Source organism: Peromyscus californicus, unplaced genomic scaffold, assembly GCF_007827085.1.
Source record: "Peromyscus californicus insignis strain IS unplaced genomic scaffold, ASM782708v3 Scaffold_1__1_contigs__length_55948999, whole genome shotgun sequence".
Lineage (NCBI taxonomy): Eukaryota > Metazoa > Chordata > Mammalia > Rodentia > Cricetidae > Peromyscus > Peromyscus californicus.
The window spans coordinates 21,866,334-22,092,267 of NW_026294492.1; the positions used below are offsets into that span (position 1 = coordinate 21,866,334).

At 43.4% G+C, this 225,934-nt stretch overlaps 4 protein-coding genes, 2 long non-coding RNA genes, 4 other non-coding genes and 1 pseudogene across 14 annotated transcripts; 7 read left to right on the forward strand and 4 right to left on the reverse strand.

Moving 5' to 3' along the window:
- Positions 1 to 2,945: 2,945 nt before the first annotated feature.
- Positions 2,946 to 27,209, reverse strand: LOC128115476 (uncharacterized). The gene is made up of 3 exons (XR_008220164.1): positions 26,145 to 27,209; positions 25,595 to 25,669; positions 2,946 to 3,824 (listed from the first exon to the last, which is right to left on the reverse strand). It is a non-coding gene; the product is annotated as an uncharacterized LOC128115476 (long non-coding RNA).
- A 53,470-nt stretch (positions 27,210 to 80,679) lies between these two features.
- On the forward strand, positions 80,680 to 115,721 carry Ppp1cb (protein phosphatase 1 catalytic subunit beta). The gene is made up of 8 exons (XM_052746200.1): positions 80,680 to 80,841; positions 100,721 to 100,852; positions 103,573 to 103,803; positions 106,059 to 106,163; positions 107,620 to 107,691; positions 108,440 to 108,591; positions 110,069 to 110,203; positions 113,923 to 115,721. The coding sequence occupies exons 1-8, from the start codon at positions 80,790 to 80,792 to the stop codon at positions 114,025 to 114,027; spliced, it is 984 nt and encodes a 327-aa protein (XP_052602160.1). The 5' UTR covers positions 80,680 to 80,789; the 3' UTR covers positions 114,028 to 115,721.
- LOC128115478 (host cell factor C1 regulator 1-like) lies at positions 100,863 to 103,565 on the reverse strand (annotated as a pseudogene).
- Positions 115,722 to 124,135: 8,414 nt separating the features above from the next.
- Spdya (speedy/RINGO cell cycle regulator family member A) lies at positions 124,136 to 154,646 on the forward strand. 4 transcript variants are annotated; one of them, XM_052746204.1, is made up of 8 exons: positions 124,136 to 124,246; positions 127,610 to 127,859; positions 129,642 to 129,700; positions 133,107 to 133,192; positions 137,026 to 137,197; positions 148,370 to 148,667; positions 151,902 to 151,951; positions 154,029 to 154,646. In XM_052746204.1, exons 2-8 carry the CDS (start codon positions 127,628 to 127,630, stop codon positions 154,029 to 154,031), a joined length of 900 nt encoding a protein of 299 aa, XP_052602164.1. In that variant the 5' UTR covers positions 124,136 to 124,246; positions 127,610 to 127,627; the 3' UTR covers positions 154,032 to 154,646. The 4 variants fall into 4 exon arrangements, with proteins under 4 accessions (XP_052602164.1, XP_052602161.1, XP_052602162.1 ...); XM_052746201.1 differs by having other exon boundaries at positions 154,032 to 154,646; XM_052746202.1 differs by lacking the exon at positions 151,902 to 151,951.
- Positions 154,647 to 155,053: 407 nt separating this feature from the next.
- On the reverse strand, positions 155,054 to 161,116 carry Trmt61b (tRNA methyltransferase 61B). Its single transcript, XM_052747340.1, is given in 8 exon segments — positions 155,054 to 155,298; positions 157,533 to 157,632; positions 157,862 to 157,919; positions 160,079 to 160,144; positions 160,147 to 160,249; positions 160,251 to 160,577; positions 160,680 to 160,910; positions 161,108 to 161,116. Coding segments are annotated over 7 exon segments (801 nt in total). The 3' UTR covers positions 155,054 to 155,298; positions 157,533 to 157,625.
- A 99-nt stretch (positions 161,117 to 161,215) lies between these two features.
- Trnac-gca (transfer RNA cysteine (anticodon GCA)) lies at positions 161,216 to 161,287 on the forward strand. The gene has a single exon. It is a non-coding gene; the product is annotated as a tRNA-Cys (tRNA).
- Positions 161,288 to 162,804: 1,517 nt separating this feature from the next.
- On the reverse strand, positions 162,805 to 173,539 carry LOC128115482 (uncharacterized). 2 transcript variants are annotated; one of them, XR_008220166.1, is made up of 3 exons: positions 172,578 to 173,539; positions 166,341 to 168,424; positions 162,805 to 163,610 (listed from the first exon to the last, which is right to left on the reverse strand). It is a non-coding gene; the product is annotated as an uncharacterized LOC128115482 (long non-coding RNA). The 2 variants fall into 2 exon arrangements; XR_008220165.1 differs by lacking the exon at positions 162,805 to 163,610 and having other exon boundaries at positions 165,132 to 168,424.
- A 106-nt stretch (positions 173,540 to 173,645) lies between these two features.
- Wdr43 (WD repeat domain 43) lies at positions 173,646 to 224,000 on the forward strand. The gene is given in 22 exon segments (XM_052746205.1): positions 173,646 to 173,912; positions 179,451 to 179,588; positions 182,310 to 182,431; positions 193,298 to 193,361; positions 193,363 to 193,386; positions 193,388 to 193,419; positions 195,251 to 195,362; positions 195,364 to 195,389; positions 196,544 to 196,601; positions 196,603 to 196,647; positions 199,795 to 199,859; positions 201,890 to 202,061; positions 203,407 to 203,493; positions 204,446 to 204,577; positions 205,646 to 205,774; positions 211,245 to 211,331; positions 211,930 to 211,961; positions 214,850 to 214,913; positions 217,023 to 217,136; positions 217,828 to 217,897; positions 222,290 to 222,339; positions 222,426 to 224,000. Coding segments are annotated over 22 exon segments (2,043 nt in total). The 5' UTR covers positions 173,646 to 173,687; the 3' UTR covers positions 222,621 to 224,000.
- Positions 194,469 to 194,553, forward strand: LOC128116138 (small nucleolar RNA SNORD53/SNORD92). Its single transcript, XR_008220394.1, has one exon. It is a non-coding gene; the product is annotated as a small nucleolar RNA SNORD53/SNORD92 (small nucleolar RNA).
- On the forward strand, positions 204,050 to 204,119 carry LOC128116139 (small nucleolar RNA SNORD53/SNORD92). Its single transcript, XR_008220395.1, has one exon. It is a non-coding gene; the product is annotated as a small nucleolar RNA SNORD53/SNORD92 (small nucleolar RNA).
- On the forward strand, positions 204,705 to 204,782 carry LOC128116137 (small nucleolar RNA SNORD53/SNORD92). The gene has a single exon (XR_008220393.1). It is a non-coding gene; the product is annotated as a small nucleolar RNA SNORD53/SNORD92 (small nucleolar RNA).
- Positions 224,001 to 225,934: the final 1,934 nt, after the last annotated feature.

Below are 225,934 nucleotides of genomic sequence, written 5' to 3' on the forward strand. Positions count from 1 at the left end.
CCCAAATTCACATCTCACATCCAGGTGGGCCGATTTCAAACAGTTTCTTCTGTAACCTACTGTGTTTCAGAGTGACGAAATAAAAAAGGTCAGAAGCTGCCCTTGAGGCATCGAGGGCAAGGATGTAGACACAGAAGATAGGCAGGTAATTAAAGCTTGGAAAAACCATGACGTCCCTGGAAACTCTAGGGCTGAGAATTCAGTATGTTTGCTGATGAGGCAAAGGGGCACCGGTGGGAAGGTGTTCAGGCATGGAGGTCCCGCCTCCTGCAGGCCCAGCTGCTTTTCATCTCCAAATCAATCACACCAGGTGTGTGCCCCGGAGTGGCCCCTCTAGCCACCTCTCTCTTGCATAGGGTACTCATATGTCCACTAGCATTTGCATGCCATCCCTGGTCACCACCACCCCCACCCCCACCCCTGAAGTGCTTCCTTTGTGCTCCTGAAGAGTTGCTGCCTGCCTGGTCCCTCACCATGCCCCACCCAGCTCCAGCTGGGACAGACTTCTGGGTGACTGCCTACCCATCCACGCTTGCTCCATACCAATGCCAAAAATGCCTCCTTCCGTGTCCCACAGCCAAGTCCTGAGAACCCGCTTTCATCAAACTGGGGTGGACACAGGAATTTAGCCACCCCCAAGAATCCAGCTCCACGAAGAGTCTCCCTCCTCCCCACAACCGCCTTTGTGACTCCCTTTCTTGGGCCTCATCCTCACCTCTGTTACCACGGATACCTTCTAGCCTAACGTGTCTCGGCCGTGCCTTCTCACGGATGACCAAGAGATCGGCACAAGGATGCAGATGACAGATGGACTATTTAGCATGCATGTGTGATACCAGACACGTCCAATCGAGCTTTCTCTGCCTGGCAGGACAAACCAAGTTACAGAACTTAACCACCACTCGGAGACAACTCACGACTTCTCACCAGGAACTTGATAAAATGACTTAGGACTTTCCTGAGACACACCTGTGGCAGGCGCTCCCTGACTATGTATGCTATGGATCTCTCACTGTATTCTTGTCACCAGAATGAATACACACCGTAGGGAAGAGCTATGACACCTAAGCCTGAAAGCCCCTTCAAGGGCCTGGGGCATCATGTCGACCTGCACCCCCTTTGGAGGACCTATTGCCTCACACCGTCACGGCAAGCTACCAGGAGCAGAAAGATAAGGAGTACAAGGAGGGGCCTAACCATGAGCCATGGAGAACTCAAATCATCCATCTCCCATGCTAGCTCATGCAAGCTAGCCCAGAAATGCTCTACCCAGTACCAGTAAGGAACCAGTGCTTCACAGACAGCATGATGGCCTGGGACAGCTGGCCTGAGCCAGAGAAGAGAAGAAAAAGCTGAACAGGAGACCAGAGTCCCCTCTGTCCTTGCCTGTGTGTTAGCCACTGATAGGCCTCACGGGGCCCGCCTGCCCCTCCTTCTGTGTGCCCGTGTGTCAGCAGCCCCCTCCGGCATCCTTACCTCGTGTCCCTTGCGGTCCACGACTCCTTCTTCCAAATGTGCTCTTCTTCTTCTTCCCAGGAAGCAGCACACCGCGAGAGGAGGCCTCGTGACCTGCCAGTCCAGCGCTCCACTATGCCGAGACACAGCTCAGCAACCTTACCAGCCGCCCAGCTTCCTGCCCTTTTCAACTGCCGCCTAAACCCCTCCTGGAGCAGTGATTCTCAGAATCACCTGAGCAGCTTTTGAACACGCAGGTGGCTGGAATCTACCTCCATCAGGTCCTGTTACTAGCAAGTTACAAACAGGTGCCGGTGCTGATGTTGAGGAGCCCAGACCACCCTAGGAAAACCCTCAAGCAGGAGTATGCCTGAGGGGGCTTTGAATGTAGCTTTGAACCTGATAGCACCTGCCAACACCCCATCAACTTGCAAAGCTTGATTTCCATGAACCCAGAGGAGGAAGGAAAACACCTTAAAAGGTCGGTTGTGTATCAAGCACAAGACTTGGGGGGCTGGAGAAATGGCTCAGAGGTTAAGAGCACTAGTTGCTCTTCCAGAAAACATGAGTTCAATTCCCAGCACCAACATATTGACTCACAACCTTCTGTGACTCCAGTTCCAAGAGATCGGACATTCCTCTTCAGACCTTTGAAGGCACTGTACATACATGGTACACAGATATACATGCAGACAAAATACTCATATACATTCATACTCATATACATTAAGATAAATACTCATGTGCATTAAAAATAAAGACCTGATACAGCCAGTGCAGAGCCCCGACCGTCACAGAGTTCCACAGTTCCTGTTTTGAGGCAATTCAAACTTGAATGAGACCTTTATCTTACTTCAGGAGTTCACCCTGTGTGACAGGTCCTTAACTTCCTAGGTATGAACCGAATGGGGCTGCCCAGCCTGGGCAAGGCATGTCCCCAAGTTCCCCTGAAGCTTCCACTAAATTCCCATTTCCTCCCGATGCCTTCCTCTACCCTCTTTATAAAGCACAAATCGGGTGGAGCCTCCTGCCCCAGAGGCAGAGTCTGTTATGGCCCTCACCTTGCTAGGAAGATCGTGGGCTTGGAGTGAAGGCACACAGATCTAAGCTTGCTGGTCACCAGTTAGAAATGTGAAGCCACAGCCTGGGAGGAGGGCACTGGACCTGCCTGGACTGAATCTACCAGGTTGAGCTGAATCCCCAGGGAAGTCCTTGCCCTGGAGGAGATGGGAATGGGGTGTGGGCTAGGGGGAGGGGAGGAGGCGAGAGGAGGGAGGACAGGGGAATCCGTGGCTGATATGTAAAATTAAATCAAATTATAAAATTTAAAAAATAAATAAATAATTTTTTAAAAAAAAAAGCCAAAGAGACTCTCAACATCAGTCAGTCTGATGCATCTTTTGTCAAAGGAAAATACAACACAAAAACCTAGGCAAACCCCATCCAACTAGTAATATCATAAATTATACAATGACTCTGTATGGAGGGATTGGTTTTTATTACAACTGCTGTTCCTTTTTTCCCCCGTAGGACAAAACTATTTTTTCCCAAAGCAGCTTCTCTTGAAGGGATGAATGACCATCCCCTTAATGAGCTGTGGACCTACATGTTACAGAATCCTCTCCCTGGTGGTAGCTGCTTGCAGACCTTCACTACTAAACCCGCCCACTCCTCCCCCACCCCCGAGTCACTGCTAATCACCCTGCAGTTCCCCTTCCCATTTTCAGACAATAGGCAAAACCCTATGCTTGCTCTGACACTCTTAACATTCATTCATTCTCTCTCTCTCTCTCTCTCTCTCTCTCTCTCTGTCTCTCCCTCCCTCCTTCCCTCCCCTCACATCCACTCCTGGCAGCTGGCTTCTTGGCCTCTCATTCAAAACTCTGACTTTCTCTTTCTCTAATCCAGCCTCACCCTCCTGGCAGCAGCCAAGATCTCCAGCTTGCCTGTTGTTTTATGTTTAGACACTAATTAAATTGTCTTCGAGTTTAAACACACACACACACTCAGAGTGGGAATAGTCACAGGAACACTGTCCTGAGTCCCCTCCTTCATCTCAGGGTTTTTTTCCCCCCCAAAGGTGTCTTGTTTATCAAATTCTGCTGGAACCCCTTTTCCTTTCCAGGCACGTGAAGTGCCACAGATCACCAAGGAAGCCACAGACAAGATCCTCAGCCTTCAGGGGCTGCCAGTGAAGCAGAATGACAACAAATGACAGAGAATCTCTTGAGTGGCTGTGTCCCATCATCGGAGAGTTCACTGAGCATGTAGACACAGGAGGAGGTCCGTGACAGCGAAGGCTGGTTCCTGTGTTCTAGTCTCCCTTCTTAGTAACAGAGCTCCCAACTTTTCACATGTTATAGGTCCACCTAGAAAATAGATCGAATGACAGTTGGCATGTGCCCTTTCTTACCTCTTCTTCTAGCCTGCTGCCTAGAATTAAGATGTGATGGCTGGAGCTCTAGCTGCATTTTATTTATTAGTGACTGGAGGGGCAGTGTGGTAAGAAAGTGAGAGCGAGCAAGGGCAAGCCATGGAAGGGGACACATGTGTCAGGGTGTGCCTGGCATGGGGAGGTCAGGGGACAACTTTGTAGAGTTGGTTCTCTTCTGCCACCTTTATATGGGTTCCAGTGATGAAATTCAGGTCACCAGGCTCGCAAAACAAGTACCTCTACCTGCCGTCTGGCCAGCACTCCAACAGCATTTTAAACAATGAGAGTAGCAACGATCTGGAGATGATAAATCAGGGAACTTAAAGAGGTTTGGATCCATAACCGCTCGGGAGGGGGTCTAAGCCAATCCCAGGCTAGCCCCAGAACTCATTAACGTAAGAGAAAGCCAGCCTTGGTGTCATTTTAAAAGGCCACTATTTTATGGTTACTGACACACGTACTGATTGTAAATCCCAGCCACTTGGAGGCTGGACTGTGAGTGGCCTGAGGTCTTGGAACTCATTATGTCGGGGAATAAGGAGCAAGAGAGGGCTTACAGGCTGCGGAGTCACTTGATGTGGAGAGAGAAAAGAAGAAACGGGAATGGCCGAAGATCAAAAGAGGCATTGGAAGCATATTTCCACTGACAGAAACCAGGGCTCCGAGGGTGCTATGTAATTTTCTGGTTGTAACCAAATACCCGACATGAAGCAATTTGAGAGATGGAGAGCTGATTTTGGCCCAAGGACTGAAGGCAGGGAAAGCTTAGTGATAGGAGCAGCACCCAGCTGTGATGGAGGGGGGGCCTGCTTGCTCACATCTGGATGGATCAGGAAAAGGAGGATGCTGGTATTCAGCTTACTCCCCCCCCCCTTTTTGGGTGGGAGGGGTTGAGACAAGGTATCTCCACATATCCCTGGCTGTCCTAGAATTCGCTCTGTAGACCAGGCTGGCCTTGAACTCACAGAAATCCATCTGACTCTGCCTCCAGAGTGCTGGGATCAAAGGCATGCGCCATCACCACCAAGCTCCTTTTTTTTTTTTGCCTTTTTAATTCAGTCCAGGACTCCAACACCTGGGATGGTGCCTTTCACATTGGACTAGGTCTTCTCTCGTCAGTTAAAGCTCTCGGGAAACACCCTCACAGGCACACCCAGAATCATCTATCTCCTAATTGGATTTGGATTGGTTCCAAATCCAGTCAAGTTGGCAATGAAAATGGACCCTCACAGGTGGCACACATGACTTTAGGCGTGTGACCTTTGAGGCCACTGGAATACATTCATCCTTTAAAAGGTGTGGGTAAGCGTGTGCAAAATCAAAGACACAGAGAAGCAAGCTGTAAGAGAAAGGCGAGTCCTGGAACTACAGGTTTGGAGTCATTCATGCAAAGGTAATCATGGATCTGTTCCAGCGTGGGTAAACCCTTCTGAGGTTACGTGAAATAGCCTGCCACAAAAGCACAAAGACTGTTTGTGTCCGTAGATGTGAAGTGCCTGTAAGTCAAATTCACAGGAACAGAAAGTAGAATTGTGGTGGCCAGGGGGTAACGGGAAAGGGGGGGTGGGAGGTGGGGACTTACCTAATGGGGATACTTTCAGTTTTGCAAGATGAATGCCAGTGGTGGTGATTTCAGAAGAATCTAGAGGTGCATAATGCCACTGAGCTGTTCATTTAAAATTGCTAAAACCACAACGATAACAACAGCAAAATACATACATGCACACACACATACATGAATAAATAAGCAAAAGAAAATTTAGCAGCTTGAAAAACAGTCATAGCAGAACCCCAATGTGTACGAGGGGTCAAAAATGAAACAGAAGGACTCACAGATAAGGGACAGACGATGTTAATGAATGCAAAGAAAAAGAGAGGGGTCCAGAGGCCAGGGGCGGGGACTGAGAGGAAGGAAACCCAGGAAGAGAAAGAATGGACAAGATGACTCACAGGCTCTTGGAAAGAGCGGTGCCAGCACAAGGACTGTGAGAAAGACTCCAGCACCCCGGCAAGGTGCCTCACTAGCAAGAGTCTCGGATTAGCACAGAGCACAAGGCTGAAAGCGCAGTGGAGGCCATGGAAACTGAAGAAAGTTAGACAAAGAAAGCCCCATGCAGCGGCATTGGGTCTCAGGAAGAAAGGCCTCAGCGGCTTATCCTTCTGCATCACTTTCAAAGTCAAGTTGCTGTTGCCTGAAAAACAATGGCAACCACCTCCACTCAGACGTGAATGTGTTCACCAAGATGTCAGGTAGCGCTTCGTTTACCAGAGAGAGGCTAAGAGGCCAAGGCTCTTGCAGGCCATTGTGTGTGACTCTAAGGAACATGAACGGCTGTCTTTAGGAGAGACTGTAGTGGAATGGAGAGATCCGGGTCAAAAGTAAGGCACCGTTCCAATTGGAGGGGGGGGAGGGTGGCTCATGGTCCTCTTGCTTGCTCTCCAGCCATGTTATGGAGCAGTGCAAAGGCCTTGACCAAATACTCCAAAACTACGAGCCAAATAAACTTCTATGGCTTAGAAACGACCAATGCAGGGTGTTCGATTATAGCAGACAATATAGGAGACAGACCAAGACTCCCTCAGGAATGACCAGCTAGGGTTTACTGTCACCACAATAGCCGACACTTTCCAGCAGTATGCCTGCCATCTGTAAAGTTGCTCTGTCCCCACCCAGTTCCCTACAATTCTACATAGCAGGTTTCGAGGACAGGGGAGCGGTCCACCGCATCACGTGAAGCCGAGAGGTCAAGGAAGGGAAGCAGGAAAACCACCAGCTTGCAAAGCAGCAACCCACTGAGGACATTAGAAGGGGAAATTTTTTTAAGCAGAAGTGGAGACCCGGGCTCCACGCAGGTGCAGATTGAGCACGGAGCAGAGGCCGTGCATCTGCAGGGCTCTGACCTGAGTCACCACAGACGGGACGTTTGTGACAACTTCCCAGTCAAAGCACCTGAAGGAATGTGTCTCTTAAAATTGGCACAAAGGTCACGTCTGGACCAGAAACAACTCTGACAAGGGCACTGAGGCATGTGGAGGAAAGGTCGTGAATGTAAAGAAATTCAGACGGTGTATCCGCAGTACCAATGGGGATCTATAGTAGTTACTTTCTGCTGCATAACAAATTACTCAAACATCGACTCTGTGTCACCTCCTGGTTCTGTGAGGGAGTCCGGGTGTAGGGTGACCGGGTGAGCCTGGTTGGGTCCTAGCCCAGAGGATCTCCCAACACTGCAGTCATTTCGAGATTTCATAGATGATAAAAGGATCCACTTCCAAGCTTGTTACAGGGAAGCTGGGAAGCCCCTGTTCCCTTCAAAGGCTCCTGGGATGAAGGTCTCGGTCCCTCACCGCACCGTGAGGGTCTCTCTTGATAGCGACTCAAAACACGGCCATTTGCTTCCCCCACTGTGTGGAATTCAAGAGAGGAAGAGACGGGGCAGAGGAGCGAAGTGAACACAATACAGAAGCCACAATCTTCTGGTAACCTACTGTCTGAAGAGACCCCATCCCCTCTGCTGGATTCTATTTGTTGAAATGACTGAGTAACTTTGAGAGTGAGAATCACACATAGGTCACCTCAGATGCTGCCTAGTAGGAGATAAAGACTCGGCCATCCTTTTTTTAAAAAAAAAATTTCATTTATATTTATTTATATGTATGCACGTGTATCTGTGCACTTGTGTACAGGTGCTTGCAGAGGCCAGAAGAGGAGGTCAGATCCCCTGGAGCTGGAGTTATATGGGAGCTGCCCAACATGGACCCTGGGGACTGAACTCCTGTCCCCTAAAGAGCAAGAAGCACTCTTAACTGCCAAGCCATCCCTCCAGGCCCTCAAACTGTTCTTGAAGAGGCAATACCTTTCTCTCATCCTACAAGTAAAGTATTCCAGATACAAGGGAAGATTTCAGGGAAAGTTCTGTGGAGACAGACTTTTCTTTTTGAGCCACCAGCTCACAAAAAAAAAAAAAAAAAAATGAAATGGAGGCTTAATAATTATGAAAGCTTGGCCTTAGCTTAGGCTTGTTTCTTACTAGCTCTTATAACTTAAATTGACCCATATTTTTTTTAAATCTACGTTTCTCCATGCTCTCGTTACCTCACCTCCATTATGCCCATCCTGGTTATTCCTCATCTCTCTGGTAACTCTGCCTTTCTTCTTCCCAGAGCTCTCTCTGACCAGAAGTCCTGCCTAGCTATTGGTCGGTTAGCTTTTTATTAAAGCAATCACAATGACACATCTTCACACAGTGTAAAGGAATATTTTGCAACCGGTCTAAACTGGCTTTCTAGGGTATGCTCAGGGAGTAGCATGGCGGCTGAACTCAATAGAAAGCCACTGGGTTGACCCTCAGGGAGGGCCTGGCCCTCTGCTTCACAGAGCTTTAGCCTTGCTGCCGCAATTGAGTTTTCTGAGGCTATCTTAATGCAAGCGCCTAAATGCCAGCAAAAGACTCAAATCTAGAGTGAACAGCCCTCTTAGGAATAATGCAGAGAGGCATCGAAGGAAAGCAAACAGCCTGGCGGTTTGAATAGGAATGTCCCCATATGTAGCCGGAAGTTTTCCTGTGTCCCACAGCTGCTCAGTCCCAAGTAAACACACAGAGGCTTAATATTAATTGCAAACTGTTTGGTCTTATGGTTCAGGCTTCTTGCTAGTGAGCTCCTTCATCTTAAATTAACCCATTTCTATTCATCTATGTTTTGCCACGTGGCTGTGGCTTTACTGGTCTGTTGATATGTTGCTCCTTGGGTGGTGGGCTGGCATCTGCTCTGACTCTGCCTTCTCCCTCTATCTCTCTTGGATTTCCCACCTGGCTCTTATTCTGCCTTTCCATAGGCCCAAAGAGCTTCTTTATTAACCAATAATAGCAACACATATTCACAGTGTCCAGAAAGACCATCCCACAGCACCCATAGGCCTATATATTTAAATGCTTAATCACACGGGAATAGAACTGTGTGGGAAGAATTATAAGAATTTAGGAGGTGTGGCCTTGTTGGAGGAAGTGTGTCACTGGGGGTAGACTTTGAGGTTTCAAAAGCCCACACCAGGGCAGTTTCTCCCTCCTTCCCTCCATCTCTCTCTCTCTCTCTCTCTCTCTCTCTCTCTCTCTCTCTCTCTCTCTCTCTCTCTCTCTCTCTCTCTCTGCCTGTGTGTGGATCAGGATGTAAAGCTTTCAGCTACTGCTCAAGTGCCATGAGTGCCTCCATGTTCTCACCATGATGATAATGAACTAACCCTCTAAAAAACTGTAAGCCAGCCCCAAATTAAATGCTTTCTTTTATAAGAGTTTCCTTTATCATGGTGTCTTTTTACAGTACTGGAACGGTGACTAAGACAGCCTCTAAGGCTGCCTCTGCTTCTGCCTTCTATGGGGACAGAGCCTGTTCTGCAGAAGTAGGGAGGTCAGGACACTCCCCAGACCAGCCAGTGACAGGGAGAACCTGTTTCCAGCACTTCCAAATGCGGGGCCGGACAGACACGGGACAAAGCGCTGGGCTTGAGGCTGCCAGCCACTGCTAGATGCCCAAGTTCCATGTGGAAGATTGCTCCCATGCCCACCATGATGCCCCCATCAAGACATCTATGTTCCTTCCAAACTTGTAGAGCAAAGAGAAGCATAAGGATTGATGGAGGGCATCTTCAACATGGAATGAACTGTTAGACTACAACCAGGGCCTCTGGATTTTATTAGAGGCTCCTGGAATTTCTGAACCACTCCCAAGTTGATTCAACTTTATAAATATTTATCAAAGGCCTGTCAGGATGATGTGTCAGCTACAGGTCATAGACTGCCTCAGATGAAGCAGGCCAGGAAAGGACAGAACTAAAACAGAAGATGCTGGAATAGAAGGTACAACCAAGCTGGTGGGCATGAGGGCAGGAAGTTGCCTTGGCCTGAGATTGCAATTGAAGGGCATTTCATTCAGGGAAGAGATATATAGTTAGATATATAGTGGGCACAAATGTCAAAGCCAGAGTCAGATACTGACATGAAATCAGATACTCTCAGGACTTGGAGTCAAACTGGACATGGCAGCTCATGCCTATAATCCCAGAACTCTGGAGGCAGGAGCAGGAGAATCAGGAGTTCAAGGTCAGACGTAACTGTGTAGAGAGTTCTAGGCCAGCCTGGGCTACATGAGACCCTGTCTGAAATAAGACATCAAAATAAGAGATTTGGAGCCAGGCGGTGGTGGTGCACGCCTTTAATCCCAGCACTCGGGAGGCAGAGGCAGGCGGATCTTTGTGAGTTCGAGGCCAGCCTGGGTTACAGAGTGAGTTCCAGGAAAGGTGCAAGAAAACCTGTCTCGAAAAACAGAGAGAGAGAGAGAGAGAGAGAGAGAGAATTAGATCCAAAGCTGATGCTCAGGAGGGTCACATGAACAGAAAGACAATGCTAAGCTGTGGCCAGGGCAGAGGCCGGACCAGGCATTCATTCAAAAGTAGGGTGATGCTGGCTTGTTCTAAGCACTATGCTCAATATCTGATCAATTCATATGTTCAAGCCAGACAGGAGAATGTGGGTCTGGTTGTTATTCTAGAAATACTTGTAAATCAAGATTTAGAGTCCAAGGAGGGCCACAGGAAGCAAAGGGAATAGTTTTACTAGGACAAGCGACTCAGAATCCCAAACAGGTGGTTCTAGGATTAATCACGCAAATAATAATTCTAGGATTCATTACTGTAAATAAGCTTTCTGCTTCTGTTAGCTGAGGCCTAGAACTCTGCCTATCTTATTTATTAGCTATAACCTATTCTAGCACAGGACCTGATTTTAAAAAAGAAAAATAGGTGCTTGGTATGTGTATGTGTTGAGGGATCAGTACTCCCAAAGAAAAATGGGAATCTGCATAGAATAGAGAACAGACTAAAACAAGATGAATTCAGAAGTGGGGTTGCTTTTAATCTCCCAAGATATAGGGCATCCAGAGGAGCCACTAGAGACCAGCCTTCAAGTTAAAAGCAACTAATATGTCATCCTTGTTGGTAGACACCACACTAGTAAGTTCAACATAAGACTAGGCTATCCCCTCTACCCATAACTAGGTGGGGTGGCCTCATGCAAGCAATACCACATCTCCGCTGTAAGCCTCACCTGTACACTGAGGGTATTTGACCAGATAGCAGCTTTTTTTCTGATATTCTGTGATTCAATGATGCTGCTCTGAAGAGACTATGGATTAGGATGGATCACCCTGAAAATACGCAGTGGTTCAGCAGCTTCTAAGGAGAACTGGAGTGGGCCTAGAAGAATGCCATGCATACACCCTCTCCTTGCTGTTTCCATGGAGCCGGGCTCTCCTAGAACTCCGTGTCTGTGGAGGAAGCTGCAGCATATTTCCTGTAGGCAGTTGCTTCTGTTTCCTCGGCCCTCTGGGGAAGAGACTGCGCAATAAAGCTGAAAGCTCATCAGACTTAAAAAGGGTAAGGCTGGGACTCTGGTCTCAAACCAGGCCATGTGTCCTAGGTCACTTACTATTAACTTGTCTGCTTATGGATGGATCTCCCCAACGTGAAGGGCTGAACTGATTATGTGAGCAGAGGTAGGAGAATCCAACCAAAATGGCCGGTGAGACCTGAGAAAATGTGGGGAGGAAATGGCCCCTGCGTTAAAGGTGAATTAATCTGACGTTTTGTTATTAGAAAGAACTGAAAGGATAGAAGGTTTATTTTAGTTCACAGTTTCAGAGATTTCAGTCCATAGCTCTTGGCATCATGGTGGCAGGACCATGTGAAAGAGTACACTGTTCACCCAATGAAGGACGCGGGAAGCAGGGAGCAAGGGAGGGACTGGGGACCACACACATTTAACAATCTACTTCCTCCCACTAGATCCCACCTCCTAAAGTTTCCAGAACCTCCCAAAACAGTGCCACCAGGGAACCAGGTACCGAACACAGGAGCCTGTGTTTATTTCATGTTCAAATCCAAGCAGGAAAATAGAAAGCCCTCGCTAAAGGTCTGTGCATTTTATCAAGTGAAATTTAAAGTCCGGTGGAGTTGTCAAAACAATAAAACCAGAAGGTAGCCATTCCAACTCTGTACACGGCACTTCACCTCTCCCGAGTCTCTGTTTTCCTCATCTATAAAATATATATGATCTCATTGCCCTGCCTACTGGCCAGAGTTGTCACAAGACAACCTCAAGTAACCAAACATGATCAAATGATCCCCAAAGTCAAGTTTCTAAAAATACGGTCCACTGCCAAGGCTCATAAAAACTAGGTGTCTTGGTTTGTTTCCTGTTGCTATATAACACAATACCCAAGGCTAGGTAGCACATAAAGAAAAGAAGTTTATTTTCCTGGAAACCAGTAAGTTCAAGAGCACGGTGCCAGCGTCTATTTAGCATCTGGTTTTGGCCTCAGGACAGCAGATCGCAGGGAAATGCCCATGTACAAAAGAAACAGAAAGAAAGGGGCAGTCCCATGTTATGGCAATCCCATGAGGGAGGCATTACTCCCTCTTGATGACCCACTCATATCCTGATGGTTCCACATTCTAACACGGCCACAACGACAATCACATTTTAGCATGTGTTTCAGAAGGGATCCAACCACATTCAAACCATGGATTGAGCTCTGCTGTGTCCTTTGGAGTGCTGGGCCCTTGGTCAGGTCTCCTAGCAATGGGTCCTACTAAGTCCTCGAGGCACGGCCCAGCCTGCAGCTGCAGCCCTCAGAGTACTTGAAATAGAAGGCTATCTACATGAGCTGAATGGTGGGCAACTTAGAGGCTTCATCTGTCCCCAAATCATCACCTCCTCCTCAGTTGCATGTCCTTCCTATTAGGCTCCCTCCTTAAGGCCGAGAGAGTTTTGTGAGAAAGTGTTCAGGCACCGAGCAAGTCTGGGCTGGAGTCCAGCTCAAATTCCACCCAAGGCTTGTGACAACCTGGACAGAAAATGCTTTTCTCCTCTCCCAAGGGTGGCCTGCTGTGCTAGCCAGCACATCCCTCACCTGGAGGTCAGAAAACAAGTTACCCCGGTGTTGAGGTAAACACTTGTTTCCTGGAATAGAAAGGTCACCCTGTCTGCCACTAGTATATGGAACCTGGCTCTAGAATTCATTCCCCCCCCTCTCTCTCTCTCTCTCTGTGTGTGTGTGTGTGTGTGTGTGTGTGTGTGTGTGTGTGTGTGTATGGTCTGTGCATATGGTGTGTGAGAGAGACAGAGACAGACAGACAGACAGAAACAGAAAGACAGAAGCAGACAGAGACACACACAGAGAGAATATACATGCATGGGTACATGTATACATGTTCAGTAAATGTATATAAACATTCTCCTTCATATGCTTTTGCATGTGTAAGCCTTAGTCCTCAAAGGCAGGGGAGGGAGGTGTTGTAAGAGGCTGGAAGCTCAGTCCAGCCCAGGAGCTGGGTGACATGGTTGATGTTGGACAAGAGACCAGGAGCAGCAAGGTCACCATACTGGTTCTAGGGAAGAAGAGTGAATGGTAGAGTGATCAGCACACCCTGGCCTGACCTCACGGCCCTGCTGAAAGTCAGCCCTCCAGTTCAGACTGCATGGGAATGGCCACAGCATGCAGTACTGGGTGAGGAGACACGGGACTCTACGCTGAGGACTGGCATCACCTGAAACACTTGCAGGAGCAGGTCCCACCCTCCTCCTTCTGACAGCCCAGTCAGAATCCTGGGCATTGCAGGGTGGCCTCAGCCAAACATGAACATACAGTCATGGTCATTTCAAGGTCACTTGTGGAACTGTGTCCACGTGGACTTGGGTGACTCCCGCACTCTTCCTTCTGAATGAGACATCTCATTGTTTCAGGCTTGAGAAGCCGGGAACCAGCCTGGCAGAACGGTAAACAGAGGTGGTAGACTGTGCCCATTGTGGGAAGGAAGTTTGCCTCCAGGGGGGATAGCACCCCAGGCCTTGGTGTAGTTTTCTACCAACCTTGGCAGCATAGGCTAGAGCACCAAGGACACAGTCACCTACAGCAAGAGGGAGGGGCCAATGGCCAAGCAGCTTCCAGCTTCTGGACCAGCAACAGGACCACAGAAAAGCTGCATCCTAACCTTCCCCCATAGACTCCGTCCCTGCATCTTCAGAGCCTGAGAACACCTCCGTGGGAGGAGAACAAGGAAGACACCATAGACACGGTACACGTACTCCTTGGAGGAAGGGGCTGTGGGTCCTGCTGGCTTGGATAAAATCCCAGGTTTGAAAACTTAGAACATTTTCAGATAGTTTGGTTTCAGTGTAAAATTGACCTGAAGGTCCCAGAGGCACCTCTTTCTAAGAACAGGTTTTACGTTATCATTTGCAGCCAAGTTCCTTTTTCTCGTAGTGTTATCTATGCTTTTTGATGTGTGTGAACACTCAAAGGCCTTGGAGGAGAACAAAAAAGAAGGAGGACGACGCTTATGCTCTTGTGCTCACCGGGTTCTGGTGAGAAACCGATGTACGACACTTGTCAATCGGAATTTCTCTTCGGGACTTTCAAATCACAATGACCTAGGCCCTCCTAAAGACTCACAGGACTCAGAACAGGGGTCTATAAATTGAATCCTATGTACCGTGGCCTAATGTCTTAAATTATAAACTAAGCTAACAAACGTCAATCAATATCCATCACCTTGTCTTGACAAATATATAGTCACAGTGTACAAAGTTATAATAATAATATTATTACAAATAATATTTATAATGTTATTATATTATTAATATTATAATAAATAATAACTTTGTAGACTAAGTTATAGTCTACAAAGCCAGACTGTAACTTAGAATTGTCCTTAACCCCCCAGAGAATGCCAGCTCCCAGGTCTCACAGATATCTCTTGCCATCCAAGTTCAAATTGAAGGAGTACGATTTCCCCCCAGTTCCCGAGTCTTAAGACTAAGGTGGAGGCCTTGGGGGTGTGGCTCAGCTGGTAGAGCGTTTGTCCAGCAGACATGAAGCCTGCTGATGCTCACTTGGGATTCCAGCATCTAGAGGAGCAGGCAGCAGGAACAGAAACTCAATCTTCAGCTAGTGACTTAGAGGCCAGCCTGACATGAAACCCTGTCAAAAACAAGATTGGGGGAGACAGGAAAGCATTTGAGAACAGGGTTTCTCACCCCATCCCCTTTTCTGTTTCCTTAAGTTTCTTTAGCGCCCTGGGGGCCCTCACTGTGTGAAAATGTTGCCTCTCAAAACCAAGTTCTTTACACCCATTGGCTCTCTTCAGTTAGCTGGCCTTCCTGTCCTTCCTAGAGCCTTGATTACTATGTGACTGGAACAACTTTCTGAATTCCCCAAGCCTCAGTTTGCTCAACAACTTCCTTTAAGGAGATGATACCTGGCCCAAAATAAGCAGCAGTAATTGCCAAGTGTTAGCATTATTTTCCTCCCAAATAAGAGAGCAGGAAAAAGAAAATGGCCATTTGGGAGCCACTCTATCGTCTGTCCTGCCGGGTGATATGCCATTCCGTCCCCGAGGACAAGGGACCTTGGCATGCCATGCCAGGTCAGGCCCAGCTTGCAGTCACACAGTTGACCAGCCAACCAGACAGACCACACTCCCCCAAGGCCTCATTACATATTGATGACATATATAATGTCTTTCGAACACAATATGATGCTTCTCAGCCAAGACCTTCCATGACCCCAAGGGGAGGGAAGGCTTTTCATAGTCCTTTATCAGCTTTGCCTCTGGGAAACTTTGTCACTGACTCAGGGCAAACCAACCTACTTGGAGAGCTTTCCTAAGTCCCCTGCCCCAACACCTCCCTGAAAAGAAAGGAAATGGATTGACTATGGCTTAGAGGCCAGCGTACTAAGATAGAAGGGGCTAACCAGGTAACTTGAGTGAGTATGGGTGAACTACCAGTGTTGTATTGAAAACTAGCAAGCGTAGCTGAGTGGCAGAGCTGAGCACTTAGCTGACATGCTTGAGGCTAAGGGTTCGGTCCCAGCACTACAAAAATCCAGCTGGTGTGCTTCTGCTGAACACAACTCATGAAATAAAAGATATGGTGCATGCCCCCCACCACCCCCATCCCCAACCCCGTATGTCCCCAGGATCATATCTGGGGTCAGGCCCTCATAGCTGTGCTCATTTCCATCTAAGTTTTCATATTGGAAATGAGCAGTAATTAAGGACTAACTCCTTACGATTTGTCACAGATTCCTGCCAAGTCAAGACTGTGAGTCCTCTTGGCCCCTGCTGAGCAGTCTCTGATTACTACTCTCCTGCCCCTCAGAAGCCACCTCTGTTTCTTCCTTTGCCCTCCACAGAGGCAAATATTCAGAAAGTCTCAGCTGCTGGGGGGAGGGAGAGGATAGGAGAATGAAATACTTGGAGAGGAAAACAAAACAAAACTTTGATTCCCAAGGAAAGCAATTTTCAGCAGCACAGGCACCATGTAATTATCCACGTGTGCACGCACATTAGAGAGCACCAAGAGAATGGATTTATTAAGACTCCATTGAGCTATGCCCCCCACCCCTCTGCCCTTATCTTAACACTCAGGAATCATGGGAATCATACTCCCCCCTCAATTTGAACTTGGATGGGAAGGGATGTATGAGAGCTAGCATTCTCTTGGGGGGTGGGGATAAATCTAAGTTACAATCTTGCTTCATTTGAGCAAAGGATGTGAACATCAACCAGCAGAGAGAGAGAGGAGGTAGATCTACCCACTAATGTCAGTACCTTTCACAGGTAAAATTAGATAAGGTAGTGAATGATTTCCTTCATGCTTAGATGGACGCTGGGACCTGAATTCATTCATTATTGGCCACCCTACTCCATGCCTAGTACTGGGGACTCAGCTCAGATCTACACAGACATTGAGCAAGTCTAGGATGGCAAGGCCAAGAAGACAAAAGAAAGAAGCAAATACGGGGCAGCTTCCCAATTCCATCCTGGCGAACCAGCTTCCTGTGTGGCTGAGGCCTTTGGGAGAAGACAACTTCCCCCCTCCAGTTGAGGCTGGGCAGGGACACAGGGCTCTCTCGATCAGCCTCAGATTTGTTTCTGAAGGTCAAGAGATGTGACCTGGACAGGGACTGACTGGCAAGGCTGAGAGACTTCATGAAATGGTGACTTTACTCAACTCTGTGCTGAACCCTCATGGAAAGGGTGCCAGTGACTGGGTCAGGGATGCAGGGCACAGGCTCACCATGGGGACTTGTGATTTCTCAGGCCAAAGTCAATCATAAGACGAAGTTCATGATCACAGAGCAGTAGGTGACGTTTGCCAACGCCACCTTCTTTTACCGAAAACCTTCTCCAAACCCCATGTCTCCTGAGATCTGTTTAGGCCACTTTTTTTTCCATCCCTGAGGGCAATCAGGCTGCAGATGAAGTGTTCCCCAAAAAGGCCTGGTAGAAAGAGAGGCATTTTGAAGAAGGTCCTGTCCTCTGTGTCACATCTCCCTGACTAGAAGACAGAGTAAAACAGAATCCCTGAAGCTAACCTTAAATGATGGCTGAGGATCACAATGGTGCTGTGGCTTCAGTTCCAACATGAAGAGATCCCCAAAATGATAAACCAGGCTCCTCACCAATGGAGCCCAAGGGCCAGCGTGGCTTTGGTCACTGAAGGGGATCACAGAGAAACAGCTAAGAGGTTTGGCGTCTCTGGCCTGGGCTTGGAGTCCTACCTGGCTCCGCCACTAAGCTGGGTAATCACAGCCAGTTACTTAGCCCCCAAAAGCCTTTGTTTCCTAAACTAGAAAACGGAGACAAGTATGCCTACCCCATAAGGTGGTGACCAGAATTCAGCCAGGTGGAACACTTACAGGAATCTGACACAGTGGTCAGCACTCCATGAGCATAAGCTGTGCACAGGCTGTGGGCTAGAGGGCCCACAATCCAGGTGGATGCCACGGCAGGCCGTGTGTCCCCTCCCAGGGGAGGAGAGGACAGGAAGTCATTTGTGGGGAGTGATTGGCAGGGTGCCTGCTCACAGGGAGTGCTCAGCTCCAGCAGCAGCTGGGAGGTTCAGCACTGTGTAAGTCTCTCCCCTCAGGAGACAGGTTGCTGTTTCCACCTATACCGGCCCTCTCTATGATAGGTACACAGGCCAGGCTGAGGAGGCTGCACACTTCCCATCATGCCCCGTGACCCTAGGGATCTGTGTCTTTCCTTGTGTCTGGACGACAACAACAGGGCTTAGTCTGGGCTCCACAGCCTCGAGAGAAACCTGTTTCCTGACAGGGATTCCACACTCCTTTCGAGTGGAAGGCCTTAACAGCAAACTCCCCTGGGGGCTGGAACTCAGCTCCTGACAGACTTGTGCAAAGAACATTCCTCCTCCTTCCTTGGTTATTAGCCCTCGTCCTCCTGGTGATGAGCCCGGATCCCGGGACAGCCGAGGAGAGTGTGTTGTGTTGCTTTTGAAGTTGGCAAGAAGGCTGCTTGCTTGCCTGTTGTGTGCCAAACACAGCGTGAAAGTTTACGTGCTGGAGTGATGGATTGCTCAAGGTAGTCCCTAAGACAAGCGCAAATAAACAGGGGTAAACACAGAGGGGCAAGAGGTCTGAAAGAAGGGCGGAGCCGCAGACCCCCAATCAGAAAAGATGTAGACGGAGAGCAGAGACCCAAATGGGAATTAAAGAGCCCTGGGGGAATCTATGCAATCTTCTCCCCTCCCCCAAAGAGCTAGGCCTTGGCTAAGGTCAGACTGGAGAGAGGATTCCCCCTTATATGTAACATACCTACTGAGCTGCTGCTGGCCACGGGCTGGCCCGTGCAACCTGGCCATCCTTATCAAGGTCCCGGTCTGGCCATCCAAGAAGGTTGGGGAAGGAGGTTCAAGGGTCCATCAAGAAAATGAGCTGCCCAGGTCATCAGGCTGGAGCAACAGCCTCCCAGGGGCAAGAGCTATCCCAGCTAGACAGGACTTTCACTCAGAAATCTGAAGGCCAATCTGAACCACACCAGTGCTGGTTTGTCCCTCACCCCCTACCTTCATTAGCTATATCCCACCGTCAGATTATTTAAACGTCTTGGTCCTACACTGCTGCCATGTGTCACTTGTCACAGGCCACCCACATCAGGCCCTTACCTGGCATCAGCCTTTCTACTCTCCTCTATCTGCCTTCACTGATGTCCCACCCACAAAACGTTCTCTCTTAGAGGGCGGGCTCGCCGTTCCAGCTGCTGGTAGTACCCCTTCCAAACTGTGGGCCTCCAGACTCTAAGGCTCAAGTTCCTCCCTCCCAGCATCCTCTGGGCTTTAGAACCCGCACAGGGAGTTAGCATCTCAGAGCTGTCATTCTACAGCCCCGCCCCCAAATGCCTGAATTACTTTTGCAGATGTAAATCCAAAAGTGGAGTAAGGCCGTCCCAATTTCTGCCGATCAAAACCTAGGCTCTCAAATGCTCAAATGTTCCCACTTGAAGATGGGAACTCTCGGAATTCATCCCTGGTGCTCACAGCCTTGCCTGAATGTGCTTGGTCTCATCGGAGTATGAAGACTAAGCAGAGATGGACCTGGTCAGCCCTTGGATGGGAGGACTCATCTCCAAGCGCCATTCTTCCCTGCCTGGGTCTGTCTTCTCGGCTAGCCGTTCTGCTCACCCATCCTTTCTGGGTAACCCTTCTAAAACTTGCCACAGAAAGAACTTCTTCCCCGACATCCCACCTTCTTGCTGCTTCCCAGCCTAAGACCCAGGCTCTCTCCCACCTTAGCGGGTCTGCCAGCGAAGATAAAGAGACACATCTCTTTCAGCAACATATCCACAATGTTCCTTCCTTTGGGCTTCCCTGAAGATACTCAAACACGTCTCCAGAAACTACGTAGTTCCAACTAGAAAGCGCAAAATCTCCCTTATCATCTGTCTCCCTGTCCCTTGGTGCCAGATCCATTCTGGTAGAATACCACCAGAATTGCCCTCTCTGGTTCCATCACCATCACCCTCAGCCATGCCCCAAGTTCAGTCACTTTCTCCTGCATGGAGTCCCCTGAGTGCGGTCCTTGCACTGGGGCTGGTAAAGCGCCACTTGACCAGCTCCTTTATCTCGTCACCTGCCCAGAAGAAGCAGGCCCTGACATGTCCAGCTCTGACAATCATCCAAAGACAAGACTGCTCAAGGGACTGGGCCATTGTGTTTCCTTGGAGCCTATCTCTTTCCCGGGAACTCACAGTGACAATAACTAAGCAACTCTGAATGACCTCCAGGCTACCAGAATGGGGGTTCCCAGACCCAGCAAGTGCCAAAAGCAATTTATTGGAGGAGAAAGGGAGGTGGGATATTGGAGGGAAAGGGAGTAGAGCTGAGCTCACGTTTTTAACTTCCTGGCCCTTGGCCCTGACTCAAACCTGATGAGGATCACCAGGTCTCAAAGGGATAAAGACAGAAACAAGGAAAGATCTAGAAAGTAGATCTGAGGCTAAGTGCTGTGGCCTCCAAGGAAACCATCCTCCCCACAACACACTCGCATCCCGAGAGTGAGGAAGGACTGGAGAAGACCACATCTGGATGTGTTCAGTAGACGAAGCTTGCAGACACACACAGAATTTATGTGGCTCAGGCAGCTAAGATGGTGGTGATATTCATTTACCTATTTATTTATCTATTTATTTATATAGTTTCATGAAGCTGTGCTCGGGAAGGCTGGAGGCCAGGAAACCAACAGCTTAGAAGGCTGTTGCCATAGAGAAGACCGGAAAGGGCAGTAATAAGGGCAGAGGCCAAGCCCCACCTGCTGATCTCTGCCGGGCTGCGAACCCCACCCGTCCCCTCTAGTTCCTCTGTTTATTCATTCCTTGAACCAATATTGACTGAGCTGCTGCATACAGAACTTGGGCACACCTGCGGCAGTCTCTTCCCTTTGCCCTCTCTCTCTCTCTCCCTTTCTCCATACCTGTCAGCCCTTCTCGCCAGCTCCCTGCTTCCCCCACATCTCCCTCTCTGCAACTTCCTCATTAGGAATTCAATGAACTCAAGCCAGAAACTCCAGCTCTTCCCTTGCAGGTGAGAGACAGGGTGCAGACAAGGTTTCCCCCCCTCCCTGAGACCTGCTATTGCACAGTGAGCCCTTAGAGCAACAAGCCAGCAGCACTATGCCCTGGCGGGGGGTGGGGGGGGCGATAGCGCATCCCCAGTTCAACCCACCTGATTTAAAATATGAACACCACCTCTGTACAGAACAAATTAGGTGTGTGCTGGGAGGGTACACCACTCAGGAGGTAAATGCAGGAGCGTTGCAGGTTCAAGACCTGTCCAGGGAGAGGAGGAAGGGAGCACCTCCTCCGAGGTAAACAGTGACCCCGCCTCTATAAACTAAGCCACCAATGTTATTCAGGGACCAAGGAGGAAAGGGTAGCCACTGCCAATCTTTACGACTGGGAGGATTTAACCAGGACACTAGAACACAGGCCACAAAAGCCACTGGGAAAATCAACGAGGAGGTGAGGTGGCCACCCAGAACAGCCAAAAGCAACTCTCCTACAGTAACTGGGAGAGAAAGAGCTAGAGGCAGCGACGGACCCAAGACCAGGGGCAGTCGTAGCTGCCAAATGTGGGAGTAGCAGCCAGGCACGTCCTTGCAGGAGCCAGAGTCATGCTTCAAAGGCTCTAAGACGAGGAAAATACCAACCACCCCCTGGTTTCCCATGAGCACTTCTTAACTGGTCAAACCCAGCCAGACAGCACTGCCATAGAGGGGTAGCCCTCCCAGGGTACTGGGCAAGGGCTGGATCAGGAAGGAGCAGATGAGCCCAGCTGGTTTGGCTCTTACCATATGGCCTGCGTCCACTCCAGAAGCTGCCACTGTGCTTAGGTCCATAGGTTGGAGCGTTTTCATCCTGGAGGGTGTATATCACCAGGACTCCATCCTCCTGCCCTCTTTGAACGTTGGCTTTTGGATGGTCACACGGGCCTTCCCTCCCTCTCTTTACCCCTCTCCTCCCCTTCCCCCTCCCCTTCCTTCTCTTCCCTTCTCCTTAACTTATGCTCCCTCCTCTCTCCCTTCTCCCCTCCCTCCTCTCTCCACTCTTCCCTCCCTCCCCCATTCTTCCTCTCTCCTTCTTCCCTCATCTTCTCCCCACTTCTTCGGGGTGCCCACTGGCCCTTCGTGTCTAGCTCACTCCCTGTGTGTCAGGTCCTGGGCTGAGCTCTGGAAACTTGTCAGAGAAGAAGAAATTCCTGCTACCCCCCCCCCTGCCCCCCAAAGAAAATCCTCTAATGACAGTCTCCTCTACAGCAGCCTGTGCAGGGCAAGCCCACCTGTACACCCCCAGAAGTAGGTACCAGGTAGGTGGTAGCACAAAGGTAGGCATGGCCAGTACTGTGGGGGGCGGGGGCAGGGGGGGAAAGGGGCACGGGGGAGAAAAGCTTCCCAGAGGAGCCCATGCTCACGTTAAATCTTGAAGATTATGTCAAAGCTAAGTGAGCGGACAGGGCATTCCTGGCAGAGGGGCAATATGCACAAAGACATGGGGACAGAGAAAAGAATTGCGATCGGGTCGGGCAGAGGGTAAGAGTTCACACGAAATAGAAAGGCAGGGCTAGCTGCTGAAGGGTCTTTCAGGAGATTTCTTTGGGGAGCTAGCAAGGGTTCTGAAGCAAGACGGGAATGCGTCAAAGGCTTGTAGGCTCAGGCCTGTAATCCCAGCTACTCGGGAGGCTGAGGCAGGTGGATGAAAAAAACGGCAAAGTCGGCTTGGGCTATAGAGTTCAAGGCTGGCCTGGGCAATTTAACAAGATACTGTCTCAAAATAACAAACAGGGGTCGGAGCTGTACCTCGGTGGTAGAGGGCTTGTCTAGAATGTATGAGGCTCTAGGGTCCATCTTGAGTATTCAAGACACAGACGCAGGGGATATCTGTGAAAGGGTTGTTTGACAACCCCAAAGGGGTCCAGACCCACAGGTTGAGAATCATTTGTCTAGAGCCTGAAATCCAACACAGAGGCACGGTAAATAGATCAGTGCCCCTTCTGAAGGAGCCAGCTTCCTTGTACACAGAGGTCTTGTGTCCTCATGTGGGGAAAGGGGAAGCTAGCTCCTCTGGGCCTGTTTGTTGTTTGTTTTTGAGACAGGGTTTTCTCTGTGTAGCCCTGGCTGTCCTGTCCTGGATCTTGCTCTAGACCAACCTGGCCTTGCACTCACAGAGATCTGCCTGGCTCTTCCTCCCGAGTGCTGGGATTAAAGGTGTGTGTCAACCACAGCCCGGCAGGGCCTCTTTCTTTTTTCCCTCCAGACTCAATTATTCCCCCAAGTCCCACCTCCCAAGCTATAGCCTTGTTAGTGAGGATCTAACACTTGAATCTGGGGCCTGGTCATAGCAGGGAGCACATTAGAACTGAGAGTGAGCCAGGCCACTCTGTCTACCACGTGGAGAAGGATCCGGAGGTGTCACCTGAGGATGCAGGGTGGGAGAGAGGCAGCATTCACAGGACAGCAGGTGCAATGACTATCTCCCCCATCCCTCCTCCCTCCTGATGTCAAGGATTGGGAGAAGAATTAAGGGGAGGGGAGCTAAAGGGGGTGGGTAAGAGGAGGAGGGAGGGAGGAAAAGCTGGAGCGGGTGGGATGCAAACAAACCTTGGGAAAAGTTAAGCTTTTTTCCAATAAATCAGTTGTCAGGGCCTGGGGTTGCTAGGCTACAGGAAGGTGGAACAGCCTGCGCCTGCTTGCTAAAAGGAGCTTTGGGGGAGGCCGGTGTAATCTGTCAAGTTTTCCTCCTCCAGGCCCACATCCCGGAGCCTCACCCTAGGCAGGGTGATGGGGGCGGAGAGAGAAGTGCCGCTCTATCTCCAGGCCACGCCCACATGTTCAAACTATGCAGTACCGCACAGGGGAGGTTTGGGGCCTGAGCCTGGATGGAGTACCCTAAGCCCTGAGCAGTCGGTGGGTCCACAGATGTGCAGGTGAGCTGGGTGTGCCTCCGGTCTATCATTTACCAAGGCTACTCAAGAGGCTGCTGGGATCTCCAGGGCAGTAGCTCAGGATCCTTCTGCTATTTGGAGTAGCAAGTACCAATCATTCTTTTAATATGCATTTAGGCCATAGGTTTTTGTTTGATTTGTTTTTTAGATCTCTACTATTCTGGATTTCCCTTGTATAACCGAAGTAGCTTCTTAAAAAATATATTGTAGCTGGACGGCGGTGGCGCATGCCTTTAATCCCGGGAGGCAGAGTCAGGCAGATCTCTGTGAGTTCAAGGCCCAGCCTGGTCTACAGAGCAAGATTCAGGACAGGCACCAAAACTACACAGAGAAACCCTATCTCAAAAACAAACAAACAAACAAACAAAAACTACACACACACACATATACACACCCCCCCATATTTTATAAGGGTGGAAGCATGTGCGTACAATGCTGTGTGGTGTGTCAGAGAACAACTTTTGGGACTCAGTTCTCTCCTAATGTGGGTCCTAGGGACTGAGCCTGGGTGATCAGGCTTGGCAGCAGTTGCCTTTACCCACTGAGCCATATTGTCCAGTTGCCTTTACCCACTGAGCCATATTGTCCAGTTGCCTTTACCCACTGAGCCATATTGTCCAGATGCCTTTACCCACTGAGCCGTATTGTCCAGTTGCCTTTACCCACTGAGCCGTATTGTCCAGGCTCCTGTTTTGTTTTGTGTTTTGTTTAGTCATAGCTTAAGTAAATTCATATTAATGTTATGAGGAGAGCTACATGATAAAAAGTCTAGCCGGGCAATGGTGGCGCACGCCTTTAATCCTAGCACTCGGGAGGCAGAGGTAGGTGGATCTCTGAGTTTGAGGCCAGCCTGGTCTACAAAATGAGTTCCAGGACAGCCAGGGCTACACAGAGAAACCCCATCTTGAGAAACCAAAAAAAAAAAAAAAAAAGTCCAGGAATGGTTATTCATTTTGCTTTCCAAGACCATGAATGAATGAATGGATGGTTTTGCCGCATAGAATGTGATGCTACATGGCCATCTGCTCTCAGTTACATGTTGGGGCTCAGAATTGTCTGGGATACATGGCTTCAACTCTGTTCCCATGGACACACACACACACACACACACACACACACACACACACACACATGCAAGTTCTGGGTGTGCTGTTTAATAAATGCATGTTATAGAGAGAGCCACCTAAAACTCACCCACGTCAAGCCTCCTGCCTTCTACCTCATCCCTATAAGCTCCACCAGGTCCCCCTGGGCCCAGAGCTCCTGGAGGCAAAAGTGTAGGTTGCTGAGAGATGATGCAAACGGCCCTGCAGGGCCCGCCTCTAAGAAGGATGGAAAAGAGATGAAGACCAATGGAACACAAGACAGGAAGCTAGAGTGGTAAGGTGCTGTGGGATGTTCTGTATGCTGTAGATGTGTTGCTCTGACTGGTTGATAAATAAAAACCCTGTCTCAAAAAACCAGAGAGAGAGAGAGAGAGAGAGAGAGAATGCTGAACCATACAATAGAGGCAAACATTGAGGCTACTACATTAAGTGAAATAAGCTGGCTACAAAAGGTCAAACACTGTATGTGTCCACTTATGAGATACTTAGAGTGGCCAAAATCAATGGACAGAAAGTAGAATGGCATTTGCCAGGGACTTAGCAAAGAGCAGAGTGAAGACTTATTGTTTAAAGAGGAGAAAGGAGTCGGATGGTGGTGGGAGACACATAGTAATAATGCATTTAATGCCACCGACCTTCTATGGGGTTGGGATGTAGCTCAGCTGGTAGAGTGTCTGCCTAGTGGTCATGAAGCATGGACTGAACCTACAGCACTACCTAAAATCAGGCATGGTGGCACACACCTGTAATCCCAGGATTCAGGAGGTGGAAGCTGGAGCATCACTGAGAGTCTAATGCCGTTCTGGGATACATGAAACCTGTCTCAAAAGAGAGAGAAAGTTGGGGGGAAGGAGAGAGAGGGAAATGTTTAAGATGGCTTTCTATCACATGTAATTTACAATAAGAATGCAAAGATAAAAGCTTAACGTGGAAAGTAAGTTGAGTCACAAAGGCTACAGTGAATGATATCAATGTAAGGAGTATGTCTTTATTGCTGGCTCACACATTAATCATTACCATTGTTTTACAGTGTATGCTCCTATATATTTTTTTAAATTGCCATAAAGTGATACTTTGTGTCTAATCAACAGCACCTCTTACTAGGTATACTCTTTTTTTTAATTACACTCATGATATTCATTAATTATACTCACGATATTAATTAAATTTGTGGTATTCATTGATTACATTTGCAGTATTCATTCAATAACTATATTTATGATATTTATTAATTACATTAATTGTATTAATTTATTACATCCATATCCTGATACTATTGTCCATTGACAATACCTGAGAAAAGCTCCGGGCTGTTGTGGAGATTATGCACACTGGTGACTAACTCTGAGTTACCCACAATGCATCAGTGTCACATGAAGGGAAGGAATAAAGCGCTTCTCCTTGGAGTCAGTTAACCAAAATCGAGTCCAGATTGGAATCCTCTGCTCCATGCTCCTTGTCTCATCCATCCTCTGTCTGTTGCAGGAGTCTGAATCAATGTCTGCCTGAGGCTGTCCTGGGAATCAGTCTGTCCCTGTGTGTGACTATCTTCTGTGCGTGTCTGTCTTGTGCCTCTGTCACGTGATTGTGTGTGCCTGTCCCTCACAAAGGGCTTTGTTCTGTCTCTGTTGAATAGCATAGAAAGAAGCATCACGTGGGGGCAAGAAATGGGCTATTTTACAGAAATCGTTGACAGAGTTTTACAAGGGACTAAGTCACTGGTTCTAAATGATCCCCACTGACCCAGACAACAGACAGTACTATAGACATCGTTGTTGATCGACTCAGAACCACAAATGGATGTTTTCAACCTTTGCGGTAGAATTTGGGCAGTTGCTTTCAACGTCTGTGTTTGCTGCCTTCAGGAAATGATATGCATGCGTTGTTCTGGGTCGGGGTTGTGGAAGAGAGTACACAATTTAGGATTACAGCTAAGCAGTAGCTTGTGTTATAAAAGTCGATCCCATGGAAAATACAAGGCAAGTAGTGTTGGTTGTTACACTGTTCTCTGGAAGGCGGGTTAAACAAACAGGCTGGGTACACAATAGGACAACAGCCTTCGGTTTTTAGGTGGTTTTTTTTACAGCCTTCGGGGTGTATTACTAACTCTGGCTGTGAGATTCAGCAAAAGTACCAGCCTCATAGAATGTAGGATATTTCTGTTATATTTACATTACCACAGATGGAGGAGGGGAAAATTAGGGCAGGGAGGACTTGGGAGAAACCAGTCTCTGTCCCCAATCTCCACTGGCTCCCAACACTGTGTAACCCACGGAAGGCACAAGAGTGACCAGAAGCTAGGCTTCTTCAGACCTTATAGGTCTCCCCAAGCCCAGAGGGATTCCTGTTCCTCTCAGAGAATGTAACTGCCCAGTTGGTATCTATGGGGTCCGGTATGACTTAGCCTCACTGTGGGTCTGATTCCTCATCAATATAATGAGGGGACTCTCAGCTTTGCTGCTACAATTAAACAGATTCATAGCTGAGAAGCGCTTCGGACAGTGTCTGGCATGTGAATCACTCAGAAATGTTACCTGTGATGATTTCTGTCAGAATCACCATCGCCTGCTCATTATTTGATGCTCAAAGTGTGAAATAAATGCAAGAATGAAGCCAAAGGAGGCCAAACGGTTGCCTGAGGCCACACAACTATGTAAGGGAGCCAAGATTCCGACTCAGATCTGCTCGGCCTAAAGCTTGGCGTATCAAATTTGTCTCCCTGGGCTCCCGGCGTGTTCTGTGATGTGTGGGAAGCTCAGAAACTTTGTGCACAGGTAGCAAAATTCAAACTGTGGCTCTGGGCTCCAGGTCCTCACTGCTAGCCATGTAACCCGGGACATGCAGGTTGTATCTCTGATCCTTAGCGCGCCCCCCTCCCCTTGTGAAATGGATGATATGCCCACTGCAGTTCAGTCCAGATCTGTGCATCCTGGGGAAGAAAATACTATCTCATCAAAAGGTCCAATCCCAAGCAAAAGAGTGGCTTTGGGCAGAGCCTGCCTTCAAAATCTTCATTTTTGTGCTCCAAGCAATTTGGGATGGCCTTCCCACTCTGGACCTCTGAGACTTGAGGCCCTTGAGTTTTCTTCTCTGGCCAACCCTGAACCTAGAATTTCCTCCCGACTCAGGTACAAGCCATAATCACTAATACCTCCCGAGAGCATGGGTGATGTAAGAGCTGGAATCTTCTGCTAGGGACTAAAGACATCTATCCTCCCTATATCATATCAGAATCTCCAAAGGGGCTTGTGTCTGGGACAGGGTCTCTTCTGGATAAGCCCTGTCATGTGGGACATAGGGACCTTCCTGTGCATCAGCCAGGCCCTGGCCATGTCCCAGGATCATCTCTTTGCCTTTTGGGCAATATAGTCATACTTGCCATGGAGATGCCACCTCTCATCTTCGTATCTCGAAGAGCTTTGGAAATGTTAATTAATACGAGGCACCGCCTACAACAGCAGACTCGCGGGCGACTCCCTCCAGTTCCAATTGCAGCTTCTTTCCGACATATCACCCTCCATTAAGACGGAAACCTACGGTTTCTAAGGCCCAACTCAGCCCTTGCGCCAGCACGGAGGTCACGTGCCCCGGGCTTGAAACACAGTTTCAACAGCCTTCCTAGCTGATTTCAAAGGACCCCTTCGCTGGTATCATCCCATCTGTATTAGGCACCAGTGTGAACATATGGGTTCCAGCCCCAGCTCCCCATCCTGAGGGCATGATCCTAGGCAGGTTCATGACCTTTCTGCCTCAGTTTCCCCATCTATAAAATGACATAATAGTTCCTAACTCTGGGGATTGTTGTGAGCCTACTGAATGAGATGGTATCTACCAAGTGCCTACTTCTGTGCCTGGTACCAAGAGCTACTCAGCACGTGAGTCCCCTCCTGCTCGCCTCCCATTCCCACCAGCTGTATGGAGAAATAAGGAGAAAAGTCGTTTGTCGGTATCGCCTGCTCCAAAACAAGATGCATTTGATCACTGGCCAAGATCTATTCCTTTCTTACATCCCCTCTGGAATTCCCTTTTGCCCTTTTCTTCTTATAGAAAAGCCAAGGCAGAGTAAAAATGGGAGATGGTCTGAAGGGCAAGTCATGGAGAGCGGGGCACGTTGGTCATGTGTTAGACACAGCAAAATAAGCTGTGTTTAAGCAGAGACTGTTTACAGCCTCCACACTGCAATTATTAACCTGGCTACAATGAGTGAGAGAGACCCAGCAAGTGTCCCCTCCTTTAGAGGTCTATGACAGGTCGTGCACAGTAGGCATTCATTCATCTCAAGAGCATAATAACAGACATCTTCTTGTCCAGCGTGCTATGACCTGCTCTAACCTTCTCTGGGTGACGCCACTGTACTAGAGCCAGGCAGAGGGGACAGACTAGTAACCGTGAATCCCCAATAGCCTTTGGATTCTGGAGCTATGCTAGGAGAGCAAGAGCGGGTTAAAAACCCAATGAACAAATGGAAAAGTCCACTCAGAAGGCAAATGCCACAAGCTAACTTAGGAAGCAGACCAGCCGGGAAAACTGGAGCTGGAGGTGAGTTCATAGAGTACTTGGCCTAGCACGTCAGAGGCCCTGGGTTCAATCCTTGTGGGATGAAGGCATAAGGGTCAGACGTTCAAGGCCATCCTCAGACACCTATCTAGTTTGTGCCCTGTCTAGGTGGCACCTGTCTCAAAAAAATAAAAATCACGCTAACAAGGAAAGAAAAAAAAGGAAGAAAGGCAAATGGAGGTAGAAGGGAAAGCTGGGGGTGAGGTCCCCGGCAGGGTGCTAGCTAAACGGAGCAGTGGGTACTCACTGATCCAGAGGTGCCAGCCTGGGCCAGGCATATGGCAGGGGCCCAATGCCAGCCGTGGAAAGGGGGTGGGGAGCTGAGGGAAGACAAGCCTGGGCAAGGGAAAAGCTGAGGCTGAAACAAGTTGAGCAAGAACAGGATAAGGTCAGAGAGCGCACGTGACTATGTTGTCAAACCCAAGTGTGACGGGCAGAAGGGCCGAGTCAGAGACTGTGGGGACCACGGTCCCCCTGCCTAGCTCTCGCTGCTGTGGGCTCCGAGCCTCGAGCCGTGGCTGGCAGACACACACTAAGGGCTTGTAGTACTTGCTGCCCTTGCTATTAGTTAGAAGCCAGTGAGTGACTGAGGTGACGGAAGAGGTGTGCTGGCTAGCTTTAGGTCAATTTAGCAAAAGCTATACTCACCTGAGAAGACAGAACCTCACTGGAGAAAATGCCTCCCTCAGATCAGGCTACAGGCCATTTTCTTAATTAGCGGAGGAAGGAGAGCCCGGTCTACTGTGGGTGGGGCCATCCCTGGGCTGGTGGTCCTGGGTCCTACAAGAAAGCAGGCTGAGCAAGCCATGAGGACCAAGCCAGTCAACAGCTCCCCTCCATGGCTGCAGCATCAGCTCCGGCCTCCAGGTTCCTGCCCTGCTTGAGTTCCTGCCCTGACCTCCTTCAGTGACAGATAGTGATATGGAAACATAGGCCAAGTAAACCGTTTCCTCCCCAAGTTGGTTTGGTGGTGGTGTTTCATCGCAGCAAGAGTGACCCGAAGACAAGAGGAGAGGCCAGTTGTGCGCACATGCCGAGTGCTGTGGTTGGCCTCAAAAAACCTGGCCGTCTCTGAACTCAGACATACCTCAGACCTGAACTCTCGTTCTCCTTATAGCTCATTTGAGTCTCCTGTGGCTGATGTAACCAATTACCACAAACATGGTGGCTGACAGCAACAGAAATTTATTCCTTCACAGCTCTAGGGGCCCGAGTCCCAAATCAGCATATGAGAACCAAAGGCAAGGCGTCAGCAAGGCCGTACTTCCTCCGGAGTCCCTGCCAGGGAGACTCCTTGCCTTGCCAGCCTCCAGTGGCCGTGTCTGTTGGCTTGTGACTGTGTCACACTTTCTGTCCCTGTCCTCTTGGGCTGTTTTCCCTCTGTGTCCTCTCGGGCTGTTTTCCCTCTGTGTCCTCTCCTCTCCAGGTCTCTCTCTCTCTCTCTCTTTTTTTTTTTTTTTTTTTTTTTTTTGGTTTTTCGAGACAGGGTTTCTCTATGTAGCTTTGGAGCCTGTCCTGGGACTCACTCTGTAGCCCAGGCTGGCCTCGAACTCACAGAGATCCACCTGTCTCTGCCTCCCGAGTGCTGGGATTAAAAGCATGCACCACCACCGCCCGGCTTTCTGTGGGTCTCTTAGTACGATGTTTGTCAATGGATGTAAGGTCCGCTAAAAATAACCTAGACCGATCTCTGCCTTAGTTGGCTTTGACACCTCCGTGACAAAACCCCTGACAGAAACAACCTCAGAGAAGAACCATGGCTTCAGAGAGTTAAATCCATCGAGGAGAAAAGGGCATGGCAGAATCAAGCTGGTCCTGAAGTGCCAGCCAGGAAGCAGAACAAAGGGAATACATAGAGGAGCAGGAGCAGGATACAGCCAACAACAACAAAAAAACAAAACAAACAAACAAAAAAAACACAAAAGAATGCTCCAGTGGTCTGCTTCCTCCAGATAGACCTCACCTTCTAAGGTCTACAGAAATTCCCATAATAGCACCACCAGTTGAAGGACCAAGCAGTTCAAAACATGAGCCTGTGTGGGATCTTTCAGTCTGGAACAACCTCACTTCTAGATCCTTAACCTGATTGCGTTTATGCAAAGAGACCTCCTTTCCAAACCCACAGAAATTGGAGAATTCTCATGCAACTCACCTGTGGCTCCCTGACCCATGCTTTACTCCCATAGAGCTCTGAGTGGGCCCCCCTGTTGTAGTGAGTGGTTGTTCTCACCATGCCCTGAAGCACCGCCCCTGGTGAGGTAGCAGGTAACTGTTACACCTGCCTATGACCTTGAGGTACATGCCCCTGGGGCATGGCCGCTGGGGGACCCTTAAGACCTGAGATGTATGTTTGTGCTCTCCAATACCTCCTAGTTTTGGATGCTGAGATCTTGGACCAGGCAGATTAGCGTGGGACATAGCTCAGCTCTCCCAGACTCTACGATAAATCTCCCGCGCTTGTGAGTTAACCCCCAAATAAATTCCTTTGCTCATTAGATAGACTCTATGGATTAATCCTATTACCCTGTCCTATGTTTTATTCCCATAGGGCTCTGAGTGGACATTAACTATTATGAGCGAACATGTTGATGAATGATTACTGTGTTGCTCCCTGTTGTGACAGGGTACCCAGAGATTTGTCCAAGAGGGTCACTGGGGGCTACAATCCCAGACCCATCCAGGCCCCTGGAGAAGACTGCTTTACAGGGGGCTTTGATCAGTGTCACTCTCTCCTTCAGCACGGAGCTCAGGGGACTCATGCCTGTTCCCCATTCACCAGGAGTTGTGGGAGAGTAGCAAGTGCTGTCTGAGGTATCTCATCTCTTAGAGATAACCTTTGCCTCTGTTTTGCTTACCTTTTCCCTCCTTAATGGGGATCAAGAACATAGTTCAATGCTCGCCTAGTATGCAAAAAGCCCTGGATCAATCCCCAGCATCAGAATAAACCAGCTGTGGTAGCATAGACCTATAATCCCAGCACTTGGGAAATAGAGGCAGGAAGATCAGAAATTCAATGTCATTGTTGGCCAGCCTGGGCTACATGAGACATTATCTAAATAAATAGATAGGTAAATAAATAAAATGAACTACTTAACAATAGCCATCTACTGTGCTTTGCAATCAATAAGCAATACAATCTTATTTAACTCTGGCAACTTTCCTGTGAGGTAAGCACTATCACTTTTGTACTTTGCAAACAGAAATTGAAGTTAAAAGTCAAAGAGCAGGAGCTAAGACCGTAACAATGCCCGCTCCCCTTTGCCTCAAGCCCCATCCTGACACCCCTTCCTATGCAGCCCCCACCGATCCGTAAATGATGCTCCTCTTGCATCAGGCTGTGGACAGAATTGTATGCCAAGAGTCTGTGAAAAGATGGGCTGCCAGTCTTGCTTTCTGGAAGTCACGGGTGATGGGCTGCAAGGGTGGGGTCAGGCCCACCACACTCAGAGAGACCCTTCTTCTTTAGGACTGGACTGCCTTAGGCTGACAAAGTTTGGACACAGAGAAAGGAAAGGGGACAGAGTAGAATCCCTCTGGCAGTTTTCCTGTGAGCTCAAGGGCCAGCAAGAATGAGGAAGTCATAGTCAGAGCTGTGGCAGGGAGCTTCGTTTCTGGTAAGGTAGATGAGTTCTGGTAAGGTAGGTGATTTCTGGTAAGGTAGGGGTTCTGTTGTCTCACCCCCAGGCAAAAGAGCACTGACCTTGGACGGCCAGACTCACCGCCTCACCGGTCAGGAAGACGAGAAACCAATGTTTATTTGAGCAGGTAGGACTATCTCTCCCTTGCATTATTAATCCTCCAACTTATCCTCTCAGGAAGATGCTCCTGCACTCCTTTTACAGATAAGAAAGTGGGGCCCAGAGGGCCCAAGTGGTTTGCCCAATGGCACTCAACGAGTAGGTGGCCGAGGAGAGACAGTGTCTTGTTACACTGTGGTGCAACCTAGGCCAGGGTAACGAGGTTAGGCAACGGCTTGGGGAGCTGGGCCTCTCATGCCTTCCACATCTGCTCTGAGCCCTTCCAATGCATTCAAGCTAGCCTCGGATTCTTCTTTTCCCATATGTCCAAGAAACTTGTGCCATTAACATGCCCTGACCAAAGACTGGGGCTGGGCTCCACTATATATATATAAAAACCAATGACCTAGACTGGCCATGGCTTGATTTGCCATGGCCCCAGTGATATCTCTCCTCTCCTCATTACATTCCTGTCCTGTCCCATCACTCAGCAAAAGAAAACTGGAATTCTCTCCCAAGATAATGACTGGGCACAGTAATGCACACAGGAGACAGAGAGGCAGGCAAATCTCTGAGTTCAAGGCCAGCCAGGGCTATGCAGGAGGAGGAGGAGGAGGAGGAGGAGGAGGAGGAGGAGGAGGAGGAGGAGGAGGAGGAGGAGGAAAGAAGGTATTAGGAGGAGGAGGAGGAGGAAAGAAGGTATTAGGTCTTAATCCCATTAATGTTTCTGTAGATTTTACCTTGTAAGAAAGGCATCTTTGCTGGGTGATGGTGGCACACACCTTTAATCCCAGCACTCAGGAGGAGGATCTCTGAGTTGGAGGCCAGCATGGTCTACAGAATGAGTTCCAGGACAGCCTGGGCTACACAGAGAAACCCCATCTCAGGGAAAAGAGAAAAAAAAGGGAAGGGGCATCTTTGCAGATATTATGAAGGATGGAGACATGGCAAAATGATCTTAGATAAACCCTAAATTTAATCATGAATATCTTTATTGGTTAGAAAATTAGGGAGATTTTATACACACACACACACACACACACACACACACACACACACACACACACACACACACACACACACACACGGGGGGGGGGGGGAGGGGGAACCATGCAGAGCCTGCAGCAAAGGTTGGAACCATACACATAAGCCAAGGAATGCCAACGGCCAACATAAACTTAAAAAGACAAGAAGTAAATCTCTTCTTCCAGTCTCAAAGGGAACATGGCCCTGGGGACACTTTGCTTTTAATGTGATGATACTGGTTTTTAGACATTTGGCCCCCAGAACTTTGAGAGAATAGACTCTTGTTTCAAGCCACCAAGTTGGGGGCAATTCACCACAGTAGCCACAGGAAACTCATCCAGGCCCCACCGCAGCTCACCTTGCTTTCCTGCTTCCTATCTGCTGGGCTAGTGTTACCTCTAACCCTATCCACCTCTCTCCTCTGGTTTCATAGCCCCTTTCTTGAAGAGCTGGAACCAATAGCCAGCATTTACTGAGCACCGCCCCCTCCATGCCAGGCATGGAGCCAGGGCCTCCACCTGGGCTGTATCACATCAGCCCACAATCACAGAGCTAGAAAATACTGGAGCTGAAGTCTAAACACAACTCCTGCTAACTTCAAAGCCTGTGGCTGCAACCCTGCTGTCTCACTGCCCAAGTCGGGGGGGGGGGGGGGGGGGGGGGGGGGGTGGGGGGGGGGGCTTTTCTAGGTACCTGAACATTAGTTTCTGCATGCCTTTCTCCGGAAGCCTGTTGGCATCTCATACAATAAGTGTACATGTGTAACATGTCTGTGTGGTGGTATGTATGGCGGCGTGTGTGCGTGTATACGCGCAAAGATGCTGCTCCTTATGTGCTTGGGACCTTATGTGCATCGTTTTATTTTTACCATCAAAGCCAATCCACTAGGTAGAAGCTATTTGTAAACAAGGAAACAACCTCTGGTGTCCAAAGCCACACTCGGCCCTGGCCTCCTGGGGTCCTGGACCAGTGTCATTTCCTCTGATCTAGCTCCCCAGCCTCTCATTCACACCACTGTGCTGGGCTATAATTTGACTTGGACTGTATTCAGACTTCTGAAAGGCCTCTATGTTGTCCAAAGTTTGGAGGACTTCCATCCAGTTCATGTGTGGAGCTTGTTAGCTTCCCGAGAGTTCAAAACACCCACAGTGCCACATAAATATTCCACTGCCTGTACACTCACAAACACCCCGCCTATGTTTTCAAAAGCCTCTTTTGCCTCATCCGAGCTGCTCCCCACTCCTTCCCCGCCTCATTAGAAACATTGAGACCGTTACTCTACAATATTAACATACTGCAAAACTTGCAAAATGTTAACGATCACAGAACATCATGGGTGATCATAATATAAAATTTAGAGAAAGAAAAATGTTAAAAGTTTTCACCAACATACACATCTAAGTGTTTTATTTAAAAATTGCATGTTAATGGAATTGAGGAGGGGGGTAGGGTTGAGCCAGGAAGAGAGAGAGAGAGTGGGGGAAAGTAAGGGGCTCTGTATGTATAAACCCTGGATACTGAAACTGATTTCATTTAGTTGCTGTGGTAATTTGCATGCTTTTATGTGAAACGTGGAAAACCTTAATAGAAACAGCAATCCATGCAGCGGGCAACAAAAAAACACATTGCCTTTGGAAGTGAATCAGGACTCCCAGAGTTTCCTGGATCATCTTGCCTCCTTTTAGACTCTGAAAAGAAGAATCAATGAAAGAGAAAAAGAATTCTCCATGACTGTTGAAAGACAGACTAATAATAATGGAAGAGTGCCACAAGGACCTGAGGACTCTGGACTCTATCTAGTCCCAACCTAGATACACATTTGCTGTGTGATGCTGAACCAGGTGCTTATCTTTTCTGGGTTTCAGTTTCTCCTATCTGCAGGTAATTTCTCTGGTACCTCAAATCCCATGAGGGTGTTTTAAAATGAGAATAGATTAGTGAGATGGCTCGGCAGGCAAAGGTACTTACTGCCAATCCTGATGCCCTGTGTTCAGTCACCAGGCCAACGTGCTGTCTACTTGAATGCCATGGTGTACACATACACACACACACACACACACACACACACACACACACACACACCCCATACACACTAAAAAAATAAACTTAATAAACATTTTTGAGAAAAACTATCATTTCAGTTTGTAAAAAATTAGTGTGTGTGTGTGTGTGTGTGTGTGTGTGTGTGTGTGTGTGTAAATATGGGTGCCCATGTGCCACAGCCCACACGTGAGTCATGTGGAAGTCAGGGGATAACTGTGTAGAGTTGGTTCTCTCTTTCCACTGTGGTTCCAGAGATCAAACTCAGGTTGCCAGGTTTGTGCCACAAGAGCTTTTGCCGGCTGAGCCATGGCGCTGGCGCTTAGCCACGCTTTTCATTTCCTACATCTTTTCCCCACAGTTACCTAATCCACAAGAGAATGTGGCAAGGAGATCGATCCACTTGCTGCCAAACACACATTGATCTGGAGGGTAAACTACACCATCGCTCGGTCGCCCGAGAAACACCGTGTCTCACCCCCAAATCTCAGCCTCAGGTGCACCGTTCTCAAGATGCCAGCTGGAACAGCCCTGCCAGGGAAGAGGTTGATGGTGACCTTTGTCTGAATCTTTCGCTGGGACACTCCCAGAAAGCCAACCTGTTATTAAAGTCTGCAAAGTAAACACAGCTCTGTGCTAAAGCTCAGTTAGAGTCATCTAAAGTCATTCCTGTGTCATAAAGGGAGGGCTCTCGGGCTGTAACACAACTCACTAGTGTGTGCATTCAAATGTGTAAACTGACTGGAGCCCCCCAAGGCTCTGGTCTTTCAGCCCGGACTCCTGGGGCTCTGGGGAGGATTCAAAAGTATGTTTCACTGGCTGATCCAGGTTTTTCTTGTGTGTGTGTGTGGGCGGGGACAGACAAAAAGAATCAAGAGACCCTTTAGGGGACTACCAATAAGAGCCTCCCTGGAACTATCAACAGTATTTATACTTTCAGAAAATCTCACTAAGTTCAAAGGTTGAGGGTGTAGCTCCATGGATAGAGTGCTTCCCCACCTCCCCACCCCCGAGTTCAGTCCCCAGCACCTTATACATTGGATATGGTAGCTCATGCCTATAATCCCAGCACGTGGAAGGTGGAGGCAGAGGAATCAGTAGTTCAAGGTCATCCTCAGCTATGCAGACAGTTTGAGGCCAACCTAGGCTACATGAGATCCTTTTGAAAGAAAGGAAGGAAGGAAAGAAAGGTCCGTAATTCAGATTTGTCAATGTGCATGTCTAGCTTTCAATGTCTCTCATGGGAGCATCATTTCTGCCTTATCACTTTCTTCTTACAAATCTACATGAAGCTTCACAAAATTAAGGGTTTGCTGCATCTGTTGAATCCCTGTCTTCTTAGCAGTTTTTTTTTTTTTTTTTTTTTTTGTTTTGTTTTTAAGTAGAAGCTCCCAGCTCTTGAGTTTTGAAACATAGGTGCCCTGTGTAAAACTGAGCCAAAACAGGCAGAACGGTGTACCTTTACCATGCTTAAGGTATCCCCAAAGCCCCTCTAAATGAGCCCTCCTCAGCTATTTTGTGGCCCACAGAGCAGTGACTCCTCTGGTCTGAAAAGACTGAGCAAGGCTGGAGGAGGTGGCCTGCTATCCCAGCACTTGGGAGGCTGAGAGCAGGCAAGTAGATTTCTGTGAGTTTGAGGCTACCCTAGGCAACATAGGGGGATTCTGTCTCAAGAACCCTTCCCTGACTGCCCCCCATCCCCAAAACAGACAGACAGACAGAAAACAACCAAGCAGAGTGGTAATTGAAATGGTATAGCGTTCCCTCATAGCCCAGACCAGTTGTGATCCCATTTTGGACTTCCTGGAATACGGTAACATGAACCGACATTTATTGAGCACTTATTGTATATGAGCATTAAGTAGTTTATCATGGAACATAATATTCAGGACAACTCTAAAACAGAGATGGCTACTTTTATCATTCCCATTTCATAGATAAAAACAAAAAAACAAACACAAGGAACCTCAAATTACCCGGCTAAGAAATGGTAGACTCACATCAGGTCTGACTGACTGAAATCCTGTGTTGTGTATTTTTTATTTTATTTTCGTTTATTTTGGTGTTTCTCAACACAGGGTTTCTCTGTGTAGCCTTGGCTATCCTGGAACTCGCTCTGTAGATCAGGCTGGCCTCAAACTCAGAGAGATCTGCCTGCATGTGCCACCACCGTGGGTCCTATGCTTTAATGTATGGCTGCCCACACAAATTTGCAATTTCCTTGAAAACAGAGGTCCTGTCTTTTCGGCTCTTTGCACAGCCTGGAGGAAACTTGAGCAATGGAAAACTCTTAGCATCTCCCTGTCAACCAACACATGATGGAACATCTCTACCCAACACACTCACACCCCAAAGGTTAGACTGACTGAGAAGGTTGATGAGGATCTGGTTAAGAATGTTTGGAGAGCTAATCTTAGCCAGCCCGACTCAGGGGGACAGTACAGGCTCAGAAGCACGCATCAGACAATATTTCAAAGTTTCCAGAAAGCTCTAGGTAGACTTCTCTCCTCTGAAAATGCTCCAAGGAATAGTAAAGCATCTAGACAGTGCGGGCACAGGAGTGGCCATGGGACCAAACCTAATCCAATGTCCCTGTCATTGGTGGAAGGTCAAGAAGGAGCCAGTAGTGCTCTTTGGGACAAATGCTCCTTTGCTGTGCTGACTGACATCCAGGTTAGAAAAGCTCACAGTGCACACGTGTTCCTGTACCTTGGGCAGTCTCCTTCCTCTTCCAACAGTAACACGCCAAGGAAGGAATGTAGCCCTGCATGCCTAATGAGTTACGTCTCCATGTTTTATTCATAAGTCAATCGTTTGGAACTGAGGCTAAGTTTCCCATAGGAAAGCACGTTATTTATAGAGGTTGGTATCTGAGGCCGAGACTTACGGGCTTCATTGGTGGTATTTACTATTTATTTATTTTGGTTCTGGTAATGAAACTCAGAGCCTTGTGTCCATGCTAGACCAGCACTCTGCTACTGGGATGCCATCATTTATCTGTTTTGTCTTATGTTGGGCCAGCAAGATGGTTCAACAGATAAAGGTGTTTTTGCCACGAAGTCCACCAAACCTGAGTTTAGTCTCTGGGATCCACGTGTTAGAAGAAAACTAACCCCTACAAGTTGTGTACACGTACACATGTACACACACACACATACACACACACACACACACACACACACAATAAATAAATAAATAAATAGATGAATGAATGAATGAATGAATGAATAAATAAATAAATAAATAAATGTTTAAAAAAAATACAGTATCTCACATCCTGCCTCAAGTGCTGGGATGAGTTCCCTGAGCTGGAACTTACCTGAATGCCTCCTCCCTGAGGACTAGCTTGCATGATTCCAGAGAGTTCCATGCAAGCTTACCAAAGAGGAAAGCAACCAACAGGCCTACCATGATGTGATGCCAAAATCCACAATGATGACCAGCACGGCATGATAACCCTACGGGTGCAGGAGTGGCTGGAATACCTTGGCAGTAACCAACAACCCTCTAATCAGACCTAAGACACGCTTAACAAGAGGGCAACCATGTCTGGTACTGGAAACCTAGCCAACTACCCAGAGTTGGAGAAGTCATGGATCTTGAAGGAGAGCCTACAATCACCACTTTACTAAACCAACATAATCCCTAACTACGGTCTAAACATTTGTTCTTATACCCACAGATCAGTGGAGTCTTCACCGCCCGCCCCCCACAGAAACTTCTCTCTACAACAGATGGAGACCATTACAGAAAACCACAACCAACCAAAATGCAGAGCTGTGGGGCCCAGACCCAGTGGATACATCTATAAAACCACCACTAAATCTACGTCTCAGAGAACATGGCAGACGACGGGGTGGAGAAATTGTAAGAGCCAGAAGATCGGGGAGTTTGGCTGTGAGACTGTGTCTCCTACTAATGTCAGAAGCCACACCCAGAAAATCTCACCAACATGGCTGCCCAAACAGGAGCTGAACCAGGACAACAATAGACATGTTGACGTGGAAGGGAGAAAGACCAAGGCCTCAACCCTACATAGAGAGCCATCGGCAACCAAGTAGTTCTGAGAGCAGGAGATATACTCTTTCCCAGGGAAGAGCACACCAACTGATCATCCAATAACCAGTCAGCCTGAAAACATACATGCAGATTGAGCAGGTTATATTTAGGGATATATATGTGTTTGTGTGTGGGGGAGGAAGGTGTGGTGTGTGTGTGTATACAACAACAATTATCAAAAGAAAAGAAGCCATGAATTTGAAAGAGAGTGAGGAGAGGTGTAAGGGAGAGTTTAGAAGGAGGAAAGGGAAGAGTGAGATGATGTGATTATATTATAATCTCAAAAATAAAAGAAGTAATATACTTTTTAAATAGTGCCAAGTTTGATGTTACTTATCACCTATAAATCACCTCATTCACACGGGAACACGCAATCCAAACTCTAACGCGGCATGTGGCGACAGGCTCTCCTCCAGCCAGGAAAGCTGGGATTCCTGAGAACAAGAAAGTTGGCAGCAAGCATGGCCCCCGACAGCTCGCTAACTGGATTGGAGGAGACAGGAACTGGAGGGGAGAGGGTCTCAAAGCCTCATTAAGGAGGTCATGCCCACTGAAGCAGCGTTCATCAGTTCCTGGGGGTCTGCAGGCTTTGCGACTCACACAGAGGGTCTAAGTCACATGCCTCAAACCCTCAGGCAACTTGATTTTCATGTGGGTGTGTGCACATGTGTGTAACCATAGCACCTGCATGAAGGTCAGAGGTCAAGCTGTGGGAGTCCATTCTCTGTTATCACCAGGTGGGTCCCAGGGATCAAACTCAGGTCACCAGGCTTGGTATTAAGTGCCTTTCCCTGCTGACTCATCTCTAAGACACCCTCAGGGCAACCTCAAAGTTCAAAAAGATTTCTGCCATACCTAGATTAAATTCCTGAAGCAGAGATGCAAATTCTTACCTCATGCCATACGGATCCTTTTCTCTGCCAAACCTTCCTAACTCCTTATTTAATAATATTTTTTTTAAACCTACGATAGTTGTTGGGTTTTATCTTTATTTGGAGTTTTTTTTTTTTTTTTTTTTTTTGGTTTTTCGAGACAGGGTTTCTCTGTGTAGCTTTGCGCCTTTCCTGGAACTCACTTGGTAGTCCAGGCTGGCCTCGAACTCACAGAGATCCGCCTGGCTCTGCCTCCCGAGTGCTGGGATTAAAGGCGTGCGCCACCACCGCCCGGCTATTTGGAGTTTTTAATGCTGGTTTTAGGGCAAAAGCTTTCTCTGTGCTGATATTCTCTAGACAATGCTACGTGTGTGTTTAGGCTCACTTGGAACATGAGGAAAGTGACGGGGAAACATGATTAAGAAATGTGTTCTAGATGAAACTGCCAGTACAAGGAATAGCTAGAATTCAAAACCCTAGCCTGTTCAAAATTGAGATTTTTCACCGGGGCAGGGGATCCAAAAACAGACACCACAAAGCAACACACCCCAAGAACAGTAAAATTATATCTTGTTATGTACATGATAATCTTAAAAAAACCATACAAGTAGGCCAGGTGGTGGTGACGCACCCCTTTAATCCCAGCATGCAGGAGGCAGAGGCAGGTGGAGCTCTGAGTTCAAAGCCAGCCCCTACAGAGTGAGGTCCAGGACAGCCAGAGTTATGCAGAGAACCCCTGTCTCAAAAAAAAAAAAGAAAAAGAAAAAGAAAAAAAAATCATACAAGTATGTTCTGGATTACCAGACAGTACAATTATAACAGTCCTGTCACAAAATTTAATGCTCTTCCCCTTTTGAGGGAGTGACAGAGGGCTTTCTATATAGCCCTGGTTGGGTGGGTACTTGCTACATCGTCCAGGCTAGTCTTGAAATCACAGGAATCCTTCTGCCTCAGCACAACCCTCCCCCGACCCCAGTAATGGGATTATAAGCACTGACAATCATATCGTGCCTGTTCTTATTTCCTTATTTATTTATTTATTTGTTTGTTTGTTTGTTTGTTTGTTTAATTTCCCCTCAGCAATAGAGGTTGAAGCCAGGGCCTCACATATGTGCTCTACCACAGAGCTGAGTCCCCTTCCTTTTCCTCTTTCTGTGTGTGTTTACAGTTGGTTTCTACATGGCACACCACATTCGGGAAGGTTTGGCAGTAAACAGAGACAAGTCATGGGAGAATGGCTTCCTCATAAAGTCCTGCCCCACACAGAAGCTCGTAAGAACCTTCGCCCTGACTCACCACCCCCAGCCGGGGAGCAGAAACTCCAGATTCCATTTTCCTGGATCCAGTTTCACACCCCCTGTTGACTCATTACTTAGAGAACCAGCAACTTGGCGAGCAAACTGCTGTAGTGGCCAGTGAGAATTGTTGTAAAATAAAGCTCCCCCCCCAGCACCCCTCCCCCATGCTTCCCCTTAACCATTCTTCTTTCCTGTGATACAGAGAATGGTTATAAATGCCCTCAGGAATCTTTTCCTTTCCCCACTTTAAAGAAACTTTAAGAACAAGACAGAATACAGCTTCAGTCAATCCTCCCCCCATGAGCGGCACGCCAAACCTGTTCAGGAAAAAGGAAACGTGTGGTCCACCACGAGGAAAAAGTGGGAGAGGTGTGTTGGGAGAGCCCAGGGTTGGAGCACTTGGCCTGGCATTCGCAAAGCCCTGGGTTCCATCTCCAACCAGAGGGGGGGTGCGGAGGAGGCAGAGAGAGAGAGAGAGAGAGAGAGAGAGAGAGAGAGAGAGAGAGAGAGAGGGAATTTACATAGCATACAAGACATGCTTGTCTATAATCCCAGCACTAGGGAGATGGAGGACTGGAGGACAAAGGGTCAGGGTTCAAGGCTATCTTCAGATAGATATATAAATATATACATAGATAGATAGAGGCTACAAAGGTCAGTCTCGTCTACATGAAACTGTCTCAAAAAAAAGTTAGAAAACCAGCTTTCACTCTCTCTCTCTCTCTCTCTCTCTCTCTCTCTCTCTCTCTCTCTCTCTCTCTCTGTATATATTTTGTTTGTTTCTGAGACAGGGTTTCTCTGTGTAACCCTGGTTGTCCTAGAACTCACTCTGTAGACCAAGCTGGACTCGAACTCAGAGATCTGTCTGCCTCTGCTTCCTGAGTGCTGGGATTAAAGGTGTGCGCCACCACCTCCCAGCAAGCTATATATTTTATGTAAGAGGCCTACAAAATTCTAAGGACTAGAATGCCAGGAAATACTAAGGGGGGGGGGGAATTTGAGTTGGTAAACGCCCTCTAAAAAGCTAGTGTAGCTATTATTACTATCAATAGTGAGTTTAAGACAGAAAGTATGTAGCCAGATCTGATGGTACATACCTGTGGTCCCAGCACTCTGTAGCCTGTGGCAAGACAACTGTAGATTACAGACTAGCATGCTCTGTGTATCATGAAACCCTGTCTCAAAAAATGAAAAAGAGAGAAAGCAACAGGCATTATTAGGATAAAATGACTCCATGTATTTTGACAAAATCTTCATTCATCAAAGAGATGCAAGAATTTTAAACTTTTTTTTCAGTGTTGGGGATCAAACCCAGCACCTTGCACACGCTAAGCAAGCACAATACCACTGAAGTACAGCCCCAGCCACACTCCAGACTCACATGCATTTAATGTTATACAGTGTGTTGTCTAAATTTGATGCACTTTTACTTAGGTTTCAAACTGGAAAGTGAATGGATAAAAGACATGTACCAGGCTTTTTCTTTCAGGCCACCAACCAGCTCCCAAATCATGACACGGAGACTTCTTACTAGTTTTGAATGTTCCGCCTTAGCTTAGCTCTTTTCTGGCTAGCTCTTTTAACTTAAGTTAACCTGTTTCTCTTCATCTACGTTTTGCCTTGAGGGTTTTCACCTTTCTTACTTTCTTTCTGTATATCTTACTTTCACTGCTTCTCATGTCTGCTGGCTGGAGTCTCACTTGCTCTCTCCTCATATTCCTCTCTCTCATTCTGTTCTTTTTGAGCCCCTAGAGTCCTCCTCCTATTTATTCTCTCTGACTGCCAGCCCCGCCTCCTCTTTCTCTGCCTAGCTATTGGCCGGCCATTCAGCTTAGACCAATCAGGTGCCTTAGGCAGGCAAGGGGAAACAGATGCAACTCATCTTTACATAATTAAACAAATGCAGCATAAACAAAAGTAACACATCTTTGCCTCGTTAAAATAATATTCTACAACAAAGACTACTTAAGGAAGACTGGGAGTGGTGGCCCCACTCTTGTAATCTCAACACTCAGGAGACTGAGACTGAGACAGAATGGTGTTCGAGGCCAACCTAGGTTACAGAGTGATTCCTGGTCAGCCTGGGCTACATAGTGAGACTCTGTCTCAAAGTGTGTGTATGTAGGTGGGGAACAGAAGAAACAGAAAACAAGAGGGCTATGGAGATGAATAAGAGAATGTACAGTTCTTGCTGAGGACCAAGTTCAAATCCCAGCACCCATCCATGTGGCTCACAAATTAGGAGTGTGTGTGTGTGTGTGTGTGTGTGTGTGTGTGTGTGTGTGTGTGTGTCTGTGTGTGAAGAAAACTCACTTAGAAGAAGTCATCTGAAATGGTCCTTAAAGGATAAGTGAGAAATGATTAGTTAGACAGGGGCAGAAGGGAGAGGACCCAGGAAAAGGGCATGTCAGTCAGAGGAAGCCTCAAACACTGAAAGCCAATGGTAAGGACACAAAGCCTCTACAGAGCTCTTACCGTACTGAGAAAGAAAAATGGCAGTGGGTGATTTCACACCCACAAAGCCTTAGTAGCCACGACACCAACCCGTTCCAGGAAGAGCTAGTTTCTCTTCCATACGGAACATTGGAACATCATCACTAGAGAAGAACACTAACCTCATTGGTGGTGGGGGTGGGGACAGCAAGAGTGACAGAAAGCTAGTACATCGTTCATTCCCCCCTGCAAATCCTGTATTACTGGTATGTTGTGTTCTGTGCCATTTACTCTGGTGAGGTCATTTAGTCTCCGACGGTTGCGCGTTCCAAGCAGTCACATGACTAACACCTTCTGGCTGTCAGCAGGGAAGTCTGCAAAGCAAGAGGAACCTAGCTCAGTCTCTTGGTGCTAGCAAGCTGCCTCCCTCCATCCCTTGTTCCTGTCTTTACGATCTCACTTGGAACACGCAGAGGAGAAGAAAGGGGGGAAGATGAAGTGTGGAGACTCCCCTGATGGTGCTATGACCGAATGTGTTGGATTTCAGTTGGCAGAGGAAGCAGACGATCCAGTTTGACAAAAGAAATCGTGAAGAGTGATACAATGGGGTTCTGAGCCGGAACGTCCTTTGGGTATTGTCCGTTTCTACCGTGATGAGTAATTCCTTCAATTACGAGCAAAACACCTTCGGGAGGAGCAGAGACGTCTTAGGAGGCAATGAATGCTTTGGAAAGGACTGCTTTTTTTTTTTTTTCTTTTAAACCCTTTCAGACAAAATTGCAGGTCTTAAATTTTTTTCCTAACCTAAACAATTGCCCAGTTGTTTAATATGAAGTGGGGTTGACACCCGTCTAATCAGCTTTTATTTTCACAACAAAACCGAAAATTGAGAAGGGGAGGCTAGGAGAATGGAGTAGTCGTGGAGGGATTGGCCCTCAAACAGTCTGGTTTTTAACTGGGCGAGGTGGCAGACACAGAGGCAGGAGCAAGGCCAGGAGATCAAGGCCAGTCTGGTTTATATATCGAGTTCCAGGTCAGCCAGGGTGACACAGTAAGACACTGCCTCAAAAAGCAAAAACCGCCGGGCAGTGGTGGCGCACGCCTTTAATCCCAGCACTCGGGAGGCAGAGCCAGGCGGATCTCTGTGAGTTCGAGGCCAGCCTGGACTACCAAGTGAGTTCTAGGAAAGGCGCAAAGCTACACAGAGAAACCCTGTCTCGAAAAACCAAAAAAAAAAAAAAAAAAAAAAAAAAAAAAAAAAAAAGCAAAAACCGAAACAAAGTCCATTTCTTCAGGCTAGGCCTGATCTTTACTGGCCCCTGGCCCCTTGCCTTCTCTCCAGCTATTTGTTTCCTCCCTGAAAGGAGCATGTTCTCTTCTGTGTACCCCTTTTCCTTGTTTACTCTTTAGCATCTTTCTTTTGGGGGGCGGGGGCAGCATTTGAGACAGAGTTTCTCTTTGTAACCCTTGGCTACTTGTATAAAAGGCTACAAGGATGCAAGTTCCTCCTGGACCTCCCTCTGTAGACCAGGCTGGCCTCTGCTTCGCCTGCCTCTGCCTCCTGAGTGCTGGGTTTAAAGACTTAAGCCACCACAGCAGGGCTCTTCAGCTTCTTTCTTGCCCAACAGAATAGCAGAGATTATGCAAGCCAGTGTTTCTCAAAGAGCTGCTTTAGGGGAACGATGCAGCAAGGATTCACCAAGGGCCTGCCTTGTGCTAGATGCTGGGAACCCTCCAGAATGCAGTCCCAGCTGTGCCATCAGAGACGCTCATCTGAGCTGAGGTCTGAGTAATGAACGGCAGGGAGGGAGCCCAGGCAAGAACAGCTGGTGGCGTGTGGCAGGCAGAGGGGCACAGCCCAGCTTCCGGAATGTGGGCCGCACCTTCCAGGAACAGGAAGGCTCCGGCTGGATTTCGAGGAGAAATCCGGCGGTGTACATTATAAGAGGTGGAAAGTGGGAAATCGGAAATAAGAGGAAGAAGCTGGAGGTGAGAGGCACATCTTACACACAGCCTAAGAGGGCTTCCCCTGGGGAGTCCCAGGTTGGGAAGCCTATCAAATGGATGTGTTGCATTTTAGTCAATGACCAAACTCGGGAGTCTGTGGGAGTCCAGCTCCGACCTGCTCCCACCTTTTGAAGGGTTCTTAGGTAGAGCAGAGAGAGATTAAGAAATGACAGATAAAGAGAGATCTAGATGATGAGAAGACAGAAACACAGGATAGCTTCGGAAGGGCCTAGATCAATACCCACCAGCCTCATCCTTTATTCAAAAGGGCTTTTTATAATATGCCAAGGGGACAGGCAAAAGACCTCCCCCTTGCTAGATACAGCCAAGTGCAGACCCTTCCAAACACCTGGTAACCACGCCCATGACCAAATCATCTCCTCATGAAGTCCTGCTAGGTAAAGCAAGCTCGGATTCTCTGACGCTGACTAAGTTCTCACTAGGAAGTCTCTCTGGGCTCCCAAACACAAAGATTACCTTTCCCACTGAAACTAAAACTAAAATTCTAGATTTTTCTTTGGATAGACACACTTCTCTGAGTATACTTAACATGCACAGTCAGGGCCTAGGGATATACCTCACTCAGTAAAGTGCTTGTGACTTCAGCATGAGGACCTGAGTTTAATAACCTAGAAGCCATATAAAAAAGGTAGGCATGGTTGTTCATGCCTATAATCCCACTGCTGAGGAGGTTGAAACAGGGGGATCTCCGGGGCTCACTGGCTGGTCAGTCTAGCTGAACGGGTAATGTCCAAGTTCAGTAAGATACCATGTCTCCAAAAACAGGGTAGAAAGCAATTGAAGAAGATATGAGATGTTGATCTCCAGCCTACGCATGTGTATTTTCACTCCCATATATAAACCCACATATACATGTATGTACACATACCCATACGTACATAAATACATACATAAATTTAAGACGCAAATCCCCCTAAGAGGGAAGTATCTATGGGTCTTCTTTGAGTGAATGTGCAGAGCAGAGGGAAGAAATGGGGGGTGAGGGGGCTGAGGCGGGGAAGGGGGGACAGGGAGAGGAGCACATTCGGCATCCAGGTTCTGCACAAGTTTCCATAGTAGAGTGTCCAATACTCACACTTTCCAGTGGATGCCAAGGAGGCCACTCACATCCTTCCCTGCCTGAGTCCACAGAAGACTTGACTCCCTGGTAATGTCACTCCTTGGGCCAGTCCTGGGACCCTCACCCAGGCAGAGGTACTGCAAGACTCCAGGGCACAAGGACCTAGAAGATGGGGGGCGGGGGGGCTCCAAAGTCTTCCCAGGAACAAGACGTTTTTGGATCTAGGCTCCTGACCATGAACCATTTCAGACAATCCCACCTCATCTAGGCAGATAAAACTCCAAAAGTACCTTCTCCTCCTTGAGGAGGCAGCTGTGGCCTAGGGAACTGAATTTAAATCCCTAGTGGTCCCCTTGGCTCTGTACCCAGCACAGGATACATCCTGCACTGCCATATCTGTGGCTCTGGCCTAATCTGTGGCCATCATCACACTGGGGCAGGGCAGGTAACCTACATTCTAGCGGTGGCACACCAGGGCAGAGGGTCCCATACTTCATTCCACATGCCCCCTAGGTTCCTTGAAGTACCCTTGACTCCCCAACCTATCCCACATGTGGACCCCAGAAAGCCTTCGCACTGGTGTATCGAAGGGAAGGATTTTGTTTTTCGTTTTAGAGAAAGGAAATATGCAAATTGAAAACAACCTGTTTTAAACTCCTAATCTTTACTGGCCATCTCTTGGTCTCTGGAAGTGACCGTGGGGAGTCAGGATGGAAGGAATGGGGGTATAGTGGCCTCTTCAAAGACCTCCCCAGTCACTGCCTCTTGTCCACTCTCTCAGTGAGTTGACATACCTCTCCTTGACACCCTCACTGGGCAACTGAACTTTACAGCTTTATGTAGAAATTTCCAGGGTCTTGGATGGAAATCCTGGTGTATCTTAAACTGGAACTTTTATTAAACTTTTCACATGACCAAGCAGATATACCGTGTGGGTGTTTTAACATCCATGTTTGAAAACTCTGCTAGCTGCATACTCCACTGCAATCCACAGCCTGAGAAACAACCATTACATTCCTTTCAGTTTCATCACTAAATTTAGAAGCAAATGTTTTCAGAATATGAAATTAAATCATAAAGGTCAGAGGACAATGAATAATGTGTCCTGTGTGGTTAATTATACTGGTTAAAAAAAAAGGCTCTCCTCGCCTCAATATAAAAAACTGTGTGTAGTTACTTCACTTTGAAATGTCACAGGGTTGCCTGATTTCAAAAAAAAAAAAGTACCAAAAAGCACAAGAGTATTTATGTAATACTGAAGAAAAATATTTCTTAAGAGAATCTAACATTTAATTCTTTGTGGCTTCTCTTGTCCTGTGGCTGGTTTATAAATAGCACAACTCTCTGGGCTATGGAAATTAAGGGTTCATTTTTTTTTAAATGTCTTTTCAGAAAAAAGAGCCAAATGATTTAGCTATAGCAAAGAGATGTTTCCCAACAGCTATTGGATCTGATGAGCCACAATAATCATAAGGTAGATAGAATTACACTCCATCTTTTCCCAGGATGAGATCACCCATTATACTTATAACCAAACAAGATGCTGTTTTTTTTTTTTTTTCTTTGGTTTTTCGAGACAGGGTTTCTCTGTGTAGCTTTGCGCCTCTCCTGGAACTCACTTGGTAGCCCAGGCTGGCCTCGAACTCACAGAGATCCGCCTGGCTCTGCCTCCCGAGTGCTGGGATTAAAGGCGTGCGCCACCACCGCCCGGCAAGATGCTGTTTTTATCTACCCATGATAGTTCAGACTTCAAAAGTAAAATATTTCTGAAATACTTGAGTGAAAGTCCTTTGTCTATGTAATTATTTTTACTTCTGCTGTAATTAAATTTGGGGGTTTAATTGGGAATGAGTTCATCCTAGAACTCTGTTCAAACAAACAAACAAACAAAAAAAAGCCTTGTTGCTGATGGCAGTAATGGAAGCAATATCCAGTGAGTGTCTAGCAAATCCTGACCTGTGATGGGTGGGTGGGTAAGGGGGAGGGTCACCCAAAAAAAAAAAAAAAAAAAGGATCAAGCTTGCCTTTGCCATTTACATGATTTTGTCCTTCATGCCTTGGAAGAATTGAGAAGGATTTTTCACTCTACAAGTGTATTTCCCACTACCTTGGAATTGAGATTCATGCTTCTGCTTAATATAGCCACAGCAGTGAACACTTACTAAGTATCAGACACTGTATTGGATGTTAGGAAATAAAGCTAAAGAGTCTGGTCTTTAACAGACCATAGTCGTATGTGCCTATAATTCTAGCACTCTGGAGGCCAACCCAGAAAAATCATGAGTTCAAGGTCAGCCAAGACTACATAGAGACCGTTTGAGGAAGAGACAGTAGGAAGTGAGGATGGAGAAGGAAGGAAGGAAGGAAGGAAGGAAGGAAGGAAGGAAGGAAGGAAGGAAGGAAGGAAGGGAGGAAGGAAGGAAGGGAGGGAGGGAGGGAGGGAGGGAAGGAGGGAAGGACTAGGTGTACCAGAACATCCTTACAAGAGGATCAGGAGTGCACAGTAATTCTCAGCTACGTAATGAATTCAAGGCTACCTGAGACAGACAAACTGACAGTCAGACAGATGAACAGACAGACATGGGGGGAATCAGAAGAAGAAGAAGAAGAAGAAGAAGAAGAAGAAGAAGAAGAAGAAGAAGAAGAAGAAGAAGAAGAAGAAGAAATAGAAGAAGAAGGAAGAGATTGAGATTCATTTCTTGGTAGTCAAGGAGCCTAGTCAGCTGGGGGAATGGTGGTGACACTCGCCTTTTGTCCCAGAACTCAGGAGGCAGAGAAAAGAGGATCTCTGTGAGTTCAAGGCCAGCCTGGTCTACAGAGTGAGCTCCAGGACAGCCAGAGCTGCACAGAGAAACCCTGTCTTGAAAAAGAAAAAAAAAGGGAGCCTGGTCAATAGAATTCAGACCACATATGAGTGTCCCTGCATCTGCGCCCTATGGTACTATAGCAACATCACAAGATGCTCATTAGTCCACCCCACAGCACTAAGTTTAGTTCAGAGATTCAAATTCTTTATGACTTAGTTAGAGTTTCTAACGCTGCGATGAAATTCCATGACCAAAAAGCAAGTTGAGGAGGAAAGGGTTTATTTGGCTTACACTGCCATATCGAGTTATAATCTATCACTGAAGTAAGTCAGGACAGGATCCTGGAGGCAGGAGCTGATGCAGAGGCCATGGAGAAGTGCTGGCCTGCTTCCCATGGCTTGCTCAACCTGCTTTCTTATGGAACCCAGGACCACCAGCCCAGGAATGGCACCACCCACAATGGGCTGGGCCCTCCCCCATTGGTCACTAATTAAGAAAATAGCTTACAGATCTTATGCAGGCTTTTTCTTAATTGAGTTTCCCTCCTCTCAGATGGCTTTAGCTTATGTCAAGTTGATACAAAACTATCCAGCACATTTCATTGGATGTATTTCTGAAGAGACAGGGGTATGTTTGCGATGGTATGGTCATAGACTACTTGGTCAGTTTCTCTAGGGTCTATCCACGCTCTAAACTGTTTCCAGTTCTAATTGGGGACTCTTGGTTCATCACCATATCATCTCAGACACAGGGTTCATTAGCAAGCCTATGTGGGATATAGTATTTCTACTCTGTGGATGACAGTATGAGTCTTTATCTTTTCCAGACCCTTCTGTTTCCCTGATGCTATCAACCTACTTAAAATTCCACAGTTGAGCCAGGTGTGGTGGCTCACACCTCTAATCCCAGCACTCCAGAGGCAGAGGCGGGAGACTCTCTGAAAACTCATTGCCAGCCTTGTTTGCCAGCCAGAGCTATACAGTGAGACCCTGTGTCAAACAAAACAAAACAAACAGCAAACAAAAACAAAAAAGTCCATATTTACATTTTATTACTATGGAAGGTGAGGTATTGGGTTTGCATTCAATTCATCCCCACTAGGTGGAGAATGGCTTTATCATCTGACATGTTACTTGCCCCAGATTCAAATTCTGAAAGAATTTGTTTTGTTTTGATCCTTTTGAACTCAGTGAGTGTGAGATTCATTCCTCCAGAGAGGCCTTAACATGGTTTCAACTTCCGGCTTCTTCAGCTGTCAGTTACCACCCTATCCCTGTGGGTCACATCCCTGAGGTGGGGCGGGGGGGGGGGGGGGGGGGGGGGGGAAGCTGCAGACTATTGGCAACAGTAAAAGGTTTCCAAACGCACAATGACCAACATAGGCGTGTATGGTGGTACTCTCCTGTGTCATCACAGGACTTCACTGCAGCTGTGGTTCCAAACAGTCAACACATGTACTTTGCACTACACATAGCATCATTCTACACAACACCTGCCTGAATCACCTCGGTGCAGGTTCAAGTTAGTATTGTAGTGATTTTACTAACCTAATATTTTCCTACCATCATTCTTCAGCATTGTATTAAATTAGTATATCTTGGATTTATATTATCATGTAATGTTTGATTTTTTTTAAAACTCTGGTTTAAGTTGCTAACTTTCTGTTTGACTTTTTAAAAATCACTAAATTAATTTTGGCTTGATATTAGGATAAAATTTCCAACAATTTCCAAAGTGGCCTAAAAAGATATGTGTAAGATTCTGTGCTATGTACTCAGTGGCATCCTCACCTTTGGCTATTATAAAATCAAAATATCAGTCAACTCTGAGAAACACTGAAGACGCTCTGTGTCCACTGACAGCAAGTATTCAGTCAAGATTTAATTGTCTGTGTAAATATGAACAAGAAGGGCCAGCAAGAGGGCTCATGGGCGAGGGCGTTTACTACCAAGTCTGACCAACTGAGTTCAGTCCCCAGGACCTGCATGGTAGAAGGAGAAAACTGACTCCTGCAACTTGATCTTCAGCCTCCACAGTGCACTGTGGGACATATGTGATATGCCCCTCCCCCCTAAAATAAAATAATTTTTTTTTTTCGAGACAAGGTTTTTCTGTGTAGCCGACTGTCCTGGAATTCACTCTGTAGACGAGGCTGGCCTTGAACTCACAGAGATGTGCCTGCCTCTGCCTCCCAAGTGTTGGGATTAAAAGGCATGAGCCCCATCTCCAGACAGATAAATATTTTTTAAAAAATATAAAACAAGACTATCAGTATCAGTATGCAAAAAAACAGTATACAAATTCGCTTTCATCTTCAATAAATGGTAAAATTATATGTATACCAAAGCATTGTTTTGAAAGAAGTTTGTGTGTAATTTGTTATCAGTAAACGCTTTATTTGCGTAACTATTTTATATACCTGTGTGCTAGTTAGTTTCTGTCAACTTGACATAAACTAGACTCACTTGAGAAGAGGGAACTTCATTCAAGGAACTGCCTCCATTACATGGGCCTGTGGGCATGTCCATAAGACATTTTTCTTCATTAATGGTTGGTATGGGAGGACCCCACCCATACCAGCCCTAGCCCATACTAGCCTCCTGTGGCTAGAACCAGTCTTGGGCGGATGGTTCTGGATTGTATAAGAAAACAGGCTTAGCAAATCATGGAGAGCAAGCCAGTACGCAGCACCCCTCCACGGTATTTGCTTCAGTTCCTGCTTCCAGGTTCCTGCCTTGACTTCTGTCTGTGATGGACAGTAACCTAGAAGCCAAACATGTTCCAGAGTTGGTTTTGGTTAGTGTTTTACCACAACAACAGAAACTGAAGCAGAATACCCTATATATCTAGAGGCATGTAAAAGTTAACATGGGTGAAAGAAAAAAAAAAAATTAATGAATGGAAAAAGTTGAAGAAGCCCTGCTCTGGCCAGTGGTTTATAGGGCTTCTTGTCAGTGAAAGATGGTGAGCCCTGCTGTGAATTAGCCAAGCTCAGGGTTACTGATTCAGGAACCATTTACTCTTCAATAATTCTTCCGTTTTCCACTTCCAAATCAATGAAAATATCCCCCGCCTCCAGTCGTTCTCTCCTACTTGTCTAAGTTCTGTTTTGTTTGAAGAGGTATCAAGAAGACCCCAAATCAAATGACATGAACTGTAGACTGGTGAGTTGCAGCTTCAGACAAGGGGAGCTCGAGGCTTTCTCAGCCTCACAGCCCTCTCTACCCTCCCTGTCCCCATCCCTGTCCACTGCACAGGGGACAATCACCACAGCAAGTGAAAACAGGCGTTAGAAGCTGGAGACACCTTGCAGTTCTGTGACCATCTGCTCTGCTCCGTCAGCCTAGTTCACCGTCCAGTCAATGACATCTATCTGTTACCTACACATTCTGAGTTTCTGTCTGGAAAACTGCGGGTGATGTATAGAAAGAAATATGGTCAAATCGTCTATATTTACTCCCCCCAAAACAAGCTGCAAAGGCGGTAAGATTGGGTTCCTTCAGAGGGTCTTGTTTCCCACTCCTGGCCCTCATGAAGGAAATGAGGCAAACCAATTGTTGCTGTGTCTGGAAGATCCGGTTTCCCTGCATGCACACCCTGGGGTGCAGAGCAGGTTGTTATACAAACTGCTGAGCATCTGCCTTAGTGAGGAGGAATGTAGAGCATTGCCTTTGTAGAGCCGGGCTGTTACATGCCTCGGAGAAGTGTGTTGCTGGAGCTGTCTCGGGGACACCAATAGCCAGAGCTAAAGCCATTTCAGTCCAGGGGCGTTTTCTTGTGAGCCTTGTTCTTGCACGGACTCAGTGAGACAGCAGCTCCTGTCTAGCACCTCAAACCTGTATGTCTCCTCGGCTGGTCCCCACCCACCCTGCCAGTGCCCAACAGTCACAGTCCCAGCAGTTTCTTCAGCGCCTCCCAACCGGCTTGCTCTTCACTGCAAGACCATCTGTCCTCACAGACAAGCAAAGGTACGCAACATGAGCCTAGAGGGGAGTAGGCGGCTTATAAATTCACTGTCTGTTAAGGAGTAAACAAGTTCAAGCAGCTTGATGGAAAAGTTTCCCCACTTTTCCATCTCAGGATGGAAAAACCAGCTCAGGACTACAGCAGGGCTTGTCAAACTACAACCATCAATTCAAACCCTGAACGGAAACCTGTGTGTATGCTTGTGTGTGTGTGTGTGTGTGTGTGTGTGTGTGTGTGTGTGTGTGTGTGATTTCTTTTTTTTTTTTCCAGACAGGGTTTCTCTGTGTAACGTTCCTAGTTGTCCTGGAACTCACTCTGTAGCCCAGGCTGGCCTCGAACTCACAGAGATCCACCTGCCTCTGCCTCCCAAATGCTGGAATTAAAGATGTGTGCTGCTGGGTGGTGGTGGCGCATGCCTTTAATCCCAGCACTTAGGAGGCAGAGGCAGGTGGATCTCTGTGAGTTCGAGGCCAGCCTGGGCTACAGAGTGAGATCCAGGAAAGGCGCAAAGCTACACAGAGAAACCCTGTCTTGAAAACCGCCCCCCCCTCAAAAAAAAAAAAAAAAAGATGTGCATGACCTCTGCCCAGCTACACTTTTATATTTTTAAGGAGTTATAAAAGGTAATAATAGCCAGTGAGAGGGCTCAGTGGGTAAAGATGCTTGCTGTGCAGCCTGAAGACCTGAGTTCAATCCCTGGGACTCACATGATGAAACTCACATGGTGGGACTCACCTGCTCTCTGACTGCACACACATCCCAATGGCACATGCACACACTTGTATGTGTGTGGGCGATCACACATGCACATACAAATAAACGAATAAAAAAATAATAATAATAATAAACAGGGACTGGGGGAGTGACTTCCATACTTACAAGGTCCAGTGCTGGATGTCAGCACCACAATGAATGAATGAATGAATGAATGAATGGGAAAACAACAACAGTAAAAATCCAACACAGTTTACCACCACCACCTGGCTCACCCACTATATTTATTATCTGGGCTTCACAGCAAAAGCAGACTGCAAGGCTACAATACTCGTTTCTCCTCTGCCGGGGTCATCGTGAGCTCTTGAAGGTGAGTTCAGCTCCAATCACTCCTGACCCCTCATTGTCCCCCCAACTCAAAGTCATGCAGATTCTGTGGTGGTTTCCTTACTCTCAAAAACGGACTAAGCTACAACCAGCCCCTAGTGGAGGTACCTCTTCTTCAGAGTCTACTTGTTATAAGTTGGGTAAATTCTAGTCTACCCTTTGACATGCGGTATGGCCCCCCAGCAAGGCACAAGTCTCTAGGATTTTACAACCAGGTGTAGACACATACAAACCCAAGTTCAAAGAGACTATCACACAGCTAGAACCCAAGTCCATTCCATTGTCACAGAAAATATAACCAGCTAACAGGTTATATATAACCAGGTCACTATATGAGGGCACTTGCTTCTTGTAGACAGACTGAGTCCTCGGGTATGTATGTCCCCACGCTGAGTCCCCAAGCTGTACGTAGAGCATGAAGTGAAAAAAGTCAGGTATATTATTTATCAAAGCACAGCCTTAACACACACATCTGATGGCTCACGCCCTTGGGTCAAGGTCCCGGCCCTTCTGAGCAGTTCTAGACAATGCCTCTACCAACTCCCGGCTTCTTAGGGTGAGGTCTCCCAGGCCCTGGGCTGACAACTTCCCTCCCAGTCCGCCTCTTACAATCTCCCAGTCTTCTTCATGCGGTTGGCCAACTTTCCACCAGTTACTAAGAACACTCTAGAGCTTTCAACCTGGATTACCCCCAGGTCACTGGGGCTGAAGTCAGAGGCATGCTCAGTCTTCAGTGACTTCCTTCATGATTCATCTCCGTTTATTCCCTTAGTTGGTTTATCCTAATTCCCCCCTACCTCCACCACTTCACTGATTTAGCTCTCAGAAGGTAACCTTATTTCCTAGTTCCAGGTCGTGTGGAAGGTATTTTATTGTTATCTCATCTGCTGCCAACAAAGTATTTTTTTTAAATCTTGTTTGAAGAAGAAAAATCTTCATTCAGTGCAACTGTTTTTACTCTAGTTTTAAACTTGGCTACTTGAATTCAAGCACGTAAGTTCTTATTGCCTGACTTCACAAGGCAGTAAATTAAGAGACTGGGTGAATGATTGAGGACACCCAGTGAAGGCCCTCTGTCTAACGTGTCTAGTTTTGACTCATAACATCTTTAAAAATCTCTGATAATAATCCAAAGGAGGGAGAAAACAAAGTTCTACCATAAAGCAAAGAAATAACTTTGCCTCTACTGTCCCAGGTCAGAAATACCTTTCCTGTTATCTTTCTTTTCCCTTTTTCTCTCTGCCTCCCTCCCTCCTCCCCGGTCATGCATGGAGCATCTTCCCTGTGTTAGGCATAGTTTGGGGCATCTGAACCAGGAAAATATGATATAATAAAAGATTTCTAGTCAGCCAGGCATTGGTGGTGCACGCCTTAGATCCCAGCACTCAGGAAGAAGAGGCAGGCGGATCTCATGAGTCTGAGGCCAGCCTGGTCTACAAAGTGAGTTCCAGGACAGCCAGGGCTACACAGAGAAACCCTGTCTCAGAAAATAAATAAATAAATAAATAAATAAATAAATAAATAAATAAATAAGGAGATTTCTGCTCTGTTGGGGTTTATATTCTAGTTTGGAAAGAAAGACCTTTATTGAAAATAGTCTGGAGATGTAGTGCAATCAGTAAAGACCTTACATAACATATACGAGGCCCTAGGTTTGGTCCCCAGTACCTCCTAAACCAGAATTTGTGGTTTGATCCCAGCATCCAGCATTTGAGAGGTAAAGGCAGGGTCATTCTTAGCTACATAGGTAGTTTCAGGCAGCCTGGACTATATAAAACACTGTCTCAGATAATTTTTTTAAAAATCTTAAATGAAAAAAAAATCCTAAATGAATGAATCAGTAGTTGGTAAGTGCTATGCAGAGCATGCAATGAAATGATGTGCTTGAGAGCGATTAGATGACGTCATCAGTGACAGCCTCTCTGAAGGGTGGCATTTTAGATGAAACTTGAATGACAGGAGTCAATCCAAAAAAAAAGAGGAGAACACACAGGAAGACGAGGATGGAGAACAGGACAGGGACAGCAAAGGTCAGGGACAAAGCCGGATGGACAGTAGGGACAGGCGAGGGAAGGGCGGGGAGAAGGAGACCAATAAGATCAACCTCCCATTATGAGGCTGTGAAACGAGTGAGTGGCAAATGCCCCCATGACTTCCTCATTTAGACACCATGGCCATTGTGATTGCTTTATGCCACCTTGTTTTATTTGCCCAGTTCTTAAAATGTGTGATAAGGAAGGAGGGGTACACCATATGGGCTGGTTCAACCTTCATGACATTGGCCCTGGCCACGTTCATGGTGTATCTTTTCCAAATTTACTAGGCTGTGACTCAAGCCAACCATGACAAATGGCATTCGAGAAAGCAAAAGGGCAAAGATGTTTAAACTGTATTGCTGTGTGCCTCGGTGTCTCAGAGGTCACGGGTGTTGAAAAACAAAGGGTAAAAAGGCAAGACCTGGGGGGGAGTGACTCCATCTGAACTGTTTTATTAAGGTAAATAAACCCTCCCCTGTGGAAGGTTGGAAATGTAGGGATTAGGAGTGTCTATATGTTTCTTTCATTCCAATGTGTGTAAAAATTAATAGAAAGGTAAATTAGGCCTTAAAACATGTGTTGGATCCAGGCGTTGTTGTTCAGCACTTGAAAGGCTGAGGCAGGAGCATTGTCAACTTGAGTTCAAGGCCAGGGCTACAAGACTTTGAGAGAGAGGGGGGGGGGGAGGAAGGAAGGAAGGAAGGAAGGAAGGAAGGAAGGAAGGAAGGAAAGGAAAGGAAGGAAGAAAGAAACGAAGGAAGAAAATGGAAAAGGGTGAAGGATAGAAAGGGGAAGCTAAAAGCAGATAGCTCAGGCTGTAAAATCTTTGCTACGCAAATATGAGGACCTGAACAGAATTCATAGCATCCGTAGAAGAAGCAAGGCACGGTGGCACACACTTGTCATCCCAGCCTGGAGAGTCAGAGATGACTGCTGGGACTCACTGGCCGGCCAGCCTAGCCAAACCAGTGAGCTCCAGGTCTCAGTAAGAAACCTGTCTCAAAATACAAGGTGGGCCAGGCAGTGGTGATGCACGCCTTTAATCCCAGTGCTCAGGAGGCAGAGGCAGACAGATCTCTGAGTTCGAGGCTAGCCTGGTCTACAGAGTGAGGTCCAGGACAGCCAAGGAGACACAAAGAAATTAAATCTCAAAAAGAACAAAAAAGGTGGGTGGCTCCTGAGGAACAATATCCAAGGTTAACCTCTGATTTCCACACATACATGCATGCACATATAATGCACATGTGCGCTCTCACACACATATACCCATGCACATTCTCCTTTTAAAGAATGTTGGTCTGAGGTCAAGGGTTTATAACTCCATTGCTCTCTGTTTATTTAAGGTAGAGCTGGCTCTGAAAAGTGATAAGCATTAATTAGAATTATAATGGGCTGGCTAATAAGTACACTATCATTTATTCATTATTCATGCCCATTGGTCAGCACAGGCTTTTCCTGATAGGATTTGTGTTTGTGGGGAGGTACTGGGGATCGAATCCAGGGCTTAGTACATGGCAGATAAGCACTCTACCATCGAGCTACACCTCAATACTTAATTTTACTCAATCCTTACTGTCATTTTTATTCCTAGACAGAATCACCAAGTGGACTGGCCTGCAACTCAGCAGTCCTCTTTCAGGGTCCTCCAGAAGCACTGGGGTTATAGGCAGGCACCTCTGCATGAAGCTGGGACAGTGTATTTGGGAAACGAAATTAAGGCCAGTAAGGTGGCATATCCCTGTATTCTTAATACCTCAGAGGTTAATGAACAAGGGTAACCAGTTTAAGGCCAGCCTGGGCTACATAGCCAGAACCTATCTCAAAAACAAAACAAAACAAAAAACACAAGAGGTTGGTGGGTGGGCAGAGGAACTGAATTCACATGAAGAAGTTGAAATTTTAAATATGCAAGCTGAACAAATCATAGCTGGCATGACAGAACTATTTTCCTTAGCAGTGGAAGACTGATGCTTCCTTTATTCAGCATAGGGACTGTTGCCAGCGGAGAAGTAAAGAAACATTTATTCACCCTCAAATAGAGAGAGTACCAGCAGACCAAAGACAAGATTCCATTCACATCCAGATTGATGAACCAGTGAGTTTATCGGAGTTACTTAATGGGTGCACAGGTTACTTAACTACACTTCTGGAAGCCTCTCGGGAAACTTACAGTCAGTTACACCACTGAAGAGACCCCCTTGGTGACACAAGGGGAGCTATACTACTGAAGGGTCCATCCTGCAGTCACCTTCAACCTGTGTAGCCTAGGGAGAGAAAACCCTTGTGAGGGGCTCAGGAAGACTCACAAGGCTGGATCTCCTGAGGGTCTCACACCAGTGCTCACAGATACCCTGACTCAAGGAGGCAATAGCCATGCCCACCAGAGAGGAACCAATGATATGACAGGGGAGTGTGGTTCCAACTGGGAAAGTGACATTCTATTCAGCTGGATGGGGAAGGCCAAGGCTGGAGAAACAGCAGCAAAGTGTTATTCTCTGCCTTTCCTCTATGCCTGCACCACTGTTTCCCAAAGGATCGTCTATCTAGAGGTCATTCACAGTTGATTTGTCTGAAGTATTATTTTTAGGCCAGGCATGGTGGCTCATATCTGTAATCCTAACATTGCAGAGACCCAATGCAATAGGATTGCCAAGAGTTCTAGGCTAGCCTGGGCCATATAGCAAGCCTGAGCCTTACTTAGTGTGAGACCCTGCACCCATAATGACAAGCCACATTTAAATGTACATATATATTTTTTTCTCCATCCTATTTCTGAACCAGAACCTCTTCCTCTGGATTGGGAATATAAATTTCTTCCTGTTCTTTGGAGGACTGTAATGCTCATGTATGTTCTGAAAACCACAGTTAGCTGCCAAGCTGTATAGCCCTGAAGCAGGTGCTAAACTTCTTTAAGCCTCGGTTTGCCTATAAAACAGGAACACAACGGGTTCTTTCCTCTAGAATTATTGTGGGATCGAATGACGTGCAAACTCTCAGCACATTGCTCTCCGGTTCGCTGTCATCGCTATTACCGCCTGCTGTCATTTTTCATGTCATTATTCAGCCACCACGATTCTGGTCACTCACACATGGGAGTTTTTCAAAATCAAGCACAACCATGTTCTTTGGTTACCATATTAAGAGAACACCCCCTTGACAGACTCTTGGTACCATTTCCCAGGTTGCTTTTTATTAATATGTCAGTGCTCTGATTCTTTAGGCCGGAAAAGCTGGTACCCTAAGCCATTTCCCAGCCGGGTTTCTAGCAGCATCCACAGAGCTTGACGTAAAGCTTTGAGGTCACCTTTGACCTCAATGTTTGACATATTTTTGCCCTGCCTTGGAAGATGAATTACATCCTACTTCTGAGCTGAAAGTTCCTGTGTGTGTGTGTGTGTGTGTATCTCAACTGGTGTTCCTCAGGCTCCATCAACCTTGTTGTTGTTTTGGGTTTTTTTGTTATTGTTGCTGCTGTTGTTTTGTTTTAGTTAGTTTGTTTTGTTTCTGGTTTTTTGAGACAGGGTCTCTCTCTCTCTGAGAGAGAGAGAGAGAGAGAGCTCTGTCTGGCCTGGAACTCGCTATATAGACCAGACTGGTCTTGAACTCACAGAGATCTGCCTGCTTCTGCTTCCTAAGTGCTGGGACTATTGGCATGCACCACCATGCCTGGCCTAACCTTGTTTTTGGAAACAGGGTTTCTCACTGGCCAGGAACTCATCGGGTGGGTGAGGCTACTTGGCCATCGAGGCTCAGAGATACTTCTGTCTCTGTGTCCCCAGAGGCGGGATTTAAAAAGCACAGGCCACCATGCTAGCTTCTCTCTGTGTATCCTGGGGATAGAACTCAATCCTCCAGCTTGCAAGGCATGCATTCCACTGATTGAGCTGTCTCCCCAAGCCCAAGATGGAAGTTCTTTATTGACCTCAACAACATACCAACTGGTTTAGAATCATCCTCCAAATGTTCTGTTATTTTGTCTTTTTTCCACCCCTCCAGTGCTGAGGACCGAACCCAGGGCCTTGTACTTGCTAGGCAAACACTCTACCACTGAGCAACATCTCCAACCCCTCCTCCAAATGTCTTAATTACATATCACCGTATATTCACACTGTCCTTTAAAAAGGGAACAGAATTTAAAAGTAGAGTCCTCTCTTTGGCTGAGGGGCAGCAATTGCAAGTCAGAAGAACCCATGGGGGTACTATGCGAGCACCCCTTGAGTGAAGAGTCACACATCACTTTCTTACCTTGCTGGTCTTTGAAGGGAGAACTTACAGCAGAACCCTTCCACTGCCTCTTCATCTGAACACTTCAAAAGCCATTTGTGAACAGTCATTAAGCCTCCAAGCATCGCTGTGACATGGATAATTACTCCAACCAAAGAAGGAAGAAGATAAGTGGCCCAGATTCCTAGGCTAGGCTGAGTCAGCCACAAAACCACCAGGGAAACTTTAGTCCTCGCAATGAAAATATTTTTGCACCTGTTTTCCCCAAATGTCAGCATAACATTTCAAATTGAGTTGTTGAGGGGTTGGGGAGACGGCTCAGTTAATAAAGCGCTTGTCTTGTAAACACAAGGACTTGGGTTCGATCCCATCAATCCCCGGAACTCAGTCCCTCGAATCCATGTGTAAAAGCTGGCTGGGCACACAATTGTAATCCAAGCACTGGGGAAACAGAGGCAGGTAGAGCATTGGGTCTCTGTGCCTGGACAGAGTAACTTACTTGGAGAACTACAAGCCAGTAAAAGACCCTGGGAAGGAAGGAAGGAAGGAAGGAAGGAAGGAAGGAAGGAAGAAAGGAAGGAAGAAAGGAGGGAGGGAGGAAGGAGGGAGGGAGGAGAGAGAGAGGGAGAAAGAAAGAAATAGGGGCTGGTAAGATGGCTCAGAGGCTAATGAAAGGCACTTGCCCCCAAACCTGAAGACCTGAGTTAATCCCTGGGACTCAAATGATGGAAGGAGGAAAAAAAAAAACCCTAACTCTCAAAGTTATCTTTTGACCCCCAAACCATGTGCCATGGCTCTTACACACACACACACACACACACACACACACACACACACACACACACACACACATACACACACACACACACACACACACACACACACACCAAACAAATAAATAAGTAAATAAATGACATAGTGAAAAGAAAATTAAGGTGGACAGTAGTTGAGAAACAAATCTAAGGCCGGCCTTTGGGCTTTATACGTGCACCCAAACATACACATTTGTCCATACATAAGAAACAAAACAAAAACTGACTTGTTGAAAAGTTGATTTTTTTTTTTTTTTTAACAAAAACAAACCCGGCTCATCCAACCAGGGGAGGAGAAAAGGAAAGCATGGCTGGTATCTTGGGGGAACAGCCGGGGTCCAGCTACTCTGAGATCCTTTATGTCCCTCCCTCATCTTCCCACCTCCCAGTAACTGAGCTCCTGCACTCGGATGCTGGCCAGGGTAGAACAGCCTGGGTTCCTGATGGCTGGCCCAGCTTGGCTTGCCGAGCACTGCTGAGAACCATCCCTACCAGACAGAAAGCATGTACTCAGCTCTACCCCATTCTTCTCCAGCTCAGTTTCTGCTAAACATAGCTCAGCTCCCAGCTGGCAGGACTCTGAACTATTTTTAGCTGGGTTCAGAGATCAGGCCAATAAACGGAGATAGGTACCTGAGATTTAGCTCTAGTTAAACAGAGAGAGAGAGAGAGAGAGAGAGAGAGAGAGAGAGAGAGAGAGAGAGAGAGAGAGAGAGAGAGAGAGAGAGAGAGATTTATATTGTTTTATTCCTTTCATTACAATTGATAGTGCCTTCATTTTAGATTTTTTAAAAAATTGAAATTCAGGCCGGGTGGTGGTGTTGGCGGCGGCGGCGGCGGCGGCGGCGGCGGCGGCGGCGGCGGCGGCGGCGGCGGCGGCGGCGGCGGCGGCGGCGGCGGCGGCAGCGGCGGCGCACTCCTTTAATTCCAGCACTGGGGAGGCAGAGGCAGGTGGATCTCAGGACAGCCAGGACTACACAGAGAAACCCTGTCTTGAAAAAACCAAAAAAAAAAAAAAAAAAAAATTATAATTCAGGGGAAAGAGGAGAAAGGCCAATAAAGCAAAAAGAAGAAAATCAAAATGGCCTGTAATACTATTTATTGAGGTATTGTACATGCAACACACTATTCATAACGTACTTTTATGGAAGCACATAAATATATGCTTGCTTAATTACCACTCATATCAGCATAAAGCATCCAGCATTACAGCAAGTTCTCACTTGCCCCTTCTTACGCAATGTGCCCCAGAGACAAATCCTTGTCTGACTTCTAACACTTTTCATTAGTTTTATGATTTCGTTTCATTTAAGGATCATTGGTCTGTTTTGGTGCTTTGTGACAGGGTCTCTTGTGGGCTGTTCTAACCATAAACTCAGGTATCTGAGGGTAACCTTGAACTCTTGATCCTCCTGCCTCTGCCTCCCAAGTGCTGAGATTACAAGTGCGCACCTGTTTGTACACTTCATACAAATGACACCATGTAACTTATCATTTTTACATCTGTGTGACATTCATCTGTGTGGTTACGTGTAGAGAGGGTTTGGTTTTACTGTGTAGAAGTCTACCTTACTCACTTGCTGTGGTTTTCTTTATCGGCTCTTGCTGTGTGACACTCAGCTTGTTTCCAATTTGGGGGCTATTACAAGTCAACTTGAAAGTGAACATTCTAGGGCATGTCTTCTAGTGGTCATGTGCACTCATTTCTTCTTAATACATTGTAGAGCTAGAACTGCTAAGCCACAGGATAGGTTCACATCTGGCTTTCAAAGTCACACCAATATTCTGAAGCAGCCATACCATTTTACATTCTCACTGTCAATGTGCAGAGTTCCAGTGGGCCTGTATCTTCACGAACACTTGATAGTATTTATCTTTTAATACTAGCCACGTTATGGTTTTCAGTACATCCCCTAAATGTGTGTTGTGTACCTTCTTAGATACTTGATAAATATTTAGAATCTTCTATGAAATCTCTGCCTTCCTTTTATTTTCTCATTGGTTTTAGGAATTGAGTTGTGAGATATATATATATATATATATATATATATATATATATATATATGCAGGAGGAGTTCTCCATATGGTTATACAATACCAAGTAGCCAGACCTGAAATCATATATATACAGGTAACATTATACAGATTCATCAGGTTGTATATTTGTATATTAATATAATTTATACTATATATATAATTAAAGAAAAAGAGGCCATGAATTTAAGACAGAGCAAGGCAGGGAACGTGAGAGGGGTTGAAGGGAGGAAAAGGGAGGGGAAAACGATGTAATTATATTTTAATTTAAAAAAAAAGAAAAAAGAGAAGCCAGGTATGGTGGCTCATGCCTTTAATCCTTGCACTTGGGAGGCTGAAGTAGGCGCATCTCTGTGTGTTTGAGGCCAGCCTGGGCTACAGAGTGAGTTCCAGGGCAGCCAGGGCTATATAGAGAGAAACCTTCTCAAAAACAAATAAATAAATAAATAAATAGAATAAAAAGTTCTTACTTTTTTATGAAATCCTACTTATCAGTCTTTCCTCTCACAGTTACTATATTTTTCAATGTTTAAAATCTTTGATGTCCCCAAAGTTATTAATATATTCTCTGACTTATTAACCACAAGCTGTACTTTTGTCATTTAGGACTCTTATCCACTTCAAGTGAATTTTCATAGGCTGTGAAGTAGAGATCAAAGCTCCTTTTATAAGAAGATTAGATAATGTGAGAACAGTATTGATTGAAGCCAGGAGTGGTGGCTCATGCTTGTTGTAATCCTAGCACTTGGGAGGCTAGCCTGGAGAATCTTTGTAGATTTGAGGACAGCCTGGGCTACAGAGCGAGAACGTCTCTCAAAAAACAGAAGGAAGGAAGGAAGGTAGGTAGGTAGGTAGGTAGGGAGGGAGGGAGGGAGGAAGGAAGGAAGGAAGGAAGGAAGGAAGGAAGGAAGGAAAACAGAAAGAAATACAAGGGGCTGGAGAGATGGCTCAGCAGTTAAGAGCACTGGCTTCTCTTCCAGGGGATCCAGGTTCAATTCCCAGCACCCACACGGCAGCTCACAGCTGAATGTAACTCCAGTTCCAAGAGATCTGACAACCTCATACAGACATACACACAGGCAAAACATCAATGAACATGAAATAAAAATAAGTAAAAGATACATATGTCCAAAATCTCCAAGACAGAATTGTTGATTTAAAAGACTCTCCAGGACTAGGGATATAGCTCAGTAGTGAGTATTGCTTAACATGTATGAGACCCTAGGTTTGCTATTCTGTACCACACATGACCATCCAGCTTTTCCTCCATTGTGTATGTATGTGTGATACTGTATCTAGACTCTAAACTCTCTCCTACCAATTTGTCTATTCCCGTGCCAATATCACACTCTCGTCATCTTGTATTAACTCTTTTAACCTGAGAGTATAATCTGTCTGCTTTGATCTTTCTCTTCAAGATTGTCTTGTGTATTTTAGATCTTTTACATTTTCTCATATATTTCAGTGTCAACTTGTCAGTTTTGACCACCTTTCAAACAACAACAAAAAGGTAGTAGAAGTTTCATTAGATGGACATTGAATCAAGGCTGGAGAGGTGGCTCAGTGGTTAAGAGCTCATACTACTCTTGTCAAGGACCCAAGTTCGGTTCCCAGCGCCCATATTAGGCAGCTCACATCCACCAGTCAATCCAGCTCTAGGAAATCTGACAATCTCTTCTGGACTGCAAAGGAACCTGCCCCTCATACATATACACAGCCACATGGAGATGCACACACATACACATAATTAAAATATGATAAACCCTTTAAAAAGCAATTAAACTCTAAAATATATTTAAAAGAAGTATATTGAATCTGTAGATAAATTTTGAGAAGGTAGATTTTTCTTTTGTTTATTTCCCTTTGTTTTGTTTTTAAAAGAGCATCTCGCATAGTCCATAGTAAGGCTCCTAACTTACTATGCAGGAGAGAATGATCTTCATGATTTTCCTGTCTCCACCTCCCAAGTGCTATGCTAGAACTCCTTATATAGACCAGGCTGGCTTCGAACTCACAGAGATCCACCTGCCTCTGCCTCCCAAGCACTGGAATTAAAGGAGCACACCACCACACCCAATCTAGATGGACTTCTTGATCCTGTGTTTTCCAGTTGTACTGAATGTGATGTATAACTCCATTTCTTTGGGTCTTTAACCATAGACTACTTTTCTCACTTTATAGTGTTAATGTATGTGTAACTATGTCATTAAACATTCTCCTAGAACATGACATTTAATGAACTCATGGTATCTACTATTTGGGAATACCATAAATTAACTTCATCCCTAAGCATTGGGCATTTATTTCTAATATTTTGTTCTTATGACAAATTTGGAGATAGTCCACATTATAAATTATCTTGGAGCAAAAGCACTGCTGTGTAGAAGGATGTGTCTGTGCACATGGATGCGAGCACATGTGTATAGTGCTGGAGCTAGAATCCAGGGCCTTGTATATGCTAGGCAAGTACTCTATGACTGAGCTACAAGCCCAACCCTAAAAGAGACTTTAAAAAATTGTATACATGTATACTTGTGTGTGATATATGTGTGTGTTCACATAAGTGCTTGCATGTGTACATGTAGTATACAAGTTCATGTGTGCACATGGGTGTGAAGGCCAAAGGTTGGACTCAGCCATCTTCTTCAGTGGCTCTCCATTGTGGTTTTGGGACAGGCTCTGTCACTGAATCTGAAGCTCACCCATTTGGTTAGGCTAGCCGGCCAATGAGCTCCAAGGGCTCCATCCACCTCCGGTCCCTTAGCCCAACACTGGATACACGCCACTGTGCCTACGTTTTCATGTGGGTGATGGAGACCCCAACTCAAGACCTTATGCTGGTGCAGGTCACACTTTGCAACTGAGCCATCTCACCAATCCCCACCAGAAGAGACTTCTGAGGAGTAAAGATAAGACCTCCCACCCACCCAGTCACCAGAGAGAGAGAGAGAGAGAGAATTCTTGGTATGCAAAATATGTTGTTATATTAAGCATGTGGGGTTTTTTTTTTCTCATTTTCTGACCAAACATGTTATACGCTTTTGTGACTCTGACAAATTCTATTCTATACAGGAAATTCAAGATTTCTAAAAACAAAAGGCTAAAAAAGCATTCCACTCAATCCAGGTATGCTGTGGGATGTCTTTCTGTACTCTGTGAATATATGTTGCTATGACTGGTTAAAAAAGAAGCTGCTCTGGCCTATGGCGAGTCAGGTTATTGCCAAGCAGGAAATACAACAGAGAGACAGGAAGGGGAAGGGCAGAGTCAGGAGCCATCAGCCCGACACAGAAGAAGCAAGATGACAAGGCAGAACTGAGAAAAGGTACCAAGCCACATGACTAAACATAGATAAGAATTATGGGTTAATTTAAGTATAAGAGCTAGTCAGTAATAAGCCTGAGCTAATGGCCAAGCAGTTATAATTAATATAAGCTTCTGAGTGATTATTTTGTAACTGAGCCACAGAACTGTGAGGGCTTGGCGGGACCAGAGAAACCTTCTGACCACACAGATATGAGAGAAATTTTGTTTTTAACTCCTATTAAAAATGATGATTTTGTGGCGCTTTCTCAGACTCCTGATTTTCTCATCTATACGTAGAGAAAGGAGCCAACTCTGGTGGTGCACACCTGTGATCCCATCACAGAGGAGGAGCAGAGACAGGAGACAAGCTAACCTAGGCTGCCGGTAGCAGGCTAGCCTAGACCATATTGTGAGTTCAAGGCCAACCGGATCTGCATAATGAATCCCCGTATCGAAACAAACAAAACAAAACAAACAAGCAAAAAAAAAAAAAAAAAAAAAAAAAAAAGGGCTGGGGATGTAGCTCAATGGTAAGAAGTATGCCTAGGACTCTGGGTTCGATCCCCAGCACCTCTAAAGGTAAACAGGTAAATGAGGGTCCTGACATTAAAATCCCTCCAACTTTGAACATTTCCCTATTTCACTGAGTTCATGGGGTCAAAACAGATGAATGAAAACAACCAGTACATATACAAGGAAAACAGAATGAAGGAAATTATATATGCTAAGCATAAGCAATAGGAGCTGCCCATCTGTGATGGTTAACACTGACTGTCAACTTGACAGATCCTACGGTCACCTAGGAGACAGGCCTCTGGGCATTCCTGGGGGAGGGTTATCTAGATCAAGTTAATTAAGATAGGAAGACCTACCCTAAATGAGGATGGTACTATCCCATGGACCAGGCCTTGGGCTGAACAAAAAGGAGAAAATAAATTGAGCACCAGCATTCATCTCCCTCTGTATCCTGATTGCAGATGTGATGTGAACAGTGGCCCGCCATTGTGGCTTCTCTATCATGGTGGGCTGCACCCTGAACTGTGAGCGAAAAGCAACCTTCCTTCTTTAATTGTTTTTATTAGACATTCTGTGGCAGTATTAAGAAAAATAACACACCGTCCAAAATATGGAAACTGACACAAATATATAGATTTAAACATGAGTAGTCAATACCCAGTTATCTTCCTTAAGTAATCAGGAGAAGTGAACAAGAAGTTCATAAATTAAAAGTACAGTAAAGCTCGTTAAAATAGGAAATTAACACGCAATCAGCCTGTCACTATATACTAGCAAAAAGAAATAGAAATGGTTAAAATGCCAGTAATACTTTCATGGTTGTGAAGTATTCAGCTACACAAAAAAACCCCACCATTTTTACAAGTAGCTTCCTAGAGCTGAGCATGGAAGGTGTCATTGGGTAAAGTTTCCTGGGGAGCAATCTATGAATATGTTCAAAGGAGCTATGAAATTACTTCTGTTGTTAAATAATGATTCCTAGCCAGGTATGCTAGCTCATGCCGATAATCCCAACATTTGAGAGGCAAGAGAATCAAGAATTCCAGGTCAGTCTGGCCTAATAAGACCCCACCTCAGCAATGCAAAGACACACAATAACGGTTATTCTAATGAAATAATGTAGAGCCGGGTGGTGGTGGCACACCTCTTCAATGCCAGCACTAGAGAAGCAGAGGCAGGCAGATCTCTGTGAGTTTGAGGACAGCCTGGTCTACAGAGCTAGTTCTACGACAGCCAGAACTACACAGAGAAACCCTGTCTAAAAAAAAAAAGGGGGGGGGGGAGAAATAATGTAGATGAAAAGAAACAGTTTACAGAATTTGGACATATTTCTTGTTTGTCCATATATTGAAACAAAAGAATAAAGTAACAGCTAAACAAGAAAAAGAAGTCTTCAAAGAAAATTTATGCTGGGTGGTGGTGGTGGTGGTGGCGCACGCCTTTAATCCCAGCACTTGGGAGGCAGAGGCAGGCAGATCTCTGTGAGTTCGAGGCCAGCCTGGTCTACAGAGTGAGTTCCAGGACAGGCTCCAAAGCTACACAGAGAAACCCTGTCTCGGAAAAAGAAAGAAAGAAAGAAAGAAAGAAAGAAAGAAAGAAAGGAAGGAAGGAAGGAAGGAAGGAAGGAAGGAAGGAAGGAAGGAAGGAAGGAAGGAAGGAAAGAAAGAAAAGAAAAGAAAATTCATCTATGCCTCCATTCAATAAACATTCAAGTGCATACTATCAGAAGAAAATGAATTTTGTTTGTTTAAGACAGAGGCTCACTATGTAGCCTAGGCTAGCCCCAAACTCATGCTTCTCCTACCTCAGCCTCCCCAGTGCTAAGATTGCAGGCGTGTCCACCATGCTTGTCTAAGGAAAGGGATTTTTAAAAAAGAAAAGAGGATGAGGGAAAGAAAGAGAGAAAGATACACACACACACACACACACACACACACACACACACACGAGAGAGAGAGAGAGAGAGAGAGAGAGAGAGACAGACAGACAGACAGACAGACACACAGACACACAGACACACAGACACAGAGAGATCTCATTCTTCCTTAAATTTGGATTCAGGGAGATAACATGAAATTTATAGACATTCCTTTAGGACTTAATATGTCCAGGTTGGAAGGGATTCACTCTTAAAGCATAACCCTGAGAGGTGGCATGATGACTAATATTCCGTGAAACCTGATAAGGAAATAACCTTAATAATGAACAGAGCATTCCAGCACAGGGAAGCACCATAGGTTGTTCCACTGCTCATCGTCTGGCCCAGTTGTTAAGGGACAGCTCTGGGATTTGGTTGGAGGACACATGACTCCAAAGCTCGTGTCCTGGACTCCCACACCTACTGTCTTGTTCACTTTTTATTAGGAATTATGGGGAAAGAAATGGCAGTAGGTCCAAAGTACCACGGGAGCATGAAGCATAAAACTGTGGGTTTGGCAGGGGTAGAGAACAGAGGGTGGGGCCGGATCAGGGAGGACGAAGATGCAGAAAAAGCAAAAGACACACCTTGGATTGGGCAAGACATCGTACACCCAGCTAGGTGTTTAGATGTTATCCTGAGGACAAAGTGCAACGGCTGAAGGATGTAAACTGGTGAATGGTGCAATCGTGCTCGTCTGGTGAAGTGGGAGTTGGAGGATGGGGGAGGAAAAGCAGGTTGGAACAGTGCGAGTGCTGAAGAGGATGAATTGATATTCTCCCTCTCCTGCCAGCACAGAAGCCTGATGAAGGGAAGGACGGGGGCTCTGCTTTACCCGAAGCACAGCGGAGATGCCCAATAACTACATATTGAATGAACAAAGCACAGATCATTTCTTGTGTCAAATAGCATTGAGTTTCCACTCTCCTGCCTCACATTCCAGGTCCTCCAGGCCTGCTTTCTTAATTATCCCATGGTATACAACACAGTCTGCTCTGGAGGTTCCAACCTCCCCATTCCTCTATAAACTTCACCTGGGGCCGTGAAGAATCCTCCTGTCTCCATCTCCTTACCAGAATGAATCTCTTTAACAAGTTCTGCTGTGTTTCCTTTTGTTTGGTTTTTGAGACCTCCATCAGTGAAAAGTGGGGGAGGGAGTGGATAGTGCTGTGAGGGGATTTCCAGGGACAATGTTTCAAAATATAACATTAATTATTTAGGAAAACGGTCCCTGAGTAACTCTGTGTTGAGACAGGGTCTCACTTTGCAGTCTGGCTTTGAACCCACATCATAGGCCTGCTGGCCTTGAACCCAAGATCCACCTGATTCTGCCTCCCAAATGCTGGGGTTATAGATGTAGACCACCAATAGCTGGCTCCCCAAAGTGATTCTACAACAACACACCAGCCTCTTGAACTGCAAGCCACTGATGTAAACTACCCAATGCTTCAAAACCCCAGTCAAATCCTTTTCCAGCATTGGTGCTCTGAAGGCTTTCCATGACCCCTCTGGCCTACTGACCTCTTTAAAATTCATTAGAACTCTAAAAAAGCTTAGGAACCAGCCCACACCTCCAGAAACAGTCATGCTGTACTTGAATAAGATAAAGGTTTCTCTCTCTCTTTCTTTCTTTCTTCCTTCCTTTTTTCCCCCCCCCAAGACAGCTTTCTCTGTGTAACAGCCCTGGCTGTCCTGGAACTCATTCTGTAGACCAGGTTGTCTTGGAACTCACAGAGATCCTCCTGCCTCTGCCTGTGATTAAAGGTACGTCCCATCACAAGATAAGGTTTTTTTTTTTTTACAGGAATGTAATGTTGATCTGACCAGGGAGCTACATGAAAGGGCGGGAGGCTCCCTATCCTTCCTGTAGTAGGAGCTAAAAATCACTGTCCATGGTTCACTTCCTAGAAGACTTCCTCTACCACCCAAATTGCCTGCTTCCTTCCCGATGTGAGCCTCAGCCTACCAACACAGATGCCCTAGGCCCTACACTTGTCTTCTTCTCCCTACTGCTACCTAACTAGCCCTAGGCAGTTAGAGGCTAGTTAAAGCCTCTTAGCCTTCCTTCCCATAGCTACTGTAAGCATTCTCAGCTTACATTCTCAGCCTGTGTCCCTGGGGTGTGTCTCCGTGCGTTGAGTACTCACCCCTCACAGTTCCCAGCGCTCCATAAAACTGGGCGTGGTGGTGCATGCCTGCAATCCTAGTACTCCAAAGGTAGAGGCTAGAGGCTAGATGTTCACCACCTAAGGACAGCTTGAACTACAGGAGGCCTTGTTTAAATAACAAAACAGCAGCATGTGGCATCTCCAGTCATAGGGGTTTCTGACAAAAAAAGCTATTATCTATGGTATAGGCACAGGGACACAGAGCATTGCTATGCGGACTGACCTAGGTACTAGAGTTTGAGGTTGCGCATTGCATTCTCTAGGTGGTCTGTGTAAGCTTGCAGTGGGAGAGCAACCTCTTGTGAGCAAGCAAGATGTCATCCTCTGGGCTGCTGCCACTGTTAAACACTTGGGGACACAACAGGAAAGTGTGGTCATGGCTGTTATGGTTGCCCTCGAAAATAAAATTAAGAATGTGGGTCAGCAGGGGATGCCAGGTTCTAAGATGTCAGAGTAGGAAGGAGAGAGGCAGAAAAGAGGAATGTCTTGCATAGCATGGTATCTCTCAAGTAAAAATCTGGGAGTGACAGAGAGGAGTAGAAACAGCAAGGTCCAGATGCAGGCTCCAGCTTCAGGATTACGTCAACGAGATTAACTTTTATAGATCTCAACTTCTAGTTAAAAGTAATTGTGTCTTTTTTTTTTTTTTAAGTTCCTAGCACAGTCTGTCCACTTCCTGTTTTCCTTGTGTCCTTCCATCCCTATCCTTTGGTTAAGAGGCCAACTTCTTCTTAGCAACCAAACCCCCAGACATCATGGCTACACTGAGCCCACCCTGCATATAGTCTCAGAGTTATCAGAGCATCCCTGCCTTTCCAGTCTATGAGGCCAAGCTTTGGGCCAGGATCATCTGATAGTTAGAAGAGAATTTCCTTCATGCTTATTACTCAGGGCAGTAGAAACCCCTGTGTAGGTGGAGTTTTTTGTCGGGACCATCAGCTCCCCAAATAACCACCCAGAGACTTCTTATTAATGCTCAGCCAATAGCTTAGGCTTGTTACTAACTCATTAACCCATTTTTTTAAATCTATGCTCTAGCACGTGGCTGTACCTTTTTTCAGCATGGCATGTTCATCTCCTGCCTGCTCTACGTCTGGCTGGCGACTCTGCCCTTCTTCATTCCCATGCTCTCTTTTTGTCTACAAGTCCCACATAACTTAACTATTCTTGGCCATTTATCCTTTTATTAAACCAATGAAAGCAACAAATATTCACAGTGTACAGCACCCCTGAGAGGTGTTTTCTGCTGTGCCAAATTAGAATTCTTGGGGAATGTTTTCCATTGATGTTTCAAAGACCGGCAGTTGAAGTCCACACTGCTATACTTCTCTATAGTTCCATTAAGGCTCAGATAGGTTGTGCAGACCAATCTGGAAATGCAGCCTTTGTACCACGGTCTCTGTGGGAAAAAAGAGTCTGTATTCCAGAGCAATTGTCTTTTTGGAGTTGAGCCAGTTCCTAAGTTGGGGACATTTTGTACACTGTTATATTATATATGTGTGCATCATCTGTGTGTCTTAGAAACAAAGACTTGCCAGGGGTAGAGGATACCATAAAGAGTATTTTAGTAATGGAAATCTTTTGTAGTTAATAACACCCAAAGTCAGAAGGTGGATTTGGCTAACATTGTCCAGCTACTCTGGTCTTCCACCTTTGATCTGATTCTTTTCCTGCAACCCAACTTGTTCTGTGGTCAGTTTCCCACATGGTCAATGACTTTCCCAAAGTACCTCCTTTAGTGCAAAATCAAACACAGTTTCTTGATACTCAGATTTGCATTTCACTTTAGAAGTCTGTTCATTGTAAGATTTCTGTAAATATCGCTGGAAGGTGGGGGGAGTGGGCACACACCTTTAATCCCAGCACTTGGGAGGCAGAGACAGGCAGATCGCTGTGAGTTCGAGGCCAGCCTGGTTTACAAAGAAGTTCCAGGACAGCCAGGGCTACACAGAGAAACTCTGTCTTAAATGCCCCTCCCCTCCCCGAAAAAAATTCTGGGAATAACAAGGACCACAGGGTATTTCAATTAAGAATGTATGTGTTGGGGGTAAAATGGCTTACTTTGTAAAGGCTCTAGCTGTTCCAATCCCTGGAACCCATGTAAAGGTACAAAGACAGAATCAACTCCACAAAGTTGTTCTTTACATGTGTCCATGCACGCGAAGATTCTCACACACAATAATCATACAACTTTTTTTAAAAGAACAGATGCAGTGAACTGGACCTACCTAAAATTAAGGTGTAAATAATAATTCATAAAGACTATATTTAATCGGTATCTCCTACCTAAAAGGATCCATTGGTGATACGTCTAACTGCAGTGAATATTTATCACAGTCACAGCTACATTGGTTTTAGTTTTAGGAGATATAAGCTGTTCATTTTTATGTGTTCTTACAGAAGATCTATTGATTTCATGACATTTTAGAAAACTCATCTTGGGCTAGGGATATGTCTGCTCCATGGCAGAGCACTTGCTTAGAGTGTGTGAGGTTCTGTGTTCCACCCCCAACGCCAAAAGGAGAAAGAGAGGGGCAGGGAGGGAGTGGAAAGGAAGGAAGGAAAGAAGACAGAGGTCAGAGATTTATTTACCAGAGTCAGTAGAAAGAGAAATTCGGAAACCGTTCAGGTAACTGAAAAGGCGAGCGGAACAGTTTTGGTCCTAAGAGACCAACTTGTATTAGTGAGAAAACATTTCAAGTGTTTCCTTTGAAACAAACTTTCACTTAGTATATTTTTCCTCAGCAACAAGTAGCTATTAGTGAGCTCTTGGTGTCCTGTTTGAAAGAGAAACATTTTTACAGATGTAGAGCACAGAGCTTGTTGTAACAAACTAAGGCTGACCTAAATACATACTGGCCCTGTGATCTCTCTACAAGATAAAAGGAATGGCCACAGACTCAACTCTTCAACCAATAAACAGTCACCATTGATGGTGGCTGTTCTTCTAACCTTAATTGCCCTCTATTAACAGTTTTTCTATGGCTAATTAACCCTTCAGTCATTAGGGATTTGTTTTCTATTCAGTTTATCTTGAAGGATCAAGACAGAAAAGAAAAATGCTCTGTGTGTGTGTGTTTGTGTGTGTGTGTGTGTGTGTGTGTGTGTGTGTGTGTGTGTGTGTATGTGTGTGTGTGTGTGTGTGTGTGTGTGTGTGTGTCCCTGTTGGGGGCCAGGATAAAGGAGAAGTCTTTGCCCAAGATCAAGGAGGAGACATTTGTGCTTTAATTATTTTGGACTAAGGGAGGACAGTGTGTATATAATAAAGTACATATGTATGTATAAATATTAAAAAATGGGTAGTGTCTAAAATGACTGAGGACACGGATTATGCCTAGTTTCCTTTTCTTTCTTTCAGTTTTTGTTATTTGTTTGTTTTTTGAGACAAGGTCTCATTATTGAGCTCTGACTGTCTTGGAACTCACTGTGTAGATCTCCCTGGCTCTGCCTTCCCAGTGCTGGTATTAAAGGTGTGTGAGTCACCACACCCACACCCGGCTTTAGTTACTTTTCTATTGCTGTGATAAGACACCATGACCAAGACAACTTATAAAAGAAAATCTTTAATTTGGGGCTTACAGTTTCAGAGGGTTAGAGTCCATGATCATCGTGGTGGAGAACACGGTGGCAGACAGGCATGGCACTGAGCAGTAGCTGAGAGCTCACATCTTAAGACAACCAGAAGACAGAGCAGACAGAGAGGCTGGGAATAGCAAATGGCAAGAGCCTTCTGGAACCTCAAAGCCCACTCCAGTGACATGCGTCCTCCAACAAGGCCATACCTCCTAATCCTTCCCAAACAGTTCCACCAACTGAGGACCAAGTATTCAAACATGTGAGCCTATGGGAGTCATTCTCATTCAGACCACCATACCTTCTTGGGAAACCAATGGCTTTTGAGCATGTCTGCATATAACAGAACCCTAGTTGTGGATAAAGCTTTAAGTTTTTTTCTATGGGATTCATGGGTCCCATGAAAATTGTAAGACACCTAGTTAAGCATTCCCAAGTGTTCTGAATTCTTAAGTTCATGGAAGAGATTTAGGGAAGTGTTGTGGAATAATCTTTTTGTTTGTTTGTTTGTTTTTTGTTTGTTTATTTTTTTGTTTTTCAAGACAGGGTTTCTCTGTGTATCCCTGGCTGTCCTGGAACTCACTTTGTAGACCAGGCTGTCCAGGAACTCACTCTGACCAGGCTGTCCTCAAACTCAGAGATCTGCCTGCCTCTGCCTCCTGAATGCTGGGATTAAAGAACTGAACCACCACCGCCTGGCCAGAATAATTTTTTTGTACACTGTGGAGATGTGTCTTTGTTAGGGCACCTTCTGAATGGTTTAATAAAAAGGTAAATGGCCAATAGCTAGGCAGGAAGGGGTTAGGCAGGACTTCTGGGCAGAGAGAGAAGGAGAGGAGGTGAATCTAGGCACAGGAGAGATGCCAGAGGACACAGAGAAGAAACAGGAGGTACAAAATGGAAGAAAAGTAAAAAGCCATGAGGCAAAATGTAGATTAGTATAAACAGGTTAATTTAAGTTATAAGAGCTAATTAGAAACAAGCCTAACGTTCATAATTAATAAGAAGTCTCCATGTCGTTATTTGGTACAGAGAAAGACTTGCTACAGAGAACTGACATAATATCTACCTCCATCTGTAATTGACCTCTTCTCTGGTTTCTAAAAAGCAGAGTCAGTTTTGTGGCCCGTCTTTAGCAAATCAATAGGATCTAACGCCATGCACTTTGCAAATAAAATTGCTCATTTAATCTAATCTTCCCCACTCTTGATTTCTTGTTTTATTTTCTTCTGTACTTCTAAAAAGATATTTTTAGCCAGACAGAGCATGCCTTTAATCAAAGCACTTGGGAGATAGAGGCAGGTGGATCTCTGGGTTTGAGGCCAGCAAGGTCTGCAGAGTGAGTTTCAGGACAGCTAGGACTACTCAGAGAAACCCTATCTCAGGGGAAAAAATATTTTTATGTATATGAATGTCTTGTCTTCATGTATGTTTGTAAACTATCTATGTACAGTGTCCACAGAGACCAAAGAGGGCATCAGATGCCCTGGGACTTGTTAGGTCTCAAACGGGGGACAGAAGGCTGAGGTGCCTATTTAACATATCAAAGAGGCTGCTGTCCACCAGGTTCTCTCAGCATCCCTCAGTCCCTACCTGTACAGGGTGACTGGTATACCCCACCTTGTACCCTAAACTTCTCCAGCCCAATGACTGGGCTGCCCTTCCCCATATGCAACCATTTTAGTTGGTTACCTGCCCTTTTTTTTTTTTCAACCTTTTGCCCTCTTGGATGCTGCACTTGGTGTGTGTCATCTGTACACACACACACACACACACACACACACACACACACACACACACTACTCACTATATTCAGTGTCATGTCCACTCTGGACTCTCCCAAATAGCTCTGCCTCTGACTATGCTCTCCCTTTTATCTACAATAAACCTTCTCCTCCACCATACCTAGGAGCAGTCATGTTCTTTCCTTTTTTTATTTCTTGTTTTCATTCACAGCTGAAGTTTATAGGTGGTTGTGAGTCATCATGTGGGTGCTAAGAACCCCACATGCTCTGCAAAAGCAGCCAGTGCTTGTAACCTCTGAACCATCTCTCCAGCCCCTGTATTTGTTTAAATTTACCCCAACTGTTAGCATTTATTTAAGTTAATGTAAATCTTTCCTTCTGGAATAAAGTTGGGTATAAATAAAGTGGACTTGAACAAAATACAGTGAAAATAAGCCATCTCTTTTCCTCTAAAAATCCCCAAAGCAAAATGCTAGTTTTCACAGATTACTCTGTGTAATCTACATTAGCCATCAACATACAGGCTAAGTTCTAAAATAAAGAAATAACTAAGGGGGTGTTTTAGAAAATTCTAGCATTCATCTGGACATGTAAAGTACTTGATTACATATTGTTTTTGCCAAAACAACACACACACACACACACACACACACACACACACACACACCTTAGTTTCTGCTCTCCAAGTTTGTGTCAAAGCATATGCACGTTTGAGAAAGAACATTGGAATTTGGTACACATTCTAGCACTAGATTCCTGGGTTTGAATCTCACGTTTGTTTGGAGTGAGGTAACTAACTCATTTAGTGTCCCAAATAGTCTTACCCACAAGTAGAGGTAATAATGGTACCTGCCACCTAGGGTTTGCTGTAAGGATTAAATGAGATGATGTTGCGTGACATCTAAATTAGTGCCAGGATACATGATCTCAGTAAGTGTTAGCTATTAGTGGTATGTGAGCGAGAAAAGCATACCCAGCCGTGCGCTCTCAGCCTCATGAAGTTTGATTTCTGGAAAAGCACCGGTTTGGGAATAGGTAAAATCTTTGACCTGACCTCCTCGGATCTTTGCCTATATCTTTTCCGTGGCTATTCTTCCTACGGTCCTTTGGTGGCAATTTAGGTGCTGGAAGGAAAGGTGAGCAACGAACCTTTCCAAGTCCCCGAGTTTCTATTTCTCCCTGTCTTGTATGAACCAGATACTTGGTGGGTGGTGCAGCCACAAAGATCAACGTGGTGTGTTTGGTGTCTTGAGACAGGAACTCCTGTAGTACAAGCTGCCAGTCCTGTTATGTAGTTGACGATGACCTTGAGCTCCAGAATCTGCCTATATCTCCCAAGTGCAGGGATTACAGGTGTCTCATGCCCAACAAACGTTGATGTTATCCTCTAGGAATCGAGTGCAGGAGAAAAATGTTTAAATTATCACAAGATTATTAATCTTCATAAGAAGATTAAGCAATATAATAGAGCAACGAATAGAAAAGCACTACAGAAAAGTGGGATCTAGAGTGTATGGAGATGTAAGATATGATAAAAAGGTTACAGAGGCAGAAACCGGGAGCGTGTAAAATCTTATTACTGATGACTGGGGCCCACTTTGATGCTTGTTTCACCCAGGGCCACTTGGAGAATCAGCCCCACTGGTAAAACGATAATAACCCCTCATTTGCAATGTCAATATTTTTCAGCAGAGAAGTCTCCTGCTTCCAACACGAGTAACTGCGGCACACGTTTGTTTCCAGCTCAGCGGAACCATGAGGAACTGTTTGCAAAAAGCAGTGAACGGAACCAAGAAAAGCAAAAAGCAAGGCGGGAGGGACGCAATCGCTAACTCTGCGGAAACTCCCGGCCCCTAGGTAGCAAGAGAAGAGAAGAGAAGAAAGGTCATTCGTGCCTACGCGGGCTCCGCGTTCGCTCGGCGCAGCCAGGTTGGCTCCGCCCTGCGCCTGCGCAGTCCGCCACAATTCGGCGCAGTGGCCACCCCCCGCCCCCGGAGCGGGAGGGAGCCGCACCTGCGCATTAGCTGCGGCGGAGGCGAGGGCGGGGCGGGAGAGGGAGGGGGCGGGGGTGAACGTGGCGCGCGTGCGCACGGCTCTGCGCGGCTCGGCGGCGGGCCAGGGCGGAGGGGGAGGGCGGGACGCTGAGGGCGGGGCTCTCCGCGGCGCTGGCGAGCTTTGCGGAGCTGGGCGGTGCCGAGGAGGAGGAGGAGGAGGAGGAGGAGGAGGAGGAGGGAGGAGGAGGCGGGTGGCGGCTGGGGTCTGACGCGGCCCGGTTCGTGGGGCGCCCCCACCCCCCCCCCTTCCCCTTTCTCCGCTCCAGCTTGTTTATTTATTTATTTTCTAGTGGGTTTCGCCGGGCGCGCGTGCGCGGGTGCGTGCGCGGGTGCGTGCGTGCGCGGGTGCGTGCGGGTGCGTGGTGCGTGTGTGCGCGCGCTCTCGCGGCTCGGCGGGGAGGGGGTGGGGGGAGGGCCCGCGCGCGCGCGCCCAGGGGGGGAGTTGGAGCCGGGGTCGAGACGCCGCGTGACTCGTAGGTGAGAACGCCGAGCCGCCGCCGCTGCCGCCGCCGCCGCCGCCGAGAAGCCCTTGTTCCCGCTGCGGGGAGGAGAGTCTGGTGCCGACAAGATGGCGGACGGGGAGCTGAACGTGGACAGCCTCATCACCCGCCTGCTGGAGGGTGAGTGCGGCGCCGGGCGGGCCGCGGGGGCCCTTCCCGCTCGAGCCGAGCCCGGGGAAGAGGGAGGGCGGGCGGCCGGGCTCGGTGGTCCCGGAAGCCCCCCACCCCCCCCCACCCCCCGGAGCGCGGCCTGGCAGGCGGGCGGGCCGGCGGGGAGGCCGGGCCTCGGCCCGAGGACCATCGGCGGGTACCGTCTCCGCTGGAGGCGGCGGGGCCTCGGCTGGACGGCTGGGCCGGCGGGCCTCCGCTCACCACCCCTTCCAAGAGAAGGGGCGACGGTGCCTGCCGCTGGGCATTGTGTGTCCGTGGAATTGTGTGTTTCTTCTCTGTTCTCTTTGTGCGTTGCCCTTGGCTGCCTCCGATCGTCGTTCCGGTTGTGAATTTTACCAAAAAAAAAAAAAAAACCCTTCCCAGGAAGGCTCTTGGATCGTTTGCATTTTTTTTTTTTTTAAAAAAAACTGGATGCTCCAGAACAGCTTAAGGGGAGGATAGGATGAATAGTTTGCCATTTTTCATCTGGCGTACAAAAATAGTAAAAATCTTGGATCGGGTTGGAGATGTCCGTTAGGAATACGAAACGCCCGAATACATGGGGGCTGAAGGGATTGATAATGGGGGGGGCTTAAAATTATAACACGTTTGAGCCGAGTTTAATTTCTGCGCAAACTTAGTAAATGCCTGTTGTAACAGCCTCTGGGGCTTAAAAGGTATTTACAAGTCTTCACAGCACTTGAAGTTCCGGGCTCTCATGTTTTTTATTGATTAGTTGTGTGTTGGTGGGAACATGAGGAGGAAAGAGAAGGCTTGATAGAGAGACCAGTAGTTAAATGTATTGATCTGTTGCGGGATACTATTCAAAGTTAAGGGCGGGTCTTGGTCAAAAAAAAAAAAATCCTTTTACTCTAAAATTCGCGTCGTCACTAATTGTTTGGGGAGTGTGTAAAAAAGAATTGCCTTTTTGAATGATTTAAGAGTCTTCTTTGTCAGACACCTAATGAATGCGTGTGTGCGGCTTTTGTTTACTACATACAGCGAAGCAGTTTGTGCTTATGTTTGGAAATTTACCAGAGAGGATTGTATGGGGAGGGGTGGTGACTTTTTCAACTGAGGTACAACGTTTCTATTCCTTGTTAAAAAAAAAAAAAAAAAACTCTGAATATTTGCTCCGGATATTAAAGCTTTCCAGCAGCCTTAAGGCTGAGAAAGAAGCAGAAGTTTTTTTTTTTTTAACCAGGAACTCTCTCTTATTTACCTTTTCCTTTAGTATCAAGTTATTCCTGGGAGGCCCCCTGGTGCTTGCTGCGTTCACTACTTGGGACTTCGTGGTCTTTAACTGATAGGAACATCTTGCTGGGTCTGTGAGACATGTGTTTAGAAAAAAAAAATTACACTTCCAGTGCTTTATAAGGGCTTTATAAGGAAAATATAGTTATTTAAAAATTTTTATATCTTGTTAGTCTTTGGAGAAGGGGAATTTAAGCCTACCTCTGTCTTCGTATTCTTTAAAGTTTAAATCTGATTGTATCTCAGTTTATTCATATTTAAACTTTTTCATAAATACCTAGTAGTCAATTCATGTATTTTAAACTGCTCTAGAACCCTTTAAATCAAATGTACCTTTATATGATTACAGATACTTTAACTAGTAGAGGGTTGTAGAGAAAAAGGGTGAAAGCAACCTAATATTTGGTTCTAGCTTCAGTCACCCCCCAGCCCCCTTTTTGGGGACGAATTCTTGTCAAGATACATTGTTCTTTTTTTCTAGTATAGCAACTGTTTATTGACTCGCCTGTGCCAGGCACCAGGAATCCAAAGATAAGACACATCTCCACTCGAGGAGCTCAGTATAAACAAGGCACTCCAGTATTTTGTAGCCTTCTTGCTCTTCCGATGTTGAACATACAGTTTACTAGGGGTTTTTTTTGCAGTCTTGTTCCTTTATTCAATTGAAGATTATTTACCTTGACATCTCCCTGTTACTCTGAAATATTACCAGTCCCTCTCTTCCTTCCCAAATCTGGACCTGTTCAAATAATTGTCAAAGACTTGGATTTTCTAGTGAGTAATTTTAGTCTTAATTTTTTTCTTTACTTTGGTTTTTAGAGATGTTATGTGCTAATTTACCTCATTCAAGTGTTGCTATTTTGCAAAGTTGCCTAGCAGAATACCTGGTTATATCTTGTGTGTGTGTGTGTGTGTGTGTGTGTGTCCTGAATGAAGGTAAACATTTGAATTGGACCAGTAAAGATACATAATTATAGTTAGAATACATTTCAAAAGACTTCTATCATAGCAAGATTAGTGGTCATTGTATTGAAAAACCGTGAAGAGAACATATGTTCTCTGCTCTAAGCACAAATATGATAGCCTTGTGAGATAAAATTTGTGAATTCATTATGTTCAACCATTCCAGTGTATGTACACTTAAAAACATCGTGTTGTACCTAAGAATATGCAGTGTTATCTGTCAATTAAAGTTTGCTTTTGGCTGGGCAAAAGATGTGGCTGGTGTATGTCTTTAATCGCAGCACTCAGTTGATAAAAGCAGGCAGGTCTTTCTGAGTTTGAGGCCAGCCTGGTTTTACATAGCAAATTCTAGGCCAGCAAAACAAAACAAAACAAAAAACCTTGCTTTTGTAAAACTGTTTCTGTATTAAAGGGAAAAAATGACCAGGATCTGGTTCCATTTTAAAGTGCTTACTCTATGTCACAGTATATTCCTTTAAAAAAACAACTTCTACTGTTTTGTTGCCTGTACTGGCCTTGTAGAGTAACTCACAGTATTCTTGTGATTTATCATGATTGATTATTTGAATTAAGACTAGTTTGTATAAGGTAAGCTAGAAAGCCCAGTAAAAGGTTTTTGCTAAGAGTAGTTGTTCTGTAGGTATTTGAGGTGGAAGTGGGAATCCCCTAGGGGCTTCAGGTCACATTATAAATGCTATTTATTTTGGAAGAAGTCAAAAGGGATAAGTGGAACTATGATGCTTTTGGGAGGAGACTCAAATGGTGCTCTTGGAGGCCTGAAGATCTCCTAGAGCTGGAATTCAGGTGGTTGTGAGCCACCTTGTGGGTGCTGGGAATCGAACCCGAGTTTTCTCTAAGAGCAGCCAGTGCTCTTAACAGCTGAGCCATCTCTCCATCCCAAACCTTCCCTTTTAAAATGACAGCTTTATGAGATGCAATTCACGCTTGCCTGTTGCTGGTGTGTTAGTGGTTTTTAGTGTGTTCACGGTGTTTTGCAGCCATCGCCACCGTCAGTTTTAGAGCATTTCCACACACATCTCCCACAAAAGCCCCATTGCCTTTTTCCTTCATCTGTCCCCCTCTAGTCTAGGCAACCATTAATCTGCCTTCTGTCCCCATGGATTCGCTGTTCGTGCTCACTTCATGTAAATGAAAGTGTATGTGATGTGGTGGTTTGTAACTAGTTTCTTTTCTTTTGAAACATTTTGAGACAAGTTGTCACTATGTAGCCTTAGCTGGCCTCAAACAAGCAGAGATGCTGCTGGGATTAAAGGCTCCTGGGCCTCTTTTAATGTTTTTAAGTTTCATCCATTTTGTAAAATGTATTAGTACCTCATTCCTTTTATGGCCGAATAATATTCCATTTTGTCTATGTACCAGTTTTCAGAAATACTCACTGGTAGCTGGCTATTTCGGTTGTTTGCCCTTTTGACCATTGTGGACAATACTGCTCTCAACCTCTATGTTCAGGTTTTTGCATGGACCTTAGGCTTTCGTTTTCCTAGAGTGTGTTGCTAGGAATGGAATGCCTCGGCACATGGTAACTCTGTGTTTAGTGTTTGGAAAAAGTTGTAGACTGGGTAAAGAAAGCCCCTTTACTGGTTAAATTGCTTAAAATTCAGGCCCAGCAGTTAAAAAGACAAGGTTGAAATGCTAGTTGCTCAGGCCACCTCTGCATCCACAGGGAGCATCATCATACTGTATGTATCATACTGCGTGTGGGTGTGAGGCAGGACCCATTAAAAATAAGAACAGGCTAGAAAGTAGAGGAGCTCATTGGAGGTACACTTTCTGGACAAGAGGTGAGTCTAGCATTCATAGAGAGTGACATTCTTTTTGTAAACTAAGTCATAGATCACTCCCACCCCCTTGTTAAATAGTTCCAGCAAATAAAGGAAGCTAATTTGAGAAAAACAATCCATGCTTATTTTTAAATTTGCTACTTAAATCTAGCCGTGGAAGTTTTCTATGAAGTTTCCAAATTCAAGATAAGAATTCATTGAGATTTAGAAATGTATTTGAATTTCTATTCATGAAGAAAACTGTAAATTACATCTAGCAAGATTTTTCTTTTGTTACTCGGCACCCCCTCCACTAGTGAGATCCTTCTCCAGCCCTTTTTAATTTCTGTTTTAACAGATTCTTGCTAAGAAAGTAGCCATTCTGGCCTTGAGCTTACCTGTATCCCAAGTAAGCCTTGAACTTTGAATCTTCTGACTTAGCTTCCCAGGTAGCTAGGATTACAAGTGTATACCCACCATACTCTACGTTTATCATTTAACAGACTGTTCATTCTCAGTGGCCACAATGGCATACTCATACCAGTAAATAGGATCATCAAGGTATTTTTATATGACTAAACTCCCATTGAGTATTTCTAAAACTAAAGTCTCAGAATTAATTTCAGTGTCAGTAGGCAAGAAATGGTTTAGTGGAGTATGTTTGGACTCTTGAGTCTCCTGGGATTTAGTTTTGATCGGGTACAAATTATAACCTCTGACAACCACTTCTGTTGTAACTATAAATAACCATTTCAGGGCTTATTTTCTCTAGGAAAAAAAGCATCCATGAAGGTAGAAAAGGGAAGTCCTAGGCGTGACTTGGGGATAGACACTGGTCAGTTGGAAAATGGTTCGGCTGAATTCTGTAGTTGATTAAATGTTAATAGATCAAAGAATGCTATTTGTTAACCTTGGAGGTCTCATCATAAGCGACTTTAAGACTGGATGAACTAGTAGAATAGATACAAAGTTTCCAGTGTTTAAATTTTTACACTGAACTGTTGAATTTCATCATTGGCTGTGAAGTACTATTTCTTTGAAATGGCAGGTTTTTGTTTGCTTTTGAGAGTGTCTGTTAATATGTAAGTCTGGTAGCAATAGTTTGTCAGGCATGTGCTTTCCTTTGAGACAGTTACTGTGTTGTGGTATGCAGCAGACATGTTTGGATACTTTGCATTTCTCATAGGTGATTAAAGATGTAATTGCAGGAGCTGGGTGTAATTGGTCATTCTTGCTGCTTTTATCACAGTATTTTACGGAATCGCATGGCAGTGAACACATAGGGTTCTCAGTAGTTAGGTGCCTCTGATCTAGTGTGTGTCAGAGTGCCAGCTGTTGTGAGCATATTGCTTCTGTCCCTCAGTACAGATGTCAGTGTAATGCAGGGGTCTGTACTTTGCACTGGGCACTTCTTTATTCCTGAGCTGTTTCGTCCCAGCCTGCTTATCAACATTCTCCACTCTGAACTATACCAGCTCTTTGACGTCCAGTCTCTCACAGATCCCCTTGAGGATTCGTGAAGAACACTGTCAAGTTTTACTTCCTGTTGCTATAGACAGACTTTTGTGCTCGATGTGAAGTACCTATACAGAATTAGGAAGTCTAGCTGAGTGGACATTAGTCAGCGTTGGGGTGCTGAGGGGAGGGACGCATCAGTGGAAGTGAAGAAAACTATCAGTAGTCAGTGAGGATGACTAGGAGGTTGTGAGGCCCACATGGAAAGGGAGGGGTAGAATTGCTGCTTCTTGGTTTCCTGCTGTCCTTTCTGTTTTAGAGAAGACTGTAGGTGATGGTTAGTGAAAGAATACTTGAGTGTGCATACAAGATCGCAAAGACACATCACAAAGCCTTTTTAGTTTAAAAGACAAACCTGAAGCCGGGTGGTGGTGACACACGCCTTTAGTCCCAGCATTTGAGAGGCAGAGGCGGACGGATCTCTGTGAGTTCAAGGCCAGCCTGGTCTACAGAGTGAGATCCAGGACAGGCTCCAAAAGCTACGAAGAGAAACCCTGTCTCAAAAAAACAAAACAAAACCAAAAAAAAAAAAAAAAAAGGACAAACCTGACCTGTATTGGAAAATTTTCTAACAAATAAAATTATAATACAATGGTGAGTACAGTTTGATGTTTTGTTTTTGGAATTACTGGAATGGAATTCTTTTGGAGAGAATTCAGCATTTTACTTAAGATTCAAAGTAAGCGTTTTCAATGTTGATCATCAGATTTGATTGTAAGTTCTCTCATCTGTTGATGCTGATCTGTAATGAGATTTTATGTATTTACTCTTGAAAGATGCACTTGCACACAGGTAGAAGCTGCCAAATGCTAACAATGGTCTATAAGCATGTGATTTTTCTTGTTTTGTTTTTTTCAAGACAGGGTTTCTCTGTGTAGCTTTTGAGCCTGACCTGCAACTTACTCTGTAGACCAAGCTGACCTCAAACTTACAGAGATCTACCTGCCTCAGCCTTCTCAGTGCCAGGATAATCAAAGGTGTGCATCACCACTGCTCCGCTAAGCATATGATTTTAATTGAGCATGTTCATTACTTAGAACACATTTATTTGTGTATATATATATATATATATATATATATATATATATATATATAGAGAGAGAGAGAGAGAGAGAGAGAGAGAGACAGACAGACAGACAGACAGACAGACAGACAGACAGACACAGAATGAATTTCTCTGTGTAACAGCCCTGGTTGTCCCATGACTTCTCACAGAGATCCGCCTGCCTCTGTCTCCCGGTGCTGGGATTCAAAGCGTACACTAGCACACCTAGCCTTGAGTGGTTTTTCTTACCCATGGATAGTTGGCACTTGTTACTAATGTGCTAAGCTGTTGGGGAGCTAGTGTTCAAACTGAAGTGTCTACAGAGTTAGCCTGTAGGATAGCCAGTGTGGAGGTACAGGTAAGAAGGTTTTCAGTTCAGTGTGACCTACAGCAGAATCTGCTAAAAGTTACAACTGATGGTGGTAAAATACACATAAAACAGGCAGGGGGAAACCTTAGCTAGCTGGACAATTTTATAAAGCTTGTGAAATTGTAAAATGTCCGTCCGTCCCCCCCCCCCCCCCCCCCCCCCCCCCCCCCCCCCGAGACAGGGTTTTCTCTGTGTAGTTTTGGTGCCTGTCTTGGATCTTGCTCTGTAGACCAGGCTGGCCTCTAACTCGCAGAGATCCACCTGGCTCTGCCTCCCGAGTGCTGGGATTAAAGACGTGCGTGACCACCACCGGCCAAATGTCTTTTTTTTTTTTTTTAATTTACTAATTATGTATACAGTGTTCTGCCTGCAAGCTAGAAGAGGGCACCAGATCTTATTATAGATGGTTATGAGCCACCATGTTGGTACTGGGACTTGAACTCAGTACCTCTGGAAGAGCAGCCAGTGCTTTTAAACTCTGAGCCATCTCTCCAGTCTCTGGTATTTTTAAAGTCTATGATACAGATATTCTGCAGAAAAAGTACCTTAATCTATCATGTTATCAACCAGGAGTATCAATAACCAACGTCATTTGCTTTCAGGAACTCAACCATTATCAGTTTTGTGATTATGTTGGTAATAGATTGTAACTTCAATTTTGTTTAATGATAAAAGTTTTCTGAATTAAAATTACTTAAATTTTTAAAATTATGTCTATACATGTGTCTGTGTGTAGCTAATGAGCACATGAGTGCAGGTACCATGGGGACCAGAGGTATGGAACCCTTAGCACTGCAGCTACAAGAAGCTGGGTATAGAACCCAACAGATCTTCTGGAAGAGCAGCGCATGGTCATAACTGCTGAGCTCTTCAACCCATGAAAGTTATTCCTAATTGTTATTACTGATGCAGAATAGTTTTAGACAGCCTCTTAATATGCAATCCATGCTCCCTTGAAATTCAAGATCCCCCTGCCTCAGACCACGGAGTGCTGGAGTTACAGGTGTACATGTGACCTCACTACCCAGCACTTAATGCTACTTAATAAGTTCAACTTCAAATTGTAAGAGCTCCCCACTACACACAGTTTGGAAACAGTGTAAGTCATTTTGACAATAGTGTTTTCATTTCCCATGCTATTAAAAGTTAAAATAAGTGAGATCTTTACCCTCATAAACCTACAACAAATTATTTCCCAATTCCCTATAGCTTCCTTTTAGACCTTAAGTGCAAAAGCAATTTCCACATCAAAACCCATTTACTGTGCAGCTAAGCAGCTTCCACCTAGCTCTGTATTTGGAAATAATCAATATGTAACACAATGACATGTTAAAAGACAAAAGAATTGTAAATCTGGGTGGTGGTGCACGCCTTTAATCTAACACTCTCAAGACAGAGGCAGGTGGATCTCTTTGAGTTCAAGGCCAGCCTGGTCTACAAAGTGAGTTCTAGGACAGCCAAGGGCTGTTACACAGAGAAACCCTGTCTCCAAAAACCAGAAAACAACCACTCAAAATCATCTCTCTCTCATTTTTTTTAAAATTGTTGCTATCATCCCCAGTGTCCTTAATCCAGCTAATAGTCTTTAAAATTATTGTCTCAAGATATTTTTAAAGATTATTCCAATCAAACACAATTGACCTGCCATTGGTAAAGTGGCTTACCTCACTTAGCCGACAGTTGAGACACTTGAAAATTTCTTCACTTGTGAACTCTGAGCTTGAGGCCAGCCTGGGCTACATAATGTGACCCTGACTTAAAAAAAAAAAAAATACTGACCAACCAAATACCGCCCCCCCAAAAAAGTCAAGAATGCTCCCAGAGCTTAGAAGTCATGCCTTTCAAGTAACAGCGACAAGGATAATTGATATGTCACCTAAACTACTAAAGCCCAAACAGAACGGCTTTTTTAAGACAGCAGAAGAAAAGAATGCTTACCTAGAATTCCAAATCTACTGAGAGTATCCTTCACCAGTAAAGGCAAAAATAAAGATAAGTTGGAGCAGAGAAAATTGAGACGGCTCAGCAGTTAAGAGCAAGGCTGCTCTTGTTCAGTTCCCAGCACCCACATGGCAGCTTGCAACCACCTGAGACTCCTGACCCAGGGAATCCAGCCTCTTCTTCTTCTGCAGGAGGAGTTCACCAATGTGAAATATGCGGGAAAACACTTATACAACTTAAAACTAGAGGGGAAAAAAAAGGGAAGCCTGGCACGGTGGCACAGGCCTATTTTTAAAAGTATTGCTGAACTGAGGAGCTCCAGCTCAGTGGAAGAGCACTTGCTTGGTGTGTGAGGCTGAGTTCAGTCCTTAGCAACGTTTATTGCTGATATGTAGGCACTAGAAATCACTTCAGGGTCTTCATGTAGAAAGCAAATGGTGGCAGGTAAAAGTAAACAACTGCAGAAAGACATGAGCAAGAACCAAGGAGCAGTACAAATGAATTTCAGATGTTGCAAATACTGAAGTGTGGTTTGTGGGATTGAAAGATGTGGAAATGAGATAACTGTAGAACTGAGAAAAATTATTTATTTAGAGTGACCGCTGAGTGAAAGATAAAATATATGTAACTAGAAAACTAAGCCAAGCATGATGGCAGACACCTATAATCCTATCTTCAGGTGAAAGGTGAAGTCGGGAGAAAGGTCAATTCAAGATCTTCTTAGCTACATAGTAGGTATAAGGCCAACCTGGGTTATAGGAGACCTTGTCTCAAAAATAAACAGTAAATCAAAGAAAACAGGTTAGAATGTGTTGGTTCCCCCCCCCCCCAAAGAAATGCAAAAGAAGAAAAACAGGGAAATAAAGAACAGATGGGTCAAACTGAAAACAAACAGAGTGATAAAAATCTCACCTGATTTTGTCAGGAACCATAGTAAATGTAAAAGAAACAAACATTGAAATTAAGACAATTGTAGCACTGGGAAGCAGAAGAATCACCAAAGGACATAGTAAGTTTCAGGGTAGCCAGACATACCTAGTGAGGCCCTATCTCAACAAGTAAGGGAGGGGCAGGTGGAGAAAACTTGGAAATTTACCTATTATACATAAATTATAGGGCATATTTTAAATTTAGGAACACAGGTGAGAGGCTGGAGAGATGGCTCGGCATTTAAAAGCACTGACTGCTCATCCAGAGGACCTGGGTTCAGTTCCCAGCACCCATGAAGTGGAGGATAATAACAATCTGTAACTCCAGTCCCAGGGGATCCAACACCTTCTTGACCTCTGTAGGAACCAGACATGCATGCTGGCAAAACACCCATACACAAGCATAAAACTTTAATAAAAAAAAAGACGGATAAGTATAAAAATGGGAAAGCGCTATGTCATGTCCACATTAACCAAATGAAACCTGGCTTGGCTATGCTAGGTAAAGCTGTAAGCTTCAGTGTCACTAGAAATAATGAAGGATATTAGTGCTTTCATGATAAATTCAACAGAAGTGAATATTTATGTCTCAAAAAATATGTCCAAAACAAAAATGGAAAGTCACTAGACCTAAAAAGACATATGGAGAAAACCTTATCCCCATAGTGTATTACTATACCTTTAGTAACTGGTAGAACAAACAGAACACCTAAAGAGCTGGAAGTTAAGGACCAAAGACATCACACAGATTGGCTTGTGGAGATAACACAGTAAGCTTTTGTGAAGATCTGAGTTGGATACACAGAAAGTATGTGTAAAAAGCTAGATAGATGTGGTGATGTGGGCCTATAACCTCAGCATTGGGGATCCAGAGATGGGTTTGTGGAATCACTGGTCAGTTCATTTAGCCTACTTGGCAAGTTCCAGGCCAGAGGAAAGTGGACAACACGTGGAGAATGCCACCCCAAGTTTTCCTCTGGCCTCCACACACAAAAGAGAGCTGATTCAGACAGTGGAATTAAGTATTTTATCAAAGTAGAAGGAAACAGTAGCAGAAAGTAAGTATAGACCTTCCTGATGAAAAGATTAAGTTTATGCATCTAGAAAGACTAATGAAGTTCTAAAAAGAGTATCAGTAAAGATGAAGGAAATAACAGTATTAAGGATACTAGTAAAGGGCCAAGATAAACACATGTGATTTTTAATTGTGCTAGAGGAAAACAAATGCTTTACAAGATGTGATTGAAACAGCTGATTATTGTCTTTTAAATATTAAATCCTAAATCTGGTGACTTGTACTGTGACTCTGAAAGGGGTAGTGTTACCTACTATTATGTTAAGGGTTGAAGGGACTTGATGCCTGCCATCTGTGAAAATAGTTCAGAGAAAAGTGTGACTGTTGTTAAGGACAATAAGATAGAAGTAACTTGATGGTAATAAATGTCACAGTGTAGATGAAAAAATTAACTGACAGAAAATGTTAGTATTCAAGAAAATGAGTTTGTATTGAAACACCTCAGAAAATTCTAGGTTCAGATTGTTTTAGTAGTGATCTAAAATACAAAGATTTTAACATCTGTTTATAACCTTACAGATACATATAAAAATATAGGGGCTGGTGAGATGGTTCAGCAATTATGAGCACCCGCTCCCCTTGCATATGACTAAGATTCTATTCCCAGCAGCCAGCACGGTGGCTCACAACTGCCTGTAACTTCAGTTCCAAGGGACCTAACTTTCCTCTAGTCTCAGCTGGGCTCTTACACATATGTGGTGCACTCATGCAGGCTCATACACACATACATAAATAAAAATAAATCTTTTAAAAATAAAAGAGGTAATACTTCACAACTTGTCTTGTGAAGCTTGCACAACACTTTACCAAAACCTGACAATAACAAGAAATGAACCAGTATATGAATACAGTCCCCAAAATATTGAAAAATGTGTCATTGTGAAATCCATTAATGTGTGTTAATAATTATGATCTTAAAAACTCAGCAAAATACTCGCAGGTTGAATCTTGCCATGTATAATAAAGGTAGCATGTCATGAACTGATGGGCTTGCTTTAGGAGTCCAAGTTTACTCTAATACTCAGAGCTTCAGTTAAAATAAGTCACATTAACAATATAAAAGGGAAAGTTAGTGGTTTTCTTGATAAAAAGTATTTGGTTAAAAAAAAATTCCCGGCTACACAAAGAAACCCTGTGGGGGGGGATTCCCCTCACCCCCCTGGCAGAAATTCTTAATAAAGTAGAAACAGGCCTTTTCTTCGAGATTAGGCACGTAGAGTTATCAGACTTGATGGTGAGATGCTAGGTGCCATTTCCTCTAAACGGGTTCAAAAACGTGATGGGAGAGACAGCATCAGTTCTGCTCCTGAAAGCTCTAGCCAATGCAGCAAGGAAGGAGGAGAAAATTAACAAGGAGTATGTCTTGGTCATTTTTCTATTACTGTGAAGAGACATGACCAAGGCAACTTTTTTCCTCAAGACAGGGTTTCTCTGTGTAACAGTCCTTGCTGTCCTGGGACTCACTTTGTAGACCAGGCTGACCTCCAATTTACAGAGATCTGCCTACCTCTGCCTCCCAAGTGCTGGGATTGAAGGCATCACCACAGGGTCCCAAGGCAACTCTTGTAAAAGAAAGCATTTAATTGGGGGATTGTTTACAGTTTCAGAAGGGTAGTCCATTATCATCATAGTGGGAAGCAGACAGGCATGGCACTAGAGCAGTAGCTGAGAGCTTTGCATCCTGATCCACAGGAAGCAGACAGAGAGAGACTGGGCCTGGTTTGAGCTTTTGGAACCTCAAAGTCCACCCCTAGTGACACACCTAATCCTTCCCAAACAGTTTATCAACTGGAGACTAAGTATGCAAATATATGAGTCAGTGGGGGCCGTTCTCACTCAAACCATCACATTCCACTCTATGCTTGTATCATCATGCAAACGCATGTAGTTCAACTTCATGAGTCCCCATAGTCTTTCAGTCTCAATCAACAGTCTTCTGAGACTCAAGACCATCTCTTTAATTGTAACCCACTATAAAATCAAAAGGCAAATTGCACATTTCCATCATACAATGGTACAGAATATACATTATCATTCCAAATGGAGGGAAAGGGAGCATAGTGATGAAATACTGGACCAAAGCAAGACCAAAACCCAGCAGAGCAAACTCCAAACTCTGCGTCTCTTCAGATCTCCAACTCCTTTCAGCTTTGTTGACTTCAGTACACTTCTCTCTCTTGGGCTAGTTCCACTCCCTATTAGCAGCCCTCCTTGGCAGGTAGCCCACAACTCTGACCTCTCCAACATCTTGGGGTCTCCTACACAATCCAGGCTTCACCTTCACAGCTTCATGCAGTGGCCTCTCTGGGCCTGCATGCGGGGACTGCCCTGCTAAATGCCTGGCTTCAGCATCTTTCTTTAACCACAGAGGAAGGTTCCGTAACCCCTTTCCAATATGCTTCTTGGCTGAAATCAGAACCATGTGGCTGAAGCTGCCAGGTTCTGCTGCCTGCCTGGGCTGATACCTGGCTCCCTCTATGACTTGTATTTGCATAAGTTCTGATGTAGTGGTTTCTAGGCTGAGAAAATCTCAGGTTTGTTCCTTTCACTGGGTGGGGCCTTGCCTGAAGTTACCGCTCCCTTTATTCCATTTAAGCATTGGGCTTTTCTTTAACATTTTCATCTTGAGCACAAGACTCGATTCCAATATTACATTTCCTGGCTCTCCTTTCCCCCTCAAAGTGTACATTTTTTATTTCTTTGTCCAGTTTTCATTGTAGATCTGCATAAGGGTGATCACTAATAAATGTAACACAGTTCATAATAGACTGTCTTGAAGTCTCTTCTGCCTGTGACATTAGCCTTAGGCAGGTTTTTAGGACAAGGGCAAAAAGCAGCCACATTCTTTGCTGAATTATCACAAGAATGGCCCCTAGGTCAGCTGATAATACTTTTCCCCTCTGAGAACTCTTGAGCTGGACCTGCATAGTTCACATTGGCCTTCAGCACTACCGTCTTCCAAGCTCCTACGAGGATGGACTGTTAAGCCTCACCTACAGCATTCAACTGCTTTCCTAATCCAAGTCACTAACAAGCATCACAGTCAGCAATACCCACTCCTGGTACCAACTTGTGTCTTAGTTATTCTTCTATTGCTGTAAAGAGACACCATGACCAAGGCAACTCCTATAAAGAAAGCATTTCATTGGTGGCTTGTTTACAGTTTCAGAGGGTTAGTCCATTATCATCGTAGTGGGAAGCAGACAGGCATGGCACTGGAGCAGTAGCTGAGAGCTTTGCATCTTTACATCTTGATCCACAGGCAGCAGCAGACAGAGAGAAGAGAAACTGATGAGCAACTGAGCTTGGGCTTTTGGAACTCAGAGCATACCCCCAGCAACACACCTACTCCAACAAGGACATATCGCCTAGTCCTTTCCAGACAGTTCATTAGCTGGGGACTAAGCATGGAAATAGGAGCCTGTGGGGACCATTTTCATTCAAACCACCATGGATTGGAAAAGAAATAAAACTGTTTTTATAACTGATAGGATTGACTTTAAAAATCCAAAAGAAACTGTAAATGTTTGTAATAGTACACAAAGTCAGTAACAAATTGATTGCTATGTATATTCCTATGGGGTGTGTGTGTGTGTGTGTGTGTGTGTGTGTGTGTGTGTGTGTGTGTAATCACATAGTGGGAAAATGAAACTGACATTTACACTAGTCCTTCTAAAATCAGTGTGATGAAAAAATACACAAGACTGCCACAGTAAAAACTGTGAAGGAAAAATAGACATTGCTGAGGGAACTGACCAGAACTAGCAAGATGTCCCAGCAAATAAAAGTACAGACACACACACACACACACACACACACACACACACACCAGAAATGAAACAAAAGGATAAGTGACAGATAAAAGGAGAGGAAAGGTCATGTGTTGGGAAACTCAAAATTAAGTCATCAGTTCTACAGACCCCCTCAGTTCATTTTCCATAAACCTGTAAGCCCTACAAACTTGGAGTCCCATAGATACAAGCCAACTTTAAAACTGGAAAATACAGCAGTGCCCTGATTGCCTTCAGAGTTTTAAAGATCAGAGTTGAATGTTTGTATCCCATACACTGAGACTACAAACACTGTGATAGTGTGGTGGTGATGTAAAAAGGAGACACAGTAATAACAGTATGGTTTCCTACCAAGCTGGAGGGAAAGGTTCATCTCTAACAAGTGCTGCTAAATCAGTTGTCTTTGTACCTGGACAAAGTGAACTCTGCGCTGGAGAGATGGCTCAGCAGTTAAGTGCTCTTGCTCTTCCAAAGGCCCTAAGTTTAATTCCCAGCGCCTGTATGACAGCTCAGAACTGTGACTTCATTTCTGGGGGGGGTCTGGCAGCCCGTGTCTTCCATCAGCACTGCACACGTGGAGTACACAGATGCACATGCAGGCAGACACCTGAATTAACCTTGACTTTCACCTCAAGCAATATACCAGCTGAATTCAAGATGAACTGTACAATTCAGTGAGCTGTAACCAAACATCAAAAAACAAAACAACAACAGATGTCCTTAGAAAGGGTCTGATTTCTTGGTAAGATGCACAAAGTACAAAGGTTAACTTAATTGAAATTGTTTTAAGATCTATAGTCATTAAAGAACTTTTCATTGAAACCGAGTTAAGAGATGGGAAAAGGTCCATTATCAAGTTTTAAAGAATAAACAAGCAGACTTAATTTGCCTCAAAACAAATGTCCAAATGACCCATTAATTATAGGAAAAGGTACTCAACAACCTTAGTTATCAGGGAAATGCACATTAAGATTTCAGTGAATGCTACTATAGATCCAGCAAAGTCATTAAAATTTAAAATACAGATAATGGCCAGTGTTGGCAAAGATACAGAACAGTAGTAATGGTTTTATTATAAATTGATACAATCACTATGAAAACTGCTGGCATCTCTCTTAAATAATACTCAGCCTTCTGTGACTTTGTTTTACTCGGTGTTACAGACATGCTCAAGAGAAATGTACTTGAAAGTGTTCATGACATTGGTGGTGGTAGAGTCATTCAGTGGAACACTTCAGATGACTGGACACATTTGCATGTGTTGTGGAATAGTATTTTAAGATGTGTCACTTTACTTTTGTTTATGTTGCATTTGTTTAACTCTGTGAAGCTGTGTTACTGTGCCTGTCTAAAACACCTGATGGTCTAATAAAGAGCTGAACAGCCAATAGCAAGGCAGGAGAGAGAGAGAGAGAGAGAGAGAGAGAGAGAGAGAGAGAGAGAGAGAGAGAGAGAGAGAGAGAGAGAGAGAGAGAGAGAGAGAGAGAGAAAGGAGGAGGAGGAGAAGAAAAGAAGAAGAAGAAGAAGAAGAAGAAGAAGAAGAAGAAGAAGAAGAAGAAGAAGAGCTGGCTAGAAACTAAACCAAACTAAGGCCAGGCATCCATAATTAAGAATAAGCCTCCTTGTTTGTGATTTATTTGGGAGCTGGGTGGCAGGCCCCTAAAAAAGAGCAAAAATAAGCAACAACATACATGGGTAGTAGATCTCACAGAAAAGATTATGAACAAAAGAGGTTTTGTTTTTTTTTTTGGTTTTTCAAGACAGTGTTTCTCTGTGTAGCTTTGTGCCTTTCCTGGAACTCACTTGGTAGTCCAGGCTGGCCTCGAACTCACAGAGATCCACCTGCCTCTGCCTCCCAAGTGCTGGGATTAAAGGCATGCGCCACCACCGCCCGGCTATTTATTTTTATTTTTTATGTGCATTGGTGCTTTGCCTGCCCATATATCTGTGTGAGGGTGTTGGGTCCCCTGGAACTGGAGTTACAGACAGTTGTGAACTGGCATGTGGGTGCTGGGAATTGAACCCAGGTCCTCTGGAAGAGCAGTCAGTCCTCTTAACCGCTGAGCCATCTCTTCAGCCCCTTATTTCTGTTTTCTAAAATTCAAAAACAGGTCACATTACTCTGTAGTGAAGGAATAGTGATCTTGGGTATTGTTGGGCACAAAGGAATGTTGGTGGTTGCAGGAAGCATCATATCTTGAGCTGAGAAGTGGCTTACTGTGTGATAGCTAAAGATTCTTTGAGTTATACATGCTAGCTTAGTTTTCTGTATATACTGCCTTAGACTATTTTTGTTTAGTGGTAACTAGAGTTTTGCTCTGTTGGGGTCTTGTCTTAGTTTGACTGAAGGTTTTTACCGGGAAGTTTATATACAGAGTGGAAAGAGCACTGAGCACTGGCTCTTCCGTGACTGCCTCTGCACTGTGCCTGTTGAGGCTGTGCTCCTGCGGCTGTGTGGAGCCTGACTGCTGTGGTCTGAAGCTGTTGAGTCTCTTATGTACAGTGAAGATGACTTGGAATTCCTGGGCTCCCAGAAGGACGAAATGGAAGATGGTGCTGGTGTTCAGAGCCTGATGGAGCATGCAGACTTACTGTAGTGCCTTCATAATGTGCTGTGGCCTTATACCTGAACCCTTCATTCAAACACCAGAGTCCTGGCAATGTTGTGGGCTGCTCTAGTTGCTCCATGTAAAGGAACGGCTGACTTCTTGATTATAATGCCACCACCATCCCCCAAGATGATTGAGAAATGTGACGTGCTCTTAGAACTGGGAGTTTTTCAGGGCTTGGTTTTGAAATGAAAGAACTGAGTTGCTCTGGGGACTACCCGAGTTTGGCCAGTTAATTTTTGAGCTCTCTTGATAAAGGCTTTTGGAACCTTTAGTTTCTATAATAGTATTTCATCAGCTCCTAAGATACATTTTGTCTGAAATGCACCTTTATGTGCTACTAGGTGGGAGAAAAACCTGGTAACCTTAAGAAGAAGTAATTGAGCAATAATCATTTGCAACATGGTTTTGTTTGATAAAATTTTTAGTTTTATAGATTAACATGACTAGTTAAAGCATTTTAAACTTTGTAAATGTTAGTCAAAGTCACATAATTACTTGGCAAAGTCAAACCTACAGCTGGGGAAATGGCATGCCCAAACATAAATGCAGACCCGAATTCAGCCCCCCAGCACCAATGTTAAAAGCCAAGTGTGGCCACCTGTGCCTTAACTACCCCCCCCCACACACACACACACGTGGTGGTGCTAACTGGATAACACTTTAACTCGTGGTCAGTGGGAAGTCCTGGGAATGAGACATGAGCCTTAGAGCTGAATGCCTAGTGTCCTTTTCTGGCCTCTGCATGACTCACAGATGAGCACACACACAAAATTAAACACATAATTTACTGATAGCAGAGAAAGAGGATATCCACTTTAAACTGACATACTGAGATGACCCACACTCATCTTCTGACTTACTGTAATTGTTAAGTTTCAACTGGTTTTGGAACTGAGTATTTTATTGTTCATAAATTGTACACCTCATTGATGTTACTGGGGGGAGGGGTGTCTCACTGTTGTTTAGGCTGACTTTGAATTTTAGGATCCTTTCACCTTAGATACATGCCATTGTGCCGATTTTGAATGTTTTTGTGACAACCAGAAATGTTTTCATTGACTTTGTTGCTGTTATCTTTAACAACTAATACACAGTAGACTTTCAAGTATTTGCTGAATTGATGACTTCTGAAAAATCATTTTTAGCTCTGCATTTACTCATCCAGAGGCCTTTAATCTTTCAAGGTGAATGCTTTTCCCTCTTAAACCAAAAGTCTCCCAATTTACAACTAATTCCAAACCGAGCATGGTGGCCCACACCTTTAATCCCAGCACTCAGGAGGCAGAGGCAGGTAGATCTCTGAGTTCAAGGCCAGCCAGAGCTACACACTGAGACAGTGAGAAAAATAAATACAAGCAAATAAAACCCTAATGCCAAAACCAGGTGTGGGATTGGATGCTTTAATCCCAGCTCTTGGGAGGTAGAGCCAAGAGGATCAGGAATTCAAGGCCATCACCTACTATATGGTTCAGAGTAGCCCAGATTATGTGAGATCCTATCTTAAACAGGTAAACAACAAACCAATGCTAGATTAAAATTGGTTGCTGTGTTGATGCTAGTTTTCCAGAATGTTACTTTGAATTTCAAGGGTAGTTTTTTCCTGTTTGTTTTGTGTGTGCGTGCACGCAGTGCACACATAAGCATACGTGTGTGGAGGACAGAGGACATCTTCGGGATCATTCTGCATAAGTGCTCCAACTACAGGTGTGAGCACACTTGGGTTGTTCTAACTAAGCAGGTTGCACTGGCTGGACAGGGAGCACCAAGGATCTACCTCCTGTTTCTGCTTCCCCAGTGCTGGGATTACTTCACCCTGCTTTTTACTTGACATGGGATCTGGGAATTTAAATTAGATCCTTATGCTTTTACGGTAGTCTGATTAACTGGTATATTTGCCAAAGCACATTTGTACATTGCATCCTCTTACCTCTTCTTTGGTGTTTTGGTGTTAATATGGTCATAGAATGTACAATTGTAATGTATGAGTGCCTGACTTTTTAAGCCTGTTTCAATTTGACAGAAGAATTAGAGCTGTTGTTAGGGAATAAAATGTGTGTTTCATTTATAAATAAGAACTAGCCCGGGTATATAATATGGCATGTGTTGGTGTTTATTTTAATCAGCAACTGTAAGTGTAGGTTGGTAAGCCTTGGTGCTTCTGATAACTTTAGGGAACTGCTTGAAGCTGAATCACCTCATCTCCCTTTCTTTATGGGCACTGGTTCTTAGTGATGCTGTTCTGCTTTCTGCTTAGTGCAAGACTTGATGAGAGTAGGCCAGACCTTAAGGTGCTAGCCTTGAAGTCGTTGAAGTACCTTGGGCTCCTAGCCCATGCTGTCCACTGGAGAACAAGGAGGAATACATTTAATTGGTCCAGATTTGAGGAGTATCCTCAGAAACCAGCAACATTGGAAATTAATACCACAGTTCATAGAATAAACTCACTGTTAGCCGTACAACCTAGTCCATGTGTGACTTTTCTGGTCTTCAGAATATGGGTGCAGCTCTTTTGGAAGCATTATTACTTTGTGGATAATCTGGAAAACTGATGAGTTTCCTTATTGTTTTATCAGTACGAGGATGTCGTCCAGGAAAGATTGTGCAGATGACGGAAGCGGAAGTTCGAGGCCTGTGCATCAAGTCTCGGGAAATCTTTCTCAGCCAGCCTATTCTTTTGGAATTGGAAGCACCACTGAAGATTTGTGGTATGTAAATGGCAAAATTAGAAATGAGTTCTTTTTTCTAGACCAGGCTGGCTTCAGACTCACAGAGATCCTCCTGCCTCTGCTTCCCAAGTGCTGGGATTAAAGGAGAGCACCACCATGTCCTACAGGAAATGAGTTCTCTAAAGCACATTTTCTCCTGTAGTAATATTGAGGGTGTGTTCGAGAAAACTTCCAAATTTGAATTAAAACAATTAATAGGTTTTATTAAGGGTTCATAGTAATGACAGATTAGAAGCAACAGAAACATTTTGGTACATTACAGACGGTCAAAGGGCGCTATCTGTAATGTATAAAATGGTCCTGGAAATAGACCAGTGTGTTAAGAAAAATGGGAAGATCTTAGGAGAGAGCTAAAATCAGTGAAACCTGTCCCTAACTTATCAGATTACAAAAAAAAAAAAAAACGATGAAGAGTGATAGTGCTTGTAAGGATGTGGGGAAATTGGCATTCTAGAACGCTGCTTAGAAAAACAGTCTTGAGTGCCAGTATGGCAGTGCCCATGGTCTTCTGGCTTGGAGTAATTTTCAGGTTACTAGTTTATAATCTGTGTGTGTTCTTTTAGGTCTTATATTGGTTTTAGCCTAAGACAAAACTTACTACTTTAAATTGATTGATCTGTTATAACAAGAAAAATTATTGCATAGAAAGTAGCATTTTTCTGTGGTTTACATAAAACAAGAAATGGTATAAATACTACAGCATGCTGGCTTTTCATTTGGTAATACAGGTATTCTTTGTAATGGTTATGTGTTTGTGAAAACACTGTTATGTACTTAGGACAGCTTCAGTAGTTTGTCATATGCAAAAATGCCCTTCATTCTGCTTGTTTCTAAGTAATCTACCTTGAAGCCATGTAACTTGAAGATGTTTAGTGTACTTTTTTAAACTGCTCAGATATTCACTAATGGGTCGACAACTTTCCTTTTCCCTGGCTGCTGCCCCTCCCATCCCAGGGTTCCACTGAGTTCAGTTCTGTTAGGAGAAAGTCCTGGTGCTCGGGCACCTGGTTTGGAGGAGGACCTCATTCCTTTCTAGGGGTTACTGGTCTTTTTGGTTGGAAACAAGGCGCATTGGGGGGTGAGGGTAATTGGCCATTAGCGCTCAGAATTCTGTGTTGTCCCTAGCTGGGGTTGCAGGCTTAAGTAGGGGTTGGGGGTATTTCCCAGCCTCAGCAGCCTGAAGGCCTCAGGGATCAGACTCGTAGGATAGTGCCAGAGAGACAGCTCTGGGCAGCAGCTCCTAACTGGGGACTGGGTTTGGGGAGACGTCACCAGGGGCCTGTAGTAGGGTAGTCATTATGTATGTTGAGTTGGGAGAAGTGGGTGACCGGGTTCTCCTTGGACTGGAACCGCTTGGGCAAGGGTTCCCTGGTGTCCAGGCCTCGAGTTGCCCCAGTGGTGGCCCACACTTGTTCCAACTTGGAGGGCCTTGTTTCAGAAGCTGTTGCAGAGTCATGGTTAGGTTCAGGGTCCTACAGATTTAGTGTACTTCTGAAGTACTTTGTATTTCCTCTCTCTGTGGGGTTTTATTAAATTGTGTGTGGTGCTTTGTACAGTATCCAGCAGATAAATAGTAGCAAAGTAAATGTTTATTGATTAAGTAGCTTAGACTATCACCTTTACATCAAAAACCAGTGGTTTGAAACTTTTCTGGAAGTGTTCAGTCTCTTGTGATTTATAAGTAAAGTAATTTAGTTATTTGTAGGTGATCTAAAAATTATTTGAAGTACAGATCCTCCTGGATTTATGATAGGGTTCTATCCCAGTAAACATTAAGTTGAAAATAACATAAGCCCAGAATACATTTAAAACACTGAATGCTGAACACTGGTTTGATACATTACACCGTAAAGCATCAGTTGTTTACTGTCACAATCAGTGTGACTGATGGATGGTTACAGCTTGCTGCTGCCACCTAGTGTCTCCCAAGTGTTGTACCACATTTCACTAGCTTGACAAAAAAATCCAGAATCCAAACTACAGTCTCCTGACTACACAGTGCTTTTGCACTGTGAGAACCTTGTAAGTTAAAACATTTAAGTCAGTGATTGTATTTCATACAAGTACCCCATTCAAATTTTATTTAATACAGCAATAACTTGAAGGTAATGGAAGTTATTTGTGTTTTAGTTCTTGATATTTGGTATAACAATATGATTTAAGTTCAGCTACCAGCTAATGAGAGTAACTGCCAATTACTATTTTATAAGAAATTGCCTGAAATTTTTGTAATGTAGAGCCACAGAAATTAGTTTTTCATCTCAGTTTCTATAGGGTAGGAATTCAGACTCAGCTTTGCTAGATCTTTAGGTTCTAAGTCTTTCATGACACTCCAATCAAAGTGTGCTCTGGGCCTTGGTCATCTGCAGGCTTCACTGTGGAAGGATTCAGTTCTGTGTAGGCTGCTGGACAACGGGCTTTTATTCCAACTGAATGAGCTGCTGGCCAAAGTCTCTGTTCTTTATAAGACAGCAGCTTCATCAGCAAGCTTGAGAGAAGGAGTGAGGCTGCAAGTCTGACAGAAGTCACAGTGGTTTGTAAATGAGCCCTAGAAGGGACTGGCCTCACTTCTGTGGTATTCTGCTTGTTAGCTTAAGTCTAGATAATGACCTGTGCTTTAAGGGGAAGGAAGTATACAAACTTCCTGTCATAGAAGCTACATAAAACTAATCCGTTTCTCTACCCTGACTTGCTTTTAGGAGATATTCATGGACAATATACAGATTTACTGAGACTATTTGAATATGGAGGTTTTCCACCAGAAGCCAACTATCTTTTCTTAGGCGATTATGTGGACAGAGGAAAACAGTCTTTGGAAACCATCTGTTTGCTGTTGGCTTATAAAATCAAATACCCAGAAAACTTCTTTCTCCTAAGAGGGAACCACGAGTGTGCCAGCATCAATCGCATTTATGGATTCTACGATGAGTGTAAGTGGGACGCAAAGTTTTGAGTGTGATTAGTTTCCACGTGCCTTTACAGTTCAAATGAATCTCTTCAGTTCAGGGGAGCTGGATGGTTTCGTTATATATTTTTTAATATGGTCTTGGACAAAGGTCCAGAAAGAGCCGAAAACTAGGAAACACATTGAGTTGCTTTCTTGGGATCTCCTTGGTCGTGTTTCAGATTGGCCGCATCATCTTCTTGATGAGTTTACCTGGTAAGATACCCAAGTGAAACAAACACGGGTTACTGCAGGCAGTGGCTTCTGCTTTCCTGCTGTTAGTAAGGCTTGCTTTTTACATTCATTTGTTCACTCATATGTGTGCATGTGTGCAAGCATGTGCACAGGCACACTGCATGCACGGTGTCATGACACACATTTGGAGATCAAAGAACAGCTTGCAGTTGGTTCTTTGTACCTAGGTCTCAGCAGTTAGGAGCCCTGCTGCTCTTCCAGAGGGCTCAGGTTTGGTTCGCAGCACCCACATGAAGAGACTTACAAATTGCCTTTAACTCCAGTTTCGGGGATCCCATTCTCTTCATGGCCTTGGCAGTCACTTCATGCATGTGGTTCATATACAGAAACAAGCAGGCACACATCATAACATAAATGCTAAATGAAAGTCAAAATTCATTATTAAAATGTTAATTTTTTTCACCACCACCACCTGGCTATTTTTTTTTTAATATTTATTTATTATGTATACAGTGTTCTGCCTGCATCTCTGCCGGCCAGAAGAGGGCACCAGATTTTGTTACAGATGGTTATAAACCATCATGTGGTTGCTGGGAATTGAACTCGGGACCTCTGGAAGAACAGTCAGTGCTCTTAACCTCTGAGCCATCTCTCCAGCTCCCTAAAATGTTAATTTGCTTATATAGCTAGAGAGCTAGGTTACTGAATCCTCAGGGTTACCTTTGTTACATTGTGCTCTTGGTTTTTAGTCAGCAGGAAGTCTGGTGGTCTGCTTTGTAGAAGTCTTTTCAGTGTTGTTAGCTACGTGTGGATTTGATTTTCAGTTTCATTAGATTGAATATGGGAGTAATGTATTTGGTCATTTATAGTAGTTTTCTAATTAAATTTATTTTTGACGGCTAAATTGTTGATTTGAATCTACTTTTTCTCTTTTCCTTTCTTAAATATGATAGAGTCGTCATCAAACTCATAGTCCCTTGATTCCTGTAATATAACAAATGTTTGTGAATGTGTTATATATGCTAGTCACTTCTGACACTGGAATGTGGTAATACTCGGGCAAGTTACTTTTAAACAGACAAAAACAGAATTTATGTTATAATGGTAATGATTCTGTATTTGATTTTTACATTTTTGTGATCTGAATTGTCAGACTTGTACAGAGGAAAGTAAGTTGAAGTACATCAAACTACAGGCATCTTTCTAAGCTACAACAGAAGTTGGGGTGTATTGGCTTGTTCTTAGAAGATAAAGTGAGACATGAATGTCCTTTAGGGCAGAAATGACATCAGATGGAATGGTGTGTGGGAAAACAGCTTATAAACAGTCTATAAGTTACACTTATTCATTAAAGGGTAGGCTTGGACATAAAAACAGGAAATTAATAGCTGTGACTTTCATCCCTTCCTTGGCTTGGTAGTTGAACTTAATGCCAAATCATGAAAATCGGGTAACCCTTAGTTGAAGTTGTCTTTGTTGTAGCTGGGCTACAGGAAAATTATAGCCTTGCGTCTTTTCACTTGCTCTAGTGCCAAGTTGTAATTTGCTCTAAAGTGAATATCACTTAGGCACTTGGAAGTGCTCCTTTCCTGGCAGTAGGTTTATACCTTGTTACCCAATGCTGAGTCAGGTTAACATGGGCCAGCTCCAGAGGACCACTTTCACATTTGTCTGCTTACTTGCCTAGGTAAATATATTGAATGGGGAGAAATTAGCTAATACCCTATTAGACAATTCCAAAACTACTGTATTATAGTGATGTTATCCAATAAAGTCATTTGATGTAGTTGTTTGATTTAACAGTGTAGTCTTTGAAGTCTTTGCAACTCTACAGATGGTGTTGAATGAAGTACAGTGATAAACCTGCATGCTGGACAAGTACTGAAGCATGACCTTACATCTCTAGCACATGAAACTGAACATAGCTTGTTCACTTACAGAAAAAAAATGTGCTAAGTTAAGACAGAACATTAAAACAATCATTCTATCTTTGAGATAACTAATAAGAACAGTTATTGATTCTTTAATTCCCATTGTTTTTTATAGGTAAACGAAGATTTAATATTAAATTGTGGAAGACATTCACTGATTGTTTTAACTGTCTGCCTATAGCTGCCATTGTGGATGAGAAAATCTTCTGTTGTCATGGAGGTAGAGTAACAAATTTGCTATGTAGAAGAGACCTATAATAATAATTCAAATGCTGTGGGAAATGGGAGTGTGGCAGGAGGTGCACAGTAGCTCAAAGCCAGCCAGACCAGCAGATGCCAGGCCAGCCAGGGGCAGGGCTGCATAGGATACTGTCTCCAACCAAAGCGAAGTCATGCTATGAATAAACAAAAACGGCTTTAAGCATGCCTAAGACCTCCTTCAGTAATTGGAAATGTGTGATTATTAATAATGGAAATTAACATTGGTCCTTATAAAGAATTCCTCATATAAAAGTATTGGCCTGAGAGTGGTCTGTACACGCCTGTAATCCCAGGATCCAGAGGCTCTGAGGCAGAAAGATTTCAAGGCCATCTTGGGCCATGTATACTATCTGGGGGAAAAAGAAAGAAAAGAGAACTAGATGGTTTTAAGAAGTACTTTCACTTTGCCTCAGTTTAGGCCTGGTCGGCTGAAAAAGCCAGCCTAGTTTAACCAGTGAGCTCCAGGCTAGTGAGGTATCTTCTTTAAAACAAGCAGAGGCAAGACATGCTCGGAGGCAGGCATATCTCTCTGAGTTCAAGGCCATCCTGATCTATGTACCAGGTTCCATGTCAGCCAGGGCTTCACAGTGAGAACCTGTCTCAGAATAAACACAGCAACAACAACAAACGTGGATTGCTTCTGAGGCAACCTTCTGCACATAAAAACGTGCATGCACACACGTACAGACACTTACCGAATAATTTATTAACAATATTGGGTTTGCGTATAGGGAAGAAATGTAATGAACTAACGTAAAAAATTGGTTGCTCAGTGTCATCCATGGGAGTATCTTATGGGAAGTGGAAATGCTGAAAAGACGAGTAGGTAGCCTGAGCCGGGGAGCGGTGTGTTCTGACCACACCATTCACTGTAGTAGTTGAATGCTGTGTTCCATAGACTAACGTTTAAGGAGTTGTTCTTGGGCATTAGTGTAGCTGAGGCAGGAGCATGGCAGTTTGGAATGTGTGTTTGACTTTATTCCTTGTGGTGATAGTTGAATTGCTTACTAGAGAAATATTAGCTTATATTTATGTTCTGTTTTAAAGACTTCAGAGTATGTTCTTGTGCTTTTTCTTGTTTATCTTTCTGATTAATAGTTTACTACACATTTTTGCACATAATGAGCATGTTGAGGTAGGATATGGGGGAAGTTCTTAGGGGACCAAAAGAGGTGTTTTAACTTGAAAGTAAAAATGATTTAAGATTTGATGGTCATGAAAGTACAAAAGTAGCAGGAAAGGTTGCAACCAAGTATATTCTTGTGAAGGATAAGGGCGTTTGGAAAGAAGAGCGCGGAGTTCCTCCTTGGAGTCTCTTTGAAGTATAACAATTTATTTCCTTGGTAGGAGGATAGAAAAGACAACACTATTCTAGTGTTCTGCTAGATATCAGATCTTTCTCTTTTTATTTATAGGACTGTCACCAGACCTACAATCTATGGAACAGATTCGGAGAATTATGAGACCCACTGATGTCCCTGATACAGGTAAGTATATACAGAAGTTTAGTTAATTGCTTTGTGTAAAATGTTGACATTGAACCTGATTATATTTAGTGAAAGTCATTCAGAAAGTTATCATCTCTGAAACCAGTTAACATTTGATACTAAGTTTCTGTTTCTAGAATATTTTAATGGAAAGTTTCTGAGATACTGAAAATGTTTATTTTGGTATTTGACTTTCTGTTCAGCCTTCAGAAATACAATAATATAGTCCATAGATCTTTTCCTAGGTTCAGACATTTCTCAGAGTAAGGATCTGATTTTGTTCTTCACCATATTTAATACTGTAGAGATTAGAAAAGCAGGCTGTAAAGTGGAAAAACAAAGAATCCAAAGTGATCAGGACAGTTAGTCCTGAAGGAAAAACATGACAGGAAAAGACTAGCCCTGTCTGCCACATAGAAAGTCTTACTTAAAGGTGTTAGTGTGTTGGTTAATGATAAATAAATAAAATAACTCGAGGCTAGTGCTCAGTGGTATATAAGTATAAGGAAGTGATAAGCTGACTGTTGAGGGAATGATAGCAAGAAACTAAACAGAGATTCCAGTTACTATGCTTGAGTGTGCCACACACCATTTCATGTGTACAGAAATCATCAGAAGTGCTGCCTTAGGAAGTCAGGAAAGGTTCTGTTAGTATGGTTGCTTTAACAAAGAATGGTTAAAGTGTAAGAAGGCGGGAGAAAGATATATATTCAATTCATTGTTTTTTTTTTTTTTCTGTTTTCTAAAGGTTTGCTGTGTGATTTACTGTGGTCTGATCCAGATAAGGATGTGCAAGGCTGGGGAGAAAATGATCGTGGTGTGTCTTTTACTTTTGGGGCTGATGTAGTCAGTAAATTTCTGAATCGTCATGATTTAGACTTGATTTGTCGAGCTCATCAGGTAGGCAATATTAAGACTCTTGGTATTTTATTGTTGATTTCACACACTTTCATTCATAGATAGATAGATAGATAACCTCCATCCACCCATGTGTCTTAGTTACTGTTCTGTTACTGTGAAGAGACACCATGACCAAGGCAACTTATAAAAGAAAGCATTTAATTTTGGGCTCACAGTTTCGGGGGGCTAGAGTCCGTGAACGTCATAGCATGGAGTGTGGTGGCAGGCGGGCAGGCATGGTGCTGGAGCAGTAGCTGAGAGCTTCCGTCTTGAGGCAACAACCACAAGGCAGAGAGAGTAATGACTGGGACTGGCTTGGACTTTTGAAACCTCGGAACCCCCAGGGACACCTCCTCCAACACGGCCACACCTAATACTTCCCAACAGTTCCACCTTCTGAGGACCAAGCTTTCAAATATATAAGAACTGATAGATAAGAAAGGTAGTATGGGGGTTGAAGAGGTGGCTCAGTATTTAAGAGCACTAGCTCTTCTTCCAGAGGACCTGGGTCTGATTCCCATCACTCCCGTGGTGGCTCAAAACTGTCTGAAATTCCAGTCCCAGGGGATCAGACACCTGGCCTCAACGGCAGCAGGCATACAAATGGTGTGCAGACATACATGAAGGCAAAACACCCATACACATAAAAATAGAATAATTAATTAAAAATTTAAAAGATAATATGGTTTGTATGGGAAAGAGTAGGTGAGGGGGCCAGCATCTAGTCTCACATAGTCAATTACCAAAATGTGTGGGTATTGTTATTTGACAACAATAAACTGTGCTATGAAAAATTTTTTGAGACAGTTGTGGAATGTGTTTATAAACTGGTTAATAATAATACAGTGTTAATTATTTTAGCTATTATCAAATCATTGAGACTGTAAAAAGAGTATCCACTGTTTCAGTAATACATACTCAGTGCTGATGGTCTGTAAAACAATTGGTTTGTAGTACATTGGCTGGAAGGCATTCCGAAAATAGTTTTGTCCTCTTAATGTTATTTTTAAAGTGTATATTTAATTTTCTATGTGTGAATATTTTGCTTGAATGTATGTACTTGCACCACGAGCATGCCTAGTGCCTAACAGGTCAGAAAAGGGTGACAGACCCCCTGGAACTAGCGATATGCATGTTTTTGAACTACCATGTTGGTGTTTGGGAACTGAATTCAAGTCCTCTGAAAGAGAACAAGTGCTCTTAACTGCTAAGCCATTGCCTCAGCCCCTTTGGCCTCTTTTTGTTGTTGTTGGTTTGGTTTTGTGGGTTTAAAAAAGAAAATTGTGTGTGTCTGTGGGGAGTATGTGCAAATGGGAAGAGTCATTTTCTTTTCTTGCTATATTTGGGAGGAAAGCCAGGGTCTTGGCACCTGACTGAAGGAGGATTGGCTGTTTGGCCTTTGCTTCATTAATTTGCATTAGCATAGATGGTTAAAAATTACCTATTAATTAGGGTTTTTTTTTATTTCCTTTGACAGGTGGTGGAAGATGGATATGAATTTTTTGCTAAACGACAATTGGTAACCTTATTTTCTGCCCCAAATTACTGTGGCGAGTTTGACAATGCTGGTGGTATGATGAGTGTGGATGAGACTTTGATGTGTTCATTTCAGGTAAGACATGAAATAAAAATGTCTGTCTTTCTGTTTTTTTGAGACAGGATCTCCCTGTATAGCCCACAGACAGACCCTGACCTTGTCTTCCTGCCTCTCCCTCCTGAATATCAGGATAATAGGCATATAGTGCCCTGCCTGGCTTGGTAGATTTTTAATGACTAGACATTCATTAAAACTATTGTCAGAGTCATTTTTCTTTTTAAATAATCTCTGAGCAATATGTTGATTTTAATTCAGAATTTATTACCCTCCAGGGCTAGAGCTACAGTTCAGTGGTAAAATGCCTTCTTATCACATGCCAGACCTTTGGGTCAATCTCCAAATACATCAGTGGAGGTCACACACACACACACACACACACACACACACCCCGCAAGAAAAAAAAAAAGAAACAAAAAATACACACAAAGAAAAATGTGATTAACATTCAGACTGATTAAAACTTTCTGGTTTGGGTCATGAACTTCTAGCTTTGGGTCTGTAACCAGAGATGGTTTTAGAAAAGTTTAGGCCACATCATTCTTGTTCCTAATGTTTAAATTGTTAATTCTTGTGTGACATACTGGCTAGTGTAGAACCTACTAAAAGAATGTGGATGGCAGGCTGGGAAGCTGACTCAGTGAGTGAAGTGCTTGCCATATAAACATGAGTATCTGTACCGTAGTTTGGACTCCTAGCGCAGGGCATGTGCCTGTAATTTCAGTTGGAGGAGGTGGAGGCAGGAGGAGCGTGCTGGCCAGCACAGTCGTCCGTTCAGGACCTGCAGGTGCATTGACCACTCTTCATCGAAAGAGGGGAAAAGCAGTTGAGGAAGACCCCCAGCATTGGCTTTCTCATACATGTGCATTCCCCCACACAGCAAAGAATGAAGGCAGTGGACAGATTAGGGTTTGTTTTCTTTTGCAAGATTAGTACATGAGATAGGTATTGAGGAAGAAAGAATTATAAATTTAGATGAAAATAAAATGCTTAGCTAAGAAGGAAAATTTCTAGTAATCTTAAGTTCCCTTATAGAAATACACAGGTTTAAAAGGCTCTTGCTTTGTCGTGCTGCTTGTACAAACTTGTTACTCACTGACTGAAAAAGCTTACTGCTAGAAAGGTGATTTCATGATCTTGACATGTTGCGTTCAGAACTCTCATTACCAACATCTGAGGACGCATAAATTCCTTGTATAAAATGGTATTATGTTCATATATAAGTGATATATACCCTTCCTTCTGTATGGCTTAAATCTCTAAATTGTTTATAATGCCAAGTACAGTGTATATACTGTATAAGTAAGAATCATGTTGTTTAGAGAAGGACCAAAAATGTTCATACATGTTCAATCCAGAAACCTTTTTCTGAATGTTTTCTTTCACTCTAATATTAGTTCAGTTCTTGTATTAAAATAATTGATTGAAATCCACTGGTGTGTAGAACTGACTCTGTTTCTAAGTGTAGCAAGGCTCCTGTCTTAGAGTTTTTATTGCTGTGAAGAGACACCATGACCATGGCAACTCTTATGAAGAAAACATTTAATTGGGGTGACTCATTTACAGTTTCAAGAGGTTCATTCCATTATCATCATGGCGGGGAGCATGGCAGTGTGCAGGCAGACATGGTGCTGGAGGAATAGCTGAGAGTCCTATATCTTGCAGGCAACAGGAAATTGACAGACACACTGGGAGGTATCCTGAGCATAGGAAACCTCAAAGCCCACCCCCATAGTGACACACTTCCTCTCAAAAGGCCAAACCCACTACAACAAAGCCACACTAATAGTGCCACTCCCTATCAGATTATGGGGGCCAGTTACAGTCAAACTACCACATCCGTCAACTACAACTGAAAGCTAAGTGGTTGGTGTCTTCACGGCATTTTAAGGGTTCTAACCAGGTCTTGTCCCTCAGCAGTTGTCATAGAGGAGTTGGATTATAATGTATTTCTTCAACTGATACACTCTAGTATGCAGTGGTTTTAAGAAACACTACATAAATCTTTTCTATATTTGGTCTTGTAAAATGATGACATTTTCTGTTTCTAACAGGTAATGCTCTATTTATGCTATGCCCCTGTAATGAGTGTAATAAAAGTAACAGGTGTTTATTCAGGACATGGTTGCATATACCTTTAATCTTAGTACTCAGGAAACAGAGACAGGCACTTGTCTTTGAGTTCAAGGCCAGCCAGGACAACATTGTGAGACCCTGTCTTTAAGAAACAAAATGTTTGGGGGCTGGAGAGATGGCTCAGGGGTTAAGAGCACTGGCTGCTCTTCCAAAGGTCCTGAGTTCAATTCCCATCAACCATATGGTGGCTCACAACCATCTGTAATGAGATCTGGTGCCCTCTTCTGGACTGCAGGGATACATGCAGGCTGTATGCATAATAAATAAACTGTATGCATAATAAATAAACAAATTTCAAAGAAACAAAATGTTTATGAGGACATGGAGCACTTTAAAACTTCATTCATTCATGGTGGAAATGCAGCTGGCTACAGCTGTCCTAGGAACGCAGTGGCAATTCATTAAAAGTTAGACATGGTGTTTTCAGATGACTGAGCAAAATCAGGGCACACAAAGCTTGTAGCATTATTTATAATAGCTACAAGTGGAAACAACCTCAGAGCCCAGCTGAAGAATGGATAAATAAAATGTGCTATCTGTCCAGACAATAGAATCTAATTTAGTAATAAAAAGGACTAAAGGTTCTGATACATAGTAGTACAGCATGGAAGAGCTTTGAAATCTTACATGGAGAAGCCATTCACAAAAGACCATGTGTTATTTGATGCCATTTATATGGAATAATCTAGAATAGGCAAGTACATAAAGACATAATATAGGTAAGTGATTGCAGATAGATGCTTAGGGGAGATGGAGAACCGGAATACGAAGTGACTAAGAACGAAGTTTCTTTTAGGGTTGGACAAAAACTACTAAAATCAGATCATTGTAGTAAACATATAGCTTATTAAATAAATAAGCATCCTAAAAACTTGTATACTTTAAGCAGTTAAACTTTATGATATGGAAAATAACCATAAAAATATCTAAGTAGCCGGGTGGTGGTGGCTCACGCCTTTAATCCCAGCACTCGGGAGGCAGAGCCAGGCGGATCTCTGTGAGTTCGAGGCCAGCCTGGGCTACCAAGTGAGTTCCAGGAGAGGCGCAAAGCTACCCAGAGAAACCCTGTCTCGAAAAACAAAAAAAAAAAAAAAAAAAAATCTAAGTAATATCTACATGTAAATGGAAAATAAAGTCGAAGTTGTGTGAGGTGGCTTATGCCTGTAATCTCAGCACTCAAGATGCTGAGGCAGAAGGATTGCCATGAGTTTGAGGCCAGTCTACTGCACTGACAACGTCTCAGAAAACCCAGGGGGAGCGGTCAGAATTAAGGGGAGAACCTAGGGTTTTTGACTCAGACCAGTGTTTTTTCCTCTCTAATGAGGTGAACTAAAATTTAACGCTCAGCAGCTGCTGAGACTGTGTACCCAAGCTTTTGTTACTAAAATACAAAGGGACTCATAACTAGGAAGTGTTCCTAAGGGTGGTGCTGGAGGCGGGACCCGGGCACTTTTTCCTGCTGAGCACTTACTGAGCTGCTCTGACAACTCAGATCTCAGAAATGTTTGTGGAATGTTGCTGAGCTATTTCTGTATTTTCATGGGACTTTAACAATTGATGCCATTTATTGAAGAATAATGTTACTGATTATTTATTTCAAGATATTGAAACCATCTGAAAAGAAAGCTAAGTACCAGTATGGTGGACTGAATTCTGGACGTCCTGTCACTCCACCTCGAACAGCTAATCCACCGAAGAAAAGGTGAAGAAAGGAATTCTGTAAAGAAACCATCAGATTTGTTAAGGACATACTTCATAATATATAAGTGTGCACTGTAAAACCATCCAGCCATTCGACACCCTTTATGATGTCACACCTTTAACTTAAGGAGACGGTAAAGGATCTTAAATTGTTTTCTAATAGAAAGATGTGCTACACTGTATTGTAATAAGTATACTCTGTTATAATAGTCAACAAAGTTAAATCCAAATCCACAAGTATCCATTAAAGTTCTATCTTCTGGTATCACAATTTTTCAAGTGGAAAAGCATCCCAGTTAAACTAGCTGTGGTAGTTACCCAGATGAAAGCATGGTGTTCCAGCTGTGTCATGGGTTAGTGTTGCTTGGTTGTTAGTATTTTGGGCTTGTTTTGTTTGGTTTGTTTTTGCTAGAATAATGGCAACTTTTCCTGTTTTTCCCTAAACATTTTAAAAAGTGAAATATGGGAAGAGCTTTAAAGACATTCACCAACTATTATTTTCCTTCACTTACCTACTTAAGTAACTGTTTGATCTTACTAAGAAAACTTATGCCTCATAATAGCAAAAAGGAATTTTAGAGGTTGATAGGTTTTAAAAATACACAAACTATCTGATCCAATGATTTTAATCAAACAGTTTGACTGGGCAAACTTTGCAGCTGATAATGAATATTTCGCTTTTTTCAAAATTGCCACTGATTTGGATTTGTGCACTCTAATTTTTAATTTATTGATGCTCTATTGTGCAGTAGCATTTCATTTAAGATAAGGCTCATATAGTATTACCCAAAATTAGTTGGTAATGTGATTATGTGGTACCTTGGCTTTAGGTTTTAATTCGCACGAAACACCTTTTGGCATGCTTAACTTTCTGGTATTACCCTCACCTGCATTGGTTTTGTTTTTTGGGGTTTTGGTTGTTGTTTGTTTGTTTGTTTTTAGATCCACACAACATGAGAATCCTTTTTTGACAAGCCTTGGAAAGCTGACGCTCTTCTTTCCCTCTCTATGTGAAGGATGTATTTAAATGAATGCTGGTCAGTGGGACATTTGTCAGCTCTGAGTATCGGGGTGCTTCACTGTCTAATAATTGCCATGTGAATGTTGTTTTCGACTGTAAGGCTTTGTCACTAAAGATTTTTACTCTGCGTTTTCATAATCAAAGGTCATAATATGTATAGACATGCTTTGTAGTGAAGTATAGTAGCAATAATTTCTGTACATGATCAAGAGTTGATTGCAGCATTTCTTTTCCTGTTCTCTTTTTTAAGGGTTAGCATTAACAAATGTCAAGGAGTAGCAAAGTCAACACAGATTTTAGGAGGGCTTAACAACAGGCACAGATCTGTGACTCTTTGGATGTGACACTATTGGATGTGATTCTAAAGTCTTTTTATTGAACATTGTCAAATTTGTAAGCTTCATAGGGATGGACATAATATTTATATAATGCCCTTCTTATGTGTTACCATAGATGTGAAACCTTATATTGTCTCTGAAAATGTTAAATTGAAAACTCTGTTAACATTTTATGGATTGGCGCATTGTATTACTGCAAGAAACATTTGATTTTCAGCACAGTGCAAAAGTTCTTTAAAATGCATACATCTTTTTTTTTTTCTAATTCCATTTTGTTTTAAAGCACATTTTAAATGTAGTTTTCTCATTTAGTAAAAAGTTGTCTAATTGATACAAAGTCTGAGTGGTTATTCTGTGTTGTTTTGTTTTTACAGTGAGACATGTAAGCACACATTGACATAGTTGTAGTCATGTTCCATTAGGTCACACATGCCTTTATCTAATGTGATTTGATAACTTTACTGGAGTATAAATCAAACAATTGCTAATAGGATTTTAGATGTTCTCTCTCAGTAGTCAATATTTAAGGTAGCTCAAGAAAATAAGCCTTAATCTCAATGTTAGTTAATCCATATTAATCTGTGTCTTATAGACTGGATTTTTATAAACATTCTTTCAAATTAAAACTAAAGAAAAGTAAGCAAATTAGTATTGGTTGTTAAAGGATGGACATTTACTATGTTGAAAAATCATTCAGACCTTTTAAAACTACTTTACAGCTTCTTATGGACAAATATTCAGTACATTATATGCTCCTAAACTGTAATATCACAGCTGAACACCTTTAACTATCACAGATTATTATGCTAGTTTACTGGCAAAAATCACAAAGATAAAAATACAGGCTGCCTTAAATCCCAGGATTGTGATGCAGACAGGAATACCTATGAATTTGAAGCCTAGTTTACATATTAAGACCTGTCTAGGGGAAAAAAATTACAAAGTCTGATCACTAGATGAAAAGTTACAAGGGATTGCAGAGGACCTGGGTTCAATTCCCAGTACTCAGAAGGTTGTTCATAGCAGTCTATAGTGCCAGGCCAAGGGGATCTGCTGCCTTGTGCCCTCTGTGGGCACCAGGCATACATGTGGTGGGTGCATAGACATACATGTAGGCAAAACCCCTATACTTATAAAAAGAAAATGTTTAAATGATTTTTATTTCTTTGTTTTGTTTTGTTTTTGGAGGACAGGGTTTCTAAATGTAACAGCCCTGACTGTCCTGGAATTTGCTTTGTAGACCAGGCTGGCCTCAAACTCACAAGGTCCACTTGCTTCCGCCTCTCGAGTGCTGGGATTAAAGGTGTGCGCCACCACCATCCAGTGGATTTTTTAAGTGCTGGGCAAATACAATGAGTATTTTGATTGGGGGGTTATCACTGTTGTTGCTGTTTGTTTTGAGACAGATTCAAGTCCAGGTTGGTCTCAAGCTCCAGTCCTCCTGCCTTAGCTTCCTGTGTGCTGAGACTGTAGGCATGACCCAGGCTGGGCTAAAACATCTATGTTAATTGTGTAACCTGCTGATAACTGCTAGCCACCATAGGTGCCCCAGAAACTTCATCTCTGATAGAACTCAGGAACCTCCTCAGTAGAGCAAATTAAACTACTTGCTGCTTCAGAGGTTTTATGGTTTTGTTTTGTTTGTAAGATTTACTCATTTATTTAATGTGTATGAGTGTTTTGCCTATGTGTATGTATGTGCACCACATGGGTGTCTGGTGCCTGTGGAAGTCAAAAGAAGGTGTTGGATCCCCTGAAACTGGAGTTAGGGATGGTGGTGAGCCACTGTAGGTGCTGGGAACCTGGATCCCCTGCAAAAGCAAGTGCTCTTAACCAATGAATCTCTCCAGTCCTTGCCTTAAGTCTTACTGTGAGGCCTACTGTCCCACTTCCAGCATGCAGTCTAACTAGGCATAGTGACCACAGTCTGTGGCAGGGGGATTGCCATTTGAGCCCAGCCTGGGCTATAGATCAAGACACTACCTCAAAAAAGCCACTGACAGCAAAATAAGTTTCTCAGCCAAGTGTAGTGAGACCTGCAGTCCTGGTTTTTAGGAGTTGGAGGCAGGAGGATCAGAAATTCCAAGGCCAAGTTTTAGCTACACAGTAAGTTTGAGGCCAACCTGAGCTATATGAGACCCTGTCTTAAAATAACTACACATAAAGCTGGAGAGATGGCTCAGGGGTTAAGAGCACTGGCTGCTCTTCCACTGGTAAGATGCCTATGGTCCTGTAAGCTAACACTAAGCTCACCAATATGTGTATATATGTTATACATATACATACACACACACACACACACACACACACACACACACACACACACAGAGGGATGGAGGGAGGGAAAGAAAACAAAGGGCTAGAGAGATGGCTCAGCGGTTTAAGAGCACTCACTGGCTGCTCTTCCAGAGAACCTGGGTTCAATTCCCATGGCAGATCACGACTGTCTATAACTCCAGTAACAGGGTACGCGACATCCTCATACAGACATACATGCAGCCAAAATAACAATGCACATAAATTTTAGGGGAAAAGAAAGAAAATTATGTATCTAACTATTCAAACTTATAGAAAACTGTCTAGGGCTGGAGAGATGGCTCAGTGGTTAAGAGCACTGGCTCCTGAGTTCAATTCCCAGCAACCACATGGTGGCTCACAACCATCTGTAATGAGATCTGGCGCCCTTTTCTGGCCATGCAGGCAGAACACTGTATACATAATAAATAAATCTTTAAAAAAAAAAAAAAAAAAACTACATGTGTACTGGGGGTGGGGGGGGGTAGAGGTCAAGGCTGAGGATAAGTGGCTCTTGGGTGCTCAACCCCTAAACCCATCTAGCACCCCAACACCCCAAGTCTCAGAACACAGTGCGAACAGGGCAGAAGGATGGAGAAGAGTGCTATTAAACACCATCTTCTGGACATGACATACTCATGAACTATGGTTACCTGCACAAAACTGAGCTTGTCAGCATTCTAGCCTGGGTGATTGATGGGCTCACAAAGGCCCACTCCAGGTTACCGGGGAAAGGAAGTCTTTTCTTTAGCACTGTAGCCAATGCTAAGTTGCCCCTGCTCCAGTAATTAGCTCCACACCCATGTTCATACATGCAACTTAAAGTCAAAAGGTCCAGAAGGAGAGGGTAATGTGATGAAAATGATTAAAATATTATAAATATGTTCAAAAGTGTCAACAAATATTTTTGAAACTTATCCCCCAGGATAATAGCCTGAATCTTATATAACAGACCTGTTGACCCCACTGAAGTTAATTCCACTAGTCACCGGAGACCTAGGTTACAATTGCTTACCATAGTGTAATGTCTGTTTTGTTAGGAAACTAGTCTTTTTAGCTTTTGAATTCCCTAGACTTTGAGTGAACTGTCAGTTACTCCTTACATGTATGTGTTGGGTGCCCCTCGAGACGATGTAATGTTTGGCCTTCAAACCTTTAGGTGCCTACACAGGATCTGGAATAGAGATGATTGTTTTTCATTACTGATATATTTCCTGGACTGATGCTTGGCACGTCAGAGACATAAATATGCAGCATTTAATGAATCACAGATTTTAAAAATGACTGCTCAAATTACTGTTGGTACTTTGACCCTATGAAGAAATTTACAACACAGTTCCAATTTCCCTTTATTCTCACGTCTCAAAACAAAAATATTGGAGTTGTCTCAGGAGATTTTGAGTCTGTACTGCCCAGATAAATGGCTCCTTGTGAAAACTGTCATCCTAATAGTTAGATTTAAGGGAAAAAATAATTGGTTTGTGGAAGAAAGCTGACACATACTTACCTTTTAGAAATGAGGTTTATCACTGAGAAGGCAGAGGCAGGCCGATCTCTTTAGTTCGAGATCAGCCTGGTCTATAGAGTGAGTTCCAGGACAGCCAGGGGTACACAGAGAAAACCCTGTTTTGAAACAGGTAAGGGGAGGGGGGAAAGGATTTATTAGGAGAAAGGGCCTTGAGGGCATGATCTTCGTTAAAGATGGGGAGAGAATCTTAAAAAGAAAGGATACAGTATATTAAAAACTGCATACAGGGCCTTAAAGGGAAAGAAACTTCTCTTTAAAACCTTCAGGATAAGAGAGAGGGAAAAAGGAAGCCACCATGAGAAGGGTTGGTAGGGGAGGCCAAAGAGGCACCTTCAGAGAACCTCCTACCCCCAAAGGAGATCCTTTCCTATTACATGATTTCATGAGGTGGCAGGAAGCTTCACACCAGGTTTAGATCAACATAGCATGTGACGGGGCACAGGAGAGCCAAGTATTGATTAGACCATAAATTAGTTGCTAGCCACCACACAACTCCCTGGGAAAGAGCCACAGAGGGGGCGTGGCTTGGTGGCTTCTGACTGTGGGGTGTGCATAACCACTGTCTTAAAGGGGCAGGTATGTGTACTCGCACTTAAGTTGTATACTATGGGTAAGTATAAGAAGTCTGTTACTTGAAGGAAGATTCTGCAGCTAGCTCATCACAGGCGCATTCAAAGTCAAACATCCCCAGATCCTATCTTGTCTGCATTTTGGAGTCTCCATTCTTTCATTATCTTAAGTCATCCACTTTGTATATTTTTAGGAAAATGATACATAATGCTGTATTTTTATACATTCATCCAGTGTGAACATTTTAGACAAGTAACCAAGACTTGAAAGCAGAGAAGTTGTTGCCTCATTTGCAAGGATTGTGTTAGGGGTTCAAGAAAAAACAGAAGCTGGGCATGGTAGCCTTTACTCCCAGCACTTGGGAGGCAGAGGCAGGTGGATCTCCATGAGTTTGAGCCCAGCCTGGTCTACACAGCAAGTTCCAGGACAGCTAGGGCTGCTACACAGAGAAACCCTGTGGGGTAGGGGGAAGAGAAAGACCAGCAAAAAATATTTTCAATAAGGAACAAAATGGTACTGTGTAAGAAACTACAGAAATGCAGATGTTTTATTTTTTGCTTTGGGTTAAATGACCAGGTATTCAGGCTTGGTTTCCATACAAAATTCCACAAAGAATTTGGTACAGCTTTTGTCTCCCAGTAAGTGGAGTCTTTCATGAACATGATTACTATCCTTGGCACCTGAGAGTACCAAAAGGGAAAAAAAAAAAGAGTAAAGAGGGAATTGGGCAAAAAGTCACCCACTCATTTATTAAGAACTGCAATCGGGGGCTGGAGAGATGGCTCAGTGGTTAAGGGCACTGGCTGTTCTTCCTAAAGGTCCTGAGTTCAAGTCCCAGCAACCACATGGTGGTTCACAACCATCTGTAATGAGATCTGGCGCCCTCTTCTGACCCGCAGGCATAAATGCAGACAGAACACTGTATACATAATAAATAAATCTTAAAAAAAAAAAAAAAAAAAAAGAACTGCAATCGGAGGAAGAAGAGGAGCTATAGAATTCAAACAGTAATGGTTATATCTTTCTTGGATATAAATTTGAAATGTGGGGCTAGAGAGATGGCTCTGTGGGTTAAGAGCACTTAACTGCTCTTGAAGAGGAGTTTGGTTCCAAGAACCAGTAGCAGACACCCTACAACCACCTGTTCCTCCAGTCTGCAGCCTCGAATGCCTTCTTCTGGCTTCTGAAGGTAGTGCACATAATCTACTAAGGCACACACACATAAATAAATCTTTAAAATTGAAGTGTTTGGGTGATGCCTACTTACATCATGTCACGTTTCAACCTACGCAGTTACATATGTTCTTTGTACATATTCTATTTTAAAATATATGATTTTCTTCATGCAAAATTGTGTATGAACACAAAAGTTTTATTTAAAAACCTGGTTAACAGCCAGGAAGTAGTAGTAACTCCCAGCACTTGGGAGGCAGAGGCAAGTGGATCTCGCTGAGTTCGAGGCCAGTCTGGTCTACAAAGAGAGTTCCAGGACAGCCAGGCCTACACAGAGAAACCCTGCCATGGGGTGGGGTGGGGGGACCTGCTTAACAAAATTACCTAAATGAGAACTGCCAAAAATGCTGCAAGGATTCAAGAGTGGAACAGCAATCTCCTAACAGCTACACTCAGTTTTTGAGCCCTGTAGAGACAGATGCGAGATCCAAGAGTCCGAGGACGCACCATAAGCACTGGACCATGCTGACACCCCTCTGGCACTGTTCCAATTCCCTGCATGTAGCCAACACTCAGATTCACTGATTTAAGCAGGGCATCAGTATGAAATTTAAATGGTGAAGAGAGCACATTATAAACTAGGTTTTTAAAAGGAGCTAGGTTGTGGTGTCGCATGCCTTTAATCTTAGTACCAGGAGGCAGAGGCAGGTGGATCTCTGAATTTGAGGCCAGCCTGGTCTGGCTAGAGTGAGTTCCAGGACAGCCAGGGATACACAGAGAAACTTTGTCTCAAAAAACAAAACAAAACAACAACAACCAAAAAAGACAAGTGGAAATGTTTTAGACATATTAAAAGAAACAAAAAGGTTTATAAAGTTTAGTCTGGCAAAAGATTGTGATTGGGGATGCATTTTTTTTTTTAAGTACAATGGGAACAGACTGGTTCTATTTCAAACAGTGCAAGAATCGCCAAGGCATAGTTCAAAGATTGGAAAAAGGGATGGATAAGAAGAGGGAAGGGACTTAATACTTCAGAGACTTCCTTTTCTTGCATGTGTGTACTTGTACCACACGTGTGCCAGGTGCCCACAGAGTCCAGAAGAGGGCGCTGGATTCCCTGGGACTGGAAGAGAGTTGTGAGCCGCCGTGTGAGAGCTGGGAATTGAACCCGGATCCTCTGGAAGAGCACCCCATTGCCTTTAATCATCTCTCCAGCCCGCAGAGACTTGCTTCAAATGCCGAGTCAAATCTCGGGCCTGAGAGAGACAAGGAAACGGATGCTTTTGATGTACCTGTCCACCATGTGAGGTTTGCCCTAGCATGACACAGTAGAGGTCATCTCACATTCATCTTTACGTTGACATATTGAGGTCACATCATCTGCCTACACTTATATTGCTGGTAAAGGAAAAAAAAAAGTACTGAATTGAAACCAGAATTCCAACTTATCTTGTGCATTCACATTATACACAAAAGTAGTTTAAAAAGTAAAACAAAAGCACAGGAGTGAGAACATTCACGAAGTCCTCAGTTGTAACCTTTTAAGCCAAAATAGTAGCAATAAATTACTTCTTCAATACCTTTATTTTGACAAATTGACCTTAATTATAAAAAAATATAAATTATAATTGTTTGAGGAACACTGTCAGACATGGTAGTACACTGAGTTAGTTCACAGTTAATCTCCGCTACATGTGGATCAATTGGAGGCCAGCCTTGACTACACAAAACCCTGTCTCACCAAAAAGAGAAAAAGAAAGTGTGTGTGTGTGTGTGTGTGTGCTTTTCTATACCTCTCATGGAAATGGCTCATCGTGTCTTGTATTCTAGTTAGTTTTCTTGTCTGTTCAGTATTTTACAACATAGGGCTGCTCATGCGCTGAGTATTCATTGCTCGGTTAAATAAGATTGTATACCAGTGGCTGGAAATGAGTCATCACAAGAATCCCTGACACCTAAGAAAAAAGAGACAGCAGGGAAGGATCCTCAGGAAAAGCCAGAGGAATGAAGCCTGCAGCAGCCACTTGCCTGAAGATTTTCTTGACACATTCATTCATTCACCCAAGGGCCATGGATTAAAAAAAGAAGTAAAAAGGGAAACGCCAGGCCGTGGTGGCGCACACCTTTAATCTCAGCGCTTGGGATGCAGAGGCAGGCGGATCTCTGTGAGTTCGAGGCCAGTCTGGTCTACAGAGTGAGGTTCAAGACAGCCAAAGCTACAGGGAGAATCCATGTCTCGGAAGAAAACAAACAAACAAAAAACCCCACCAACTCAAAGGCCTCCCTCCCCCAGGAAAACTCAAAGTTCTCCTTACTTGTGACTTTTAGTGTGTTTCAGTGTAAGCTGCTTTCAACGTTCCGAGTTGCTGAGCGAGAAACTCATTTGCTGGGAAGTACCTCAAACAGGCAAGGCTAAGTTGCTCTTAAATGCTATACTTGTACCAGAAAACTATAGAAGCAACATCAACCATCCTAATGATTTAAACATGATCCTTTCCTGGGATGTGCAGGTAGTAAGATTAAAGACTAGCAGGATGGAAAAACGGATGCGGTGTGTCAACAGAACAAAAAGATTCTGCATCTCAGGGATGGAGGGCAGGCAAGCATTTATTAAGCACCTGCTGCATCCCAGGCCTCCCAAGAAGGCACGGGATGATGAAGAGGAGGCTTTAGCTGTGAACGGGAGAACACTACCCTCCGCTCACTCCAAGCCACTTTATTCACACCTTTGGGACTAGCTTAGGCGGGCTCTTCCTCCTTTTACACACTTGGGCACACGCGGTTCTGGGGCGGCAGCGTTCTCTCAGGAGCTCCCAGGAGCGAGGCGCGCGCGGAGAGACGAGGGGTTGGATGTGGGGAGGACGGCGGGCCGCCCCGGGCCTGCTGGGCAGCACCGTCTCCTCGTCCCGTCGGGGCCACCTCAACCGTCCCGCACCGACACGTTCGCGGGAAAGCGCGATCCCACCCACCGGGGAGGTCCACGGAGCTGGAGCGGAATAACGGCAGAAGACGCGGGGGCGGGGCGGGGCGGGGCGGGGGCGGAGCTACAGCGCCAGCCCCGCCCCCAGGCCGTTCCCGCGCTCTCATTGGCTCCGACGCCCCGCCAGCCCCCGCCCCCCGGCCGTTCCCGCGCTCCCATTGGCTCCGGCGGCCACACGCTCCCGGGCCGGGCCAGCTGGCGGCTGGAAGAGCGGGTGTTGCGGCCTGCGGGCGACCGGCGCGTAACCGCCTGAGGCAGCTCGCTGTCGCCGAGGCTGCTTGCGGGGGGCCGCCCGCCCTTCGCCGCTCTGCGCAAGCAGGTACCTTCGCCCTCGCCGGGCGGGCGGGCCTGGTGACGCGTCCCGAGTGTCGGCGGCGGTGCAGCCGGTGCCCCTCGCTCGCTCCCGGGGTCCTGCGTGAGGAGGCGAGGGCGCCTCGGCCCGCCCCCCGCCCCCCAGCAGCCCTCAGCCAGCGCCGCGGGCTCGCGGCCTCGAGCGGGGCCCGGCGCCGCCTCCAAGGGTCGGGCCATCGCGGGAGGCCGGGGGACGGAACCCCGGGGGTGCGGTCGGGAGCCGCTGGAGGGACCCGGCCGCCCGGCAAGGGGGCGCGGGGGGCGCGGTGACGGGGGCTGAGGGGGGTGCGAGCCTTGCCGCTCCGGCCCGGGTCCCACGCCCCCGGCCCCGAGCCGCACCGCGGGAGGATTGAGTGGGGAGCTGCTGGGTCTCATCGCCACACCCTTAGCGAGAGGGTTCTCCCGCCTACCTGCCCCGCGTCTCCGCAGATGGTTAGTTAGGTTGTTCATACAGAAAAACTTAGTATTTGACGATTCTGTCGCCAGGTGCCCTTTAGACTCCACCCGGAGAGAACTTTCCTCAGATGCCTACAAAATTTACAAAAAAAACAAAAAACAAAAAAAAAAAAAAAACCAAACACAACCCCACACCTCACAGACCCCCAGTCGTCGTCATTATGAATTGTGCTATGATTTTTCAGATGTTGGGTAGAATGCATGCAGGTGAATTGAAGGGTGTGTGTGTGTGTGTGTGTGTGTTGTGAGACTTTTCATCTGCAAACCAATATCTACTCACCCCAGATAGGGAACCAGTGACCCAAAAGTAGGGGTTCCACCCGAGTCCAGTTTGGTGAACCAGTGAGTGTTTGTTGGGGTTACTCAGAGAAGCATGGGTGAATCGACCGCGTCACTGAAAAGGCCACCCCAGCATGGGTGATGACTGGGAGAGGGCTGTCTGTACAGGCAGGCAGTCGGTTTCCAATCCTCCGAGTCCTTACTGCTTAGGTAACCTTGGGTCGGGGGCTCATGAGTCTTGTGACTTGTTTGTTTTGTGGGACTCATGAGTCTTGTGAGCTGTTTGTTTTGTGAGCCCCGTTCCCTTTACTTCCCGACTCTGAGGCTGCTTCCCTCCAGGATGGAATGTGCTGTTTGGAGGAAATTACTCCACAGTACCGTTGGGCAGTTTCTCTTAGGCCCCCTTTCCCTCTTTCTCTTGAGAAATGCCCCATAGTTTCATTTGCCTTTTTATTCTTTCCCTCTAGACCAAGAGCTAAGTCAAAGAGATCCTGCAAAGTGGAACTTGCCACAGGCTGTAGCATAGATGGCCCTGTCCTTAAGCTCTTACTCCACAGCCCTTCAGTCTTTATTAACTTCAGTGAAACTCTGTTTGGGAATTTCAGACTTTCCCCTTTTCCTGTTTTCTCAAGTCTTAGATGAAATAGTCTGATACACGGAGTTTGCATTTTCTTATTTACCCATTTCAATATAAAAACGTTACTTGAAAGTCACTTACCATTGAGTCAAAAGGACAGTGTGCCACGATAGTCTTCTGTATTGTGGTGTGTCCTGTTACTGAACCTAGCCCTGCCCCACTCCGTTTGAGAAGCTGAGTGACTGCTTAGTTGTTTTTATTCCAGAAGACAGATGAAGGAAGCAAATCAAAAGACAAGAACTAATTGTAGAACTAATTGTAATTTCTTCAGTCTAATTTTTGTTGTTGGCTAGTTGGTTCTGTTTGTTTACTTTTGAGATACAGTTTCTATATATTGTCCAGGCTCCTCTCAGACTAAAGACATTGCCACGGCTACAAGCACTTGTCTCCATTCCTAACTGTCCTCTGCCCAGTTCTCTCTCTCTCTCTCTCTCTCTCTCTCTCTCTCTCTCTCTCTCTCTCTCTCTCTCTCTCTCTCTCTCTCTCTCTCTCCCTCTCTCTCTCCCTCCCCTCCCTCCCTCTCCTCCCTCCCTCCACTCTCTTCACACACACACACACACACACACACACACACACACACACACACACACACACGAGTTTTTTGCCTGCATGTGTGTCTGTACACTACATACATTCCTGGCACCCTCAGAGGCCAGAAGAAGGCCCGGAATTCCCTGGAACTGGAGTTAGATGCTTGTGAGCCACTGTGTGAGTGCTGAGAACCTGGATTCTCTCAAAGAACAGTGAATGCTCTTAACTGGTGAGCTATCTCTCCAGCCCCTTCTGCCTAGTTCTTTATAATCTAACTCTACACTGGTTAATACTGTAGCTAGTAGCCACATGCAACCATAAACACTTGTATTTGGCTGGGTGCAACAGAAAACTTTAATTTTTATTTAGTTTAAATATAAAATGGAAGGGGTGTAAAATATTCTCTCATACACTACTTCATTTTTATAGGACTACATTTTGAGCTATTTAGTAGTTAGCATAAAATTGAGATATGTATAAAATATCAAAAATGTACCAGACTTAAAAGATTTAGGATGTAAAATATTTTCATTTTATATTGATTAGATGTTAAAATTGCATGTTTGATCTGTTACGTTGGATTTATTAAAATTAACTTTGTTTTCAGCACTGAGGATTGAGTCCCTGCTCTCATGCATGCTCGGCAAGTAGTCTCCCCTCCCACTGAGCTATAGCCCAGCCCTCATGTTTTCTTTTTAAATATGGCTTAAAAATATTAAACTATGTATGTGACTCTCAGATTGGACAGTATTGGTAGTACCCAGCTATTTTGGATGTAGCCTCACCTTCATCAGGGAAGTTTCTGAGAGTCAGGAAGGAGAATCTGTACATAACTCCTTGAGTGCCAAGGGAAGTGTGGCTGCTTGGGTCACTATGAGTCATGGATTCAGATGTTCTTATTAGGATCCTGGAGTTATTCCAGCCTGGTCTACCTAGTGATTTCCAGGCCAGCCAAGAACTACATAGTGAGACCCTGTCTCAACAAAAACCAAATATATATGTATGTATATACATACATACATACATAAATTGTGAAAATTCTACAAAGCACATGTGCCATTTATTTGCTAAAACTGTTCAGAAAATACGAGTAATTGCTTATTGAATATGGAAACTTTGTGACCAAGGAAAACTTAACAGGAAAAAGGAACACCACACTGCAGTAAAGAAAATAGACAAGTTTCAGATTTGATTTTGAGTTCCAGAATAACCAAGGCAAAATGCAACCAGAGGGAGTATATCATTACCCAGAAGAGGCATAGCATTTCTGAGTGCTGTAAGAACAATTTCTAATATGACTCAGTGTTACAAATAACATTTTAATAGCAAGATCAACATTTTATATGACTGCATCTGGTAGTATCCAGCTAGGTTTTAATGTAGAAATGAATGAATGTGATCAATAATTTTGTATTTTTATTTTTATAGGAATCTTGGGAAGCCAAAATGCGGCATAATCAGATGTGTTGTGAGACACCACCTACTGTCACTGTTCATGTAAAATCAGGTTCAAATAGGTCACATCAAACTAGAAAACCTATTAATCTGAAGCGTCCTATTCTTAAAGATAGTTGGCAAGCATCTGAAAAAAATTCACATAATAACAAATCTAAGCGGCCCAAAGGACCCTGTCTAATTATACAGCGTCAGGAAATGACTGCTTTCTTTAAATTATTTGGTAGGTGTAAGACATTTTAATAGTATAAAGTACTTAAGAATCAGAATGTAAAGCTCTTTTGTCAGTTGTTTACAATGTAGTATTTATACCAGCCAAGAAAAGGAGCCTGCTTTTGCAGTCATAGAGCAAGGTAGACATTAGAGTAAGGGATAGGGTAGATATTTCCTGATAGAAAGTCAGATCATAGCACAGTCTAATAGTTGTGTGTAACAGACTTCCTTGTTTATAGAGGAAGGCTATGTGCATGGTAGGATGTAAAGAATATCAAAACTAAATGATGGGATAAAATATGTAGGAATGTAAACAGAAGTTACAAAGATTTTCCCCATCAGAATTGAGAATGATAACATGTCCATTTCTCCTTATTAAGAATAGAACAAAATTATGACCCACAGTAATGCCCAAAACTTTTCTTTACCCCCTCTCTTCTTCCTCCCCACCTCTGTATCAGAAAGGGTCTCACGATGCCAAGCTAGCCTTGAACTCTTTATGTAGCCAAGGATAACCTTGAGTTTCTATTCCTCCCGCCCTCCCCTGCCAAATGCTGGGATTACAGGCAAGCAAAATTCCCATTTTGTTGGTCATCTCCAGCCCTTACCCGCAAGCTTTTTGAATACTCTTCACCTGATTCTACCATGTTAGGTAATTTAAGAAGTAGAAACAGAATTAACATACAAATTAATTCTCAGAAAATCAAGTTATTCTTAGAATTTTCCAAATATTAATTACAATGATGCAATTCATAACATGCAAAATGAATAAAAAGTCCTTTTTGCTTTGTTACTAAAATGAAGGGGATTTTTCTAGATTATATTCTGATAGTTTTCAACATATTTTGAGATCATCTATTTTAATGCTTTCAAATCAAAACAAGGGTTTTTTTAAATTTACTTTTTGGATGTTGCTTTTTGTTGTGTTTTTGTTTTGAGACAGAGTCTCGCCATGTAACCCTGGCTGGTCTGGAGTAGAACAGCCCAGTCTTGAACTCACAGAGATCCACCTGCCTTTGCTTCCCAAGTGCTGGGATTAAAGGCGTGCAACACCACTCTGGGGTAGATATTATTCTTCAAGATTTTGTTGATCTTTTTATCCTAATAATCAGTTTTCTCAAAATTAATTGTTAATTACAAGTCCAAGTAAAATTTGAAGTTATTTATATAGACACATTTATATATATATATTTTTTTTTGGTTTTTCGAGACAGGGTTTCTTTGTAGTTTTGCGCCTTTCCTGGAACTCACTTTGTAGACCAGGCTGGCCTCGAACTCACAGAGATCCGCCTGCCTCTGCCTCCCGAGTGCTGGGATTAAAGGCGTGCGCCACCACCGCCCGGCTATATTTTTTTGAATAATAATGGAGAGGAAATAGAGGAAAGGATCCAAAATGAATAATACCCAAAATGAAAAAAGGAGAAAGTAGAAGAAAAAGTAATACACTTAGAACAGTATTAAGATATTAGTTCTTAGAAGATGAATTATCTTGCATCAGATTCCATATCTGCCTCTTAAAATTGACTGCAAAAGAAGTTACCCAACATGCTGTTGGATACTCAGAAAATAAAGCATATTATTCATGTTTCAAGTTGAGTATATACATAGTAAAGTAAATCAGATGGGAAATAGATGTCCTTGCAATAATAAATATACTAAAAAAATGACAACTAAACTAGCAGCCATTTTTGTTTAATTTCTAAACATTACTTTAAAATGTACCAATATAGAAATTATTTTTTCAAAAGGAAACATTTTAAAGAAGATAAGTCAAAGTTATCTTTTGTTGTAGATGATGATTTAATTCAAGATTTCTTGTGGATGGACTGCTGCTGTAAAATTGCAGACAAGGTAAACCGGAAATAGTATAATCATAAACCATCATTGTTATGTTACTAGACCATTAAAATTTTTATGATACCCAATAAGAATTTTCTCCTTCATTAGGTTAGAAAAACAGCTAGCCTACATTTTTCCTTTAGAGCGGAATTCTTCTGTCATATTCATTTCATATTTGTGTGTGTGTATCACAACATGTATGCCATAGCCAGTATGTGGAGATCAGAAGACAATTTACACAGACTTGTTTCTTCCACCATGACAGCACATGCCTTTACCCACTGAGCCACCTCACTGGCCCCCAAAGCAGAATTCTTACACTTAATTTTTACCAAATCTATTCGGAAACAAGAACAGAGACTCAATACTTTGGTAGCAGGAGTGGAAGTAGGGAGTCGGGGTGGAGGGCAAGGATACATTCTCACTCCAGCCCACCCTGACCTCAAATTCATAAATTCACAATCATCTTAATTCAACCTCCTAAGAGCTCGGAGTATAGACATATATCGTTGTGGTCAGCTAGATTCAATACAGTTTGGGTGGAATTACTTCCTTTAATTGGTATGGAGAAAAAGTTCTTAAGACTCACTCCATTAAGGTGGTCTCATCTATGTTTTATAAGTAATTCATACCAAAAATTCTAGTTATCTCCTGGATATTACTAAAATTCAACAGGCATTAAATTGCTATGTATAAAATAAAATATAATTGCTATGTATAAAATATAATAGCATAAATAACATCTTATTCCATGTTGGCTTCCTCACTGCTGGATAACAACCATAGATTGGCACCTGTCACATACTTTGAAAAACACTAGACAAATGAAAATTGAGAATTGTTCTATAGAACAAATGGCTTGTAGGGCTGGAAAAACGGCTTAGCAGTTAAAAGCACTTGGTGCTCTTCCAGAGGATCTGTGTTTGGTTTCTTCCACCCATATCTGGCTGCTTATAACTGCCTGTAACTCTAGCTCCTGGAGGGTGCATGAGTGCATGCATATGCACACACACACACACACACACACACACACACACACACACACGCACACATGCACACATGCACACGCACGCACTTACGCACACACGCACATGCATGTGTGTGTGCTAATACAACATAATTAAAAATATCTTTAAAATACCAGATCACTCTCTTTTTGCTTAGTATATAAAGAAATGAGTTTCATTGTGACATTTTCATATGTGTATATCATTCTACTTATTTTCTTAAGACATGGACTTACCTATGTAACACTAGCTGGCCTAAAACTTCCTATGTAGACTTGAACTCAAAGATATCCACTGTCTCTGCCTCGAGAGTGTGAGGATTAAAGGCGTGGGCCCAGATGCCTGTCTACTTTATTCTTATTGAGACTTCTCATTCCCCACTCTTCCTAATACTCTTACAAGGTACAATTAGTTTAACATGTTCTTCAGTTAGATGTTAATATTTCATAAACTGTCTAGTTTATTAGGAACAGTGATGTCTACGCTTTTTTGTGGATACATTTCAATATTTGTTTCTATGCTTTTGAGTGAGCTGAATAGTTGCCATTTTACTTTTGTAAACACCCATTTAGACTGGGCAGTCATGTATTAAGTTCAGTAACAGTTAAAATATAAATCAATAGATGAAGGAATGTTTAGAAGATTACTTATGGTTGAATTCTAAGTATTGAGATGAAGGCTTTTATTTCATACTTAAATGTGGCAAAGATTAAAAAAAAAGTTGTTTTTGTTGTTTTTTTAATTTGGGAGGCTGGAGAAATGACTGAGTGGTTAAGAGCACTTCCTGTTCTTCCAGGGACCTGAGTTCAGTTTCTAGCACCCAGACTGAGTGACTTATAACTGCTTGTAATCCAGCTCCAGGTCATCTGATGACTTCTGGTCTTCCCAGGCATCTGCACTCATGTGCACACTCATGCACGCACGCATGCGCGCGCGCACGCGCGCGCGCGCGCACACACACACACACACACACACACACACACACAATTAAAAACTAAAATATTTTTAAAATAAATAATTAATTTTGGAAAGTTTTTGAAAAACTTTATGTGTTTGGGTGTTTAGCTTGTATGTATGTCTCTGCAGCACTTGCATGCCTGGTGCCTTTGAGGGTCAGAAAAGGTTGTCAGGTCCTAAAGACCTGGAGTTATGACAGTTGTGAGCCCCCATGTGGGTGCTAGGAACCAAGCTTCCTCTGGAAGAATAGACAGCACTGTTAATTAATGGCTGAGGCATCTCTGCAGCCTCTGGAGATTGGTTTAGAATGACTGAAACACACACAATTTTAAATAAAGACAAAGACCTTCCATGTGGCTCTTAAAAGTACAGTCATCATCAACGTGGCCATTCTTGTTTCTTTTAACCCTTCTTCCCAGGAATGTAAGTAAGTTACTTTGAGGTAAACCTGAGGCATGCTAACATTTTATCATAAACATTTGATAATGTGAGGCTGGCAGGATACATACATACTACATCAGCTGCTAATGGTGCCTGATGCCTGAGTTGATCCGGGATTCACACAATGGAAGAGAGAATGGAATAGACTTTCCTAAATTGTTTTCTCATCTCCACACCTTGGTGGTGACCTGACACATGACACACATAAATAAATAAATAAATATAAATAAGTGTAAAAATAGAATATGTCTCCAAAAATGTAATCTTTAAAACAATCACAGTGTCAGTTTTCAAATAAACAGTAATGATATATCCAAATACTCAGTTTCTTTAGAGGTGTGGTTAACAGTACAGTTTAAGTGCTTTAATGCTGGAGGACAGCAGGGGGCAGTGTTTGAAAAGTAACTATCCCAGAATACCTGACATTAATTCAAGAGCCCTTTACTTGGAAATGAATCATCTTCTTCTACAATGCCCTTACTAGGTAATGAATACGTATGAGAGAGAAAAAAATTTATATTTTACTTGTTTCAAATTTGAACCATTAGATCTTGGCATATGTTCAAATAGGATAATTGTGTCTTTGTAATATTACATTTAAAATGTGTTTTCTCAATGAAAACTAAGCCTTGCTATCCTAATTTCTGAAATTATTTAAAGTCATTCTTAAATATTATTTTTAAAAGTAACTATTGGTGAATCTCGGTGAAAGATGTTTGGTTAATCGAACTATTTCAACTTCTCTGTAAGTCTGAAATTTAAGTTAGAAAAAATGGAGTTTTAATTTTAGAATGCATCAGCTATAATAAAACTTAGAAATCCACCTAGATAAATATGATAAATTATCAGTAATTCTCATACTATTCAAGTGGGTTAATTACAGGAGACAAAAATAAGTACTCAGGTGATTGTATAAGGATGAATAATGTCTTAAGGTTTAAAGTCAACTATTTTATAGCAGTTGTATTACTGAAAGCAAACCATTAATATTAATTTCTAACTTTTCCTTATAGTATCTTTTGGCTATGACATTTGTTTATTTCAAGAGAGCTAAATTTACTATAAATGAGCATACCAGGATAAATTTCTTTATTGCTCTGTAAGTATGCTTTCTATTAAATGAATTTTATTGATTATTTACAATGTATGTGATTTGTAATAAAGCAGAGACATTAAATTTTTATGGATATTGTTAATAGGCCTTCTTGTGTATGAAAATTATGTATATTTTACTTTAATAGGATAGTTTTAATGTTCTTTTCCCTGTTCTTACATTACATGCCAGATTTATTGTTCAGTATCCCACTTCAGATTGTATTGTGTATTTTATATTTTCTTTTTTTTTTTTTTTTTTTGGTTTTTCAAGACAGGGTTTCTCTGTGTAGCTTTGCGCCTTTCCTGGAACTCACTCTGTAGCCCAGGCTGGCCTCAAACTCACAGAGATCCACCTGGCTCTGCCTCCTGAGAGCTGGGATTAAAGGCGTGCACCACCACCGCCCGGCTAGAATCAGAGTTTTTAAAGAAGTCAGACCAGAGGAGCCTTAACTATGCATTAGAGAGACATTCTGTTTTTTTCAGAACGTAGGAAAAATAAGCTGAATTTAATATTTGGTGATAGTTGCTAAACTGGGAGAATTTAATAGTAATAGCTAATACTGAGTATATGTGTCAATTGCCACTTCTTATATATTATTTATATATTTAGTTTTCTTATGAAATTTGTTTCTTTTTGTTGTTTGTTTGTTTCCAGACAGGATTTCCATGGCTATCCTGGAACTCCCTTTGTAGATCAGGCTGGCCTATAACTCACAGAGATCCGCCTGCCTTCCTCTGCCTCCCAAGTGCTGGGATTAAATGAAATGCATTTCTTATTCCTGATTTATAGATGTAGAAACAGAATTTAGGAGGACAAATCACTTTGCAAGATCACAGAAGTTAGTAAGGAGGCCAGGTTTTGTAGCATACACCTACACCCCCAACATTTAGGAAGCCACGGCAGGAGGATCATGAGTTTGAGGGCAGCTTGGGCTAAAACGGAAAAAAAGGAGCAGAGTTGCTGAGGTGCAAATTCATGTATGGTATTTCCAAGAGCCAGATTCAGCCTTGACACGGTTAAATTGCCATGTACATGTTTCAGTGTTACATTTTCATTCAGTATCATACATACATATTCTATAGTGTTCTTCACCTGACAAAGATAAACCAAAAATGGCTGTAGTGCAGATGCAGGTAGAAGCCTGAAACTGAATTTGTTTCACTTGTTTGTGGTGATAGCCATTAAAGTGCTGTTAGGTTTTACTGTGTAGTGATCTTTAAGATTGCACTGCAGATTGTATTATATTTTAAGTAGCATAAATTATAATTTTCATTCTGTGTCTGATCATAGATTTTCTGTAGGCTAACTTGGTATTTCTTGTCACTAAGCATCTCTTGTTAGCCACAGTTGTAATGCTTATATTTTCTATGTAGTCATGTAATGCTTCCTTAAAACATTCTTGTAACACCCTGAATTTCATTTTCTTTTCTTATTTTTTAAAATCCTTTTTTAAATTTATTTATATTTTATGTATGAATGCTCTGCCATATATGATAGATGGTTGAGAACCACCATGTGGTTGCTGGAAATTGAACTCAGGACCTCTGGAAGAGCAGCCAGTGCTCTTAACCTCTGAGCCATCTCTCCAGCCCTTAAAATCTTTTGAGACAGGTATTTGTAGCCTAGGCTAGCCCCAAGCTCTCTATGTAGCCAAGGATGATCTTGAATTGATCTTCCTTCTTCCCTTTGCCTTTTAAATGCTGAGATTACAGGTACTGGGAACTGAAGCCAGGTCCTCCGTAAGAGCCTCTCCAGCTCCTAGACAGTTGTTTTTATGTTCTGTTTTGACTTTGGTATTTGCTTCTGCTCATGGTGTCTTGCTTCCTTGTGTGTTTTGTAATGTTGTTGTTGTTAAAGTAACCTATGGAGCCTGCATTGCTTCTTACTGGAAATCTGCCCCATCCTTAACTTATTCCTGCCTCTTTTTCTTTCTTTCCTTTTTTTTTGGGGGGGGGGGCTGGGTTGGGGTGGGAGGGAACAGGGTCTCATGTAGCCCAGGCTGGACTCAAACTTACTATGTAGCTGAGGATAGCTTTGAATTCCCGATTCTTCTGTCTCAACCTCTCAAGTACTAAGATTACAAGTGTGTGCCAACACACTAGCTTAATGTGTCTCTTTTTTTGTCTGACTGCTTTTTAAGATTTTATCATTGCTTTTGAACAATTTGGCTATGATGTTTCATGGTATAATTTTCTTGTGATTTCTTGTTTCTTATTCATTGAACTTCTTTGTAGATTTGTATGGTTTTTTGTTTGTTTTAGGTGGGGTTTTTTTTGGTTTTTGTTTGTTTTGTTTTGATTCTGGGGGATTTTTTTGTTGTTGTTTTTTGGAGGGTTTTGTTGTTGTTATTTTCTTTTTTAGTTTCTCTCTCTCTCTTTTTTGGTTTTTTGAGACAGAGTTTCTCTGTGTAGCTTTGGAGCCTGTCCTGGAACTCACTCTGTAGCCCAGGCTGGCCTTGAACTCACAGAGATCCTCCTGACTCTGCTTCCCGAGTGCTGGGATTAAAGGTGTGTGCCACCACTGCCCGGCTTCTTTTTTTAGTTTTTCAAGACAGGAATTTGTGTGTGTGTGTAGCTCTGGCTGTTCTCAAATTTGCTTTGTAGACCAGGCTGGCCTTACACTCAGAGATCCATCTGCCTCTGCCTTCTAAGTTTTGGGACTAAGGCATGTACCATCACCACCTGGCTATAGACTTATAGTTTTTTTGTCAAATTTGTATAAAGGGTCTCCTGTAGTCCAGGTCGGACTCAAACTTTCTATGTAGCTAAAGATGTCCTTGAACTTCTGATCTTTCTGCCTCTACCTCCCCAGGACTGTAATTACAGGTATATGCCACATACCTATTTATGCAGTGCTGCATTATACCAAACCCAGTCCTGCATGCTGTGGGAACATGGTAACAGCTGTATTACATCCCTAGTCCCATTTTCTTCAAACTTCTGAAAAATTCATCTATTTCATCAATATTTTTGTCTACCTGCCACTTTTCAGATTTCAAGTTCACTTTGAATTCACTTCCTGAAGTTTTCACACATTTAACTAATGTTCTGTTTCTGATTTTTATTTTTGTCTTTATATTCTGGTTTGCGTAGATGCTGTTACTGTACCTTCAATTGACAACTCTCTTCTCCAGTACTCAGTCTTCCATTAATCTAGTTCAGTGTTTTTCATCCTACACATTGTAGTTTTCATCTCTAGAAGAACAGTTGCAATGTATCTCCTTTTTGAGCATATAGAATAGTTATAGCTGTTTTGATGTCCTTTTATGTATCAGTTTTGGGTTGGTTTTGATTGATTAGTTATTCTCTTTATCATGGTGTTTGTTTTTCTGCTTCTTTGTATGCCTGGTTCCCCTCAAGTATTTGGCAAAATACTGACTCCAAATGTGTATAAAGGAGCTGTCTGAAGACATCCCAAAGAAAGACAGAAAAAGTGGCTCACAGTCATTCATCTAGAACATGTCTGTTCTCAGCCAGACAAACAGCCACAGTCCCTGGAGTAGTCAGGAGATACCCTACAAAGTCTTGTCTGGGGTTGGCTGATTAGCTCCAGACTGAACACACCACAGATTCACCTAAGAAGTCGGAAAAGCCTAGACTGTTTCAGGGTAACTTACTGCAACCCAGAGCAAAGGTCAACATTTATAGGAATACAGAAACACCTAGGTAGTGCAACAGATAGAAAATTCATTATATCACCATTTTTATTGTATATTTTAGATATGAGTATCTTTTGTGCATTGATAAGTCATTTGTATTTCTTTTCTTTTTTTTTTTGTTATCTGCTGTTCTTGTTCTTACCCATTTCTTTTTTGGGTTGTTGATCCTCTTTGTTAGGTATCTGGCTAATACAGTTGAAGAAGATGAAGAAGAAGCCAAGTATGAAATTTTTCCATGGGCTTTAGGGAAAAACTGGAGGAAATTGTTCCCCAATTTCTTAAAGTTAAGGGACCAACTCTGGGACAGAATTGACTATAGGGCTATTGTGAGCAGGCGGTGCTGTGAAGAGGTAAGGATTTTAAAACACTTTTGATTTATAATCTTTGTTTACCTAATTTTCCTTGGTTTATTTATTTTTGGTTTGGTTTAGTTTTGCTTCCTTTTTTGGAGGTAGATACCCACAACTAGCCCACCCCGGCTTGGAATTCACAGCCCTCTTTTGTCCTCTTTTCGGATACAAGCGTATTATGCAACTATGTCATGCCCACGTTGGTTTTTAATGCTCTCTTCCTATCTCTCTCTCTGTCTTTGTACATGTACAGAGATCATTAGCCTTAGTCACTATTACAAGAACAACTTGTATATTCTGTTTCTGCTTGAATTTTATCAGAATTAATAAAAGTTGTAATTTCCATTTTCACAGCAGACTACTTCTATACTATTCTAATTGTCGTGTCCCCCTCCTATCTGAAAGATCACCAGTATGCTAGCAAAGGACTTGTGGACATACTAAAGCATCTTATTTAAGATTATTATACAATTAGGAAACTAGAGCTGAATAATAATTTCCACTAAAGTATATAAATTTTCAAGTTTCCAACATTGAGGCCAACAGCATGGTATATAGTTTAAATAAATTTAAATATATTTAAAATCCATACCTCTTTTCACAAAGAATACATTTTTTATTTAAAAAAATTATACATAGTTTGCAAGCTAATATTTTATTTTATTTTATTTATTTTTCTATTATCAGCTTGATACAGTACAAATTCTTATCCTAATAGTGAAATGTTTCACTGAGGCTTCCCCAGTGATTGAGTAAAACCAAAACTTATTATAAGCCACAGTCATCCTAGGGTCCCCCCTGCTATATAGCCTCCCTGGTTCTGTGGGTTGCAGTCTGATTGTTCTTTGCTTTATATCTTGAATCCACTTATGAGTGAGTACATACCATGTTTGTCCTTCTGGGTTTGGGTTACCTCACTCAGGATGATATTTTCTAGTTCCATCCATTTGCCTGCAAATTTCCTGCTGTCATTGTTTTTCTCTGCTGAGTAGTACTCCATTGTGTATATGTACCACATTTTCTTAATCCATTCTTAATCCATCTAGGTTGTTTCCAGGTTCTGGCTATTACTAATAATGCTGCTATTAACATAGTTGAGCATGTATCTTTGTGGTATGATTGAGCATTCCTTGGATATATTTAACTTCATTTGAGACAGGGTCTCTCTCTCTGTGGCCCTGGCTGTCCTGGAACTCTCTATGTAGACTAGGCTAGCTCACAGAGATCAGTCTGCCTTTGTTTCCCAGGAGATGGGACTAAAGGTATGCATCACCATGCTCAGCACATTGTTTTCTTAAGGATATATTTTATTAAGATAAATCATTTTATTTATAAATGGGTTTTTTTTTTGTTGATTTGGTTTTGGTTTTTTGAGGCAGGGTTCCTTTGTGTAACAGCCCTGGCTGTCCTGGAACTCAGTTCGTAGACCAGTTTGGGATCAAAGGCGTGCACCACCCCTGCCTGGCCCTAGTACATATGCAAGGATTCAGAAATAACAGAGCACAGGAAATAACAGAAAGAGTATATAGCAGGCTAAGACTCTACAAAGTTAAAGTCAATGGGAAAAGATGAAAAGTTGTAACTTTTATATGAGGCCTCTAAAATTAATGCACTGTCATTCAAACTGAACTCATCCAGTTCCAGGGTACTGAAAGAACCCTGTAACTTACTTTTATGTCTCTATTTCTTGTATGTGGTTTTTACCTCTCTACTTGGGTCAAGTGGATAATCAATCAATGCCCATTCCTATAATCTTAGTACTCAGGAGGCTGAAGCAGGAGGATCTCAAATTCAAGTTCAACCTGGACTGCATAACTAGTGAGACCCTGTCTCAAAAAAGTAGTGAATGGCAGTTTGCATAGCTATTTGCCAACCTTGAGAGTGACAGAAGGCCATTTTGAACACCCTAACTTTTCCCAAGTATATCTACTCTGCTTCTAGTCTGTTCTCTTCCATTCTCTTTGAAACTATTACACAAAGCCTTTCCTCTGTTGTTGAACAGAACTTTGTCAAAGCCTTCTGATGGCTTCATGTTGCCAAAAGCATAGGTCAATTCTTAGTTTTTAGTCCTCCACTTAGCAGCGGTATGTGCACACTTATTTCTCTGATCCACTATCTTCATGAGGCTTTCTGAATTTCAAGGTTGACAGATTTCCACGTATTCTGTCAGCTCCCTTTCATCTCATCAGTCTTATTAAGGTGCCCTGGAGCTCAGTCCTGGGACCTATTCTTACTTCTACTGGAATTAACTTAGTAAGTGATCTCGTTCATTCTTAAGACATCAACTTAGAGGGACTGGAGAGATAGCTCAGCAGTTCACTACTTCCTAGTCATCCAGAAGACCAGAGTTCAGTTCCTGGCACCCATAGCTGGCAGCTCACAACCACTCTAACTCTACTCCTAGGGATCTGACACACTCTTCTGGTATCTACAGGCATGGGCATGTGCAGATACAGATAAAAATTAAAATATTTTTAGAAGACTTTAATGTAGAGCTCGAAAGGTCTCTCCCAATTCCAGACCTGCATATCAGACTGTTTATTCCATTGTCTGATTGAAACCTTAACATGTAAGATTGCTTTCCCGATTCCTACACATAGACCAGCAAACGTGCTTCTTTACAGTCTTCCGTATCTTAATAGGAAGCAACTCTATCCTTCTGGTTGTTCCTGTCACAAAGCTGTCTCCCCCTCATCCTTGCCTTCAAAAGCTATGCAGGGGGCTGGAGGGATAGCTCAATGGTTAAAGGCAGGGGCTGCTCTTCCAGAGGGTCCTAGTTCAATTTCATGGCATATCACAACTGTCTGTAACTCCAGTTCCAGGGGATCTAATGCTCTCTTCTGGTCTATGTGGGCACCAGACACTAGGCACATGAGTGGTAGGCATGCAGGCATACATGCAGGCAAAACACTCATATACAAAAAATAAAATTTAAATTAAAAAATCTAGCACCCTACTATTTCTTAGCATTTCTACTACTAACACTTTATCACTGGTTGCCTTAATTGTTATAACTTTGCAAATAGTCTCTCCTGGGCATGGAATGTACCTTAGAGACTGAGTGTTTGCCAAGCATACCCACAGCCCTAGATTCAATTCCTGATACCATAAAACAAAAAGCAACAAAAAGTGTCATAACCTTTTTCCCTTATAGTTTGCTCTTGGTATAAGTGTGAAAGTAATTATTTGTTAAGTCTCCCCACAGTAAGTTTCTTAAAATTGTATTTGTATAGATATTTTACCTGCATGTATGCCTATACCACATGCATACCTGGTACCCACAGAGCCCAGAAGAGGGCATCAGAACTGCTGGGACTGGAGTTATGGACTGTTATGAGCCATCATGCAGGTGCTGGGAATCAAACTCAGGTCCCCTGGAAGAGCAGTAAGTGCTCTTAACCACTGAGCCAACTCTCCAGTCCCCACTCCAAGTGAGTTTTTTTTTTTTTTTTTTGATTTTTCGAGACAGGGTTTCTCTGTGTAGCTTTGCGCCTTTCTTGGAACTCGCTTTGTAGACTAGGCTAGCCTCGAACTCACAGAGATCCGCCTGCTTCTGCCTCCCGAGTGCTGGGATTAAAGGCCGTGCGCCACCACCACCCGGCTCCAAGTGAGTTTTTTAATGACTCTTCTTTTCAGAAATTCCCAGTAGCTTCCCAGTTCATATAGGGTATAAGGCAACATTGACCTTACTATGGTCCTTAGCTCCTTTATCACTTGGTCCACATCTCCTGACCATGCTTATCCATTGTTTGTTCTTTTCTGACCTCTCTATATAAAGTCTTCCTTTCAGCTACACTAGCCTCCTTACTGCTCTCAATCAAGCCAGGTACATTTACACGGTAGGATCTTTGCATTTGTCTTTCTCAATGGCAGGCATGGGGTCTGCACCCAGAGTGTGGTTGACACACCCAGTGACACTCAACTGTAGAAAACTGACCCCTGCCCTCTCTCCCAGCAAGAATCAACTGCAAGAATCCTCTCAACTGGGGTAGGACCCTGTGTCTACCTTCTTCGCCTCTGAGTGCTGGAATTTTGTCTGGCTTGAACCCATGCAGGTGTGAATACTTGGTGGTTGAGTAGTAAGATATGTTGTTAGAAATTAGGCAACCTGCCGGGCGGTGGTGGCGCACACCTTTAATCCCAGCACTCGGGAGGCAGAGCCAGGCGGATCTCTGTGAGTTCGAGGCCAGCCTGTACTACCAAGTGAGTCCCAGGAAAGGCGCAAAGCTACACAGAGAAACCCTGTCTCGAAAAACCAAAAAAAAAAAAAAAAAAAGAAATTAGGCAACCTATACATCTGTTACTGAAATCCTGTACTAGCATACTGTCAATCAAAACAATTCTTTAGTCCTATATTCTAAAATGAACTCACACTGGAATAGTAGCTAAAAGTGTGCTTATAATAGTAATATGTATTTGCATAGTATTTGTGGTGGTTTGAATGAGAATGACCCCATAGGCTCAGATGTTTGAATACTTGGTCCCCAGTTGGTGGAACTGTTTGGGAAGTATTAGGAGGTGTGTTGGAGGACGTGTGTCCCTGGGGGTGGGCTTTCAGGTTTTAAAACCCAATGCCATTCCCAGTTAGCTCTCTCTGCCTTGTGCTGCTGGATCAAGGTGTAAGCTACAGCACCTTTCCTGTCTGCCTGCTGCCATGATGTCATCGACTATGTCCCTCTGTCACTGTGAGCCCCAAATTGAACATCTTCTAAGTTGTCTTGGTCATGATATTTTATCATAGCAATAGAAAAGGAACTAAGTAATATTCTAACTCAATATGCATGGGTTTTTTTATTTTTATTTTATATGCATTGGTATTTTGCTTTCATGTATGTCTATGTGAGGGTTTCAGATCTTGGAGTTACAGTTGTGAGCTGCCATGTAGGTGCTGGGAATTGAACCAGGTCCTCTGGAAGAGCAGCCAGTGCTCTTAACCACTGATCCATCTCTCCAGCCCCAATATGCATTGTTTTATCCTCACAAAGACACCTCTGAGGATGGAGACATTTTTCCTTTATATTGATAAAACTGAGGACCCAAGGACATTAGAATTTATGTGTGCAGAGCGTACAATAAGTAGCAGATCCACAACTTGACCGGCTGTGTGTGTAATGACTTTCTGCTGTTCTGTTTCCTCTATGCCATCTGCCTCCATAGAAACTTCTCAGTGGTAATTTACAAGATTCACCTGTATCTCAGCTTGAGAATTAAGAAGCATAACTATTCTTTCCATTTCTCAGATTAAAAAGTGTGGTTAAGTTACGACTTGTCTTTTTGTTAGTACTGTTAAAGAACATACCATTCCCTTTTAGATAATATTGAGATTTGTAATTTTTCTTTCTCCTTTCTTTCCTTCCTTTCTTATTTTTTTTTTTAACATAGGGTCTCTCTACATAGCCCTGACTGTCCTGGAACTTACTACATAGAACAGACTGGTTTTGACCTCACAGAGATTCTGCCTGTCTTCGCTTCCTGAATGTTGGATTAAGGGGTGTACCACTATACCCAACCCCTTTTTCTTTTTAAAACCACATTTGAAAAGCTATTATCTATAACCATATTAACTGCATTGCATTTTATAACTCTGTCTGCTTTTTCCCCACTTTAGTTCAATTTCCCCTTTGGGTCCAGTTTAGTGAATTCTTTTTTGTTGTTTTTTTAGACTTATTTTATGCCTATGGGTGTTTTAGCTGCATGAGTGTATGTGCACCACATGTATGTCTGGTGCCATTATAGAAGAGACCATTAGATCCTCTGGAACTGAGATACAGAGAGTTGTGAGCTACCATGTGTTTACTAGGAACCCAACCCAGATCCTCTGCAGGAGCAGCAAGTGCTCTTAACAGTTGAGCTATCTCTCTAGCACCCACCCACCCACTCAATTTTGTGTTCAGCTCCCTTAAATACTTGTTTGAAGAATGGTGGGCTGTAATTATGTGCAAATAAAAATACACATTCTCTGTATACATATACTTACACATATATGTGTGTGTGTGTGTGTGTGTGTGTGTGTAAGTGTGTGTAAGTGTGTAAATGACTTTTCCAGAAAGAATGAAGACCCATTTCCTTACTGATTCTGATCTTGGCTTCTTACCTACTTACCTTTTTACACATAGTTCCTTTGGAGTGAAATTAATTTACATTGGTGATGGATAATTTCTAGACTGGTTCACGGGTTAGAGAGGGTGCCTGTCCACTAGAGACATTCCATCCCATCACCTTTTATGTTTCATAGAGGGTGGCAGTTGATTGGCGGGGAAGCTTTTCTTTTTGCTGCTTTATGTACTCTGGTGTAGTGCCACAGTATCAGCATAACTTACTTCTGTCAGCTACCATGTGATTTCAGATTAGTAATTTAGGGAGCAATAGCACTGGGCAGAATCATACAATGATGATATGCAAAAGAGACCCTCTATTGGAATGTGCTGGAAAGAGCTAAGTTTGCTAGTTTAGGAACTAGATAGCCATGCTCTGGCAGTGAAGCCAATGTTAGAAATGTTACAAAATTGTTATTTTGTTACATAATTGTTATGACTTTGTAATAAGTTGGATATAGCATATGTGGGAAAGGAAGTTATTGGTTTCAGATCTATATAACGGGGAAAATGTTGGATTCTATAATGTAATAAGAAAGGGAAGAGAATCAAACTAGTTTACTGAAAAATTAAGGAATTTGAGCCAGGCGCCTTTAGTTCCAGCACTCAGGAGGCAGAGCCAGGTGGATCTCTGTGAGTTCAAGGCCAGCCTGGGCTACAGAGCGAGATCCAGGACAGGCATCAAAACTACACAGAGAAACCCTGTCTCGAAAAACCAAAACCAAACCAAACCAAACCAAACCAAAACAAAACGGGGTGGGGGGAATTAAGGAATTTGGTATTTAAACATGGGAATTAGGGTGATAACTGGGTAATAGCAGCTATGGAGAATCAGCACATATAAATGATGCTTAAAGCTCAGTAATATGTTTTCATTGTAGAGCTCTTTTATTTCCTTGGTTAGGTTTATTCCAAGGTGGTTTTTGTTTGTTTGTTTGTTTTGGAGGAAGTTGTGACTAAGATTGTCTTTCTGGCTTCTTGCTCAGCATGTTTGTTATTGGTATATAGGAAGACTACGGATTTTTGTATGTTTGTGTTATTAATATATGCTGCTACTTCGCTGAAACTGTCAGATCTAAGTGTTTTCTGGTGGAATCTTGGGATTGTGGACTTTATGTATGTAACCAGATCATCTAAAAATATGGATACTTTGACTTCTTTTCATATTTTGATCTTTTTATTTCCCTTTCTTGTCTTATTACTCTGTAGACCTCAAAAAATGCAAATACCACATTCTTCTCATTTTTATGCATCTTAGATTTTTATAGAGCTGCACCAAGCCATGTATGTACAGCTGACATGAAAATATGGCTGGGATGGCATAGTGGTGCCCAGCTTTAATGCCAGCATGTGGGAGGCAGAGGCAGGCAGAGCTCTGTGATTGTGAGGCCAAGCCTGGTCTCCAAGCCAGCCAGGGCTACATAAAGAGACAACTGTTTCTAATAATAATATTATTATTATTATTATTATTATTATTATTAGTAGTAGTAGTAGTAGTAGTAGTAGTAGTGGTAGTAAAATAAAAGCAGCAAAACATAAAGGGAACTAATGGGAATGGCAAGGAGTAAAGGGGTAAGGGTAGCAAGGTGTGGGGGGAATATGCTCAAAGTACATTACATACTTGCATGAAAATGGCCTTATGTCACCCAGTATAATAAAATTGTGTTAAATGCTATAAAGATTCAAGGGGAAAACAGCATTTGAAGTGTTTGAGAGCCTGTCAGGCATGGCTGTAATCCCCACACATGAATTACCTCTCACAACCATTCTGGAGAGTCAGCGAGGTAATTCCAGATGGGGGGACTGATGGAGCACGGAGGATGCACACAACTTCTCTAAGGACACACAGTTATTAAGGCAACTGCAGGGCCAGTGCTCTTTACACATACTGCTATCCCTTCTTGGGATCAAAACACTACCCAATCTTCATTTTACCAAAGGCACCAAACAAAATATCCCTGATGATAAAGTGTTTTTAAAGGAGGAAATTGGTTTTAGTAGGGCAGCTGCTACCAATGTCAGAGAAACCTCTTCCATGGAATCTGACTTAGCACTTGATATTGTATATAAAAGATACTCCAGGACCTAGAAAGTTAGCTAATTTGCCCAAGGTCTTAAAGAATTAAGAACAAGCTCATGATCCTGGGACAGGCGTTCATGGCTGTTATTATAGTAATATTCTAATTATATATTTATTGTATAAACATGTAGAGTTTTTTGTTGTTTTTGTTTTTTGAGACAGGGTTTCTCTGTGTAGTTTTGGTGCCTGTCCTGGATCTCGTTCTGTAGACCAGGCTGGCCTTGAACTCAGAGATCTGCCTGCTTCTGTCTCCTGAGTGCCGGGATTAAAGGTGTGTGCCACTGCCACCCGGCTACATGTAGACTTTTTTAAATGCGTATTTCTTTCTAGCTGAATTAGCATGGAGATAGACTATGCTACTGCTCACATTACAAAAGGAGCAGTTTACTACACCTTCTATTTGTGCCCTTTGCTTCCTATTTCCCGATGCTCTTCCCACTAGACCAAGATTCCAACAAAAACCACATTAGGCTTTGTAATGTCAATAGTTTCCAATTCTTGGCTGCTTCCATATGGCAGTAGTCTTAAGACAGCACTGACAGTAAGACTTACAAGCTGGGACTTTTAAAATGGAACTGGTGCTGAGTCTTCAGGGAACAGTCATACTAAGACAAAAGGAAAAGAATAGTCTAGACATGTAAAGTGCTGGGGAAAAGACAGTCACTCACTAAAAATGAAAGAAATAAGGCACCAGGCAGGGCATGGTGGCGCACGCTTTAATCCCAGTACTCAGGAGGCAGAGGCAAATGGATCTCTGTGAGTTCGAAGCCAGCCTGGTCTACAGAGTGAGTTCCAGGACAGCCAGGGCTACACAGAGAAACCCTGTGTGTGTGTGTGTGGGGGGGGGGGGGGGGCGCGGGGAGAAAGAAAGAAAGAAAAAAAAAGAAATTCTAGCACAGTGGAATAGTGCCTGCTTAATTTGTCTAAAGCACTGGGTTTGATCCCTAGCACCACATATACAGGTCATGGTGGTGTACACCCGTAAACCCATCATTTAGGAGGTGGACAAGAAGACCAGAAATTCAAGGGTAAGGTCATCCTTAGCCATACAGTGAGTTCAAAGCCATCCTGAGCTATATGAAACCTAGTTTCTCTCCTCTCCCCACCATCTTCATGTGTGTATACATGTGTGTGTGTGTGTGTGTGTGTGTGTGTATTTATTCTATAGATTTATTGTATTTTATCTATGTCTATAAATTCAAACACACATAAAATTTAAGAAACTTGTATGGAGATTTGTGATGTGGCTCAGTGGTACAGTACTTGTTTGGTAAAGTCACACTACCACCATTTGCTGAATAAACTAATCTAGTAGGATTTTATTTTCCTAGCAAGAGTTCTTTCTCATCAAATGAAATTATACACCTTATACAACACTCTAAAACTGAGCTCCTCTGCTGCTGCCTTCCGTTGTCCTTCCTAGGCTCCCAATATAGCTCTGAAATTTTAGAATTTTTAAAACATTTTAGAAAAATCACTAGTTTAGGCAACTGGCTCTGTCTGGCTCCCATTTTAGGATTCCCCCCCCCAGCCCCCCGAGGCAGGGTTTCTCTGTGTAGTATTGGCGCCTGTCCTGGATCTCGCTCTGTAGACCAGGCTGGCCTTGAACTCACAGAGATCCACCTGCTTCTGCCTCCCCAGTGCTGGGATTAAAGGCATGTGCCACCACTGCCTGGCTTATTTCAGGATTATTATAATTCTCATTTACTGTGGGTCATTGTTAACTGAAGCTAAAGGTTTTGACTTAAAACTCATTGCTGTTTTGAATTTTATGAGGTCAGCATAATACTTTTCCCTATCTTGACGTCTTAAATGTTGTGGTAACCACCATTGTTGTGGTAAGGATTTTACATAGAATATTGAATTGAGGTAGTGAGCACTCCCATTTTATCAATGAAGTAACTGAACCTCAGAAAGGTTAAGTAACTTTCTCTGTAGCATACAGTCAGCAAGTGGCAGACCCAGAAGAAAGTTACAGCTAAAGTCCATGCTTTAACAGACCTTATGACAAGGCCTGAAGGTGAGGGCTAAGTGCTTTATAAAATGCACTTTCCTCACCACAACCTTCTAAGAATATACTCTTGTTTTCATAATGTAACAAATAAGGAAACTGAGGAACAAAAATTAATTTACATGTTTTATTTTTTTTTTTAACCACATCCCTTGATGGAACTGCAAATATTTATCAGCCTAACAAACATAGTTAGGAGCCTAATTCTTTTAACCTAACACACTCAAAAGTTAAGAATTATGTAATGCTTTAGATGAACTGTATATCTTTCATAAACTTAGAAATATTCAGAATTTTAAAAAATAAATACCCTGGCAAGGTGTAGTAGCACACACTTTTTCCTGGCATTCAGGAAGCTGACTGGCAGATCTCTAAGTTTGAAGACAGCCAGGGATACATAGAGAGACCCTGTCTCAAAAAACTGACTGACTAAATAAATAAATAGCAACTTAAAAGGTTTCTTCTTTTTTTATTATCTGCTTGAACTAATTTACTGTCAATTATAATATTAAAGATCCAAGCAATCACTATACAGAAATGCTGCTGTAGGTGTTTTAAACTTGGTAACTTAAGTATTTTTATTGTTGTTCTTTGAGTCAGGGTCTTATGTCTTGCTGGTCTGGAACTTGCTTTGTGGACTAGACTGACCGTGAACCCACAGATTCCTCTGCCTCTGCCTCCCAAGTGTTGGAACTAATGTTTTGTTTTTTTCTCAGAGACAGGGTTTCTCTGTGTAGCCCTAGCTGTCCTGGAACTCGCTCTGTAGACCAGACTAGCCTCAAACTCACAGAGATCCACCTGCCTCTGCCTCCTGCGTGCTGGGATCAAAGGTGTGCGCCACTACTGACTGGCTCCACAACTGTCTTTTTTCCTTTTTTTTGTTTTTTAATCTCAGTTTTAGAAAAAGCTGCTCTTCAAGTACAACTTCAGTACTTTACTCAATTTAAAAAATTTATTAACTTCACAAAGTAACCATTTCACTATAGGTTATGGCTATTGCACCAACCCATTACATTTGGCAACGAGAGCGCTCTGTGCATCACAGTGGAGCCGTGAGGAACTACAACCGAGATGAAGTTCACCTGCCCCGGGGTCCTAGTGCCACACCAGTCGACTGTTTACTGTGTGGTAAAAAAGGAAGATATATGAGATTGGGATTGTCTTCATCGTCATCTTCATCCAGTGACACAGTAGAGCTAACGGAAAAACATTCTCAGGAATCACACAATTCATTATCAATGGACATGATAGGTGAACCTTCTCAAGCTAATAGCTATTCTCAAGGTATGATATAATGGGAAAATAGAATTAAACTAATGCATGTTATTTATCTTTCAGGCAGAGATGCATACGTTACATTACTGAGTTAAATTAGTATTGGAAGTTTTCCCTCTTCCAGTTACCACTGTTTATTCTCTGTCTATACCTGTTTTGTGGTAGCCTATAAACATTAAAAGGATTTTAACATATCTTAAGCTGAAACTCAATACGCTGTGAGCTCCAAGTATTAGGGCTTGAAGGGTTTCTATGAAATGTATGTTTTATTTAAAAGTGATTTCAAGAAGAAAATAAATTTAATTGTAATCACCATCCAACTATTGGTTTCTTCTATATACTTTTCTAACAAAATCAGACCATATTTTAGCCAAGCTAGCTTTTTATTATTTAGTATAAATCATTTCCCTATGTCATTTAGTCTTATTGTGATGTGTTATAATATATTTGCATATTTTCATTTTTGTTGAGCTCTAAATGCTTACTTAGAAAAATGACATGTTAACTAGAAAATAATTATATTTACCAGAAATACAACTATATTATAACTTTCAAATTATTTTTATATGTAGCATTTCCCTGACATGTCATTTCTAGATTTGAAACAGTATTAGAAAAATACTCTGTAACAGGATCCTGTTTACTTCTTACAGATTTCTCTCATTTGAAAGACAGATTTCCTGTAGTCCCTTCTAACTATCACGAAAAAACAAAAACAGACCCACACAATTTCAGAATTTTTTTCGTTTATTTTTACCATGTCCTATGAGAAGGACAATGTCTACTGAAGCTTTACTTTACTAAAAGGAGAAACTAAACTCTAGTCCCTTGACAGCAGAGGTTGAACCTTGTTCCTGTTTCTTTCTTTGGACACAGTATTTACATAACAAATTTTACTGACAGTATAGTCTCTTTCTTCTCAACATCTCCAAGCACACTTTTTATTGTCATACTCATATTTGACAGTAAGTAGGGCTGATCATTAGCTCAATTATAAAGTAAGAATTGCCATTTATCACCCCTCTCCTGTCTCCCAGGCTTCTTTTATTTTTACATTCTTTGATCCTCAGAATAGGTAAGGTTTATTGGATACTTCAATGTCCCAGGCAATACAGAAAACCCCTTACATTCATAATGCACTTAATATTCACTACCACTGAAGGTTAAGTATCATTATCTCCACTTGACAAATAAAGAAACCGAGGCTTCTGTTAATTTGCCCAAGGTTGGTAGAGTAATATTGAAAACCCCAGTCTTGTGACTGGAACCTGAATTCCTACCTACTATGCTGTACAGGCCTTTGATGAAATCCTGCTTTTAGCAGTGAAAATAAGCTGTGGCAGAAGTCTTTAGGAAGACTGCTAAAGCAGTAGAAATATCAAGAACCAAGTTCCTTCTGAAAGGCTTGTAGAGTGAATTGGGAGCACATTCTAATAATTTGAACAGGTATCTACAGAAAGCAGAAGAGAAACCACCATGTTTTTTCTTTAGACCAATCCCTGTAGATCTCATTGGAGCATACTCTATACTCCAGGTCTTGACATCCCAGTAGGAAACTGGAGTGCATGCAGGAAGTAAGGCACTTTGCCAGTCACTGTACTGAAAAAGCTGCGGACAGGGGATGTGTCAGTGGGTAAAGGCTGGTAACTGACGATCTGAGATCAGTTCTCAGTCCCCTCACGCTGTCCTGACCTCCACATGAACACTGTGGTACACAAAGCACACACACAGAGGAGGGGGGAGACTGAGAGAGGGAAAGGAGGAGAAATTTAAAGCAAGTCTTTAGACATTATGGATAAAATAGGGTAGGGAATTGTAGAAGGGATTGTTCTTTCATCTTGTTTATTGATGAAATTCCCAAATTAGGATTTATAGGTTCTTTTTTTTTTTTTTTTTTTTTTTTTTTTTCCCCCAGAGACAGTTTTTCTGTGTAGCTCTGACTGTCCTGGAACTAGCTCTGAAGACCAAGCTGGCCTCGAACTTAGAGATCCGCCTGCCTCTGCTTCTTGAGTGCTGGGATTAAAGGTGTGTGCCATCACCGCCTGACTGTGGATCTTAAGGTTAACCTTAAGGTTAACTCTAAAAGCCTTTGATAATGTCAGAGGGAAAGTGCTATAAAGAAAAAATATTGCTGAGTATGGTGGCAATGTCTTGTAATCCTAGCACTTAGAAAGATTGAGGTAGGATGATTGCAAGTTGGAAGCCACTTTGGGATACAGTGATTTACCATTAAAAAGGGGGGGTGTGAATGGTGGGCCCTAGAGAGATGTCTCAGTGGTTAAAAACACCTCCCACTCTTCCAGAGGACCCCAGTTTGATTCCCAGCACCCACATGGTGGCTCACAACTGTCTGTAACTCCAGTCCCAGGGTACCTGATGCCCTTTTCTGGCCTTTACCATACCTGTGATACACAGACATCCATATAGGAAGGCATCACACAAGTACACAGGCATACATGCAGGCAAAACACCTGTACACATAAAAATTAATAATAAAATTAAAAAACAAAGTGCTACCAGCAACAAAACCCCTATTAGATAGATAGATAGATGGATAGATAGGTATGAAATATTGACCACATATACATTTGACCAGTAAAAAAAGTTTGCATTGATTTTTTTCATTAACAGTATAAACTAACTAATAAGGGATGAAGTTAACAATATAGTCATAGTATTACCTAGGATAAGGTCAGTCTCTTAGCAGCTGCTCATGCCTTATAGTGACCTCTGTTAACAAAACATTTCCCCTACAGTCTACTTGAGGTTGGAGTCACTTGATGGTTTATAGTCATTAAAAAACTCATTCCAGGTGGGCAGTGGTGGCACACACCTTTAATCCCAGCACTTAGGAGGAAGAGCCAGGTGGATCTGAGTTTGAGGCCAGCCTGGTCTTCAGAGTGAGATCTAGGACAGCCAAGGTTACACAGAGAAACCCTATCTTGAAAAACCAAAAAAAATTCTTTAAGAGAGACACACAAGGAGCTGATGTTGGCTCAGGTTTTTATACTACAATTTATTGTAGATAGTGATCAGTGCACCTTTCAAACAAAAGAAAGCAACTTTCTTCCATCCATCCTAACTTTTTTCCTTTTCTTTTTCTCTTTCTGTTTCTCTTTGTTTCTTTTCTTTCTCCCTTCCTTTCCTTCTTTCTCTCTTTCCTTCCTTCCCTCCCTCCCTCTCTCTCTTTCTTTCAACATGGTCTCATTGTGTTACACTGGGTGGCCCAACCTCACTACAAAGACCAGACTGGTCTCAAACTCACAGAGATCCGCCTACCTCTGGGATTAAAGGTATGCACTAAAGTTGTTTGATTTTTAAGTAATTGGTACTGAAAAGCAGCTTTAATACAAAATTGATTGTGACATTTAAAAACAAAATGTTGGTTTGACAAGGTAGATGGTAACACTGTCAAAATACTTTCAGGGGGATAGATGAGGCATTCTTTAAAATTCAGACATATTACAACTAACAATATTATACTAGTCTTTATTGTAATCAATTAGGAAACCCAACCCCCCAACAAGTTTTGAAGTGGTTTTCTAATATTCATTTTACTGCTAAAAGAAAAAAAAAAAAAACTCAGAAAAGTCACACTATTACCAGTTAAAGAAACAGCAACAAAAATATGGGATTTCAGCTCTATCTAAATATGCAACTTTTTTTTGTGTGTGTGTGTTTTTAATTTTATTGTGTGTTTTGCTTGCATGTCTCTCCAGCCCCCACTTTTCTGTTTTTGCTTGCTTTGTTATTGGTGTTCGTGTTTGAACCTAGGGCCTTATATATGCTATGCTTGTGTTCTTCCATTTAGGTTATACCTCCAAACCCTGTAGCACATTTTATAGCAAACTATCACTGTTATTCTTTATACCCAAGGCATCTAGGCTAGTCCAAGTGAAAAATGGACATGAATTATCTGAAAACCTGAGGTTTTAAAATAAAGACAAAGGGGAGAAAGAAAAAATACACCAAGCCTTATCTTTGGCTTCGACAGGCACAGAATATTCTGTATGCTCGATAACCTATAACCAAATAATTTTCTTAAAAATAAGTCCACTTTTGAACTTCATTTTTTGTTATATTGTCATTCACTGACTGTTCTGGACACAGTCACCTATGTTTAAAAATCTTTGCACTTAACAAAGATATAATCAGGGCTAAAGATATGCTCAGTGGACAAGCATATGTTTGGCAGGCACTGAACATTGGGTTCAAGCCCCAGTACCAAAAAATACACAGAGTAGGGCACATGGAGTAATAATGTGACGAGGACCAACATTTAGGAGCACAGATATTATAGCATTATAAAAGATTGGTAAAAAATTTTCAGAACAAGTAACGTATGAACAGGACATTGAATGAGTCCTGTTTTCCCAGGGACTGGCAAACATAAGGGGCAGGGCCGAATAGCGGACAGGAATTTGAAAATACAGATTGTCTTATACCAAATCACTAGCTAATCTTTACTATATTTTTTTACACTTGTCCTCTTTAATTCCTAATCACATCTGTATTGCTATAAGTCAATAGATGAAACAATTCATGATCCAGTGTACACTTAAAGCCACAAGCAAACTTTCTGACCATTTACTGGATAGGAAAGGTAGGGCAACTGGAAGACAGTTCTGAAGCAGATCTCTTAAGATCTGAACATGATGCATGAGGATAGACATAGACACAAAAAAAACCCTACCATTAAGTCAGGCATGGTGGCACACACCCATAATCTCAGCACTTGGGATGTGGAGGGGTCAGGAATTCAAGGTCATCCTTGATATATAGCCAGTCTGAGGCCAGCTGTGTGCGCCACCACTGCTTGGCTCATTATTACTTTAAAGTTCCGTACAAGCAATTAAAATATGTACTAGGGGCCTTTAATCCCAGCACTCAGGAGGCAGAGGCAGGCAGATCTTTGAGTTCAAGGTCAGCCTGGTCTACAGAGTGAGTTCCAGAACAGCCAGGGCTACACAGAGAAACCCTGTCTTGAAAACATAGAAATTAATTAATTAATTAAAAAATAAGATATGTGCTAAATCAGGTAGTGGTGAATTCCTGTAAGTCCAGCACTTAGCAGGCTAAGGCAGGAATATCAGAAGTTCAAGACGAGGCTGGGCTACATAGTGAAGTCCTATTTCAATCTTTTTGATGTTCTTTTTTTTTTTTTTTTTTTTTTTTTTGAGATAGGGCCTCTTGGTAGCTTGATCCTCCTGCCTCCTCCCAAACGTTGGGATTAAAAGCACAATCATCACTCCCAAATTGAAACTCTGGCACCCCCTCACCAAAAAAAAAAAAGTCCAAAAGTATTTAAAAATATATAAATTTTTGTCTTAAATACATACAATTTACCTTAAAATGCATATTTTATTTCAGTAGTCAATGACCATCAATCAAACAAAGAAAAGGAACCTAATTTTATGAAGAAAGACAAAGCTATGGAGTGGTTTACAGGAAGTGAAGAATGACAAGGCTCTACTAAAGCAACTTGGAATCATAGCTACAGAATGTCCAACTAAATGCAAGACAATGTCAAAATGGGGCAGTTACCCAGCTGTACAATGTTCTCTAGCTTCTGTTACTCCTCAAACATATGTAAAAGTTACACAAATCATAGTAATAACTGAAAGTACCAGTTTATGACAGCGATTGAGAATATGTTCTCATTTGATACTTCTCTGCCTTCAAATTGATTGCTGTCACCTCAGGTACTCAGTTCAGCTGTGGTTTGAACTTCCTTAACCTGATGAGAAAAGCTAGTTTGAAAGAGAACACAATTAAGGTCATACAGTGCATTAGTTAAAAGAAAGAAACATTTAATATGTTCTGAAAATATTACTGACATGTATGACCAGTTTGCAATATAGGGACATGGTCTGTATAGAAAATGTGATTCTTCTGTAACAGAACAAAATGCATACTATACTGTGTAAGTGTTTTATAATTTGTTCACAAAAAAGTATTGAAACATTAAACACTGTTCTTTTCCTGTAAGCTTTTTCTGAGACCTTTTTTTCTTCTTCTTCTTTTTTTTGCATTGTTTTGGAGCTATGTTGCTAGTCAATATACAGAAACATTTGCCAGTGCTCACATAGTAACCTTACAGACAAGCTTATAACCAAATGGATAAGCCTGTTCATAAATCAATATATCTGAAACCCTTTTCATGGCCTAAATAATATACACATACAAGGACCTAAACTTGCTTCTTGGAAGAACTCCAGCAACACTTTAGGACTTACATTTTGCAATTAATTTAACAGAATAGAAAAATACTACATTTCAGTTTCTGTACCAAAAAAATCTCTGAAGAGTATCTGATAGTTATGTGAGTGTATTAGTGTGTGAATGTGTTGGTCAATATACTTAAGAATCCAAAATACTTACTATCAGAAACAAGCATAAAATAAAACTGAAGCTCAACATGGTTCTCCTCTTGAAATACTTCGTTTCCAACTCCAATTTCCTTGAGAGAATGTAATTGTAAATTTGTGTTGATTTTGGTCTGACTTTTGGACCAAGCAGAATGCCACTTCTCCGTTTTGTAAGGCAAAGCAGCCAATCTCTGACCTCACTTATCTGTTCACATGAGAGAGCAAGTTCACAGGTGCGAATCCCATCCAAAAGTTCAATAACCTGTGTGATGCTTTCAGAAAAGTGAAAAATGTTTATTTCTATCAAAACAATAACTTTGTAGTCTAAGTTAACTACATTTCTCATCCAAATTTAAATGTTATTACCTAAATTTAGATACAATAGTTAAATGAAAGGAAGGATTAAAAGGGCAAGTTAGGTGGGATGCAGCTCAGTAGTAGATGCTTGCCTGGCATGTGTAGGGCCCTGGGCTCAATCCCAGTACTACCAAAACAAAAACAAAAACAAAAAAGCATCAGGTCATGAGCAATTTCATAGACTTATAAAGTGAACAACAGAGACCATTATTTAACTTTACTTTTAATATTACACTTTCAATTTTCCAACCTGCCCCCCAAAAAAACAAAAAACTCTTTATTACTATTTTTGTAAAAGATAATTTAAACAACAATATAATGAAATTTGGAACATATGGTCATTTTGTAACAATTTTACAAAATGAAATGTACACCTCACCCAGTTACAAAATGATCATTTTAGCCTGACATATAAGCAAAATAAAAATAGTTTCATCAGGAGGCTGAGGCAAGGGAGGTTACTGGGAATTCAAGGCAGCCTAGGCCACACAGTGAACTGAAGTTCCAGACCACTCTGGGCTACAAAGTGAGACCCTGTCTGAAAAAATGGGGGGAGGTGGGTAATTTAAAAATCATAAAGAAGGCCGGGCGGTGGTGGCGCACACCTTTAATCCCAGCACTGGGGAGGCAGAGGCAGGTGGATCTCTGTGAGTTCGAGGCCAGCCTGGTCTACAGAGCGAGATCTAGGAAAGGCGCAAAGCTACACAGAGAAACCCTGTCTCGAAAAACCAAAAAATAATAAAATAAAAAATAAAGAAAAAAGGGCTGTGGTGGCCCACACCTTTAATCCCAGCACTCGGGAGGCAGAGGCAGGCGGATCTCTGTGAATTCGAGGCCAGCCTGGTCTACAGAGCGGGCTCTAGCATAGCCAGAGCTACATAGTGAGACCCTCAAAAAATGTATTTATTGGGGAGCCTATGGAGGTCAGAAAACAAAAGGAGTCCCCTCCTCTCACCACGTGGGCCTTAGGGACTGGACGTCAGGCTCGGAGGCAAGCACCTTTACCTATTGAGCCATCTGGCCAGCCTTAACCCTTTTTCCTTCATACTCAATAACATAAAACCATGCCAGTGCCGGTATTCTGGCAGTCTTTTCTTATCTCAAAACTTTGATCCAACTTAAGCAAAAATAATTTGTGATATTTCACAGTATTCATTTATAAACTGACAAGAATTTATTTTGCAAAGGTGTTAAATATATCTGGGGGGGGGGAGCCAAATGGTCCAAGGTTACAAAAATCTCTTCCCAATCCCTAACCCCACATCTTCCATCTTCCTTTGGAGGTAGTTCCAGTACTAGGCACTTGCCCTTCCTGTGACAGCTGTTACTTGCACAAACCTGCAAGTAATTCCGTGTTTTAATACGTATTATGGTTAAATCACCCCCTTTCACTTTCCTTGACATGGTCACTTCAGCAATATGCAGACACTGTGCTCTTTTTAACCACTGTATTTCATGAGTTATTTAACCGGTAGCTTCTTGATAACCATTTAGCTGTTTCTAGTCTTACTCTGACACAAATACTTAAGGGAACATTCTTCTGCCTAAGTCTATGTAATGGCAATCAATTACAAATTAAGCTCAAGAGGTATGTAAGATTTTTATAGTGAAAAGTATGTGCATTTGTCCTGTTACAAAATATTACCAACTTATATTACATAGTAGCATACTAAAGTGTCTGTTTCTCCATACCCACCCCAACAGTTATCAACATTTTACATGTGCCAATCTAAAATGTGAATAGTTTGCCATTGTTCTTCTTTCTTTCTTTTCTTTTTTCTTTTTTAGATAGGTTCTTGTGTAGCCCAGGCTATCCTAAAACTAAGTAGCCCAGGTTAACCTAGAACTCAAATCTCCCAACAGTGCTAAGATTATAGGTATGTGCTTCCATGTCTGGCCTACCACTGTATAATTTTCATTTTTCTTAAATTATAAATGAGGCTGAGCTATGTGTGTGTGGGTATACATGTTTGTATATGTTCAGAGAGTATACCCACTGTGTGTCTTCCTCTACTGCTCTCCACTTATTAAGACAAGGTCTCTTCGCTGAACCTGGAGCTCACAGCTTCTACTAGATTGGCTGGCCAGTGAGCTCTGGAGATCATGTCTCCCCCTGCCCTATGACCTCCTTTAGTTATGCCAATCTTACCTGCTTTGGATAAAAATAAGCTCACTGCACCACAGCCTGAGTCTGCTTCCAAAACCGTGTCCCCTGGGCTGATGTCCATCATCAGTACATCCTTTATCTCCTATGATGGAACACAGTGTGAGTGACTCATAAATACATGCCAAACACCCATTCTCACCTTACACTACTGTTGGAGAAAGAATCAAAATAGAATTGAAAGCGGATTTTGCTTGATAAAATACAAATTCAAAAATCAATTAGTGTCTGAGTTAAGGTTTCTATTGCTGTGAAGAGACACCATGACCACAGCAACTCTTACAAAGGGAAACCATTTAATTGGGGTGGCTTACGTTTTCAGAGGTTCATTCCATGGTGCTGGAGCAGGAGCTGAGAGTCGAACATTTTGACCTGCAGGCAACAGGATGTGGTCTGAGACACTGGGTATGGCTTGAGCATATGAGACCTCAAAGCCCACCCCCACAGTGACACACTTCCTCCAACAAATCCACACCTCCTAATAGGGCCACTCCCATTGGAGGCCACTTTCTTTCAAACCACCACCATTAGCAAATACAGCAGCACTTCAGAACCAATTAGAAATTACAGATAAGGGCTGCAAGGGCTCAGAGGTAGCAGAAAGCAGCAGAGTGCCTTAACTTAAAAAATGAGAGTAGAGAATTAAAATAATCATGGTGGAGACAGGGTTTCTTTGTGCAACCCTGGTTGTCCTAGAACTAGCTCTATAGGCCAGGTTGGCCTCAAACTTACAAAGATGCACCCGCTTCTGCCTCCCAAGTGCTGGAATTAAAGGCATGTGCCACCACCTCCCGGCAGTAGGAACAGCTTTAAACATAGCACAAGGAGGATAAGCACTTTAGGATGGAAGACAGAGACTTAAAAGCCAGCATGAGGCATTTGAATTTGGCCTGGTAAGCAGTTAGGGTGTGTCACTGAGGCAGCAGAAAGAGCATTTTATGAAGACTGATAATGGCAAGGGAATACATGAGAGGCCAGAAAATCAGTTTTGAAGTTATTAGACACCTTTTTCATGAAATGATGAAAACATTTTGATGTGAGCAAAAAAAAAAGGAACTTTATCAAGAAATTGAAGCTGGATGGTGGTGATACACACTTTTAAGTCCAGTACTTGGGGATCAGAAAAGGAAAAGAAAAAAGAAAAGAAAAGGAAATGATTAACTTTTAATTTAGAATTATAATATTAGAGAATTTGGAACCTTGCTATGTAGACCAGGCTGGCCCAAACTCACAGCAATTTTCCTGCCTCTGTCTGCTAGATGCTAAAGGCATGCACCATCATGCCCAGCTAATAGAACTCCATCCTCTAGGCAGATAAGACCTTTGTAGTCTGGACATCAGCGTATATTACCCAATGAGACCTCAAAATATCCCAAGGATGGTCCTATTAATATTCGGTCCTTGAAGTGGGTCAGGGGTGAGTTTCACCTACCTACCCACTCCTGCTCACCCATCAAAACTCAACTTCTCCACGTCCCAGCTGCTGTTTTACGTTGTTATTAGGGGTGACAAAGCATATAAGAGGTGGAAGGTTTACTGGGGTTGGGGCTCCATTGATGTGGCTTTAGAAAGCAGTCATCCATGCTTGGATGGGGCTTTTCCAGGAAGCGGCTCCTTGGCATACTCACGCATCAGTACTTAATCCCAATAATCTCACTGGCTCACCAAACTCGACTTAGATGGAATCGTTTCTTTGGTCTGCTGGTGTCCTATCTGGGGTGAATACCATTTATGAGCATCTCCCGAGAAAAAGAACAGAACCCAGGATTTTTGATGCATTCTAGGCAAGCCCTCTACAGCTGAGTTACATCCCTAACCCTAATATAAATATATATGACAAAATATACTTCCAGTAACATATCTTATTAAGTATTATTATTAAAATACCGCCATGGGGCCTGGAAGGTGGCTCAGCCTACAGTAGATACACTGTGGACAAGTCTGGTAACGTGAACATGATTCCAGGATCCCACAAGGTGGCAGAAGAGAACTGACTTTGAGAGTTACCCTCTGACCTCCAGGCCCTGACTGCGGGCTCGCAAGCATACGTGCAAGAAGGACACACACACACACACACACACACACCAAATATTAAAAAATAATAGTGTCACAATGATACTACAAAATTTACCCCCAAGCAGACAACATTCTCTTAAGTACTGAACTCACTTAAGAGCTGTGGGGAGCAAACGAATGCGTCTGTTTAGCGAGTCCACATCACTCTAATAGAAAACTGGCATAGCCTTCATTTTAGATAAGGGAGTACGGGCTATCAAATTTAAACTCAGTTTTTTTCTGAAATTATCAGCATCTGGACAGGTTTTAAAACCCAACATGTTGAAAAACTCCAACGTTTGGTGAGATGATGAGAACATTCATCAGATTGTGGTCCTGCGCCCGTCTTTGCCCTTCCTGGAACCCATACCCACCTAATCCCCTTCGCAACACCTCTGGATACATTACGGTAAGCCCTCTTTTCATCAATAATACATAATCCCCCAAAGCTGGTCTCTGCAGCAGAAAACTCTTACCAGAGGAACTCGTCGAGATCTGTCCGGGGAACTTGTCCACGATCTCGCTGAACGGGACTGCCCCCGGTTAGTATCAAAGTGTCCGACGTTGCACAGCCGAAATCATTTCTTAAATTGCGTGTGTCTTTTCCCCGTCTGACCTAAAATAAGCTCCCCGATCCGAAAGGGTCCCCTCTCTGGAAGGGGAGCAAGAAGAGAAAACCTGAAGCTCTCCGGGCTCGGTCTCCCACTGAGCCACCGCGGACAGCACGCGATCCCCGGGGTCACAGCGTGAGGCGTCCCAGCGGCTCTGCTCTCCACTGCAGTCCTCCCGATCTCGAGGGGGTGACTCTTCCCGCGAAGTCCACAGCCGGAGGTTTTCCACAGACCAGAGACACCGAGTCCAGACACTCCGGACACCGGGAGCATGAGATGGGGACAACCCCCGCACGCCTTCTCCATCTCGCGCCTCTCCCGGCGAGGACTCGCAACACCGGAACCGAGCTCCCTTCTCCAGACACTAACCCAAAGTCGAACAGGAATGAATAGACGCCGAGCCTCGGCTGACTCTGGAGCGAAGCAGCCTCAACGACGAAAAGCAACAGCTCAGATGCTGCCGCACACATATGACGCAATCCCAGCCCCAGCCCCTGCGCCTTGTTTCGGGGCAGCGCAGGCTGCGGGCTCGCCGGCGTCGCAGGCAGAGTTGCGTCACTGCTCCTGCGTCCTGCAGGCACGGTGGGCGGAGCCTGGGGCTCGTTGACCTCAGGGCTAAGGACGGTCTCTCGAGCTGAATTTCTTGCTTTTTCTCCCGGGTGGCGAGAGTAACGAGTTTACCGCTCAGCAGCCTCCGCTAGCAGCCCGGGGACAGGAGGACCAGGAAAGACGAAATGTAGAGATTGTGGAACCTGCAAAGTCTTCTACCAGGTTTAAGTCGCTAGTGATGGTAAACAGGAACATCACCTATCATCCCCAAGAGGCAAAAGTTAAACTAGCCCTGAGATTCGTTGGTCAAACGTCGTAGATCGCAGTGCCTGGTGACCCGCCCACCTTGCTCATAGCCGGCAAGTCCTTTTCGAATGGGTACGGACTGTCTGTCCGTCCTCAGCCCGATGTCCAGAGTGTCCACAGAGGCAGAGGAAGTCACTAGTGGCCACCGGGGGTATAGCTCAGTGGTAGAGCATTTGACTGCAGATCAAGAGGTCCCTGGTTCAAATCCAGGTGCCCCCTTTCCTTTGGTTTTGGAAACCAACTGAAGCCAGAGGTATGGTGGCTCACGCCTTTAATCCCAGCACTCCGGAGGCAGAAACAGGTGGATCTCTGTGAATTCGAGGCCAGCCTGGGCTACAGAGCAAGATCCAGCACTGTCAAAGACCAGAGCTACATAATAGAAAAAGCAAACTAAAAAGTGACACTATTCATTTGTGTTCTTATCCAACAGAATTCTTAAAAAAAATCAAACAACACAATTGTTTGAACCTCCCCGCCCCCAAACGAAATAAATGCTTCTTAAAACTGAAGTTACCTTTTGCACCCAAAGTTAAATATCACTGGCCTGTCTGCTTGATCACTGGGCACATGTTTACTGAGAATATACCATGCACGTATATTGAAAATTCACAACTCAAGACGAAGATTATATGACTTCAGAAAGGTCCCTGACATGATAGCTGAGAAGTGGAATGTGACAGTTCTAACTAGTCAACCAAATTCAACAGCCCTTGTGGATTGTACCAAGTTCTAACTAGTCAACCAAATTCAACAGCCCTTGTGGATTGTTCCATACACCTTTTCTAAGGACTAACCAAGGACCGGGGCGATAGCTCAGTCTGTAAAATGCTTGCTTTGCAAGAACTGGGGTCTGAGTTTGATTTCCAGAACCCACGTTTAAAAGAGAGGTGGGCAGCGAGATGGTTTAGTAGATAAAGATGCCTGCCCCAGAGACTGATGACTAGATTTCTGTCCTAGGAACGAACTCATATGATGGAAGAACAGACTTTCCTGGGTTCTCCTCTGACACACACATATTTTGTAGCAAGTGTTCCCCCCACCCCAATTTTTTTTTTTTTTTTTTTTTTTTTGGTTTTTCGAGACAGGGTTTCTCTGTGTAGCTTTGCGCCTTTTCCTGGAACTCACTTGGTAGCCCAGGCTGGTCTCGAACTCACAGAGATCCGCCTGGCTCTGCCTCCCAAGTGCTGGGATTAAAGGCGTGCGCCACCACCGCCTGGCCCAATTTTTTTTTTTAGTGGAACATGATGGATATGTAATTCTGACCCTAGGGAAGCAGAGAAAGGCAGATTCCCCCAGCACTCGCTGGCCAAGAAGCCTAGATCACTGGACAAGTTCCAGGTCAGTGGACTGAGACAGACCCTGTCTCAGCACCAGGCACGCACGTGGTACACAGACATACGTGCAGGTACTCATCCGTACACACAAAAATAAACAAAAGTCTTTTAAACATGAAAAATAAACCCCATTCACAGTCTGGGAGTGTAGCTGCTCGATAGGTAATTGCATGCTTGCATCAATGGCCTTGAGTTCAAGCCTCACCACCACGGGGGAAAAATTCTATTTGTATTTTTTATATTTACCTCATTTTGTGTCTCAAAACTGATTTGACCTACTATTGTTCTTTAAATGTCTGTGATAATTTCCTTATGTTACTGTTTAAAAAAAAAAAAAGCCAGGCGGTGGTGGTACACACCTTTAATCCTAGCACTCGGGAGGCAGAGCCAGGCGGATCTCTGTGCTACAGAGTGAGTTCCAGGACAGGCACCAAAACTACACAGAGAAACCCTATCTCAAAAAAAAACAAAAACAAAAACAATAAACAAAAAAACAGGACAGCCTGGTCTACAGAGTGAGTTTCAAGACAGCCAGGGGTATGCAGAGAAAAAAACAGAGACTGAGACTTATTTACATGAATGTTTTGCCTTGTATGCATGTGTGTCTACCACATGTGTGCCTGGTGCATTCAGAGGCCAGGAAAGGGCACCAGATCCCCTGGCACTGGAGTTACGGACAGTTGTGAGCCACCACCCTATAGATGCTGAAACTGAACTGGGGTTCTCTACAAGAGCGGCAAGTGCTTTTAACCTCTGAGCATCTCTGTAGGCCCTGCTTACCTTTCTTTTGTGTTTGTCACATTCTGCTTTGAGCATAAAATCATCCAGTAGGCATTGGTGGGTTGCATTACTTCTAATTTTGTTATGTGTAAGTAGATTTTTTTTTTTAAAAAAAAAAAGAGATGAACCACACAAGATGCTCTATGAGCAGAAACAATGTCCTTTTAAATGTCTTCCATGCATTTCCTCAGAGAGCACTTCCTCGATATCCCTCCATTCCAGGCTACTTTCTGTTCGCCTTGGGCTTTTCCTCATGTCCATTACTAACAGGTGAGATTGTTTGGCTCCATCTCCCAGGCTTCCATCTGCTTTTGAGTTCCGAGAGCAGATCTCTCTTACTCCACATTGTATCCCTGAGGTCCTAGCATGAGGTCTGAAGGAACGGATGAGGGGAAGTTGCAAAACAAAGCCATAGGATTTCTTTCCTCCTGCAAAATTAATTTCCTTGTGATGCATCGTGAAATAGGAAAACAAACCAATGCTCAGAGACAGGAGAAGAAGAGCTCTCTAAAGTCACTAACACAAAGTTAGCTACTGGGTCTAACAGTTCCTCTGCTTATAGACCAGAGGAGAGGATCCCCAAATTTATGTTCTCACATTCCTTAAATGGACACATCTGTGTACGTGTCATTTACTTTTTAGAAAATATTTCTGATTTTCCTTTTTTTCAGGTTTCTACAATCCATTATCATCCCAACAAGGAAGAAAAGTACCTTTCACTTTACCTGTGCTGTAAGGAGATGTGGAGAGAGCAGTGAGCTTCAGAAAGTCAAAGAGGCAGAAAGAGTCTGAATTTCTTTTTCCTGTGCATTGGTGTTTTGCCTGTATGTATATCTATGTGAGGGTGTCAGATCCCCTGGAACTGGAGGTACAGACAGTTGTGAGCTGCCATGTTGGTGCTGGGAATTGAACCCAGGTCCTCTGGAAGAGCAGCCAGTGCTCTTAACTGCTGAGCCGTCTCTCCAGCCCCTGATTTGATATCATTTGTGGAGAGCATGGCATGTGCTGGAGATATTACTCTGCATGACACGGTTCTTCAGACAAGTTCTCAGAGCACAGGATCTGCACAGCCAGACTTAGGACTACATGAGTCCTTATCGCAACCCTTATTTTTAATTTTCTCCAAAACATACGTTTAAAACGGAATTCTGGGAGGTTTTCTTGAATAATAAATGGCTGTTGTTTACATCTAAATTTTCCAAAGTTATTTTATTGTTCAATAATATTCTTTTATTAGTAGTTATGGATTTTTCAATAATATGGATCTCCTTTATTGTTGACTTCCCATGATGCAGTTGAGATTCAGCTGTTTTACCCCATTTTCTGCTCTTAACCCTCAGCTCTGCATGTATTTTCCTACCTATGTTTCCCAGCACTTTCTTATCACAGTTTTGGCTACATTGATATTCAACGCTCAGATCATTATGGTCATATAAGTACTATTTGCAGCTGGATTGTCTGTTTCACTGAGCCACGTTAACATAGCTTTTTGAGGGGACTAGAGAGGTGGCTCGTTGGTTAAGAGTGCATACTGGGGGAGGGGGGGTTAGGATTTAACTCAGAGGCAGAGCACTTGCCGAGCAAGCGTGAAGCCTTGAGTTCAGACCCCAGCTCTGAAAAGAGCTGGCAGAGCATGGTGGCACAGGCCTTTAATCCCAGCATTTGGGAGGCAGAGGCAGGAGGATCTCTGTGAGTTTGAGGCCATCCTGGTCTACATAGTGAGCTCCAGGGCAGCTATGACTACATAGAAGACCCTGTCTCACAACAACAACAACAACAAAAGAGTTCATACTGCTCTGCTTTCAGTTCCCAGCACCCACATCAGGCAGTTTACAACCTCCTGAAACTCCAACTCCAATAGATCCAGTGCCCTTCAAGGGCACTGGCACTCATGTTCACACACACACACACACACACACACACACACACACACACACACACTTCAAAAGGCTGTTTTAAAAGATGTTTTATTTTGTAAGTGTGTGTGTTTGGGGATGTGCATGCACATGTGTGTCCATGTGTGGAAGCCAGAGAACAAACTTGGGAGCTGTCACTCAAGAATACCATCCACATGGCCGGGCATGGTGTCTTACGCCTTTAATCCCAGCACTCAGGAGGCAGAGCCAGGCAGATCTCTGTGAGTTCGAGGCCAGCCTGGTCTATAGAGCGAGATCCAGGACAGGCACCAAAAAAACTACACAGAGAAACTCTGTCTTGAAACCCCCCGCCCCCTGCCAAAAAAAAAAACAAACCACGAAACAAAAACCATCCACCTCATCTGACGTAGTGTCTCTCATTGGCCTGGAGCTCACTAATTAGGATAGTCTAGCAAGCCCCAGGAACCCTTTATCTCTGCCCTCCCAGTACTGGAGTTATAAGCCTGCCACCATGCCCATTTTTACATGGATTCTAGGGACTGAATGACGTTCCTTATGACTGCGAGGCAAGCATTCTCCTCAGCTCTGAAATAATACCTCTTTTAGTATTTGAAATGAAACCATGCAGGTAATACAGGTCTATAACCCCAGTTATTCAGGAGGCTGAGGAAGAAAGATCACTAAGTCCAGGTCTGCCTCCTGGGCTACAGAATGAATTCAAGACGAAGCAGGCAAAACTTTGTGAGACTTATCCACCTCCCTCTACCCCAGAAAAAAGAAAGAAAAATAAATAAAAAGAAGTGTGGTAGCCTTCAAAGAAGGATGAGGATGTAGTTAGTGTCTACCCTGCTTGTCTAAGCATGCGTGAGGCTCTAGGTTCAGTCCCAATGTATACAGAATACTTTAAATCAGGAATTCTCAACCTGTGGGTCACGACCCCCTTGGGGTTGACCGACCCTTTCACAGGGATCACCCAGGACCACTGGAAAACAAGGATATCTACATTACAATTCATAAACAGTAGCAAAGTCACAGTTATGAAGTAGTAACGAAAATAATTTTATGGTTGGGGGTCACCACGATATGGGGAGCTGTGTTACAGGGTTGAAGCATTGGGAAACCTGAGAACCCCTGGTTTAATTACTGGTGATGTCGTAAGACTCAACAGTCTAACCATATATTGCTATAGCTGTTTGTTCCTTTTCTGCACAAGTTTTGTTTTAGTTGTTATAAAACAAATGGGTGATTTTTAGAAAATAATTGGTCATTGACTCAACTTACCCTCTTCCAGCTGTATAAAACTCCACCCAATGTCTGCATTCATATTAGTTATCTTGTCATTTTCATCTGCTTACATTTCTCAAGACTTTGGGGTCATCTTCCTCTTCATCAGTTGGCCCCGTGTCCTCCAGAGTCACCCTTGATGGGAGATTGCCTCGGCCTCTCTGTCAGTTCTTCTGGGCTTCCTATATCCCAGCTTCTTTTTTCTCATCTACTCACTGCTTTTGGTAGAGAACATCATCCTTCACTCACTTCTAAAGAGAGCTTAGGAGGTAAAGTCTTTGCACCTCATACATCGGAAAACATCTTTATTCGACTCTCACTCTTTTTTGTTTTGTTTTTCAAGACAGGGTTTCTCTGTGTAACAGCTCTGGCTGTCCTGGAATTCACTCTGTAGACCAGGCTGGCCTCAAGCTCACAGAGAGCTCTGCCTCCCAAGTGCTGGGATTAAAGACCACCTTCTGGCTCCAACTCTCACTCTTGATAGCTAGGTTTTCTGGGTTCAAATTCTATTTTTCCTTAGGGTTTTTAATGCTTTCATTATCTTCTAGCTTTCACTTTCTGATAGATTCCGTCTGATTCCTGGTAGTTTTTCTGTCCTCTCCCTCTGAATCTTCTTATGAATTGTTCACAGCGATGTAATTTTAAGTGTGATTTCATCCACTATCTCCATCATTTGTGGAGCTTTTTGAAAGCATTTTACTTGTTCCATGTGCATAGGTGTTTTGCCTGCATGTGTGTCTATGCACCACTTGCGTGCCTGGTACCCTTGGAAGCCAGAAGAGGGCATCTGATCCCGTGGAGGAGGAGTTACGGAGAGTTGTGAGCCACCACGTGGGTGTTAGAAATTGCACCTGGGTTCTCTGGAAGAGCAGCCATTGCTCTTCGGGTGGTTGGAGTTGTTAAGTCATCTCTCCAGCCCCTATTTTCTTTTATTCCATTTCCCTCCCCTCACCTAACCACCATCCGACTCAGCTTCTACACAGCAGACTATTTTAGATGTCATACAAGTTAAACCAGGCGGTGCTTGTTCTGTGATTGACAGCCACACTTGGTACAGTGCCCTCCAGGTTCATCCATGTTGGGGCAGACAGCATACACTTCTTTTCGCTTTGTTTTGCTTTGTTTGTTTGTTTGTTTGTTGTTGTTGTTGTTTTCGAGACACGGTTTCTCTATGTAGCCCCGGCTGTCCTAGAACTCGCTCTGTAGACCAGGCTGGCCTCAAACTCAGAGATCCACCTGCCTCTGCCTCCCGAGTGCTAGGATTAAAGGTGTGTGCCACCACTGCCCAGCATGCTTCTTGTTAAAGGTTAACTAACTATCACTCTCAATGTATATACACATTTCCTGTCGCCACTCATTTGACAAGGGGTATTTAGATTACTTCGGTATTCTGCCTATTGTGGATAATTTGCGGCGAACACAGGACTGCTGGCAATCTCTTTGATAGCCTGAATTCAGTTCTTTCTCATAGCTGTCCAGATGGGATCGGTAGAGCATATGATCGTTCTATTTTTAACTTTTTTTGAGGAACCTCTATACTGTGTTTTTCTTCTTTCCACACTGTTTTCCACAGAGGCGTACAAATTCACATTCCTACCAGCAGTGTGCAAGGCTTCCTTATTTTGCACATCCTTGCCAATATGTGTTTCATATTTCCCAATAATAAGCACCCAAGCAGATGTGAGATGACACTGAGGTTTTCCTTTGCATTTCTCTGATAATCAATGATCTTCTCATGTGCTTGGTGACCATGTTCTTTGGGAAAATGTTGATTCAAGATCTTAGACCATTTTAAGATGAGACCAGTTTGGTTTCCCAAGTCCTTCCAGTTTAGAATTTCACGTTCTTTGCTTCTGGAAAAATCTTTTCTTAAATTTTTTAAAAATTATATGGAGAGATGTGGGTGGGGTAAGAGACAGGGAAAGGTGAGGTAAGGGAGAAGGAGATGGAGAGGGAGAGACTTGTATGTGGAGATCAGTGGACAACTTGCAGGAGTTGATTCTCATTTTCTACAATGTGGGTCCTGGGGTCCGAACTCATGTCCTCAGGATTGTTGGCAAGTGCCTTTTCCCATAGAGCCTCTGTTTGAAAAACAAAAACAAAGAGCAACACATGCATGTGAGTTAAAAAAATTTTTTTAAGGTCTGAGTTATAGCCCTGTGCTTGCCCATCAAAGCTCCACATTCGAGCCTAAGGAGAAAAAGGAAGAAAAAGAAAGAAATGAAGGAAAGAAAGGGGTCTGGAGAGGTGACTCAGTAGTTCAGAGCCTTGACTGCTCTTCCAGAGAATCCAAGTTCAGTTCCCATCCTCCACATGGTGGCTGACAACCATCTGTAACTCCAGTTCCAGGGGTGGGGTCTGACACCCTCTTCAGGTCTCCATTGGCATCGTGCACACATGGTGTACACACGTACGTGCAAGGAAAGCACCCAGACACATTAAAAAATAAATACATAAAAATTAAAATTAAGGGGGTCTGGAGAGCTAGGTCAGTGGGTAAGAGCATTTATCGATCTTCTAGAGGATCTGAGTTCAGTTCCCAGCACCCTCATGGTGTTTCACAACTGTCTGTAACCCCAGTTCCAGGGATCCACAACATTCTATTATGGTTTCTATGGGTACCAGACACACAAGTGGCGCACACATTCGTGCAGGCAAAACACCCCTACACATGAAATAGATAATAATAATAATAATAATAATAATAATAACAACAACAACAAAGAATTCTTTTAAAAGAAAGGAAATAAAGAAGGGAGGAAGGAAGGAAGGAAGGAAGCGTTCTGGTTTGATATCAATGATGCGGTACCTTTCCTTGTTCATTGTTTTAAAGGTGTGGACCACCACGCCTGGCCTTCTCATTATTTTATTTATTTATTTATTTATTTATTTATTTATTTATTTATTTATTTATTGGAGCTGAGGACCGAACTCAGGGCCTTGCGCTTGCTAGGCAATCGCTCTACCACTGAGCTAAATCACCAACCCCTTTATTTTAATTTTACGTGTATGAGAGTTTTGCCTGCATGGATCTAAATGCACCACATTCATGCAGGTGCCCTTGGAGTACAGAGAGGGCATCAGATCACCTGGAACTGGAGTTGCAGGCTGTTGTGAGACATCATGTGGGTACTGGGAACTGAACCCAGGTCCCCTGCAAGAACACTGAATGTTCTTACCCACTGAGCCATCTCTCTAGCCCCCTTTTCTTATTTCTTAGAGGTTGTTGTAATCTACCATTTGTTAAGACATACATTGTTCACACTGTAAATATTTCCAAAGGTTGGGACTGATTTAAGTGCTTTGACTTTGAGAAACCCACCAGAAATCTATGTTTCTGAGAGCTGTTGCCATAGACTCCTATAAACATGACAGTGTAACAACAGAAATGTATTAGCTCAGAGCCTGACACCAGAAGTCCAAGCCTTTAATATGACTATGCTCCCTCCAAAGGCACTAGGGCAGAATTTTATTATACAGTATCACTTGTAGTGCCAAGGATTGAATCAGGGTCTTGTTAATGCTGGACTTGCTGTATACTGAGCTACACCCCCAGCCCTTGGGGGAGAATTCGCCACTTCTTTCAGAATTCTCTCCCCTTTTTTTGAGATTGGGATTCTCTGTGTAACAGCCCTGGCTGTCCTGGAACTCATTTTGTAGTCCAGGCTGGCCTTGAACTCAAAAAGATCCACCCCGCCAGGCGGTGGTGGCGCAAGCCTTTAATCCCAGCACTCGGGAGGCAGAGGCAGGTGGATCTCTGTGAGTTTGAGGCCAGCCTGGGCTACAGAGCTAGTTCAGGACAGGCTCCAAAGCTACAGAGAAACCCTGTCTTGAAAAAACAAAACAAAACAAAACAAAACAACAAAAAAAAGATCCACCTCACTCTGATTCCCTAGTGCTGAGATTAAAGGCGTATGCCACTACTGCCAGGCTTTTTTTTTGGACACGAGGTCTCTATGTAGCTCTGGACCAGGCAGGCCTCAAACTCACAGAGATCCACCCATCTCTGCTAAAACTAAAGGCATGTGCCTCCACACCTGGCTTTGCCTGTCTTCATGTGACCATCCTCATTCTGTATATCTCTGTCTTCCAGGTAAATGTTCACCTGTTTATCTTAGAAGTGTTCCAGTCTCTGGATTTAGGGCCTACTTCAGGATATTATCATCTTGAGATCCTTAACCATAGGCAAGGCCTTATTTCCAAACAAGGCCACATCTACAGTTAACAGAATGAGAACGCAGACACAGTCTTTTTGGCGACACTATTCAACTCAGCACTGTATCCATGTGAAGATGTTGAACTGAATATGCAAGGCTTAAGTTCAGGGGAAAGACAGCAGTTGGAGGCACACATTTGTGACCATCAGCACATGGATGGCGGCTGAGATTTATGGAGAAAGAAGAGCCCCAATAACCCCGATGTCAGAGAGTGGAGGGATGAGGAAGATTAAAGACAGGAGACACAGGATTAGAGGGAGGGCGGGGGGCATGTGCGGTTATGGAGAATGATGATGAGCATTTACATTGTACGGAGGGTCAGGCACCCTTCACTGTAGTTTCAGAGGGGGGGTGTGGCAGCTCTGTTAGAAGGAAGAAAGTGACAAAGGCTAGTTTTTAAAAAATACTTGTGTTTTTAAAGAAAAAAAAATAGAAACTATCATCTATCTATCTATTTTTTCTTTTCTTTTTTTTGATTTTTTTTAAGGATTTATTTATTTATTATATATACAGAAGAGGGTGCCAGATCTCATTATAAATGGTTGTGAGCCACCATGTGGTTGCTGGGAATTGAACTCAGGACCTCTGGAAGAGCAGTCAGTGCTCTTAACCTCTGAGCCATCTCTCCAGCCCCTATTTTCTTTTCAAGACAGGGTTTCCCTGTGTAGCCCTGGCTGTTCTGGAGCTTGCTCTGTAGACCAGGCTGGCCTCAAACTCACTGATCCACCCGCCTCTGCCTCCCAAGTGCTGGGATTAAAGGCGTGGGCCACCACATCTAGCTGGGAATATTTTTCAAAAAGGGAGAAATAATAGAATGTTTATGTTGACAATGAGCAAGTTAAGAGGTAAAAATTGCTGCCAGCAAGGAACGGAAAGCCTTTCTCAATAGTGACATCCTTGGGTTGAGCAGACAAGAGGAGAGATAACCTAGAACTGAAGTGGAGGCTGGCCTTTGGAACTGGGGCAGTTCATCCTTAGTCCCAGGAGAGTGGAGAGCTGGTGTTTCCGGGAGCTTGTGGTAATTCCTTGGTGACTGCTGCTGTTTCCTTAGGAAATAGGAAGCAAGGTCGCCTGCAGAGAGGAAGGATGGAGAGAACAAGGTGGAGGAGGAGGTTCAATATAACAGAAGTTGTGAGTTAGTATCTTGGAATTCTGGGAACAGTTGTACTAGGGAACAACTATTTCATAACTTGGAAAGACTAACTTCTCAAGCAAAATTAGTCACTGGGAGCTTAGAGTGAGGGGAAGACACTGTATAGCTTGGCTTCTCTCTAGCTCCTCTCAGGTCTTTGTGGGTGGAGGGTTAGACTTTGCCAGGTTGTAGTTCTGCCAAGGATGTATGACGAGAAAGCGAGAGGGAGTTAGGGATTACAAAGAGAGGTTTGAATAAAGAACGAAGAGCAGTGGTCTGAGAGGTTCCTGCAGGGTAGAAGCCAGGAAGGAAAATGGGTCTCTCCTACACACTCTCATCAGGCAAGGTGACAAGAGATACAGCTAGCCTCCGTTTCCTAGTCACATACTGCAGGGGAAAAGGGCCAGCCAAAGAACCCTACCCTGGCCCTGAAACTAGAGCCAAAGAAACACACTCTGCCCCTGACCAACTCAGTACAAAAAAACAGCCCCAATCCCTGAGCATGAAATCCAGCCAATCTCTGAACTTCTCCAAACCCAGGGATTGAAATCTGACCAGTTCCCACCCTGAAAACCTCCATCCTGAAAAAACTCCGCCCCAAAGAAGCCCTATATAAGCCCCGTGCCTGTTCGGTTTGCTGATGCCTTTTTCCACTTTGGCAGAGGCAGCCATCCTGCTGGATGATTCTTCTCTCCCAATAAATCTCTTGAATGAGGTTTGGGTGAGACCTTCTCTCACTGGAATGGAGCGGAACAGAGCAGAACTGTAACACTTTCATTGGAGAAACCTTCCCCTAGAGCAGAGATGTTACACTCCGGGTAAACTGAGCAGAACTGTAAAAACTTCGCTGGGGAAACCCTCCCATGCTGGAGCAGAGTTACTTACTATATTGGGATCTCCAGCAGGGCTGTTAAGCTGCTACCCTTACAGTGACTTTGTGGTAGCTCTTGGCTCCCGACTGCCAGGATCCCTTTCCATCCGAGCTGCAATGCTTACACATACCCCAGTTTTTCTATCTGAGAAATGGATAATACTGATCGTTTCTACTTTACCATATGAACACCTACAACACTGCTTGCCAGTAACTGTCTTGGGCCTTTCTTTTATACCATGCATCTTTGGGTCTTGCAAAGCCCACCGGTTCTCAGACATTGTCTTAAAGTCTCTGACACGGCTTCATCGTGCCTTGCTTCTGAAATTGCCGTGCTTTTCAGGGGCTCTTTCTCTTTGGGCTTTTAGCCGGTTTCACTGCTACCTCTTCTCAATCTCCTTTGTAGGATCCATATTCTCTTATTGACTTCTTAGCTTGGCGCTAAATTCTCTTTAGTAACATTCCTTTTGCCGGGGATGGTTTCAAAACAGCCTTTCTCTGTGTCGCCCTGGCTGTCCTGGAGCTTGCTTTGTAGACCAGGGTGGTCTCAAACTCAAGAGAGCTGACTGCTTCTGCATCCCAAGCTTGGGGATTAAAGGCGTGTGCCACCACGCACGGCTTCTTTATTCACATTCAACGCGACCTCCCTTTGTCTCCAATAGCCTCTGTATGTTAACATAGCCCAAATAGGCATCTTTCTTCTTCTCCGAGCCCCAACTACTACTTTGTTAGTCCTATGATTGGATAATTACTGTATGCACATCCTTGAAGAGACTAGAGGAAGATGGAGACAGTTGTTACAATCTTGGAGACAGGAGTAGATATTTCTTTGAAACATTTCGTGTAGTTATTTCACAGGCCATATTTTTAAAAGAAGGGCCTTGCTCTGCAGGATGTAGTCACTTCCCCACTCTTGGCGTCCTTCGCAGAGCAAGTGCAGATGGGCCCCACCGGGCCACCGTCCACAGGGTGGGCCCCCCGGCTCCGAGCGCTCCTGCGTCACGATCAGCCACTCCCTGGGCTCCCAGCGTTCCCTCCGCCCTACTTCCTCCCTCCAGGCCCCGCCCCGCGCCGGTGCGCCTGCGCATGGGCGAACACGTGGCTGCCGCGGAGCCAGAGCAGCAATGGCGGCCGGTGGCGGCGGTAGCTGCGACCCCTTGGCCCCGGCGGGGGTCCCCTGCGCCTTCTCGCCGGACGGTCAGGCCTACTTCGCTTTAGCCTCTAGTGACGGTCACCTGCGGGTGTGGGAGACGGCGAACAACCGGCTGCACCAGGAATACGTGCCTTCCGCGCACCTCAGCGGTACCTGCACCTGCCTGGCCTGGGCGCCAGCGCGGCTGCAGGCCAAGGTAGAGGGAGCGGGACGGGCGGCGGGGAGGGCGCCCTCCCGGACGGGCTCCGGCGTCCCGGGCCACGCGCGGCGCGGGGCAGCATGCCGCGCGTGGCCCGGGACGCCCGGGGCGAGGAGGCGCGGAGCGGGACGGCGGCGCCCCCTTGGCTCCCACGCCGCGGCCGAGAGCGCGGCCTGTCCCGAGGGGGGCAGTGAGAGGAGGGTGCGGCCCGAGCCCCGCGGTCTCCACGAGGTCTGCGCCCGGCTTTCGCTGGGCCGCCATGTTCACCGAAGCCCGTGCCCCCCCCCGGGGGGGGGGCAGCTTCACACTTCCAGGCCTGGCTCCTGAGCGTGTCGGCATCGGAGCTAGTCTCTGAGTAGTACCTTCGGGGCACTCTCCCTCTTCCGCATCCCAGACCCGGGGTATTGGTTTTGCTTTGGGCAGTAGGAATGCGCAAGTCTTGTTTTCCTTCCGGGAGCCCCTTTACTCGGATGCGTGTTCAACACGTGTTCTCCTCTTTCTGCCTCTAGATTGTGGGATTCCCACTGCCGCAAACTCTTTACTCTCCTAGCTTCCTTTCATTCTCAGCTGTTTAACTTAGGCTCAGTCCCACCTTTCTAAGCTTCCCCTCTCATCCTGAGGTCTGCATCGGATGCAGAGGCACAGTGGAGTAATGAAGTCGTAGAACCGCTTGGTTTAATGCGCATGATGCACGCCCCAGTGATTTTCCCGTAGTTGGGAAACTGCCGAGTTAGGGAATCCTTTTCGCTGTCAGGTAAATGCTGTTCACTGTTTAGTCACTCAGTTACATCTCAGATTACCACGCACGTGGTTACTGCAGTTAGGCAGTAGGCAGGCAAAAGGAATCACTGCTGTGTAGTCTGGAACTGGAAAGTATCCTGAAGTTTGGGACGCTTTGCTGTCACTGGCGAAAAAGTTAGAGGTAGTGTTTGGGATAGCTTACTTCCGATCACCAGGGAAAACTTAAATCTTTGGCTTGAAAGTTGTTGGGTTTGTATCTAACTTGCCATACTTTGGGTGAGTATGTTTAGCTATTTGTCAGGTTTTAAGCTGCGTTTCCAATTTCTCTTGGTGACAAAGAGCGCTTATCGGGCCCTGTAAATCAAACATAATCAGGCTTGTGAAAAGGCTATGTAACTGTCATCAGAATTGTAGTACTTTTTCCCTTCATAAGTTTTGTTTGTAATTTTAACAGTGCTGTAAAGTGGTGAGAGTCCTAACACCCAGAGAAATCAGACAGAGCAGTGGTTAGGTAAACACATGTGCACAGGCTGTGAAGTTGGAGTCCAGCCTCTGCAATAATTGTGCTTTTTGTTCCCTACATCAGTCATACCTGCTTCATAGAGTAGTTGTGAAAGGTAGTGTATTTAATAATGCAGAATCGCTTATATACAGTGTTTTAAGGGCAATGCTAATTATCGGTATTAATATATTTGTATAGTTGGTCCTGCAAGGTATGTAAAAGTGAGCAACTTCAATAAAGCCCCAAAGGAACTAGGCCTGGAACTCATGTCTTAAACCCAGTTCTTGGTTGCCTGCAATAGTTAATACTAGATTGGCCGTACCTTGGTTCACGTTGCTTTCCTGTTGACTTCCAATCTTGTATGCCCCAGAACGAAACCCAAGTTTCAAAAACCATTTTTTTTTAAATATATTTATCCACTGTGATACAGTAGGGATAAAAGCCTTTTTTAAAGGATCCCAACTTTAACTTTTCAACGAAGCGCCTCACATTAAAGCAACTTTATATGACAGAACATCTTAGTTGAGTCCTGGGTATGAAGCCAAAGAGGTGTGCTGGATGTGTAGTGCAGAGGAGGAACATGTGATTAGCATACCCAGAGTCCTGTGTTCAGTCCCCAGCAAGCCCTGCCCCTAAATGTTTGTAAGTTTCACTTTCCTTTTATCTGTATGTTGTCGTTTTCATAGTGTGACTATGAAATGTCCAGAAATTACTGCATTTAAAAAAAAAAAACTGATTTAGGGTTGGGATGGAGGTCAAAGATGGAATACTTGCCAAGCACATGAAAAGCCCTGGGTTTAATCTCAGGCACCAAAAAATAAAAAATGGAGCAGAAAAGCTGATAGCACTTGATTGAGTCAGGGCTTAGGGAGCTAAATGGCTTTAACCAAAGCCTTGATCACTAATAAGTAGTGGCACTAGGATTCTGGTACTCTTGACTCCCAGTCCAGTGCCCTTTACACTATTACCCTTGCACTTTAGTCCTGGATTTGAGAGCCAGGATGACTGCAGAGATAATCAGTTCCCATCCTGGGTGTGTTACATACTGATTTATTTACTAAAGCATCAGTTTTCTTGCATTGAGTCTGTACATATTTCAAACAGGTCTGACTTTGTGATGGAGTGGGTGGGGGGTTATGGTAGGATATGGATCAAAGTTTGTGGCAGCTGCTCAGCCTCTTGCATTGGGCTCCCTGGATTGTGTGCCCTGTTATTTTAAGTACTAAGATGATTTCATCATACCAAATCCATTTTATTTTACATTCTTTAGCCTTTAAAGCATGAGATGTGAAAAAATATGTTATGAAGCCCGTGTTCCCAGCATGTTGGTAAGGTCTGGCATGGGACTTACTCTCCAGTGTAGAAGTAGAGATAACACTATCCTACTTCCAGAGCCCTTAGCATTAAATGAGGCAATATATGTAGTGCTGTAGTCTCCAGTGTAAAAAATTTATAAGAGTGTCCTGTACTTGGTTTAGTAATCGCCACAAGGACAGTGTATGCTGATACTCCTGTCAGTAGAGAAAGATAAATTCATGCTATGTTTCTTGGACAGTGGGTTATAGTAACGGTCATAAATGTTTAAAGATGCTAGATTGCTATTCCCTGTTTCCAGAATGATCTAAGTAAGGCCTTTAAGTTTATGGCCTGATAGTTGTAGCATTTCTTGGTTTATATTTGTGATCTGAAGCTGTTGTGCTAGTGGCATAGTAGAGCCACACAAGTAAGCCACCTAGGCACTGATCCTGATTCCTCCCCAGCCTTCTCCCAGATGTCTTTCTTCATCCTCTGGCTGTACAACCCCAGAAGTCAGGCAGACCATGTCTGATGTTGGCTACCACAGTAAATGCTGCTTTGTGGAGACATAAGCACATACCTCTCAGAACCTGACTAGAGGACATGGCATTTCAGGCATTAGGAGGGAATAGGACTGAAACATTGATGGTATGTCTAGGAAGAATTTGAGCTGTCTTCATTGCCATCTCTTGGAGATACAGCACGATTCCGCTGTGTTCCTGTCAAGAGGTCTCAAATATTTCAAAAGAAGGTAAAGGTTGTAGATTAGATCCTAGTGGCAGAAACAGAAGAACATTTGTTTTGATGTATTTGTGACTTTGTGAAATGTATACTTTTTAAAATTCTTATTTATGAAATACATATGCCAGAGTAAGTGCCATTAAAACAAGCCAAGAAATGGATTTAAACTACTTACTAAAGATCGAACATAATTTTCAGTGTCTAGAGGTCAGTTTTTAAGACAGGTTTGATCTATTGGTGGATTGTGAAATAGATTTAGTGGGTTGTAACAGCTTAAGTGAGATAGAATGGAAAGGTAAGGAAATGTTAAGGGTAAGTCCGTGTGTGTTTGTAAACTCTGATTCTGCAGTCTCAGTCTGAAAAGCCATTGCTTAATTGATGACCAGAACCAGTCAGCCCTCTGGTTGTCTGGTTATGCTTTTTTAAACCCTCGTCCTCACCTCATCTGTAACTTGCTGCTTTCAGAAGTTGCACATGTGTGACTACCTCAGCATTCTGATGCCCTTGATCAGATTCATTGTAAGCTTCCACCAGACAGGCTTCTGGTGTTTATTACTTAGCTCATGTTGGAAATCTCTTTATGAAATCACATTCTTTTTATTCCTTTTCACTCCTAGTGCCTTCATGCAGATTTTCTGATTACACGTGCTTGAACTTTTCTCATTCCTTAAGTTTTATATATGTAATCAGTATTCATGTGATATTATGCTTAGCTCTTTAGAGGAAGGAGCTATGACTAAAAGAAATGGACAGCTCAGAATTTACTGGTCTATGACACAGAGTACGACTTCTTAGGAGAAATAAGAGGTTTCTGGAGGAAAAGTGGGTGTGTAAGGTTTAGAGAGTATGGTGTAAGTGTGGAGCTAGACTCTGGAGCTAGCCCTGCCCTCTTGGATTCAGGACTGTTTGGTGTGGGGTTGTACTTACCACCTTACATTTTGGGGTGGTGAATGACCACTTATGTCCCAGTCAGAGGACCTGAAGTTGGGTGGCTTACAAATGCCTCCAACTAGAGCTCCAGGGAATCTAGTACCCTACTTCTGTGGGCATTTATACACATACAGAAACACACTGATATTTTTAAGCCATTGTATTTTGTTAAGTATGTTTAGCTTTAGACTAGTGAGTGATCCTTGAAGGTGCACAAAAATCCAAAGTGATTCCTTCCACCAGCTTTCGCTCTTCCACCAGAAATAGATTCTGAAGATGGGACAAATAGGGATCTGATAATGTTTAATTTTTTTCTTTTAAAACAAGTCTGTAGTAAAAAGCATATTTGGACTGGTTTTTGTTTTATACTTTAAGAAACTTCAGTATATATATATAATTTGATTTGTATAAAGTAAATATATATCCATCCATCCCTGTATAGCCCTGGCTGTCCTGGAACTCTGTAGACCAGGCTGGCCTCCAACTTAGAGATCTACCTACCTCTGTATCCCTAGCATTGGGATTAAAGGTGTGCACCACCACTGCCTGCCTGGCTACTTTCTTTATTTTAGACAGTCTCAGATAGCCTGGGCTGACTTTCAGCTCTTTGTGGTGGAGACTAGAGGTGTGTCCACACAGAGGGGAGACTTTGCTAAGGCAGTAGAGATTGTAAGGTGTTGCAGAACTGAGAAGTCTGAGATGTTGGAATATTTGCCTTCAGTGTACTGTTTGAGCATCCCTGATCTGAAATGGTCTATGTGAATACCTTCCCCACTAGATGGATGCATGTTTCTTCAGAGTCAGCAAAGCAGCATTGAAAGCATCAGGCCAACCCTTAATCAGCCACTGGGTCCCACTACTAGTCAGAGCTCTTGGTTGACTTAGATCAAAGTCAGTGTATATCAATATAAAAATGTCTGTTTCTTCTTGAAAATGAAGCTGGAGCTTGAGGAACGATTGGGAGAAAAATGGAAGAGCTGTCTGTTCCAGTGGAAGAGTTTGGGCCTGGATTTATGGGTTCATAAATCCTTGTGGATCTCTGCTTGGGGAGGGGAGGCTTTGTTGGGACCTGCTTGGAAGACTTGTTGATGTTTGAGAAGTAGGAGTGTTGAGGCTGTCAGGTCTGTTAGGAGAGCGCTGAGAGCATAGGAAGTGATACAGTTTGCTGCCTGACCTCTTGCTAGGGGGTGGGAGGGGGCCAGGAAACTCTTACAAAGTGTCTTTGAGGGCCAGTGGGCACTGGTGTTTCTGTATTAATGATGTTTTGGTGTGTGTATGTGTATTTGAAATACTAAGTTAAAATTTTATTTTTACTTTTTTTCCAGGAAAGTCATCAAAGGAAAAAAAGGAAATCAGAAGTTATAGGAACCAGTGACCAGGTTGACTTGTTGGCTCTTGGCACAGCAGTTGGTAGCATTTTATTGTATAGTACAGTAAAAGGAGAATTGCACAGTAAATTAATAGTAAGTACATTTACATGTTTTATATAAAAATGTGACAAACTAATTAGAGATGATTAAAAATATTTCAAGATCTTGATGGACTTTTTCTATGTAGAAGCAGTTTCCCATCTCATTGCATTAAAACAACTACAGAATATTTGTTAAGAGCTGTGGTAGGTAATGCTCACTTGTATGAGTTAGAGTAGAGAGAGCTATTGACTAGAGGTAAAGTCAAGGGATCAGAGGGACTTGCAAGTCAGTATAGGGAGCAGCTTCAGGAAGACGCTTCCACTCTAGAGGGAACAAAGGCACTTGGGGTGCTGCTGAAACTGAGACCTTAGGAGTTGACTTTGCTCCCACTACTGTGGGCTTGGGGTGCGTATTTCAGAGGCGAGTGCTCCTGCTCCTTGGTGTCTCAGAGGGGAGAGGTGATGCTAGTTCTTCAGACTGCCTGTTGGCTTCAGTTGGCACCACCAGGGTGAAGAAGCCAGCTGTTGGGGTGATGCAAATGAGGACAGGAGAAATAAGTCCCCCTCTTTCCCTCCATGGGTCATGTCTCTTCACAAAACACGGTGGCAGTGGATCCAGCTGGCAGAGCAGAATTGTGTTGCAGAATCCCAGCCCAGTATCTCAAACTAGTGTGAGTTATGTGCTGGAAGACAGTCACTTCCCAGGGTGCTTTTCAGTTCACTGGATGGATTTCTATGTAGAGGAATGCTTACTGTGTGAAAGAACAAGACAGTGGGTTTTCCACTTTAAATAGCATGTACCATAGAAAATTTGAGACATTGAAAATGGGAAAAGTTTATATATATAAATCTGTTACCAAGAGAGATCTCCATTGAATAGTTTGTGTATTTCTATGCTTAATTCATAGACTAAAAAATAGACGGCTTCTATCCGGTCATTTAATATGTTTTGTGTCCTGATTTTTTTTGTTTTCATTAAGTTATAATTAGTTTCATCTTGTCTAAAACTAACTAATCTTTCTAATGATGGTCTTATGTTTGCATTAAGTTGGATAGTTCCTTTAGTACATAACTATTGTTGACCATTTGGAGGTTTCTAGTTTTTCTATTAAAAAAAGAATGACACCCTCCTCCTGTAGTCCCTTAAATTTATAAATGTAGGGAAGGAGTCCGAGTTTTAGAGTTAAGAATGGTTTTTGTAGTCTTCCTCATTTGTCATCATCACCAGTGGAAGGATAATACCTAAGTTTCAGTAGCATTATTGCCACCCTGAGGAGCCCTTTCAAACAGCAACAAGAACATCCCCAGTGTTTGGTGGATGAGAAATGTCTGGTTTTCTTCTAGCCTCCATGGGCCTCTATGTGCACATGCAGGCAAATAGGCAGGCATGCATACACATAAATTAAAAAAAAATACAACCAAGCCGAGTGGTGGCATATGCCTTTAATCCCAGCATTTGGAAGGCAGAGGCAGGCGGATCTCTGTAGTTCGAGGCCAACCTGATCTAAAAAGAAAGATCCAGGACAGCCAGGACTGTTAACACAGAGAAGAAGGAACCCTGTCTTAAAACACAAACCAGCAAACAAAAAATGCAGCCTAATTAATTGATCTGCTTTAAATCTGCCTTTAGAAATTGTCTACATTGGGCTGGGAGATAGCTTAGCTGGTAAGATGCTTGCCTTGCAGCATGCGGACCTGAATTCAGTCTCCAGAACCCACATTTCATTTAAAAAGACTGGGCATGGTAGAGGGTGCTTTTAGTCCCAGCACTGGGAAGTGAGAGGAGACAGTGCTGGGGACTGGGTGGCCAGCCGGCTTAGCCTGCTTGGGAAAGACCTGGTCTCAAAATTAAAAAGCAGCAGTTTCTAGGATGACACCTGAAGTTGACCTATTGCTATAGCAGCACCCTTGGGTGCACATGCACATACATACTTACAACATCCCCAGCATGAGCATACATACCCAAAATTGCCTACATTAAAGATGCTAAAGATATAACGTGTTGACAGATACCAAGAATGTGCTTATTCCTCTCCAAGTGGAGCGCAGTCTTTGTGTGCTCCACCTCTGTTGGAAGACAGCAAAGATAAAGCACTGTCCACACACTATGGACAGTGTCCCATCACCCGTGTCCCACCACAGGATTTACCTGAAGAAAAGCCCCACCCACCCCCCACCCCCCCAGGTAGCACATTGCTGTGTAGCTCAGGCTGGCCTCAGACTCCCTCACCTTCCAGTGCTATGGTTAGAGGCCAGCACCACCCTGGTTGGCAGATTTTTTTTGTGTGTGTGATATTTTCAACTAAATACCTTAAAAGTTGCTTTCAGCTAGACATTGGTACATGTCTATGATTCAGGTGTTTAGGAGGCAGAGGCAGGAGGATCACTGCAAGTTCAAGGCTATCCTCATCTGTCTAACAAGTCCCTGGTCTTAAAAAGTTGAGTTTTGGACTCCATGGTTTGAGTTCACTCATTCTTTCCAGTATTGCTCATACCTTATGCTGGTATTTCTGTCCAAAGCAATGACATTTGGTCTAGTGCCCGTTGAGGATGTAGAAGTACGTTTTTTCTATAGAGAAGGGGGAAAAATTAACATTTTAAACTCTAGCTGGTTTACCTCATTTTTGATGTTGTAATACTAAAATAGGTAAGATGTAAGTTAAGGCTTTAGTTAGCATAAGGACTAAGGTTTTGAGGTAAATGCTTGGTAATTCCAGGATCCATACTATTATGTAAGACTTTGTTCTTTGTTTTTTTTTTTTTTAATCTGTAGAGTGGTGGGCATGAAAACAGAGTCAATTGCATACAGTGGCATCAAGACAATGACTGCATATATAGTTGTTCAGATGATAAGTATATTGTGGAGTGGAGTATACAGACATGCAAAGTTAAGTGGTGAGTACCACCGGTTCCTGGAAGTGGAGCTTGAACCAGCATATTTTGGGACCCAGTAGGAAATATAAACATTCTAATTATGTAGATGGTTCTCAAGGACCTTTCGGTCAAATTGGGCAAAGTTTGACTACATAAAAGTAAATAGAGGAGCTTAAGAAGGGGGTGGAGGGATTTAGAATAAAGACATGTACAAGAAACGTTGTAGGTGGCATTAGGTTACTTGTCAGGTCAGCAGGTGGAGTTGGGAAGGGCTGGTGGAACTATCATGGTTAAGGTTGGACTTTCTAGGATAGATGGATAGGTTTGGATAGGGAAAGATGGAAAAGCTGATTTAGGAATGGGCAGAGAAAGGTAGAGATATGGCCAGAGCAAAGGCCAGGGCATAGGAAAGTGAAAGATTAACTTGGGAGTGAGTAAATTAATTTAGAGGTGGGTGTACTAGGGTAGAATAGATGATACAGGATAAAAATATCCTTTAGTTAGAAAAATTATGGTCTGAAGAGACAAAACGGTTTGGGAGCTTTCATAAAACTTGAAAGACCCAGCGTACATGGTCTGCAAGGAGGGTTTAAAATCTGAGGAATGATTGGAGCTGGAGGTGCAGGTGTTTGCATTGAACTTATTGGCACTCACACTTATCATGCTGGTAACTGGCCAGAAACACCTGTGGACAATCTTGACAGTGGTCTGGGGTGGGGCTTGCAGTACACATGTACTCTGGATGAGAGTTTATGGTCATTCATATAGAAACTGTTTAGCATGGTAGACATACCATTGTATTTAGTCATAACTTCATGAGCCTGGATGTGTCCCTGCTGTACATAAGAAATAGGTTAGATGAAAGCCTGACCTCTTTTCTACTAAACTGTGCTGTCTCATAAGAGAATTGAGTTTCCAGCTCCTTCCGCTGTCTACACCACTGTGTACTAACTTTGTGCTCTGGAATTTCAGGATTACTCCCTTCCTCTCACCCTTCTTCCATTAGTTTCTCAGCTTGCTTCAGCTTTTTTTTTTTTTTTTAAACAATATGACTGCTTACTGTTACAGTTGAGGCTTGCAGAACTTTAGGTTTATATTTCTTTGCTGAAAGTTTTGGTCTTGCGTGTACCTATTTTCTTACAGTAGTGCGACTTGGCTCAGTGACATTTAGATGCGTCCTTTAATTGGTTTTATTTATGTCTCAGAGGACTTCCAACTTCCATAGTCTCCAGAGCAGCTACCAGCCTGGGTTCTGTTCATCAGCCTGCAGAAAGTTTTCTCTTGTTAGATGGTTAAGCCTACTCCGCTAATCCCAGTTCCTTATTGGTGGACATGTTAATTTGTAGCTTCCTGAGGAAAAAAGTGTATGTGTATGCTCTGAGATTTTGCTTACTAATCACTGTCTTTAATTCTATCCTCAACAGTTGATAATTTGTGGGAAAAGAACTTTAGGTTAGAAAGAATTTTCTCTCAGGATTCTTTTCTTTTTAAAAGAGATTATATCTTTAATTATGTATATGTGTATTAATACGTGTACATGACTGCATGTACCCCCCGAGGCCAGAAGAGGGTGTGTGATCCTCTGGAGCTGTAGTTTTAAGCTTTCGCAAGCTCAAAAGCTGGATGCCAAGACCTGAACTCAGGTCTTCTGCAAGGATAGTACACATTCTTAACTCAGAGCTGTCTTTTCAACTTCCAAGATTATTGCCTTTTCTTTTCAAAATTCCTTTTGCAATTACATTTATTTCTTTATCTGCTTACTTATTCATTGTGTATTGTCTGTGTGCATTATGGCATGTGTGTGGAGGCTAGAAGACAACCGGGTCCTGGGATCGAATTTAGGCTGTTGGATGTGGCGGCTTGCACTTCTCCCCACTGAGATACCTTGTGGGCCCTGATAGCTTTGTGTGTGTGTGTGTGTGTGTGTGTCTCAGAGACAGAGAATATGAACTCCTGGAGACATGGTCTTCTGCAGCCCAAGCTGGCTTAGTGTTCAGAAACCTGAACTGATTGTCCTGCCTTTACCTCCTGGTTGCTGTAACTACAGGTGTGCACCACATGCCCACATCCCTGTGTGTTTAAGGAAATACATCGGTGCTTGGTGGGAACATTCTGGTCTTATAGTCTAGCCTTTTCCTCTGATTTTCCATTTTATGTTTTTGTTCTTTATATTTTTATTGTGTTGCATTTTGTTATATGATGTTGTGGGATTTCAACGTTTTCTGTTGTCCTTAGATTGTCTCTTTGAGGGTAGCATGTTTTGAATTGTTGGATGTAGTCCCTCTTTGCATATTGAAGACATTCTTCAAATTGCTGAAGATTCTTGGCTTCTTGTTGGTGTTTGAAATGAAATTGTTTAAAAGCAGAGGAAATCCCAGGGTGTGTTTGTGCTTGGTCCTTCAGCTGTTGGTATTCTATAGAAATCTGAAGGCCTGTAAGGTGTCAGTTTATACGGATTGTTATTCTGCAACCTGTCATACTCCTCAAGGAGAAGACTCTACTCTAGTGCTTTGCTTTTTAAGAAAAAATTCTTGGTTCATTTTATGTGTATGGGTGTTTTACCTGTGTATATGTCTCTGTGTACCACATGAACAAAGTGCCTTTGGAGGCTAGAAGGGGGCATCAGACCCTGGTTGTGAGCTGTCATGTGGGTGCTAGGAAGTGAACCTGGGTCCTCCTGCAGAGCAGCAGGTGCTCTTGATCACCTCTTCAGCCCTTCTGCCCCTCCTCCCCTTTTTTTTCTTTTTCTTTTTGTTTTTTTGAGACAGGGTTTCTTGGTGTAACTGCTCTGGCTGTCCTGGAACTCTGTCTAAACCAGGCTGGCCTTGAACTCACAGAGATCCCCCTGCCTTTGCTTTCTTAGTGCTGGGATTAAATTCATATTCCAGTGCTTTTTAAACTTACTTGTGCAGACAAATAGATCTACTGTAGTATGACTAGTAGATTGAGCCTTGGCAATCTGTAATACTTGTGGGAGCCCGTTCTCGGGTTCCTCGTGGCTTTACCCAGCATGTCCGCATAGAGGATGATTAGGACCACGGGCCTGAGTGCAGGTGTCTGAGATGGTCTGCACTTGGCTGTGCTGGGGGAGGAGGTCTTTTGCTCCACCCCTGGCGTCTCTATAAAAACCCTGGGGCAGAGACAGTCGGGGCCCGTTGGAAAAGGTTCCAGGCCCTCTCGAGGCTATCCTTTATTTTCTATCTGTTTATCTCCACAATCTAAATCCTTCTATCTAATATTTCCTGCTGCTCGCACTCAAGAAAACTCTGGGGAACTGTGGGGGTGGTTGGGTAAACGCCCCACAGAATGGCGCCATGAACGGGGACTAAAGAAAAAAAGAAAAAGGGACTAAAGAAAAAAAGGAGGGACTAAAAGGGACTAAAGACAAATGAACAGGGACTAAAGACAAATGAACAGGGGACTAAAGACAAAGTAATAGGGACTAAAGGGACTAAAGATAAAGGAAAATAATAGTTTTATTACAGAGTTTTTGGCGAAAGTGCTGAGTTCAGCCCTGCCAGTGGATAAGGCATGCCAGTGTTATGGAAAATATATATTTTTTATATATATATTGAGAGGCACGGGTTTTATCCTCGAGAGAAAAGGAAAGCGGACTGGAAGGATGTCCGATGCTGCAGCGAAATTCTCTTCTGTCAAAATTTTCTATCTTCTATCCCTTTCTCAATTTCTATCTGTGAAAAATAAGGCATAGGGTAGTAATATAGTGTAGGAAAAAGTTAGAAATGTAAGATTGTGTAGGAAAAAATAAGTAAGGCAACTAGACAGAAAAACTCTTCAATTTTCTAACTTTGGGGGCTCTGAATGCAAACTGGGGAAAAAAATCTTTCTTTGGGCTTTATTGGTAGTAAAAAAAGCTCTTCTCTGAGCTTATGGGGAAAAAAAAAGTTTCCTATGGAAGCTTTTGACCTGGGGACAGCTGAAATGCTAAGTCCAAGTGGCAGGAGAAAGTGATTTCTCCCCGAGGCAAATATGGGGGTGTAAAAAGCCAAAAAGTTTAAAGGGAAGTTTTGGGAAAAGGTGGTCTTTCTCTCTTTGGGGAAAAAATCTTTCTCTTAAACTAAAAGCTTTTCTTGGAAAACTTGGGGGAAATCTCTCTAAAAAGCCTTAATCTTTCTCAAAAGCTCTCTTAAAAAACTTAAAAACTAAAGCCTTTAACTTTCTCAGAAGGACAAAAATTAGAATCACCTGAAGATAATAGTATGGGGGCCACCTGTGATTAGCTCTAAGGGAAAACAACAAACCTCTTAAGACAGCAAAACCTAAGTTCTGACTTTCAAGCTTTAAAAATCCTCCCTGCAATGCAGGAGGCAGGGACAAGTTCCTAAAAACCTCTCTTCTAAGCTCTGTCTCTTCAAGCTAGTAAAAGACAGTGGGTCAGAGTACCCTGAGGGAAATGCTTGGGAGAGTGTGGGTAAAGAGCTACAGAGAGCCCAAGAGGACGGGAAACTTTACTGGGAAAGGCAAAAAAGCCAAGCTTTTCAGTTACAGCCGAGCTGAGGCATCGAGGGTTTTGTTTCAGAATGAGCATTTCAGAATGAAAAGGTGCTCCTAATCGTCCTAATGCAAAGATCCCCTGAAGCGATGCAAACTGTTAGCATTGTATTCTCGCTTCTGACCAAAAACCCAGAGGCGACTGACCAGCATCTCTGAGTTGGAGTGCATTTCAGGGATACTAGGGTTCCTGCAGTTGCAAGCTTCCTGGAGCACAGAGCTGAGGCAGGAAGGTGCAGGACCCAGGGGAAGATTGCCAATGAACAAAGCTAAAGCCAGTGGGAACGGCACAGTTGTCTGCTTTCCTACAAGTCCCAAGTTGATAAGTCCACAGTTGCAAAAAGAAATCTGAGAAAAAGCTTTCCTATCAGAGTAAGGACCTTTCTGGGAAAACAGTAAAGCTGAACTGTGTCTGAAGCAGTTGTACTACTGAGTCAGAATGCTGTCTGGGGAAAGAGCCCAGCCAGGGCAGAACAGAACTATCCAGGAGTAAAGCCGCCTTTTCTGTCAGAGAAAGCACCTCTTTAAAAAAAAGCTTTGTTTCAACTGACTCCCGATGAGATGAGGGAATGTAGCCTCTGGCATAAGCTCTGTCCTTGAGCACCCAGACAAGCAAATGTAACCCACTGGGGGACTGGGCCAGGTGAAGGCCAGATGAGGCAAAACACCTATCCTAATGGGAGTTTAGAGATGGCAAAAACCTCCCTTGTTAGATTTTCAGTCTGTACGCAAACCACACAGACCCTGAAAACAGAAACGGACAAAAAACCCCTACCTTCAGTAGCAGGGAAAGCCGCCACTGTAGTGTCAGAAACTGTTTCTGGGGTAGAGGGGACAAACTGAGACCAAACTGGGAACTGTCTGGGAAAAAGACTCTGAAGAAACAGAAGGGACATAATCCTTCCCAGAAAATATGTGACCTGAAAAAGCTGCTAGAATTTGAGGCAGATTCGGGGGGAGGAAGAAAGCCCCTACCTCCAAAAGCAGCTAGCAGAGGAACAGAGCCGCAGACAGATACCTGAAGCTCTGCATCTGGGGGGGAAGGAACAAGCAAAATGAGATCAGTGGGAGAAAATCTCTTCTGAAGGAGCTATGGAAAAGCTGTTGTAAATGATCTTGTTTTTCACTGACTGGCTAAGACAAACACAAGCCCCGAGGAAAGTTGCTATCAGAAATTGCCCACCTCAATGCGCACTAACGAGGCAGGTGCGGTTTCTGATTTGGGGCCAGTGTCAAATGAAGGAGAGACACCTGTTAAAGCCAGCTGAGGAGAGAATAGAAACCTCCCAATGTCCCATAATTGAAAATGTAAAATGCTTGTTCAAATCTCCCGTTGCAAAAGCAAAAAACTTTGTTCAAACCTCCCAGGCAAGAATTTGTAAGCAAGTCTGGTAAAACAACCAGTTGACTCTCAGACCCAAAAAGAACTATGGGGAAACGACTGATATAAGGGACTGTTATTATTATGGACTGATATAAGGGAACTGCATTCTGGGAAAGGTTAGTTTTTCCGCTAAAGATGGCGACATTGCCCTGAAACACGTTCAGGTCAATGAATACGTTCCAAAATACGTTCACGGTAAACTTAAAATACAGCCTTTAAAAGAATAAGGAGAGAAAATCATCTAAGAGTCTAAGTGTCAGTTTCCAATGAAAAATTGAAAGGATATGGAACTAGGCGCTTCCTGGTTTTGGGGCTCCGTTGGTTAAATGCCTTATTTACCCTAATAGCTTTGCAAAGTTTTTACGGTAGTTGGATGACAAAAAGCTACCTATAAGAGCAAACAAGCCACTTTAAAATCCTTAAGAAAGCAAGAGAGAGCAGTTTATACACTGAACGTTGTCTTAGATATGAAGAAACTTATGTTGAAATTAAAAAGTTCTTTGCCTTTTGAACAAACTGTCTGCAATGAGTGATTTCTTTGCAAATCTAATTAAGGAGACAAGGAAACAGGCATTCAAAAAGAAATGACTGCTTTATAGATGGGAAACAAACTTCAGAAAATCTAGCTGTCTTACAAAAGAGTTGCTTCACCTGAAAGTTCCTTATAGGAAATCAATGCTAAATATTACAGCTGCTAATAACAACATCAGGAGTTAAAGCTAATGAGGTGAAAATACTAAATCCTGAAAATGCTTTTTCTCAAAGTAAGCTAATGAAGGATATGTTTCATGAAAGAACATCTATGTTCTTAACTCCTTTTGAATAGTAACAGTTTTGGTGAAAATACTGGAACTAACAATAATCCAGTCAAAATGTTTCAACAAATCCAAGACGCTATTCCACAAAAGAAAGCTGCCATGCTTTGTGGGCCATATTAGAGCTCACTCCAATCTTCCTGGTCCTTTAGCTGAGGGTAATTAGAAATGGAAAGATCCCTGCTTGGGATTATGGAAGGGTCCCGATCCTGTGTTAATATGGGGTCGAGGACATGTTTGTGTTTTTTCACAAGAGAAAATGAAGCTCGGTGGTTACCAGAGCGTCTGGTAAGGAGCGTGGAACTAAGGAAGGGTCAGCTCCAATGACGTTCCTATAAAGGAACCAGAATGAAAGTGGCTCGATTAGTGTTTCTGAGGTTTTGTCACTGGTTAATGCAAACAGTGCGGAAAATGGAGTTCAGAGCTGTGCTGCTTTTGGCTTTACTAGCTCCTTTAGAAAAATACTTTATATCACCTAATAGCTGTGCGGTATTTGGCAAAGAGCTTTACAGCAGCTAAATACGGTAATTTCACCCTCAGTGTGAAGTGAAGTTTTTCCGTAGAACAAACCAAAAGTACTGCTGTAATAGAAACGTTTGTCTAAATTGAAGCACTTAGGGGAACTATTATGAATTTGGGTGAAGGGACAGCCTCTAGTTAAAAACTGTCTACTGCTGACAGTGCATCTCTGCCGGTCCAGAACGGCTGAGAGAACTGGCAACTTTGGAGTGTGGCGTCATCCTGGGAAGGTTACAGTCCCCTAGCAACAACTATCACAATTCTTTAACAACAACACTCACTAAATCCCAGTGCTTTATAACAAAGCTGACTATAAACTCTAAACTTTAGAAATGATGTACGTACTTCCTGTCTAGTTAAGAGAATCTTTCTAATAGATAGTGATAATAATTAAGAGTCAGAAATAGAAAAAGATGAAAATAAGACATGTGAGTTTGTAAAAATTCTCTTGTTAGATCTCTGTGTTAAGAAATCTTTAAGTGTTTGCTAAGTTAAATATATGCTAATGGTAGCCCTATATAAGTTTGTAAAATAGATCTATAGAGTTCCTTTAAGAATATAAGCTTGCCAGAAATATCTAAGGTAGTCTTAAGACATGTAGTAATCTTGTAAGAAGTAAAGATACTAGTTATAAATGTAAGTTTAAATAAGAAATAAGATAAGTATATAAGTAATAAGAAATATATTTGCTAAAGTAGTTCTATAGTTTCCTTAAGGAGTATAAATAAGTAGATGTTAATACGTTATATGTGAGTTTGTACAATGTAAATGTTGAATGTGAGTCTAAATGCTTTGCAAGGCAAAAAATGTTAAGAGTGAGTCTATTTTTAATGTATATGATGAAAAAACCTGAGATCTAGAAGTTAGTGTCCTAGCAGACTGCAAAGCAGGCAGTCTGAGCAGTTTTCAAAAGTTCCAGAAGCCGCTAAGAAGCTAAGAATGGTGGACGCCAGAACCAGCACAAGGCATCCGCAGCTGAGATCCGTGGAAAATCGACGCAACACAGAAAAACCTGAGCTAACATCAAAAACGGTGCGGTTTAGAATACTACTGTACCTAAAAAAGAATAAGTTCAGAGACGCTTATTTGAACAAAAATTGTTAACTGCAAAAAGTTTTGGTTGAAAAACGTCTCTTCATATTTTGAAGTGAAAGCCTGATACCAGAATTTATTTCTTGTTTGAACTTTTTGAACTTAAAATGAGATAAAACTACAGAAAGATTTTGGTTCTGGATTTCTTCATATTTGGAAGGCTAGTACCAGAATTTATCATTTGAATTCTAGGACTTAATGAACTGAACAATAGATTTCATTGCAATGGGACAATTTTGAGTTTACTTACAGTAATGACCCAGAAACTGTTGTCTGGGACTGGTTTTGTGTTACAAACGGAACTGTTTAAATGGAAAAGTTTGGGTCTTCTAACTATGTTTGAGATTTTGTTTAAAAAATTATAAAGAAAAGGAGGAGTTATGAGGTTGAATTATGTTTGCAGAAATTATATTTACCCTATTGATATTAATGCACCCTGGTTTTGTGGAGTTAAGGAAATATTTAAGTTTGATGTGAATACATTGAAGTTTTTCCTATGTTCTGTTAGCAAGAAAATTCAAATGATTGAGTTAAAGTTGTAAGACGGAGAAAATTGTTAACTATATTTAGCACCATATATGCTAATTCAAATGGTTCTGTTAAGAGTTTGCTTTGAGTTGTAAGATTGAGGAAATTGTGACTATGTATAACAATATTTATGTTAACCTGTTAATGGTAATGATGAAGCTAAGGGATTCTTTAAGTTTGTAGTCGCCTTAAGAGTTTTTGGTTTAGAAAGGGCTTGAGGCAGCTAAGACTGCTGTAGTCACCTTGGACCTAATTCAAAAGAGAAATGCCATCTTTATCATCCTCTACTCCCATACTGGGAGGGTGTAACAGCTTGGAGATTGCTGTAAGCCATTAATAGTTATTTTTTTATATATTAAGAAAGAGGGACCTGTGGGAGCCCGTTCTCTTTGGGTTCCTCGTGGCTTTACCCAGCATGTCCGAATAGAGGATGATTAGGACCACGGGCCTGAGTGCAGGTGTCTGAGATGGTCTGCACTTGGCTGTGCTGGGGGAGGAGGTCTTTTGCTCCACCCCCTGGCATCTCTATAAAAACCCTGGGGCAGAGGACAGTCGGGGCCCGTTGGAAAAAGGTTCCAGGCCCTCTCGAGGCTATCCTTTATTTTCTGTTTATCTCCGCGATATTCTCCGCAATAAAATCCTTCTATCTAATATTTCCTGCTGCTCGCACTCAAGAAAACTCTGGGGAACTGTGGGGGTGGTTGGGTAAACGCCCACAAATACTGCAAAGTTCTCAGAATTAGAGTTACAGTTTCTTTGAGAGTGGTTGACAGATGAGTTGGGGAGCATTGGTATTACCCTCTACATGTGGGGATGGAGTCAGGAAGCATCTCAGATTTCTCAAGGCAGATGGGGGGGGGGGGAGGGAAAGAGGGGGGGGGCTGCCTCTGTGTGTGGTGTGTGTGTGTGTTTGTGTTTGTGTTTGTGTTTGTGTTTGTGTTTGTGTTTGTCTGTTTGTCTGTCTGTGTGTGTGTGTCTGTGTGTATGTCGCTGAAGCCAGAGGTCAATTTCAGAACGTCTTCATCGGGTACTCTCTATCTTTGAGACAGGGTTTCTTGTTGAATCTGGAACTTGTCAGCTTGGCTAGCCTGGCTGACCAGCATGCTCCAAGGGTCCTCTTGCTTCAGCCTATCCAGTGTTGTTCATTTTAATTAATTAACTTGTATTATAATTATTTTTAATGTGGGGTACTGGGGATTAAACTGAGGTCTTGAGACTCAAGGGGCAGGCAGTTTACCGAGCTGTCTATTCATCCTTAGCAACATGTCTTTTTAATGTGTATCAGCTTGGTACATACAGAATGAATAGTTTGTAAAAAGCCTTTAAATGATGGAAGCAGTAGGAAAAGGAAGGGCTTTTGAACTTTGTTTCTTGGTTACTAGTGAGTTCGAGTATTTTCTGTTTGTCAGCAGTGTCTGTCTTATGAATTGCCTGTTTATGTCCTTTGTTTTCATTTTGCATTTTTACTGATACAAAGGAGCTATTGCTACGTTCTAAGTTTTATCCTTTGTTTTATAATATATAAGTTCGATATGTGGACAGCCAGGTTCCCCATTAATTATCACATTACTATATACAGAAAAATAGACTCATGCTTCTTGGACTTCATCCGTAAAGATCTAGGACAGAAATAACTTTTGGGGGCTGCAGAGAAACCATGTGTTGCCAATTAAAGACTAGCTTGTCAAAGACAACAGGAATCTTTATGGGGATAGAATCAACTTGTGGAAGTCAGCTAGCAGATTAGTCTACCTCATGGGTCCCAGGATACATAGCTCCTTCGTTACATTTTTACAGCATTTATCCACCCATATCCTAACATGTGAGGGAATTTTTATCCTGTCTTTACAAAGGGAGGTCTGTCTTCAGAGATACTTTACCTTAGTGCTGTGTCTGGGCTTATGTAAGATTTTGGGGAAGGCAATTGGCTGCCTTATTAGTATTTTTTTAATGTCTGACTTATTTTTTTTGTTATTTTCTGCTCTGAATAAAGTTTCCTTTGTTGATTATGATGTTCTGATTCTCTCCACCATTCAGCAAATGGAAAGGAGACAGCAGCAGCGTCAGTTCCCTGTGTATTAGCCCAGATGGAAAGATGTTACATTTCGGCTGGCCGAACAATCAAACCTATGGGTTTTGGAGACCAAAGAAGTCTACAGAGGTGAGTTAATCACATTGTTTCTAAGAATGACAGTTCTAGAGGAAGCATGTAGAAGTTATAGTCATAGAGTATTGTTTTATGAATAGGGGTAGAAAGCTTGCCTCGCATGCATAAAGCTTTGGGTTCAATCCCCCCGTCCCTCCCCAGACACACACACACAACACACACACACACACACACACACACACACACACACACTCTACAGGCATGGTGTTGTGGTAGTTGTGCATCAGCAGTCCCCTTTGGGAGGTGGAAGTAAAGGAGTGCTTAAGTTTAGCCTCTAGAGGCTGGGATAACAAAAAAGATTCAGTTTCAACAATAACAAAAACCTAAGTTCTTTATTTGTAGATAGAGTAAACAGATTTAACAGGGCTGGATTTCAGCTCAGTTGGTAGAGTCCTTGCCTATCATACATGAAGCCTGGGTTCAATCCCTAGCACTGAGTAGCATACATGGTAATGCTTGCCTGTACACAATGGGCACAGTGAAAGCAAAGGCATGAGGATCAGAAGTCTCAGGTCGCCCTTGGCTGTATAGCAAGGCTAGCCGGGGCTACAAGAGATCTTTTCCTTTGGGGAAAAAAAGTTACCAGTTGTTAAGTAATTTGTTTAAATAATAGAGTTACGACTGGAGAGTTGTTGATTAGGGATTGATAGCACTCGCTGCTTTTCCCAAAGACCTAGGTTCAATTCTCAGCACCCATGTTGTGGTCCAGGGGATTCGACACTCCTCTTCTGGCCTGGTACACAGACATACATGCAAGCAAAGCACCTATACCACACAAAATAGTTTTAATAAAAAATAGTAGAATTAATAGAATACATTTTTTAAATCTGAGTTTTTTGATCTTAAATAGTTTAGTCATGCTCACATACGTTTGAAAACCAGTAAAACAAGTGGAATTTGAATTAAAAAAACATTCATTATACAATGATTATCGTTGTGTTTTTAGTGTGTAAGTAGCATTTTGTCTCTTTCCAGTATATGTGGTGGGAATTTGCTATCAGTACTTTTAAAGAAGTTGCACTCAGGGGTATTGAACTTATGGTGCTGTGATGATGCCTTAAAATTGTGGTTTCGGCTCTCTGAGAGTACAGTGAAGACCTGCAATTCCTTGGCTGTGTCTGAGCACCTAAGCATCCTTTAAAAAAATGTAGAGTCAAGTCCAAAATGGTGGTACGTGCCTGTGATCCCATATGGTGGAGGCTGAGGCAGGAGAATTTCAAGGTTGAGGTCAGCCTGAGTTGCATACTTCCAGGACAACATGGTTTGTACAGCAAGATCCTGTCTCTTTAAGGAAAAACAAAATGTTCTTGGGGCTGGGCAGGGGAGGTGAGGAGGCAAACCACCAAGAGGAAAAAAGGATCCAACTAAGGAAATCTTAGTTTCACAGGGAGAGAAACTGGTGGTGGGGTGGGTAATAGAAGAGGCATCTTAATTGTCGTGTGAATGTTCGGTGGGGGTTTTTTTTTGTTGTTTGTTTTTTTGAGACAAGGTTTCACTGTGTAGCCCTGGCTGTCCTGGAATTCACTCTGTAGACCAGGCTGGCCTCAAACTCAGATCCACCTGCCTTTGCCTCCAGAGTGCTGGGATTAAAGGCGTGCAGCTTTGCTGCCTCTCCCTCCCCAGCCCCATGGGTGTATTTTTTTAAGAAGAGAAATGAATATAGCCACAAGTAGCCCTTTGCTTAGAATGCATTTTAACTGTTCATGTGCTGTGGGTACTGTTGTAAGATGTGTGTGACATAGCTACTTAGGATGCATAAAGACTTTCATTTTTGCACTGTTTTGAGTTTACCTTATCCTAAATGAGATTGGCCTTTTCCTCCAGCACTTCACAGGCCACTCGACACCTGTCTCATCGCTTAGGTTCACTACCGTCAGACCTAATGAGAGCCAGCCTTTTGACGGGATTACAGGTCTCTATTTCTTGTCTGGAGCAAGTACATGACCGGTTACTTAATGTCTGGTACGTAGCTCTTTGGGGTTGGGGAGACAGCTTTGCTTTGTTAAAGAATCTCACAGCTTATGGGGTCAATATAGATGATAAGTTTGGTTTACTTTATTGTACTGACTTGGATTTACATTGATTTAGAATAAGTTCAAGTTAGAATGGATCTTATTAAGAATTTAGGATGCTTTTTTATATAATTCCAACATTTTTTGAAATAGTTATATATTTTTTCCACACCCTTTCCTCTCTCCAAAGAGTAAATTTTTTAAGTTAATAAAGTGTGCATTTACTGTATATTAAGTTACCTTCTAGACTCAAATAAATATAAATTGTTTAATAGGAAATAAATGCTCGATAGTTATAACTAGATTTGAAGCATATTTTTTTTTTAAATTTTGTATTTTATGTGTATAAGTGTTTTGTCTGCAATGGAGGTGTGTGTACCACCTGTGTGCCTAGTGCCCTCAGAGGCCAGAAGAGGGTGTCATGTCCTTGGGCTGTACCTTGAGACGGTTGTGAGCTACCATGTGGGTGCTTCAAATCAAACCCAGGTTCTCTGGAAGAGTAGCAAGTGCTTTTAACTACAGAACCATCTCTCCAGCCCCGAAGCATACATTTAAATCACGTTACTTACTCTTTATCATTTAATTTGTGTCTAGCTTTATCGATGTAGAACTTACAGTGAACAGATTGAGTCTGAGGAGGACAGTGGTAGGTTACAAGTGCTTGCTAAGCCAAACATAAGGACCTGTAATCCTAGCACCCTGGAGGCAGAGGACAAGCATGGTCTACAGAGCGAGTTTCAGACCAGTCAGTGAGGACTATGAAAAAAAACTCTTGTCTTGAAAAAACTGTAAATAAATAATAAATGAATTAAAACTTTAAAAAAAGTTGGGTATGATACAAGTGTGTGTGGGCGTGTGCACACACATGAAGACATTTAAATGCATGAAATAAAAACAAAAATGTTTGGGAACTGGAGGGATGGTTCAACAGCTACGGCTACTTGCTCCTCTTGCAGAGCTACCAGGTTTGTAGCTTCAGTTGCAGAGAAAACTGACACCTTTTTTCTCTCTGGCTTGTGTGGGCAAGAGGCACGGACTAGGTGCATGAACCTGCATAGTGCTTGGGCAAATCTGTTCTTACCTAATGGCTGGTTTGTTATCTAGGCAGGTCCGGTCAGAAAACAAAGAGAAGAGTGCAGTGATGTCTTTTACAGTCACAGACCGAACCTGTCTATATTGACTTGACTTTGTCTGAGAACAAAGAAGAGGTAAGCATCCTGTCGTGTGTGAGTTGACTTGAGGTCCTACAGAAGTGATGGGAGGAAGAGGTGGCTCAGTGGATGAAGGTGTGGGCTATGTATGATCCCCAGAACCCTGTCAAAGCTGTGCAGGTGTGGTAGCTCCTATAAGCCTAACTGGGCGGTGGAGATTCAACAAGAGATCCTGCCCTTAATAAATGAATCCAAGAGTGACTGAAGATAGCGGCTTTGGGCCCACATACATACACATGCATGCACAACACACACAGTTGTTCTCTTTACGTTACTGGAGTATGTATGTTTGTATGTGGTGTAAGTGCTTGTCTGTCTGAGTATGCATACCCATGTACCTGTGGAAACCACGCGAGGACATTGGGGATCCTGCTCTCTCACTCTTCTTAATCTTTTGAGGCAGAGTCTCACTAAGCTGGGAGCTAAGATGGTGGTGAGCAAGCCACTGGGATCCTCGTGTCCTCTTCCTTCCCACCCTCAGTGCTGGGGTTATATGTGCGCATGTGATCGTGCCTGACTTTTTATGTAGATTCAGGGGAGTTGATCTCAAGTCTTCTTGTTCTTATCCTCTGAGCCATAGCTCCAGCCCCGAGACACAGTCTTGCTGTTTAGCCTGATGATAGTTGCTGTGTATCTATGGGCTGGCCTTGAACTCTCTTCCATCAGTCTCCCTAGCTCTATGATTAGGCATGTGCCACATGCCCAATTAATTGTTATCACCATCATCACTTTTTGCATTTAATTTTTCTTGAGGTAGGTCTCATATATCCCAGGCTGCCGCCCCCCCCCGCCCCCCCCCCCCCCCCCCCCCCCCCCCCCCCCCCCGGTTTTTGGGACAGGGTTTCTTTGTGTAGCTTTGGAGCAAGATCCTGGAACTCACTCTGTAGACCAGGCTGGCCTCAAACTCACAGAGATCCACCTGTCTCTGCCCTCCAAAGTGCTGGAATTAAAGGCGGGCGCCACACACCCCACCCTCCCACCCCCAGGCTGCCTTTCAATTCACTATGTAGTCTTGAACATCTCATCCTCCTGCCTCTACTTCCCAGTGTCAGGATTACAGGTGCATGCCACATGCCCTGTTTATGGGAGGGGTTAGGATTAAACCCAGGACTCCATTCATGTTAGCAAGCACTGTACCAATTGAGATATCCCTTGCTTACGCCTCATGGGCCTAGCTGAATGTTATTTTAATAATTCAAATGTGGATATTTGGGAGTAGCAGCGAATGTAAACTGGGTAATTTGGTTAGCTGGCTGGCCTGCCAGTGAGCCACAGGAATCCCTAGCCTCTGCCTCTCTAGTGCTAGGGATTACAAAGCTTATGTCACCCATGCCTTGTATGTTTTTGTTCTTTTGGGGAGCCTGCCAGTCAGCTCCCAAAATAAATCACAAGGAGTCTTATTCTTACTTATAAATGCCAGCCTTAGCTTGGCTTGTTTCTCGCCAGCTTTTCTTAACTTATCCCCATCTACCTTTTGCCCTCTGGGCTTTTTCCATTGTCTTCTGTAAATCTTACTTTTACTCCTTGGTTTGCTGTGTAGCTGGGTGGCTGACCCCTGGAGTCCTCCTCCTTCTCTGGCTACTTTTTTTCTTTTCCTTCTCCCAGATTTCTCCCTCTATATTTTCTTTCTGCCTGCCAGCCCTGCCTGTCCTTTCTACTGCCTTGCTATTGGCCATATCAGCCCTTTATTAGACCATCCAGGTGTTTTACACAGGCACAGTAACACAGCTTCACCAGAGTTAAACAAATGCAAACAGAAACAGAAGTAACAAACCTTAAAATAATATTCCCCAACACCACCTGGCTTTTATGTGGACGCTAGGACTGAACTCAGGTCCTTACACTTTTGTGGCAAAGCACTTTACTGAGCCTTCGCCCCAGCTCCCTCACAGGCTCTTTAAAGGCATTTACATATTAAAGTGAGTAATGGGTCAAGAAGCTAAAGTCTTATTTCTGACATAAATTTTAGGTAGTAATTATTAATTATTAAATAAACATGAAGCCCTAAAACAAAGCCTTGATTCTAATCTCAGACAACATTCTCTTTCTGTTTTCTCAGTTACTGATAGTGTGGGTTAGATGGGACTATCTATTAGGGCTTGTGGAAAAGTGGAGCTGAGGGGATGGCCCTTCTCTGGGAACTGTGAGTCTGGAGACTAGCATTTATTTCTTCAGGAGCATGCTTCCTTCCTGAGGTCTGATCCGGAAAGCTTTCCATGTCTTTTGATGCTGCACTGACTGTTTCAGTGTTTGCTAGTGTAGTAGCCATCCTTTGAATTCTCCAACTAGACATAACCTAGAATGCAAATGGGGAGATTTGAGAAGTGCTGAATACCAAGAAAAGCTTTGCTCAGGAAGCTTCAGAACAGACAGTGGTGGTGCACACCTTAATCCCAGCACTCAGGAGACAGGCAGGTGGATCTGAGTTTGAGGCCAGCCTGGTCTACAGAGCGAGTTCCAGGATAGCCAAGGAAGGCTGTTACAACAGTGAAACCCTGTCTCAGAAGAAAACAAAAGAAATAGACAAAAGAGGAAGGAAGCTTCAGAACTGACAGGAAGCTCGACAGTGAGAGTGTGATGGGTGGGAGCCCCCAGACCGTGAGGCTGTGGGAGCTGACAGATAGACGTGAGGAGACCTGGGCTCCTCTTCCTCACAGATGGGAGGTGGTAGTTTCATTATACCCTGGATACAGAGTGGGGTATCCAGGGCCATTCAGCCATTCTGTCTTCAGAAAGAGCACATTTACCTCTGCCTCCCAAGTGCTGGGATTAAAGGCACGTGCCACCACTGCTCACCTGAGACCCTTCCTCAACTGGCCCCCCCTTCCCAAAAGTGTGTGTGTGTGTGTGTGTGTGAGTGTTGCCAGAGGACAGTTTTGTAGCATCATTTCTCTCCATCTTTATATCGATTCTTTGTGGCCAAACTGAACTTGTTAGCGGTGCATGACAAGTGTCTTTACCCAAATTTACCAAATTTGAGCCCCAAATAATGATTTTTAAATATGGTGCTATTTGTTTGCTTTCTTTTTTTTTTTTTTTAATTCTAGTTACTAAGGAGGTGAAGTAAGAGGTCAGTTTTCATGAGTGAAATTGAAGGTGGGGTATATAATTGACTAGAATTAATCTGCCACATTTTCCTTTCAGCCTGTCAAGTTAGCTGTTGTTTGCAGAGACGGTCAAGTCCATCTGTTTGAACATGTATTAAATGGGTAAGAAGTTTGTAAGTCAGAGATGCTGGCCTCTGTTCTTTTGTGTTGTCATCCACCTCATTCTTGGCATTACATTCCTGCTCATTCCATTAGATTATTGTGAAAGTACTCTTGATTGCTTATCTACAGGAGTATGTGAAGAACTCAAGTTTTTGGGGTCATAGGCTATGTTATTTCTCTGGTTAGGAGAGTGGATTTTTATGAAGTATGTATAGTGACTATTGATAACAGTAATAACAGTTCGAGGGGAAGTTGCTCAGTTGGGGAGACGTGCTTGTGGCTTTGGGTGATGCCTGGGTTCTTCTTCCATGGTGGTTTATATGCCTTTTGCCTGTGTGTATGTAACTCAGTGAAGTGTCCTGTGCTGTTTCCTGATACCGACGAGTAGCTAGAGTTAGAAAAACAGCATGCATTTACAGAACATTCTGGAGGGCAAGGGATGTAGCTAGAGTGCCCAGTGCCAAGGCTGAACTCTAGCATACAAAGAAGGAAAAAAATTCCAGGAATTTTGAGTCTCCTACCATTTTGCTCTCTTAGAGAATATTAACATTTCCATGTGTAGCACTTAAGGACTTCATTTTACACAGTAGTGTGTGCTTTCCCAGTTGGTGATTAGGCCTGGTGAGGATTTTCATGTTTCTCCTTGGCACAGGTAGGCCACTGAAGGTTTTTTGTTTGTTTTAATTATTGCATGTGTATGGGTGTTTGCCTCCATGCCTATATTTGTATCACTTGCATGCCTGGTGCACATAGAGGCCAGAAGAAGGGTCGTTGGGTCCCCCTGGAGCTGGAGTTATAAATGATTATGAGTTGCCATGTGGGTGCTGGGAATCCAACCTGAGTCCTGGAAGAGCAGACAGTGTACTCAACCTGCACTAAGTCAGCAGTACTCAACCTGTGGGTCGCAACCCCTTTGGGGGTTGAATGACCCTTTCACGGGTCACATATCAGATATCCTGCATCTCTGATGTTTATGTTATGATTCATGACAGTAGCAAAATTACACTTGGGAAGTAGCAACAAAGATATAATTTTATGGTTGGAGGGGTCACCACAGCATGAGGAACTAACAGTATTAAATAGTCACTAGCATTAAGCCATCTCTCCAGTCCCCGTTGAGTTTTAAGCAGAGGATTGATTCATGACCTGAGGTTTTTGATTGTTATTCTGTCAAAACTGTTGGAAATAGATTAAAGAGAGGTAAAGGACAAAACAGAGGTGTGAAGTCCTGGGTGTCGAGACAGTTGTAGAGTCAGGATACTAGGAGGAAGTTGAAAAGGTGGTCTGATATGATGCATAAAGATCGATATGATAGACAGTGTGAGCTCACTGGGAGTGAGTGGGTAGCAAGAGATTGGGATGCAGTGAAGGGCCTGGACCTTGGAGCCAAGAGTCCTGAGTTTCAGAAGGAACTGCCACTTCAGTACTGCATATGGGAACCTCAGAACATAATGCATCAGGGAATAGAGTTGGGAAGAGATGGCCGTGAGTCAGTGAACTCTTGAAGAGGTGTGGTGTCCACGATATAGAAGATGGCGGCGGGATGGAGAAGTAGCTGCTATTGCAGACAGTTGAAATGTTTTGGGGATGACAGAAGGAGAAATTGGTATCTTAAATGTCAGTGGAGAACAAGAGTACACTTAAGTTCCTGATACAGACAGTGTGGTGAGAAAACAGCCACCAGTCAGGACTGCACGGATGAGCCAGACAGGCAGTGTCCTTGGAGAAGACATGGAGGGAGGGTGTGGTCAGCTCTCAAGTTGTGGTGAGGCTTTGAGGGTTGAGAGTAATGGCGATGGGACTAGCTGGGAAAAGGTCTGTATGAGAGCTGAAGTTCAGGACAGTGAGAGATCATTTGGGAGTGTAGGGCCTCCTTTTGGGAGAGAGGGGCATAGGAGTTTCAGGGCTGGTGTTGGTAGGGACATGTGAAGTCTTGAAAGAGACTGTAGTGTGGAGATGAGGGGAGTGTTATGTTTTGTGATTTGATGGCAATTTCAGATTCTCTAATCTGACTTTCCCTTTATACTTAGACACTGCAAAAAGCCTTTGACTTCAAATTGCACAATTCAGATAGCAACACCTGGAAAAGGCAAGAAATCCACACCGAAACCCATCCCTATTCTAGCAGCTGGGTTTTGCTTAGACAAAACATCCTTACTGCTTGTGTATGGCAGTTGGTTTCAGCCTACCATTGAGCGAGTGGTGAGTAGATGCTTCTTTGGACACAACAATTCAGATTTTAAAAGGGGCATTTTGGCTTCTCATTGGAATACTTGAGAGAAAACAAACAATATTCTCCTTTACTTAAACTTTCAGTGGGTGGTTTAATTTGTGAGAATTTCTCTAAATCCACCAGATGGAGTCACCTCTTCCCTCCCTCCCTCTTAGTGTTTTTCGTAGAATCTGATGTTTCCTGTGTGTACCTCACTTTGAACTAGTCCTCGTTTTCATGGTCCTACTGGGTACATTTTTTTTTGTCAGCATGAATGACTTGAGTTTTGCCCAAATACATAAAATGCACTAATAGCTCATAGCCCTTAATGGTGGCACCCATTGTATTTTCTGAATGGAAATGTAATGGGTAGTGTCCCGACGTTTTTTTCTACAGAATTTTTTATAAAGATTTGCAAGTTCTTAGTCATGTCCAGTGTTCAATGTGCTTAAGCTTGGTTTTATGCTGTTGCTTAGTAAAGCTGCTAGGGAGTCAAGTAAGCTTTCTTGAGTTTATTAAAGAGTATTATTTTTTTCTTCCTTGGAATTAAACTCAGGGCCTCCTTCATGCTAGACGAGCACTGTAGCACTGACACAGCTCTTGTCTGGTGGCCCTGGCTGGCTGTGAACTTGTGAGGGTTCTGCTGCCTCTGCCCCCTGGCTGCTGGGACTTAGGTGTCATCCATTCCAAGAAGTACTTTAAACTGATCGCGTACATAGAGTTGGACTAAACAAGGAGAAAAAGATGCAGCTGAAAACTCGCCTGCTGGCCGTATGGGATGCCCCTTTCTGGATGACAGCCTGTTAGCTGTTTTGGTTCTACAGGTGTTAGGCATATGGAGTTACAGAGAAGCTTTCCTGGGGACATAAGTCACTTGTTGCATGTGCCCGTCCCCTTTTTGGGCATCCTGCCTGGGTATATTGGTCCTCTCAGAGCAGTCTGTTAGTAAGCTGTGCTTTCTTTGACTTGTTTATAGAGAGAACTTCTTAGGGAAACTTGGAGTGGGACTCAAGTAGATTTGTGGCGGGGTCTTTATTTATAAGAATGTTGGATTACATACGTTTTCCTGTAAATGAAAACTGTCTGTTGGCCTTTTAAAACTGAAGTGAAAAATTCTAGTGCTCCATAAAGAAGGGAATACACAGGGCACCAGTGCCTTCAATTCATGTCTACTCTGCTGCCATCCATCTGAGTGGAGATTGGGGCTAACGGGTGGCATGGAGGTCTTCTGTACTTGTCATGCTTTATGGAGACGAAGTTGTTTGTTTCTCATGTCATTGATGGTTGCAACGTTTGACATTGCTTTTCTCCCTCTCTCTGAAAAACCATTTCCAGGCTTTGAACTCCAAAGATACTCATATATGTTTGGAAAGAGACATTTCCAATTGCTGGGCTCCAACAGTAGAAACGGCTATAACCAAGGTGAGCACACTACAGCTTTGATGTTAAGAATAATAGATTTGGCTAAATTGAGTTGAATATAGTGCCATGTTAGTGACTTCATTTATTTTTTATCCTGTCTCCCGAGATACAGTTTTGCTATTTAGCCTAGATTGAAACTCACGATTCTTCAGCCTCAGTGCTGGGGTTACAGGTGCTTGTACTACCACACCTGGCTCCTTTCATTATCTGAAATGCTTTTTATGCTCTTTTCTTAGAAATGTGAGACTGTGCTTTTAAACATAAAGGTTGTAAAACTTCTCTGTGCTCTTGGTATGGTGCATGATGATCTGGACAGGGAACTTGGTGGGAGTGAGTGTTAATAGCGGGTTGCAGTGTTGCTGAGCAATCTCAGAACTTGGAAGAGTACAGCTTTGTCTTGCTGTGTGTTGTATTTCAGGGTAAAATCAAACCACAGTAGAGCTGAGGCTCATAGCCACCTGGACCCTCGTTGTGGCAGTCTGTTTTGAGCATAACTTGCTGTTGACATGTAGATAGATGCCTTGTTTGGTGATGAGCTAGGAAGGAAAGCCAACCCATGCTGTGATGATGGTTTCACATCCAGCTGAGTTTCAGGGATGACCCTTTCTCTTCGACTGTCTGAGCATGGTTGGCAAAGATTTGGTTTTGGAGGTTGTCAAGTGTGTAACTTGAGCAGTTTTTAAATTACACAGCTATTTTTATTTGGTAGGTTTTACTTTTCTTGGCTTATACCCTTACTGAGATATTGCGAACTTTAAAACGCTGAGCTTTTAACCAGTACTTTCAGTTCATTTGCCAACATTCAGTTCCCATTTTGTCTTGAATTCCTGTCATGGTGAGTACATTGTATTACATTGTCTGATGGAAAAGCCTTTGGAGAGCTGCTTGCTTTCTCTGGTCGGAAGCACAAGAACTAAGTCCCTCTTTCCCATACCTTGATGCCGTGTGACAGGTGAGAACACCAGTGATGGATTCTGAAGCAAAGGTTCTGGTGCCTGGGGTTCCTGGACACCACGCCCCAATCAAGCCTCCGCTCTCACAGCCTAAGGAGGTGGAGAACAAGAGAAAATTAGGCAGTAATGAGGTAATGACTACTTACTTGGGGTTGAGACACTGTGGAGTACATTGGGTAGAGCTGGAGCTCATTCTGGAGAAGCTTGCAGCGGGTACTTAGTAGCTGGGTAGACAAAGTTGATAGGTTAGGTCAGGATTTGCTGTGATGACTTTGATTGGGTTTCGCATACTGCTGAGTTCCCATGATGCCTCCTTTCTCTTGGCTGTCTGAGCAATCCTGGCTGGTTATGTGGCAGTTGACTTGTAAATGATGGTGATAGTCACTTACAGGGGTTAAAAGCTTTGGTATTTTAAAAATTTATTGCGTTTATTTATTTATGTGTTTGTACGTGTGTGCATGGGTGCGTGCATCTTGGTGTGGGGTTGGGCATGAATAGATGATGTGTGCCCTGCCTGCCATGTGTGTGGAGGTTGAGGACAATTTGGCACCATTGGTTCTCTTCTTCCACCTTTTGGGTTCCAGGGGTTAAAGTCGGGTTGGTGGGCTTGGTGGCAAGCTCCTTTACCTGCCTGAGCCATCTTGCCACCCCAGCTTTACATTCTTGACAAAACTTCGTTGATGCCAAGTGATAGTTGTATTGGGGAAAACATGTGGGTGGTAATAGCTCTATTCCTTGTGCATTAATAGTAAGATGCCAGGTCCTTTCATTTTTTTAATCTTCCCAGAGAAGGACTTGTGATTTTTATGTTCAGGGTATGTGCCTCTCTTTTAAAAAAAAAAAAAAAAAAAAGTTTTGTCTACATGAATGTCTGTACTATGTGCATGCAGTGCCTGCAGAGGCTGAAGGGGACATCAGATCCCTTGGAACTGGTGTTCCAGTGATAGTCGTGAGCAGCCATGCGGGGTCTGTGAACCAAACCAGGGTCCTCTTAACTTTAGGCATTTGTGTGCCTCTTTAGGCATTTGTTTTTTGCTAGACTTCAGGAACTTGGTTTATAACTCTTCACATTTCTTCCACAGTACTGCTGTGATGATGAGATCTTTGAGAATGTGTTTCTCTGGCTGAGGTGTGACTGAGCTTGTTCGCAGCCTCCAAATCCCTGCCTGGTTAACTTAGCAGATGTTTCCATTCTGTAGGCTAGCATCGAGGAGCGCCTTGGAGCCATGGATCTGGATAGAAAAGGAAGGAAGGATGACCTGCAGACAAATAGCTTCCCAATCCTTCTCACGCAGGGCTTAGAAAGCAATGACTTTGAAATGTTAAACGTAAGTATTGCAGCAGATTTCCAGTGAATTGAGAAAGTAGAAGCTGTTGAACCCGAACTCACAGAATGAGCAGTCACATCATATAGCAACATGTGACTTCATTTTTGTGTGTGTGTGAGTGAATGTCGTCAATGTTTTGCTTGGTATAGTGATATACAGACATGCACCAACTCACCATGGGAATGTTATTCTCTTGAACCTGGAATGCATTTTCTCATAGAAATGGTATTTTGAATTGTTGGGTTCCTTAGGCTTTAGTTGACAAAAGCCGTATAAAGTGCAGCTGAACTCTTAACACTCAGCATTCTAGATCACAATTTATATTTTCTTCTGTAGGAAAATGCGTTCCTGAGTTTTTACTCTGGATTCCAGAAACTTATTTCCCCTGGCCGTGAGAGGGGGCAGTGAGGTGGAACCTTGGCAATGGGTAGGAGTTTGGGGGAGATTCAAGCGGGTTGGGGGCTGTTACTGTGTAGTTCTAGAAACTTAAGGAAGCGTAGAGATGGCTGCGTAAGCTGGTGACTGCTTGGAGGAAGCGACTCAGTTTGGCGCTCTTAAATCCAGTTTGACGGTCTACACAGACAATTGACAAACAGTAGGACCTCAGTACTGCCTGATCAGTTAGTACAGTTTTCATTTCTTCACGACCTTGAACTTGTGACCTGTGAGTGCTGTCTCTGATTTTCACTTGATTTCAATGTGACTATCTAATGCTTCTGTCTAATTCTGTATAAAGAGAGGAGGCCAGCAGGTCTAAAAACCTCAATTAAGCAGTTTGTGGCAAATTGTTTTAGGTGAATTTTGGTTTGATGTGACTTGTACCTAGAAGAATTTGATGAAAAATAATCTGTACAAAATATTGGCAGTATTTTTGAAACATATCGATGCTTATGTGAATACACTCTGCAGCCTTCCTCAGTAGATGAAGCAGGTTCTAGAACAGTACTGTAGATCACCAGGAAACAATCTCTCATTTTCATAAGCTCTCCACAAATGCCTGCCAATCCGTCATGTGTTCATTTATCTGCTCACATGCTTCCGCAGGTGGAGTAAAGCTTAGAAATGCTGGGATATTGTTTCATCCATAGACAGACCTACTTAACTTAAAAAACTTCTTTAGAAAAATGGACCACAATCTGTTACCATACCTAACAAAAGTTAATAGTACTTTCAGAAATTATTTGTTGTATTATTACTATGTGTGAGTGCAGATATGTGTATAGAAATCATAAGGGTAAAGAAATACGTGTTCATTTGGACACCTTTAAAACGAGATACTTCTGCTCGTGAAAAGACATGCTGGATGCCAGGGATGTTGGGGCACTCTGTTAATCTCGGCAGTTGAGGTAGGCAGAGATCGTGGACGGTCTGGTCTGCACAGCCCTGGACAGCCTGGGCTACATAGAGAGACCCTATCTCAAAAAAGGACATGGTAGTTAGGTGTAGGAGTATACACAGGAGGATGAGGCAGGAGGATTGCATGCTTCAAGATATCCTGTCTCAGCAAATGAACTAAATGACAGTGTTAGGACCATGCAACAAAACAGCATGATGAAACAGCATGTTGTGGGCTGAAAAATGTTTACTTATAGATCAGCGTTTTTCCCTAGATATTAAAGAGCACTTAACAGGATTTCATTAAAAACAACAACAACAAAAAAAGGTAGAGAACTGAACAGACAACACACAGTTCAGGTGGACAGTAAGAACATACAGAAATGTTCGTCGTTCTTTTGACATTCGTTTGTCGTATATGGCAGAGTATGCCACAGGGGAGGTGTTGAGGTGGAGGACAGCTTTGGGGAGTTGATTGTCTTGCCACCATGGGGATCCTAGGCATTGAACTTAGGTTGTCAGGCCTGGCGGTCAGCTCCTTGGCCCTCTGAGCCATCTCACCAACCCACATGGAAAGATTTTTTCTTTTTTAATGACATTAATCATCCCAGAAAGACAAAATAAAATCTCAGTGAGGTGACACTACATGTCTACTGTGGATTGTTTAAAGTTTAAAAGATGACATTGTGTTGTCAGGGTACCTAGTAGCTGAAAACCACACCTTGCTGTTGGGGGTGTGAAATGGAACAAATTTATAAAAACAATACATAATTTTTTAAAATATAAACAAATTTATAAAAAAATGAAGAGCACATAGAGTGGTGGCACACGCCTTTAATCCCAGAACTCAGGGAGGCAAAGCTAGGTGAATCTCTGTGAGTTCGAGGCCAGCCTGGTCTATAGAGCAAGATCCAGGACAGGCACCAAAACTACACAGAGAAAGCCTGTCTCGAAAAACCAAATATATATATGAAGAGCACACCTGACGTCCAGTGCCACTGTTGTGCTCACACCTATCCATCAGGAGACTAACGAGTGTGTTCTTGCGGAGTCTTGCATGTACTGCTCATTGCCAGTGCAGACAGTGGATGAGTCTCCAGTGTGTGCTCTGAGGGTGAAGTCTGACAAAAGGGGTAGTATTGGAGAATTGATTCTGGAAAACGTGCCCATCTATAGAACAGTGCCTGTGTGGGGTGGAATTTAAGGGAGAGAGATTGTAAAAGGCCCAATGAAACTGGAGGATGATAGAACTTCACTGTTTCCTGGGGAATGTGCTTGTCACATTGATGAAATACTGTACCTTTATATGTGTTTTATTTATGCTTAGTTGTATTGCAGTGAAATTGTAAGAGGAAAAAGAAATCTCATTGCTAGTGTCATCTTCTTGGTTTATAGGTCTGTTTTTTTGTTTGTTTGTTTTTTAAGATTTTATTTATTTATTGTGTATATGGAAGAGGGTGCCAGATCTCATTACAGATGGTTGTGAGCCACCATGTGGTTGCTGGGAATTGAACTCAGGACCTCTGGAAGAGCAGTCGGTGCTCTTAACCTCTGAGCCATCTCTCCAGCCCAGGTCTGTTTCTTTAAATATGGTCTTGAGAACTTACTGTAGCGAGTTGTGTCCTACTTCCCCCACAAGACAGGCTTTCCCTGTGTAACCCGGGTTGACATGGAACTCAGAGATCCACCTGCCTCTCTGCCTTCTGAGTCATAAGATTAAAGGCGTGTGCAACCATGCCCAGCACTGATTTGTTTTTTATACAGCATAGTTTGGGACAATTTATTTGCATTTTTAATTTTTTTTAACTTAAATTGTTAGCATGACTGCCTCCCTTTTTAGTCAGCAGAAGTATCGGGCTGCTTATTAATTCTTCTTTCTGCCTTGAAGTCTCAGATTACTTGTAAGTAGCTAGGCCTCATTCTTATTGGCATCTTACAGTTCTGGTGTCCCATCATCTGATACATACAACTACATGTATTTATTAATAGTTGCTTCAGTTCCCCCAAGCTTTCCAGATTGAACAAGTACATGATCATGAGGGGGTTCATCATTCTGTTTCTCTACTCTGTGTTCCCTCTCTTCTCTCTCCCTTCCTTCTGTCCTTTCTTCCTTTCTTTTTTTAAATACCAGGCTGGCCTCATGATGTAGTCAGCAGTGGCCTTGAACTTCCCAGTTTGGGGATTACAGGCCTGGGCCACTGTCCTTGTTTTTATGTGGTTCTAGGAACTGAACCTGTGGCCCCCTAAGCAAGCACTCAACCACTGAACCACATCCCTAGCCTTTTAAAAAAAAACTTTTTATTTAGACAGGTCTCATTGTATAGCCCAGGTTGACCTTTAACTTACAGATATCCTGCTTCTCGTTTTTTTTTAAACGTTCCCCCCTTTCCCTTTCTTTTCTCTAGCCTTTTCCATGCATTATCTTCCTCAGTCCCATCTGTCTCAGGGCCTCTATTTAATTGTTACGTGTGTGTGTGTGTGTGTGTGTGTGTGTGTGTGTGTGTGTGTGTGTGTGTGTCTGTCTGTCTGTCTGTCTGTCTGTGTCTCCCTCCCTTCCTCCCTCTCTCCCCAGTAGGAAAATAGGTTTATTTAGCAAACCATAAAGAAAGCAGACACGACCGTAGCACCATGTGATCAGGCTTGGTGTAAAATCACAGGTGTGGCAGGCCAGGCTGTTTTATATTTCCTGAAACTCCACCAAGCTCTTTGCATGGTTTTGGCAATAGATCCTAGTCTGAGTGAATGTTTGAAGCAATTAACGAAAGTGTGACAATGTCACCAAATGCAGATGTTTCTAGTGGCTTCTATATGATTAGAACTTTGTGGCCACGAGTTTACAATAAAGCAGCTGTTTTAGAGATATTGAAGGCACCAATACCTTCAGTATTATTGTTAAAGGTATAATCAGCGTATCTTTCTTGTTTGTTTATCCTGCTAGGGGTCAAACCCAGGGCTTGTGTGTGCTGGGCAAGTACTCTCACTGAGTTACATCTTCGGTTGTTCTTGTTGTTGTTTTCTTGAGTCAGGATAGAACTGTGCAGTCCAGGCTGCCCCAGCCTCCTGAGGGCAGGGGGTTATATGCAGCTTTTTCTTTCTTTTTTTTTTTAAAGCAGTGCTGAGATCAAGCCCCTGGCCTTATATGTGCTAGGCAAGTGCTCTACCTATACCCCTTGAAATTTAAAAATTCTGAGACAGAATCTTGGTAAGTTGGCCATGCAGGCCTGGAATTTGAGATCTTCCTACCTCAGTCCCAGGTAGCTGGGATTGCAGGTGCATGCTGTATTTTCTTTGAACCCTCTATATTGTTTATTTGGGAATAAAAATTTAGGTAATCAAGAACTATTAGATCAGGACATTCTGTGTCTCAGTTTCTCAATGATTGTGTATAAAATAAGAATGTATGAAATCTTGTAGTTATGTGATAGTTTAAAATTAATATTTGGTGGAATCAGGTTGATTAAAGGTCATTTTTACAAGAAAGTAAAATCTGATGAAGATTCTGAAAAGATTCTAAGGGATTGGAGAAAATTGACTGGAAAATAACTTCCTGTTCTTGTTTGGTAGCTCTGTTGCTTAGATTGAAAAGTAAGAGGAAGGGTGTATCAGACTGAAGGTACCCTCTTCTCCCATTCCCTCTTTCTTGCTCCTGTGACGCATATCTGACTCTGCCATGGAATAGTGTTCAGAGGATGGAGGTTCAGTACTGGTTTGCTCAGTTGTTTTTTTATACAACCTAGGGTGGAATCTGGCTTTCTCCCAGAGATCAGGCCTTAAAGGGCTTTGGTTCAAGTATCTATTATGTGATCATTTGATTGGTTTAAGTTTTTATCAAATGGTGACAATTTAAGAGTTTTCTTTGGAACAGAAACTTATTCAATTCACTCTGCATGGAGACAGCTCTAATTTAGTGAGGTGGAAGTTGGAGGACATTCCCCAAATGGCACATACTTGTATTTAAATGTCTAGAGATGTTCTTTCGAGTGCTAACTGAAGGCAACTTAACCTGATTTCCCACCTGATTGGCCCAGTTCAAGCAGTACTTTATTGCCTTGATCTATTTGCAGTTATGTAAGATTTTTCAGTGGTGTCCTTATTGGAAGTATGTTTGTCCTGATTGTCTTTTATTTTTCCACAGAAAGTGCTTCAGACTAGGAATATAAACCTAATCAAGAAGACTGTGCTAAGGATGCCCTTGCATGCTGTCATCCCACTGTTGCAAGAGGTAAGTGCTGCCCTTTAAAGTGAGCCACAGAGTACTGTGGACAGCTGTGCTTTGGGGGGTGTAGCAGAATACCACAACATAGAGCCCTGGATTCTCTTTTGTGTTCCACCTTTGTATCTTGTGAGGTACTCTTAACGTACTCATGTATTGGGTTATTGTCTACTCCAAATGAAAATTTTCCTTCCCTGCCTTTTCTCTATACATTTTATGTATTTTTTAAATGGAAATGCTGTTTACACACTATGAAGTTAACTTTTCTCATGTACAATGTAGTTTTTCACATGTTCATAGATTTGTCCAATTGTCATTCCAAAAAAGAATCTTGTACCCCTTAGTAGTGACTCTCTGTGCCCCGTCCTGTACTTCCTATTTATAGGAAATCATCAGTGTATATTTGGTCTCCACGTACTTGCCTATAGGACCCTAGCCTATGTTTCTGTCTTGGAATTACTCTTATGAGAATGAATTGAAATAGGTTGTGTTGAGTTCAGCTGGACTGCTAGGTGGAATAGCTTGGACAGCCATTAATGCGTCTGGGGATTGATGGAGAAAGATTGCCTTTCCAGTGATGATGCTAACAGTGTTTTCTCTCCCTTAGCTTACCAAGAGGTTGCAAGGACATCCCAATAGGTAAGCTGTTTCTGTGACTTAGGTTTCTTCTTGTTTGAGACAGCCTTACTATGTAACTTAGAATGGCCTAGAACTCAGCATTGTCTGCCTCAGTAAAGGTGTATTGTTATCGCTATGAGCTGAATTGCTGTGTTATAGATGAATTAAAAACAGCAGTGTCCATCCGGAATGGAGATGCTGCTCAGTGGCTGAGTGCTTGCCTGACAGTGTCCAGGCCCTGGAGTCTATCCTTAGCCTCAAATTCCAGAAGAATGCTTGTGCCAACTCTTACCTTCCTCCAACGTTTCACTTGACTCATTTTCATTCCTAATTTTATTGTGGTTTTCTTTAAAAACAACAATCAACCCAACAAACACTTCCGATTATCTGTTCCAGCTTTTATCAGCTCATTGGCCTTTGGGTAACTTTCTTGTTCCTTTTTGTAGCCTAAAGACCAAATTATGTGACATTTTCATATTTACTACTACTTCTCCTTTTCCTTCTCTTCCTTCCTTCTTCTGCCTTTTTTTTTGTTTTTCAAGACAAGGTTTCACTGTATAACAGCTGTAGCTGTCTTGGAACTCACTTTGTAGACTAGACTGGCCTTGAACTCACAGAGATCCACCTGCCTCTGTCTCCCAAGTGCTGGGATTAAAGGCATGCGCCACCATGCCCAGCCTGATTTTTATCTGTGTATAATTATGTTCCATCTTTTCTTCCAGTATTTGAGGGAGCTGAAAACAAATGTAAAAGGGGGTGATGGAACTGGAGAGATAGCTCAGCTGTTAAGAGCGTTTATTGCTCTTGCAGAGGACCTGGGCTGGGTTCTTAGCATGTACATGGTCGCACACAACCATCTGTATGTCTAGGATCTAATGCCCTCTTCTGACAGCAGGCACTAGGCACATATGTGGTATACATAGATTCATGCCGATAAAACCCCCATATACGTAAAATAAATGAGTCTAAAATATAAACATAGGAAAACAAAAAAGAATTCACTAAACTGGACCCCAAGGGAAAACGGAGCCTAGTTGAGAAAAAGCAGACAGTACAATGCAGTTCATAAGGTTATAGATGATAGAGAAAAGACAAATGTTTTCTAAAAGGGGAGTGTATGTTCCTTAACGGTAGTAACAGAGAGACAAGTCGTAACTTAACCACACTTTTTAATCTGAGAAATGGAAAGAATTGTTATGCTTCTTAATTCTCAAGTTGAGATACAGGTGAATCTTGTAAATTACCACTGAGAAGTTTCTGTGGAGGCAGATGGCATAGAGGAAACAGAACAGCAGGAAGTCATTACACACACAGCCGGTCAAGTTGTGGCTCTGCTACTTATTGTACGCTCTGCACACATAAATTCTAATGTCCTTGGGTCCTCAGTTTTATCAATATAAAGGAAAAATGTCTCCATCCTCAGAGGTGTCTTTGTGAGGATAAAACAGTGCATATTGGGTTAGAATACTTCTTAGTTCCTTGCTGTGATAGTTCTATTGCTGTGATAAAACACCATGACCAAGACAACTTAGAAGATGTTCAATTTGGGGCTCACAGTGGCAGAGGGGCAGAGTCGATGACATCATGGCAGCAGGCAGACAGGAAAGGTGCTGTAGCTTACACCTTGATCCAGCAGCACAAGGCAGAGAGAGCTAACTGGGAATGGCATTGGGTTTTGAAACCTGAAAGCCCACCAACAAGGCCACACCTCCTGATCCTTTCCAAATAGTTTCACCAACTGGGGACCAAGTATTCAAACATCTAACCTATGGGGTCATTCTCATTCAAATCACCACATATACTATGCAAATACATATTACTGTTATAAACACTTTGGTAGCTACTATTCCAGTTAGTTCATTTTAGAATAGAGCACTAAAGAATTGTTTTGATTGACAGTATGCTAGTACCAGGATTCCAGTAACAGATATATAGGTCGCCTAATTTCTAACAACATATCTTACTACTCAACCTCCAAGTATTCACACCTGCATGGGTTCAAGCCAGACAAAATTCCAGCACTCAGAGGCAAAGGTGGACACAGGGTCTTGCCCCAGCCAAATGTGCCACTTCTGTCCAGGTTGGGTTTTTCATACTTTAATTAAACATTTAAACTGGAAGTTGATATCTCATAGATACTAAGCTTTCAATACAGTGTTGTTGGGCTCTATAACTTGTGGTTTTTCATTTCTAATTTCTAATATTAGCTACATGTGTACATGTACATACAGGTGCACTACCCCATTTTTGTGGAAGCCAGAAACTGGCACAGGGTGTCTTCATTTTTTGAGGTGTAGTCTCTAGCTGAACCTAGCATTTGTAGATCTGGCTAGCCTGGCTGGCTAGCAAGCCCCTGGGATGCTGGGCTGGGGGCTTATAAGCACAAATTCTGCTGTACTTTATCTGCATAGCCCACTCCAGGTTTTTTCTTGTTCGTTTTTCTGTAGACTCTCTTAGCCTTCTGAGCTCACACAGGAGGAATCTGACGAAGTGTCAGGGTCACATTACAGAGTTTGGTCCTCTTTGCCTGGTTGGTAGTGATAGTGCTTTGCTCTTAGTTCCCAATAGTGAACAAGATGATTGGGCTCCAATGTGATTATAACACGGAAAATCATTCGACCCTGTTGGGATGATTGTTACTGTCCTGGTATAGATTAGTTATATGAGTTAAAGCCTGGCTTTTAGTCTTGAAGTATTAATTCTTTTTGGGGGCTGTGAGTGTTGATCAACTTGCTAGTACAACCTGCAAAAGCTAAAGCTATATTATAGGAATCTCTGCCAGATTTCCATGGCAGAATGAGAGACCTGGGAAATGTGCTTGATGGTTACTTTCACAGACTTCCTGTTCTGACTGTGTTTATTTTTGAATCAGTGAACTTGCCTTCACTTGGGTTTCTTTTCTCTGCTAGTGCTGTTTTAATGGTTCAGTGGCTGAAATGTGTGCTGACGATTCATGCGTCGTACTTATCCACGGTAAGTCTTTTCTGAGGGTGAATGGTTGGGCTTTGGTTAGGATTAGAAACTCAAACAGCCGTTTGCTTCCTTTAGAGAGTTTCTTTATTATTTCATCATCATCATTATTATACACATTTTTGAGGTAGGGTCTCACTATGTAGCTCTGGCTGGAGTAGAGCTTGCTATGTGGATAGACCAGGCTAGCTTTGGTTTACAGAGATCTGCCTGCCTCTGCTTCTTGAATGCTGGGATTAAAGGAGTTTAACATGCCTAGTAAGGAACATAATTTTCACCCCAAGGCAAGGTTTCTGTGGATAGTCCTGGCTGCCCTGGAATTTGCTCTGTAGACCAGGCTGGCATCTGTCTCCCAAGTGCTTGGATTAAAGGTGTGTGCCACCACCACTCGGCTTGAGTTTTTTATTTTAAGAAAATTACGTATTTTTTTGTATGTATGTGTTGGGGGTTGCCTGTGCTATGACGTGTGGAGGTCAGAGGACAACTTGACTCTGCCTTAATGTGGGTTTTGGGGATCACACACAGGTCATCAGGTTTAGTGGCAAACACCTTTAGCGTGCCATTTTACTGGCCTGTATTGATGTTTTTTGTTTTATGTGTATGAGTATTTTGTCTGTATGTATGCATACATACCAGATGCCCGTGGAGGTCAGAAGAGGGTATTGGATCTCCTGGCACTGGAGCTATCAATGGCTGTGAGCCACCATGTGGGTGCTGAGAACCAAACCTGATTCCTCTAACTGCTCAGTCATTTCTGCAGCCCCATTATGAGGTTCTTTTTGAGGCAGGGCTTTGTAGCTTGGGCTGGCCTGGAACTCACTTTGTGGCTGAGTCTGCCTTTATACTCCAGCCAGTCCTGCCTTAGTTTCATAAGAGCTGCAGTTACAAGTATGAGCCGCCACACCTGGCTATCAGTTATATTTTAAACTAAAAATAAAGTTATAATTTTGTTTGCTTATCATTTTATGGTATATTTTTTCAAAAGGTTTTTGTAGCTAGAGTTTTCCTGGCTTGCCCACAGTTAGGACAAATCTCTGTCACCCGCCAGTCCCACAGCCGCTCAGACCCAACCAAGTAAACACAAGAGACTTATATTGCTTACAAACTGTATGGCCGTGGCGGGCTTCTTGCTAACTGTTCTTATAGCTTAAATTAATCCATTTCCATAAATCTATACCTTGCCACGTGGCTCGTGGCTTACCGGCATCTTCACATGCTGCTTGTCATGGCGGCGGCTGGCAGTGTATCTCTCTGCCTTCCTGTCCCTCAATTCTCCTCTCTGTTAGTCCCGCCTATACTTCCTGCCTGGCCACTGGCCAATCAGTGTTTTATTTATTGACCAATCAGAGCAATTTGACATACAGACCATCCCACAGCAGGTTTTAGCATATGGTTTTTTAAAAAACCCACAATTAAGTTATAGGTCCCCTCCCCTTATGGTATGTAAATAGCATATATTCATATGTGTGGAACCACACATATGTATGTGTGGAAACTCAAGGTTGGAGAAGCTTCTGGTGCTCCAGAGCCTGTGGCAGGTGTAGATAATGTGCTGGATACCGGGTAAGCTTCAGAGGAAAGTCCCTTCAGTTCAGAGATGTCTTGTGGGTGATTTTTATTAGCTACCCTTGTTCATCTTATCTGAAATAGTTTATCAGTATGCAGGAGTTAGCTCTGCCAGCTGCCCTAGCTGACAAGTTGTTACCACACACACACACACACACACACACACACACACACACACACACACACACACACACACACACACACACACACACACCCATTTTTCTGTGTAGCCTTAGCTGTCCTGGAATTCACTCTGTATGTCAGACTGACTTGGAACTCAGAGATCCAGCTACCTCTGCCTCCAGACACTGAGATTAAAGGTGTGTGCCACCACTACCTGGCAGTGGTGAGTTGTGCTTTTTTTTGGTGGGGGGAGTTATTTTTCCCCGCCAGGATATCGAGGGCCTTCTTCGAAAGTTTGTCAGGTTGCTAGGCTGTGTCCCAAAGCTCCACTGTCCCTAGGGCTAGCTGCATGATTTGTGTGTGTTCCTCTTAGACGTTGGTGATGATGAGAAGTGATGTCATTTGTCTGTCTGTCTCTTCTAGTTGCCTGACCTGGTACACCAGCTGGGGACCCTCTACCAGCTAATGGAAAGCAGAGTCAAAACGTTCCAGAAACTCTCACACCTGCACGGAAAGCTCATTCTTCTCATCACACAAGTGAGCAGATCAAATGATTTCCAGCTCAGACTTGAGTGTCATAGAGTGGAGAGAGGAGTGAGGATTTACTCAAGTAGTGACAGACTCCGGTTCAGTAAGAAGTTGGCAAGTCAGAATCCAGGCTTTAACCTGGAAGTGTTTGCTGAGTGAGAGTGGGAAAGCTTAACTGGACCTCTCCCCATCTGTGTTCACACTCTCACCCCTCCCCTAGCTGACCTGAACACACTCTGGACTCTTGCCTCTACCTGCAAGAGTGCTGAATTACAGGCACAAAGTGCAGGCAAGCTCTCACCAGCTGAGTTACAGGGCATCTGTACTGTACTGAGCTCAGCGAGATTACTGTGAACAGTGAGTTACAGGGTATCTGTACTGTACTCTGAGCTCAGCGAGATTACTGTGAGCAGTGAGTTACAGGGCGTCTGTACTGTACTCTGAGCTCAGCGAGATTACTGTGAGCAGCGGTTATGGGGTATCTAATTAACATTTTGGTGCAATAATACTCTAATCACTGCATGTGGTTTCCTAACTCTCGTAATTTTCCCTTATATATTTTTCCTGTGTTTGTTCCAAGTTGTATGTGGGCTGTCCATTCATCTGGGCAGTCCAGCGGGGGAGGGTAAGCCAGCAGAATTGGGTGATGTTGGCTATGCTTGAGATAAGCTTATAATTGCTTCATAATTCTGTCTTCCAGGTTACAGCATCAGAAAAAATGAAAAAAATGTCTTCCCCTGGACAGAAGGCAAAATTGGTGTATGAAGAAGGTAAAAAAAAAAAAAAAAAAAAGTTGGGTCAGAGGCTAGATGTCTTGTTATTTTTCATAGTAATTCGATTCTGTTTCCTTATAGAAGTGCTCACATAAGCTCTTTAAATTACTATTTTAGGTCAGCATATGGAGTGATGGGTTTTGTCAGGAATCTTTGAATATATGTGCCTCATAGTTTCTTCTTGTTCCCTCACACCTCTGCTCACTCCATGTCACCTCCCCTCACACTGGTTAGTCCTCTCTTGTGCTTTGCCATGGTCCTGTGCTCCCTTGTCTCCAGTCCCTTGGGATCTCACACTGTTTTGGTGACACACAACACACATAGGTTTGCATTTACACATGCTTTGAAATTAGTTTCTGCATATAAATGAAGCCATTGGAGTCCTGCCTTGTCACCTCTTCTCTGACAAACCTGAGGGACATGAGGCGGACTCATGTGTGGACAAGGGCAGTAGTTGCAGAAGAACCTGAAAGTAGACTATGGCATTAGTGATTAGGAATGTCAGTGACCAGAACGGACTTCAGCACCACTGACTCTAAAATGTTTTTGTTAGAGGCCAGAGAGATGAGGACCTGAGTTCAATCCCCAGGATCCACATGGTGGTAGGAGAGAATTGACCCCCAAAAGGTGTCTCCTGACTGGCACGTGTTCTTGAGTGCATACATACACAAGATAGATATAAGAAAATAAATTCAGTCAACCCCCTGACAGATACCAAGTTGAAGTTTTGTGACTGATTTTATTAAGCCTTCAAAGCATAATAGATATTCCCTTCCCTATATACAGTTTAGGTGCATTATGAATCTGGTAAAGCCTTATTTGCAGTTTCAACCAGACAGAGTCCAGAATATTTTAGGGGGAATTTGTACAGTTAATAGGAATTAGTAATTATAAGTAAAATAAGCCTGAGACTATGCTTAGACATCCCAAGTAGTTTTATCAATTATAGAACCCATTTCCAAGAGTTTTTAATTTAAATATTACAAGGTACCACAGCATCAGAAAATCTGCTAATACAGTGATCAGTGTATCAGATGTCATTGGAGAACACTGAGCATAGATAAGATTTTGGAAAAATACCATCTACACATCTCTAACAATCTAAGCAACCAAGGAATTGAAAGGAATTTCCTCATCTTAAACCCATATCAAACAATATATATACACTAGTGAAGCCAGGGATGTGATAGTAATGTACTTTTTATTGCTTCCAGGTGCCTTTCCTAAAGAATTCTAAGACTTTGGACTTTGCAAATATTATTCTTTGGCACATAGTAAAGTAAATACAGCAGAATCTGCAGTCAGCTGTTATTAATAGGTGGTATGCAAGTTAGCAAGTGTCCTGGACACCAAGATCAGCAAAAAGGAGCCAACATTATTACACCTCAGAAGTAACTAATTATAGAATATTTTCAGAAAAAATGTCATAGTGGTAGCCAAAACTAGGAATACTAGAAAATGTCTAAGATGTGAAATAGAAAGGTTATAGAGAGCCGGATGGTGGTGGCATACACCTTTAGTCCCAGCGCTCAGGAGGCAGAGGTGGGCGGATCTCTGAGTTCGAGGCCAGCCTAGTCTACAGAACAAGATCCAGGACAGGCACCAAAACTACACAGAGAAACCCTGTCTTGAAAAAACCAAAACAACAAGCCGGGCGGTGGTGGCGCACTCGGGAGGCAGAGGCAGGCGGATCTCTGTGAGTTCGAGGCCAGTCTGGGCTACCAAGTGAGTTTCAGGAAAGGCGCAAAGCTACACAGAGAAACCCTGTCTCGGAAAAACAAAACAAAACAACAAAAAAAAAGGTTTTAGAGAAAAATAATAATATGCCTGTATAAACAAAGATAACAAACTTAAAGATAATCAAATAATTTTCAAAGAGAAAATCCTGTAATTTAAAGTTGCTTATAATCTCTAAATTGTTTTCTTGAATATTTTGCGTATTTAAGTGAATCAAGAAAATCAGAGTGACTGATGAACAAGGTTGGAAGGCTTACCTTGCATGTCAAGACAGCCCTGAAAGATCTATAGAACTGTGGGGTGTGGGTCAGCAGTATCTATGACAGGCTTAGAGTCTAGTGGCTAGGGTGGACTGCTTTTTCAGGCTGGGAAGACTGCTCATGTTACACTGTGTTACTTTGCTCTTCACACTTTAAAATGCACAAAGCATATATGGGCTACTTTCTTGGAGGAAAAAAATAACTAAGTAGTGGGGTGGCTTTAAAGAAGTGCAAACGGGAACATCAGAGAGATAACACTTCATGCAGTGAGACTTTTTTTATTTCCTCCCTGAGACAGGGTTTCTCTGTCTATCCCTGGCTGTCCTGGAACTCACTTTATAGACCAGGCTGGCCTTGAACTCACAGAGATCCACTTGCCTCTGCCTCCCAAGTGCTGGGATTAAAGACGTGCACCAACACCACCCAGCCTAGTGTGAGCTTTTGAAACCTCAAAGTCCACCCCCAGTGACACACTTCCCCCCCACAAGGCCACACCTCCTAGTCCTTATAATCCTTTCTGCCCAGTTCTGCTCCCTTGTGACTAAGCATTTAAATACATAGGCCTATGGGGACATTGCTGTTCAAAGCACCGTGCTGTTTGTTTTTCCCATCGATGCCTCTGCATTATTCCTAAGTGGGCTGTTCACTCTAGATTTGAGTCTTTCGTTGGCATTTAGGCGCTTGCATTAAGGTAGCCTCAGAAAACTCACTTGAGGTGAGAAAGCCAAAGTGCCTGGTGGATTTCAGTTTTTAATGAGATAAACATCTCATTATGAGACTTAACTCATAAACAAAAGCATTGGGGTATTCAATTTTGAAAATGAGTATGCTGAGACTAAAAAAAGCTGGAGAAAAATGACTTTAAAACACATGTAAGGAGAGTTGTATAGATTTGTCCATCATAGTCTTACTTATAAAGTATTGTAACAATTTCTTATAAATAGTAGAGTTCTTCATTAGTGGCTAATGGTTTATACCATTAGGCACACAACATCATGTACATGATATAATAGTGAGAACTAGGAAGTAGAGGCCTAAGTTACCAACATGGATAAGTTTGATATAAAAACTAATTACCAAAATAACCATAGTTCTGAGTGCTGGGACTAAAGGCACGTGCCACCATGCCTGGCTAATTCCTTAATTGTTTTTAGATTATTGTATGTGTATGATTATTTTGCCTGTGTGTGTGTGTGTGTGTGTGTGTATATGTGTATGAGCTGCCATGTGGGTGCTGGAAATGGAACCTGGGTCTTCCACAAGAGCAGCCAGTGCTGTTAATCACTGAACCAGCCCTCCAGCCCATTAATGTTATCCTGTGTCAGCTTAGGTTGCTTTAAAAGCCGCTCTGTGTAGAATGCCTTGGCTTATTCATACTGGAATCCAGCCTTGGCCCCACATTAAGTCTAGTTTGTGAAAGTCTTTGAGAGCTCCTGATGGAGACTTGCTGAAGAGAGACCATTTGGTCCTATGGAATGCTCCTGTGTGTGGTTGTGGAGCACTTCCTCTTGGGTCATTTAGTGCATCCTGTGAAAGCTGAAATTGTTGTCAACTGGATGTGACGTGTGAGGCTGAGTTGGGTTTCCAATCCCATTTGTGTGGCATCCATCAGTGCAGGTCGGCTTTCCTGCTGCCCTCTATGAGAGGCCCGTTCTGCTTGTTCTTCCATTTCTTTCCCATGGTCCTTAAATAATAATTAACTGTTGTTTTGTACATTTGAGTGTTTCCATTTCTCAGAACTGTACACTTAACATAGTCTTTTTCTGTAACTACTACTTTCGTTATGGTCACAAACCATGCAAATGCATTTTTTTCAGATAGATGCATGAACCATCTTTTGTATAGAATTTTTACAGATCCACTGTGTCTATTTGGTGGTCTGGAAATGGCTGAATATTTTAAGATGGGATTTTATAGGGGTTTGGTACTTACTTTGAAATAATAATCATAGTTTTATTATATGCATGTAAGTATTAAGTTTAGAGCTAGAGATGGCTCGGGGATTAAGAGCAGTCTTCCTCTTGGAGACAGGCCATGTTTGATTGCCAGCGCCCGCATTAGATGGCTTACAACTGCCTGTAGCTTTAGCTCCCTGGAGCCGTCGTGTTCTGCTGGCAGCTGCACTGACGGACGTGCACACAATTTAAAGTGAAGTTACATACGGAAGGGTACAGTGAGAAGCAGCTGGCTTAGAGGATAGATGCTACACCTGTAATCTCAGCACTGGAGGGCTGGGGCAAGGAGACTGCAGGTTCTAGGCCTGGGCCACACAAGATCCCAACCCAAACCATGCAAACAGCAAAGAGAAGTAGTCATGGGATAGCACACATCGGAGGTTGGTAGCGTATTCTGAGTACGATGCTGTGTTTCAGTACTGTGCTTTCTTTTCCAGAATCTTCTGAAGAGGAGTCTGATGATGAAATTGCAGAAAAGGATTCTGATGTGAGTGATATTTGTCTGGTCCAACTGCTTTTTATCCTCACCATAAGGGAGCCCTCGTGAATGTTTTCCTTTGCTGTTTCCATCAGGATAATTGGGATGAAGACGAAGAGAAGGACAGTGAGAAAGACGAGGGTGTTGGTGAAGACAACGGAGAAGAGGAGGAGGAGGAGGAGGAGGACATTGAAGATGAAGAGAACGGGGAGGACAGAGATGTGTCAAGTGAGAAAGAGTTGAATGGAGATTCTGATCTAGATCCCGAGAACGAGAGTGAGGAAGAGTGATGCAGGAGCAGAAGCAGCCAGTCACACTGTGAACCCTGGCTCATCTTGCCCAACGCTGCCGCAGCCTCCCAGGGAGGCTTGCCATGTGCCGGAGACAAGAGGCCGCCATCATATGCTTCCAAGTTCACAGAGGCCACACCACCTTCCTGTCCTGAGTGCCCCAGAATGTAACTGTGTAAATAAGAGTGTTTCATGCAAATGTTAATAAACTTTACACAGTAAATAGACACACTTTCTGCCATGTACTGACACGAGTGTCCATATATGGTATATTTTTATAATACAATACTCTAGTGTGACTGGTTCGATCATAAACTGGCTTAGGTGAAGACAGACATGCCGTGGGGTCAGGAACTGGACGCTTGGGAGGAGTCGGCTCTCATCTCAGGTTGGTGGCTTCCGTCAGTTCAGACGCCAAAGCAGCACTAATGAATCGTTCTTAATCTGGCTTACCTAATTTGATACGTTTTCATACAACATGAAGGAATAACTAAAAATTGAAGTGAAAACAGTTGTGATTCACAGAAATAAAATCACAGTGTCCCTAGTTTGTCTACTAACTGGTCATCTGACTTGGGTCAGACTGGACATTCGGAGCGCTTCCCCAAAATAACACTTATTTTTTAAAGTGTCATGTGAGATATTTTTTTAAACAAAACAAAATAATGGTAATTAAAGAAGCAAAGATTTAGCCATATTAAGAGTGTTCTTGTCTGCAGATTGTAAAGAATCATCTGTGTATAGATCAGACATGCTCTTACCTGCAGCTTTTTAAAACTTCAGTCACAGCTGCTTTTGAAGAGGTTTCCATTTTTATTTAAATTACTAATGGATCAGAGAACAATTGTTTATTTTTTCTCTTTGGTTTTAGATATTAATGATAACCTTGCTGGAATTTTTTTCCAAAGAAACTATTTTTATAATTCAGTAATTTAACGTTTTCTTTCCTCTTCATTACCCACTCTTGGCAGGGCTAGGGTATCTGTTTATCTTTAAAAATGATAAATCTTACTCAAGATTTTTTTATGTATGTATAAAGTATTTTGGTGTGCTACACAGCTTTTTCAAATTACCAGTAATTTGTCTTGTTTTAAAAGAGTGAGCTAGTACTGACTTAGTGCTCACTACGGGGCAGATGGAGAGCTCACTTCTGCAGAAGGGCTGAGCAGATGCGTTGACTTTGCCACCTGTGAATGCGTAAGAACACCGGTACCCAGGAGGACTCCATCAGAGGCAGAGCAGGCTGCCCAGCCGGAGCAGGAAGAGCATCTTGGGCAAGCTGCTGGTGCAATGTACAGTTATTTGTCTATAAATGGAGTTGTTTATGGCAATTTAATACCATTCTCTTTGTAAAGTGAATAAATACTCATCTTTACCCAGCGTGTGTCTCGTGGTGTGTGTAGAGAATATATAGCTAGATGTTTGGGCTTAGGGTGTGAAGGTATTGAAGGTGGTTTCCTTCCTAGCGTTCACAGGTGAGTACTTTCAAGGCCTGCTGTATAATGAAGTTTGCAATAGTGGAAGGAATAGGCACCTTGTTTTAAATCAGTGATGGCTGGTGATTTCTTGAGGCCGCCTCATCTGATTGGTGGCAACTCCCTATTACAAGGTTCTAGACATAAATAAGACGTATTTGTGTTTAGGCATCATGAAGCAACAACAGCAATAGAGGAAGCTTTTACTCTTTCTGTTTCCAGTTTAGAAACATCCAGTTAGGCCTACGTGATTTTTTTCCCCCCAGTGGTAGAGAATTTCACTGTTGTGGTCTATCGGTTGAGATGATGTGGCCCATGGAGGCTATCTAGTGAGAACTACTCAGCGTTAGAGAATCTGAGCTTGCTTTACCCAGCAGGGCTGCATAAGTTGGTTACCAGGTGTTTGGAGGGGTCTGCACTTGGCTGTATGGTGTACTTTGATCTTGCAAGGGGGAGGTCTTTGGCCTCTCTCCCTTTGGCATATTATAAAAAGCCCTTTTGAATAAACCTCTGGGTGGCTGGGTATTGACCTAGGGCCCTCCCAAAGCTACCCTTTGTCTCTGTCTTATCGTCTCTTCCACCTAAGAACCCTTTGATAGGTGGGAGCAGCTCAGAGCTGGTCTCCCACAAACAATGAAATTTGTGTGTGTGTGTTCCTTTTGGGGTCTTCCTGCTTTTTTATTAAAAACTTTGAAGCCTGCAACCATAGTCAAGTCAGTGATCCCATGTCCTCGGCTGTCATGTTTACTCTTTTTTTAATTTTTATTTTGCAATGCAATTCAGTTCTACATATCAGCCACGGATTCCCTTGTTCTCCCCCCCTCCGGCCCCCCTCACCTTCTCCCCAGCCCACCCCCCCATTCCCACCTCCTCCAGGGCAAAGCCTCCCCCGCGGACTGAGATCAACCTGGTAGACTCAGTCCAGGCAGGTCCAGTCCCCTCCTCCCAGGCCCAGCCAAGCATCGCTGCATAGGCCCCAGGTTTCAAACAACCAACTCATGCAATGAGCACAGGACCCGGTCCCATTGCCTGGATGCCTCCCAAACAGATCAAGCCAATCAACTGTCTCACCCATTCAGAGGGCCTGATCCAGTTGGGGGCCCCTCAGCCATTGGTTTATTCTCTCCTGTCTTGTGTGTTTGGGTATTCAGTGAGTTCGCATGAGTTGTGTGGTACAGTACGTAAGTTCTCCGTTTGTGCAATTGTTGCCTTAGGTATAGACTACTGTATTGAGTATGTGGAATATATTTCTAGGTGATTAGATGTTAAGGCCTCTGGTATTTTTGAATCTTTAGTGCAAATGAGGTCTGAGGTTTGGAAATTAGATTATGTGTGAAAATAATCCCCCGTGAAGGACAGTTCCCAACATGCCTCATTCACACCTTGTCCCTACGCTGGTGGTTATTTAGGTGCCTGATGTATATATTGTTGAACAAAGGCAACCTCTCTACCCCAAGCGTCTGGTTGTCATGGTTTGGATTAATATCCCCAAAGGCTGAAGCTTTAAAGGCTAGGGGGTCCCCCTCCCCCATCATTCTTAGTTGAAGGTTCCTGTTCTCAGGAAGTACTGTGGGACTCACCTTCAGCTCTTTAGCTTTGTTTCCTGGTGGAAGAGTTAAGTGTGTGTGTGTGAAGGGAACTGGTACATAAATGTGGGAGAAAAGTAGGGAAGGCGTTGGGGCGGGAAAGTGTCTATTACATGAAGTGTAATCTGATTATTGAGAGATCCGGATGTTGGCAGAGGTGAGCCAAGTAAGTGGATTATCTGGGAGAATTTTAACAGCCGAGCAAAGGCCTAAAGGCAGCTCCTGTTGTGAGGTCACCATGAGAAACAGGCAG

Coding starts and splice junctions, on each gene's coding strand:
- Ppp1cb (XM_052746200.1), top strand. CDS start 80,790: ATGGCGGACGGGGAGCTGAACGTGGACAGCCTCATCACCCGCCTGCTG. Junction 106,164..107,619: donor AATCTTCTGTTGTCATGGAG/GTAGAGTAACAA, acceptor TTTTATTTATAG/GACTGTCACCAGACCTACAA. Junction 107,692..108,439: donor CACTGATGTCCCTGATACAG/GTAAGTATATAC, acceptor TGTTTTCTAAAG/GTTTGCTGTGTGATTTACTG.
- Spdya (XM_052746201.1), top strand. CDS start 127,628: ATGCGGCATAATCAGATGTGTTGTGAGACACCACCTACTGTCACTGTT. Junction 133,193..137,025: donor ATAAATTTCTTTATTGCTCT/GTAAGTATGCTT, acceptor CCTCTTTGTTAG/GTATCTGGCTAATACAGTTG. Junction 148,668..151,901: donor AGCTAATAGCTATTCTCAAG/GTATGATATAAT, acceptor CTCACTACAAAG/ACCAGACTGGTCTCAAACTC.